The 274119-nt window shown below is 33.2% G+C and overlaps 7 protein-coding genes and 2 long non-coding RNA genes across 9 annotated transcripts; 4 read left to right on the top strand and 5 right to left on the bottom strand.

The window, feature by feature from the left end:
* The first annotated feature begins 7010 nt into the window (after nt 1–7010).
* Nucleotides 7011–13227, top strand: LOC111419078 (low density lipoprotein receptor adapter protein 1-A-like). Its single transcript, XM_023051835.2, has 3 exons — nt 7011–7452; nt 12314–12972; nt 13024–13227. Exons 1-3 carry the CDS (start codon nt 7404–7406, stop codon nt 13060–13062), a joined length of 747 nt encoding a protein of 248 aa, XP_022907603.2. The 5' UTR covers nt 7011–7403; the 3' UTR covers nt 13063–13227.
* Nucleotides 13228–13262: 35 nt separating this feature from the next.
* Nucleotides 13263–20161, bottom strand: LOC111419079 (uncharacterized). The gene is made up of 5 exons (XM_023051836.2): nt 19999–20161; nt 19740–19945; nt 19575–19682; nt 18967–19521; nt 13263–13507 (listed from the first exon to the last, which is right to left on the bottom strand). Exons 1-4 carry the CDS (start codon nt 20119–20121, stop codon nt 19374–19376), a joined length of 585 nt encoding a protein of 194 aa, XP_022907604.1. The 5' UTR covers nt 20122–20161; the 3' UTR covers nt 13263–13507; nt 18967–19373.
* A 2903-nt stretch (nt 20162–23064) lies between these two features.
* On the top strand, nt 23065–40652 carry LOC139429896 (uncharacterized). The gene is made up of 2 exons (XM_071196220.1): nt 23065–23137; nt 32363–40652. Exon 2 carries the CDS (start codon nt 32373–32375, stop codon nt 33843–33845), a length of 1473 nt encoding a protein of 490 aa, XP_071052321.1. The 5' UTR covers nt 23065–23137; nt 32363–32372; the 3' UTR covers nt 33846–40652.
* LOC111419077 (putative uncharacterized protein DDB_G0282133) lies at nt 23308–46082 on the bottom strand. Its single transcript, XM_023051833.2, has 4 exons — nt 45780–46082; nt 45419–45730; nt 45126–45358; nt 23308–31520 (listed from the first exon to the last, which is right to left on the bottom strand). The coding sequence occupies exons 1-4, from the start codon at nt 46026–46028 to the stop codon at nt 23399–23401; spliced, it is 8916 nt and encodes a 2971-aa protein (XP_022907601.2). The 5' UTR covers nt 46029–46082; the 3' UTR covers nt 23308–23398.
* A 29982-nt stretch (nt 46083–76064) lies between these two features.
* On the bottom strand, nt 76065–212711 carry LOC139429873 (uncharacterized). Its single transcript, XR_011640457.1, has 5 exons — nt 212597–212711; nt 212245–212395; nt 196888–196935; nt 82916–83239; nt 76065–76389 (listed from the first exon to the last, which is right to left on the bottom strand). It is a non-coding gene; the product is annotated as an uncharacterized lncRNA (long non-coding RNA).
* LOC139429876 (uncharacterized) lies at nt 104181–105209 on the bottom strand. The gene is made up of 3 exons (XR_011640461.1): nt 105086–105209; nt 104830–105030; nt 104181–104640 (listed from the first exon to the last, which is right to left on the bottom strand). It is a non-coding gene; the product is annotated as an uncharacterized lncRNA (long non-coding RNA).
* LOC111414917 (odd-skipped family member drumstick) lies at nt 139204–154562 on the top strand. Its single transcript, XM_023046385.2, has 4 exons — nt 139204–139490; nt 143994–144523; nt 153629–153716; nt 153866–154562. The coding sequence occupies exons 2-3, from the start codon at nt 144303–144305 to the stop codon at nt 153651–153653; spliced, it is 246 nt and encodes an 81-aa protein (XP_022902153.1). The 5' UTR covers nt 139204–139490; nt 143994–144302; the 3' UTR covers nt 153654–153716; nt 153866–154562.
* A 19948-nt stretch (nt 212712–232659) lies between the features above and the next one.
* Nucleotides 232660–233490, top strand: LOC111414915 (uncharacterized). Its single transcript, XM_023046382.2, has 3 exons — nt 232660–232850; nt 232898–233226; nt 233276–233490. Exons 1-3 carry the CDS (start codon nt 232704–232706, stop codon nt 233430–233432), a joined length of 633 nt encoding a protein of 210 aa, XP_022902150.2. The 5' UTR covers nt 232660–232703; the 3' UTR covers nt 233433–233490.
* Nucleotides 233491–242766: 9276 nt separating this feature from the next.
* On the bottom strand, nt 242767–255574 carry LOC111414918 (protein sister of odd and bowel-like). Its single transcript, XM_023046386.2, has 2 exons — nt 254556–255574; nt 242767–243306 (listed from the first exon to the last, which is right to left on the bottom strand). The coding sequence occupies exons 1-2, from the start codon at nt 255341–255343 to the stop codon at nt 242907–242909; spliced, it is 1188 nt and encodes a 395-aa protein (XP_022902154.1). The 5' UTR covers nt 255344–255574; the 3' UTR covers nt 242767–242906.
* Nucleotides 255575–274119: the final 18545 nt, after the last annotated feature.

The raw sequence follows: 274119 nt of genomic DNA, 5'->3' as shown, positions 1-274119 counted from the left end.
GAACCTCACTACAACATCTACACTGTTGAAGTGTAAGCATATGATAGATTTGGCAGACAGATAAATAATCTGTATAAGGATGACAGAATCGAAAGGAAAGGTGTTTCAGAAACATAAAATATTTACAAAGGCATTATTTTATTTGACAGATAACTTAAAGTGACAGCAACCACTTCATGTTACGATAATTACAGAAATCTGTAATTTAATTCTTAATTTAAAATTTTAACTTTTTGTTAATTCATTTAGGTTTAATTAAAATTAATTCAGTTTTGTTATGATAACTTAATTTTGTAAGGATTAATTAGAAAACTAATTTGTAAGTTTTTTTTTATATTTAGATGTAGATGTCAGATGAAAACATAACCTCTAAAAAATGAGGTGCTAAAATAACTATTAGAAGGGCGAGAAATGAAACGAGATACTTTATTCTTTGATAATTTCCATATTTAGGAGTATTTAGGAGATGAAAAATGTGATTTAAACGTTATTTGGGTAAGTAGTTAACTCAAATAATTAATTAATGCTACAATTGACTTAAAAATTTTTTGAGGTTAGAAATGTTTCTATTTATTGATTTAAACATAGAGGTGGAGATAGGACAAATCCCATTAGGAACTACCTCACAACTACATATGTAAGCAACAATAGAAAGACCACTACAAGTTGCAGTAACTATTGATCAACCTGAACAGGAAGTGAACAGAATCGATAGGAAAGGTGTTTTAGAAACCTCACCTGAACTCTCTCTATTTTATTAACATAAACATTATAGTGAGGATCCCAAACAGTGTTTCTGAAACAAAATATTGTTTACAAAGGCATTATTTAGGGCCTATATTTCATTTGACAGATAACTTAAAGTGACAGCAACCACTTCACGTTATGATAATTACAGAAATCTGTAATTTAAACATGTTTTATAGGCAATGTGTTAGTAAAAGATTCAAACGAACGCATTACAAATCCCAGGATCCTATTAGCTCATAAACAATCTTAAAAGAGAAGATTATCAGTAAATTCTACTGCATGTTGAAAACGCTTGTCAAATACAAAAGGAAAAGCTGCTCTCCAACTAAGACATTAACAAAGGCATACAAAAGCCTCTGCCTAGACCTCAATACCTATTTTAACACCAAAACCTAAATCTAACATATCCTAAATTCGTTAGAGACAAAATTGTAGAAAAACGGAAAGTAAACAAAATAATATTCAAAATTACTTAAAAGACCTTACTGATGATGCCAATACTGATTATTCTCTGTGGAAACACATTCAAATTGGGCTAAGAGCAATCAAGAAAAAGTTAATTTGTTTGCTGAACGTCTCAAAGAAAGTATTTTATCAGAAGTCCAACAACTATGTGACAACAACATTGTCAAAATTTTCAAAATGGAATATCGAAAGGTTGATATTCATATTTCACAGCCTTATTTCCTATACTCTAAAGGACAGGAATCTGCAAAAACCCCGAGACACTCTTTTCATAGCACAAAGTTCATTGTAAAGATGTGTCCAGAAATTGCGCGGAATTCGAGCCCGGCGTATCGTGTTCTAGCTGTTGCCAACGAACATTTGCAGTAAACATTCGTGGGTATCCACAAAAAGATTGATATCGAAACATCGATTCATTTAATTAAGGTATATGGATCGTTGATGTATGGATAGGTGTATGGATTACTGCAATAAAATTAAACGTGAACACTTATAGGACGAAACAGCCGACAATGTTAATCTTCCCAAGACGGAATTAAAGGCTAAAATGAAAAGTCTTTAAAGTTCGTATAGGCGGGAAAGAAATAGAGAAAAGAATAGCAATGTAACCGGATCGAGTTAGTTTAGGCCCACTTTTACCACGTCTAATTAAAGTGGTTAATATCTTCAGCTAACGAATAGCGCAAAAATCGTGTTTTACCATTATATTTATCTTGTTGGTTTACCAGTTTGAGGTTCGGTATAAAAATTTATCTGTCCAATAGGTTTGACTTGTTTTTTACTAGATGACGTATCATTTATATCTAACCTCTGTTTTGTCATAAACAAAAGTGTGCGGCGTGTCTGGAATATGCCGCGTACACGTTCTTTGATACGTCCAAGCTGGCGCAAATTGTGTCCGACGAACGCCGTGCGTTGCTGCCGCGCAATATCTGGACACACCTTTATAAGAACTAGTTCGAGCATTTGGTGCTTAAAATAAGAAATCATATTTTAACCAATGAGGAGGAATATGCAAGTCAATTCTTGAGAGAAAATATGGGGAGTTGCAGTAACCATTGACCAACCTGAACAGGAACTTCGCTACAACATCTACACTGTTAAAGTGTGAGCATATGATAGATTTGGCAGGCAGATAAATAATCTGTATAAGGATAACAAAATCGATAAGAAAGGTGTTTCAGAAACCTAATCTAAACTCTCTCTATTCTATTAACACAACGATTCCCAAACTTTTATTTATCACGCCTCCCTACTACCTAAAACCAAAATAGCAAAAAATAATAACTACAAAAAACATACATATTTCGAAAAGTTTTTTTACAATTCTATTTTCACACACATGCCTTAAGAAAGAACAAATCAATCAATGAGATGGATGAGCTTGCATACTTTTGACAAGATGTAATTCTAGGTTGAATAGAAGAAAGCACACAACGTAGATAACTAGCAATATCAAGCTTATTTCTATATTTCAGTTCTATTGCTACAACTGCAGAAAACGCACTAATAAGTACTGGAATAGAGTAAATACCCAGCATAGCAGGATAAGCTTTAAAATGATAACTTCATCTTCTCAAAATCATATTTGGCAGCAGAATCACTTTGAATTTCCAAAACTTGCTCTTCTGGTAACTCATCTATTTTAACATAAAAAGGATATGTGGCCAACTTATAAATGTTATTATCAGTGTCTTCAAAAACCTCAAATAATTTAGGAAAGCGGGAATAGAATTGACAACTTTTTTTAAAACATCGTTGAATTCGTTTCAAAGTGTTTTAGCCGTCAAAGTTTGGCGGTGTATAAAACAATGATTAAATTAATTATTAAATTAGGATTTTTTTCTTTGACCAACTCTATGAATCCTGAGCAAGAGTCAAGCATTGTGTGGTGCATGGCACACTACAATACTCCTCCTTCCGTGAAAAAGAAATTAATAAGAAGAGTAAGGTAAAACAATGGTACAACTTAAGAAAGTAATATGTTGTAGTAATAAAAAAATAATGATTATATGTTAAAATGTACTTTCCTATTCGAGGATGACACATGTTTATTTATTTCCGAATTATTAAATTTAATACTTTCATTAAAGACAAACGCGGGCTTAAGGCGATCGATATTAACAATAATTTTGAGTGAAAAGACGTATTCACTGTTTTAATTTTGAAAAAGTGTCTCTTAAACTGGAGAGAAAACGCTCATAGTTAATAGATGGATTAGTAGGTATGAAGAACTCTCCAGGAAGTCTTAGTGGTTGCCCGTAAAGCAGTTCTGCTGAGGAGCAACCGAAATCTTCCTTAAGTGATGTTCTTAACCTAGTTCCATCTAGTAGTGTCTCCTTTAGCGATGATAGCCGTCTTCAATGATCGATGAAATCGTTCTAACATTCCATTTGCTTGAGAATGGAAAGATGATGTGTGTATTTGTCGTGTTCCAAGTAGTGTGTTAAATTGTCCAAATGAACTAAAATAATGCCGGAAGAGTGTGTTCGCTATACTAGAAGATGTGATATCTTTCACCAGAAAAGATTCTGGCTATCGAGTGAAGCGTTCGATAACTGTAAGTACATAAGTACACCATAGGGACGGAGTGAGTCGATATGTATATGATCAAATCTAATTTTAGGAATTTTGATGTTGATGATTGGCGATTTTGTATGTTTTTGGATTTTTGGTCCAAACATGAATTTCCTTGGACATGTGTGGCCAAAAAAATCTTGTTTTGATTGCATAAATGGTGGAAAATTGCTTGTCTGAACTGTTGCGGAATATAAATTCTTGGAGATGATGAAGAGGTTTCACATCACAGTTTGATATCAGATGTGCCAAACGATAAGATTTTGAAGGATTGTAGGAAAATTGCTTATTCAGTAAGTTTGACAATTCTGTGTCAGCAAGTTGAGCGTTACTAAGAGTTAGAAAATCTGGATAAAATGAATTTACAGATCCGATGTTTGTTCTGGATAGAGTATCTGCAATGTACTATACTGTATACTATACAGGGTGTCTCACATAACTGGTTCGTTAGAACTTTTTCAGGTTCCACTATTCGTAGAGATTTGAAATTTTGGTAGCATGGGTTGTTCATTTGGAACTTTTGATCTAAAACATTTTCAAGATGGCCGCCACTTCTGGTCTACCGGAAGTAGACCATAACTTCGTTATTTCAAATGGAATGCTATAGTTTTTATTGCACCTTCTAATTGTATGTAAAAAAATATGTTGACTTTCATAAAAGTTTTTGGTACCTAGCGTTTTTCGTTTACGGGTTATTTTGATTTTAAGGTTTTTTTGGCAAATTTCACCATGCTCTTTAAAACCCTATATCCCAGCCAACGTTCATTCAAAAAAGCTTTAAATTGGCACGATTACTCTTCAGATGCTCTCAAATAGATTGTCATATATTGTGTTAGAGTATCTTATACAGGATGGACAAAAATTGAATTACCGTTTCTCCATATTCAATGGGAAGAAAGTCGAAAATTTTAAATGGAACGCCCCATATTTTATTAGCCTACACGAAAAGGAATTTGATTCTCTACAATTTATCTATAAACATTCCTATATCTATTTATTGTAGTTTCTCTCATATTCATAAATTTATCAAAACATACAAGAAATGCAGGAAACGGTTTGTATTTTTATTAGAAGGCCATGACATTTTGACAGTTTTTTGTTTAATTTATTTCTATTACTATTTGTACTATTAACTACGATTGATAATCTTTTAGTTTACTAGCTTTTACTTACCAAAAATTACAAATAGAAGATCAAATAAATGAAACTATTAAAACAAAAAGTTAATAACAAAAATTAGATTTGAATAAAAATATAACTTTGTTATTAAATTGAATTTGGAAATGCAATAAAATACATACAATAAAATATTTATTTCGTTGTCTTCATCACTAGTGACCGGAAATATGCGATGTTTTTTGGTCTCGATATATCCAGAACTAAGAAATTCTTTATCAATTTTTTGACATTTTTCCTTGTGATGGGCGTTAGGTTCGTTAGGCATCCCTCATTAAGTGTTCGACACGTCCTGTCCAAAAGTTTATTACATTCGCCATCAATACAAAATAAATTTTAAATATCGGCGTTGGAATAATTTACCATGATGTTCAATGACTTACACCCGTCGTCAAATGTAAGTAATGACAACAATAATACAAACATGGACCAAAAACTGTCAAAATTCCATAGCTTTCTAATAAAAAAACCTGCATTTCGTGCATGTTTTAATAAATTTCACAATATGAGGCAAACTACAATAAATAGGTATGGGAATGTTTATAGATAATTTGTAGAGAATTAAATTCTCTTTCTGATAGGCTAAAAATAATAATATTAATGCTAATAAAACTTTTGACTTTCTCACCATTGAATATGGAGAAACAGTAATTCAATTTTTGACCACCCTGTATAAGATACTCCGATACAACAAATGACAATCTATTTGACAATATCTGAAGAGTAATCGTGCCAAAGTAGATCTTTTTTGAATGAACGTTGGCTGAGGTATGGAGTTTTAAAGAGCATGTTGAAATTTCCCAAAAAAACCTTAAAACCAAAATAACTCGAAAACGAAAAACGCTAGGTACTAACAACTTTTATCAAAGTCAACCTATTTTTTTGCATACAATTAAACGGTATAATAAAAAGTATACCATTCCATTTAAAATAGCGAAGTTATGGTCTACTTCCGGTAGACTGAAAGTGGCGGCCATCTTGAAAATATTTTAGATCGAAAGTTCCGAATGAACAACCCATGCTACGAAAATTTCAAATCTCTACGAATAGTGGAACCTGAAAACGTTCTAACGAACCAGTTACGTGGGTCACCTGTATATAGAGGATCTGTATATACCGTAAATTGATTTCCATGTAACGAATGTTTAAAAAATTTGATAGCAGAGTAGATCGCTAATAGTTCTCTATCAAAAGTTGAATATTTGGTTTGGCATGAAGTAATTTTTTGGAAAAGAATGCTAATGATTGAGATTTTCCACTGATGGTTTGGGTTAAAACAGCTCCCATACCTGTGTTAGATGCTTCAGTTGATAATGATAGGGTAGCATGTGAAGAGGGATGTCCTAGAAAGATAGATTTTGAAAGAAGATCTTTGGTTGAAGAAAAAGCGTTGTCGTGTTCTTGATTGGGGTGGTCGAATGCCATCGGCTCAAACATGATGACTAAGAAAATCCAATGATCTTCTGATTATTTCTCCATATACATATGGTTCTTGGATCAGCGCAACATGTATGTTGTAGTTCCTTAATTACAATGCATCCTCGGTGTAGTTCATTTGAGGATTTTCTCCACAATTTAACCGGATTTTCTTTGGCTTTAGTGCATTCGCTGGTCCAGTGAGGCTCCAACCTTGAAACCTTTTGTACTGGGGCATTTGTTTTGGCTTTCTGTACTCTTCGATTTTGACACGCATTCTTTTTACATCTTCTGATGGTGCAAAATCCAAGATCCAAGAACATTTAGGTTACTTTACAAATGCGTTCCAATAATTCATCTGTGATGTCATTAACATCACAGCTTTTTTGCATCTTTTTAGCTATCACTTTCAGATTTCTGGTTTGATGGACAATTTAGATGGCAAGGTTTTACATTCTTTTGTATCTTTTAGCTTCTTTATTATAATTGTTTTATTATTTATTATATTTGTTTCTTTATGTCAAAAATAAAGAAAGACTTAATTTTAGCAAGATAATCTTTATTTTTAAAACAATTAACTTAATTTAATTAGAATTGATTTGCTAATTTCTTCGTTCAAGTTATTTCAAAATTTTTAACCTTATCTTGTCTGTTTATTTACGTTTTAAAGTTAACAAAACGTAATAATCTCAATTAAAAGCGATTTGCAATCATCGCAACGCAATAATATAATAATAAAATCAAATTGTAATTTCGCAAATCTTCTTCGACGCCAAAACCGGAAGCGAAATCGCGCAAAGATTGCGTCAGATATCGAATCGCACTTCTTTCTTCTCTTTATTTTTCGTGTGCGAGTCCGAAGGTTTTGCTTTGCTCCCCATTGAAGCAACAAACGCTCTTCGAGAGCCGATCGAAACGGATCGAAACGAGACGCCAAGGCGAATTAAAATCATTGCTCGAAGTGAAAATCCACTCTCTTTTGAATTTCAACGCAAACGAGAAGATTTCTGTGGAAATAAATGGCTTTTTTAAAAGGAATTTGGAAAGCGAATCCCTCAAAACATCAAAGTGAGTTTACTTTATTAACGATTTTTTTTAAGTTTGTTTTTAAGCTGGTTTTAAGTGGAAATATTTTTTTAACTTTCTAATCTTAACATGCAGTTTTATTGCGTCACGTTTTTTAATTGGTCAATTTTGGATTTTTTGTTGTTGTTGTCTTTTAATGTTGTTCTGATGCAATAAAGACACTTTATTATTAAGAACGACTAAAAACAGATTGTTTATAAAAGCTGTGATTAAACATTATAAAGGTCACGAGAGACAAAACCGATAACAAAATCAAAAATAATAATTATTTATATGTTGGCATTTATGTTAACATTTTTTAATAAAAACGATAATTATCGAGATAATTAATTTTGATAGTATACTATTCAGAGGGAAATTAAAATTTCAAGTTAGCAAAAAATTGTACTAACAAACACTGTTCCTGAAGTAATTCTAAACAAATTTTGTTAACAACATCTTTTCATTAAATCAACAATAAGGATTTAACCTCAAAAATATTAATTTTTGTACCATACTGTTCAGTGGGAAATTAAAATTTCAAGTTAGAAAAAAATTGTGTTAACAAAAATTGTTCCTGAAAGAATTCTAAACAAACTTTATCAACAATTTTTTTTGATTTAATCAATAATTAAGGAGATAACCTCAAAATAATAATTTTTCCGTTTTTATATATAATTATACTTAGATGCTTAATTAATAGAGATGTAAAATTCTTTTATTAAGATAATTGATTCAAAATCGAAATTGAAACAAATTTTGTTTAAAACATTTTTTGATAAAAACAATAATTATCGAGATAATTAATTTTGATAGCATACTATTCAGAGGGAAATTAAAATTTCAAGTTAGCAAAAAATTGTATTAACAAACACTGTTTCTGAAGTAATTCTAAACAAATTTTGTTAACAACATTTTTTGATTAAATCAACAATAAGGATATAACCTCAAAAATATTAATTTTTGTAGCATACTCTTCAGTGGGAAATTAAAATTTCAAGTTAGAAAAACCTTGTGTTAACAAAAATTGTTCCTGAAACAATTCTAAACAAACTTTGTCAAAATTTTTTTTTGATTTAATCAATAATTATGGAGATAACCTCAAAATAATAATTTTTCCGTTTTTATACATACTTGTACTTAGATGTTTAATTAATAGAGATCTAAAAATTTTTTATTAAGATAATTGATTCAAAATCGAAATTGAAACAAATTTTATTTAAAACATTTTTTGATAAAAACAATAATTATCGATATAATTAATTTTGATAGCATACTATTCAGAGGGAAATTAAAATTTCAAGTTAGCAAAAAATTGTATTAACAAACACTGTTCCTGAAGTAATTCTAAACAAATTTTGTTAACAACATTTTTTGATTAAATCAACAATAAGGATATAACCTCAAAAATATTAATTTTTGTACCATACTGTTCAATGGGAAATTAAAATTTCAAGTTAGAAAAAAGTTGTGTTAACAAAAATTGTCCTGATACAATTCTAAACAAACTTTGTCAATAATTTTTTTTGATTTAATCAATAATTAAGAAGATAACCTCAAAATAATAATTTTTCCTTTTTTATACATAATTATACTTAGATGCTTAATCAATGGAGATGTAAATTTTTTTTATTAAGATAATGGATTCAAAATCGAAATTGAAACAAATTTTATTTAAAACATTTTTTAATAAAAACAATAATTGTTGAGATAATTAATTTTAATAGCATACTATTCAGAGGGAAATTAAAATTTCAAGTTAGCAAAAAATTTTATTAACAAACACTGTTCCTGAAGTAATTCTAAACAAATTTTGTTAACAACATTTTTTGATTAAATCAACAATAAGGATATAACCTCAAAAATATTAATTTTTGTAGCATACTGTTCAGTGGGAAATTAAAATTTCAAGTTAGAAAAAAATTGTGTTAACAAAAATTGTTCCTGAAACCATTCTAAGCAAACTTTGTCAAAAATTCTTTTTGATTTAAACAATAATTAAGGAGATAACCTCAAAATAATAATTTTTCCGTTTTTATACATACTTGTACTTAGATGCTTAATTAATAGAGATGTAAAATTGTTTTATTAAGATAATTGATTCAAAATTGAAATTGAAACAAATTTTATTTAAAACATTTTTTAATAAAAACAATAATTGTTGAGATAATTAATTTTGATAGCATACTATTCAGAGCGAAATTAAAATTTCAAGTTAGCAAAAAATTTTATTAACAAATACTATTCCTGAAGTAACTCTAAACAAATTTTGTTAACAACATTTTTTGATTAAATCAACAATAAGGATATAACCTCAAAAATATTAATTTTTGTAGCATACTGTTCAGTGGGAAATTAAAATTTCAAGTTAGAAAAACATTGTTTTAACAAAAATTGTTCCTGAAACAATTCTAAACAAACTTTGTCAACAATTTTTTTTGATTTAATCAATAATTAAGGAGATAACCTCAAAATAATAATTTTTCCGTTTTTACACATAATTACACTTAGATGCCTAATTAATAGAGATGTAAAAATTTTTTATTAAGATAATTGATTTAAAATCGAAATTGAAATAAATTTTATTTAAAACATTTTTTGATAAAAACAATAATTATCGAGATAATTAATTTTGATAGCATACTATTCAGAGGGAAATTAAAATTTCAAGTTAGCAAAAAATTGTATTAACAAACACTGTTTCTGAAGTAATTCTAAACAAATTTTGTTAACAACATTTTTTGATTAAATCAACAATAAGGATATAACCTCAAAAATATTGATTTTTGTACCATACTGTTCAGTGGGAAATTAAAATTTCAAGTTAGAAAAAAATTTTGTTAACAAAAATTGTTCGTGAAACAATTCTAAACAAACTTTGTCAACATTTTTTTTTTGATTTAATCAATAATTAAGGAGATAACCTCAAAATAATAACTTTTCCGTTTTTACACATAATTACACTTAAATGCTTAATTAATAGAGATGTAAAATTTTTTTATTAAGATAATTGATTCAAAATCGAAATTGAAACAAATTTTATTTAAAACATTTTTTGATAAAAGCAATAATTATCGAGATAATTAATTTTGATAGCATACTATTCAGAGGGAAATTAAAATTTCAAGTTAGCAAAAAATTCTATTAAGAAACACTGTTCCTAAAGTAATTCTAAACAAATTTTGTTAACAACATTTTTTGATTAAATCAACAATAAGGATATAACCTCAAAAATATTAATTTTTGTACCATACTGTTCAGTGGGAAATTAAAATTTCAAGTAAAAAAAAAATTGTCTTAACAAAAATTGTTCCTGAAACAATTCTAAACAAACTTTGACAACATTTTTTTTTGATTTAATCAATAATTAAGGAGATAACCTCAAAATAATAATTTTTTAATTTTTATACATAATTATACTTAGATGCTGAATTAATAGAGATGTAAAAATTTTGTATTAAGATAATTGATTCAAAATCGAAATTGAAACAAATTTTATTTAAAACATTTTTTGATAAAAACAATAATTATCGAGATAATTAATTTTGATAGCATACTATTCAGAGGGAAATTAAAATTTCAAGTTAGCAAAAAATTGTATTAACAAACACTGCTCCTGAAGTAATTCTAAACAAGTTTTGTTAACAACATTTTTTGATTAAATCAACAATAAGGATATAACCTCAAAAATATTAATTTTTATAGCATACTGTTCAGTGGGAAATTAAAATTTCAAGTTAGAAAAAAATTGTTTTAACAAACATTGTTCCTGGTGTAATTCTTAAAAAATATTGTTAACAAAATTTTTTAATATAATCAATAATTAAGGAGATAACCTCAAAATAATAATTTTTCCGTTTTTATATATAATCACACTTAGATGCTTAATTAATAGAGATGTAAAATTTTTTTATTAAGATAATTGATTCAAAATCGAAATTGAAACAAATTTTATTTAAAACATTTTTTGATAAAAACAATAATTATCGACATAATTATTTTTGATAGCATACTATTCAGAGGGAAATTAAAATTTCAAGTTAGCAAAAAATTCTATTAACAAACACTATTCCTGAAGTAATTCTAAAGAAATTTTGTTAACAACATTTTTTGATTAAATCAACAATAAGGATATAACCTCAGAAATATTAATTTTTGTAACATACTGTTCAGTGGGAAATTAAAATTTCAAGTTAGAAAAAAGTTGTGTTAACAAAAATTGTTCCTCAAACAATTCTAAACAAACTTTGTCAACATTTTTTTTTGATTTAATCAATAATTAAGGAGATAACCTCAAAATAATAGTTTTTCCTTTTTTATACATACTTGTACTTAGATGCTTAATTAATAGAGATGTAAATTTTTTTTTTTAAGATAATTGATTCAAAATCGAAATTGAAACAAATTTTATTTAAAACATTTTTTGATAAAAACAATAATTATCGAGATAATTAATTTTGATAGCATACTATTCAGAGGGAAATTAAAATTTCAAGTTAGCAAAACATTGTATTAACAAACACTGTTCCTGAAGTAATTCTAAACAAATTTTGTTAACAACATTTTTTGATTAAATCAACAATAAGGATATAACCTCAAAAATATTAATTTTTGTAGCATACTGTTCAGTGGGAAATTAAAATTTCAAGTTAGAAAAAAATTGTGTTAACAAAAATTGTTCCTGAAACAATTCTAAACAAGCTTTGCCAACATTTTTTTTTGATTTAATCAATAATTAAGAAGATAACCTCAAAATAATAATTTTTCGTTTTAATTATTTGACGTTGGCATTCTGAAATCACCATAATCCGTCAAATAAACTGTCAAATTTGACGTTTCAATTAAAAAAAATTCTTTATTTTAGAATTATCAGAAGAATTAGCCCTACAACAAACGAAAGATGAAGATAACCGTTCAGAAACGATCAGCGAAAACGATTTGGTTACTTTCAAACTAAAATATTTAGGATCATACACATTAAACGAATGCTTAAGCGAAAATAAACCCCAAGAAGCAGTCAAAAACGTATTAAAATCGTTAAAATCGCAAAAAAGGAAACCGGAAACGGTCGATCTTACGATATCCCCGAAAGGAATCGTAGTCCACGATTCTAAAGGTGACGAAATTTTAACGATTTCGATTTATAAAATTTCAAATTGTTGTACGGATCGTTTAAATCCGAGGATTTTTTCGTTTTCCGCGACTACGAATTCGAATAAAAACGAATTAAAACACGAGGAAGATCGTGTGGAATGTTACGTGTTTTGTTGCGGAAAAAGAAAATTAACTGAAAATGTTGCTTTATCGATAGCCAAAGCGTTTACGAATGCTTTTGAAGAGTGGAGGATTTTACCCACGACGAAACAATTTCAAAATGCGATGGAAAGTAATTATAAAAATGAAGTTAACGATAAAAATAAAGTTGAACAATTTGAGGAGGAGCAATTAATTCGATTTGAAGATGAAGATTTGTTCTTTGAGGATATAAGATCTGCGAGGAAAGATAAAATTCAACGTGAATGGGTAAATAAATTCATTAATAATTATTAAAGTGTTAATTAGGTTTCTTTTTAGGTTTGTTTTGAAGATGAAAGTGCTTTTAAACGTTATTGATTTTAATTTAATTATTATTTTAAGTTAATTATTTCATCATTTTTTCTTATTAACATCAAAATACCTTAATTTTAATTCCAGGCGAGTTCTAATTCATTTTAGTTTAAATTAAGGTTAATTTAGTTTACTTAAAATGTACAGAATAAATAGGTTATATTATTATAATCTTTTTCCAATTCGAATTTCAACCAGGCTTTAGTTCCCTCTCTTCACTCTTTGTTTAAATTTAAAGGGCAATCAATGAAACCATTATTATCCTCTGGCAACGCTAAGAATTCGTCCGTCATTGTTTTAAGTGCGATAAAATCTCTCCATGGTAGTATTCTTGATGGTGAAATGTTTTTTTATGTCTAGAAGAGGAGTTAGTACCATTTTTTGGTGATGTGTTCTTTACTCCATCTCCTTAAGTCCATCTCCTTCCATCTTATCGATAGGTTTCATGTACCTAAAAAGATAAGCATAAATAAAATAATACTATAAAAAAATATATACAGTATGTCCGTAAAGTAGCGGATATAGGCGATAAAATTATTATAAACTATTTGTAATTTTTAAACACTTGTAACACTTGAGAATCGGAGCTTGTTATAAGAAAACTTTTATAACAAAAATTGTTGCAAATTTTATTGTTAACAATATTGCTCTCTTGCACTTTTGCTCTTAGACACGTCAATATCGAGATAGATACGAAAATATGAAAATTTTATGGATTTGTTGCTCTTTCAAGTTATTAAAGGTAACACTTGAGAATCGAAGCTTGCTATAAGAAAACTTTTATAACAAAAATTGTTGCAAATTTTATTGTTAACAATATTGCTCTCTTGCACTTTTGCTCTTAGATACGTCAATATCGAGATAGATACGAAAAAATGAAAATTTTATGAATTTGTTGCTCTTTCAGGTTATTAAAGGTAACACTTGAGAGTCGAATCTTGCTATAAGAAAAGTTTTACAACAAAAATTGTTGCAAATTTTATTGTTAACAATATTGCTCTCTTGCACTTTTGCTCTTAGATGCGTCAATATCGAGATAGATACGAAAATATGAAAATTTTATGAATTTGTTGCTATTTCAAGTTATTAAAGTTAACACTTGAGAGTCGGATCTTGCTATGAGAAAACTTTTATAACAAAAATTGTTGCAAATTTTATTGTTAACAATATTGCTCTCTTACACTTTTGCTCTTAGATGCGTCAATATCGAGATAGATACGAAAATATGAAAATTTTATGAATTTGTTGCTATTTCAAGTTATTAAAGTTAACACTTGAGAGTCGGATCTTGCTATGAGAAAACTTTTATAACAAAAATTGTTGCAAATTTTATTGTTAACAATATTGCTCTCTTGAACTTTTGCTCTTAGATGCGTCAATATCGAGATAGATACAAAAATATGAAAATTTTATGAATTTGTTGCTCTTTCAAGTTATTAAAGGTAACACTTGAGAATCGAAGCTTGCTATAAGAAAACTTTTATAACAAAAATTGTTGCAAATTTTATTGTTAACAATATTGCTCTCTTGCACTTTTGCTCTTAGACACGTCAATATCGAGATAGATACGAAAATATGAAAATTTTATGAATTTGTTGCTCTTTCAAATTATTAAAGGTAACACTTGAGAATCGGATCTTGCTATAAGAAAACTTTTATAACAAAAATTGTTGCAAATTTTATTGTTAACAATATTGCTCTCTTGCACTTTTGCTCTTAGATGCGTCAATATCGAGATAGATACAAAAATAAGAAAATTTTATGAATTTGTTGCTCTTTCAAGTTATTAAAGGTAACACTTGAGAGTCGGATCTCGCTATAAGAAAACTTTTACAACAAAAATTGTTGCAAATTTTATTGTTAATAATATTGCTCTCTTGCACTTTTGCTCTTAGACGTGTCAATATCGAGATAGATACGAAAATATGAAAATTTTATGAATTTGTTGCTCTTTCAAGTTATTAAAGGTAACACTTGAGAGTCGGAGCTTCTTATAAGAAAACTTTTATTACAAAAATTGTTGCAAATTTTATTGTTAATAATATTGCTCTCTTGCACTTTTGCTCTTAGACGTGTCAATATCGAGATAGATACGAAAATATGAAAATTTTATGAATTTGTTGCTATTTCAAGTTATTAAAGGTAACACTTGAGAGGCGGATCTTGCTATGAGAAAACCTTTATAACAAAAATTGTTGCAAATTTTATTGTTAACAATATTGCTCTCTTGCACTTTTGCTCTTAGATGCGTCAATATCGAGATAGATGCGAAAATATGAAAATTTTATGAATTTGTTGCTATTTCAAGTTATTAAAGGTAACACTTGAGAGTCGGATCTTGCTATGAGAAAACTTTTATAACAAAAATTGTTGCAAATTTTATTGTTAACAATATTGCTCTCTTGCACTTTTGCTCTTAGACACGTCAATATCGAGATAGATGCGAAAATATGAAAATTTTATGAATTTGTTGCTCTTTCAAGTTATTAAACGTAACACTTGAGAATCGAAGCTTGCTATAAGAAAACTTTTATAACAAAAATTGTTGCAAATTTTATTGTTAACACTATTGCTCTCTTGTACTTTTGCTCTTAGATGCGTCAATATCGAGATAGATACGAAAATATGAAAATTTTATGAATTTGTTGCTCTTTCAAATTATTAAAGGTAACACTTGAGAATCGGATCTTGCTATAAGAAAACTTTTATAACAAAAATTGTTGCAAATTTTATTGTTAACAATATTGCACTCTTACACTTTTGCTCTTAGATGCGTCAATATCGAGGTAGATACGAAAATATGAAAATTTTATGAATTTATTGCTATTTCAAGTTATTAAAGGTAACACTTGAGAGTCGGATCTTGCTATGAGAAAACTTTTATAACAAAAATTGTTGCAAATTTTATTGTTAACAATATTGCTCTCTTGCACTTTTGCTCTTAGATGCGTCAATATCGAGATAGATACGAAAATATGAAAATTTTATGAATTTGTTGCTCTTTCAAGTTATTAAAGGTAACACTTGAGAATGGAAGCTTGCTATAAGAAAACTTTTATAACAAAAATTGTTGCAAATTTTATTGTTAACAATATTGCTCTCTTGCACTTTTGCTCTTAGATGCGTCAATATCGGGATAGATACGTTAATATGAAAATTTTATGAATTTGTGGCGCTTTCAAGTTATTAAAGGTAGCACTTGAGAATGGAAACTTTCTATAAGAAAAGTTTTATTACAAAAATGGTTGCAAATTTTATTGTTAACAATATTGCTCTCTTGCACTTTTGCTCTTAGATGCGTCAATATCGGGATAGATACGTTAATATGAAAATTTTATGAATTTGTTGCTCTTTCAAGTTATTAAAGGTAACACTTGAGAGTCGGAGCTTCTTATAAGAAAACTTTTATTACAAAAATTGTTGCAAATTTTATTGTTAACAATATTGCTCTCTTGCACTTTTGCTCTGAGAAGCGTCAATATCGAGATAGATACAAAAATATGAAAATTTTATGAATTTGTGGCTCTTTCAAGTTATTAAAGGTAACACTTGAGAATCGGAGCTTCTTATAAGAAAGCTTTTATTACAAAAATTGTTGCAAATTTTATTGTTAACAATATTGCTCTCTTGCACTTTTGCACTTAGATGCGTCAATATCTAGATAGATACGAATATATGAAAATTTTATAAATTTGTGGCTCTTTCAAGTTATTAAAAGTAACACTTGAGAATGGAAGCTTGCTATAAGAAAAGTTTTATAACAAAAATTGTTGCAAATTTTATTGTTAACAATATTGCTCTCTTGCACTTTTGCTCTTAGATACGTCAATATCGAGATAAATACGAAGATATGAAAATTTTATGAATTTGTTGCTCTTTCAAGTTATTAAAGGTAACACTTGAGAATCGGAGCTTGCTATAAAAAATCTTTTATGACAAAGATTGTTGCAAATTTTATTGTTAACAATATTGCTCTCTTACACTTTTGCTCTTAGATGCGTCAATATCGAGATAGATACAAAAATATGAAAATTTTATGAATTTGTGGCTCTTTCAAGTTATTAAAGGTAGCACTCGAGAATGGAAACTTGCTATAAGAAAAGTTTTATTACAAAAATTGTTGCAAATTTTATTGTTAACAATATTGCTCTCTTGCACTTTTGCTCTTAGATGCGTCAATATCGAGATAGATGCGAAAATATGAAAATTTTATGAATTTGTTGCTATTTCAAGTTATTAAAGGTAACACTTGAGAATCGAAGCTTGCTATAAGCAAACTTTTATAACAAAAATTGTTGCAAATTTTATTGTTAACAATATTGCTCTCTTGCACTTTTGCTCTTAGATGCGTCAATATCGAGATACATACGAAAATATGAAAATTTTATGAATTTGTTGCTCTTTCAAGTTATTAAAGGTAACACTTGAGAATCGGAGCTTGCTATAAAAAATCTTTTATGACAAAGATTGTTGCAAATTTTATTGTTAACAATATTGTTCTCTTACACTTTTGCTCTTAGATGCGTCAATATCGAGATAGATACAAAAATATGAAAATTTTATGAATTTGTGGCTCTTTCAAGTTATTAAAGGTAGCACTCGAGAATGGAAACTTGCTATAAGAAAAGTTTTATTACAAAAATTGTTGCAAATTTTATTGTTAACAATATTGCTCTCTTGCACTTTTGCTCTTAGATGCGTCAATATCGAGATAGATGCGAAAATATGAAAATTTTATGAATTTGTTGCTATTTCAAGTTATTAAAGGTAACACTTGAGAATCGAAGCTTGCTATAAGCAAACTTTTATAACAAAAATTGTTGCAAATTTTATTGTTAACAATATTGCTCTCTTGCACTTTTGCTCTTAGATGCGTCAATATCGAAATAGATACGAAAATATGAAAATTTTATGAATTTGTTGCTCTTTCAAGTTATTAAAGGTAACATTTTAGAAAGGAAGCTTGCTATAAGAAAATTTTTATAAGAGAAATTGTTGCAAATTTTATTGTTAATAATATTGCTCTCTTGCACTTTTGCACTTAGATGCGTCAATATCTAGATAGATACGAATATATGAAAATTTTATAAATTTGTGGCTCTTTCAAGTTATTAAAGGTAACATTTGAGAATCGGATCTTGCTATAAGAAAACTTTTATAACAAAAATTGTTGCAAATTTTATTGTTAACAATATTGCTCTCTTGCACTTTTGCTCTGAGATACGTCAATATCGAGATAGATACGAAAATATGAAAATTTTATGAATTTGTTGCTCTTTCAAATTATTAAAGGTAACACTTGAGAATGGAAGCTTGCTATAAGAAAAGTTTTATAACAAAAATTGTTGCAAATTTTATTGTTAACAATATTGCTCTCTTGCACTTTTGCTCTTAGATACGTCAATATCGAGATAGATACGAAAATATGAAATTCAAATTAGGCAGGGGGTTTACTTATGACGCTTACTGTATATACCAGCGATCTGGCAACGTTGCTCGAGCGTCATTGCTATATCGTTGGTATATACTTTTATGCAATATAAGTAGGGTATTTCCATAAGGTACAATTTTAAAAAAAAATTAGACATAGGAAAAGACGACAAGTTTATTACAGTCTTTGACACCTGCAAGGATTCTTTCAAAAAGAAACTAGTTTTGAACATATTTCAGGTATTCCAGACTTTTTATTCACCTGTATATAAACCTTGATATAGCATAGCTAACCGTATAGGCAGCCCAACCAACTTGAAATGTCATTATGAAAGAGATTTTATAACAAATTAATGAGTATGAATAACGTTAACAATATTAACAACTTACAACAACTAACATTTCGAATCATCACATATTCTTATATTTATTAAATTAAGATATGTGTTATTAATAAAAGAATCGAAATTATTTACTTACCTCTAAAAGCTTAAACAAATCCAAATTTTGAACATTTATATTCCAACTTTAACCCATTTAGTAAATAAGAAACGATTGCCAACACAATTATCACCAGAAAACACAAATTTATTAAAACATCATTTACTAAATCAAAACACTTTATTATAAACACCATGTTCGATGGGTTATTATTTAACGATTTAATTTTAACCAAACTGACTTTAACGTGGAAAATATTTAAATCTATTTTTATAATAATAATTTTAGTCACGTTTTTCTTCTAAATTTAGATTTAAACAATAGTATTGAACCAATGCGTGCTAATTTAAGCAATGTGTAAAGTTTTGAAACGAATTGAAATCAAAAACGTTTAATTAAACGATCTCATATATTTTTTTGATTCAAAAAAAACAATTTAATTAAGGTTAAAATAGGTGTTCGAAGGTCGAAATGATTCCCAAGAGACTTATTTCGCACTTTTTCGCGTATTTATCGCACAATTTGTTTTCTAGTCCGTAAAATTCCGCTTTTTCGTAGTCTGTTAATCCTAATTCTGATTTAGATTTTGATGGTCTATTACAAAATTAGCTTTAAAGTTGTGTTATTAAAAATAAATCGATACTTACGATAATAAAATGTGAAAAACGTCGGCTAAAACACCAGTATGTTCCATTGAATACTCGGAGGCTTCGCAAATCGCTCGTAAGAGACAATTTTTTCCTGGATATCCATGCCTTTTTTAATTAATTAATTAATTAATCAATTTCTTTTTGAATTATGGTTCAACTTACGATTTTAATTTCCTCTCAATCACTCCATAAACGAATTTTCTTGATAAAAAGTTTTCCAAAAAATGATTTGCCCCTTTTCTACTAACATCCGGTGGCCAGGTATAATCAGTTTCGTTTTGTGGCAAGTTGTAATTCCCTTCCATGTTGTAAGAGAAGAAAATTTCGTAATTGGGGAGTTCTAAAGGTATTGCAATTGCTAAAATAATCTTTAAAAAAATGTTTTTGTAAATATATCTTAAATTAGAAAACATTTTCTTACCCCAACGAAAGGACCTCCGTAAGGAAATCGAACCGGATTGATAATATTTACGATGTTTTGCCCCAAATTACTTCTTAATAACAATAAAGAAATCAATAAACTTAAATAAATTCGTTGAAACATTTTTGAAAATTATTCTGCAACGATTTAAAAACGATTTTGTGTATTAACGGTGTTTTTAAGTAACTGTACATTTATTTTTAGTTTATTTAAAGAAATAACAGTTAAAAATTAGCGCCTTTTTATCAAGTTAAACGCTAAGTCGATAGATGGCGCTTCAAATTATAAATAATTTAATATTTTTATATTCTAATTTTTCAATTAATTAAAAGGCTTGATACTATGATATTTAATCGAAATTAATTTCTAAATTCGTTTATAAGTAAATCTTCCTTTATTTGTTTTTATTTTTATTAAAATTAAATTAATTCGTTTAATAAAGTTAGCCTTTACGTCAATAGATGGCGCTTTAAACCATAATAAATTAAAATATTGAGTTTGTTCCAATTTCTTAATAATTTCGTTTCATTCAAGGTATTTAAAACTATTTTCTCATTTAATTTTATTAAATCAACACCATTTACTTTTAATTTATATAAAAATTAGCCCCTTTTCTTCAATTAAACGCTATATCAATAGATGGCGCTTCAAATTATAAATAATTTAATATTTTTATGTTCTAATTTTTCAATTAATTAAATGATTTGAAATAATTAAAACTTTTTATACCTTTAATTTTATGAAAGCAACATTATTTTCCTTTCATTTATTTATTTAAACACAAAATTGTTATATTTTAACTTCTTATTCTTGACACATCAAATTTTATTTTTAATTATTATATTTATTGTTTACAATTTATGATATTTAATCGAAATTAATTTCTATATTCGTTTATAAGTAAATCTTCCTTTATTTGTTTATATTTTTATTAAAATTAAATTAATTCGTTTAATAAAGTTAGCCTTTACGTCAATAGATGGCGCTTTAAACCATATTAAATTAAAATTTTGAGTTTGTTCCAATTTCTTAATAATTTGGTTTCATTCAAAGTATTTAAAACTATTTTTCATTTAATTTGATCAAATCAACACCATTTACTTTTAATTTATATAAAAATTAGCCCCTTTTCTTCAGTTAAACGTCAAATCAATAGATGGCGCTTCAAATTATAAATAATTTAATATTTTTATGTTCTAATTTTTCAATTAATTAAAAAACTTGAAATAATTAAAACTTTATACATTTAATTTTATCAAAACAACATTATTTTCTTTTAATTTATTTATTTAAACATAAAATTGTTATATTTTAACTTCTTATCCTTGACACATCAAATTTTATTTTTAATTATTACATTTACTGTTTACAATTTATGATATTTAATCGAAATTAATTTCTAAATTCGTTTATAAGCAAATCTTCCTTTAATTTTTTTTATTTTTATTAAAATTAAATTAATTCGTTAAATAAAATTAGCTTTTACGTCAATAGATGGCGCTTTAAACCATAATAAATTAAAATTTTGAGTTTGTTCCAATTTCTCAAGAATTTCGTTTCAATCGAGGTATTTAAAACTATTTTCTCATTTAATTTGATCAAATCAACACCATTTACTTTTAATTTATATAAAAATTAGCCCATTTTCTTCAATTAAACGTCAAATCAATAGATGGCGCTTCAAATTATAAATAATTTAATATTTTTGTGTTTTAATTTTTCAATTAATTAAAAGACTTGAAATAATTAAAACTTTTTATACGTTTAATTTTATCAAAGTAAAATTATTTTCTTTTAATTTATTTATTTAAACATAGAATTGTTATATTTTAACTTCTTATTCTTGACACATCAAATTTTATTTTTAATTATTATATTTATTGTTTACAGTTTATCATATTTAATCGAAATTAATTTCTAAATTTGTTTATGAGTAAATCTTCCTTTATTTGTTTATATTTTTATTAAAATTAAATTAATTCGTTTAATAAAGTTAGCCTTTACGTCAATAGATGGCGCTTTAAACCATATTAAATTAAAATTTTGAGTTTGTTCCAATTTCTTAATAATTTGGTTTCATTCAAAGTATTTAAAACTATTTTTCATTTAATTTGATCAAATCAACACCATTTACTTTTAATTTATATAAAAATTAGCCCCTTTTCTTCAGTTAAACGTCAAATCAATAGATGGCGCTTCAAATTATAAATAATTTAATATTTTTATGTTCTAATCTTTCAATTAATTAAAAGACTTGAAATAATTAAAACTTTTTATATCTTTAATTTTATCAAAGCAACATTATTTTCGTTTAATTTATTTATTTAAACATAAAATTGTTATATTTTAACTTCTTATTCTTGACACATCAAATTTTATTTTTAATTATTATATTTATTGTTTACGATTTATGATATTTAATCGAAATTAATTTCTAAATTCGTTTATGAGTAAATCTTCCTTTATTTGCTTTTATTTTTATTAAAATTAAATTAATTCGTTTAATAACGTTAGCCTTTACGTCAATAGATGGCGCTTTAAATCATAATAAATTAAATAAATTGAAATATTTTTAATTTCTTAAGAATCTCTTTTATCTCATTTAATTTTATCAAATCAACACCATTTACTTTTAATTTATTTATTTAAACGTAAAATTCTGACATGATAACTTATTATTTCTGTCAAATCAAATTTCATTTTTATTATTATATTTATTAATTACATTTACAATATTTAACCCAAATTAAGTTTTAAACTCATTTATAAGTAAATTTTCCTTTAATTTGTTTTTATTTCAATTAAAATTAAATTAATTTGTTTAATAAAGTTACGGTTTAAGTCAATAGATGGCGCTTAACACCATGAAAAATTTTTACATTTCATTCTTGTCATTACAAATTTCATTTTTAATTATTATATTTATATCATTTAAATTAACCCAAATTAACTTCTTAATTCGTTTTTAGGTCATTCTACATTAATTGTTATTTTATTTCAATAAATATTAATATAAAATTTATGATTAAGTCAATAGATGGCGCTTTAAACCACAATGAAGCACGCGCAGTCACTTTTTGACAGATCTTCGTTGTTCAAGTGCAGTTCTAATTCTTCAAGGATTTCGGCTTTTTTTAAGGTAAATAATAACTTTTACTCAATTTATCGTCTTACAACAACTTCATTTAACCTCAATCTATTTGCTTAAATAGCAAAAATCCCCTTTTTTATTTAATAACTTAAAAAAAGTAAATATCGGTAATGCAGGTTTTTTATGTGTCACTTTTTTGACATTAATTAAAAATCGTCTTTTTTTAATAAAATCGTCTTTATTTAACCTTAATCTACTTATTTACATATAAAGTTTTATTCTTAAACCTAATTGGAACACGAGTATAAATTAATCGACGGTAATTAAAGTGTTTTTAACGCAAGCCGGCCCCTTTCCCGGCCAATTACAAGCACTCAGCGTTTGATCGAACGTTAAATGCACGGGACAATCAAAAATGTACAATTTAAACCGTTTCTTTTTCGAATCAAAAACGCACGAACAAAATTTCGAACACTCAGTGGGGTGTCTAAATAATCCGGGTCGTTTACAATCAATTCCTTGGAGGGTTTCTTCGTTTGAACGTAATCCACCAGGACCGTAACGATTAAATGGTTTTTGAATAACTTTTTGGTCATCATCAATTAATTTTTGATTTAATTTTTGCCTAACCATTTTACTCCGTGCAGAAGTAACCTCAAATTTGTCATTTTTGACGTTTGAAGTGTCATTTTGATTCAAATTGGGTCTTTTTCGGTGGTTATTTCGATTTAAATTGATTTTGTTGAGATCTAATTGATCCGATTCGAGATTAATTCGATCGTTTTTGTTGGGTTTTGATTTTATTATGATTGGATTTGAAACGCAAGTGCATTGGGCTCCTAATTTTAATGTTAAAATTGGATTAAAATCGTTTGTTGAAGACATCGAATTAGTTTGTGGGTTGGTTTTATTAATTTTAGTAATTTTGGTTACTTTTCGTCGATTTCCTTGATTTTGTTCTTTATTTTCATCGATTTCTATAAATTTATCTTGATTTTTTAGCTTTTCTTGATCAATTTCGTAAAATTCAATCACTTTTTTATTCCCTCTTTGATTATTTTTACTTGTTTCGATTAAATATTGATTAACTTCTTCATTATTTTTATTATAAAAGTCAATTCTATTTGGTTTTGAAGTAGTTTTAACAACTTTTTGATTTTCTTGATTTAATTCTATTTCATCTGGACAATCTTTTACTTTTTCTTTAATTTTGACTACTTTAATTGGTAAATAATCTTGACTTGGTTCATTTTTAATCAAAATTAATGATTTTTCACTTTCATCATCAAGATTTAATTGAATTTGATTCAATTTTGATTTAGTTTGATCATAATTCGACTCAATTTTGATATTTTTATTTCCAATTTGATATATTGTTGTTGTAACGAAAGGAATTTGAGTAACTGGTTGTAAATAATGAAGTTTTGGAGTTGATGAGATCAAAATTGAAGGCTTTTCAACCAAAATAGGATTAATTTGATGATAAAAAGGTTTTTCTGTTATAACAACACGATTTTGATCAACAACTTTTTGATTTTGATAAACTTGACCAACATTTAACTTAGAATTCGTGTCAATTTTGATATTTTTATTCAATTTTTGTTCGAAACTTAATTGATCCGTATTTCCAGTTTGATATGCTGTGGTTTTGACGAAAGGAACTTCTTTAACTGGCTCTAAATTAAAATACTGATCAACATTTGAATAAATTTGACCACCCTCCTTATTTTTGTCAAAATTAACGTTAGAATTTGCGTCAATTTTGACGTTTTGATTCAATTTTTGCCCGAAACTCGATTCATATCCCAAATATTCATCAATTTTGACATCTTGATTCGAATTTTGATGAAATTCATCAACGTTAGAAGTGATTTGGCCAAAATCATCCTTAATTTTGACGTTTTGATTCGAGTTATAATCAAAATCTTGATTACTGGGTCGACTTTGACCGATATTTGATATTTTTTGATCAAATTCTTCAATATTTGAAATGATTTGACCTAAATTGAGGTTAGAATGATCAATTTTGAAATTTTGATTCGAATTTTGTTCATAATTTGATTGACCTTGCTCCAAATATTGACCCTGATCGAGATTTGAATGAATTTCCACCGCTTTAGGCTGATTTTGATCATTTACTTTAATGGTTTGACCTAAATTGAGGTTAGAATGATCAATTTTGACGTTTTTATCATCAATATTCGATTGATCTTGTTCAAAATGTTGTCCATGATCGAGATTTGATTGAACTCGCACAAATTGCGGTCGATCTTCCACATTAAAAGTAGTTTGACCTAAATTCAGGTTAGAATGTGAAGTTGCATGAGCAATTTTGACGTTTTGATTCGAGTTTTGTTCAAAATTTGACTGGCCTTGATCTAAATATTGATCTTGGCCGAGATTTGAATGAATTTCTACCGTTTTAGGAGGGTTTTGGTAATTTGCTTCAACATCGACTATGGTTTGACCTAAATTAAGGTTAGAATGGTCAATATTAACATTTTGATCTTCAAAATTTGATTTAACTTGATCAAAACGTTGTCCATGATCTAAATTTGTATGAATTTGCACAAATTTCGGTCTATTTTGGTTATATTCCTCAACATTAACACCACCTTGACCTAAATTAAGGTTGGAATGATCAATTTTGACATTTTGATCTTCAAAATTTGATTTAACTTGATCAAAACGTTGTCCATGATCTACATTTGTATGAATTTGCACAAATTTCGGTTGATTTTCATTATAATCCTCAACATTAACAACACCTTGACCTAAATTAAGGTTAGATTGATCAATTTTGACATTTTGATCTTCAAAATTCGATTTAATTTCATCAAAACGTTGTCCATGATCTACATTTGTATGAACTCGCACTAATTTCGGTCGATTTTGATTATATTCCTCAACATTAACAACACCTTGACCTAAATTAAGGTTGGATTGATCAATTTTGACATTTTGATCTTCAAAATTTGATTTAACTTGATCAAAACGTTGTCCATGATCTAAATTTGTATGAACTTGCACTAATTTCGGTCGATTTTGATTATATTCCTTAACATTAACAACACCTTGACCTAAATTAAGGTTAGAATGGTCAATATTAACATTTTGATCTTCAAAATTTGATTTAACTTGATCAAAACGTTCTCCATGATCTAAATTTGTATGAATTTGCACAAATTTCGGTCGATTTTGGTTATATTCCTCAACATTAACAACACCTTGACCTAAATTAAGGTTGGAATGATCAATTTTGACATTTTGATCTTCAAAATTTGATTTAACTTGATCAAAACGTTCTCCATGATTGACATTTGTATGAACTTGCACAAATTTCGGTCGATTTTGGTTATATTCCTCAACATTAACAACACCTTGACCTAAATTAAGGTTGGAATGATCAATTTTGACATTTTGATCTTCAAAATTCGATTTAATTTCATCAAAACGTTGTCCATGATCTACATTTGTATGAATTTGCACAAATTTCGGTCGATTTTGGTTATATTCCTCAACATTAACAACACCTTGACCTAAATTAAGGTTGGAATGATCAATTTTGACATTTTGATCTTCAAAATTTGATTTAACTTGATCAAAACGTTCTCCATGATTGACATTTGTATGAACTTGCACAAATTTCGGTCGATTTTGGTTATATTCCTCAACATTAACAACACCTTGACCTAAATTAAGGTTGGAATGATCAATTTTGACATTTTGATCTTCAAAATTCGATTTAACTTGATCAAAACGTTGTCCATGATCTACATTTGTATGAACTTGCACAAATTTCGGTCGATTTTCATTATAATCCTCAACATTAACAACACCTTGACCTAAATTAAGGTTGGAATGATCAATTTTGACATTTTGATCTTCAAAATTTGATTTAACTTGATCAAAACGTTGTCCATGATCTACATTTGAATAAACTTGCACTAATTTTGGTCGATTTTGGTTATATTCCTCAACATTAACAACACCTTGACCTAAATTAAGGTTGGATTGATCAATTTTGACATTTTGATCTTCAAAATTTGATTTAACTTGATCAAAAAGTTGTCCATGATCTAAATTTGTATGAATTTGCACAAATTTCGGTCGATTTTCATTATAATCCTCAACATTAACAACACCTTGACCTAAATTAAGGTTGGATTGATCAATTTTAACATTTTGATCTTCAAAACTCGATTTAACTCCATCAAAACGTTGTCCATGATCTACATTTGTATAAACATGCACTAATTTCGGTCGATTTTGCTTATATTCCTCAACATTAACACCACCTTGACCTAAATTAAGGTTAGATTGATCAATTTTGACATTTTGATCTTCAACTTGATCAAAATTTTGTCCATGATCTACATTTATATGAGCTGGCCGATTCTGAACAAAAGTTTGATCTAAATTAAGGTTAGAATGATCAATTTTGACGTTTTGATCCGAATTTTCTTCAATATTCGATTGAACTTGATCAAAATGCACCAATTTTTGTCCAAAATCGTGATTCAACTCAATTTGTTGAAGCGTTCCTTGAATCCTTTCATAATCCGCCTTATTTTTATCTAATACCTTTTCGCCCTCTTCAAATTTAATTTTGGGCTTTTCGTAAAAATATCCTTCACGATGGTCATTTTGGGGCGAATCCACGTTGATTTGAAGTTGTGGGATGTTGGCGATGACTCCACCTCGATTCAAATCGACTTTTTCTGGGAGATGAACCGTTTTTACGGTTGGAATAATCGGATGGATCGATTGAATCGGTGGGTTTTGTGGAATTCCTTCTAAGTTGGTTAAAATTGGTTCGTTTTTGTATGTTTTAACCGCCGAAAAACCACCGCCGATTATATCAACAGTCTTTCTGGCATTAAATCCGTTTGAAAATCCACCATTAAAGAACCCAAAGTTGTTAAAACTTTGAGATTTTTCTCCTGAATTTGGTTCGAATACATTTCGATTAGAATTTGGGACTAAATTTGGATGACTTGAATAGAAATTTCCTTGATTTTGATTAATTCCTTCAAAGGTTTTACCATATCTGATATCAAGAAGGTTTTTATTTGGACTTGGAATCTCTTGGGTGTCTAAAATAAAAGATTGATCCGTTTTATCGATATTCAAATTTCCCGCCAAATCATTTTGATTCAAATTTTTATCGGAATTTGATTGACCAAAATTAACTTCAAAACCATTCGAATTGACCTTAAATTGATTAATGTTGGAATTCAAATTTCCCGCCAAATTAATTCTTCCATTTTGATCAACTTTTTGGCCAAAATTAACCCCAAAAACATCAGTTTTAATGTTTGAGCCATAATTTTGAACATTCCTACCCTCATTTTTATCAAAATTAACGCCAAAGGTGCCAGAATTAACCTCAAATTGATTAACATTGGTATTTAAATTTCCCGCCAAATTAATTCTTCCATTTTGATCAACTTTTTGGTCAAAATTAACCCCAAAACCATCAGTTTTTATGTTTGAGCCATAATTTTGAACATTCCTATCCTCATTTTTATCAAAATTAACCTCAAAGGCGCCAGAATTAACCTCGAATTGACCAATATTCGAATTTTTCTCATTTTGATCAACTTTTTGACCGAAATTAACTCCAAAACCATCAGTTTTAATGTTTGATCCATAATTTTGAACATTTCTATCGTCATTTTTATCAAAATTAACCCCAAAGGTGCCAGAATTAACCTCAAATTCACCAATGTTCGAATTCAAATCAATTTTCTTATTTTGATCAACTTTTTGAGCAAAATTAACCTCAAAACCATCAGTTTTTATGTTTGAGCCATAATTTTGAACATTCCCATGCTCATTTTTATCAAAATTAACCCCAAAATCGCCAGAATTAACCTCAAATTGAGCAATATTGGTATTCAAATTTCCCGCCAAATTAATTCTTTCATTTTGATCAACTTTTTGGCCAAAATTAACTCCAAAACCATCAGTTTTAATGTTTGAGCCATAATTTTGAACATTCCTATCCTCATTTTTATCAAAATTAACCTCTAAGGTGCCAGAATTAACCTCAAATTGACCAATATTCAAATTTTTCTCATTTTGATCAACTTTTTGACCGAAATTAACCCCAAAACCATCAGTTTTGATGTTTGATCCATAATTTTGAACATTTCTATCCTCATTTTTATCAAAATTAATTCCAAAGGAGCCAGAATTAACCTCAAACTGACCAATATTCAAATTTTTCTCATTTTGATCAACTTTTTGATCGAAATTAACCCCAAAACGATCAGTTTTAATGTTTGAGCCATAATTTTGAACATTTCTATCCTCATTCTTATCAAAATTAACCCCAAAGGCGCCAGAATTAACCTCAAATTGACCAATATTCGAATTTTTCTCATTTTGATCAACTTTTTGACCGAAATTAACTCCAAAACCATCACTTTTTATGTTTGAGCCATAATTTTGAACATTCCCATGCTCATTTTTATCAAAATTAACCCCAAAGGTGCCAGAATTAACCTCAAATTGACCAATATTCGAATTTTTCTCATTTTGATCAACTTTTTGACCGAAATTAACTCCAAAACCATCACTTTTTATGTTTGAGCCATAATTTTGAACATTCCCATGCTCATTTTTATCAAAATTAACCCCAAAGGCGCCAGAATTAACCTCAAATTGAGCAATATTGGTATTCAAATTTCCCGCCAAATTAATTCTTTCATTTTGATCAACTTTTTGGCCAAAATCATCAGTTTTAATGTTTGATCCATAATTTTGAACATTTCTATTCTCATTTTTATCAAAATTAACCCCAAAGGAGCCAGAATTAACCTCAAATTGACCAATATTCGAATTTTTCTCATTTTGATCAACTTTTTGACCGAAATTTACCCCAAAATCATCAGTTTTGATGTTTGATCCATAATTTTGAACATTTCTATCCTCATTTTTATCAAAATTAACCCCAAAGGCGCCAGAATTAACCTCAAATTGACCAATATTCGAATTCAAATTAATTTTCTCATTTTGATCAACTTTTTGACCGAAATTAACCTCAAAACCATCAGTTTTTATGTTTGAGCCATAATTTTGAACATTCCCATGCTCATTTTTATCAAAATTAACCCCAAATGCGCCAGAATTAACCTCAAATTGACCAATATTCGAATTTTTCTCATTTTGATCAACTTTTTGACCGAAATTTACCCCAAAACCATCAGTTTTAATGTTTGAGCCATAATTTTGAACATTCACATGCTCATTTTTATCAAAATTAACCTCAAATTTACCAAGATTAGAATTCAAATTTCCCGCCAAATTAATTCTTCCATTTTGATCAACTTTTTGACCAAAATTAACCCCAAAACCATCACTTTTGATGTTTGAGCCATAATTTTGAACATTTCCATTCACATTTTTGTCAAAATTAACCCCATAGGTGCCAGAATTAACCCCAAATTGGCCAATGTTTGAATTCAAATTAATTTTTCCATTTTGATCAAACTTTTGACCCAAATTAACCTCAAAACCATCATTTTTTATGTTTGAGCCATAATTTTGATTCAAATTCAAATTATTTTGATATAAATTTCCCACATTTTTGCTTTGATCATCAAATTCAACCAATTTAACGCTTTTTAAAACACCTAATCCATCATAAGTATTTAACCCGCCATAAATTCCAATTGATTCTTTTGAATTTCCGCCATAAACATCGATATTAATTGATGTTGATTCAAAAGAACATCTCGCAACCATCCAAGGCCACTCGCACATTAACTTTTCTTCGTCGAAAACTAACCCAAACGGGCATCGAAATTCGTACGCGGTTAAATGATCGTCTAATCCGTGATCTAAACACGCATAAAACCATCTGCAATCGCTTAAATCTGCATAAAAACCGACTTCCGATGGACAATTAAATTGTTTTTTTGGCGCGATTTCGCTACTACCATGACACCTGGTGGTGTTTTCAAGATTTAAAGGCCAAGTGCATACCTCGTAACGTTCGTCGAACGTTAAACCGGAAGGGCAAGAAAATTGGAAAATTGTGAACGAATTTTTCGAGGTTGGGTTGTTTTTCGTTGGTTGGTAGAACTGTACGCAGCGATAAAATCGGTTGCAATCTTCAGGGTTTACGAAATAACCTTGATGGGGGCACGGAAGGTTATTATTAACTTCAAAGTTTAAATCGTTTTCTTTATAAACAATTTCGCGCTTTAAACTTTGCAAGATGGCGCCTCTTGGCGCTCGGGGTTGTTTCGACAAACTCCGATAGGTGGCGTCTAAAATTGACGTTTGATTCTGACAGTTTAAGTTTGGTGAGAGGTCTTGTGATAAATCTTTTAGTGCCAAACCGTATAATCCGCGAATTCGGGCGTATTTTGCTTTGATGTCGATGCTGATTGAGTCCTCGAATGAAATCCAATCGGTTTTGCTAAAAAAAAAAAAGAAATTTATTTTGTGATTTTAATCCTTAACCTCAAACATAGGTCAAGCAGACCTACGCTATGCGCAGAGTGTATGCGCATATATACCTTACAGTTTGAATTGACATAGTGTAGTGTGATGTGAGTAGTGTAAAACTAGTTTTATATTTAGCAGCTATGGATAAACCAGGTCCTAGCAGATTATAAATTTGAATGATCTAGATTTTGAAAATAAGATACACGAGATGTTGTTGGCTAACGAAAGGAGTGTATATTTATCAGAGGAAGAACGTGATGAAGTAGCAGATGATTCCTACCAAGATTCTGATTATATTTTATATCAGATGATGACTTCTTGGGCATAGAACCCAGATATGATAGGGGAGAGCGGGGCAAGACGGGGTAGAGGGTAAGACGGGGCTTTTGCAATTGCTGCCACGGAAGGTGTAGCAACCTAGTGGAAAATAGTTGACTAGTAGGCCGTTGCTGTGTGAGTGTCGGATAGAGCTGGCAGCCATTTCGAACAAACCATTCGGAGTGTACGCATCAAAACGTGTTTTTCACCTGTGCTGATGTAATTTTTCGTTGTTTTTAGACGTGAAAAGGTAAGTGAAGTAATTTTTTATCGTACTATTAAGTATTATCATCAGATAAAGCGTTTCTTTAGGAATAAATTAACGCATGAAATAACCTAATAGAATAAATCCTTTGTTCTATAATGTTAACCTAACCCAAAAATTGTCCCTGGGGGCAAGACAGGGTTCTCAGTGGGAGGGCAAGATGGGGTACCCCGTCTTGCCTAATATAAAATAGCACATAATACCAGTATAATATCTAATACAATTTTTAGGTTCTAGGAAATGGTTCGGACATATAAAAAGAAAACGGAGCGGGGTTCATGGAGTGAAGAATCTATGAGAAATACTGTCACGGAAGTGGTCAACGGCCGAATGGGATATTATCGAGCAGCAACGACATTTCAGGTCCCTCAAACAACACTTGAACGCAAGGTTAAAAAATTTAAATCAGAAATGAATGAGGTTGAAAAAGTTGAATCTTTTAATGTTGAGGACCAACTGGGGCCTTTGAAAGGTGTATTTACCCCAGAAGAAGAACAAGAATTGGTTGATTATATTAAGGTTATGGAAAACCGTTTATTTGGTTTGACTGCTAATGAGGTAAATCGGCTGGCATACCAGTTAGCAGTGAGAAATAACAAGCAGCATAATTTTAACCAGACTAAGGAATCAGATGGAAAGGATTGGCTTAGAGGAAACCCAAGTTTATCATTTAGGAAACCTGAGCAAACCTCCGCAGCTAGGGCCATGGCTTTTAACAAAGTTAATGTATCCCAATTCTTTGGTTTATTAGGGGAAGTATATGATCAGCACAAATTTACAGCAGATCGAATCTACAACTGCGATGAAAGTAGGATTTCTGCTGTTTCAAAGAATACTTCCAAAATACTGGCAACAAAAGGGAAGAAACAAGTAGGCTCATTATCATCTGCCGAAAGAGGGAAAACTGTTTCTGTTGAATTCTGCATGAGTGCAGCTGGAGGTTTTATGCCACCCATGTTAGTGTATCCTCGACAGCGAATGAAGCCAGAATTACTGAACAATTGTTCACCTGGAATGTGGGCAGAATGCCATGTCTCTGGCTGGATGCAGAAAGATATTTTTGAGAAATGGTTCGATAAATTTATTGTATTTTCTCAAGCAACCAAGGAGAAACCAGTCCTGCTATTGTTGGATGGTCATTCAACTCATATACAGAGTCTGACCATAATTGATAAAGCAAGGGCTAATGGTGTGGTCATTCTCTGTTTCCCACCTCATTGCACCGACAGGCTTCAGCCTCTAGATGTCTCATTCATGAAGCCTCTTAGCACATACTACGATCAAGAATTGACGAATTGGCTACGATCAAATCCAGGAAAAGTTGTTACCATGTTTCAAATTGCCGAGATTTTGGGCAAAGCCTTTCTCAGGGCTGCAACTATGTTGACGGCGATAAATGGTTTCAAAAAAAACGAAATTTGTTCTTACGAACCAAATATATTCCCAGATTCAGTGTTTGAAGCTTCTATCACAACAGACATTCCTTTAATTACAAGTGAAGCCGCTAACATTATTGTCAATAGTGACCAAGGAAGTGCTTCAAATGGCTCGCGTAAGCAGGTTATACACAGACAAACGATGGTACTGTTAACCAAGCCGGACCTAAAGAGCAAGATGCGTTTGCTGAACCTGGGTGCTCACATTGGAATAATAGTAACTCCAATAACCACACCACAAACCAACAAGCTCCCAAGAACAACACCTATCAATTAAGATCCTTTGCGGTTTCTCCTGAACAAATTGTTCCTGTTCCTCATTGCGGAAAGAAAAACATCTGGAAATCAGGCCACAAAAAAGGAAAAACTGTTGTTGTAACTAGCTCGCCTTACAAAAAAGAGCTTCTAGACAGTGCAAATAAAGTTAAGCCCGGTAAAAAGAAGGACCAAGAAGGAAAGCATGCAGAAGGAAAGAATGCAGAAGTGAAGAATGCTTCTAAGAAGAATGTTAAAAAATCTCTGTTTATTCGTAAAGGAAAAAGTGGGAAACATAAAAAAACAATGACTAACCTGCCAAAAAAGTTAAAAAAAGAAAAAAACGAAGAAGGAAGCACGTCAGAAGAGGATGACACTGCGTGTCTGTATTGTGGCCATTTCTATTCTCAGTCTACAGAAGGATGGATGTCATGCGTCTCTTGCAAGAAGTGGGCTCACTGTTCTTGTGCAGGAGAGGAGGACGAGGATGCCGAGGTACACCATATCTGTGAATTTTGCTTACAAAAGGACGATGAGAACTAAATAATAAATCCGTAACTTTTCATATAACACAAACTAAATGTTACTTGCGACTAAAATAATTATCCTTTTGAACATTTTTTTCAAACAATGTCAAGATTTTTTTTAGTTATTGAAATAAAAAAACTTATTTCAAACTTATTTTACGTTTGAAAATGTGTACATAATGTCTTTTTATACGTTATTAAGATAAATCTTTTATAAATCTGTAAAAGTAATTTAAAAAACCTATGCATTTCCTATTATTGAGCCACCCCATCTTGCCCTTCCTGCGTAGCCCATCTTGCCCTCACTATAGGGTAAGATGGGGTACTTGGAAAACCCTGAAAAAAACTTTTTTTCTATTATAAGTACTAATATTTTTTGGTCCTAATTTTTGAAATTAACTTCAGAAATACTGAAGTTTTAATTGTATTACCTCGTATTTCTATTGAGCATTTCTTACGACTACAAAAAATGTTTAAGTGCTTAAGTACCCCGTCTTGCCCTACCTTCCCCTACTATTAGGGTGAATCTCGAAGCAAATGTTGTGGAAGGAGAAACTGAATCCGACGAAGTCACATATTGTGGCAAAAATGGTTTTCAGTCAACATCAACTGAACCAAGAAGAAACACTGAAACCAGATGACATAATATCATTACAGGCGAGATTTTTAATAAATTAAAAGATGGCAAAATGTATCTTGTTTTATCAAATACATACCAACAATTAGAACTTTTTCCAAGAGCACAAGAATTATTAACTGTTAGCACTCATCAATGGTCCAATCAATATTTCAAGCAATCATGGATAAAGTATTGAAAGATGCAGATAACGCGGTGTGTTATATTGATGATATTTTAATTTGCGGGAAAAGAAACGTAGAAAATGTGTTAAACAACTACATAAAGCTGGATTTAAAGTTCGTTAGTTGAAGGAATAGCAGTTATCATGAAAGCTCTTACACCTCATGATATACACGTTGTGATGAATGCTTCAACGAGAGTAAAAAGATGTTACAAAATTTTGGGGTTCTTACAATTTATGACATGGATAAACCATTAATTTTGACATGTGACGCTTTAACAAGGTATTGAATTGGTGCAGTGTTGGCACAAATGGATGATTTCGAAAAACCAATATATTTTGGATCTAGAACGCTTAATAATGTTGAAAAGAATTATTCTTAACTGGAAAAGGAGGCTTCAAATAAATCCTTACCAAGTTTTGCTGCTGCTCTAATACAAAGGTGGGCTTGATTTGGAGAAGAGTGGGATTAATTTAGAGAAATATGAAAAGTTTATGACAATGTACTAAATGGCTGGAAAAATTATGCAGATAATGATCAAATAAAACCATATTTACTTCGACAATCTGAAATTTCCTTAGACAAGAATTGTTTGTTTTGGGGTAGAAGAGTCATTATTCCAGAAAAAGTTCGTCCGATCGCCAAAAATAGATTTTGATCTAGAAACATTAATAAGAAGTTATGACATTTGTCAAAAGGCCCAAAATGCAAGTCCTACGTTAGAAATAAATTGGCAAAAGACGACTAGGATATTTCAAAGAGTTCACATTGATTTTACGCCAAAAAAGGGAAATGACTTTTTAATTTTGATCGATTCTTTTCAAAATGGGTCGAAATAAACTTGATGAAGAGGCTACTATTAGAGTATCTCCGTTTAGTATTTCCTAGATATGATCTTTCTGAGTAGTTAGTATCCGATAATGGACTTGCAATTGATTTCAATGAAGTTTGAAGACTTTTGTCAACAAAAGGGAATCAAACATATAAAAACATCAGTAAGACAACATATTGTTTGCTTATCGAAACACTCCACAAACAACAACAGGAAGACCAAGAACAAGACTAGCAATATTAAAAGAAAAATTGGTAAAACAAGAATAAAATATGAACCTGAGGAGTTAGTTTATGTAAAAAGTAAGAGAGGAGAGGAAGAGAAATGGTTGTAAGGAAAAATATTGCATAAACACAGTGAATTGACATATTTTGTTTTAACAAACGGAATAAGAAGTTTAGTTCATGTAGAAAAACTTAAAAAAAAATTTTTGAATATGATATCAAAAATCTTTATAAGGAAAGAACTCCAGTGGAAGTTTCAGTTTTTCATTATATAAATGGAGGGTGCATGCGTGAATCCGATGCATCCGATTCAAAACCAAAATTCAAGACGCAACTGTGAGTGAAACCCCAATTCCTGATATCAAAGAGACTACAAACGATTGTGACGTAGTGTATGTATAAAAATGTATGTTCGTTAGTTAAGAAGGGAAGAGTGTAGTGTAGGAACTTTTAGTTTTAAGATGTTGGCAAGGTGAAAGAGAACAGGTTTAAACAGTAAAAAGAGAAATAGAAATAAAGCCAAAAATAATTGAATATTACAACCATACCAAGTCAGGAATTGATATTCTCGGCATCAAATGCGCTAATTATAGCGCTAAGCGCAAAACAAAATGTTAGCTTGTATTAGCTGTATTTTACACCCTAGTATAATACGACATAATATGACACAATCATAACTCAATTAATACAGAAAGCCCTAGTACTCACCAGTATCTGATGCAGAAGCAATGGGCTCAGCATCAATCCAAACAAAATCGGAATATGAAATATCTTTTTCATTCAGAGAAGGAAGCTATAATGGAGAGCATCCTCCATTGAAAGCAAAACTATTAACCTCAAAAGAAAAGTTAAATACCTAGGGGTAATACCAATAATAGACAGTAAATTAAACTGGAACTCCCACATAGACAAGGTGAGGAAAAAGGGCATTATGGCTAACCAGATCTGCCCCAGGCTCCTCAGAAGGAACTGGAAGGAAGCGCTGCTCGGTCTCACACCACTTCATTTATATATACAAAAAGAGGCAGCTTTATAAAACTGCCTTTAAGGGGATGACTTTATTAGGGATTATGATGTTGATACTGTTAGGTCTGAAATTCTCGATCAAACCTTGGAATTCGGCAACCTCAATGAAATTTCAAACCACTTGAGTCTTAAAATATTTCATGTCTCCAAAGGCTAAAAAGTCTTCAAAGGTTTCCGAAGTCGCTAAATTTGATGTCTGTACCTATTCAATTGAAGGATGATACAACATCGTCTATAATTACAGAAACTTGAGCGCTCATGACGGAGTGGTTGTCTACATAAGCAATGCTTTTACCTATAGTTGTTCAGTCGTTCAGAATCACATTACTAACCTTACTAAAGACATAGTATTAACTGCAATATGGCATCCTAGCGGATCTGTAAAGAAATTTGTCAACGAAATGTTGGAATATCTTTCGAAGTGTAAAAAATACACACATATCATTACGGGAGACATTAATACAGACCTTTTAGAAAAAAATGACCCTGATGTAGAGGAATACAAAACTATAATTTATACTTTCGACTTTGTATCATATATTAATGAGACCACAAGAAGAGTAAGTAATTCTTGATTAGACTACTATTTTGTCAAAATAAGTTGGCAAACGATATGCAAGTCGTTCGGAAAACATTATGGAAAAGACTGTGTAAATCATTCATTAAGTACATAGAGGTGCGAGAGAAATTAAGGTTGGAAAATTGGAATTTTATAAGCGAAATAAGTGACTTGAACACTATTACCGAGAAATTTATAGACGTATTGAAAAATAGCATAAAAACCGCAATAAATAGAAGCAAGAGGTCAACAAAGGCCCTGTGGAGTTGTGTTAATGATATTTGTAACAAAAAGAAAACTGAAACCAAAATAACACAGATTAATGTACAGGCTGGGGTAGTGATTGGAGATAAGAAGATGGCCGATGAATTCAATAACTATTTCAGTGAATTGGGAATAGAGTACATAATAGAATATTTTCAGGATAACATTACATATGCACAAAGTTCAATATACCTCTCTGAATCAAACTAGTTGGAGGTTGCTGAAATCAATTAAAAGTCTAAAACTAAAGAAACCCCTGGTTTCGATGAAATAAGTGCAGAAACTTTAATCAGAGTCACAGATATCCACTATCTGCAATTATAAATAGGTGTTTTGCTGCTGGTTACTTTCCAAAGGCATTAAAGATCGGAGTAATAAAACCAATATCGACCAATAACATTAATTTCAACGTTCTGTTGTTTGAAAAAATTCTAAAGCATAGTCTTGTTTTTTGATAAAAATAATGTCATTTCACCTAACCAATTTGGCTTTAAAGAAGGAAAATTGTCGGAGGACGCAATCTGTGCCTTAATCAGGAAACTATGGATGAAAAAACTTTTGACACGGTTTTTCACAAAATATTGCTAAAAAAGCTGTACCCCTACGGGATCAGAGGTCACGTATACGACATACTTAAAAACTATCTAACAGATCGCGAACAAATGATTACTACAAATGGTGTGATTAGCGAAACAAAAACAACTACATATGGTGTCCCACAAGGCACAGTTTTGGGGCCTTTCTTGTTCAGCATTTACACAAATGGTTTAATGAATCCTTAATCTGAGGGGTTTTATAGATCCCAATCCAAGGAACAACTAAAGATGGAAGTTGAAAAGGATTTCACAATAGTCAAAAAATGGTTTCAATTGAAATATCTGTCCTTCGCTTCATATAGCAATCATCTGCCAGAATTGGGAAATCTTGTTATTGATCTGGAAAGTTTTACTTCACAACCATCATCGGTAAAATATTTAGGCATAATTATTGATCAACACATCTACGTTGGGATTTACAGACTGATAACATTGTAACAGTGTTACAATGTTATGTTGAAACTTAGAGGACTAACAAGCAGATTGAGATACCTGGCACAGTTTCTAGATAAAAGACACCTGAAAGTTGTTTACTACTCCCTTGTGAGGATCGATATTTGTGTGCATTTTTCAATAAACCCTAATTATTTCCCAAACTATAAATGTTAGGTATAGGACATATCGCATATAAAAGATGTAAAATGAGACACCGAAGACGACTAAGTAATAAAATATGGAGGGTGCCATTTAAAGAAATGAAGTTATGGTACTTCCAAGTTTCGAAAAGGTAACGTGCCATAGTAAAGTGGCCAAACGTTCTAGACAGCCATACTCGGCACCAAAACATACTCCATCATGTTGCTTAAGCATGTTCTGAATCCTAAATTGATACCCCAAAAATCGAGTGTTCTCTGATTTTTTTAACAAATATCTGCTGGAGCAGATTTTTCTAGAAAAATTTGAATAACTCGAGAACGGCCGAATCAAATTGCAAAAAGTAAAGTCATTCATAAATCTTGAAAACAGACAAATCCAAATATGTAAAAATATACAGGTGTTCCATTTAAAAAAATAAAGTAGGTGGCGACTTCCGGTATAACCGAAAGTGTTAGATATTTGAAAATATTTTAGTCGAAGAGAACGCAATTGATAATACTTAAATCTGAATTTTCAAATTTGTATTTTGACCAGAATCCTGTAAAGTTCTAATGGACGGTCGTCGTGGATGACCCTGTATAGTCAGAAAGTGTTGATGTACGTACGCAGACATAGTCAGTTAATGATTCAAGTAGACCATTCCAAAATGTAATAAAAGAATAGGACAGCGTAGCCTAAATTACATAGCACCAAAACTATATTATCCGATGCCCCCAGAAATAAAAGGATTGTTGCATTTCAACTTGAGTGACGCCATAGTGAAGAAACAAATAAAAAACTGGACATTCCACGAGGGACGACGTTTTTTTTTTCTAAAATGATCAGCATCTAATCTAATTCAATGAGCACAAAGAATAGGACAAATTACACCAACCTAGACTGCACCAATGAGTTGATTGAAAAACCACATACAAGCGGTAACAATTTAAGTTTATTGCTTCTTCTTTTAACTTCTATTCTATGTTTATTCAGGAATTATTACTATATTTTTCTTTACCTTGTTATCTTTCCATAAAATGTATATTCCCTCTTTATTTTCTTTTTAATATTTTGTATTTTTTTTATTGAATAAACAATATTATTATTGATTGTATGAATCCATGTTCAAGTTTATATCATAAATGGGAAAATGTATATACAGGTGTCCGGAAATTGCGTCTATATATTTAAAGACGTGATTCTACATCAAAAATCATGAAGAAAAGTTTATATAATGTCCGGTCCGAAAATGCTTCCTAAGGGAAAGACTTAAAGATGGCATTCCAAAAGTACTTTTTTAGCGTTATCTCAAAAACGGCAAGGTTTAGAATGCCGAAATTTGATGTATAGGGATATTTTTACGTGACAAATATGATAATCAGGTAGGGCGCGCATTTAAGATACTATATTTCTTTTATCTTTATTTTTTCCGCCATTTCAAATGCATCAATCAATTCTGTGGAAAAAAATACGTAAAAAAGGTACGACTTAAAAAATTTTCTAAAACCAGTCGTTTCCAAGAAAAATTGCATTAAACGATTTGTAAAAAAACTTAAAAAATACTGGAATAATCATAATCCATACTTCAGCAAAAATTTAAGAATTATACTGGTGAAAAACCAAACTTAAGGGAATAGTCGGGAATACTTTGGTCAGAAGGTTAAAAACAGGAATTACATTGTTCAAAGTCCACATGAAGTCTGAAATTACTCTTCAGAGAAAACAAAAAATTGATTATATGAACAAGAAACCAATGGACTTGTCTTGTTATTGCACAGGACAGGAAATCACCAATACGGAAATTTTGCCAATGCAGGATAAGCACAAAAGCAAAGTAACAGCTGCAGAAATGAGGTACCGGGTGGTAGAAGATCCGGATAGATAATAAGAGGCTCCCAAAGAGATGATGGTCTATCCCCCCAGAAAGAAGTAGCTGTCAGTATCAAGAACAAAACATACATAACGTTGGCAGAAGACTAGATACTGCTTCTAAAAAACTAAATACTGCTTTCTGAAGACTAGATACTGCCGACAGATCTAAATACAGCGTCTGGAACACCAAATACTGCCTTCTAAAGACTAAAATTGCTTTATGGAGACTAAATACTGCTTTCTGAAGACTAGATACTGCTTCTAGAAGACTAAATATTGCTTTCTGAAGACTAGATACTTCCGACAGGTCTAAATACAGCATCTGGAACACTAAATACTGTCTTCTAAAGACTAAAATTGCTTTGTGGAGACTAAATACTGCTTTCTGAAGACTAGATACTGCTGACAGGTCTAAGTACTGCAAAAGAAAGATAAGATATTGTTGGAGAAAACATACATAACGTTGGCAGAAGACTAAATATTGCTTCTAGAAGACTAAATACTGCTTTCTGAAGACTAGATACTGCCGACAGGTTTAAATATAGCGTCTGGAACACTAAATACTGCCTTCTAAAGACTAAAATTGCTTTGTGGAGACTAAATACTGCTTTCTGAAGACTAGCTACTGCTGACAGGTCTAAATACTGCAAAAGAAAGATAAAATATTTTGGAGAAAACATACATAACTTTGGCAGAAGACTAGATACTACTTCTAGAAGATTAAATACTGCGTTCTGAAGACTAGATACTGCCGATAGGTCTAAATACAGCGTCTGGAACATTAAATTCTGCCTTCTAAAGACTAAAATTGCTTTATGGAGACTAAATACTGCTTTCTGAAGACTAGATACTGTTGACAGGTCTAAGTACTGCAAAAGAAAGATAAGATATTGTTGGAGAAAACATACATAACTTTGACAGAAGACTAGATACTGCTTCTAGAAGATTAAATACTGCTTTCTGAAAACTAGATACTGCTGACAGGTCTAAGTACTGCAAAAGAAAGATAAGATATTGTTGGAGAAAACATACATAACTTTGACAGAAGACTAGATACTGCTTCTAGAAGATTAAATACTGCTTTCTGAAAACTAGATACTGCTGACAGGTCTAAGTACTGCAAAAGAAAGATAAGATATTGTTGGAGAAAACATACATAACGTTGGCAGAAGACTAAATACTGCTTTCTGAAGACTAGATACTTCCGACAGGTCTAAGTACAGCGTCTGGAACACTAAATACTGCTTTCTAAAGACTAAAATTGCTTTGTGGAGACTAAATACTGCTTTCTGAAGACTAGCTACTGCTGACAGGTCTAAATACTGCAAAAGAAAGATAAAATATTGTTGGAGAAAACATACATAACGTTGGCAGAAGACTAGATACTGTTTCTAGAAGACTAAATACTGCTTTCTGAAGACTAGATACTGCCGACAGGTCTAAATACAGCGTCTGGAACACTAAACTCTGCCTTCTAAAGACTAAAATTGCTTTGTGGAGACTAAATACTGCTTTCTGAAGACTAGCTACTGTTGAGAGGTCTAAATACTGCAAAAGAAAGATAAAATATTTTTGAGAAAACATACATAACTTTGGCAGAAGACTAGATACTACTTCTAGAAGACTAAATACTACTTTCTGAAGACTAGATACTTCCGACAGGTCTAAATACAGCGTCTGGAACACTAAATTCTGCCTTCTAAAGACTAAAATTGCTTTGTGGAGACTAAATACTGCTTTCTGAAGACTAGCTACTGCTGACAGGTCTAAATACTGCAAAAGAAAGATAAGATATTGTTGGAGAAAACATACATAACGTTGGCAGAAGACTAGATACTGCTTCTAGAAGACTAAATACTGCTTTCTGAAGACTAGATACTGAAGACAGGTCTAAATATAGCGTCTGGAACACTAAATTCTGCCTTCTAAAGACTAAAATTGCTTTGTGGAGACTAAATACTGCTTTCTGAAGACTAGATACTGATGACAGGTCTAAGTACTGCAAAAGAAAGATAAGATATTGTTGGAGAAAACATACATAACGTTGGCAGAAGACTAAATATTGCTTCTAGAAGACTAAATACTGCTTTCTGAAGACTAGATACTTCCGATAGGTTTAAATACAGTGTCTGGAACACTAAGTTCTGCCTTCTAAAGACTAAAATTGCTTTGTGGAGACTAAATACTGCTTTCTGAAGACTAGCTACTGCTGACAGGTCTAAATACTGCAAAAGAAAGATAAAATATTTTGGACATACATAACTTTAACAGAAGACTAGAACTACTTCTAGAAGACTAAATACTGCTTCCTGAAGACTAGATACTTCCGACAGGTCTAAATATAGCGTCTGGAACACTACATACTGCTTTCTAAGGACTAAAATTGCTTTGTGGAGACTAAATACTGCTTTCTGAAGACTAGCTACTGCTGACAGGTCTAAGTACTGCAAAAGAAAGATAAGATATTGTTGGAGAAAACATACATAACTTTGGCAGAAGACTAGATACTGCTCTAGAAGACTAAATATTGCTTTCTGAAGACTAGATACTTCCGACAGGTCTAAATACAGCGTCTGGAACACTAAATTCTGCCTTCTAAAGACTAAAATTGCTTTGTGGAGACTAAATACTACTAACAGGTCTAAATACTGCAAAAAAAAGATAAAATATTTTGGAGAAAACATACATAACTTTGGCAGAAGACTAGATACTGCTTCTAGAAGACTAAATACTGCTTTCTGAAGACTAAATACTTCCGACAGGTCTAAATATAACGTCTGGAACACTAAATACTGCTTTCTAAAGACTAAAATTGCTTTGTGGAGACTAAATACTGCTTTCTGAAGACTAGATACTGCCGATAGGTCTAAATACAGCGTCTGGAACACTAAATTCTGCCTTCTAAAGACTAAAATTGCTTTGTGGAGACTAAATACTGCTTTGTGAAGACTAGATACTACTAACAGGTCTAAATACTGCAAAAGAAAGATAAGATATTGTTGGAGAAAACATTAAAAAGGCGCCGGCGCCCCCCAGTAGCGCCGCCTCTGTTCATAGAAGACTGTTTGAGACAGGATCTTTTAAACCTAATCGGGTGAATTGTAGAAGATCACGCTCTACCAGAGCCGCAGATGGTGAAGAAAGGATATTGGATGTAGTAGACGAAAATCCTTTGGCTAGCACCAGAAAGTTGTGCATTCAAGTTCGGCAACATTTGGATGAGAAAATTTTGTACATTTACTTATGCGGCAAATCGTTTAATGCATTTTTTAATGCAATTCTCTAAGTAGTACCTTTTTTATGTATCTTTTTCCGCAGAATTGATTGATGCATTTTTTTCTTTTGATTATCATATTTGTCACGTAAAAATAATAAATAATAATAATTTGAGATAACTCTAAAAAAGTAGTGATGTAGAATCACGTCTTTAAATATATAGACGCAATTTCAGGACATTCTGTATATACAAGGTGTTTCAGGTTTTTGTAGCAGGACTTTAATAGTCGATAGATTTTTTTAAATTAACAAAAACTTCATATACAGGGTGTTTAAGTTAATTTTTTCAATTGATTTTTATTTAATATTACACGTGTATTTCAACCGATTCTATTCAAATTTGGTATACGGAGGTTTTCTGGCATGAGAAAGACGATTATGGAGTCCGTTTTACTATACCCGGTAGAGGGCGCTCTGTAACGTATTCTTTACGGATTAAATTGTGATTTTATTTTCAAGGGGTGCTTAAACATCTCAAAAGAAGGTTATTAACGTAAAAATGTTTTAACAAAAGTTGCATGTTGTTCTTTGGGATGTTCACGATGACAAGCTTGTAAAAAGAAAAACTTGCAGTATTTGCCCATCATCAAAAATGAGAAAAACGAATTATTGTTGCATCAATTGCTCCAAGCCAATTTGGAAATGTAATAAGCAAAAAAGTTTAATACGTTGTATATTTTAATTTTTAATAATCAAGGTCTTGTAGACTTCAGTGTTTTGGGTTAATTAAGGTTAATAAAAAAATTTACCGATAAATATAAACTCCGGTTAAATCTTGATCCCTTCCTTCCTTCCAATCGCTAAATTCCCCAATTTTCTTGCACATTTCATCCCTATTAATTGATTTAACCTCAATCGCTGGGCTTCCCCGACTCGTTTCGGTTTCATTCTTCAATTTAAAATGATACCCTTGCACTGGAATTGATATAATTAGCTTCGATTCCGATAAACCTAAATTAGTTACTAAATCAACTAAAGAATCCTACAAAAAAAATTTTTTAATTAACACATCTAAGTTAAATTAAATTAAATTAAAACTCACAGTGTTTTGGACATCAAAAAGTCCTGATAACCGACTAGGATGGAAAGTAACAGCTTTCGAGTCAGTCAAAAAATCACTTTGTAGCACAAAAGCTTCAATCCCAAGCTTTTTTAATCGCTTAAAGTCGTAAAATCTCGCTAAAACGTCGATTTTCGACGGCACAGTCACGATTATTTCTAATTTTTCGTTAAGTTTGGCTCGAAGCGTTGTAATCACGTCTAAAATGTCGTTAGGGGAGGTTATTTTCTCGAATGAGTTTAAATTAAAATTTAACCCGTGTGGGTTTGACGATTTAATCAAAGAAATCGTCGGCTAAAAAACACCAAAATAATTCTTGTTAAATTTAAATGAATGTATTTACTTGATTTAGTTCGGTGATTGTGACGAAAATTTTAACTTCATGGTTTGATTCTTTTAATTTGTTGATGATTTTGGATTGGAGAGTCGATGGAACGATCACGTGCGTACACTTGCACCCCTTTAAAGTCGTTATTTCACTATAAAAGCACAAAAGTTTTGTGTTTGAAACGGTTTTTAAACATTTTTGATTGTCGGGCGAACCGGAAATTAACGCCGCCAAAATTAAGTTTAAAACGAAAAGGAAAATCATTTTTTGAAATGAATCATCCCTTTTGAGACGTTCACCGTCCGAAATGTTGGATGGAACTGACCGAAACCCAACCCAAGTGCTCTTATTTTAGTTACACGCGGTTTTTAAGAGTAACTTTTTCTTTTTTTTACTTGTCCGTTTCGTGCCTCTACCACTTTTTGAGCACATACTCAAGGTAAGAGATATTTTCGTTTCACTCATACTTGTTATATCTAAAAATTAATAGTAATAAGATTTAATAATTTATGGTATAAAATAAGTTTGATTTGAGAAAGTTGATTTTAGTCGGGGTTGGTTTAAAAAATAATCGAAAATGTTATTAAATCGATTTAGAATCGAACCGGATTTGTCCTAATTTTCTTTCTAAAACCAACCAACCCGCCCCGAGTGACTCATATTTACGCAATCGATTACACGTGCGTTTTTAAGATTAAAAAAAATCTTTGTAGGTTGTTTGAGTGTATAAAGTATGTAGGTTGGATTCAAATTGGAATTGAGTATATTGAGATCGAGTTATATTCTCGGATCCTTTCACTTTTATCAATCAAATTTTTAAAATACTCTATTTAAATTACGATAATAATAATTATTTCATAATTTATGCATCCAGGTGATAAAATAAATAATTCGTTGCTAATGATGACGTCACTAATGTGATATGATGACATCATTAAAGTTTATTGATTCATGATACATTTTTCTTCTAATACTGAATGACAAGTTTACTAGGAAAATCTAAGATCAAATGAGAAAAAGGAATTTAAGTGACAGAATTGCGATTAAAAAAAATGAACTTTAAAGTTAAAATCCTTTAGACAAATCAAGAACAAGGAAATGTTCTTCGGAAACACCAGGATCTTCAATATCTGGATCTAGATCGAGGGTGTCAAACTCAAAATCGAGGTCAGTATCGTTAGAAGATAGAATCCAAAAAATCAATAGTACCTTTTTGAACACGTGATGGGGTATAAATTTAGGTGGCGCAATAAAAGGAAGTGAGAATTTGTGATAGATATCATGATTAATAGAACGATCACACTACAGATGATACTTAATCGATGTGGGAACACTTAATGTAGCTAACATAGGCAGTGATCAACAAACTGGTGCTTTGCAAAATGAGAATAAACATGTACAAACTCAATATTGAATCTTTGGAAGATGAAAGTCTCTGGAAGGCTCCTCGGTCCAATCATCCCCTCATCCATCCCTTTGTAATAATATATAATATATATGTTTATTGATGATGCAACAAAGAATTTACAAGCCTACAAAAAAAATACAAAAAATAATACATAAAAGTAAATAAAATAATAAACACTCTGAAATTATCAACAAAACCGGACTTAATAACAGCGCATCATCAAAAAGAGCCGAGTCAATGCAGACATAGCTTGTCTGCTATTGTTTTTCATCGGCCCTTTTATAATAGAAATAATAAATAAATTGGTTTCAAACAAGATAGCACTAACTATATACAGGTGTCACACAAAAAACGCCCCAAGCTGTAACTCTGTCATTTACGTTCCGATTTTAGTGAGCCAGATATCAAATGAAATGGTTTGATAAATACTATGATTCATGCTACAAATAATTTTTTTCCAACGCCATCTTGATTTTCAAACGAATATGAACTTTTGTTTTTCAAATTGCACCGTATATTTTTCGTCACGTCATTAGATAGAGATTTTTTTTCTGAATCCAATGATGTACAATACATCCATTTTGAATGTAATTTGAGCAGAGAAAAGACACCCTGTATATAGAGGTTATCACACAAGAATGCCTCAAGCTGTAATTCAGTCATTTACAATCCGATTTTCACGAGCCAGGTATCAAATGAAATGGATTGATGAATACTATGATTCATGCTACAAATACTTCTGAGTAGCGTCAAGCGTTACCGGCGGTTCGGCAAAATAGCTGGCCAACAAGTTAGGATCCGGAGTGGATTGCATGAGTTTGCTGTCAGTGACGCCAAGAGATCGCAAGGTCTTCCAAAATGTAGTTGGTGTCGACACAGATAATTTCCAATAAAAATATTTTTTTTTAGCATTTTTGCATTTTGCAGTCGTAGTTATCAATTGACGGGTTACGTCTGTACAACGTTTTTGCTCTATTACGTTCGCTCATGAGACCCCTAATATCATTAGTTAACCAAGGGGCAGGAAAATGTTTCACTCTCCTTTGCTTTACCGGAGCATGTTTGTCATACAAACATGTTACTTTATTATTAAAATAGTTAACCTTCGCGTCAAAGTCCGTCATAAGATATAACGGTTTCCAGTCTATCCTCAGCGCATCAGAGTTGAGTTGTTGATAGTCAATATGTTTGAAATCACGGTAAGATAGATTACGCTGAGGACAAACTACATTTCGGACTTGGACAGCGCAATAAATAAGATCATGGTTGGAAAATTGCAGAGCAGGTAGTTGACCGTGAACAAGAATCTTATCGGTGCAAGACGAGATGATCAAGTCAAGCAGAGAGTCGGACGAAGGAAGGTGATGGGTTGGTTGAGAAGGGATAATAGATAGATTTGAGGAAGAAGTGACAAATCGAAGTTTATCACTACGCAGGTCATCTCTCAATGTACACGTATTGAAATCGCCCATTAATACTATGGTGTCATAGCATATACTATGTCTTTCAAGGAGATCCTCAAATTGCTCAAAGTAATTCATCATTGGGGACAATAAAAAACACCCAATAGTAGTTTAGCATTAACACACTTAACCTCAATCAAAAGGAATTCCATTGCTCGCGAAGATCCATCGGACAATTCAATCGAGTCAACCTGTAGTTGATCTTTGACATACGCAGCCACACCCCCACCCCTAGAATACACGCGATCATTTCTCAGAAGACGATAGCCCGGAAGAACAAACATAGGAGAATGTAGGGAAGGCTTGAGCCAGGTTTCACTCACTAAGATTATGTCAAAAATACCAGATTCAAATGTGATCAAAAAGTCATTAAAGTGGGCAGTTAGACTCTGGACATTGACATGACACAGAGTGATGCAGTTCGTAAAATTAGAGAAGAGGTTAGACGGGGGAATCCCTATTAATTTATGCGGTTCATCGGCCTCAGCATTCCCCCTGGAGTTTGAGAGGGTTAACCGAGGTAAATTCAAGAGCGAGCTTGTAGAAGAAGAAGAGGATGAAAATGGAGAAGAAGAATCAGATGAAGAAGAATAACTAGTATCCATGGAAGAAAAAAGAGAAAATTAGAAGAAGTGTAAGTTAACAATAAAGAAAAATTAGCTTCAAAGAAATAAAAATTTACCGCAGGCGGGGTCGCTTACAAAACACAGCAGAGACAATGAAGACCATAAATAGCCGGCGTGATTTACAGTATATAATAGAGTTATGATAAGTGGTAACAAAACAAAACAACAAGGTAAATAATTATTAAACCACCGTTCCCATGAAAACACATCGGTTGATTAATCAGACTTTACAGCCTGACTCCGTGAAGCAATCCTGCGAGGAGCCTGGGTATCTTGGTAATTCCGAAGGTCCGATTCATTCCGTATTACCTTCTTCCTTCCCTTGGATAAGGCAACATAAATGCGACCATCCGAAGTCCAAACATTCCGGACTCCAACAGCCTCCTTGGCTCGTTGATATAAACTAAGGCGACGTACAGATAATGACTCCGAGATGAAAAACTTCTTATTCTTAAGCTGCCGTTTATTCATCCAAATCAGCCGCCTCACATTATACGACATAAACTTTACGATTATAGGTCTGAATCTGGAAGAGGGATCTTTGGGGCCAAAGGACTTTGTCTCCTCACCCCCACAACCATTCTCATCCATCGTTTCCCCTCTCCCCTCTCTCCTAAGATCTGTCCCTAGTCCAACTCCTCCTCCCTCAACTCACTGCACCCATTCAACATATGTTCCAACGTTTCCCATTCCTCCCTGCATAGCCTACACCACCTCTCCTCATCGGCCATCCAGTATCTAACTTCTTCCCTTCCTCATATCCTTCCAATAGCCGTCCTTACTTAAATCGTCGTATCTACATTTTTCCTAATTTTCAACCTAAATGCAAATTCTTGAATATGGGTGTTATTTCTACCTATTTGGCTAAGTAAGAACGTCCTAGCTGCTTTTAAAGTTGGTAAAATATACCTAAACATATCATCCTATCTCCAGTATTAATACATTTCCTAAGTGAGAAAATCCTATCTGATATTTACTAAAGTAAATAATCCTAACTAGCTTTGTTCAGTCTTATAACTATGTACATGAGTATTCAATGTGAGGGCTTTGCTACGTTAAAATGTCCTATGTTACCACGTGCTATGTTAAATTGTCCTATCTCACATTTTTGTTGTAGATAGGATGAATTGATAGGATACAATTGTTTTACCACTCCTATCACAGAAATTTTCATCTATGTTTGTCAATAAACTTGATAAATCATATATTATTTAGTAGCATTGCTTTTTTTTACAGTTTTCTATATTCTAGGTGTAATTTTACTAAGACATAACATCTTGTCTGCACATTTTTCTACATAATTCAGTTATAACTAAACTTACACTTTTTTAATCGTAAATAATGAAAATATTTGAGATGGCATGCAAAGATTGAAAAATAAATGTTGAAAGATATGGACAGCGATTAATTTTCCCTTTAAATTGAATTATCTCAGTTTCAACATTTTGTCACTTAGGATGATTTCAGTAAGGACGGCAGAACATGTATCTAGGCAGCCCCTCCGTAATTATGCCCTGTACCTTTCGTTATACCTTCCCTCTTTTATTTGTGTCCTTCTTTCCTGTCTCTGCACATCTCGGTCCCTATCTCTCAACTCTCTCCACATCTCCCTACCTACACTTTGTCTCCTACTTATCTTAGTTACCGAGTAGTCCGTTCGTCTATAATAGTTGTCTCCCCCAAAATCCCGCAGTTGGGCCTCCCTTCTATTCTTTCTTCATATTTCCTAGCCCTCCTGCCCCCCTCCACTCTGACCTTATCCACCTTTACCTCTTCCCTCACTATATACCCCGGTGTTTCTCTCGCCACCCCAAGCACAATCTCCAATATCTAGCTTGCACGTCCTCCAGCATTGCCTGCTCTCTCCATCCTCATACCTCTGCCCCATACATCATCACACTGCTAACCGGACCTTCAAACATAATCTTCCTCGCTGCCACAATTCCTTCCAAAGACTCTCTTCCCCCAACCCTATACTTGTCCCATCATCTTATTCGCCTTTTTTGCCATAGCTATCACGTGCGACCCCTCCCTGTTGTCCTCCCTAAACACATACCCCAAGTAACCTCCTCGATCTCTTTTCCCTCCCATCTCCAGATTTCTGTTCTTTTTCTCCCACCCTTTATTATATCCTTCATCTCCGCCGCTTCTCTCGCTATGACCACGATGTCTTCCCCAATCAATCCTCCAGGTCTGCCGTATGCAGCGCAAACAGCTCGTCGCTCAGCTTATCTCCCACTTTTATCCCAGCCATAGTCTACATGTATATTTCCTTCACTCTCGCAATTAAGTGTTCCGTGATCCCCCTCCTCCCACAACTTTCCCCTATCCACCTTATCAAAAGCCGCCTTCAAATCTATAAACAGGGCGTACAATTTACCTCCCTTCTTATCCAGCTCTCTATCTGCCAGATGGTTCAACACGTACACGTTGTCGATTGCTCCCCTTCTCTTCCGAAAACCTGCCTACCCATCCGGCAAAATTCCGCCCAACTCCATCTCCTCCTCCAGTCTTCCCAGCAGTATCTTCATGTATACCTTGTATGCCGAGTCTAGTAGGTTAATTCCCCTGTAGCTCTCTACCCTTTTTATATACTGGGCAAATTACCCCCACTTTCCATCCCTCCGGAATCCCACCCCCTCTCCATACACTATTCATCCCCTCCAACAACTTCACTCTCACCACCCTTGATACTTCCAACCTCGTTCTGCATCCCATCTTCCCCTGGCGCCTTTCCCTTCTTCAATCCCCTAAGCACTGCTTCGTTTCGTTTCCTCGTTAGCCTCGTTTCAACCCCTCCCAATAATCCCATAAAGTAACTCTTCCATTCTGTCATGTGTATTTCGCTGGTTATCCTCTCTCTAACTCTTCTTTCTCTTTTTCAGATACCTCCAGACCTCCCCTTCCTTTGTTATGTCTCTAATCTCTGCCGCCTCCTTCTCCCTCAGTTCTGTTTTCTTTCTACTGCATAGCTCTCTGTATCCTCTCCTGGCCTCCCTATATCTATCCACCCCTATCTTCCCCCGTCTCCACCGCCTCAACCTCCTTCTCGCCTCCCTCTTCGCCTTCTTGCACTCGCCATCATACCAGTCGTTCCTCCCTTTTCAGTGTTGCCTCCCACACTACCTGGATAAGTTCTTACAAACCATTGATCTCTTGTATCCTCTGTTGCCAAGTGTCGAGATTTCCCCTGTAGAATGCTACCCCTTCTTCCGACCAGTCTGTCGTGATGAACTTGCTCCCCAGTTCCGCTCGCCTTCTGCGGCTTCCACTTTAAACCTTTCTACCCTCTCCCATATTTCCTGATCCACCAGTACATAATCAATCACAGATGTCCCCCTCGCCCCGATGTAAGTATACTCCCCTTCCTCTTCTTCCTCTTTATTCCCATTCAATATATCCTCCACCCATCTCAGCATTTCTGTTCCTTCTCCATTCCGCAGAGTATCCCTCGACCGCCGTCATCCCTTCTCTCCCCATATCACCACAATCAACATGGAAGACCCCAAAAGTAAACACCACCAACGCAGCTAATGATGCACTTAAATACTTCCGAAGCAAGAACCAAGAAAATTGGACACTATACAAAACAGAATACGGAAATTATGAACAACATGAAGATAAACAAAAACGAACTGCCATTGATTGAGAAAGATGAAAAAAAAGAAGCAAATATAGAACTAACACAGAGGATAATAAAAATACTCTCTAAAACAACTTAAAAATCGGAAAAGCCCAAGACCTGATGAGATAATACATGAAATGCCGAAATATGGAGGAGGAAACTTCGACAAAGAAATATTAAAACTCTTCGGAAGCATCAACTCCGGGCAGAAAATACAGTGGATCAGTTTAAATAATAAGCTCTAAAAATCTATGCAGGGTGATTCTCAAGTTATACGCATAAACTTGACGATTTATTCCTCATGACAAATAATGACTAACAGATGAAAAAAAATTTTTAGTTTCCCAGATATCCGATATGATCGGCGACATCTAGATAATGTGTTTCCTGAAAGATGAATAGGTCCAGATGGTACAATGGCTTGGCCACTGTGATCGTCCGGCCTAAATCCTCTTGATTTTTACTTTTTGGGTCACTTAAAAAGCATAGTGTACGTCACGGAAGTTAATACTGAGCAAATATTGCAAAATCAGATACATCCTACTGCCTAGACAATTCGCCAACACCCTGGTTTAAAATTTTTTCGCCTATTAGTCATTATTCGTCATGAGGAGTAAATCCCCAAGTTTATGCGTATAGGTTGAGAATCACCCTGTATAGTGAATATTCATGGAAAAACACATGATAGAGTCCAGAAGTGAAGATCTATGATAACAAAGCAACATACAATGTGTAGGAAAATGGATAAGACTCCGATTATATAATTCTATTGAAAAAAGAAATCAAGGGAAGTCACCAAAACGATGTACCATGATAAAAAATATTAGATATCCACATCCGAAGGGGCATAGGAAGAAAACAGGTACGGCATATCTACCACGCGTGGAAATAAAGAAGAAGAAGAAAGGTATTATAACGAGGAGACTTGAAAGAGACTAGTATTATAGAAAAGAGACTGGAAAATGAAGCAAAACTGGAATGACAAGGAGGAGACTGAATAAAACGAAAAAATTAGTAATAGAAGAAAGAAACTGATTAAAAATTGGATTAATACGATGAAGACTGAGAAAGCAGAAATTTACCAATATTCTGGAAAAAAGAGGAATATTTGAAACTGACTGGCAACAGAAGAAAGAGACTGACACAGACTGGTAAAACAAGACAGAAGCCGGTAGGAGAAGAAAAAGACTGAACATATGCTGGAAAATTATACACAGAGGAGGGAGATTAATTAAAAAGAAATTTTAAAGACGTGAAATGAACTTACAAATGATATTGATAATAGAAGAACGAGACTAGCAGAGATCAGAAAAAAACAGAAAGAAGACTAAAAAGAGATTGTAATCACAAGAAAGGTACTAATCAGAGATGAGTGGTAGAGTACGGCATAGAGGAGAAAGAGATGAGTGATGAAACGAGATGAAACTAGAAAAACAGGAGGAATACTGGGAAAGAGACTATAAAGGTAAGAAAGGTATTAGACCAGGTAGAGAAAGGCTGGAAAAACAGTCACCAATTGAAGATGGAGAGGCGAAAAAGAAAAAGAAAACCAAGAAGAAAATTGGAAAAAAAAACACAGAACACAGACATAGAGTACTACACAAAGCCGAGTACTATTGAGAAGAAACTGATAATAAAAGAAAGAGACTGAGCAGTAAATGGTTCATCTTCAGACTAAACCCGAAAACGCACGGCTTAACTCGAAACTTTCTAGTTCTAGGTCTAGTGTTAGTTCTTGTTTTACACTAACACTATCACTAGAACTAACGCAAGACTTAGAACTAAAATCATTCGGGTTTAGCCGTCCTTATAAAAATTATGAATATGTCAAAATGACATTGACTGCATTAATATATTTATTAAATTTATGCTACGACTTACAGAAACACCTGTATAATCGTAAAACGTAACGAGTGACCAAGGGACTTGATCGATGATCTAAATTCAAAAATTGAATCTCCTAGTGTTTTCAAAACTATTGACGGAATGGGACTTTAACGAATAAAATAAAGAATAATAAATTTTGATGTACCTACTTATTTTTCAATAAAAAATGTTATGCAATTTTTTTTACAACAACCTGAACTGAAATAAATATAATAAATGTAATAACGCACTCGAACGCAGAATAAAATAAGAATAACAGAATAACGGTTTTAATCTATGTGATATGCAGAATGTTTACCATGTTTAACATGTACAATAACAAGATTAAGCACATCATATATTAGTTAAGCTATCTATAAGATACAATTTATCTCATAGTTAAGAAATCCTTGAGATAACCAAGGAATCTAGGATTTTTTGGTCTATTATGTTAAATTGACAACTCTATGTGGTCAAAAGACCTACTATTAGGTATTTTGACGATATTCAACAAATTACTTACGTCATGGATGGAGGTTTTATTACATCTTCGCGTCTTCGCTGCCTCTTCAGCCTGGAACCCACCGTAGGGTAACATCATTGCCCCTAGCGAGTTCTCTCAGGTTGATTGTACACTCTCTGATCAGTGCGGAGTCACACGTGTAGGCCTGAATTGCCTTTATGGCGGCCCGACTATCTGTGAAAATGTTTATGGATGCACCTTTTTGTCCCTTCTGTGCAGAACTTTATAGCAAGCACTGCTTGGAAAATTGTTATGTCCGAGCTGAGGGGCAGTTTAATGTGGCTATTTGGTCCACTGATGCCCATGCCTACTCCGGATCTAACTGTCTTTGAAGCATCGGTGTACCAGGCTAGGGTCCTCTTTTTAGTTAAGGCCCTCCCTTCGCCCAATCATCACTGCTTCTAAATATGATCTTATACGGCTAATAGAAATTGTATTCTCTGTCGATATAAGGTCCGTTTTACTTTCAATCAGGTGATTAAGACATGGGTCCTTGAGGATTTCGAGGTGTCCTGAGGTTACCCTGCATCAACTTGAGTGAAGAAACTGTTTTCAGCGATAAGGCACTTGAAGCTGCCTCCTTTTGTATATATAAATGGAGCGGTGTGAGATCGTGTAGAGTCTAATCGCTGGATTTGTGCCACCTGTTGTTGTATTGTCTTATGTTTTGTTTTTGGCCATCAAACCAATGAACCGTATGTCTGATTCTTGTTACATAGGCCCAATGAGCCATTCGTGGTTTGATACCCCAGTTCCTTCCTAAGAGTCTGCGGCAGATGTGGTTTGCCATGATGGCCTTTTTCCTCACCTTATCTAAGTGTGAGTTCCAGTTTAGTTTACTGTCTAGTATTACCCCTAGGTATTTAACTTCTGTTTTGAGGTTAATAGTTCTGCTTTCAATGGAGGGACAATTTCGATTTTATTGGGATTGATGCTGAGTCCATTGCTTCTACACCAAGTACTGGTGAGTAGGGCTTTCTGCATTAGTTGAGTTATGATTGTATCATATTTACGTCAAATTGTGATTACCAGGGGTCATCTGCATACCCTTGAATCTTAAATCCGTTTTTAGTTAGGGTGTTCATCAAGTCATCAACTACCAGGCACTATAATAGAGGTGATAACACTCCCCCTTGGGATATCTTCTTAGCGCCTTTAAAGTCAGCGACTCGCCTCCCAGACTGGCTGTGATCTGCCGACATTTCAACATGGCTATACACCATTTGATTGTCGACGGATGTATATCTTTTACGTTTAGAGCCTTCTCTATGGATTCATAGGAGATGTTATCAAACGCACTCTTTGGTTGTCTCCTCTAAAGTGCTAGTCAAGGCATGGAGAGCGGTAATTGTTGATTTTGCTTTCTGGTAAGCATGTTGGCTAAGAATGGAGCACTCCATTCCTAAGATATTGATCGATTACCTTTTCCATCCCTTTGAAGACCACTTTTACTTTCCTCCATAATGTGGGTATATAGCTAAAGCTGTATATAAAGCTATACAGCTATATATCTATGTATATAGCGATTTTTGGAGCTTGAAATTAGAAATAGCCCACCTTACTCTGTTGGGTGTAAAAATGTTCCCAGCTATGCTGCAAACCCTACCTGATGAACGAGTTATATCCATTACTTCAGGGTCGGCATCTGCGCAGCATCATACTCAGTGGAAGCTCCAACGATTCCTTGTTCTGTCTGCTTCCTCCCTTACCTTCTCTCAACTCCTCTCGCACTGTCTCTCTCTCCCCTTTCATTCCCACTTCTTCCTTTTCCGTCTCCTTCCCTTGGAGAATTTTATAATTTTCATCTTTTCAGCATTCACCTCCAAATGCTTCCTCTCAAAGTATGTTACCATCGATCTCATCATCCTTTTTAACTCTTTAGACTAGGTTGCCACAGGTCATCTGCAGATGCCAACAAATTTTTATAAACCCTTTTTTATCTAATTCCTTGTTCACCAGATATCTCCATAGGAATATGTAGTCTTTCGTAAAGTATACTTGTATATATGCAGTATTCAAAATTTCTCTATAATATCCTCTTTTGTCTCCAGCTATGTCTCATTCTATAATCCATCCTCTCTAACTCCCCCTATCTCGATTTCCCCTGTACCTTCTTTCCTCACTCTTCTCTCCACATCTTTTCTTAGTCGGTTTTCACACTATTTATGTTTATGTAGTTCGATTCCTCATTTTTATATATTGCTCTATACCTCTTTATACTTCTTCCTTTTTTCCATGTATGGAGTTTCCAAACCTTTAACTTTTCTCTCCATCCTTTTTTCATTATCTCGATTATCTCTCTCATAATCTCTCCATTCGTTCTATCTTTCAATAATAATTTCTCAATCTTTCTCCCCCATGTTCCAACTTGTCGTAGTTTATCACTTGTCTTTCTATTATAATCAGTATCTAATAAATATTTTAGGATATGGTGGCGATATTGTTTTTTTATGAGTCATTATGTTCCACATAGGAGTGCATCAGGAAGTTTCGTGCAGAACATGTGTTTCCATGAGTAGTGTTTAAGTGTAAAGCAAGATTTTTCATAATCACGGCGCCTGATCACTGGAAAAACCGAAACCGGTAATTACACCCACATTATATTTAAATAATATTTAAAAATTATGTTGCTAACTTCATTGTGGTCAACTTTAGGTTTAATGTTTGGGCTCACTTGAAAGATTATTTTTGAAATGAGTACCAACACGACATATTTAATTTCAATATTAATGAAGTTATGGTCAATTTCAGGTTTGAAATGTCAACGTCAATTTTGACATATTCGTAATTTTATTAAAATGTCTTAAAATAAATATAATTTTTCATAGAAAACGAAAATACAAGTAAAAATATCAAAAATTAAGGTTGGTATTAATATTTAAAAATTATGTTGCTAACTTCATTGTTGTCAACTTTAGGTTTAATATTTTTTTTTCTAACTTTTTTGTTTTTCGAGATAAATGCGTCATGTTTGGGCTCATTTTAAAGGTTATTTAATAAGGATTACGAATACGTCAATATTAAAGTTGAAATTAACACCACGAAGTTGTCAACTTTGAAATGTCAACCCCAATTTTGACGTATTTGTAATCGTCACTAAGAATTCTTTGAAATGAGTACCAACACGACATATTTAATTTCAATATTAACGAAGTTATGGTCAATTTCCGGTTTGAAATGTCAACGTCAATTTTGACATATTCTTAATTTTATCAACATGTCTTAAAATAAATATAATTTTTCATAGAAAACGAAAATACAAGTAAAAATCTCAAAAATTAAGGTTGGTATTAATATTTAAAAATTATGTTGCTAACTTCATTGTTGTCAACTTTAGGTTTAATGTTTTTTATTCTAACTTTTTTGTTTTTCGAGATAAATGCGTCATGTTTGGGCTCACTTGAAAGATTATTTAATAAGGATTACGAATACATCAATATTAAAGTTGAAATTAACACCACGAAGTTGTCAACTTTGAAATGTCAACCCCAATTTTGACGTATTTGTAATCGTCACTAAGAATTCTTTGAAATGAGTACCAACACGACATATTTAATTTCAATATTAATGAAGTTATGGTCAATTTCCGGTTTGAAATGTCAACGTCAATTTTGACATATTCGTAATTTTATTAAAATGTCTTAAAATAAATATAATTTTTCATAGAAAACGAAAATACAAGTAAAAATCTCAAAAATTAAGGTTGGTATTAATATTTAAAAATTATGTTGCTAACTTCATTGTTGTCAACTTTAGGTTTAATGTTTTTTTATTCTAACTTTTTTGTTTTTCGAGATAAATGCGTCATGTTTGGGCTCATTTTAAAGATTATTTAATAAAGATTACGAATATATCAATATTAAAGTTGACATTAACACCATGAAGTTGTCAACCTTGAAATGTCAACTCTAATTTTGATGTATTTGTAATTTTCATTAAAAAACCTTTAAAATGAGTATAAACATGACATATTTATCTTCAATATTAATGAAGTTATGGTCAACTTCCGGTTTGAAATGTCAACGTCAATTTTGACATATTCGTAATTTTATTAAAATGTTTTAAAATAAATATAATTTTTTATAGAAAACGAAAATATAAGTAAAAATGTCAAAAATTAAGGTTGGTATTAATATTTAAAAATTATGTTGCTAACTTCATTGTTGTCAACTTTAGGTTTAATATTTTTTTTTCTAACTTTTTTGTTTTTCGAGATAAATGCGTCATGTTTGGGCTCATTTTAAAGGTTATTTAATAAGGATTACGAATACATCAATATTAAAGTTGAAATTAACACCATGAAGTTGTCAACTTTGAAATGTCAACTCTAATTTTGATATATTTGTAATTTTCATTAAAAAACCTTTAAAATGAGTACAAATATAACATATTTATCTTCAATATTAATGAAGTTATGGTCAACTTCCGGTTAAAAATGTCAACGTCAATTTTGACATATTCGTAATTTTATTAAAATGTCTTAAAATAAATATAATTTTTCATAGAAAACGAAAATACAAGTAAAAATCTCAAAAATTAAGGTTAGTATTAATGTTTAAAAATTATGTTGCTAACTTCATTGTTGTCAACTTTAGATTTAATGTTTTTTATTCAAACTTTTTTGTTTTTCGAGATAAATGCGTCATGTTTGGGCTCATTTGAAAGATTATTTAATAACGATTACGAATACATCAATATTAAAGTTGAAATTAACACCACGAACTTGTCAACTTTGAAATGTCAACCCCAATTTTGACGTATTTGCAATCGTCACTAAGAATTTTTTGAAATGAGTACCAACACGACGTATTTAATTTCAATATTAATGAAGTTATGGTCAATTTCCGGTTTGAAATGTCAACGTCAATTTTGACATATTCGTAATTTTAATAAAATGTCTTAAAATAAATATAATTTTTTATAGAAAACGAAAATAGAAGTAAAAATGTCAAAAATTAAGGTTGGTATTAATGTTTAAAAATTATGTTGCTAACTTCATTGTTGTCAACTTTAGATTTAATGTTTTTTATTCTAACTTTTTTGTTTTTCGAGATAAATGCGTCATGTTTGGGCTCATTTTAAAGGTTATTCAATAAGGATTACGAATACATCAATATTAAAGTTGAAATTAACTCCACGAAGTTGTCAACTTTGAAATGTCAACCCCAATTTTGACGTATTTGTAATCGTCACTAAGAATTCTTTGAAATGAGTACCAACACGACATATTTAATTTCAATATTAATAAAGTTATGGTCAATTTCCGGTTTGAAATGTCAACGTCAATTTTGGCATATTCGTAATTTTATTAAAATGTCTTAAAATAAATATAATTTTTCATAGAAAACGAAAATATAAGTAAAAATCTCAAAAATTAAGGTTGGTATTAATATTTAAAAATTATGTTGCTAACTTCATTGTTGTCAACTTTAGGTTTAATGTTTTTTATTCTAACTTTTTTGTTTTTCGAGATAAATGCATCATGTTTGGGCTTATTTTAAAGATTATTTAATAAGGATTACGAATACGTCTATATTATAGTTGACATTAACACCACGAAGTTGTCAACTTTGAAATGTCAACTCCAATTTTGACGTATTTGTAATCGTCAGTAAGAATTTTTTGAAATGAGTACCAACACGACGTATTTAATTTCAATATTAATGAAGTTATGGTCAATTTCCGGTTTGAAATGTCAACGTCAATTTTGACATGTGCGTAATTTTATTAAAATGTCTTAGAATAAATATAATTTTTCATAGAAAACGAAAATATAAGTAAAAATGTCAAAAATTAAGGTTGGTATTAATTTTAAAAATTATGTTGCTAACTTCATTGTTGTCAAGTTTAGGTTTAATGTTTTTTATTCTAACTTTTTTGTTTTTCGAGATAAATGCGTCGAGTTTGGGCTCATTTTAAAGGTTATTTAATAAGGATTACGAATACGTCAATGTTAAAGTTGAAATTAACACCACGAAGTTGTCAACTTTGAAATGTCAATCTCAATTTTGACGTATTTGTAATCGTCACTAAGAATTCTTTGAAATGAGTACCAACACGACGTATTTTATTTCAATATTAATGAAGTTATGGTCAATTTCCGGTTTGAAATGTCAACGTCAATTTTGACGTTTTCGTAATTTTATTAAAATGTTTTATAATAAATATAATTTTTCATAGAAAACCAAAATATAAGTAAAAATGTCAAAAATTAAGGTTGGTATTAATATTTAAAAATTATGTTGCTAACTTCATTGTTGTCAACTTTAGGTTTAATATTTTTTTTTCTAACTTTTTTGTTTTTCGAGATAAATGCGTCATGCTTGGGCTCATTTGAAAGATTATTTAATAACGATTACGAATACGTCAATATTAAAGTTGAAATTAGCACCACGAAGTTGTCAACCTTGAAATGTCAACCCCAATTTTGACGTATTTGTAATCGTCACTAAGAATTCTTTGAAATGAGTACCAACACGACATATTTAATTTCAATATTAATGAAATTATGGTTAATTTTTGGTTTGAAATGTCAACGTCAATTTTGACATATTCGTAATTTTATTAAAATGTCTTAAAATAAATATAATTTTTCATAAAAAACGAAAATACAAGTAAAAATGTCAAAAATTAAGGTTGGTATTAATATTTAAAAATTATGTTGCTAACTTCATTGTTGTCAACTTTAGGTTTAATGTTTTTTATTCTAACTTTTTTGTTTTTCGAGATAAATGCGTCATGTTTGGGCTCATTTGAAAGATTAATTAATAAGGATTACGAATACGTCTATATTAAAGTTGACATTAACACCATGAAGTTGTCAACTTTGAAATGTCAACTCTAATTTTGATATATTTGTAATTTTCATTAAAAAACCTTTAAAATGAGTACAAACATGACATATTTATCTTCAATATTAATGAAGTTATGGTCAACTTCCGGTTTGAAATGTCAACGTCAATTTTGACATATTCGTAATTTTATTAAAACGTCTTAAAATAAATATAATTTTTCATAAAAAACGAAAATACAAGAAAAAATCTCAAAAATTAAGGTTGGTATTAATATTAAAAAATTATGTTGCTAACTTCATTGTTGTCAACTTTAGGTTTAATATTTTTTATTCTAACTTTTTTGTTTTTCGAGATAAATGCGTCACGTTTGGGCCCATTTGAAAGATTATTTAATAAGGATTACGAATATATCAATATTAAAGTTGACATTAACACCACGAAGTTGTCAACTTTGAAATGTCAACCCCAATTTTGACGTATTTGTAATAGTCACTAAGAATTCTTTGAAATGAGTACCAACACGACATTTAATTTCAATATTAATGAAGTTATGGTCAATTTCCGGTTTGAAATGTCAACGTCAATTTTGACATATTCGTAATTTTATTAAAATGTCTTAAAATAAATATAATTTTTCATAGAAAACGAAAATATAAGTAAAAATCTGAAAAATTAAGGTTGGTATTAATATTTCAAAATTATATTGCTAACTTCATTGTTGTCAACTTTAGATTTAATGTTTTTTATTCTAACTTTTTTGTTTTTCGAGATAAATGCGTCATGTTTGGGCTCATTTTAAAGGTTACTTAATAAGGATTACGAATACATCAATATTAAAGTTGAAATTAACACTACGAAGTTGTCAACTTTGAAACGTCAACTCCAATTTTGACGTATTTGTAATCGTCACTAAGAATTCTTTGAAATGAGTACCAACACGACGTATTTAATTTCAATATTAATGAAGTTATGGTCAATTTCCGGTTTGAAATGTCAATGTCAATTTTGACATATTCGTAATTTTATTAAAATGTCTTAAAATAAATATAATTTTTCATAGAAAACGAAAATATAAGTAAAAATCTGAAAAATTAAGGTTGGTATTAATATTTCAAAATTATGTTGCTAACTTCATTGTTGTCAACTTTAGATTTAATGTTTTTTATTCTAACTTTTTTGTTTTTCGAGATAAATGCGTCATGTTTGGGCTCATTTGAAAGATTAATTAATAAGGATTACGAATACGTCTATATTAAAGTTGACATTAACACCATGAAGTTGTCAACTTTGAAATGTTAACTCTAATTTTGATATATTTGTAATTTTCATTAAAAAACCTTTAAAATGAGTACAAACATGACATATTTATCTTCAATATTAATGAAGTTATGGTCAACTTCCGGTTTGAAATGTCAACGTCAATTTTGACATATTCGTAATTTTATTAAAACGTCTTAAAATAAATATAATTTTTCATAAAAAACGAAAATACAAGAAAAAATCTCAAAAATTAAGGTTGGTATTAATATTAAAAAATTATGTTGCTAACTTCATTGTTGTCAACTTTAGGTTTAATGTTTTTTATTCTAACTTTTTTGTTTTTCGAGATAAATGCGTCACGTTTGGGCCCATTTGAAAGATTATTTAATAAGGATTACGAATATATCAATATTAAAGTTGACATTAACACCACGAAGTTGTCAACTTTGAAATGTCAACCCCAATTTTGACATATTTGTAATAGTCACTAAGAATTCTTTGAAATGAGTACCAACACGACATTTAATTTCAATATTAATGAAGTTATGGTCAATTTCCGGTTTGAAATGTCAACGTCAATTTTGACATATTCGTAATTTTATTAAAATGTCTTAAAATAAATATAATTTTTCATAGAAAACGAAAATGTAAGTAAAAATCTGAAAAATTAAGGTTGGTATTAATATTTCAAAATTATGTTGCTAACTTCATTGTTGTCAACTTTAGATTTAATGTTTTTTATTCTAACTTTTTTGTTTTTCGAGATAAATGCGTCATGTTTGGGCTCATTTTAAAGGTTACTTAATAAGGATTACGAATACATCAATATTAAAGTTGAAATTAACACCACGAAGTTGTCAATTTTGAAATGTCAACTCCAATTTTGACGTATTTGTAATCGTCACTAAGAATTTTTTGAAATGAGTACCAACACGACGTATTTAATTGCAATATTAATGAAGTTATGGTCAATTTCCGGTTTGAAATGTCAACGTCAATTTTGACATATTCGTAATTTTATTAAAAATGTCTTAAAATAAATATAATTTTTCATAGAAAACCAAAATATAAGTAAAAATGTCAAAAATTAAGGTTGGTATTAATATTTAAAAATTATGTTGCTAACTTCATTGTTGTCAACTTTAGGTTTAATATTTTTTTTCTAACTTTTTTGTTTTTCGAGATAAATGCGTCATGTTTGGGCTCATTTTAAAGGTTATTTAATAAGGATTACGAATACATCAATATTAAAGTTGAAATTAACACCACGAAGTTGTCAACTTTGAAATGTCAACCCCAATTTTGACGTATTTGTAATTGTCACTAAGAATTCTTTGAAATTAATGAAGTTATGGTCAATTTCCGGTTAATTTATATACGTAATATAGCAGTGGTTAAATATTCTTATATAAAATAGCTAATAAATGAGTTGAAACGATATATATGATTTAAATTCGTTCTCGAACCACGCCTGACATTGGAATTTTGCAATCGGAATTTGGAAAAGGAACCAAACGGGAATCGAACCCAACCCAACCCAATGGTGTAACATTAAAAATAGAATGAAAAATAAATCGATTAGAATAAAATTACTTAACACTAATAAACGATTTATTTAAATCGACTTTTGTTGTTCGAATTGAAAACGAATTTTTGAGAGAAAGTAACTTTCACTCGAGGCCTCCTCCCGAAATCGAACTCGCAAAGCTACTTTTCAGACCATTTAAGGCCGGTTTACGTAATGAAATTCGGGTTAAAAACCTGTTCAATTTCAAAAATTTTACTTTAAAGTATTTCAAGTTGTATTTATGTTTCTTCCATAACCGTATCGGGATCAAATTGATCGATTAGAAAAAAGAATCTAGTTTAAAATCTGGTCAAGGAAACTCCCAAGTCGTTTCTTAATTGATTCTTCCCGAGATGGATTGCAAAACGCGACCTTAAAAAAAATCGTGTAGAAAGAAAAGTTCGAGTTCAAGAACAATGATTTTTTTTTAACGCCCCCGATAACTGTTTTATGGATGTTTTTTTTTAAGTTTCTTTTTTATTTACGGTTTTTGATCGGGTGTTGAGCAAAATTACAGGTTTATTGGAAAGTTACAGAAATTAAACGGTTCGTACTTGACATTTTCAAGATGAGTTTGAAAGGTAAAACGAGTAAAAAATTTCAATAACCTTGCTAAATAAGGGAGACGGTTATTAAAATCGATTTAAACAATTTTGTTATATAAATTATAGATTAATGTAATAAGTAATAACCGATTTTATCGACTTTTGTTTTAGCGCCATCTATAAATGATACTCGTAAAAAATACTTAATCATTCATTTTATTATTACCAAATTATTTAGTTATTAATTAATGTTGTAATTAATTTATAAGTCTTTTTTTAAATAAATTATTTTTTAATTGATTCTGACGGCAGTTTTCTATAACCAATTTACCTTTAATTTGCATTAACTTATAGCTTTCTTTCATAGATGGCGCAAATATTTGTATCAAAAAGCAACGAGTCTTTTTTACAATCCATTTTTAATTTTGCAGTAATAATATGGTGTGCATTAATACAAAATTTATTTATTATAATAATTAATTAATAATTATAAAACATAAAAAGTTAATTTTCGGGCGACATCTGTTATTCAATAGCGGAACCACTACTCTATTAGGAAGCTGCATATCAGTATTTTTAGTGTACAGAATTATTTCTGTTATTCAATGATAGATGTCGCTAAGTAATTATTTTATATGAGGCGTTGAGAATAGAAAGGGCGAATTCAACAAAGTATGATTTTGAGAAAACCCTGTTTTTAATGTTAAAATTTATTTAATTAAAAAAAGATTACTTTATTTTTATTTGATTCAATATAACAAAAAAATTTATTTATTATTTATAGTCCAAAATATCTTCGTCGTTGCTGTCTGTTGCAATTTCTCCTTGATTTTGCGTCTCTTGAGTTTGGCGGTCCAACAGTTGTACAAAAAATCTGCTCCACGGTAATGGCACAAACGGCAATACATTGCGAATATCTTTTAATTTTAATTGGTGATTCATACAATTTTTCAAGGTCATTCAAGGTTGCATAATAAGTCTTTCCTTTTTCAAGTTTCACAGCTCTGTCTTTACATCAAAATTATATGACTAGTGTATATAAAACCTTTGTTTGTACTCGAGTATAAATTCAAAATATTTTCCTTTTCTAAATTTCGCTCCTGTCAAGTGAAGCTTCGTGTGAATGAAGGTTAAAAAGAGAACCATCGCTGAAACACGGTTGTAATATCGCTGAACATTACAACCTTTTTAATATTCTCGCCAATATTAGATACATAATTAAATAGGTCACAAGATCCACGCTTAGCGGTACTCTCATCCCACACATACATTGTTGATTGTCCCATCTTAATATTGTGGACACAGAAATTGTAGGTCCACAACTTCCTTTTGTAATACTGAATGCTTGTTGAAAATCGAAAGCTGTTGCCAAAAGACTCTCATCAGCATTACTTTTATAGGTGCTCATTAGGTTATGAGGAAATTTGGCCTGAGTTAAATGCACGTTCGTTCATCTTCAAGTTCTTGAGCATAACGTCTGTTTTATCACAAAAAATTACAAGTGTCGCTTCCTGGAGGTTGAAATCCGATACTAAAGTCGTGGTTAAAGACGGAACGGTAATAATGCTCAGCAGCACATTGATAGGTTCCGTAATTTTCTTTAAGCCAGTCGACGTATAATAAATACACTTAATGTATATTAAGTTCCACAGGGAGGTACTTTCGGTGAGGAGTTTTTGCTCGGCTGTAGTGACTAAAGAGTGTCGGTAAGGAGGAAATGTGTTCCAATACTTTAGATCGGCTATCGGAACTTGTTTTCGTTGCTGATTCCTTCTTTTCTCTTAGATCTGATTGAACAGTTCCACATGATCGTGTTTTATCCAAAACCACCCGAACACGTTTCTCACTAATATCGTGAATATTGTATAATGCTCTACGACAAATATGGAATGTTTGGTTGTTACAGATGACAGAGTAAGAAATACGTAAATAGGATCTTTTTACATCTATACTTTTAACAATTTTTGATAGATAACGTTCTGCAAGTCGTAATTTCCCATCTTCCAAAATTCATCAAAAATATTACGAATGTTCTCTGCACATACGTACTCAAAACATCCACAGTCACAAGGAGGGTCAAGTTAACGAGCAGGAACTGGTTTCTTTGTACTTCTGGACATGTAAGTCCTTCATTCCGCTTCTTTTTGTTGATACTTGATTTCCACATATCGGCATTTTTTGATCTTTTTTGCGGATAACCGTCCACTACACTATATTCTGCATTTGCCATAATGCGCAGTAAATAAAAAGAAATGTTTCACAACTTATTTTCTAATAGTAAAACTGTATAAACCACTATAACTATCCATACGTATAACTATTCTACGTTGTTTGACAGCTACCAGTGAACTAAATTAAATAAAAATATGGTCTACGTGCAGAAAGTAAACACGCATTGGCTGTTGAGTTCGCCGTTTGTACTCTCAGCCGTATTGCTTAAAATCGAACATCGGTTTTGCTTGATCAAGCGGGAAATTTAAAACTATGTCGTTCTATTGATAACATTATGCCAAATCTTTTTTCTTGTGGTACTCTTAAAAGCCCTTCGTGCTGCTATTTTTGCAACTTCAAAGGTAACAAGACGACAATATTTTTGTAAATACGTATTGAGATGCAGTGACATGTTGTCAAACCGCCATTTTGGCTCGAAAACAAGCGGAAAAATTAATTAACGTTTATTACTTCTATTATTATTCTTATCATTACTCGCGCCAATTACTCCTAGTATTTTAATTTACCTCCTCGATTTGATGTGCTCCTAATACAAAAATCGAAAATTTCATTTTCGAGTGGATAAAATTACAATTTCTCAGGATCGCATAATATCGAGCAGGTATTTATTAAAAGTATTAGGGGGTATGATTTTTAGGCGGGAATGTTTCGATCACCTCCTCGATTTGAAATTTCCCGCCAAATTACTCCTGGTGTTTTAATTTACCTCCTCGATTTGATGTGAAAACAAAACAAAAATCGGAAATTTTATTTTCGAGGATGTAAAATTACATTTTCTATCAGGATTTCATAATATCAAGGAGAAATTTCTCAAAGTATTAGGAGGTATAAATTTTTGGCGGGAATTTTCGTTTACCTCCGCGATTTCAAATTTCCCGCCAAAACTTCTTCCTTTAATAACTTGAAAAAGCAACAAATTCATAAAATTTTCATATTTTCGTATCTATCTCGATATTGACGCATTTAAGAGTAAAAGTGCAACAGAACAATATTGTTAACAATAAAATTTGCAATAATCTTTGTTATAAAAGTTTTCTTATAACAAGTTCCGATTCCCAAGTGTAACCTTTAATAACTTGAAAAAGCAACAAATTCATAAAATTTTCATATTTTCGTATCTATCTCGATATTGACGCATTTAAGAGTAAAAGTGCAAGAGAACAATATTGTTAACAATAAAATTTGCAATAATCTTTGTTATAAAAGTTTTCTTATAACAAGTTCCGATTCCCAAGTGTAACCTTTAATAACTTGAAAAAGCAACAAATTCATCAAATTTTCATATCTATCTTGATATTGACGCATCTAAGAGTTAAAGTGCAAGAGAACAATATTATTAACAATAAAATTTGCAACAATTTTTGTCATAAAAGTTTTCTTATAGCAAGTTCCCATTCCCAAGTGTAACCTTTAATAACTTGAAAAAGCAACAAATTCATCAAATTTTCATATCTATCTTGATATTGACGCATCTAAGAGTTAAAGTGCAAGAGAACAATATTATTAACAATAAAATTTGCAACAATTTTTGTCATAAAAGTTTTCTTATAGCAAGTTCCCATTCCCAAGTGTAACCTTTAATAACTTGAAAAAGCAACAAATTCATCAAATTTTCATATCTATCTTGATATTGACGCATCTAAGAGTTAAAGTGCAAGAGAACAATATTGTTAACAATAAAATTTGCAACAATTTTTGTTATAAAAGTTTTCTTGTAACATGCTTCGATTCCTAAGTGTTACCTTTAATAACTTGAAAAAACAACAAATTCATCAAATTTTCATATTTATCTTGATATTGACGCATCTAAGAGTAAAAGTGCAAGAGAACAATATTGTTAACAATAAAATTTGCAACAATTTTTGTTATAAAAGTTTTCTTATAGCAAGTTGCGATTCCCAAGTGTAACCTTTAATAACTTAAAAAAGCAACAAATTCATCAAATTTTCATATCTATCTTGATATTGACGCATCTAAGAATAAAAGTGCAAGAGAACAATATTGTTAACAATAAAATGTGCAACCATTTTTGTTATAAAAGTTTTCTTATAGCAAGTTCCGATTCCCAAGTGTAACCTTTAATAACATGAAAAAGCAACAAATTCATCAAATTTTCATATTTTCGTATCTATCTCGATATTGACGCATTTAAGAGTAAAAGTGCAAGAGAACAATATTGTTAACAATAAAATTTGCAACAATTTTTGTTATAAAAGTTTTCTTATAGCAAGTTCCGATTCCCAAGTGTAACCTTTAATAACTTGAAAAAGCAACAAATTCATCAAATTTTCATATTTATCTCGATATTGACGCATCTAAGAGTAAAAGTGCAAGAGAACAATATTGTTAACAATAAAATTTGCAACAATTTTTGTTATAAAAGTTTTCTTATAATATGCTCCGATTCCCAAGTGTTATCTTTAATAACTTGAAAAAGCAACAAATTCATCAAATTTTCATATCTATCTTGATATTGACGCATCTAAGAGTTAAAGTGCAAGAGAGCAATATTGTTAACAATAAAGTTTGCAACAATTTTTGTTATAAAAGTTTTCTTGTAACATGCTTCGATTCCTAAGTGTTATCTTTAATAACTTGAAAAAACAACAAATTCATCAAATTTTTATATCTATCTTGATATTGACGCATCTAAGAGTTAAAGTGCAAGAGAGCAATATTGTTAACAATAAAATTTGCAACAATTTTTGTTATAAAAGTTTTCTTGTAACAAGTTCCGATTCCCAAGTATTACCTTTAATAACTTGAAAAAGCAACAAATTCATCAAATTTTCATATCTATCTCGATATTGACGCATTTAAGAGTAAAAGTGCAAGAGAACAATATTGTTAACAATAAAATTTGCAACAATTTTTGTTATAAAAGTTTTCTTGTAACAAGTTCCGATTCCCAAGTGTAACCTTTAATAACTTGAAAAAGCAACAAATTCATCAAATTTTCATATTTATCTCGATATTGACGCATCTAAGAGTAAAAGTGCAAGAGAACAATATTGTTAACAATAAAATTTGCAACAATTTTTGTTATAAAAGTTTTCTTATAATATGCTCCGATTCCCAAGTGTTATCTGTAATAACTCGAAAAAGCAACAAATTCATCAAATTTTCATATCTATCTTGATATTGACGCATCTAAGAGTTAAAGTGCAAGAGAGCAATATTGTTAACAATAAAATTTGCAACAATTTTTGTTATAAAAGTTTTCTTATAACAAGTTCCGATTTCCAAGTGTTACCTTTAATAACTTGAAAAAGCAACAAATTCATCAAATTTTCATATCTATCTCGATATTGACGCATTTAAGAGTAAAAGTGCAAGAGAACAATATTGTTAACAATAAAATTTGCAACAATTTTTGTTATAAAAGTTTTCTTGTAACAAGTTCCGATTCCCAAGTGTTACCTTTAATAACTTGAAAAAGCAACAAATTCATCAAATTTTCATATCTATCTCGATATTGACGCATTTAAGAGTAAAAGTGCAAGAGAACAATATTGTTAACAATAAACTTTACAACAATTTTTGTTATAAAAGTTTTCTTGTAACAAGTTCCGATTCCCAAGTGTAACCTTTAATAACTTGAAAAAGCAACAAATTCATCAAATTTTCATATCTATCTCGATATTGACGCATCTAAGAGTAAAAGTGCAAGAGAACAATATTGTTAACAATAAAATTTGCAATAATCTTTGTTATAAAAGTTTTCTTATAACAAGTTCCGATTCCCAAGTGTAACCTTTAATAACTTGAAAAAGCAACAAATTCATCAAATTTTCACATCTATCTTGATATTGACACATCTAAGAATAAAAGTGCAAGAGAACAATATTGTTAACAATAAAATTTGCAACAATTTTTGTTATAAAAGTTTTCTTATAATATGCTCCGATTCCCAAGTGTAACCTTTAATAACTTGAAAAAGCAACAAATTCATCAAATTTTCATATCTATCTTAATATTGACGCATTTAAGAGTAAAAGTGCAAGAGAACAATATTGTTAACAATAAAATTTGCAACAATTTTTGTTATAAAAGTTTTCTTATAATATGCTCCGATTCCCAAGTGTAACCTTTAATAACTTGAAAAAGCAACAAATTCATCAAATTTTCATATCTATCTTAATATTGACGCATTTAAGAGTAAAAGTGCAAGAGAACAATATTGTTAACAATAAAATTTGCAACAATTTTTGTTATAAAAGTTTTCTTATAGCAAGTTCCGATTCCCAAGTGTAACCTTTAATAACTTGAAAAAGCAACAAATTCATCAAATTTTCATATTTATCTCGATATTGACGCATCTAAGAGTAAAAGTGCAAGAGAACAATATTGTTAACAATAAAATTTGCAACAATTTTTGTTATAAAAGTTTTCTTATAATATGCTCCGATTCCCAAGTGTAACCTTTAATAACTTGAAAAAGCAACAAATTCATCAAATTTTCATATCTATCTTAATATTGACGCATTTAAGAGTAAAAGTGCAAGAGAACAATATTGTTAACAATAAAATTTGCAACAATTTTTGTTATAAAAGTTTTCTTATAATATGCTCCGATTCCCAAGTGTAACCTTTAATAACTTGAAAAAGCAACAAATTCATCAAATTTTCATATCTATCTTAATATTGACGCATTTAAGAGTAAAAGTGCAAGAGAACAATATTGTTAACAATAAAATTTGCAACAATTTTTGTTATAAAAGTTTTCTTATAGCAAGTTCCGATTCCCAAGTGTAACCTTTAATAACTTGAAAAAGCAACAAATTCATCAAATTTTCATATTTATCTCGATATTGACGCATCTAAGAGTAAAAGTGCAAGAGAACAATATTGTTAACAATAAAATTTGCAACAATTTTTGTTATAAAAGTTTTCTTATAATATGCTCCGATTCCCAAGTGTTATCTGTAATAACTCGAAAAAGCAACAAATTCATCAAATTTTCATATCTATCTTGATATTGACGCATCTAAGAGTTAAAGTGCAAGAGAGCAATATTGTTAACAATAAAATTTGCAACAATTTTTGTTACAAAAGTTTTCTTGTAACAAGTTCCGATTCCCAAGTGTAACCTTTAATAACTTGAAAAAGCAACAAATTCATCAAATTTTCATATCTATCTCGATATTGACGCATTTAAGAGTAAAAGTGCAAGAGAACAATATTGTTAACAATAAACTTTGCAACAATTTTTGTTATAAAAGTTTTCTTGTAACAAGTTCCGATTCCCAAGTGTAACCTTTAATAACTTGAAAAAGCAACAAATTCATCAAATTTTCATATCTATCTCGATATTGACGCATTTAAGAGTAAAAGTGCAAGAGAACAATATTGTTAACAATAAAATTTGCAACAATTTTTGTTATAAAAGTTTTCTTATAATATGCTCCGATTCCCAAGTGTAACCTTTAATAACTTGAAAAAGCAACAAATTCATCAAATTTTCATATTTATCTCGATATTGACGCATTTAAGAGTAAAAGTGCAAGAGAACAATATTGTTAACAATAAAATTTGCAACAATTTTTGTTATAAAAGTTTTCTTATAATATGCTCCGATTCCCAAGTGTTACCTTTAATAACTTGAAAAAGCAACAAATTCATCAAATTTTCATATCTATCTTGATATTGACGCATCTAAGAGTTAAAGTGCAAGAGAGCAATATTGTTAACAATAAAGTTTGCAACAATTTTTGTTATAAAAGTTTTCTTGTAACATGCTTCGATTCCTAAGTGTTATCTTTAATAACTTGAAAAAGCAACAAATTCATCAAATTTTCATATCTATCTCGATATTGACGCATTTAAGAGTAAAAGTGCAAGAGAACAATATTGTTAACAATAAAATTTGCAACAATTTTTGTTATAAAAGTTTTCTTATAATATGCTCCGATTCCCAAGTGTTATCTTTAATAACTTGAAAAAGCAACAAATTCATCAAATTTTCATATCTATCTTGATATTGACGCATCTAAGAGTTAAAGTGCAAGAGAGCAATATTGTTAACAATAAAGTTTGCAACAATTTTTGTTATAAAAGTTTTCTTGTAACAAGTTCCGATTTCCAAGTGTTACCTTTAATAACTTGAAAAAGCAACAAACTCATCAAATTTTCATATCTATCTTGATATTGACGCATCTAAGAGTTAAAGTGCAAGAGAGCAATATTGTTAACAATAAAATTTGCAACAATTTTTGTTATAAAAGTTTTCTTGTAACAAGTTCCGATTCCCAAGTGTAACCTTTAATAACTTGAAAAAGCAACAAATTCATCAAATTTTCATATCTATCTCGATATTGACGCATTTAAGAGTAAAAGTGCAAGAGAACAATATTGTTAACAATAAACTTTGCAACAATTTTTGTTATAAAAGTTTTCTTGTAACAAGTTCCGATTCCCAAGTGTAACCTTTAATAACTTGAAAAAGCAACAAATTCATCAAATTTTCATATCTATCTCGATATTGACGCATTTAAGAGTAAAAGTGCAAGAGAACAATATTGTTAACAATAAAATTTGCAACAATTTTTGTTATAAAAGTTTTCTTATAGCAAGTTCCGATTCCCAAGTGTAACCTTTAATAACTTGAAAAAGCAACAAATTCATCAAATTTTCATATCTATCTCGATATTGACGCATTTAAGAGTAAAAGTGCAAGAGAACAATATTGTTAACAATAAAATTTGCAACAATTTTTGTTATAAAAGTTTTCTTATAACAAGTTCCCATTCCCAAGTGTAACCTTTAATAACTTGAAAAAGCAACAAATTCATCAAATTTTTATATCTATCTTGATATTGACGCATCTAAGAGTAAAAGTGCAAGAGAACAATATTGTTAACAATAAAATTTGCAACAATTTTTGTTATAAAAGTTTTCTTATAGCAAGTTCCGATTCCCAAGTGTAACCTTTAATAACTTGAAAAACCAACAAATTCATCAAATTTTCATATCTATATTGATATTGACGCATCTAAGAGTTAAAGTGCAAGAGAGCAATATTGTTAACAATAAAATTTGCAACAATTTTTGTTATAAAAGTTTTCTTATAGCAAGTTCCGATTCCCAAGTGTAACCTTTAATAACTTGAAAAAGCAACAAATTCATCAAATTTTCATATCTATCTTGATATTGACGCATCTAAGAGTTAAAGTGCAAGAGAGCAATATTGTTAACAATAAAATTTGCAACAATTTTTGTTATAAAAGTTTTCTTGTAGCAAGTTCCGATTCCCAAGTGTAACCTTTAATAACTTGAAAAAGCAACAAATTCATCAAATTTTCATATCTATCTTGATATTGACGCATCTAAGAGTTAAAGTGCAAGAGAGCAATATTGTTAACAATAAAATTTGCAACAATTTTTGTTATAAAAGTTTTCTTATAGCAAGTTCCGATTCCCAAGTGTAACCTTTAATAACTTGAAAAAGCAACAAATTCATCAAATTTTCATATCTATATTGATATTGACGCATTTAAGAGTAAAAGTGCAAGAGAACAATATTGTTAACAATAAAATTTGCAACAATTTTTGTTATAAAAGTTTTCTTATAACAAGTTCCGATTCCCAAGTGTAACCTTTAATAACTTGAAAAAGCAACAAATTCATCAAATTTTTATATCTATCTTGATATTGACGCATCTAAGAGTAAAAGTGCAAGAGAGCAATATTGTTAATAATAAAATTGGCAACAATTTTTGTTATAAAAGTTTTCTTATAATATTCTCCAATTCCCTTCTGCTTTTTACTTAGTAAACTTTTATATTTTTAATTAGGTACATCAAACATCAATAGTTAAATTAAGTTGTGTTCTGTTTAAACTTTTAAGTTTTTAAAAATTAAACTGACATACATTTTGAAAGTTTATAATTAATATATTAATATTATTAATACAATAATTGATACCCAGTAACCTGATAATTTCTAACTATAATAAAGAACATAAGATAATTAAAACACAATAAGGTATTCAGCCTTCCTTTTTAAGCAAATAATCTTCGTAAATCACAGAACATATATAATTTCGGGATAAAATATTGTTCACAACAGTTATTTAATTCCGCTTGTAACGATTTGGTTTATAACGAGAAAAATATAGTTATTTGGAATATTGTGATTAATTTCAAAAAATTAGCGCCATCTATTAATCATTAGCAAAACAAATCCTAGTTAGTATTTATGTTATCATTCTATTTGTAAGTTTTTTTTATGAAAGTGATCTATTCAATCATAGATGGCACTTAAGTTCAAAAAAAACTCCACCTTTCATAATAAATCATCTTTAATTTATAAAACAAAGTGATTTTTATTATTAAATTAATATAATTTCTAATTAATAACTAATTATATTAAATCAATAATTTCGTTCTTTCTTTACGAAATCAAATTGTCTAAATTAATTCTCAATTTGCTTCAAAGCAAGCAAATTAAAGCGTTTAAACATTTTTGTTTTGTTATAATAAAATAAAGGTTTGGCCTTCTAAGATCAACACACGGCGATATATCCAGTAGGCTGGGTCTTGGATAACTCGACCCGCCGCCAGCCTTTCGCGCCTTCACCGATTGGTGGTTCCCCGTTTCGAAAGAGATCCCGCGTATATTCGTCCTCGGATTGCGGGAATTTCACCGCCTTCTCGATCCGCGCGTTATTTGTCGCAACCTTTGTTTTCCCCACCAAGACAATAAATCCTCTCTCCGCCTACAATTTTTTTCTTTAAAATCATTTTTTAGTTACTTCATAAAACAATATGTCAGGAACCAACATATATTTTACCATGGTAACGAATTCCTGAGCAATTACAACTCAAACAGGAAACTCTTTCTCATTGTTGTAAACGTTTAAATATTAACTCTCATTTTTCAACACAGGAAACACTAAAGTGTCATTAAATGTCAATAAACGCGGTTTAAAGGTGGCGCCTTATACTTAAAAATACTTTTTTTTTCTTCGATAAGGTGTGAAGACCGGAAATCCCCCACAAAAATACCAACTACCTCTGTTTCGCGAACGGAAAAAAGGGTTTATTCGGGTTTAAGGAAAGTAATTCCAGGTAAATATTTTAACCTTCTTTTTCTTCCTAGGTAAATATTATATTCTTTTTTTTGTTGTTGGAGATAATGTTGTTGCTTTAGGTTTTTAAAAACAACCTGGAAGTCGAATTGAACGACGTAACCCAATACCTATCTTTAAACAGCTTTTTTACGTTGGAGGTCTTGGGTTTTGATGATAATCATCTGGACCTAGTAGGTTTGTTTGGTAGATGAACGTATAAATTAAGTTATTGACGCATCGTCTAACCAACACCGAAGGACGTCTTGTTGTTTTACCGAAGACAGGTAATCGCCCGCAAGGAAGAAAGAAATAGAAGAAAAAAAGAGGTTAGAAAACCTCATTTTTATCTTTTCTTCTAGTTAAACTCTTTAGATAAACTCGAAAAACCACCCAAGACGAAGAAAATTCTTTTAAAATCAACAAAATTAATTTGACGTTTATTAATACCAACCTAATTATTAATTAAATGTGTCAATTTAACACAATTTGAAATCTCTTCATTTTATCTCTTCTTCTAATTAAACTTTTTAGATAAACTCGAAACACCGCCCAAAAATTCTTTTAAAATTGCCACAAAATTAATTTGACGTTTAATACCAACCTTTAAAATAAAAAAATTATTAATTAAATGTGTCAATTTGGCAGAATTTGAAAAAAAGGTTGATGTCGAGTTCTAACCTCATTTTTATTTCTTCTTCTATTTTAGATAAACTCCAAAAACCACCCAAAAAGAAGAAAATTCTTTCAAAATCACAAAAAAATTAATTTGACGTTTATTAATACCAACCTAATTATTAATTAAATGTGTCAATTTAACACAATTTGAAAAAAGAGGTTAATGTCGAGTTTCTAACCTCATTTTTATCTCTTCTTCCAATTAAACTTTTTAGATAAACTCGAAAAACCACCCAAAAATTCTTTTAAAATTACAACAAAATTAATTTGACGTTTGATACCAACCATTAAAATAAAAAAATTATTAATTAAATGTGTCAATTTGACACAATTTGAAAAATAGGTTGATGTCGAGTTCTAACCTCATTTTTATTTCTTCTCCTATTTTAGATAAACTCCAAAAACCACCCAAAAAGAAGAAAATTCTTTCAAAATCACAACAAAATTAATTTGACGTTTATTAATACCAACCTAATTATTAATTAAATGTGTCAATTTAATACAATTTGAAAAAAGAGGTTGATGTCGGGTTCTAACCTCATTTTTATCTCTTCTTCTAATTAAACTTTTTAGATAAACTCGAAAAACCACCCAAAAATTCTTTTAAAATTACAATAAAATTAATTTGACGTTTAATACCAACCTTTAAAATAAAAAAATTATTAATTAAATGTGTCAATTTGGCACAATTTGAAAAATAGGTTGATGTCGAGTTCTAACCTCATTTTTATTTCTTCTTCTATTTTAGATAAACTCCAAAAATCACCCAAAAAGAAGAAAATTCTTTCAAAATCACAACAAAATTAATTTGACGTTTATTAATACCAACCTAATTATTAATCAAATGTGTCAATTTAACACAATTTGAAAAAAGAGGTTGATGTTGAGTTTCTAACCTCATTTTTATCTCTTCTTCTAATTAAACTTTTTAGATAAACTCGAAAAACCATAAAAAATTCTTTTAAAATCACAACAAAATTAATTTGACGTTTAATACCAACCTTTAAAATAAAAAAATTATTAATTAAATGTGTCAAAATGACACAATTTGAAAAATAGGTTGATGTCGAGTTCTAACCTCATTTTTATTTCTTCTTCTATTTTAGATAAACTCCAAAAACCACCCAAAAAGAAGAAAATTCCTTCAAAATCACAATAAAATTAATTTGACGTTTATTAATACCAACCTAATTATTAATTAAATGTGTCAATTTGACACAATTTGAAGAATAGGTTGATGTCGAGATTCTAACCTCATTCTTATTTCTTCTTCTAGTTAAACTTTTTAGATAAACTCGAAAAACCACCCAAAAATTCTTTTAAAATTACAACAAAATTAATTTGACGTTTAATACCAACCTTTAAAATAAAAAAATTATTAAGTAAATGTGTCAATTTGGCACAATTTGAAAAATAGGTTGATGTCGAGTTCTAACCTCCTTTTTATTTCTTCTTCTATTTTAGATAAACTCCAAAAACCACCCAAAAAGAAGAAAATTCTTTCAAAATCACAACAAAATTAATTTGACGTTTATTAATACCAACCTAATTATTAATTAAATGTGTCAATTTAACACAATTTGAAAAAAGAGGTTGATGTTGAGTTTATAACCTCATTTTTATCTCTTCTTCTAATTAAACTTTTTAGATAAACTCGAAAAACCACCCAAAAATTCTTTTAAAATTACAACAAAATTAATTTGACGTTTAACACCAACCTTTAAAATAAAAAAATTATTAAGTAAATGTGTCAATTTGGCACAATTTGAAAAATAGGTTGATGTCGAGTTCTAACCTCATTTTTATTTCTTCTTCTATTTTAGATAAACTCCAAAAACCACCCAAAAAGAAGAAAATTCTTTCAAAATCACAACAAAATTAATTTGACGTTTATTAATACCAACCTAATTATTAATTAAATGTGTCAATTTAACACAATTTGAAAAAAGAGGTTGATGTCGAGTTCTAACCTCATTTTTATCTCTTCTTCTAATTAAACTTTTTAGATAAACTCGAAAAACCACCCAAAAATTCTTTTAAAATTGCCACAAAATTAATTTGACGTTTAATACCAACCTTGAAAATAAAAAAATTATTAATTAAATGTGTCAATTTGACACAATTTAAAAAATAGGTTGATGTCGAGTTCTAACCTCATTTTTATTTCTTCCTCTATTTTAGATAAACTCCAAAAACCACCCAAAAAGAAGAAAATTTTTTCAAAATCACAACAAAATTAATTTGACGTTTATTAATACCAACCTAATTATTAATTAAATGTGTCAATTTAACACAATTTGAAATCTCTTCATTTTATCTCTTCTTCTAATTAAACTTTTTCGATAAACTCGAAAAACCACCCAAAAATTCTTTTAAAATTACAACAAAATTAATTTGACGTTTAATACCAACCTTTAAAATAAAAAAAATTATTAATTAAATATGTCAATTTGGCACAATTTGAAAAATAGGTTGATGTCGAGTTCTAACCTAATTTTTATTTCTTCTCCTATTTTAGATAAACTCCAAAAACCACCCAAAAAGAAGAAAATTCTTTCAAAATCACAACAAAATTAATTTGACGTTTATTAATACCAACCTAATTATTAATTAAATGCGTCAATTTAACACAATTTGAAAAAAGAGATTAACGTTGAGGTTCTAACCTCATTTTTATCTCTTCTTCCAATTAAACTTTTTAGATAAACTCGAAAAACCACCCAAAAATTCTTTTAAAATTACAACAAAATTAATTTGACGTTTAATACCAACCTTTAAAATAAAAAAATTATTAATTAAAAGTGTCAATTTAACACAATTTGAAAAATAGGTTGATGTCGAAGTCTAACCTCATTTTTATTTCTTCTTCTATTTCAGATAAACTCCAAAAACCACCCAAAAAGAAGAAAATTCTTTCAAAATCACAACAAAATTAATTTGACGTTTATTAATACCAACCTAATTATTAATTAAATGTGTCAATTTAACCCAATTTGAAAAAAGAGATTAATGTTGAGTTTCTAACCTCGTTTTTATCTCTTCTTCTAATTAAACTTTTTAGATAAACTCGAAAAACCACCCAAAAATTCTTTTAAAATTACAACAAAATTAATTTGACGTTTAATACCAACCTTTAAAATAAAAAAATTATTAATTAAATGTGTCAATTTGGCACAATTTGAAAAATAGGTTGATGTCGAGTTCTAACCTCATTTTTATTTCTTCTTCCAATTAAACTTTTTAGATAAACTCGAAAAACCACCCAAAAATTCTTTTAAAATTACAACAAAATTAATTTGACGTTTAATACAAACCTTTAAAATAAAAAAATTATTAAGTAAATGTGTCAATTTGGCACAATTTGAAAAATAGGTTGATGTAGAGTTCTAACCTCATTTTTATTTCTTCTCCTATTTTAGATAAACTCCAAAAATCACCCAAAAAGAAGAAAATTCTTTCAAAATCACAACAAAATTAATTTGACGTTTATTAATATCAACCTAATTATTAATTAAATGTGTCAATTTAACACAATTTGAAAAAAGAGGTTGATGTCGAGTTCCTAACCTCATTTTTATCTCTTCTTCTAATTAAACTTTTTAGATAAACTCGAAAAACCACCCAAAAATTCTTTAAAATTACAACAAAATTAATTTGACGTTTAATACCAACCTTGAAAATAAAAAAATTATTAATTAAATGTGTCAATTTGGCACAATTTGAAAAATAGGTTGATGTCGAGTTCTAACCTCATTTTTATTTCTTCTCCTATTTTAGATAAACTCCAAAAACCACCCAAAAAGAAGAAAATTCTTTCAAAATCACAACAAAATTAATTTGACGTTTATTAATACCAACCTAATTGTTAATTAAATGTGTCAATTTGACACAATTTAAAAAAAGAGATTAATGTTGAGTTTCTAACCACATTTTTATCTCTTCTTCTAATTAAACTTTTTAGATAAACTCGAAAAACCACCCAAAAATTCTTTTAAAATTACAACAAAATTAATTTGACGTTTAATACCAACCTTTAAAATAAAAAAATTATTAATTAAATGTGTCAATTTGGCACAATTTGAAAAATAGGTTGATGTCGAGTTCTAACCTCATTTTTATTTCTTCTTCCAATTAAACTTTTTAGATAAACTCGAAAAACCACCCAAAAATTCTTTTAAAATTACAACAAAATTAATTTGACGTTTAATACAAACCTTTAAAATAAAAAAATTATTAAGTAAATGTGTCAATTTGGCACAATTTGAAAAATAGGTTGATGTAGAGTTCTAACCTCATTTTTATTTCTTCTCCTATTTTAGATAAACTCCAAAAATCACCCAAAAAGAAGAAAATTCTTTCAAAATCACAACAAAATTAATTTGACGTTTATTAATATCAACCTAATTATTAATTAAATGTGTCAATTTAACACAATTTGAAAAAAGAGGTTGATGTCGAGTTCCTAACCTCATTTTTATCTCTTCTTCTAATTAAACTTTTTAGATAAACTCGAAAAACCACCCAAAAATTCTTTAAAATTACAACAAAATTAATTTGACGTTTAATACCAACCTTGAAAATAAAAAAATTATTAATTAAATGTGTCAATTTGGCACAATTTGAAAAATAGGTTGATGTCGAGTTCTAACCTCATTTTTATTTCTTCTCCTATTTTAGATAAACTCCAAAAACCACCCAAAAAGAAGAAAATTCTTTCAAAATCACAACAAAATTAATTTGACGTTTATTAATACCAACCTAATTGTTAATTAAATGTGTCAATTTGACACAATTTAAAAAAAGAGATTAATGTTGAGTTTCTAACCACATTTTTATCTCTTCTTCTAATTAAACTTTTTAGATAAACTCGAAAAACCACCCAAAAATTCTTTTAAAATTACAACAAAATTAATTTGACGTTTAATACCAACCTTTAAAATAAAAAAATTATTAAGTAAATGTGTCAATTTGGCACAATTTGAAAAATAGGTTGATGGCGAGTTCTAACCTCATTTTTATTTCTTCTCCTATTTTAGATAAACTCCAAAAACCACCCAAAAAGAAGAAAATTCTTTTAAAATCACAACAAAATTAATTTGACTTTTAATACCAACCTTTAAAATGTGTCAAATTGACGTTTAAAAATTTTCCTTAACTTCAAAAAAAATTTTTTTTAATCATAAATTCTTTTCTTGGCGTTATTTTTTTAAAAATTCTTTTTGTATCTTGTTCGAGTTTTAGTTTGTGGGGCCCCCAAACGAAGAAGAAGAAAGGAGGAGGACAATAACAACGTTCCTTCGTGGTCGTCCTCTTCGGTGGGGGACACATCTTTTGTATTTTATTTAAAATATCGATCGATTCGAGGTGGCCCGATTGACGGTCATGTCGAAAAGACAACCACCCGCCGCGACCCGACAACGATGACCCCCACAAAGATAATTCAAAAAGAAATTAACCTAAAACGTTAAAATCAAATCATTTTCAAATTCGTACTCACCGGATTAATTCTTCTTGTTGTACTTGATTTTAATGTTAAGCCCCAAATAAAGAAGGAGAGAATCTGTACGTTGAGAGTTGTTGGAGCGAGAAGGAGAAGTTTAAGCGAAGCGATCGAAGCCGGTCCCGCCGCGTGGGAACTGCACAGTAGTGCGTCCGTTGTGGGGCCCCCCTCGCGGCCCCTCAACATCACTGCCGCTGCCCACGGGTCGCATCCGCCACCGTCGTCGTCGTTCGCGACGTTCACAAACCCCGAACACTGCAGCAAACGTTATTTCTGCCTTTCAAAATGTGTCAACTACCGGGTTTTCTTCATTAACATAACCTAGAAATAAAATAAAATAAATTTTTTGAGGTTAACTCGTTTAAGTTGTCAATGACTTTGTGATTAGGCTACGTTCAGATAAACAAATTTTTTTATTTTTCTTTTTTAAATGATTCTTTTTTAATTAAAACAAATAAATGAAATAAATCAACATCTTTTTTAATTATAATTAATTATAAAAACCCAAATTAATTAATTTAATTTTAAATCTTAAACAATAATTTTGTTGTCAAATTTGCACCCCTGTTATTTGACGTTTCTATTTTGACAACCAAATTACGCAGTGACTTAACAGAATATATCCGATATAAAAAGAAGTAAATTTGTTAAAATAGGTCGCCATCGTTGTAGGATGCGGCTACTGTGTACCTGACGCATGCGTTCAACGAACGCCCAATGGAAATGAACAGAAGCCCCCAACGGTAGCAGCTACTTGACCTCCCCACTACGCTGGAACCACAGTTTTGAACCAAAGACCACGTGTTCAACGTGTGTTCTCATCAAAATCCCTCCTCAAGATATAAAAAAAGATAAGTTAACCTCAACATTTATCACATTAAATTTCTAGTACACATGTTTTAGGAATAACTTGAATATGTATTAACGGCTCGTTACAACCGGCTTAAGGTCGCCGGAGCTAGTAAAGAACGGTAGTCGTGTATTTACACGTGGTCGAGCGCCTATTATGCAAAATAGGACACACGTCGAATGAAAATTAATGTTTAGTAACTCATTAAACAAGTTGCGGTTGAAAATAATAATAAAAAAGAATAGAAAGTAATAAAAGAGAGTAAATGAAGGAAGTGACGGTGTGCCGGGGCATAAATCGAGGCGTAGGTAATAATCCTCTCCTTAACTATTCCTTTGTCCGGCGGCGCGGGGACATCGGCGGCGACAAGTCGACGACATTCCTGTACGAACACGTCGTCGTCGAGATCCTCGGCGAAAGAAGAGAGAGACTCCAAAACGGCCTATAAAAACTCCCCCGAGCACACACCTACCGCATCGCAACGAAACGACGACGACGCCCACGCCATTCTTTGTCGCAATTTGAATTTCAATACCCGCAGAGGGGCAACACCTTAAAATGATTATTAAATTATTTGAGTAAAATAATTTATATTTTAAACATAAAATGGTAAAGAGGAAGATATTGTGAAGTTAAAACGGGCTATACACTATATTGGTTGCCCGAGATAATGTAGAGACGTGACCTGTGACCCCGTGGTGTGCCACGGTCCGGGGCATCCAGGGGGGCTGCTACTATAGCTCCTGGGGCGGTTCCCAGCATTCCGGGGTATGCGGCGGCTCCTTCTTCTTCTTCGTAGTCTTCTTCTTTGGGGCCTTCTCGGTCTCGAGGCTGTGTACGATGGAGGGAGGTAGAGGGCGGGAGCGGGGGCGGCGGCTGCCCTCGTGGTCGTCGTCGTCGTCGTCGTCGCCCCCGGCTATCGGTGCGAGGCGGCGCGCGGGGCCATATAAGAATCGGCTCTCTTTCTCCCGGCGACGGCCGCCGAGCAGAAGAAGAAGAAGAGAACGCTTCGAAGGAACCCACTATGCTTCTTAAATTATCGCCCGATATTACCGTTCTTAAATCAAATTTACAATCGCGCGACTCTTCTCTTCGTGTGGGAAACTTTACGCGGGCCCTCAAAGAATATTCTTCTTTATTATTACTTTCAAGAAGGCGAACATAAAAATAACTTATTTTTGAGGTTAGGATTATTTTTTAAACTACACGTTATCTTATACTAATGCCCGGATATTCATCTCCTAGTAAAGTGTCTGTTAGTGTTACCTGACAGAATAAGACTTACTTGTAAGAATAATTATATATTCACCTCCTGGTAAAGTTAATCTGTCCGTTACTGACAAACAAATGACAGCACGTGGAAAGGATTTAACCCTTTTTAGAGCAGAGGTGATATTTTTACCACCATCATTTTTTTAAGTTTTTTATAAGAAAATAATCAAATTTAATTTTCTTTTGTAAGTTGGCAACTTATTTAGTGATCTGTCAATAATATGACGTGAAGAAATGCATAATTGTCATAACATTGTTTTTTTGCTGTCACCTGTTGAATGTTCAAAAATAGTGTTTTTTCGTACCAAATTTTGTATAACGGTCTATTTTGTAGATCTTCGAGATTTTGAGGCTATATTTTTTGCTTTGCTTTGGCAGATGAGTGCAAAAAGTGGCTTAGACAAAGGTTTATCAGAATTCGAAATAGAGCATGCGCTTGAAGAGCTTTTTGGGTTGTCTGATGACCCAGAAGTGTCTGACGATAACCTGGACGCCGAAGAGGAAGAAGCTCCGTACAGCACCGCTCGGCTTCAAAAAATACTGGAAAATCCCGATGATCCGTCAATGTCTCCGCACCTCCTGCATAATCAGACCAGCCTACAATCATCAGAAATTATGGATACTGAAGCCATTCCACCAGCTGATTTACAAAGTCAACAAATTGAAAATAGTAGCTCAATTACTGTAAGGCCGGCTAGGCGGTTGACGCGATCTCGATATTCAATTTCCGAACTCAGTACCTCACCTGACGACACTGATGATTCTGATCTCGAAGAAAACATATTGGACTTCTCGGCCCGTTGCTGAAGATTTTGACAAGATTCCTTTGACTACTAAGCAAAGCTTCAATCCTAAAACTAGGCCCATCCGCTTTTTTGAAAAGTTTTTTACAAATGAAGCTATAGAACTTATTGTGTCGCAAACAAACTTATATGCCGACCAAATGAAAATAAAAGAGTGGACGCCCGTGACTACTGATGAAATAAAAGCCTTTTTAGGCATTCTCATAATAATGGGCTATAAAGTTCTGCCCATGATAGACCTGTATTGGTCGTCTGATCCAGGTTTTCGAGAAAATGACATAGCAGAAATAATGCCAGTAAAAAGGTTCAAGAAAATTATGCGCAGTCTACACTTGAATGATAACGCGCGACAACCTGAAAGAAATAGTCCCGAATACGATAGGTTGTTCAAACTGAGGCCATTGATAAATATTATTAACGAATCCTGTAAAAATAATGTCAATTTATCTAGTTCACAGAGTATTGATGAGTCAATGGTACTCTTCAAAGGACGGTCTTCGCTAAAGCAATACCTACCTCTCAAGCGCATCAAACCGGGATACAAAATTTGGTGTAGATGCGACAGTGAGACTGGATATTTGTATGAATTTAGTATTTATACTGGGAAAACGGATGGAGTGGAAAAAGGGCTGGGAGCAAAAGTCGTGAAGAACTTGACGCAACATTTAATTGATAACAATATACAGAATGTTCACGTTACATTTGACAACTTCTTCACAGATAACAAACTTTTAGAATATTTGTACGAACATAACATATATGCAACTGGCACCGTGCGTAGGCACAGAGAAGGATTACCTCAACTTACAAAAGGTCCAAACGCTAGAAAACTAAAGCTATCTAAGGGCGAATTTAAATGGCGTGTGAAGGACAATGTTGCTTTTATAATTTGGCAGGATAATAAGGAGGTACTACTTTTGAGCAGTGCGTTCCATCCAAAAGTCGGAGTTTGTAGTACTTTGAGGACTCAAAAAGACGGCAGTAAAGTGCCAATTCGCTGCCCTTTAGCCATTAAGCAGTATACTAAGCGAATGGGATAAATTCGACCAGATCAAAACCACATACACAGTTGGAAGAAGAAGCAAACGATGGTGGCTCCTTGATGCTAGCATCATTAACGCTTTTATTATGAGCAAGATAAGTAAAGTAAATCTGACGCATTTGGAGTTTCGCGTAGCCCTAGCTCGAGGGCTTATTGGTGTATACTCCAGTCGAAAAAGACGATCCACCATTCCCACCTACGTGATCAGAAAAAAGTTGATACAGGCCGACACTCGCCAGAAAGCCATTCATGTGGTTGCTGATGAAGTACGATTCTCGAATGTTGGAGATCATTTACCTTGTCCGTCGGAGACATATAAACGATGCAGACTTTGCAGTACGAAAACAAACGATAAACGCACTAAAATAATGTGCGAAAGATGTGCAGTACCTCTCTGCGTTGTCCCTTGCTTTACTGCATTTCACATGCAGTAGGTAATTATTATTAATCAATATAATAATCAAGGATAAGCTATGTGTGTAATATATATATAATATATATATATATGCGAATAAATATGTTTTTTTTTGTAAGTACTTTAGTTATTACTATGGAGGTAGTTGCACAGGCAAAGGGAATATAATTCCCACCATAGAAATAATAATAATAATAATAAAATATATGTATATTTTGGAATCGGTCTTCACATCTTCACGCCTACTAACAACGAAGAAATAATACGAATCATTAAAAATCTGAAAAGCAAAGGAAGTGACGATGTGTATAGATTCACAACTAGTATTGTAAAAAAAGTCGCAGAAAACTTATCCACACCACTCACAAATATACTCCCTGTGTCCCATAACACAAGGGAACAAAATTAAAATTTTTTTTTGATTGCATCGACTTTTATGCCTGCTTTTTTACTAATCGGAGGTCGCTGATTTCAAATCTACCCACCTTTTTTCTTTAGCAGCTCTAGTTTTTGCGATACAGCTAGTCACGTTTAAATTTCAAATCAACCGAGCTGTTGTTTAAAACAGTGTTTTGTTTAATAATGTCCGCGTCGAGAAATATCTGTCAAAACAATGCCATTCAAAAATTGTAGACTAAGTGTGTCGGCGTTCATAAAACAGGTGTATTTTGATTATTTTGGATTTCCGTTGGACACCCGTGACAAGTACTGGATCCCTCATATGGTATGTAAAATATGTGTGAAGTCTTTGAGGTTATGGGCGAATAAGAAAAGACCTCATTTTAAGTATCAAACACCAATGATGTGGCGGGAGCCTTCAAATCATCAAGATGATTGTTATTTTTGTGTGGTTAATATAAACGGAATTAATAGAAGAAACCGGTCGAAATGGTTTTACCCTATCTTGTTATCTGTTACTCGACCAGTCCTTACTCCGGAGATGAGCCAGTACCTCAAGTTTCTTCACCTACACAAAATGATCACGACTTCTTCTGACTATTCTTCTGACTTTCTTCTGAGCCTCAGCCCTTTAATCAGGAAGACCTCAGTGCATTAGTCAGAGACCTTGGTCGTTCTAAAAAAGCATCGGAGATTCTACCTTCTCGATTAAAGCAAAGAAATCTTGTAACCCCGGAAACAAGAATTTCATACTATCGTAACCGAGAGACAGAATTGCTTTCATTCTTTGCTAAAGATGACGACTTTGCTTTTTGTTCAGATGTTCCTGGTTTATTGAAAGCAATGGGAGTACAGAAGTATGATCCAAATCAATGGCGTTTATTTATTGATTCTTCTAAACGTAGCGTAAAATGTGTACTTATGCATAACGGCAATAAACTTCAATTCAAGTACAGTCAAAGAAGAATATGCTACTGTAGCTTCTGTTATCGATAAAATCAAGTACAACGAACACAAGTGGCTGATATGTGTAGATCTAAAGATGGTGAATGTTCTTCTTGGACAACAAGGGGGCTATACAAAATATTCATGTTTTTTTTTTGTTTGTGGGACAGCAGAGCTAAGTCTCAGCAATGGGTTAGAAAAGATTGGCCTTCCAGGCAAACTATGGTTCCGGGAAAGCTGAATGTGATAAATGAACCCCTTGTGTCCAGGGACCTTTACATATCAAACTAGGGCTTATGAAACAATTTGTCAAAGCTCTAAACAAGGATGGTGAGTGTTTTAAATACATCGCTAAAAACTTCCGTAACTTGAGCACAGAGAAACTTAAAGCCGGAATTTTTGATGGTCCTCAAATAAGAAGGTTGATAAAGGATGAAAACTTTAATAGTTACATGACTGATATTGAAAAAAATGCCTGGAATGAATTCGTTTGGACTGCACAAAATTTTCTGGGAAACAAAAAGGACGAAAGCTATGCTTAGCATATTGAGCTGATGTTGTTACACTTCCAGCAGCTTGGATGTAATATGAGCATCAAGGTACACTTCCTCCACAGTCATTTGGACCGTTTCCCTGAAAATCTTGGTGATCTGAGTGAAGAACAAGGGGAACGGTTCCATCAAGACATTCGAACTATGGAGGAACGTTACTGGAATGCTCACATGATGGCAGACTATTGTTGGAGCATTAAAAACAGCCCTCGTGAACCAAGTCAAGCAAGAAAATCTTATAAAAGAAAATTTTTTGATAAGTAGTGGTTGTTTTTCTAATGAATTTCTTAATAAAATATAGATTTTTCTTAAAAAACGCGTTTTAATTATTATATCTCAAAAATTGAAGCTGATACGAACAATCTGCTTTCAGATCTGAAATCAGCACTCAGAGAAAGTATAATATTAGTCATAATATTTCATGCAACAAAAATGCTGTTTCCCTATTATAATAGGTTTGTTCGAGCAGAGAATTAGGTATTAGTTTGTGACAAGTAGTACGATATTTGTCACAGCTCGAACAGTAAAAATATGAAAACATTGTATTAAACATTGTAAGGTAAGCTGGGGCAACTGGACCCAGGGGGTAAGTGGGCCATGAGTCTGTCAATGTCTAACCTGAAACAACAATGCCACGGAATATTCAAACAGTTGGCAACGTTGTGTCAACCTGTTGACTTGCCGGTACAACGAATATAACCTCGTTTTTCTATGCGGCATGCACGTGAGTGCGTTCTGAATTTAATGCATATATTTTAGTCTGACAACGTGCTGCAGTAGTGCATTTGTGTGGTCCTGATTTGAGCAGTGTAAGTATTGATAAATTAACTTATAGATGTAATAATGAAATACGTTTAAAACAAGTGATTAGCATGTGTTTCAGACAATTATTTTTCCGTATTGTAATTCAAGCATGAGTGGCCCAGTAACCCCGTATGTTTTGTGGAAATGGGGTAACTGGATCATTCCTCGGGGGTAACTGGATCCTTGGGTTCCAGTTACCCCGAATTTTGGAAGTAATTACTTACACTTTTAGAAATAAATTTCAACATGTTTCTTCTTTCTTTTACAGACATTAACGTTTCAACATGGTGAGAACGTACGTTCGAAAAACTGAGAAAGGTGCAGGGTCCGCTTACACGGTAGAAGATTTCCAGCGTGCGATTGATGATGTAAGAAATGGAAACAAAACAACCAGAGGTGCAGCACTGTTCTACAACATACCAAGGAGCACGCTGAAACATCATGTGTTAGGAACGAGGGGAAAGGGTTCCACATCAAAGGAAGGCAGAGGAGGCGGAGGTGTAACTTCGTACCTGTCAACTGCCGAAGAAGAAGAAATTGCCAATTGCATCAAGGTAATGGAAAAGCATGGATTTGGTCTGTCGCGAGAAGATGTACTGGATTTAGTACAAATGTACATTAGACAGAATAATTTGCCAACAAGATTCAAAGACCAACGACCTGGAACCGACTGGTTCATCTCTTTCAAGAAAAGGCAACATTTGTCTATCAAAAAACCCCAAAGTATCGAATACGTTCGGTGTGACCAAGTTAACCCTTGGGTCATCTACGACTTTTTTGACAAGTTAGAACACCTCATGAAAGACTTAAAACTTGAAGGAAAGCCAGGACAGATATTCAATTGTGATGAAACGTCATTTTGCCACGACCCTTCTAAAACCAAAATTGTTGGGGCCATTGGTGCGCGATGTCAGCGCAAAACTAGTTCTTCTGGGCGCGAAAATACTTCTGTGTTGCTTTGTTGTTCCGCTGATGGAAGAACCCTTCCATTCCTTTGCGTTTTTAAGGGGAAGTTTGTCATGGAAAATTGGATAAACGAAGAATTGGTCACACAAACTGCTGTTTCAGTAACTGAGCGTGGGTGGATGGAGACAACCTTATTCTACAACTGGTTTAGAGATGTTTTCCTTACAAATATTGGTAGAGAAAGACCTGTAATTTTAATTTATGATGGGCACGTGACCCACATTTCCGTTAAGTTGATCCAACTAGCACGGACAAATGGCATCATTATCATGAAGTTGCCACCACACACAACACATGTTCTACAACCCCTCGATGTTGCCATTTTTAAAGGCTTGAAAACGGCATGGGACAAGGCATTGTGCAAATGGCAACGGCAGAATCCGCGGAAAAAAATTCCCAAAGCCGAATTCACAACCATCCTAACAAAACTTAGCGGCGAAATTCCTGAAGAAAGCATAAAAAACGGATTCAAAGCAACAGGAATATACGATCCATGCAAAGATGGTCCAAATCGGGAAGCTATTCCGGTTTCAGTTTTTAAACCTGAAGATTTAAAAAAATACAGGAAGAAATCACCTGCGCCGCAGATACACAAGTTGAAGCCACTTTGTCCACATCTTCCGCACAAGACAGTGAGGTACCAGTGACGTCAACTGAGCAACAAATTAACATAGCTTCTACCTCACATCTACAAGTTCTATTAAATGAACAGCCGAGTACATCCAAGGCTTTTTTTAATGTACCAGCAGAAACACAAAACCATGAAGATGAACAACCGAACACGTACACAAATGAACCAACAAATCTCAGGAATGATGAAAACTCAAAAGAGTTGGAAACACCGATACGAAAAAGTTTTGAAGACGTTCTTCTAGATTTGTTCAAGAAAGACACAAAAGCAAACCCGGAACGAAAACGCAAGAGGCTGGTGACTAATTGTGAGATAATAACAACAGCGGGATATTTGCAGAAGAAGGAACAAGACGAACTTGAGAAACAAGAAAATTTGAGGATGAAGAAACAGAAACAGGTCGAAAGAGGAACTAGAAAAAAACAGAAGAATCTTAAGAAAAGGAAACCAAATTCTGAGAAGAAGAATGAAGAACATTCAAGTAATGAGGAAAGTAATTATTCTCTACATGAAAGTGATGATAGCTTGGAGTTGTCCGACTCCGAGAAAGAAACCAACGCGGACAATTTGAGTCCTGATGATTTTGCTGTATTTAAAGTTTTTGGAAAAGATAAGGTTTCTTTCCGATTGTATGTTGGAAGAATTCAAGAAGCTGATGACAATGGTTATCAAGTAAAATTTTTCAAAAGACGTGGCCACAATATGCAATTTACTGAAACAGAAGAAGAGTCGTATGTTCAACAAAGTGAACTTTGTAGAAAATTATCAGAGCCTCTAAAACACACCTCATCGCGCTACAATAATATGTTGCATTTTAGTACCTATTTGGAAGATTTAACGAATCTGTTAAATTAATATGTTAGCACTTACTGATTTGTTTTAAGTTTTAATAAAGCATTATTATGACACTTTTTGTTACATTTCTTAGTTAACAAATGATGTTTATCTATTTGCAACACCCCTAAAAAGCCTACCATGAAACAAAATCTGAAATTTTTGATATGGTACCGAAAATAGACACGTCCTAAAACAGGCCCAGCTACCTCAGATTGAATTGTATTATCTTGCTTATGGAATAGACAGGTGGGGTCCAGTCGCCCCACTCTAAGGGGGTAACTGGGCCCAGGAGCGCCAAAAACATAAAATAATTATTTTTCTCGTTGGCATCTTGAATTATCAATGTTAAACATGGGGATATCTTAAAGAAATACTTCTTTAAGATCCGTACGTATTCAGAAGTTCATTTTAACAATTCTTCTTCGAATCAAACGAGTGCAAATTTATGAACGACATTGGCATGTTGTAAAATCATGACCCAGTTGCCCCAGCTTACCTTATATGGCCATTGTATTACTTCGTCTGATAGGTTGCTTATAAAATACACTGTTCGCTGGATTACAGTTTGTAGGGAACTTATACTAATATTAAATCTATCAGCTACATCTCGGAAAGAAGCCGCCTGATGACCAGCAAACCACAGAAATATTAATATATGTTGTTTTTCTGTTAATTTTCCAAATCCTCCGGCTTGATAATTATAATACTGGCTGGCTTTAAATCGATTTGCTAGATCTTCAGCAACTACTCTACTCAAACGAAAATGTTCCATAAATTCTGAGTCGCTATACTGTTGTACTGTTATTTCGAAGTACTCTTCATTTTTTGGCCTTATTCGCACTGATGTATCAAGTAATTCACCTTCTAGGTCATCATTACTTGACTCAAAATTTACTAAAGGCACATCTTCACTTGACGACGAAATATCGGACATGATTATTTATACTCTGATTTATACTAGGTACTTAAGAACGTGTTAACAACAATTACAGATCAATAAAGCGGATATTGTGTTTACAAATATAAATCGATTGTGTCGCCCTCTCGACGTGCTACGTTTATTACCAACAAACTCGCAAAGTATCCACTGCGCATGACAGTACACAATCCGTCAACAATTTTTCGAAAGTCAGCAAATTGTAAAAACTATACCCAACCAGTACCCAACTAATCCTAAATTCTGATCGAACACACGACTGGTAGTCGAAAAAGTCAGAATTCGGGATTTATTTACTGCTCGAACACCGTTACCATACTGTGCATGCGTCTCCCAATTTGCAGATTGGTTTTGCCGCTGCTCGAACAAACCTAATAAGTGTCCGATTTTAGCATTTCCCGAAACTTAACGTTATTTCGAAATTTCAGTTGCAATCTTGTATTCCATCAAGTCACTTAAGTCAAAACTGACACATGAATGTTGTCAAAAAATTTAACTTAACTTTTGAGTAGTGATTTATAAATCATACGTCGTCTTGTTATTTCTAAAAGTACCGGAGTGGTCACATAATAGACCGTCGAGGAGTTTTTGAAGTTGTGCCTCAACGAAAAAGGCCTAACCTAAACCAGGAAGCACGTCAAAGTGTGTACCATTATTTGCAGTGTAAATGGTAAACTTAAACGTGGATCGATAAAGGATGCAGCTGCTCGGTATTCTGTATCGGAGAAGACTATAAGTCGAATTTGGACATCGAGAAACTTTACTCTGGAAGAGAAGAAAATCTGGAAGAGTCGGCAGGAAACGAAAAATCGTAGATATATCCGATCACTTGCATATGCCATTGGAATTTCAAAAAGCACAATTCACAGAAGCATTAAATCTGGACTGATCAAACCTCATTCAAGCGCAGTAAAACCACTTCTTCAACGTTATTTTCGTTACTCTTTCCGGTTGTAATAATATAGGTTTTCTTAGTATTCGAAAAACTGAACTCAATATTCCAAACGCATTTTCCGAAACCCTTCTTACCCTGCTTAATCGATAGTTAAAAATTCTTGTTTTAGATCCTTTGTCTTGTAATCCCGGAAAAGGTTTCCTAATATTACATGATAGTGGAAAAGCGTCATCCCCAACAAAGACAAATGGAACTTCCACGTGCCGTCCCGGTAAAACTAGGGCTGAAAGCAGATTCAATGTGCTCTCTTCAAGACATTTCTTGAAATGTGTTGCATTAAATACGCCACTATCTCATATTCTTCCTTGAGAACCAACGTTTGCATATATAAAGTTGTAATTTGCATCAACCACTGCAAATAGTACAATGCTGAAGAATGACTTGTAGTTAAAAAAATCGGAAACACTATTCAGAGGAGCTTGTAGAGTTATGTGCTTCCCATCCATTGCACCAACACAATGTGGAAAGTTCCATTTATCCTGGAACTCTCGGGCTATAATCTTTCATTTTTTGGAATCTGTAACGAAAAATTTCTTTCAGATTAAGGAAACACTTCAACAAGAAGATGAGACAATAGAAGAAAATTCAATACATGCATCAACAGAAGAGAATCCACCTACACCTGCATCTTCTACACCATCTTCAAGTAGATCTTTTAAAAGAAAACGAGAATCTCCATCTACTACGCCTATACTACACGAAGCCATGAACATTTTAAGATCATTAAACACAAAGAAGCAGGAAAAAGATGAGTTCGCAATATTTGGCGAGCAGGTTGCCATCAAAGTCAGGAAATTACCATGCCCTCATGCTCGATTTATGGTACAACACATAATAACTAACACTCTCTTTGAGGCAGAAATGGGAAAATACAACAAACCTTTTTTTGGGTCCCAACAATATTATTACCCACAACCCCATCCAAACTACTCAACAAATTTAAGACCTCCAACCACATCTACTACTCCTTCAGAAGTGCATTTGATTTCGGACACAATGTCTTCCACAGCGTCAATAACAGAAGATATTGATTCAATTTTGTGCCAATTATAGAGTTTTTTATTTTTTTATTTATGAATAAATTATAAAAAATTCTCATTGTATTTCTTACCTTAACATAATCTCGAAATGAGTGTATTAATACTTCACAAACGTCCGGTACAGTTCTTGAAATAATTTGCTTTGAAATGTTAAAAGTATACATAAGAGAGTGGTAAGAATCTCCTGTAGCAAGAAATCGCAATGTTACTGCTAGACGTTCGCTAGCTGGTATGACTTGTCTAAATTTTGTATCGTTCTTGGTAATTTTGAGTCCTATCATATTTAGTAAATCTTCAAAATCCGAACTCGTCATTCGAAAACAGTTTCTGAATCCAACATCACTTCTATATTCTAAGTTTATATTATCAGCGTCGTCCAATATTAATTCTTTTATTAAATCACTTCCAAAAGCTTCTCTTCAATTTCGTGCGTTCTTTAACAACGCATTCACTAACAATAATTGCAGCAGCAGCTGCTAATTAAAGTTGGTCTTCCTCATCACTCATTTTCAGGGATAAATAAACGCAAATAGAATCGGGTGTAAATAGTCCGGCACGTACTCACTTTCGGTGTTGTGAGGACGTTAACTAAAATTTCAGCAAAGCCAATTGGCTTTGCCGATCGGTATTGCCAATCGGCATAATGAAGATGCACCGTAACAAAATCCAACGTTTGGAATATTGCTTGGCAATGCTTGATTCTGAAAGTATCGCTGCTGGTGCACCTATTTTTAAGGATATGAAAAACTACATTCATGTTGACGAGAAATGGTTTTATTTAAAAAAGACCTCTAATAAATACTACCTCGCTCATGATGAGAAGGTCATGTTTTTAGCCGCTGTTGCCCGTCCAAGATGGGATAACTACCGTAATCAATGGTTTAATGGAAAACTAGGCATTTGGCCATTTGTAACACAACAACCTGCTAAACGTACAAGTAAAAAGTTCCAGCCGGGACGGTGGAAACAAAAGTTATCGAATCTGTAACCAAACAGGAGTATAGAAATATGATCCTGTTGTCCAACATTGTCTTGTTGGATGTAAATGGGTTGTTAATATAAAAATGGTGAGAATTTTGCGGAGACAATTCGCAAAGTTAAAGTAGTATGAGCTTTTGATCATCATAAAGCGCCTTCTCTTCCTGCTATAGTTAATTCATAAAGTTGAAAGTCTCGGACAAGTCAGTGATGTGAAGACTCCAACTCGTGTTCGTTATAGCAATTCGTAGCTGAGACTGTAGGTGAAAACGCAGGTTTGTCCATTTCAACACGTTCAAAGAAATTGGGTTTGCAGAAATCCAGTTGACACCGTATTTTGCAAAAAAATCTTGCCCAAAAAGCTTATAAAGTCCAGCTGATGCAAAAATGAAAGCTAAAAGATCACGGATAACGCCGTACATTCGATGATTTGGTGCTCGCAATGCATGAACAAGACCACGATTTTTTGAACAAAATCTCTAAGTGATGAGGCTCATTTTCATCGATCTGGTTATGTCAACAAGCAAAATTGTCAGACTTAGGGCTTCGAAAATCCAAGACAAGTGGTCGAACAAGCACTTCAACAACTATGATTGACAGATTAGTGCAGGTTTTATGATTTTTTTGCCAGAATAGCGCAACACTATATATACTGCTCGTGGAACTATTATTCCTATTGCAAATAAAAATGTCCTGGAAGCGTTTAAAGACAACATAAAAGCGCTGTTTCATTTTCTTCACTTCGACATTGATAATGTCAAACCACATTTTGACAAAAATGACAAAGACTTCAATGAAGCTGTTAGCGCCTTAAAATTAACTAATGCTTCAATAACCCTAATGTGTCAACCCCCGCATAGTCCAGATACCAATGTTCTGGACCTCGGTTTTTTTAATGCTAGCTGCAGTATCAAACTGCTACTTCAAACATCGATCAGCTCATCGATTCAGCCACCAAGGCTTTTAACGATCTAAGTCATGAAACGTTAAACAAGGTCTTCTTAACACATCAACAGTGTATGATAGAGACAATGGAGCCAATAATTATAGGTTGCCTCACTTAGGCAAAAATAAGTTGCTTAGATGAGGAGAGTTATCACTTTATCTTAAATGCGGTATAGAGCAGTATATGCAGTAATTAGTAATTAAGTAGTGTTATTATTATTAAAAAATATATAAAAAAGTGATGTCCGAATAAATAATATCTTGGCCACTAAACTTCGTTTTAGGGACAATCTCTTACTTTGCATGTCAGATGGTCTAGTTTCCCTGAAAATGTAACTGAAGCATTAAGGACTGCATTTCTATTGATGTTTGACGCTATTCTGATGGACAGGTTGTTTCTAGTGATAAAAGAATCGATGAAAATTGGACTGTAGTTCTTGAAGACCTCGAGCTGCTTTCCTTGTTTATCTAGGTATTTTTTCACCACATCTTGAATGTCGGTCTTTATTAAGGGGAACCCCCAATTCGCAACAACAGCCAAAGTTTAAAACACAACAGCTCCCCAGACTTGCTTCAAACAGTCGGATGTCCAACGGGTCTTGAATTCCTTCCAAACATCTTCCGTACTAATGTTGTCCTAGGCACTTTGAATGTTTCTGCGTCCTTGACAACCGCTTCCGAACTGCATCCATAGTCTTTTCAAGTCTTTCACTTTGTAATTCATATAAGGTTTTGACCCTGGAGTTTTTAATCAGTGACTTTCTTTGATAACAAGAAAAAAAAATCACCAGAAACAAAACCACGCTTTCGTGACACAGGACTGAACACGTATGCGATGTGTCCATGTAGTAGCCAAGTACCCTCATCTTACGGTATGTGGAAATTGTGGTGTAATTCCCTTCGTTTCATTTGCTGCAAAATTCTTAAGATTTTAATTTAATTTTTCGTTAAAATGCGTGTCTTCATTAATTTCCTGCTGGAGGGCCTTTAGTAATCCTTGCTCAAATGTCGTATTCTTGGTGTCGCAGTCCTGGATTCTTCGCTTTTTCTTTGTCGAGCTGGTGGGTGTCCTAATTAGTAAGAATTTCATCTAAATTATAATCTTGCACCTCAGCCGTTTCCTCTTGTGGTATATTCTTCTCCCGGACTTAACATCTTTTTGAGCCTTTAGCTTGTTGCTGACGAATTTTATCGCCATACACAATTTCCCAATATAATAGGTGTAGTAGATGGTAAACACGTACGAATGATTCCCCCAGCTTCTTCTGGATCTGCATTTTATAATTATAAAAAGTTTTTTTCATGGCTTGGACTGACGCTGATTATAAATTTATATTTATTGAGGTTTGGGCTTATGGAAGCTTGAGTGATTTACAAATTAAATATTCTATGATTGACAAATAACTTCAAAGAAATCACCATTTCGACGATGATGTCACCAGACATCATACCATTTCGATAAACCTTTCTATATCATTAATTATTAATGACTCCATAAAATTTGGTACAGTATTCCAATTTCTAACACAAACACACGTGGATCACATGATGTGATTAGAGTTGCCTAAAGATGTAACCTAAATTTGGGGAGGAATGTAATGATGTCAACCGGAAAATACAAAGTTCCTAAAGATCTCAACTAAACTAAAGATTGTATGTGCGCTTCAATACGAAGCTGTGGCAACTTTTTAATCATAAGTGCACATCGACTCCTTTTGAATAAAAATCAACTTGATCTGTAGTAGTGTTGTGTGTGCATCTATATCTTACCTAGTCTTAAATCGCTTTTTCGTATGGCTTCTCAAAAATATATTTAAGTAAGATCTAAAAGATCATCCTGTATATAACGCTGAGCTATGGTATGCTCAGTATATATATTTATATAAACTGATCGGCAAAAAAAACCGGCCACTATAAATTTGCCACAACTTCAAATAATAATAATAATAATAACTTTATTTAAACAAAGTACAGCATGGTACAGTATTGACGTCAAAAGAAAAGAAAACAATTAATAGTGTTCACATAAAGGAAATGCCAACTACAAATAATAAAATATAACAATTTCCGATGATTCATTTCTCGGTCATCCATTCAAAGTATTCTTGCACAGTATAGTATTCATTTTCCAAGAGAATATTCTTGACAGTGATTCGAAACTGTTTTACTTCCATGCTTCTTGTTTCCAATGGTAGTGCGTTATATAATTTGACGGCTATATAATCGTATGTGTTTTGTGATTTGACCACTCGGTGATATGGAGTCACAATATTTTCTTTGTATCGGGTGTTGTGTTCGTGCTTGTCTACGTGTTTCAGCATCAAATCTTTATTATTATGAGTATACTCTAGACAGGAGCGTATAAAACAGCACGGCAAGGTAAGTATTTTTAGTTTTTTAAATTGGCTTCTACAACTCTCTTGATTTTTTAGTCCAGCCAGTATCCGAACTGCCTTCTTTTGCATAACAAAAATGGCTTCCATCTCTCTAGATGCACCCCACGTAATGATCCCATACGTCGCGATAGCATGGAAATATGCGAAGTAAACGCTTCGGAATGTCTCGGGTGGAAGGTTTGAACGTATTGTTTTAAGGCAATACAGAGCACTAGACAGTCGCCCTTTCAGGTTTGATATGTGTTTAGACCATTTAAGAGTTTCTGAAATAGTAACTCCAAGGAACTTTATGGATTTATCTATCACTCCATCGCATCGTCTTGTGTGAAAGGTGAGTATGTTTGTTTTTTCTTTATTCATCTTTAACTTATTTATGTAGAACCAATGTTCAGCTTTTTCTATATTTTGTTTTGTTTTTTCTTCCAGCTCCTTGATGTCGCCACTTCTCGTAATAAAAGATGTGTCATCTGCATAAAGACAAATTCGTTCTGCTGGAACACTACCTGGTAAGTCATTGATGTATATAAGGAAAAGTAATGGACCTAAGATCGAACCCTGAGGCACTCCACTTCTCACTTCTCTCCAGGTGGATTGTTTGCCCCTCCAAAAGACCGATTGTTTTCTAGTCTTCAGATATGATACCAAAAACCCCAGTGCAGTGTTCATTATTCCATATTTTTCTAATTTGGCTGTCAGTATCGAATGGTCCACTGAATCGAAGGCTTTACTTAAGTCACAAAAGGCGATTTGGGTGAACTGTTCTTGATTGAAACCATGGATTACCGCTCCCAATACACTTAATAGAGCAGTTATAGCAGATTTTTGTTTTTGGTAACCATGTTGACAATTGGTAAACAATTTGTTATTGTTGAAATAGTCTACCAATTTTTCGTTAACCACTATTTCGAATATTTTTGATAAGGTAGGCAATATAGATATTGGTCTGTAATTACTACATACACTTTTATCTCCCTTCTTATGTACTGGTGTTATCTTTGCCGACTTTAGCTTCTTTGGAAAAACTCCTTCTAGTAGACATTTGTTTATAACAAAACATAGGTGTTTGCTTATAATTTGTTCTAATTGTTTTATTAGTGCTGATGACAGTTCATATATGTCCTTGGTATTTTTTGCCTTTAGGCCTTGTATTATATTCCCAATCTGCTGTTCGTCCACTTCACCCAGGGATACCATACTTGAAGTTGGCGAATCTATCAAGCTGATAGGATCTATGCAGTTGACTGTAGAGCGTCCTGGTGTAGTCTCAACCTGTGAGAAGAAAAGGTTTAAATCTTCAACATTCAGCTCTGGGTACTCTACTGGTGTTTTTCTAGACTTTCCCGTTTCTTGTTTGACTAATTTCCAAGCCGTTGAAATTTTATTATCGGATCGACTTATATACTTTCCATAAGCTTCAATCTTCGCTTGATTTAATTTCTTTGCGTATTCTGCTTTTAATGTCTTGTATATTTCCTGCAAGTGGCTCTTCTTTGTTACTCTAATTACTGTGTACAAGGCGTCTAATTTATTCTTTAATAGTTCTACACTCAGTGTTGGCCATTTCAGATTTTTACCCCCAGTTGTTTTTTTAGCTTTCACTTCAGGGAAAGCACTCTGAAAGCTTTCCATTATGGCTGAGTGGAATATTGTAAAACAGGTTTGGGCGTCATTTGTTTTTAAATACATAGGGGCCCAGTTTACGTTTTTTAATAAAGTTTTGAATATTTCAATGTTTCTAGGATTTATTTTCCTACGTTTGATCAATATTTGATGATCTGTTTCAGGAACCAATTGGAAAGTTGCTATCTGTGCCAAGTGATCTCCAAGATGTAAATTTATTGTCTCCATATCAATAGCGTGGTTGAATCGGTCAAAAAATATATTGTCTACGCAGCGCTTCCCAGTTACTCTGGATGGACTGTTGAAGGTTGGACGTAGTCCGAACTCTGACATTGTTGCTAAGAAGTTATCTCTTATCATACTTGTTTCATTTATACAAATGTTGTAGTCTCCAATTACAAATATATTTTTACTTTGATGTCTTTGATTTATATATGTTAATATTTCTTCTAAGTTTTCCATCATCTCGTTTTTGTCGCCTGCTGGAGGATGATAGACCCCAGTTATTATGGTTCTCAACTTTGGTAGTAGCACCAGCAAAGCTGGCTTTCTCGCGAACCGCGCATTCGATTTTGATGATTCTTTTTTTGATGGAAAGGTTGATTCTTCTGTAATAATCCTGCCATAGAAATTTTCGTTCAGATTTTAATTTGAACATATACGGGGTGAGAAAAATAAGAAAAACTTTTATTCTCGAAATTTGTAACACCCTGTGGGGTACAGCAGAGGGTATTACCTAGAATCAAACAGTAGCCCAATCTTTTCTGAGCATTTTCTTTTTTTATTTACTCTATTATCTCTGTTACTAACGAAGATGCAGCATTTTAAAGCGATCGCCTGTGAAAACAAGATGTGTGACAATAGTAGCTGATGACCGTTTTATTGTTCTAAGCAATCGTAGAACGACAGCTGCATAAGCTCAGCATCGTCTTCAAATGGTGCGTGTTGTTGATGTCAGTGAGAGAACCATTCGCTGAAAACTTGCTAGAACTGGTCTGGCTGCAAGAAGGCTGCCAAAGGGCCGAGGCTGCTTGTTAGATATCGACGTGCGCGTCTTCAATCTGCGCGCTTACATATGAATTGGGAGATCGAGCAATAGAGGAATGAGTAGTGTAATGGAGGTCCTTTTTACGGATGAGTAATGGTTTTGTCTACTATCACCCGATAGTCAGGAGCGAATATGAAGACGTTGAAATGAAAGATTTGTGGACTATACAATTATGAAACTCGAAAGTTTCGATGATGGTTCTGTGATGGTGTGGCCGGGAATTTCCAAAGAAGCCAATACAGAATTTTAATCATTGTGGCCAAAAGTGGCGCCTTAAATCACTGACCTTGAAAACTAAAACTGGGCACCCGAAACAGTTTTTCAGAAGCACTTACATTTTCTTAGAATTACAGAATTGCGTACGTCCTTCATTATTGTAAACATCTGTTCTAAGTTCTAATATGCAGTAAAAACAAGGACACATAAACAAGAAAAAAAATTTAATTTAATGTAATAATTAATAATAACACGAAAATTAATAACGTGTGTGCCCCCCACGAGCCAAAATAACGTCATGTAGTCGACGCGGCATCGAACTGATTAGGTTTGTAATTGATTCCTGAGGAATTGCGGTAAACTCTTCTTCAAGAGCAATTCGTAACTCCTGAAGGTTGTCCGGTAGGACAGGACGACGACGAATGCGTCTCTGAAGTTGATCCCAAAGATGTTCGATAGGGTTAAGGTCCGAGCTGCACGCTGGCCACTCCATCCGTTCAATACCCACCTCATCAAGATATTCGCTAACCACACGTGCTACGTGCGGTCGCGCATTGTCATGCATTAGCATGAATCCGTCACCAATAAAATGGGAATAGGGCACGACAGTTTCTTGCAGAATATCTTGGATATAACGGTGGGCATTTATTTTCCATCGAAATACCCTCCCATACCATGACCGAACCTCTATGGAAAGGTACTCTTTCCGAAATTGTGCAGGTCGCAAACCTTTCATTACGACGTCTCCACACTCGTTCTCGACCATCAGGTGACCGGAGACATAATCGGGACTCGTCAGTGAAGAGCACCTTACCCCATTGTTCCATTTCCCAATTCGTATGTAGGCGCCCAAATTGAAGACGTGCTCGCCGATGTCTCTGGAGCAGCCGCTGTCTTTTGGCTGGTCTTCTTGCAGTTAGATCACTTTCAGCAAGTCTTCGAATGGTTCTTTCACTTACGTCAATCCCACGCACCATTTGAAGACGATGCCGAGTTTCTATAGCAGTCGTTCTACGATTCCTCAGAGTGTTTAGCACAATAGTTGTTTAGACCACATTTTAGTAAAAACTTCTCTACCACACAAGAATTTGTTGTCGATTGTATCTCATTCAAAAATTACCGACCATAGTCCTGTTTTCTTGCAGATAAACGTTCCCAATGTTAAAAACAACACTATCCACAATAAGAACAAATGCTACCAAATGATAATTGATTATAATAAATTCATTAACAACATTACTGCACAAAATTTCGCGAGTGTCCCTTCTGACATTGATGATGCCTTACAATTTATCAGTGACGTAATCAAAGATCAACGGGATAAGGCAACTGTCAAGAAGGAAATTACATCTAAGAATAGGAAGCGTACTCCTTGGATAACGAACGGTGTGATAAGGTCTATTAACACAAGAGATATTCTTTATAAGCAATCAAAATTGGATCCCGGTAATGTCCAATTAAACAATACATACAAACAATATTGTGTGACAATTAAAAAGTTAATCACCACTCTAAAGCAAAGCTATTACAAAGAAAAGATCTACACACAAAAAGATAACGCAAAAGCTTTGTGGAGGATTGGGCGAGAATTGACAGGCAGAGAGAATGAAAATAATATTCTGTCAAAGAATCAGTTTGGTTTTATTGAAGGTAAATCTACGAATGATGCTATTGCTGAACTTACATCAAAAATTAAATCTAGCTTTGATAAGTCCAAACCTTGTTTGGCTGTTTTTTTGGATCTGGCTAAAGCCTTCGATACTGTCGACCATAGTTTATTGTTACAGAAGCTGGATATCTATGGGGTTAGAGGTATTCCCTGGAAGTTATTGAAATCCTACTTGCAGGATAGAATGCAATGTGTTAAGATTGGGCAGGATTACAGTACAATGGTTTCAGTGAATGTAGGTGTGCCGCAAGGAACCGTATTGGGTCCGCTTCTGTTTATATTGTTCATAAATGACTTGCTTTCTTTATCCCTGAAAGGGCAGTCGATTTCGTATGCAGACGACACGGTTCTATTTGTAGAAGGTTCTTCCTGGACTGATGTTGAGGATAAGACGGTGGCAGATCTAAAAATGATAAATAGTTGGCTGGAGGATAGTAAACTTACATTGAATGAAGGAAAGACAAACTTTATTAAATTTACCATTAGAAAAAATACTAATAATAACTGTATGAGCCTCCCGATACATAAAAGTGATTGTACTGATGGCATATGTGTTTGCAAAAAGATAACACCTGTACTAAATACTACTTACCTGGGAGTTTTAATTGACAACCACTTGCGGTGGGATGCTCACGTGGGAAAAATCGTTGATAAGATTCGCCGTAGTGTTTACATCTTCAAAAGACTGCGAGATGTATGTGATTTGAAAACACTTAAAACATTTTACTATGGAATTGTTCAACCTATCTTACAATATGGTATTCTTGCGTGGGGTTCGTCCGCTGGTCATCACCTACAAAAAGTAATTACAGCCCAAAAACTTGTTATGAAAGTAATGTTACATAAACCTCGTATCTATCCTTCTGTACTGTTGTTTGAAGAATCTGGTTTGATGACAGTAAAACAGTTGTATGTCACGACAGTCGTGATTAAGGCAGTTAACACTCAAAGGGATTTAACATTCCCTGCCCATTGTTATTGTACGCGAACTGCATCTCACGGGCTTGCCATTGCAATTCGAACAAATAAATCAATAGCACAAAAACACTTTACTTTTTATTTGGCTAGGGTATACAATGAGTTTATTGAATTTCTAACATCAAAGAATTTGAATCAGCAAAACATTAATTTGAAACGGACAGCGAAAATGTGGGCTAGATCGCTCACTGAACCACAAATTGAGGACATTTTTCATATTATGGTTTAACAAATACTACTATTAAATAGTTGAGATTAGTGGTTATAGTATATATATTTTTTTTGTTTCTGATTAGTTTTCTTGGTTTTTTTTTCTTGTTCTGTTAGTAAACCAACTCTATTAGGTACAGAGAGTTTTGTATAAAGTTTTTTTTTAAGTAAGTTTTATAAATGGATCGATGAAGATTAACTACTGAACGCCACACACAAACTGGCTCTGCAGTTTTGGTGGCTACTCCAGCTTGCGCCAGTTGCTATGTCTCTGTCCATGTACACGGTTTTTTTTTATGGCATATTGCCGGGGTTAATTTTTTCTTTCTTTCGCACTTTATTTACGCCTATCTTTGATTTTTCTATTATGTCTCTGTATTTTTGTTTTCTTAACGTAAATAAAGGTATATTATTATTATTAAAAAAAAAATAAATAAATCGATCATCAACTGCTGTTTTCACTCGTCTTCTACCGGAACCTTGCCGCCTAGTAAAATTTCCTGTTTCCACATATCGGTTCCAGGCATCCTGAACTGTTTTTCGGCGTATACCCAACGTATGGGCGACGTACCGCTGACTTTTGCCATCTTCAATTAAACTAATAATACGCGCAACATCAGTTATTGACAACGGCATCTTTGACAACTGTCAATTTACTATTCGAAACAACTGACATACGCTACTTAGCGCGCCACCTTAGATTTTGTATGCTTGTTTGTCTTGTTTTCACAGGCGTTCGCTTTAAAACACTGCATCTTCGTTAGTAACAGAGATAATAGAGTGAATAAAAAAACAAAATGTTCAGAAAAGATTGGGATTAGCATCTGCACTCCACAGGGTATTACAAATTTCGATAAAAAATGCTTTTCTCATTCTTGCACCCTGTATATGCTTAAATTAATATCCGAATAAAAATTTCTATCGCAGGATTATTACAGAAGAATCAACCTTTCGATCAAAAAAGGAATCATCAAAATCAAATGAGTGGTTCGCGAGAAACCCAGCTTTGAAATTGTGGCAAAATTTTAGTGGCCGGTTTTTTTTGCCGGTCAGTTTATATACAGGGTGTCACACAAAAAACGCCCCAAGCTGTAACTCTTGTCATTTATATTCCGATTTTCATGACCGAGACATCAAATGAAATGGTTTGATGAATACTATGGTTCATGCTACAAATAAATTTTTTTCAAGGCCATCTTCAATTTTAAGCGATTATTAACTTTTGTTTTTCAAATTGTTCCATATATTTTTCGTCACGTCATTGGATGGAGATTGTTTTTCTGAATCCACTGATGTGCAATACATCCACTTTGAATGTAATTTTAGCAGAAAAAAGACACCTGTATATACAGGTTGTCGCACAAGAACGCCGTAAGCTGTAACTCTGTCATTTAACTTCCGATTTTTATGAACGAGGTATCAAATGAAATGGTTTGATGAATGCTATGATTCATACTACAAATAAACTTTTTCCAACGCCATCTTCGATTTCAAGCGATTATCAACTTTTGATTTTCAAATTGCTCGGTATGTTTTTCTTCACGTTATGGGATAGAAATTGTTTTCTGAGCCCATTGATGTACAATACATTAACATTAATTGTAATTTTAGCAGAGAAAAACAATTAAAACATTTTCCGAACATTGTCTTAGTCACTTCTGTAATAATGCAGTGTGCCATGGAAAAAAATAACACGCAAAACTGATAACACTCATTAAATGCTATTTCAATGCCCAAGCAGTTGTAAATGATACTTATAAGTTGGTTTTTCATTTATCCCATAGCACACTACAGTATAACACAGTACACAGTACAAGTGACTTTAAGAGATTGTTCAGAAACTATTTTATTGTTTTTCTATGCTACAATTACAATTAATGTTGATGTATTGTACATTAATGGATTCAGAAAAAAAAAACTCTATCCAATAGCGTGAAGAAAAACATACCGAGCAATTTGAAAATCAATGTTGATAATCGCTAGAAATTGAAGATGGCGTTGGAAAAAGTTTATTTGTAGCATGAATCATAGTATTCATCAAACCATTTCATTTGACAGCTAGGTCATGAAAATTGGAAGGTAAATGACAGAGATACAGCTAGCGGCGTTGTTGTGTGACAACCTGTATATACAGGTGTCTTTTCTCTACTAAAATTATATTCAAAATGGATGTATTGTACATCAGTGGATTCAGAAAAACAATCTCTATCCAATGACGTAAAGAAAAATATATAGAACAATTTGAAAAGCAAAAGTTAATAATCGCTTAAAATTGAAGACGGCCTTGGAAAAAATTTATTTGTAGCATGAATCATAGTATTCATGAAACCATTTCATTTGATAACCCGCTCATGAAAATCGGAATGTAAATGACAGAGTTACAGCTTGGGGCGTTTTTTGTGTGACACCCTGTATATAAAATCGCTATTTCGTACGGCTTATCGAAAATGGTAGGAATTTACTACTGAAACGTTTATGTGTATTCGAAATTATTTAATAATATGCAACATAAAGTTTTCCGGCGGATTTGTGTTCTTATTACCGCTATTTGAGCCGATATTATATACTCTAGAATGGCTCTGTCGTCGTACGCCAAAGATCTGTAGTTATCAATACAGATAATGTAACTTGTTTCATATCGTTAGTTACAATCATTATTGTAGTCATTTGCCAATGCTGCGCTTTGTCGATTATTTTTATTGTTCCTTATCTTATCGTAATCTTGAGTAGATTAACAGCGTGGGTAATGCTAATGGCACAATCCTAGATTTTCTATTGAATCATTTTAAGACTTTTGGATACGTTCAGAGGCGCCCACCAGCTTCGTATACTTTTATTTTAACTAAATCATGGCGATGTTTCACGTAAATACTAGAAACAGTCACCTTTCTAATACTAAATCTTAACATATTGCTTCATGTGACTTACTTTTATGTAGAGAGGTATTAAATAGGAATTGTTGGAGCACCGTTATTAAATGTGCTTTATTATATGTTTCTTCAATTCGCAATAATTAAATTATATTTAATTAAAGGTTTGTGATTATTTATTTTAAGTGGTATGTTGTATGTTAGTGTACTATGTAATGATGCATCCTTGGTATATGATACGTATTGATCTTTTACCGCAATGGTGGCCTTATATGAATGGTTCAACGTTTGCGTGGCGTATTGAAATGAATCGAGGTGATTCAAACGTTTTTAATTTTCGGGCTCTTTTTCAATCAAATCTTCGCCATCACGGGTCAAAGTGTGGATCGAGTCGCAGAGAAAAGCGATGCCGTTCGCGAGCCCGGATAAAGAAGCCCCTCGGAGAAATCGAAATGTTTTATAACACACTGCATACTTCCATAAGCACATTAGGCGATAGCAGAGAATTAATCGTCTTAGGAGACTTAAATACAAGAACAGGTAAAAGAACGATCAGCGAAAATGTAGACAAGTTTAGAAAATTATAACGCACACCGATTAATAGACTTGTGTATACAACAAACAAACTGAGAATACAAAAAGACACCATAAAGACATACATAAATGCACCATCAAGTACACAGTGGGAGTTATGAGATGAAAATACGAAGTGGACTACAAAAGGTTTAAAACATATCAAAGGCAACTCTCTTTTATGCATCTTCATCCATATGGTGCTGTATAGATGCGAAACCTGACAGGTAACCAAACAGTTACAGAATCGGTTACAGGCAGTGGACTTCTGGAGAAGAGCAGCCGCATGACCAAAATAGACAAAGTCTGGAATACTGTCATACGCAATTATATTACGCGATATGAGATACTGAACTAATGTTAATTAACTGCATGAGGTACTAGATAATAATAATAGACTCCGCTGCTACTCCGTAAATATAAACAAACAAAAAATTGCTAAAAAAAATTTGCCTCCAACCTTAACATCGAACGATTAAACGAGAAGGAAACTAAGTGGATCACTGGAGCCACGCGAGATTGAGTCTGGCCTTTCCGGACTGAACACCAGCTCAACAAGAATACAGAACATACTTGACTTAGGAGAACTTTAGACACAGAAAAGAGCGTAATGGCTCGTACGTCGAGGAATGTGAAAAAGCCACCAATATAGACAACAACGCATGTTTATATAAGCAAGAACGCGAAGACAACACAAAACTATCAAAACAAGAGAAGGAAAAAAAACAAACAAGAAAAGTATAACAAGGAACTTAAACGCATAGGATTTTACAGAAGTAAATATCGATAGAAAGGGCACATTCAGAGCACATTAATGTGCATATAAATAAGGACGAAACATTACTGGGCAATAGTATGTACTCAACAACAGAACACTTTGACAGCCACCTTAACGAAAATATAGGAGAGATAGGGAATGCATATGAAACAAACTATATCGAAGAAAGAGAAGTGATAGTAATTGAACCAATAAAACAGCTAGCTAATCACAAATTGCTAGGTGTTGACATGATACCATCAGAAATTCTCAAAAAGACTGCTTACCACAAAACTTAAAACGAGTTTGGTAGCACGAAAGAATGCCCTATCTAAGTATCGAGTACTAAGTTGATTTCGTCAATTTCATTTCCGTTCTTCCCCAGAGAACTTGGCTCCTAAATATATGAAGTTATCAACTCTCAATATATTACCATTATTTTCCCCATGATTGCATCATTGCTTTCCTTATGTCACCGTTGTGCTGCTGTATCGAGTTTAGCTTAAGACTTCCTTGGTGACATTATATGGTCGTCGCGTTATGCTTATGTTGTCGGCGTAAGCAACTATCTGCTACGATTTTAGAGTAGCGTCCTTTTTGTATCAATTGGGAGTTTTTCTATGATGTACTCCAAAGCTAGATGAAAAGATACAAACAAGTTTTAGTCCGGAGGGCATTTAGAAACTCGGTGTCATATCTTCAATTGATGTTAAGCAATCTGCGATGAATGTTGAATTGATGTTCTTCCATGATGCCGATTATAACCCTGTCGTGTTCTTACAGGAGAGGCTCGTTCTCGGCTGGAATCGTCCTTTCCACCTCTTAACTAGGCCTTAAGCTGCTTTCTAATATCGCCGACGTCGTTTGCGGGCGAGGCGATGGATCTGATATCATAGCTCCTAAATGCAAAACCTCCTTTTACAGGATAACAAGTTTGACGTGATTTGTATTAATGAGCAGTGTCAGAAATGAGGAACTCAAAAACTTTACAATAGACAATTACACAAATGTATCTCAATTCTATAGGTCGGTGTTTGAGCGTGAGGGTCTTTTTAGCTATTTTCTTACCTAATGCGTTTTCTTCATTCAAACTGCTTACTTTTGATACCCAGTGTGTGGAAAGAGATATCCAGATTGTTGGTGTCATAATAAAAAGTACACAATGATCTGAAATTGCCAATGTGATCATCTGGCAATTTCTTACAACGCACAAATATCTGAAAAGCTGCTTGTTGAATGAGAAGTTCCTCAAGGATCGGCACTTGGACCTTTACTATTCATTATTTTCATTAATGACCTGCCCAAGTGTTTATCGTGAAATACGAACATTATATTGTATGTTGATGACACGACTACCATTGATAAGCACAAACTACCCGATGATCTAAAGTAATAATGGGAAGATCACATAGTGGACTTAGCATAACACAAGCATATATGTTTTGCGAAATTTGGTAGGCAAGGTAGCACCTAAGATGTCAATTATGGCATATTGCGGAAACTTTTATTGTCACATGTCTTATGGTGTTTTGTGTTGGGGAGATTTTACGCATGCATACGAGTATGAAATTCATCCAGTTCGGAATTATGACCTTTCCGTGCATTTATAGTCTTGCATGTTTGATGCAAATTTGAATTACCAAAAAAACAATGATAGTCACCAATATAATACAAGAAATGGAGACACAAACTAGGAGATAATACAAACTATGTATAGGGCTACGCGCTTGTTTATGTTAGCATTACGTACACTGTGTTAATTAATTATCGTATCCGACGTCATCATTGCAAGTATGCAACCAAATACGCAAATCGCGTATTGCAGTACTAATACTGTGATATTGGTTGCATATTTGCAATGATGACTCGGGTACCATAATTAATTAAGACACTAGTTTTCGTGATGATTGGGTATCTTGATAAAATATCTCCGATATGCAACAAATTTTTTGTTCGCTTTCCGATATCAGAATGAGGTTTAAACTATATAATGTTCAGAGGCGTAGTCAGCACCTATGTAGGTTCTTGCATTCATGACTTTTCGAGATCTTTTGGCAATATTTTCTGTCAATTTAAGTTCTTTAAATTCTCTATCTAAAAGTCTCTGACCTCCAAATACCTATATCTTAACATGATGAATACATCTCAATATCACTTCTTTCATGAACCGAATGACTCAAACAAGTAAGGATGTCAAGTGTGGATTGTATTAAGTAAAATTTAGTGGTGCCATATAAAAATTAAGTTCTATAAAAGATAATAGTTTTAAAATTTGAAGAAAACGATAATTTTTTCAAGATACGAAAAATCCGAAGAAATCGATAGTTCAAATATTGACATTGTGATCCATATCAGAGCGGCCCCGCTTTGTCGCGCCCCCACATAGTAGATTCATTACGACCGGCGCGGTGTCGGGGCGCGCGCGAGACTAATGCGTAGACAAAGTGGCCCCGTTATCACCATCCTATACCAATATTTTCAGAGAGAGTTTCGTTGCCTCGCTCTACGAAAGCGCCGCAGATGTGAAAAAGAATAAGAAGGAACCCTGCACCCTTCGAGGGCCGGCAAATATATGTCGAAGGATCAATTTAGTATAATGGTCTTTCGTGGAAATCTGGATTCTTTCTTTTCTAATGTTGAAAAAAGCCGACAAGTTTTTATCAACATTTTTATGAATATTTGAGTATTTAACTTCTTTTTTCTTGGAAATGAAGAAAAAGGGAATTGTAGTCACAAAAATGAATAGAATCGATAATGCGAAAGGCTTTCTATAAAGCTAAACTTTGGTTAAGCAAATTTCCGTAAATAATTTTGTTTGGTTTAAATTTACAGTTAATTTTTACCGAGAAAGTAAACAATAAATAAACAGTAGTGGAACTAATAATTAAGAAAAATTAAGTTTTGATTTAAAAATTAACAAATTTTTTTTTTAAATTTGATCTTTTAAATCCAAAAAATGTCTCTTTCGTTTTCGGGAGTCAATCATGTCTCAAGAAAAGCTTATGTTGTTACAAAGTATCTGGGTCCGTGTCTAATTACCGGGTTTTAAGGCATATTTTGTAGGCTTGCTGTAAGAAGTCGAGGTGGCTGTCAAAATCCTGTCACAAATAGGATTACTGTCGCACGGGGCGAACGCGAGGTCCCACAAAAATTGCAAAAAGGCACGTTTCAAAGTAACCTCACTTATTAAAAACAATAACCAGAAAATAATGGTCATCTTCCCCTTTGGGAAGATTTAAAAGGGAATACATACAAAGATTTTTTTGTTGTTAAATTGGATATGGAAAGGATTTGGAAAGGATTCGTGGCACCTGATGGGAGACTTTTACTGTTTTGGGGAAAAGATTTTTAGATTATGGGATTAAAAGTAGGAAACGGTTTGACTTGAAGTGTAAGTTGTAAACAAACAAAGAAATTAAAGATAAATAAAATTTAAATTTAAAATCCTCCTTTCTCTTTCATCTCCTCCTCAACTCAACAATCCTTTCGAATTAGTATTCAAATGGCGCGGTTAATATTCAGGGATTATTCACGCGCGGGCGTCGTCGTCGGCGCGTTTTTAAAATAGATACAGATCTCTATGACTTACGACCGCGGTTCACTCTCGCTCACTCATTCTTCGCATCGTCTCGGAATCCTTTGGTCTTTAAATCTTTTTCCACCATCACACATCCTTGGACCCGACAACGTCGTTTACCGTCGCTTAGAAACTCTGACTCATCAACCAAACTAGAATTTTGCATCCGCTTTTGAGCCAACAAAAAGACCGTGAAGAGATCATCACAATGATGATCCAATCTTCATTTTTTTTTGTTTAATATTAAACGATTTTATTTTTGGTGTTCAAGTCACTGAATATCTAAGAATAATTTATATTAAAACATAGTTTAACAACATCTTAACACCAACGTCTTATATATAACGAATTTTCACCAAAAAAGTTTGAAAATCAAAGTTTTGCAATTACTTTTTGGCAGCTGAAGATGACACGTTTGGACGAAACCGGTTAAATTCAAAATAGTTCCAAGGAAATCAATTTTATTATCATTTTCTTATGTCGATGGTCTCAAATCAATACCTCGTAAGTTCGAAAATTGCTAAAGAAAATACCATTGGTCCTGACAATGACTCACATGAAAAAGAGAATCAAATTGCTGATTTCAATATAATGGATTTGCCGATGGATATTATCGATGACGTCAATGATAGCTCTTTAAAGGCAATGGATCCTGCTAATTGTGCAGATAATGAAGTAGAGCACGCTGTATATAATTTACAAGAGACTGTGGCTACCAAGATCAACGTTCCTGAAGCAGAAAGTGAAAACGACGATGTAGGTCAGGACAGAGATTTTCATATCAGTGAAGAGGAGAACCTAGAATCAGAATCAGCCACATCACTCACATCAGAATCTTTCAATCTACAAGATCAAGGTCCCCCTAAAAGAAAACGCGGACTCGGTAGCAATACTAAAAAAATAAATCAAGATCTGAGGATGAAGGGAAAAGCGTACCTAGGATACAGAAGGTCACCTAATCAGTCAAAAACATTTCAGGACGTTGAAAGAGAAGAAAGAAATATATTGTATTTCAAACTTTTGCCGAAAATCCAAGAAGAGAAGATGCAATGAAATTAATGATTTAAAACGTGAAGAAGTTTTCAAAAAGTTTTGACAAGATTTATCGTGGGGTCAGAGACAAACATACGTGTGTAATTTAGTAAATAATACCACCTCAGCAAAGAAGATCAGAAGGAGAAAATGTTCGAAAAACAGGAACTCTTAAATATTCCCTCAAAATAGACGATGTATGCAAAAAAATGTTCCTTTCCACACTGGGGTTAAAAGAATGGCAAGTTTGTAAATTGTTTCAAGTAAACATGGAATCAATGACGAAAAGAATGAAAGACCAAGAGTTGGAGGCATTTTATCAGAACGAGCACCAAAAAATAAATTCATGAAGTCATTTACATTACATTACATTATATAGAATACATATCGGGTAGGCGGACCAACCAACCTTGTACCCCGATAGATATCGTTATTAAATTTCACCGTGCAGTCCAATGCTCTTAACGAACATTAATACTTTGCTCGGCGAAAGGTCATTCAGATCTCTTGAGGAGATAAACTGCGACCCAAAAATCGAGAATCTGATACGGTTAATAGCAGGGCAGTGGCATAAAACATGCTCAACCGTCTCTGCTTCCTCCGCACATAGTCGGCATTCAACATCGTCGGCTAAACCCAACAAGTTGAGGTGTGCTTTTAATCGGCAGTGCCCAGTAAAAACACCCATTAGAACTTTTATACTACTACGGGCAAGTCCTAAAATATTCCCGGGTCTCATTCCAGGAGAACTGGTCCACAGTAGGCGAAGTCTCTCTTCAGCCCACAGTCCAATCCTATATTTGGCCATCGCAAATGATACACCAACTGCTGGTTCCGGCCCCACAAACGCTTCAGCGCTGCCATCTCGTGCTAGCTTATCTGCCGCTTCATTGCCAGCAACCCCAGAGTGACCCGGGACCCAGAGCAGAGAGACTCTGTTATTACAACTCAGTGTGTTTTATGTTCTCTTACAATCATTAACCAGAGCCGACACCGTTTTCATGGCTTGCAACGCCCGGAGAGCGGCTTGACTGTCTGAGAAAATTCGTACTGTCACGTTCTTCACCCCTCTTTCAAGAAGGATTTTAGCACCCATGTCAATAGCAAATACTTCCGCCTGGAATACAGTACTTTACGTACCCAGGCTTGCTTAATTCGAGGTGTCTGGCAGTATACTCCTGCTCCTACCCCTTCAGGCGTTTTTGATCCATCTGTGTACAAGCAAATGTCTGCCCGAACCAGAGAATTTTCATTGTCGATCCAGGACTGCCGCTCAGGCAGTACAATCTGGTATCGAGCATTAATCACTGATAATGATACCGCCAAATCTGACGGCATTGATAGCACAGTATCAGTGCTTATAATGTCTTCCGCAGCCCATTGGTAGGACATGTCAGAACAGTTTTGAGCATATTGCTTAAATCTGTAAATGGTTGTTCTAGCCACTTTCTCTAATTGCAAATGCAGAGGAGATAGGCAAAGCAGAACCTCCATTGCTAGAGTTGGCGTTGTGCCTATCGCACCAGAGATTGCCAATCCAACTACTCGTTGAATTCGTGAAAGTTTACTGATAACTGAAGTCTGTCGGACTTTCCTATACCAGGCTGCTGCTCCGTATGTGATCATAGATCTAACCACAGTCACATAGAGCCAGTACAGTCTTTCAGGGATAAGACCCCAGTTTTTTCCACAAAGACTGCGACAAGTCCGCAAGGATAGTCTAGCTTTGTGCAAAACTCCCTGCAAATGTCCATTCCATGACAGGGTTTTGTCTAGGATTACTCCTAGCTATTTGACTTCCTTTGAGAAAGGAATTTCTTCACCTTGGATAGTTGGGCGGATTAGTCCATCCAACTTTCGCTTCCTGGTGAAGGGCACAACAATTGTCTTTTGCGGGTTTATTGAGAGGTTCTCTCCCTTACACCAAGCGCAAATGGTATCTAGGGTCACCTGGAGGACTTTAGATATCCTCGGCAAACAGGTTCCTTTGACCATAACGACAATGTCATCAGCATAAGCTTGTATTTCCACACCAACGGCTTCGACTATCGCAATGAGATCGTCAACTATGAAGTCATTTTTAGAAAACCTTAACTATTGCCGAAAATACACGAATAAATTATATTTGGAGCAGTCGTTTTTTAGTATTGTATATACAGTGTACAAAGAGAGCTGCAAGGAAAATAATGAAGTTGCAATGAGTCAAAATTCCTTAACAAAAATGATGAAAAGAATGAACATTAGAACATCAACCAAAAAAAGACAAGTGTGACATTTGCTGCCAATACGAGGAGAAGAATTTATCAGTTGAAGAATAGAAAAAGCAAAAGACAAAGAGCAAGGTATTTTGGGTAGACATCATGTGATTACGATGGATCTGCAGGCAGTAAAAGTTTGTCCTTCATTGAATGCCAGTTCTGTTTATTTCAAAACTAAGTTATGTGTTCATAATTTTACTGTTTATAACATAGTTACTAGGCACTGCACCTGTTATTGGTTCGATGAGACGCAAGCCGACCTTCAATCTTCAACGTTTGTGTCATTTATCTTTGACTACATAAAAAGAATCCTTAATGATTGTAAACCTATCATCATTTATTCAGATGGGTGTACCTATCAAAATCGGAATAATATTATGTCAAAAGCCCTTTTACGTCTATCTGAAGAACTGAATGTGACTATCGAACAAAAGCTTTTGGTTAAAGGACACACACAAATGGAGTGTGATAGCGTTCATGCCAACATTGAAAGGAAACTAAAGAACAGAAAAATCTTTTTGCCTAGCGACTACTTAAGAGTTTGTGAAGAAAGCTGAACATCTAATGAAAAATATGACAAAAAAAATGTTTTTTGTGATTTCCCAAAAGTTATCATTTTGGACTTACGTGTTATTGATTTGAGACCATCGATGTGTTTTCCATGGTGATCCAGACGATAATAAATCCTGATGAAAATTACTATTTTTTCCTCGTACTATATGATTACAACATTTAGGACCACCCTCCCTATACTACGATCGAATTAAAATAAATTGCATTTTTTCGCAAAAATGAAACAGCATCATTTAGACACAAGATAATAACGACTCTTATTTAACTCTATAACGATGAAGTCCTAAACTGAAAAGATGTAACATAACGTTTTTTGCCGATTTTTTTGAAATAGTTAGAACTTAAGAGAGCGATAGCAAGAAATATCACCCAGCTTGAGAGAGCAACCCAACTTGCTTTTTGATACATCAAACTTAACTCTTATTAATGTACTCAAGTACGATTAGAGATTCTAGTACTACATCTGTCTAACTACGGGGTATGGATACATCACCTTGTATTTGCATTAGATTGTAATGAAACAAACCTATGGACGTGCTTTTGAAGTCGAAAAATTAACAAGGAGGAGACAAAGCTTTGAGTTTACCAATGATGATATTATTCCAAGTCCTATGGTAGGAAACTTGCAGTCTCTTCTCAACCTCTGCAGTAGTGGAGATTAAGATGTTTATGCCGAAATCGATGAAGCGTTTTCTTCTACTACCTATCTTATAAGAAAACAAGGCGATGCCGATGAATGTATAAAAAAGAAACTTTGAGTTGGAACAGAAAATATTAACGTTATATTAAACATGGGAAAAGAAGATCTACCTAGAATTCTAGTTAGCAGGACCTTTCTAGTTATAGTCAGTGCCATCAACTCCCCAACATACCAGTTGGCCAAATATCTGGCTAAGATTCTGTGTCCTTTTACAAGGAACTCGGAATCATGTCAGGGATTCTACACATTTTGTGGAATCGGTAAAAGGTATAAAGCTAGATGCTGAGGATATTTTGATAAGTTTCGAATTTGACTCTCTTTTTACCAGTGTACCAGTTAAGGATGCAGAAGAACAGCCATGGGATTTCCATTATAGCCAGTTATAGCTAGTTTCTACATGGAATTATTCGAAGAAGACGCTTTGAAGAAGAGCCAGTGGAAACCAAAACTATGACTCCGATATGTGGATGATACGTTTGTAATATGGCAACATGGTTACATTGGTTTGAACGCTCAACATCCGATGATTAAGGTTGTTCACCAGGACGACAAATGGAGATATGGAACTTGGTGTATATCGGAAGAAGACCCATACCAACACGTATCTGCAGGCATCATCACATCATCATCCCCAACAGAAGAGGTACTTTATTTCAACGAGCAGCGAGAATATCTGAAGGAGATAACTTGAAGAAGGAGCAACACTTCCTGCGAAGCGTGCTGCAGAAGAACGGATACACTTCGAGGGACATCAATGGGGCCATCAAGCAGCGAAAGCAGAAAGAGGTCGCGGTAAGTACAGAACCACTTGGATGTATCTGTCTTTCCTATTTTTCAGGTGTGATGGAACGAATTGCCAGGCACCTCAAGAAAACTGACAAACTAACTCCATTAAAAGGAGCGGGAGTCTACCGACTATCGTGTTGTTGTGGCCAAACTGGACGCAACGTCGAGTGCCGCATCAAAGAGCATGAAACGGATGTAAAGTTGAAGAAAATCCAGCGGTTGCGGAACATTGCCATGCAGAGGGACTCCGAATAGACTTCGAACAAACAAAGGTATAGGCTAGGGACAACAGACATTACCAAAGACTGACAAGAGAAGTCATAGAAATCTATCGACATAGAAATAACGTCAACTCTACAACAACAATCTCTATGGTTCACAGGCAATTACATCTTCTTTGGTTTGGAACTCCCAAAATTCAGACAACTTAAACGCTCAAATTTCAGAAGTGGCACACTTCATCTTCTAAAGTCATTTACTGTTAAAGATCCACCCTTGTCTTCGTCAAACTCATATATATTCCCTTGAGTATCTGATGAAATGTTGGTGTGGATATGGACATTCTTGTTTATTAAAAAAATCTTGAGATAACTAAAAAGTGTTAGTCTTTCTAGAGGAGGTTAAGGACTATATTAAGATACCTTGTTGATGGTCGTGGAAGAAACCCAAGGTCGTGGATCGAATTTACCGATGGAGGAGATAATATGCGTCCTGATGGTCTTAGGACTCTTATTAATGTATTGCTCGCCCAGGTTAACTTGAGGTACGATGACAGATTCCAGAATACAACACTTCGGTGTTACCAGGTCTCCTTAATTAGGGGAGATACTCAGTTCTCTAAGATGGAACGTGATTGCTTTAGAAGACAAAATCCGTCATCTGCATTGGCAAAACGTGTCCAGACAAGATTAGACTCTGGGAAGCATGTGATATATTGCTGGAATAAGAATACAAGGATTTTGTGACCTACATATTACAAATCTGACACAAAAGAAGAATCGATGATCACTATGACGCATATGCTTTGCGTGAAATGCTTCCTTCAAAATAACACAGCTTCCAACTACTCATGAAATGAATTCTATGGACAGCAAAGTGTCAATTAGTGCAGTTTTGACAACTATGTTCTGAAATTAGTTTGGCGGCAAAGAATTATGTCATAATGTGTAAAAATTTTTTTTTGGATCGTTTTTATAATAGTTTGATATCTGCAAACTTATTAATATCATTAGAATTAAAATAAACATGTCAATTTCGACGCCCTGCTTGAATAAATGTATTTGAAATGTATTGAAGTATATTTTGCTGCAGTAATGTGATGGTATTCCAAATTGCTTGCAATCTAGATGCTATAATTTACTCCATAACAAATATAATATATTTGTTATGGAGTAAATATACAACATATATACAATCCACATCATTAACAAGTTAAATGTCGAGGTCGCTTCCGGCCGAGGGACTACATTTTGGCGCATTAATAAGATTGCTTACAGCCCAGACTTTATAATCTACTCAATTATAAATATATTAGCTAAAATACTATAATTAAAGACGTAGTAGCTGAGGTTGCTTGCGGCCGAGGCAGTTCATTATGCTGCATTAATGCAATGAAAGCAAGAATAATTGCATGTTAAAATTTTGCGATTCCAGAGTTGTATTTTTTGGCATCCTTGATAATAAATTATGTTCGATTACAATTTCAAGTTTACTGAATTCAACGAATCGAAAATATCCGATAGATAAGCCAATACTGTTAGGACAGTTGGTTTTCTGAATTCGTAGTTTTAATTTTTTTATTTTGTTTTGTTTCTAAGATGTTCAAAATGACTTAAGGAACACGACGAGCACACAAAATTCAAATTTGGCAGTTGCAAAAAAAATTACGCGATTGCAAAAAGTCATTTTTTTAGCTCTAAATTTGCAATTTTTTATTTTTAAAAATTTTTTGTTTCTAGAATATGTAAAATATCCTTTGTAACACGACTAATACACACATTTTAATTTTGGCAATGATAAAAATACTTGGTTCCTTAAATTCTAAATGCACAATCTTAAATTTTTTAATTTTTTTTGCTCCTAACATGTTCAAAATGATCTAAGGAACACGATGAGCACACACAATTCAAATTTGGCTGTTGCAAAAAAAATTACGCGATTGCAAGAAGTCATTTAATTAGCTATAAATTTGCAATTTTTATTTTTTTGAAAATTTTTTGCTTCTAAAATATGGAAAATATCTTTTGTAACACGACTAATACACACAATTCAATTTTGGCAATGATAAAAATACTTAGTCCCTCAAATCCGTAATTTTAACTATGACGGAAATACTAAAACTGATGGAGAAAAACGTTATGGATAAAAAATGTTCCTAATGGATCAAGAAATCATAATAAGAGAGATTGGACCATATTTCTTAATAAAATCAATTATGACGGAAGTACTAAAATTGATGGAGAAAGATGTTATGGATAAAAAATGTTCCTAATGCATCAAGAAATCATAATCTATAATTTTTTTATATGTATCTATCACCAGTTTTTAGTGATGAGGCATAAATCCTCAAAATGTCAAAATTCAACGATTTTTCTTAATAAAATCAACTATGACAGAAGTACTGAAGCTGATGGAGAAAGACGTTATGGATAAAAAATGTTCCTAACGCATCAAGAAATCATAATCCATAATCATATTATATTTATCTATCACCGGTTTCTAGTGATGTAGCATAAATCAAAAAATATCAAGATTGGACGATTCTTCTTAATAAAATCAACTATGACAGAAGTACTAAAATTGATGGAGAAAGACGTTATGGATAAAAAATGTTCCTAATGCATCAAGAAATCATAATCTATAATTATTTTATATGTATCTATCACTAGTTTTTAGTGATGTGGCATAAATCCTCAAAATGTCAAAATTGAACGATTTTTCTTAATAAAATCAACTATGACGGAAGTACTAAAACTGATGGAGAAAGACGTTATGGATAAAAAATGTTCTTAACGCATCAAGAAACCATAATCCATAATCATATTATATTTATCTATCACCGGTTTCTAGTGATGTGGCATAAACTATCAAGGTTGGACGATATTTCTTAATAAAATCAACTATGACGGAAGTACTAAAACTGATGGAGAAAAACATTATGGATAAAAAATGTTCCTAATACATCAAGAAATCATAATCCATACTTATTTTATATTTATCTACCACCAGTCTCTAGTGATGTAGCATAAATCATAAAATATCAAGATTGGACGATTCTTCTTAATAAAATCAACTATGACAGAAGTACTGAAGCTGATGGAGAAAGACGTTATGGATAAAAAATGTTCCTAACGCATCAAGAAATCATAATCCATAATCATATTATATTTATCTATCACCGGTTTCTAGTGATGTAGCATAAATCATAAAATATCAAGATTGGACGATTCTTCTTAATAAAATCAACTATGACAGAAGTACTAAAATTGATGGAGAAAGACGTTATGGATAAAAAATGTTCCTAACGCATCAAGAAATCATAATCCATAATCATATTATATTTATCTATCACCGGTTTCTAGTGATGTAGCATAAATCATAAAATATCAAGATTGGACGATTCTTCTTAATAAAATCAACTATGACAGAAGTACTAAAATTGATGGAGAAAGACGTTATGGATAAAAAATGTTCCTAATGCATCAAGAAATCATAATCTATAATTATTTTATATGTATCTATCACTAGTTTTTAGTGATGTGGCATAAATCCTCAAAATGTCAAAATTGAACGATTTTTCTTAATAAAATCAACTATGACGGAAGTACTAAAACTGATGGAGAAAGACGTTATGGATAAAAAATGTTCTTAACGCATCAAGAAACCATAATCCATAATCATATTATATTTATCTATCACCGGTTTCTAGTGATGTGGCATAAACTATCAAGGTTGGACGATATTTCTTAATAAAATCAACTATGACGGAAGTACTAAAACTGATGGAGAAAAACATTATGGATAAAAAATGTTCCTAATACATCAAGAAATCATAATCCATACTTATTTTATATTTATCTACCACCAGTCTCTAGTGATGTAGCATAAATCATAAAATATCAAGATTGGACGATTCTTCTTAATAAAATCAACTATGACAGAAGTACTGAAGCTGATGGAGAAAGACGTTATGGATAAAAAATGTTCCTAACGCATCAAGAAATCATAATCCATAATCATATTATATTTATCTATCACCGGTTTCTAGTGATGTAGCATAAATCATAAAATATCAAGATTGGACGATTCTTCTTAATAAAATCAACTATGACAGAAGTACTAAAATTGATGGAGAAAGACGTTATGGATAAAAAATGTTCCTAACGCATCAAGAAATCATAATCCATAATCATATTATATTTATCTATCACCGGTTTCTAGTGATGTGGCATAAACTATCAAGATTGGACGATATTTCATAATAAAATCAACTATGACGGAAGTACTAAAACTGATGGAGAAAAACATTATGGATAAAAAATGTTCCTAATATATCAAGAAATCATAATCCATACTTATTTTATATTTATCTATCACCGGTCTCTAGTGATGTAGCATAAATCATAAAATATCAAGATTGGACGATTCTTCTTAATAAAATCAACTATGACAGAAGTACTAAAATTGATGGAGAAAGACGTTATGGATAAAAAATGTTCCTAACGCATCAAGAAATCATAATCCATAATCATATTATATTTATCTATCACCGGTTTCTAGTGATGTGGCATAAACTATCAAGATTGGACGATATTTCTTAACAAAATCAACTATGACGGAAGTACTAAAACTGATGGAGAAAAACATTATAGATTAAAAATGTTCCTAACGCATCAAGAAATCATAATCCATAATCATATTATATTTATCTATCACCGGTTTCTAGTGATGTGGCATAAATTATCAAAATTGGACGATATTTCTTAATAAAATCAACTATGACGGAAGTACTAAAACTGATGGAGAAAAACATTATGGATAAAAAATGTTCCTAATACATCAAGAAATCATAATCCATACTTATTTTATATTTATCTATCACCGGTTTCTAGAGATGTAGCATAAATCATAAAATATCAAAATTGGACGATTTTTCTTAATAAAATCAACTATGACGGAAGTACTAAAGCTGATGGAGAAAGACGTTATGGATAAAAAATGTTCCTAACGCATCAAGAAATCATAATCCATAATCATATTATATTTATCTATCACCGGTTTCTAGTGATGTGGCATAAATTATCAAGATTGGACGATATTTCTTAATAAAATCAACTATGACGGAAGTACTAAAACTGATAGAGAAAGATGTTATGGATAAAAAATGTTCGTAATGCATCAAGAAATCATAATCTATAATTATTTTATATGTATCTATCACCAGTTTTTAGTGATGAGGCATAAATCCTCAAAATATCAAGATTGGACGATTCTTCTTAATAAAATCAACTATGACAGAAGTACTAAAATTGATGGAGAAAGACGTTATGGATAGAAAATGTTCCTAATGCATCAAGAAATCATAATCTATAATTATTTTATATGTATCTATCACCAGTTTTTAGTGATGTGGCATAAATCATAAAATGTCAAAATTGGACGATTTTTCTTAATAAAATAAACTATGACGGAAGTACTAAAACTAATGGAGAAAGACGTTATGGATAAAAAATGTTCTTAATGCCTCAAGAAATCATAATCCACACTTATTTTATATTTATCTATCACCAGTTTTTAGTGATGAGGCATAAATCAAAAAATTTCTGTCTTTGAAAATTTTTTCTTCTAGAATATGTAAAATATCATTTGTAACACGTTTAATACACACATTTCAATTTTGATTGGATATTCGAAACAGCAGAAATGAAGGCAGACGCGAAAATATGTAATATATAAAAAAAGTGGGATAAGATAGATTAGTAAAAAAGGCTAGGGATAAAACTATGTAAACAAACAAAGTCAAGGACTACCAAAAAAAGCAGACACCAAACCTAAGTGGAAGAAAAAAGAAATTCTAAGAAAGCTATGATTCTATGTAGACCAAATCACTTTTACTCAAAGTTACATAAATTTAGAACACTTAAATTCTTTTAACGAAGAGCATGTTAAATAATTTTACATTACATTAGATTCAACCTCGATAATGAGCTGTATAATGTGGGTTGCAACTGTTTAACCTGTCTAGAATAGATTATAATGATTTATTAATTCATAAGTAGCATAAATCAGTGTTAATATGTTACTTTGATACCTGGTTTTATTTAGCATTAAATCTTTCTATGTAATTAAATTTCTAATTCTTACAAATGAGAGATTTATCCTTAAATATTTCCAAAAAGGAGATCTTAAGATTCAAAGAATGAGGTAATTTGGGTAACCATAATGACCAACTAACGAGGAGATTAAATTCAATTCTTTATGTTTTTCTAAAAAATAAAATATATCTTTTTTTCGTTTTTGTTAAATTAAAACCGTTAGATTTAACCTAATTTTTCCTCCGTAAAAAATTGCACAACTTTACCTAATTTTTTTAAAAAAATTATTTCCACCTTTTTACGCTTTTCACATTTTTTTTTTCTTTTTAACATGGTCAAAGAAAAAAAAATTCTCCTTTTGTCACAGTAGCAATAAAAGAATCGTGGGGGTGCTAAAATGTTATTTCAATTGAAGATTTGTTTCGAGTATACTAGTATGATTAATTTTTGTTCTCATTCATCCTTTAAAAAATCTTTACCTCAACAAACCACACCTTAAAAAAAAAATATTAATGGAAAATCTGTAATAAATGTTTTATTCATATAAAAGAACCGAAAAATTTTTTAAAAAAGTTGGAAGTCATCACGCTAAAATAAATCACCGGAAAAATCATCACATCAAAGAACTGGACAAAAAAAAGAAAAGAATAAAAATAGAAAAAGAAAATAATGGGTCGTTTATTCATATATCTGTGCGGGGACGGTCCTTTCAAGAATCCCCACAAGAATCCCAAAACATTAAGTTGAGTAAAGATTTTTTTTTTAAACTTGTCCCAAAAACATTCATAAAAACCCACAATGTTTAATTTAATTTCACCCCCGATAAAAATTTAATTTTAATTTAATCAAATTCGATTCAAACTTTTTCATCGAACCTTTAAAGTTAATGTAAACCCATAAATCAGATGTAAACCCACCTTCACAAAGCGCATTCCACTCTCTCAGTGGAACGTTGTACCGGGTGAAGAGAGTTGCGTTCCAACTGAAATGCCACCGCGTTACGCCCTCTATTTCTATCTCTTTCAAAATCTATCTCGCTTCAAAATAACTCTTTAAAATCATTTTTAAGATAATCTTAATAAATTAATTAATATATTTATAAATAATAATCACTTTTTTTTTAATTATTTTGGATTAAATTATAACTCTTTAAAATCTTTAATTTGGTTAATAATTAACTAGGTATATTTCATAAGAAAAAAATTTGCAATTTTAATTTTTTCTGTTCCTAAGATGTTCAAAATGACTTAAGGAACACGATGAGCACACACAATTCAAATTTGGCAGTACCAAAAAAAATTACACGATTGCAAAAAATCATTCATTTAGCTCTAAATTCGCAGTTTTTATTTTTTTAAATTTTTTGCTTCTAGGATATATAAAATATCATTTATAACACGACTAATAACCACATTTCAATTTTGGCAATGATAAAAATATTTAGTCCCTTAATTTATAAATTAGTAATTTTAATTTTTTTATTTTTTTTTTGTCTTAAGATGTTCAAAATGATGTAAGGAACACAATGAGCACACACAATTTAAATTTGGCAAACAAATATGATATTTTAATCACTTTCACGATGTATTTGACATAGCCTCTGAAGATGGCATAAAATTGAAACTAGTCAGACTAAGAAATTTAATTAAAAAGTACATAAAATTATATTTTAAATATTCTGTTTAGCTGTACCTCTTTTAAGATAGATGGTAGGTGGTAGGTAGCGCAAGTTATTATAAAAAGTTATTATGTACATTATGACTAATACACACCTTAACTTCCAAATTAGCAATTTCAGTTTTTTTATTTTCTTTTATTCCTAAGATGTTCAAAATAACCTAGGGAACACGATGAGTACACACAATTCAAATTTGGCAGGTGCAAAAAAAGTTACACGACTGCGCAGGGTAACTCTAAATTTGAAATTTTAATTTTTGAACATTATTTCAAAATCAATCCATAATCCAAATCATAATCCATAAGTATTTCATATGTATCTATCACTAGTTTCTAGTGATATGGCATAAATCTTCAAAGTGTCATAATTAAACGATTTTTTTTAATAAAATCAACTATGACGGAAGTACTAAAACTGATGGAGAAAACAATTATGGATAAAAAATGTTCCTAATACACCAAGAAATCATAATCTATATTTATTTCATATTTATCTATCACTGGTTTCTAGTGATGTAGCATAAATCACAAAATGTCAAAATTGGCCGATTTTTCTTAATAAAATCAACTATGACGGAAGTACTAAAACTGATGGAGAAAGATGTTATGGATAAAAAATGGTCCCAAATGCATCAAGAAATCATAATCCATAATTATATCATATTTATCTATCACCGGTTTCTAATAAAGTGGTATAAATCACAAAATGTCAAAATTGGACGATTTTTCTTAATAAAATCAACTATGACAGAAGTACTGAAGCTGATGGAGAAAGACGTTATGGATAAAAAATGTTCCTAACGCATCAAGAAATCATAATCCATAATTATATCATATTTATCTATCACCGGTTTCTAATAAAGTGGTATAAATCACAAAATGTCAAAATTGGACGATTTTTCTTAATAAAATCAACTATGACGGAAGTACTAAAACTGATGAAGAAAGACGTTATGGATAAAAAATGTTCCTAATGCATCAAGAAATCATAATCCATACTTATTTCATATTTATCTATCATCGATTTCTAGTGATGCGGTATAAATCACAAAATGTCAAAATTGGACGATTTTTCTTAATAAAATCAACTATGACGGAAGTACTAAAACTGATGGAGAAAAACGTTATGGATAAAAAATGTTCCTAATACACCAAGAAATCATAATCTATACTTATTTCATATTTATCTATCACTGGTTTCTAGTGATGTGGCATAAATCACAAAATGTCAAAATTGGACGATTTTTCTTAATAAAATCAACTATGACGGAAGTACTAAAACTGATGGAGAAAAACGTTATGGATAAAAAATGTTCCTAATGCATCAAGAAATCATAATCAATACTTATTTCATATTTATCTATCACCGCTTTCTAGTGATGTGGCATAAATCACAAAATGTCAAAATTGGACGACTTTTTTTAATAAAATCAACTATGACAGAAGTACTAAAACTGATGGAGAAAAACGTTATGGATAAAAAATGTTCCTAATACACTAAAAAATCATAATCTATACTTATTTCATATTTATCTATCATCGCTTTCTAGTGATGTGGCTTAAATCACAAAATGTCAAAATTGGACGACTTTTCTTAATAAAATCAACTATGACGGAAGTACTAAAACTGATGGAGAAAAACGTTATGGATAAAAAATGTTCCTAATACACCAAGAAATCATAATCTATACTTATTTCATATTTATCTATCACTGGTTTCTAGTGATGTGGCATAAATCACAAAATGTCAAAATTGGACGACTTTTTTTAATAAAATCAACTATGACAGAAGTACTAAAACTGATGGAGAAAAACGTTATGGATAAAAAATGTTCCTAATACACTAAAAAATCATAATCTATACTTATTTCATATTTATCTATCACCGCTTTCTAGTGATGTGGCTTAAATCACAAAATGTCAAAATTGGACGACTTTTCTTAATAAAATCAACTATGACGGAAGTACTAAAACTGATGGAGAAAAACGTTATGGATAAAAAATGTTCCTAATACACCAAGAAATCATAATCTATACTTATTTCATATTTATCTATCACCGGTTTCTAGTGATGTGGCATAAATCACAAAATGTCAAAATTGGACGACTTTTCCTAATAAAATCAATTATGACAGAAGTACTAAAAGTGATGGGGAAAAACGTTATGGATAAAAAATGTTCCTAATACACCAAGAAATCATAATCTATACTTATTTCATATTTATCTATCACTGGTTTCTAGTGATGTGGCATAAATCACAAAATGTCAAAATTGGACGACTTTTCCTAATAAAATCAATTATGACAGAAGTACTAAAACTGATGGAGAAAAACGTTATGGATAAAAAATGTTCCTAATACACTAAAAAATCATAATCTATACTTATTTCATATTTATCTATCACCGCTTTCTAGTGATGTGGCTTAAATCACAAAATGTCAAAATTGGACGACTTTTCTTAATAAAATCAACTATGACGGAAGTACTAAAACTGATGGAGAAAAACGTTATGGATAAAAAATGTTCCTAATACACCAAGAAATCATAATCTATACTTATTTCATATTTATCTATCACCGGTTTCTAGTGATGTGGCATAAATCACAAAATGTCAAAATTGGACGACTTTTCCTAATAAAATCAATTATGACAGAAGTACTAAAAGTGATGGGGAAAAACGTTATGGATAAAAAATGTTCCTAATACACCAAGAAATCATAATCTATACTTATTTCATATTTATCTATCACTGGTTTCTAGTGATGTGGCATAAATCACAAAATGTCAAAATTGGACGACTTTTCCTAATAAAATCAATTATGACAGAAGTACTAAAACTGATGGAGAAAAACGTTATGGATAAAAAATGTTCCTAATACACTAAAAAATCATAATCTATACTTATTTCATATTTATCTATCACCGCTTTCTAGTGATGTGGCTTAAATCACAAAATGTCAAAATTGGACGACTTTTCTTAATAAAATCAACTATGACGGAAGTACTAAAACTGATGGAGAAAAACGTTATGGATAAAAAATGTTCCTAATACACCAAGAAATCATAATCTATACTTATTTCATATTTATCTATCACCGGTTTCTAGTGATGTGGCATAAATCACAAAATGTCAAAATTGGACGACTTTTCCTAATAAAATCAATTATGACAGAAGTACTAAAAGTGATGGGGAAAAACGTTATGGATAAAAAATGTTCCTAATACACCAAGAAATCATAATCTATACTTATTTCATATTTATCTATCACTGGTTTCTAGTGATGTGGCATAAATCACAAAATGTCAAAATTGGACGACTTTTCCTAATAAAATCAATTATGACAGAAGTACTAAAACTGATGGAGAAAAACGTTATGGATAAAAAATGTTCCTAATACACTAAAAAATCATAATCTATACTTATTTCATATTTATCTATCACCGCTTTCTAGTGATGTGGCTTAAATCACAAAATGTCAAAATTGGACGACTTTTCTTAATAAAATCAACTATGACGGAAGTACTAAAACTGATGGAGAAAAACGTTATGGATAAAAAATGTTCCTAATACACCAAGAAATCATAATCTATACTTATTTCATATTTATCTATCACCGGTTTCTAGTGATGTGGCATAAATCACAAAATGTCAAAATTGGACGACTTTTCCTAATAAAATCAATTATGACAGAAGTACTAAAAGTGATGGGGAAAAACGTTATGGATAAAAAATGTTCCTAATACACCAAGAAATCATAATCTATACTTATTTCATATTTATCTATCACTGGTTTCTAGTGATGTGGCATAAATCACAAAATGTCAAAATTGGACGACTTTTCCTAATAAAATCAATTATGACAGAAGTACTAAAACTGATGGAGAAAAACGTTATGGATAAAAAATGTTCCTAATACACTAAAAAATCATAATCTATACTTATTTCATATTTATCTATCACCGCTTTCTAGTGATGTGGCTTAAATCACAAAATGTCAAAATTGGACGACTTTTCTTAATAAAATCAACTATGACAGAAGTACTAAAACTGATGGAGAAAAACGTTATGGATAAAAAATGTTCCTAATACACTAAAAAATCATAATCTATACTTATTTCATATTTATCTATCACCGCTTTCTAGTGATGTGGCTTCAATCACAAAATGTCAAAATTGGACGACTTTTCTTAATAAAATCAACTATGACGGAAGTACTAAAACTGATGGAGAAAAACGTTATGGATAAAAAATGTTCCTAATGCATCAAGAAATCATAATCAATACTTATTTCATATTTATCTATCACCGCTTTCTAGTGATGTAGCATAAATCACAAAATGTCAAAATTGGACGATTTTTTTTAATAAAATCAATTATGACGGATGTACTAAAACTGATGGAGAAAAACGTTATGGATAAAAAATGGTCCTAATGCATCAAGAAATTATAATCCATACTTATTTTATATTTATCTATCATTGGTTTCTAGTGATGAAGCATAAATTATTAAATATCAAGATTAGACGATTTTTCTTAATAAAATCAACTATGACGGAAGTGCTAAAAAACTGATGGAGAAAAACGTCATGGATAAAAAATGTTCCTAATGCATCAAGAAATCATAATCCATACTTATTTCATATTTATATATCACCGGTTTCTAGTGATGTGACATAAATCACAAAATGTCAAAATTCGATGATTTTTCTTAATAAAATCAACTATGGCAGAAGTACTAAAACTGATGGAGAAAAACGTTATGGATAAAAAATGTTCCTAATGCATCAAGAATTCATAATCCATAATTATATCATATTTATCTATCACTGCTTTCTAGTGATGTAGCATAAATCACAAAATGTCAAAATTGGACGATTTTTCTTAATAAAATCAACTATGACAGAAGTACTAAAACTGATGGAGGAAAACGTTATGGATAAAAAATGTTTCTGATGCATCAAGAAATCATAATCTATCGGATTAATACACAAATTAGTTCTAGTTTTAAAATGTATAACAATCTCGCACTGAATAACAAGTAAAACAAGAATTAACCCGAAACTTTCAGGTCTAGTGTCTAAGATGTTCAAAATGACCTGAGGAACACGATGAGTACACACAATTCAAATTTAGCAGTAGCAATGTATTAGGCATATTGTTATTGAACTAAAACTAGAACTAACACAAGACCTAGAACTAGAATCATTCGGGTTTAGCCGTCTTGAAAGACGTGCGGCTAAATCCGAATGTTTCTAGTCCTCGGTCTAGTGTTACTTCTAGTTCTGCACTCGCACTATCACCAGAACTAACACAAGACCAATAACTAGAATCATTCGGGTTTTGCACTATCACTAGAACTTACACAAGATCTAGAACTAGAATCATTCGGATTTAGCAGTCTTGAAAGACGTGACGCTAAATCCGAATGTTTCTAGTTCTCGGTCTAGTGTTACTTCTAGTTTTGCACTAGCGCTGTCACTAGAACTAAAATAAGACTTAGAACTATAATCATTCGGGTTTTGCACTAGCACTATCACTAGAACTAACACAAGACCAATAACTAGAATCATTCGGGTTTAGGCGTCTTAAAAGACGTGCGGCTAAATCCGAATGTTTCTAGTTCTCGGTCTAGTGTTAGTTCTAGTTTTGCACTAGCACTATCACTAGAACTAACACAAGACCTAGAACTAGAATCATTCGGATTCGGATTTAGCCGTCTTGGAAGACCGAATGTCTAAATCCGAATGTTTGTTTACATTAATATTCGTGCTAAATATTTAAAATATTCATTTAATTTTATTCATTATTTATTTTATTTTCTTCCAAATGTCATTTTATCAATGCCATAGCAACTTTAATACTTTAATTCCGCTCGTGTTACCACTAAAAACTATGTTTAACTTCTATAGCGAGAAAACATATCTACAAAGTTGTTATTTAATGACGTTTGAGAAAAGAATAAAGAAATGACAGTACTAGCGGCGAAAGAGGCCAGCTAGTCACAACCTGTGCCATCATATGAGCTCCTCCAACACAGAATTATTTTCGCAAGTTATAGATCATTTCATTCTTCGGTCTCAGAGTAGCAACGATGGCCTACCTTACTGATTTTTGACAACCATGAAAGTTACATTTCTATCAACGTTGTAGAGAAAGCCAAAGCAGCAGGCGTTCATCTCCTTACTTTGACCCTACACTGCAGCAATAAACTGCAGCCTTTAAATGTAGCAGTTATCAATTTATAACATTGCTGAATGCGTTGCTAAGGCACATATGAAAGCATTAACTCCTACGAATCTAATATAATATATCCCTTTCGATGTATCAGTGTTTACAGATGCAGATTTTTTGAACTGACAGAGAATTTAATAAACAAGACCTTACTAATGCACTGATAAACGGTGATTGTCAACACAGCAGATTAGAAAATAATCTCTTCAGGACGATCCACAGACAGCTTAACAAAAAGTGATAGTCCTAACATTAGACATTCCACGCCAGAAGTTGAACGTTCTTTACAAAAGAAATTCATTAGCCCTCATGAGTTTCAAGGATTTCCTAAGGCACAACCAAGAAAACTAGATCGGAAGCCAAGAAAAAGGGACAAAAGTACTATAATCACAGCTTCACAGAAAAAGAAGGTCTAATAGAAAAAAAAAGAAAACATGTCGGAAGATAAATAAAACCGGTATTAAAGAGCCTCAAGATGAAAACAAAATATCAAACATCAAGCAAAAAAGGTTAAGTATAATGAGGAGTCCTCAGACACAGATGACGAAGTTTATGATAATTTGAAAGAGTATGCTGACAAAACGCCTGATTTAGGAGATTTTATTTTGGTTGAATTTGTAAAGAACATTCATTATATTGCCAAAGTTCTCACTGACGTTGATGAAAATAACGAATATGAGGTATCATTCCTACGACAGGCCAAAAAAATGTCAGATTTTCGTTTTCCTGACTTTCCAGACGAATCGCTAATTACCATAGAACAAATAAGAGCAGTGCTACCAAAACCTCTACCACATAGTGTCAACATTTTTTAATGTACGTCATCAAAAAGCACATCGAATCATTGAGAATTTGAATCATGGATGTTGTAAGTAGTGTTTTTGTGACTATTTTTATTTCTTCACCTTGCATTAATCGAAAAAGTACAACTTTCCCATTGCGCATTATAGTGATTTCAGATGGCCGTGATCTAAACAAAATCTGCTGCATGAGTATCTCGTAGTATATATTATATTTTCTTAAACTATCGTCTTTTGACTATTCACTTCACCTAACAAGATAACTCAATCATTTTTAATTACTCAAAGTAACGCAAAATAGTGATCGACTTTCATTAAACTTATACGTAGCAGTTTTTATGTAGCTATTTTTGTGATTTCTGTTATAATCAATAATAATAATTATTTGTTTTTACATGTTTCGGCTATTAATTACCATCTTCAGGGAACTAAGAACTAACAATAAAACACAGCTGATTATGATTACAACTTTTTGAGATAAATTTTAAACAATTTCTAACAATTATGACCGATTTTTAATAACACATCAAATTCTTAATAATTTCTGACAACAATTATGTTGATAATTACTATTTTTTTGATAATAATTCATCGCGATATAACTTTATCGTTCGGCTGATGATAGATTTAAACTCGAAATCGGTTAACTTTTACGTAGCAGCTTCTATGTAGCTATTTTTGAGATTTCTGTTATAATTAATAATAATAAATTATAATTAGCTGTTTTTACATATTTCGGTGATTAATTACCATCTTCAGGGGACTAAAAATTAACATTAAAACACAGCTGATTATGATTATTATCTTTTTGAGGTAAATTTTAAACAATTTTTATTCCTTGGTTGATATTATTAAAAAATTTTTAGCAATTATGAACGATTTTTAATAAATCTTAATGATTTCTGACAATAATTAAGTTGATAATTCCTATTTTTTTGATTATAATTAATCGCGAAATAACATTATCATACGGCTGATGATAGATTTAAACTCGAAATCGGTTAACTTCTACGTAGCAGCTTCTATGTAGCTATTTTTGAGATTTTTGTTATAATCAATAAAAATAAATTATAATTAGTTGTTTTTACATATTTCGGTGATTAATTACCATCTTCAGGGAACTAAAAATTAACATTAAAACACAGCTGATTATGATTATTATCTTTTTGAGGTAAATTTTAAACAATTTCTAACAATTTTTATTCCTTGGTTGATATTATTAAAAAATTTTTAGCAATTATGAACGATTTTTAATAAATTTTAATGATTTCTGACAATAATTATGTTGATAATTACTATTTTTTTGATAATAATTCATCGCGAAATAACTTTATCATTCGGCTGATGATAGATTTAAACTCGAAATCGGTTAACTTCTACGTAGCAGCTTCTATGTAGCTATTTTTGAGATTTCTGTTATAATCAATAATAATAAATTATAATTAGTTGTTTTTACATATTTCGGTGATTAATTACCATCATCAGGGAACTAAAAACTAACATTAAAACACAGCTGATTATGATTATTATCTTTTTGAGGTAAATTTTAAACAATTTCTAACAATTTTTATTCCTTGGTTGATATTATTAAAATTTTTTTAACAATTATGAACGATTTTTAATAAATCTTAATGATTTCTGACAATAATTATGTTGATAATTCCTATTTTTTTGATAATAATTCATCGCGATATAACTTTATCATTCGGCTGATGATAGATTTAAACTCGAAATCGGTTAACTTCTACGTAGCAGCTTCTATGTAGCTATTTTTGTCATTTCTGTTATAATCAATAATTATAATTATTTGTTTTTACGTGTTTCGGTAATTAATTGCCATCTTCAGGGAACTAAAAACTAACATTAAAACACAGCTGATTATGATTATTATCTTTTTGAGGTAAATTTTAAACAATTTCTAACAATTTTTATTCCTTGGTTGATATTATTAAAAAAATTTTAGCAATTATGAACGATTTTTAATAAATTTTAATGATTTCTGACAATAATTATGTTGATAATTCCTATTTTTTTTGATAATAATTCATCGCGATATAACTTTATCATTCGGCTGATGATAGATTTAAACTCGAAATCGGTTAACTTCTACGTAGCAGCTTCTATGTAGCTATTTTTGAGATTTTTGTTATAATCAATAATAATAAATAATAATTAGTTGTTTTTACATATTTCGGTGATTAATTACCATCATCAGGGAACTAAAAACTAACATTAAAACACAGCTGATTTTGATTATAACTTTTTGAGGTAAATTTCTAACAATTTTTATTCCATGGTTGATATTATTAAAAAAATTTTAGCAATTATGAACGATTTTTAATAAATTTTAATGATTTCTGACAATAATTATGTTGATAATTCCTATTTTTTTTGATAATAATTCATCGCGATATAACTTTATCATTCGGCTGATGATAGATTTAAACTCGAAATCGGTTAACTTCTACGTAGCAGCTTCTATGTAGCTATTTTTGAGATTTTTGTTATAATCAATAATAATAAATAATAATTAGTTGTTTTTACATATTTCGGTGATTAATTACCATCATCAGGGAACTAAAAACTAACATTAAAACACAGCTGATTTTGATTATAACTTTTTGAGGTAAATTTCTAACAATTTTTATTCCATGGTTGATATTATTAAAAAAATTTTAGCAATTATGAACGATTTTTAATAAATTTTAATGATTTCTGACAATAATTATGTTGATAATTACTATTTTTTTGAAAATAATTCATCGCGAAATAACTTTATCATTCGGCTGATGATAGATTTAAACTCGAAATCGGTTAACTTCTACGTAGCAGCTTCTATGTAGCTATTTTTGAGATTTCTGTTATAATCAATAATAATAAATTATAATTAGTTGTTTTTACATATTTCGGTGATTAATTACCATCATCAGGGAACTAAAAACTAACATTAAAACACAGCTGATTATGATTATTATCTTTTTGAGGTAAATTTTAAACAATTTCTAACAATTTTTATTCCTTGGTTGATATTATTAAAAATTTTTTAACAATTATGAACGATTTTTAATAAATCTTAATGATTTCTGACAATAATTATGTTGATAATTCCTATTTTTTTGATAATAATTCATCGCGATATAACTTTATCATTCGGCTGATGATAGATTTAAACTCGCAATCGGTTAACTTCTACGTAGCAGCTTCTATGTAGCTATTTTTGTCATTTCTGTTATAATCAATAATTATAATTATTTGTTTTTACGTGTTTCGGTAATTAATTGCCATCTTCAGGGAACTAAAAACTAACATTAAAACACAGCTGATTTTGATTATAACTTTTTGAGGTAAATTTCTAACAATTTTTATTCCATGGTTGATATTATTAAAAAAATTTTAGCAATTATGAACGATTTTTAATAAATTTTAATGATTTCTGACAATAATTATGTTGATAATTCCTATTTTTTTTGATAATAATTCATCGCGATATAACTTTATCATTCGGCTGATGATAGATTTAAACTCGAAATCGGTTAACTTCTACGTAGCAGCTTCTATGTAGCTATTTTTGAGATTTTTGTTATAATCAATAATAATAAATAATAATTAGTTGTTTTTACATATTTCGGTGATTAATTACCATCATCAGGGAACTAAAAACTAACATTAAAACACAGCTGATTTTGATTATAACTTTTTGAGGTAAATTTCTAACAATTTTTATTCCATGGTTGATATTATTAAAAAAATTTTAGCAATTATGAACGATTTTTAATAAATTTTAATGATTTCTGACAATAATTATGTTGATAATTACTATTTTTTTGATAATAATTCATCGCGAAATAACTTTATCATTCGGCTGATGATAGATTTAAACTCGAAATCGGTTAACTTCTACGTAGCAGCTTCTATGTAGCTATTTTTGAGATTTTTGTTATAATCAATAATAATAAATAATAATTAGTTGTTTTTACATATTTCGGTGATTAATTACCATCATCAGGGAACTAAAAACTAACATTAAAACACATCTGATTTTGATTATAACTTTTTGAGGTAAATTTCTAACAATTTTTATTCCATGGTTGATATTATTAAAAAAATTTTAGCAATTATGAACGATTTTTAATAAATTTTAATGATTTCTGACAATAATTATGTTGATAATTCCTATTTTTTTGATAATAATTCATCGCGATATAACTTTATCATTCGGATGATGATAGATTTAAACTCGAAATCGGTTAACTTCTACGTAGCAGCTTCTATGTAGCTATTTTGTCATTTCTGTTATAATCAATAATTATAATTATTTGTTTTTACGTGTTTCGGTAATTAATTGCCATCTTCAGGGAACTAAAAACTAACATTAAAACACATCTGATTTTGATTATAACTTTTTGAGGTAAATTTCTAACAATTTTTATTCCATGGTTGATATTATTAAAAAAATTTTAGCAATTATGAACGATTTTTAATAAATTTTAATGATTTCTGACAATAATTATGTTGATAATTCCTATTTTTTTGATAATAATTCATCGCGATATAACTTTATCGTTCGGCTGATGATAGATTTAAACTCGAAATCGGTTAACTTCTACGTAGCAGCTTCTATGTAGCTATTTTTGAAATTTCTGTTATAATCAATAAAAATAAATAATAATTAGTTGTTTTTACATATTTCGGTGATTAATTACCATCATCAGGGAACTAAAAACTAACATTTTTAATTATTTAATTATTTTTTTGATAATAATTCATCGCGATATAACTTTATCGTTCGGCTGATGATGGATTTAAACTCGAAATCGGTGTCCTCCATTAATCCTTTGAGATAATGAGATAATTTATGTTAAATCGTAGCTTGACCTCAATCATCAATAACATCTTTGCGAATTAAATTTTTTTTAATAAAGAGTGAATCATCTAAGTAGCAAGTTACCTTGAAATCAATAAGAAAAGTTACTACCGGGCTTTTAAATTAATTACTAAGAGAATCGTGCTCGAGAACGTTGCGTTGGTGAGTTGAGTTCATTAATTCCGCTTCCGTGATTATCTCATCATACCTAATACGTGGAGTTTACAAGTTGTTTTTCTATTTATTCAAATTTGTGTTCTTGTAATTTGAAGGAAATTCTATGAAATTTTTTCTGGGTATTCCATCTTATGTTTGGGATGATTTCGGGGGGGTTCGTATCCAATCGAATCGCGCGTACGATGGGAGCACCTTTAAAAACTTAATCAAGAGAAGCTCCAACGAAAAGGAGTTTAAGACGAAGATAGATTCTTTCTTCGCCCTTCATCCCGCTTGCATCCATAGTCTACGTCGTCGTCGTGGACGCGCGTTTAAACCAACCACCTCCTTCTTCTTCTTGAATCGTACCTCTCCTCTACCACCCCGCGTCGCCATCCTTCTTCTTCGTTTCTTCTCTTCTTCCTCCTTACGGACCCCTAGCATAAGAAACACCGCTTCAGGAAGCCGCCAGTCAACTCCCGTTCGCGAACGATTTTCGTTCTTACGGCGATTGAGGTTATGGCGTTCCCGGTGTGTTGGTAGGCATGGCCAAAAGTGCTGCCGCGGCGGGGTAAGAGACGGCCGCGAGCACACTACCGCACCATCATTGGGCTACCATCGGCACTTTATAACAGAAGCATTCAACTCCTGGAGGTTTCGACTGGGCGACGAACGAAGGAGCGGAGGCTCTCCCAAACGACGGCCAGTATCCATCAATACACACACCGAGAAGAAGTGTTTTCTCTTCAGAAGAAGTAGTCAACTTTAACCTTCCTCATTAAAGAAAAAGTTTCATATCCGAGGAAAACTTTTTTTGAAACGAATTCAATTCAAAATTTTTAAATTTTTAACAAAAAGAAGTGAGAAGAAAGAAATTTTGTTTGATTTCATCAAGGTTAGTAAGATTTTTATTTTATTTTATAAATTTTTTTAAAAAAGTTGAAGCAAAAAAAGTATAAAGAAGGCCGTGACCGAAACAAATTACAATCGCGCGAGTAACACGGTGGCTCCCCACTCCGCAACTCATTCCATTTCGTTTTCGCTCTCTTTCTATGTATTTTTTGTTGTAATGTATAGTAAAACAAAACTAACTTGGTATTGACGCTACGAGTGAGTGAGAAAATGGTGCGATGAGCGCGATGGAGAGAAAGAGAGATTGAGTGTAATTCGAGTAGCCGTTAAAAGTAGGCCGCGCGTAACCCCGGTAGTTTAGCTTGGGGGCCACGCGCGGCGCTGCGGCTCGTCCGAGGTAATTCCCCGTTTAATTGGCCGATGTACCCGGTAGCCGGCGGCCAATCGGAACAAAGTCGTCGCCTTCTCATCGTCTCTTCTTCTTACCCCGGTCTCTTTATATCTCTCTCTTTTCATTTTCCCCCCTCGCGACCCCGTTCCGTTCGTTACGTGACCGGTAGCGCCAACCGCGGGGTGCCCGAGCATTAAAAACTTACAACTTGACGTAATTACAAACTTTGAAATCATTTTGGGCGCGCCTTAAATATTAAAAAAAATCTTATAATCGAATCGAGACAATGATGACGAGATTGAGGTTATGGTAATGTGGTTACGCCCTTTGGTCATTGTCGATTGTAAATAACAGGGCGATTTTTTTTTTAAACAATCATTTTTTTGTTCCGCCTACTTAAAACATAAAAAAAAATGACAAAAGAAAATTTCAACGCACTTATCTAAACGTTCGATCGTCTTTTGTCAAAGATGTGTCAAAGATGTCTCAAAGATGTCTTAAAGATGTCTCAAAGATGTATCAAAGATGTATTAAAGATCTTAGCACCTTTTTATTTTGCGCAGTCATCGTTTTATTATCATAACCTAATAGGTGTCATTCTTATGTCATTATACCATTGTGTTTTTATCACCCCCATCTAAGATTTACATTAAAAAAATTTAATTTAAAACTTTTTGCGCGCGTACGACTCTGGTTTTATGAACAGGGCCGTAATAATTTTATCTCAATTATTTTTGTACTAACTAAAACGTGATTCAAACTTTTATGATGTATCAAAGATGTCTCAAATATGTATTAAAACCCTTAATATTAGTTTTGAACCTAATTTTTTTATATTTTGCACAATCATCGTTTTATTATCATAACCTAATACGTGTCATTCTTATGTCATTATAGTGTTTTTATGTTTGATTTATATAAAAAAATTTAAATTAAAATTTTTTGAGCGCGTACGGCTCTGTTTTTATGAACAGGGCCGTAATAATTTTATCTCAATTTTTTTTGTGCTAAGTAAAACGTGATTCAAACTTTTATGATGTATTAAAACCCTTAATATTCGTTTTGAACCTGATTTCTTTTTATTTTGCACAATCATCATAACCTAATACGTGTCATTCTTATGTCATTATAATGTTTTTATCTTTGATTTACATAAAAAAAATGAAAAATGTATGTATAACCAATTAAAATATCAATTTGAGTCATAATACACAATGCTGTTTTATCTTCACCAACTGTAAGTAAAATGCCGAGGCACTGCCTCTATATATTTCACCATCTATACTGCCTCGTCCACAACCAACCTCGTTTTCTTCAAATAGTATTTTTATTACGGAATAATAAAAAAGGGTTTTTTTCTAAATTTGGAACAGCCAAAAAAAGTGAAAAAAGTTTCATGATTTTCTCTTCATTTGAGGTAGAAAAATAGCAATAGCCATGCGTAACCATGGCAACCAGTTGTTTCAAACATTATATTAGACAATGATTAATTTTTGATAAAAAATCTAAATCTTTAGATCCGTCTCAACGATTTTTCAATAAATTGTTGTTAATGGTTTTACCGAATTTATCTGTTACTTTTGGGAAATCCTGTATAAAGTCGAGGCGCTGCCTCAATTCCATTATTGTTCTCTCCTACACTGCCTCGGCCGCAAGCGACCTCGGAGTTAATCTCTAATAATCAATTAAAATATAACTTTATGTCATTATTTAAGAAGTTTTTTTTTACATAACAACGTTGTGATGTTTTATCTTCATTAACTGAAATTATAAAGTCGAGGCGCTGCCGCAATTACATTTCATTCTTATTGTTCTCTCCTACACTGCCTCGGCCGCAAGCGACCTCGGCTTTAATCTCTCTTACAATCAATTAAAATATAACTTTGTGTCATTACTTATAAAGTTTTTTTTTACATAACAAGGTTGTGATGTTTTATCTTCACTATAACTTTGTGTCATTACTTAAGGAGTTTTTTTAGTTGTGATGTTTTATCTTCAGTAACTAAAATTATTAAGTCGAGGCACTGCCTCAATTCCATTATTGTTCTCTCCTACACTGCCTCGGCCGCAAGCGACCTCGGCTTAAATCTCTTATAACCAGTTAAAATGTTTATTAATAGCAAGGTTGTGATGTTTTATCGTCACTAACTGAAATAAGAAGCCGAGGCGGTGCCTCGATTGCATTTCACCATTATTATCTATACTGCCTCGGCTGCAAGCGACTTAGGAATTAAACTCTTATAACCAATTAAAATATAAATTTGAGTCATAATACACAATGATGTTTTATCTTCACCAACTGTAAGTAAAATGCCGAGGCACTGCCTCTACATATTTCACCATCTATACTGCCTCGTCCACAACCAACCTCGTTTTCTTCAAATAACATTTTTATTACGGAATATGAAAAAGGTTTTTTTTTCTAAATTTGGAACAGCCAAAGAAAAGTGAAAAAAAGTTTTGTGATTTTCTCTTCATTTGAGGTAGAAAAATAGCAATAGCCATGCGTAACCATGGCAACCAATTGTTTCAAACATTTTATTAGACAATGATTAATTTTTGATAAAAAAATCTAAATCTTTAGATTCGTCTCAACGATTTTTCCATAAACTGTTTTTAATGGTTTTACCAAATTTATTCATTAGTTTTGGGAAATCCTGTATAAAGTCGAGGCGCTGCCTCAACTACATTTCACCCTTACTGTTCTCTCCTGCACTGCCTCGGCCGCAAGCGACCTCGGAGTTAATCTCCTACAATCCATTAAAATATAACTTAACTTTTTTTACATTACAAGGTTGTGATGTTTTCTCTTCACTAACTGAAATTATAAAGTCGAGGCGCAGCCTCAATCAAAATTGCACCCTTATTGTTCTCTCCTGCGCTGCCTCGGCCGCAAGCGACCTCGGCTTAAATCTCTTATAATCAGTTAAAATGTTTATGAATGGCATGTTTTGTCTTCACTAACTGAAATATGTAGCCGAAGCGCTGCCTCGATTAAATTTCACCCTTATAGGTCTTCTTTATACTGCCTCGGCTGCAAGCGACTTCGACTTTAAACTCTTACGACCAATTAAAATATAAATTTGTGAAAAAAGTTTCATGATTTTCTCTTTTTTCGTTTTTATCTTTGATTTACATAAAAAAATGTAATTTAAAACATTTTGCGCGCGTACGACTCTGTTTTTATGAACAGGGCCGTAATAATTTTATCTCAATTTTTTTTGTACTAACTAAAATGCGATTCAAACTTTTATGATGTATCAAAGATGTCTCAAATATGTATCAAAAATGTATTAAAATCCTTAATATTCGTTTTGAACCTAATTTCTTTTTATTTTGCACAATCATCATAACCTAATACGTATCATTCTATGTCATTATAGTGTTTTTATCTTTAATTTACATAAAAAAAATGTAATTTAACATTTTTGCGCGCGTACGACTCTGTTTTTATGAACAGGGCCGTAATAATTTTATCTCATTTTTTTTTACTAAGTACAACGTGATTCAAACTTGCTATTGTATTCAAATCGAGGAATTTACCGCCGCGTTCGATCGATTATTATTAATAATAACAACCGTACAGTATTGGGATCGTCCCAGGAAAAGGTCGGGTTGGGTCGTATAACAATGGCGATGTAAAAAAAACGTTTGCGCATCTTTAAGAGGTCGTTGAATGTAACATTTTCAGTGAAAGTATTCGATATAAAAGTAATTTAATCATAAAATTTTTTTATTAATGCTGTAAGAATGCAAATTAAATTGATGTTGTATTGTTGACTCATTTTACAGCTTCTGTTTAAAAAACTAAAAATAATCTCCGTCGATAAAAGGCCTTAACCTTTCCTATTGTTTTAAAATAAACGTTTTCCCGGAGAAACGTGACGTTATTCTTTTCAATTTTTTTGCGTTAAAGTTTATATGTGCCATATGGTTTTAAGATTTAGCACGTCATATTTTAAGATATCCGTATTCGCTAGAAAAAGTACCATTTCAATTTGTTTTTACGTCAATTAATGATTAAGCAATGATATTTACATGATTATTAAAAAAAAATTTGAATTAATACAACCCTGCCTAAATAAACAGGGTCGTAATTTTTAATTTTCTTTTTATCTAAATTAATAATTTTAATTTTTTTATCTTTATTTTCAGGTCGACAAATAATTTCTCAACTCTAACAGACAGCGTGTCTCCATCAACTAAATTATAAAAGTTAATTTAACACAGATTTTTATCGAGATACTCGACTTATATAAAAAAATATCGTTCTTTTAAAAATAAATTTCTTTATTAATACTTAATTAAAAGAAAATTTCCAAGACGACGACTTTTACGAAAAGGGCGGCGGAAAAAGTTTTACGCGCATCACTAATAATTAGTCATCATCATCGTCGAAGTTTGTCGGTTTTTTTTCAATCGCGGCTCGTCTCCGTTTCGAGATAAAATTTATAGCGCAACAACATGTTCGCGATAATGCAGTTGGAGAGCGACGTTAGCGGTCGAGAATTCAGAAGGAAGATGAGACCAAAGTGCGAATTCATTTGCAAATACTGTCAACGTAGATTCACCAAGTCCTACAACTTGATGATCCACGAGAGAACCCACAAAAGTCCTGATTTGACGTTCAGCTGCCAGGTCTGCGGGAAAAGTTTTATGAGACAAGATAATCTCAAACAACACAGGTAAAAACAAGCTTTTTTTTATTACTTTTTCTTTCATTTGAGTGATTAAAATGTTGTTTTTTTGATTTTAATAATTTCGGCTAAATCGTTTAAAAATCAAAATAAAATTAGGTAATTTTTTTAAAGTGATGTGAATCCAGATGTGTATTGAAAAAGCTGTATAAACTTTGAGTTGTAAACACCAGATGTTGTTACTTGCTACTTGAGGTTTTCAACGTGATTTCTTAAAATACTTCAAATTTCAATCAATTAATTCATTCATTTCAACATTTCAACGTTTTTTAGTTATTGCACATTAAGTTATATATTCTTCTTCAATGTTCTTATTGTTATTGAGTTGAGTACAAAAACTTTCTTAACTTTATTTATTAGTTGTGTTCTATTTCTTAATCGATTTCCTTTTCTATCAATAAAGACAGTCTGAACTGTTAAGATTTCATTTACTTTTGAACATAATAAAATTATGACAAGGCCGTGATGTTTCATCGTAATCCTAGCTGTAATAAGAAGCCGAGGCGTTGCGTCGATTGCATTCCACCTTTATGGGTCTTCTCTATACTGCCTCAATAAGCTCGTAAGCGAAGTCGGCGTTAAACTCTAAATTAAAATATAAACTTGTCATGATGTTTTATCTTCACCAACTGTAAATAAAATGCTGAGGCACTGCCTCGTTCAAAACCAACCTCATTTTCTTCAAATAACAATCCCCCGGTTTTATTACGGAATATGAAAAAATTAATATTAGCCACATAAAAAAATTTTCGAGAAATATTATAAAAATAGTAATAGCCATGCGTAACCATGGCAACCAGTTGTTTCAGATATTTTATTAAAACAATGATTAATTTTTGATATCTGAAACAGTTTATACCAATCTCTTTTCCACAAACTATTTTTAATGGTTTTACCGAATTTATTCGTTACTTTTGGGGAACCCTGTATAAAGTCGAGGCGCTGCCTCAATTGCATTTCACCCTTATTGTTCTCTCCTACACTGCCTCGGCTTTAATCTCTTACAATCAATTAAAATATAACTTTGTATCATTACTTAAGAAGTTTTTTTTACATAACAAGGTTGTGATGTTTTATCTTCATTAACTGAAATTATAAAGTCGAGGCGCTGCCTCAATTACATTATTATTCTCTCCTACTCTGCCTCGGTCGCAAGCGACCTCGGCTTTAATCTCTAATAATCAATTAAAATATAACTTTGTATCATTACTTAAGAAGTTTTTTTTTACATAACAAGGTTGTGATGTTTTATCTTCATTAACGGAAATTATAAAGTCGAGGCGCTGCCTCAATTACATTATTGTTCTTTCCTACACTGCCTCGGCCGCAAGCAACCTCGGCTTTAATCTCTAATAATCAATTAAAATATAACTTTGTGTCATTACTTAAGAAGTTTTTTTTACATAACAAGGTTGTGATGTTTTATCTTCATTAACGAAAATTATAAAGTCGAGGCGTTGCCTCAATTGCATTTCACCCTTATTGTTCTCTCCTACACTGCCTCGGCCGCAAGCGACCTCGGCTTTAATCTCTAATAATCAATTAAAATATAACTATGTGTCATTACTTAAGAAGTTTTTTTTTACATAACAAGGTTGTGATGTTTTATCTTCATTAACGGAAATTATAAAGTCGAGGCGCTGCCTCAATTACATTATTGTTCTCTCCTACACTGCCTCGGCCGCAAGCGACCTCGGCTTTAATCTCTAATAATCAATTAAATTATAACTTTGTATCATTACTTAAGAAGTTTTTTTTTACATAACAAGGTTGTGATGTTTTATCTTCATTAATTGAAATTATAAAGTCGAGGCGTTGCCTCAATTGCATTTCACCCTTATTGTTCTCTGCTACACTGCCTCGGCCGCAAGCGGCCTCGGCTTTAATCTCTAATAATCAATTAAATTATAACTTTGTGTCATTACTTAAGAAGTTTTTTTTTACATAACAAGATAGTGATGTTTTATCTTCATTAATTGAAATTATAAAGTCGAGGCGTTGCCTCAATTGCATTTCACCATTATTGTTCTCTGCTACACTGCCTCGGCCGCAAGCGGCCTCGGCTTTAATCTCTTACAATCAATTAAAATATAACTTTGTGTCATTACTTACAAAGTTATATTTACATAACAAGGTTGTAATGTTTTATCTTCATTAACGGAAATTATAAAGTCGAGGCGTTGCCTCAATTGCATTTGAACCTTATTGTTCTCTCCTACACCGCCTCGGCCGCAAGCGACCTCGGCTTTAATCTCTAATAATCAATTAAAATATAACTTTGTGTAATTACTTAAGAAGTTTTTTTACATAACAAGGTTGTGATGTTTTATCTTCATTAACTGAAATTATAAAGTCGAGGCGCTGCCTCAATTACATTTCATTCTTATTGTTCTCTCCTACACTGCCTCGGCCGCAAGCGACCTCGGCTTTAATCTCTTACAACCAATTAAAATATAACTTTGTGTCATTACTTAAGAAGTTTTTTAGTTGTGATGTTTTATCTTCATTAACTGAAATTATTAAGTCGAGGCGCTGCCTCAATTCCATTATTGTTCTCTCCTACACTGCCTCGACCGCAAGCGACCTCAGCTTAAATCCCTTATAACCAGTTAAAATGTTTATTAATAGCAAGGTTGTAATGTTTTATCGTCACTAACAGAAATAAGAAGCCGAGGCGCTGCCTTATTGTTCTCTCCTGCACTGCCTCGGCCGCAAGCGACCTCAGCTTAAATCTCTTATAACCAATTAAAATGTTTATTAATGGCAAGGTTGTGATGTTTTATCTTCATTAACTGAAATATGAAGTCGAAGCGCTGCCTCGATTGCATTTCACACTTATGGGTCTTCTCTATACTGCCTCGGCCGCAAGCGACCTCGGCTTTAAACTCTTACGACCGATTAAAATATAAATTTGTGTATAATACACAATATTTATTTATACGACAAAGTTGCGATGTTTTATCTTTACGATCTGTAAGTAAAAAAACCGAGGCAATGCCTCGATCTACTTCACAATTGTGCCACCTCGGCTTTAATTTCCTACAATCCATTAAAATACAACTTTGTGCCATTACTTACAAAGTTTTTTACATAACAAGGTTGTGATGTTTTATCTTCATTAACTGAAATTATAAACACGAGGCGCTGCCTCATTTACCTTTCACCCTTACTGTTCTCTCGTATAACCAGTTAAATTGCCATAGTATACAATATTTATTAATACAAGGTTGTGATGTTTTATCTTCACTAACTGAAATATGAAACCGAAGCGCTGCCTCGAACATTTCACGGGTTTTTCCTATACTGCCTCGACCGCAAGCGACTTCGGCTTTAATTTCTTACAACTAAAATTTTGCCTCACTTTGCAAATATTTCGCTTAAGTTTTTTGAACGGAAAAAACTACGTAATCACGAAGTAACATAATTGATAACTAATTTAATTACTAAATAATTTCTTTTGGAGCTATTTTGAATAACAAACACATCTTGACGATTTTCAGTTCAAGCTTATTCATTCATTTTTAATCCATTTCTATGACTGCAGATGTTGTTGCTATTAAAAGCATCATTCGTAATTGCTAAGAGTCATTTAGAGCAATTAGGGATTCTGATTTTGGAACTAAATTTATGGTGAAGTCATTTTGGGGCTGAATCAGCTTGTTTTGGTGTTGAGTTATTTTGTGGTTCAGTTATTTTGGACTTATGTTGGAGTTACTTCAGATTGTCTATTGGTAGTTGGGTTACTTTTTCACTTAGTTGCTTTGTAACTGGATTGGGTTACTTAATAGTTTTATTACTTTGAAAATTGGTTGTCTTATCATTGAATAGTTTTGGATTTGGGTGTTTTGAGTTGGGATTAGGGATGACTTTGTTCGGAGATAGACTATTTTGCAGTTATGTTCCTTTGGGTTTGGGTAGGCTTGATTGCGTTATTTTGAAGTTGATTAGGTTTGCTTCGAAGTTAGCTTATTTGCATTATTTTTTGGTTCTTTGAGGTTGAGTTACATTTTGGATCAGTTCCTTTGAATTTGGGTTGGCTTGGTTTGGAGCTTGCTTCTATGGGAGTTGAGTTATCTTGTTGCTATGCTGTACTGAAATTAGGTTGGTTTGCTTTGTGTGTGGCTTACTTTGTGATTAAATTGCTTCAAAGTTGAATTGGGCTGGTCTTACATTTCAACGGTTATCAAGTGTTCCAACTCAACTTTCAAGTCGAATGCCAAAGAAAACCCAACCCAACCTAAAGCAAGTCATACCAACTCCAAAGAAGCTTAATAGCAAATAAACCAACCCCAAGTGAGCCAATCCCAAAATCTCTAACCCCATTCCGAAACAACTCAAGCACAAAATAACCAAACTCTTAAAAATTAGCTTCCTCTCTGTTCTCAGCTTCACTTAGGAGTACCACTTTATTTATAATATTTCACTTTTCGATATTTTATTTTATTCTTGCTTTCTACCGGTTTCAACATTTATTAATTATCATCAGGTTTTTATAACTTGCAATAGTTTTGAGTTCTGAGTCTTCGAAACAGAACACATCTAATGAATGTTTTGTCTCTATTCTAGTTACAGAATCAACTTCTGTAAGTCTCCTTATTAACTAAATTAAATGATTTTAATTATTTCAAAGAAAACTTATAATACTAATTTTAAGAAGTCTCGTTGAATGTACTATAACAAGTTAAAAATTTATATTTTAAATGACGGTTAAAAGATGATATTTTAAGATGAGATAAGAAAATTATGTTTGATATAAACAATTCGTAGAAAAAATTATGAAACAATTTCAAAGTGTGTTACGAATTTTAAACAAACATTTTATTAATCAGCTAAATAAACGATTAATAATCGTAGGTTTAGGAAACTTTTAGCACATATACAAATTTTTACCTTGTCACCCGTTTCTACATACATGTTTGTTTGAACAGGAAGACTGTGTCATTGTGTGACTTTAATTTGTCACAAACACATCTAAATAAACAGTTTCTTTTCTGATAAAGTTTCCACTTATATTGTGTCGCTTTTAATGACTTCGTAATATTTTATTTAAATATGTGGATAATGCAAATCTACAGTTTTGGACGAGATATCTTATTTGGTTAGCATTCGGGAAGAACAAAATAAGTCACAGCTTAGCTAGGCATAATTTACTCTGTAGCCAAGAATATAGTTCAGAACGATTTTAAGCATTTAATGCCATTCAGTCAAGCTTCATTTGAGATTGCATCGGCAAAGAGAAAGATGACAAGGTCTCAACAGGTTTAGTGATGGAGAGTGAGGTTAGAATTATCTTTTAGTAGAGTCCAGAAAATTTGATTTTGAGTTTGAAACATTTCGATTTTTTAGCCAAATAATTTTTTTGTGTTAGGAGACATTCAAAATCATTCTTAGCAATTGATAGCCAACGATAAGTCTCAAAAATATCAATTATAGTTACTTATGACATAATTAAGACCCTTTACTTTGTGGTTAAGTAGTTGTGGAGTTGGGTTGATTTTCTGGATGAGTTGTATTGGACTTGGGTTGGTTTATTTTGGAGTTGGGTTGGCTTACTTGAGAGAAGCCTAGTTTGGAGTTAGGTTATCTTGCGGTTTGTGTCTTTTGGTTGAGGATTTAGGCTTTGGAGTTTGATTACTTTGGATTTGCATTACTTTGTGAATGAGCTGTTTTGAAGTATTACATTCCAACTCAAACTGAGCCAACCCATCTCGAAATTATCTCTATTGCCAGGTAATCCAACTCCAAAATAATTCATTTGCATTAAGTTTAGGTTAGCTTGCTTTAGGCTTGGCTATATGCGAAGTTGGGCTACTTATGGTTAAACATCTTCGGATTTGAGCTAGCTTGGTTTGGAGTTTTCTTACTTTGAAGTTGAATTATCTTACGATTGAGCTGTTTTGGACTTGGGTTGGCTTGGTTTGGAGTTTCCTTCCTTATTTTAGAGTTGGGTTTTCTTGTGATTGAGTTGTTTTGGACTTGGGTTGGCTTGGTTTGGACTTTCCTTATATTAAAGTTTCCTTACTTTAAAATTGAGTGACCTTCTGGTTATGCTAATATGGACGTTAGTTGGATTGCTTTGGAGTAGAGTTGGGTTACTTCGCAGTGGCCTTGTTTTTAAAATTAGATTATTTTATCACTTAGTTGTTTTGGGGTTGAAATGAGTTACATTCTTATTCATTATTTTAGAGTAAGGTTAGCTTGCATTGGAGTTGGGCGACTTTGTCAATGGAGTTTTACTTAGCTAGGTTCGGCTATCTTAAGAGTTTAGAGTTTCGTAAGTTTTGAGTTTAAAATTGGATTGGTTTGCTTTCGGTATCACTTTCTTGGAAGTTGGATTGTTTAATGAGTTGAATTAGCTTTTTACATTACTTTGTCTCCAACTTCCATTGACATTCATCATCATCATCATCATCTCATTGGCAGCACGGTCCTGTAAAATCCTTGGCCTCCCGGATATCATCTTCCACGTCCACGAACTCTGATCGTTCGAAGATCCTTCTCAACGTCATCCTGCCACCATTTACGAAGTCTTTCAGCGTACGTTTCAGATGGCCCAGCCATCTAATTCGGATACTTTTAATCTCTGTAACAGGTTGTAAAGCCGTTGGGACGTAAAGCTCTCCACAAAGTTCCTTCCTGTCCTTGCCAGCAGATCAACATCATCAGCAGCATAGACTAAATAATGTGCTGATCAATTCAATAGTGTTCCCCCACCCAGGATTAATACTGATCTTCCTGTGTTTCAATACATGGCTGATGGGGAAAACCTCGGTCATCTTAAGAGTTAGGCTGATTTAACCAGAAAGCAAAATGGCATGGTTTGGAGTTTGCTTGCTTTGAAGTACTTTGAAGTTGAATTGCCTACTTTGGATTTGAGTTGGGTTATTTTGTGGTTGAGCTGTTTTGGACTTAGGTTGGATTGCCTTGGAGTAAAGTTGAGTTTGCAGTTAGATTATTTTATCACTGAGTTGCTTTGAGGTTGCAATGGATTACATTCTGGTTGAATTGGCCAAGGTAGTGTAAGATCCTTGGCCATTCGAATAACCTGTCTTCATTCGTCGCAGTTTCGTGCAAGTCTTCTCCGTCCTCGGATTCCCATCGCCCAAAGATCCTCCGCGACGTCATCCGACGATGTCTGCCCTCTGGTCTTTAGCGGTATATTTTCTTCACTCCTTAGTATTTCAGCATGCGTTCCATATGGCCCAACCATCTAAATCGGTCATTTTTAATCTCTGCAACAAATGTTTGCTCTTCGTGTAGCTGGTAAAGTTCGAGTTACGAGTTAAGGAGTTGCTGATCCACAATGGTACGGTATATTTGGGCTTTAGTTCTGCGCGACAACAATCGTGATTTATTATTTCCAGCATTTAGTCTCTCCTTAATCTCTATGTTGGGGTTTCTGTGTCTTGTATAAGCATATATTATAATGCAAAGTTCTCCACTCAGTTTCCTCCTGTCGTTGCCAGCAAATCAACATCATCAGCATAGACTAAATAATGTGCTAATCAATTTAGTAGTGTTCCCCAGGATTAATATTCATCTTTCTCGGTACTCCCACTAATATTAAAAAGTATACAAGAAAGGGTGTAGCCTTGTTTCAATCCATGGCTGATTTGGAAAACCTTGGCCATCTTAGGAGTTAAGTTGATTTTAACCAGAAAGCAAATTGGCATGGTTTGGAGTTTGCTTACTTTGAGATATTTGAGAGCTGTTTTGGACTTTAGTTGTATTACTTTAGACTTGAGTTATTTTGTGGTTGAGCTGTTTTGGACTTAGGTTGGCTTCGTTTGGTTGAGCTGATTTGGACTTAGATTGGAGTGCCTTGGAGTAAAGTTGAGTTTGCAGTTAGATTACTTTGTCACTGAGTTGCTTTAAGATTGGAATGGATTACATTCTGGTAGAATTGCTTTAAAATTAAGTTACTTTGTGATTTAGATATTTTGGAGTCCGGTTACCTTTCATTGTAGTTGGGTGACTTTGTGACTGAGTGCTTTAAAGTTAGGTTGGCTTGGATATCTTAGGAGTTAGGCTGCTTTATGATTAAATTTCTTCGGATTTGGGTTGGGTTGGTTTGAAGTTTCTTTACTTTAGGGTTGGAGTTATCTTGTGATTGAGTTGTTTTGAATTTAAGTAGTGTAAGATTCTTGGCCATTCCGAATAACCTGTCTTCATTCGTCATAGTTTCGTGCAAGTCTGCGGACTCCCATTGCTCGAAGATTCTCCACGAGATTTGTTATTTTGTAGTTCAGCCGTTTTACACTTGGGTTGGCTTGGTTTGGAGTTTCCTAATTTTAGAGTTGGGCGACCTTTTGGTTGAGCTGTTTTGGACTTGAGTTAGGTTTTTTTGTGTTTGAGCTATTTTGGACTTAGGTTGCCTTCGTTTGTAGTAGTCCTTACATTGGAGTTGTCTTACTTCAGAGTTGGGTTTTCCTCACTCCCTTGTATTTCGGGATGCGTTCCATATGGCCCAGCCATCTAAGTCATGCACTGTTAATCTTTGCAACAAGAATCCGTTCTTCGCCTTGCTCCCACAAGTTGAGGAGTTGCTATTCTCTCACTGTCATCACTCACGTCTCACTCCCATACATCACCACTGGTCCATAATGGTACGCTATATTTGGACTATAAATGCTGAAATATACTCTATTTCCAGCATTTAGTCTTTTCTTAATCTCTATGTTGGGGTTTTTGTTTTGGGGTTAATCTTGGCCATCATAGGAGTTAGGCTGATTTAACCAGCAAATTGGAGTTTGCTTACTTTGAGATATCTATCTATGAGCTATTTTGAAATGGAGTTGGGTTGCTTTGGTGTCATCTTATTTAAGAGTTAGATTATGTAATTAAATTACTTTGAAGATGACTTGTTGGTCAAAGTAAGTCAACCATGAAGTAACCCAACATCAAAGCAACCCAACCTAACCCCATAACAACTCAACCACAATGTATTTAAATTTTAAGTATTTAAGTTGAAAAGATATGATTTCAAATTTCTTGTATAAAAATAAAAGAATGTTGAGTGTAGCCCACTCTCATCAATTATTTCATCTATTGTAAATATTATTTCTAATTTCACTTTCTTTCCTCTTATTTTAGATGTAGTCAGTGCATATGGCGGTGAAGGACAACTTGAAAATGTTGAAGAGAAGAATTTCTTCATCCTCTTTTTAAATCTTTCTTAAATGTAAGAATCTTAAATCTTTTTTTTTAACTTATTTATTATTATAAATCTTATTTTCTAAGCAATACTAATAATCAACTCCAAACGTTTCCTTTCCTTACAATTTAATTAAATTAAAATAATTAATTTGTTGATATTTTTGTTGATTTCAGATCTGCTCATTTTCCAACAACAACAAATAATTGCTGCACTCAATATAAGTACTAAAAACAACTAAAATTACTAAAAATGAAATCATTAATTTTATCCTATATGAAACAGTATTTTTTTAAAATAATATTTATTTATTAATTTTTTTAATCTTTCCCTCAATGTTATTTCCGATTATTTTTAATTAATTAATGTACATACATTTTTTTTGGTGTACTCTTTTTTTTTTAAATTCTATTTTTAAAAAAGATCATTTTGAGACTAAACGTCTAGTCTTTTCAAATATATTATTATTAAATCAGCGATTTTTTTATACAATGTGATATATTAATGTTGTATATCAAAAAAAAATCATCCTTTCTTGTGCAATTTCTTTCACGTCAACAAAAAATTGATGAATTAAGTTTCTTGTACATAAAAATATGGTACTATTTTTTATTAATTATGTAATCAAGAAATTAAAACAAAAAACCCCAATCTAAAACGCTTTTGCTCAAAGCAAAAATGTTTATAGATTCCTAAAAAAAAAATTAATTCTATTTTAATCGCAATTAGTTTTTAGCTATTTTTTTTAAGAAAACATTTTTTTAATTTAATTAATTATACGTAATTCAAAAAGTATTTATTAATGTTGTAGAGCTTATTTTTTTTGACTTTTTTTGTATATTGCGTAGAAAAAATAATAATAATTAAGAAAAACCGATTTTTTATTTACTCATAATCGAACCCTACTTAAAACCAAAACTCCTTAAAAGAAATCTTGAAATCCTCTCAAACTCTTCTTTCCCATAATTTAGCTTCTGGTTATTCACGCTTTGCTGCCGTGCGTAAACTCTCACAGACAATTCTCAAGAAAATAACAAAAAAGGAAAATGATAACCTCGCATTTTGAGAGTCAGGAGAAGATGTTTCACGGTGGCAGAATGACGCCCTCGAGGTGTCCATCGTAAAAATGAGGAAAACAAAAAATTAAGAAAATTGGTTAAAGTACGTCAATACACGCGACCCTTGGGCCTTCTTCATGGCTTCTGTGCGCATCTTTCACCGTTTTTAAAACCTTCCGGCATTCACTCTACGTACTCTACATTTTTTTAAATATTTTGAAAAAGGTAAGAAAATTTATTATTAAATTTGTCAAAGCAAATGTTGTTAAAGCATTTTATTTGAACTACATCGATATCGCCGAGATATCTTATAAAAGAGTAAACAGAGTTGCTATTTATCGTACCAAATTCCATTAATCTTTTAACACGAAGTTTAACATAAAGTAATAATAAAAGTTGTTGTGAAAAGAGTTTGTGTTTTACATCAATAAAATCCTTTTGGATATAAGACCTACTTTATTGGTGTTGCCTTTTTGACACCTCCTTACACTATTACATCGTTTGATACCTTTTTGACAGTGTTTAACACGTTTTGACACTTTATGACATTGACATTTCTTAACACTTTTTGAAACTAACTCAAAATCTTTCTTTGAGTTTATTGTTTCATAAAATATTTGTAGGAAGGAACAAGGCAGAAAGAAATCTGGGGAAATGGGAAGAGAGATTTTGCAAAAAAAGCCAGAAAGAAAGCTATGGCTGATTTCTATCAAGTTCTGCTAAGAACTTAATTAAGGTAGATGGGTAAGTAAAGTCAAAACTTTTTTCTGGAACACCTTATTTGCTTCGTTATAGCTTTTTCTAACTTTTTGTTGATCTGCATTTATCTTCTTGCTATTTTATACCTGATTTCTGCACAATTTGAAAATAAACTAACGTGTTATGGTGTAATGAATTTATCCAACGTTGTGCTGTAATGTGTTGGGTTGATTTATTACGAATTATAGAGCATCGGCCACAAGCTTACCTTGATTAGGTAAGATCATAGTGTGTCTACTTTAAATATTGCCAAGATCGCTTACAGCCAAGGTGTTACAATTTGTTTGCGATCTCGGATTAATGAAGTAAAATCATAGAATCTCCAGTCTAAATTGGTTCAAATTCCTAGCGACCGAGGTGTTTTCGCAAGCAACCTCGTCTTGCATATTGTCAACTTTAAAAGTTTAGCCAAGGTTGTTTACAGCCAAAGCGCTACAGTTTGTTTTTATGCATCTATGACTCTACAGCCCGTATCGACCTTGGCCACCCTTTCATCCCTGTCCCGGGTCTCTCTCCTCCAACTCCTATTCCAGTTCATCTCCTTAGCGTTCCGATCGACTGCTTCTTTCCATCTCTACCGATCAATCGTCCCGGCACTTTCTCTTCTCCCATTCTGATCCCATTCAGCCCATCTTAGGCGTTGGAGTCTGACGAACTGTGCCAGTGGCTGATCTCTATAAATCTCATATAACTCGCAGTTGTATCTTGATCTCCATCCATCCTCCTGCAGAACTGGCACAAATATTCTCCTCAAGATCCTTCTCTCGAAGACATTCGCGCTTTCTTTTACATCGTTTGATACCTTTTTGACAATCTTTAACACGTTTTGACACTTTATGACATTGACATTTCTTAACACTTTTTGAATCTAACTCAAAATTTTTCTGGGATTGTTTCATAAAATATTTGTAGGAAGGAACAAGGCAGAAAGAAATCTGTGGAGATGGGAAGAGAGATTTTGCAAAAAAAGGCAGAAAGAAAGCTATGGCTGATTTCTATCAACTTCTGCTAAGAACTTAATTAAGGTAGATGGGTAAGTAAAGTCAAAATTTTTTTCTGGAACACCTTATTTGCTTCGTTATAGCTTTTTCTAACTTTTTGTTGATCTGCATTTACCTTCTTGCTATTTTATACCTGATTTCTGCACAATTTGGAAATAAACTAACGTATTATGGTGTAATGAATTTATCCAAAGTTGTGCTGCAATGTGTTGGGTTGATTTATTACAAATTATAGAGCTTCGGCCACAAGCTTACCTTGATTAGGTAATACTGTAGTGTGTCTACTTTAAATTTTGCCAAGATCGCTTGCAGCCAAATTATTACAATTTGCTTGGCCAATTCAGTAATTGTAGTATTAATTGCAATTCCTCAGTCATAAGCGATTTCGGATTAATGAAGTAAAATCATAGACCGAGGTGTTTTCGCAAGCAACCTCGTCTTCATTAACTGAGGTTGTGTATTGTCCACTTTAAAAGTTTAGCCAAGGTTGTTTACAGCCAAAGCGCTACAGTTTGTTTTTATTCATCTATGGATCCACAGCCCGTACCGACCTTGGCCACCCTCAGCCTCCATTCATCCCTCTCTCCTCTAACTCCTACTCCAGGCCATCTCCCTAGCGTTCCGGTCAACTACTTCTTTCCATCTCTATCGATCAGTCGTCCCGGCACTTTCTCTTCTCCCATTCTGCTCCCATTCAGCCCATCTTAGGCGTTGGAGTCTGCCGAACTGTGCCAGTGGCTGATCTCTATAAATCTCATACAACTCACGGTTGTATCTTGATCTCCATCCATCCTCCTCCCAAACTGGAACCTTCTCTCGAATATATTCGCGCTTTCTGCTGACTTTTGCGTTTTCGTCCATGCCTCACTCCCATAGCTTACCAGTTTGGTTTTTCGGTGTATATCCCGAGATCTGAATATGGGGGTCAATCCAAAATAAGCTCTATTGGCCAGGACTTCTGACTTCTCCTTCCTGAGTACCCATCCCAGATAATTCTACCCCAAGGTATATAAGTGAGGCACCGCTTCTATGTTATCATTTGTCGCTGTCTCGATACTGATGTTTCTCCAAGTCTGTGGCAGTAACTTTATCTTCTTCGTGTTGATCCTAAGCCCCACCGCTTCAGCACCATCCTTCAGCATTTCATATGCCTCCTCTGTCGGGCTTAGTGTTCGGCTCATTATGTTTATGCGACAAACTGTACTGCTTTGTTGATTAGCAAGCTGTCCTGTCGAGCCCCATTTTTTTTATTACATATTCCAGCACCCGGTTAAAAAGAGTGGGGGCCAGCAAACCTCCCTGCTTCAAACCATGATTCAAATAATGATTGAACAAGAAATTGAACATGAACAAAACAAGAGATTCTGAATATCCGTAAAAAAAGTTGTTGTGAAATGAGTTTGTGTAGAGTTAGTTGACCATTCCGTTAATTTTACATCAATAAAATTCTTCTTTTTGCAACGGATATAAGATCTACTTTATTGGTGTTGCCTTTTGGACACCTCCTTACACTTTTACATCGTTTGATACCTTTTTGATAGTGTTTAACACGTTTTGAGACTTTATGACATTGACATTTCTTAACACTTTTTGAAAGTAACTCAAAATCTTTCTTTGAGTTTATTGTTTCATAAAATATTTGTAGGAAGGTACAAGGCAGAAAGAAATCTGGGGAGATGGGAAGAGAGATGTTGCAAAAAAGCCAAAAAGAAACCTATGATTGATTTCTATCAAGTTCTGCTAAGAACTTAATTAAGGTAGATGGGAAAGTGAAGTCAAAATTTTTTTCTGGAACACCTTATTTGCTTCGTTATAGCTTTTTCTAACTTTTTGTTGATCTGCATTTACCTTCTTGCTATTTTATACCTGATTTCTGCACAATTTGGAAATGAACTAACGTGTTATGGCGTAATGTATCCAAAGTTGTGCTGCAATGTGTTGGGTTGATGTATTACAAATTATAGAGCCTCGGCCACAAGCTTAGTACTTTGATTAGGTAAGATCGTAGTGTGTCTACTTTAAATTTTGTCAAGATCGCTTGCAACCAAGGTGTTACAATTTGTTTGGCCAATTTAGTAATTGTAGTATTAATTGCAATTCCTCAGTAATAAGCGATCTCGGATTAATGAAGTAAAATCATAGAATCTCTATAGAAATCTATTCCAGGCCATCTCCCTAGTGTTCCGGTCGACTGCACTTTCTCTTCTCCCATTCTGCTCCCATTCAGCCCATCTTAGGCGTTGGAGTCTGCCGAACTGTGCCAGTGGCTGATCTCTATAAATCTCATACAACTCGCAGTTGTATCTTGATCTCCATCCATTCTCCTCCCGAACTGGCCCAAATATTCTCCTCAAGATCCTTCTCTCGAAGACATTCGCGCTTTCTGCTGACTTTTGCCTCACTCCCATAGCTTACACAGTTTGGTTTCTCGGTATACATATAGCTCTAAATCTGAATATGGGAGTCAATGCAAAATAAGCTCTATTAGCCAGGACTGATCTCCTTCTGACTGAGATAATTCTACCCCAAGGTATATAAAGTGAGTTATCAGTTGTCGCTGTCTCGATACTGATGTTTCTCCACGTCTGTAGCAGTAACTTTATCTTCTTCGTGTTGATCCTAAGCCCCACCGCTTCAACACCATCCTTCAGCATTCCATATGCCTCCTCTGTCGGACTTAATGTTCGGCTTATTATGTTTATGCCCCGAATTACACTGCTTTGTTGATTAGCAAGCCTGTCCATTCGAGCCCCATTTTTTTTACTACATATTCCAGCACCCAGTTAAAAAGGGTGAGGGCTAGCAAACCTCCCTGCTTCAAACCCTGCGACCCTTTAATTTGATACTAAACACGATCTATTTTCTAACCTCAATATTTTGACATTTGCAAAAATCATGATTGAAGGTTGCTTTGGTTATGACACCAATTATGCGGCGCTTGCTACTTACTACAACAAGAGATTCTGAATATCCGTAGAAAAAATTGTTGTGAAAAGAATTTGTGTAGAGTTAGTTGATCATTCCGTTAATTTTACATCAAAAAAATCTTCTTTTTGCAACGGATATACGACTTGCTTTATTGGAGTTGCTTTTCTGGCACCTCCTCACACTTTTACATCGTTTGATACGTTTTTGACAGTGTTTAACACGTTTTGACACTTTATGACATCGTATATTCTCCACTTTAAAAGTTTAGCCAAAGTTGTTTGCAGGCATAACGCTACAGTTTTTCTTGGTCAATCTAATAATTGTCTATCAATTGCAATGCAGACAGCATCTACAGCAAGCGATCTCTTAAATGTTGCGGCTGAGGCATTGCTCTTTTTTATGTTGATGTGATATTAATTGGAGAGTCTATATCGCAACTCAACCCAACCTCAACTTGATTATGCCAAGTCATAGATTCTCAACCTTAAATTTAGCCAAGATTGCTCAAGAATTATCTGAGATATCTAAAGATTCTAAAAATTTATTTGAGATATTATACTTATCTTATTTAAAAAGTATATTTCCAAGGCGTTTCTAAGAATAACGTACATTTATTTATCCTTGTGGTAAAATAAATTCAAAAAATTAATTTTTAAGGGATATTTAAGACCATTAAAGAATTTCTAAGTATTTCCAAAATTTTAAAGAATATTCAGAGATTACTAAAGATTTACTCTAATTTTTAAGAATTTTAAGAGGATTTCTACACATTTCCTCAAATATTTGTATTTCTGGAATTGATTTCCAAGTATATTCAGGGACTTCTCAACATATTCAGAATTTCTGGAATTGTTCAGAGAGCGTCCAGGAATACTTAGAATTTGCTAAGAATTACCTCAGATGTCTAAGGAATTTTGAACTTCATTTGAAATCTAGTTTATGGTCAAAGAGAAATCTAGCAATTCCTAAAAATTTGCTAAAATTTTTAAAAATTGTCAGAAGACGCTTACAAAAGCTCATCGTAGTTGGCACTGATTTAAGAAGCAACTTTGTATATAGATAACTTAAATCGACTTATTTTGAGCCAATCTGTGGTCTCCTGTTGTACACGCATTTTGGAAGCACCCTGTATATAGATGAGGGATAAATTTATATAACTAGAAGATGTCTAACGATACCTAGGAAATTTTAAGAATTTGCTCACAACTCTGAGGATTCTTAAGGATATTATCAGAGTTTGGTTTAGCTAAGAAAAAAATTTACAAAGATAAAGAAGGATTTAGAAGAATTTGTTAAGATTTTCAGAAGATGCACATAGTATCCAAGAATATTTAAAGACCAAGTACGTTTCCTGAGATTTTTAGAAAGTTTCCAAGAAATGTATTATGAAAAGTCTAGTTGACGTGTAAAGCTATAAATATTCAGAAATTCTTAAAGTTTTGCTAAAATTTTTAAGAATTTTCAGAAGATTTATAAGAAGATATTCAGAGGAGTTATGAGATATCTAGGGATTTCTGGATTTTACTTCTTATCATTTTACAGATATACCAAATATTAGGAATTAGATTGTTTCCAAAATTTCTATGAATATCCAGGAATATTCTTCGTTTTCTGGGAATTTATTAGGTATATCTTAGGTTTGATTTATTCAAAATGAAGATTTGTAAGTTTCCAGGAGTTTACAAAGATTTGTTAACATCTTTGAGAAAATTCAAAACATTTGAAAAGATTTCCAAGATTTCATTTGGGTTATATGTACAAGGAAATCTATGAGTGTTTTATGATTTACTACATCTTTAAGAATTATCAGCCGATTTCTAAGTATATCCAAGAATTTCTAAAAGTTTAGGAATCTTTGAGGAATTTCAGAAAATTTCCAAAAATATCCAAAATTTTGTACTGATTTAGCAAGATTTCTGATGATTTTCAAAAATTTTCAAAGAATATCCAAGAATTAAACCTAAAAGTTTCTAAAGTTTTGTGATTTCGAAATTTTGCAAATGCTTTCCAAGAACATTTAGGATGTTCTAAGAATTAACTTAAATACCTAAGAATTCCTTAATTTAATTTCAGGTCTAGCTTATGCAAAAAGAGAAATACAAGGATATCTAGGAATTCCTAACGATTTGCTAATAATCTAGGAATTTCAAAATATTTTCAATCATTTCTGACAAAATCTTTGGGGAATTTCAGAAAATTTCCAAGAATATCCAGGAATTTTTCCTGATTCTTTAAGATTTCAGAGACTATTGAGGATTTGCAAGTATACATAGAAATTTGTAATGATTTAGCAAGATTTCTGATGATTTTCAGAAATTTTCAAAGAATATCCAAGAATGAAATCTAAAAGTTTCTAAAGTTATCTGATTTCGAAATTTTGCAAGTGCTTTCCAAGAACATTTAGGATGTTCTAAGAATTAACTTAAATACCTAAGAATTCCTTAATTTAATTTCAGATCTAGCTTATGTAAAAAGGGATATATAAGGATATTTAGGAATTCCTAACGATTTGCTAAAAATCTAGGAATTTCAAAAAATTTTCAATCATTTCTGACAAAATCTTTGGGGAATTTCAGAAAATTTCCAAGAATATCCAGGAGTTTTTACTGATTCTTTAAGATTTCAGAGACTATTGAGGATTTGCAAGTATATATAGAAATTTGTAATGATTTAGTAAGATTTCTGATTTTCAGAAATTTTCAAAGAATATCCAAGAATTAAATCTAAAAGTTTCTAAAGTTTTCTGATTTCGAAATTTTGCAAATGCTTTCCAAGAACATTTAGGATGTTCTAAGAATTAACTTAAATACCTAAGAATTCCTTAATTTAATTTCAGATCTAGCTTATGTAAAAAGGGATATATAAGGATATTTAGGAATTCCTAACGATTTGCTAAAAATCTAGGAATTTCAAAAAATTTTCAATCATTTCTGACAAAATCTTTGGGGAATTTCAGAAAATTTCCAAGAATATCCAGGAGTTTTTACTGATTCTTTAAGATTTCAGAGACTATTGAGGATTTGCAAGTATATATAGAAATTTGTAATGATTTAGTAAGATTTCTGATTTTCAGAAATTTTCAAAGAATATCCAAGAATTAAATCTAAAAGTTTCTAAAGTTTTCTGATTTCGAAATTTTGCAAATGCTTTCCAAGAACATTTAGGATGTTCTAAGAATTAACTTAAATACCTAAGAATTCCTTAATTTAATTTCAGGTCTAGCTTATGCAAAAAGAGAAATACAAGGATATCTAGGAATTCCTAACGATTTGCTAATAGTCTAGGAATTTCAAAAAATTTTCTATCATTTCTGACAAAATCTTTGGGGAATTTCAGAAAATTTCCAAGAATATCCAGGAATTTTTACTGATTCTTTAAGATTTCAGAGACTATTGAGGATTTGCAAGTATACATAGAAATTTGTAATGATTTAGCAAGATTTCTGATGATTTTCAGAAATTTTCAAAGAATATCCAAGAATTTAATTCAAAAATTTCTTAATATTTCTGATACTATCCAGAGAGTTTGCAAGCATGCCTAGAGATTTCTGAACTTCACAACATTAGTGTACATCAAGATAATTTCGAGGATATCCAGGAATTCCTTAGATATCTTAGGATTTCCTTAAGAATTATTATTATTAAGAACATATTGGAAGTTTCCAAGTTTTTCTTAATTTTTTGGGAATTTATTAGGGATATCTTAGGTTTGATTTAATCAAAATGAAAATTTATAAGTTATCAAGGAGTTTAAGGATTTGCTAACATCTCTGAGAAAATTCAGAACATTTTCAAATATTTCCAAGATTTTATTTGGGTTATATCAGGATTAAATTTATCGAAAAGGAAGATGTATAAGGAAATCTATCAGTGTGTTACGATTTACTACTTCTCTAAGAGTTATCAGCTAATTTCTAAGTATACAGAAGAATTTCTAAAAGTTTCCGGAGATTTCGACATTTTGCAGATGGTTTCCAAGAACATTTAGAATTTTCTAAGAATTAACTTAAATATCTAAGAATATCTTAATTTAATTTCAGGTCTAGTTGATATAAGAAGAGACATATAAGGATATCTATTAATTCCTAACGATTTGCTAAAATCTAGGAATTTCAAAAAATTTTCAATCATTTCTGAGAAAATCTTTGGGGAATTTCAGAAGATTTCCAAGAATATCCAGGAATTTTTACTGATTCTTTAAGATTTGAGAGACTATTTCGGATTTACAAGTATACGTAGAAATTTGTAGTGATTTTGCAAGATTTCTGCGGATTTTCAGAAATTTTCAAAGAATATCCAAGAATTAAATCTAAAAGTTTTCTGATTTCGAAATTTTGCAAGTGCTTTCCAAGAACATTTAGGATGTTCTAAGAATTAACTTAAATACCTAAGAATTCCTTAATTTAATTTCAGATCTAGCTTATGTAAAAAGGGATATATAAGGATATTTAGGAAGTCCTAACGATTTGCTAAAAATCTAGGAATTTCAAAAAATTTTCAATCATTTCTCACAAAATCTTTGGGGAATTTCAGAAGATTTCCAAGAATATCCAGGAATTTTTACAGATTCTTTAAGATTTCAGAGACTATTTAGGATTTGCAAGTATATATAGAAATTTGTAATGATTTAGCAAGATTTCTGATGATTTTCGTCATGCACCCTCAAAATTGCGTAAAACAAAGCGTTTGTCTGCTCCGTGGCTAATGTCCTTCGTCGAAACGCTTCCAATATTAATAGAGAAAACTACCGCGTTCTTTGGAACCTCTGTAATCACCGATGCAGAAATTCCAGAAAAACTTAAATTTATCAGAAGTTATTCTGATTGTAATTCTCTGATGTAACTTTGATTGTAATTCTTTAAGTGATATTTTGCTAATTCGCCCATTATTCTCGACGAATTAATCAAGAAATCAACATTACTCACTATCAGTGTTTTTGCTCTCTTCAATTCTCGGTTTTCCTTCACCATGTTAGATGAGTCTCGCACTTGCAAAAACGCGCTCTACAAGTGTCGGTGCTGACGATGGTAGTGTTAGGCAACTCCATATCTTTAATTTCTCCATAGAGTCTTCGACCTTTCCTGCAATTTGAAAACAGGCTTGAATTGTTCCCATTCCTAAGATTAAGTGCCCTCACTCGCCTAAGTGATTTTCGGCCAATATCGATACTTTCCCTATTAGCTACGGCACTTGAACGCTTGGTGTACAATCAAGTGCAGGATTACCTTGATGAGCATAAACTAATTACAGACTATCAATCTGGTTTCCGACCAGGAGACAGTACCACATGGGCACTCATCAAGGTTACTGATGATATTAAGCGTAACTGTGACGATCGACAAATAACCTTGTTAGTTGTGCTGGACTTCAGCAAAGCATTTGATGCAGTGGATCATAGCCTACTGGTATCGTCTCTGTCTGCTATTACTTGGTTTAGGTCATACCTTTCTCAACGTTCCTTTTGTGTGCGTGACACTTCATCTTATTCTTTTGTGTTTTAAAGTCATAGTGGTGTATGAGCTCCCGGTATCCATGGCGCGGTTTAATGACCATCTGTCCATGATACTTCACTGGTCTAAATGTTTTGGCCTCAGTTTGAATATTGCCAAGACGCAAGCTAACCTTTATTTGCAAAATTTTACTCTTTCAATGATACGCAACTGATGAAATGTATAACATTGTCACCAATATGGTCAAAAACCTGGGGGTAACAATGGACTCAGCGCTGTCTTGGCGGTGTCAAATTCAGTCTGTCTGTAAGAAGGCCTATTTTTGTTTTCATTCCTTGCGTAAAGTTGGTTGTTTCCTTGCCAAGTCCGTCGTAATCTTTGGAAATTGGAAAGATTGCAGAACAATTGCCGACGCTTTATTTTTGACCTGGGTAAGTACGACCATGTGAAGCACCTTCGAATATTGACTGTCGAAAAGCGCAGATCCTTCCGTATACTGACTACTTTCTTCTCGGACCCCAGTATACTTGTACACGAACTTTCAATTCATGTCGTCTCGTGGTCTGCCTACTAGAGCACAGTCTGATACGTTACTCATATTTCCCATTCGTCGCACCGAGAGATTATTGATCTTTCACGGTGCAGGCTATAAAGCTTTGGAATAGTTTATCCATGGAAGTACGCAACACTCGTAGTTTCCTAACGTTTAAGGTCTGCTTAAGGGATTATCTATTATCACTACAATTATCTGAATCTAACTTTTGATGTTATCTGCTTCTCATTTTTTTTTCTTCTCCTTTCTATCAACTGTACTTGTTGTGTTTCTTTTCCTCTTTGCTCTTTTTCTTCTTTTTGCTTAATTCTTGAATTATTTAATAATGCCATATTGATTTTTTTTACATACATTGCTGGTTGGGTCTTTTGGAAGACATCGCCAGCATTTAATCTAAACGTTTTTTAAGATTTCTGAGATTATTCAGAGTGTTTGCAAACATGCCTAGAGACTTATCCTTCAATCATGATTTTTGCAAATGTCAAAGTATTGAGGTTAGAACTGGAATAGGATAGGTTAGGATTGAAATTTGACAGTTTGATTTAATCGAAAATAGATTGTGTAATATATAAACTAAATATAAATACTAAATATATAAATCTGTTTTGATTAAGTTAAGCGCGACATATTTCCATAACGGTTTTTTACAAATGTCAAAATATTGAGGTTAGGATTTTGACAGTTATCGTTTGAGAGTTGGTTTTAATCGAAAATATATCGTATTTGGTGTCAAATTAAAGGATTTTTTTTAAAGAAGCAAAGACGAGCCTGTTTTAGGCCGATTTTATGAAATGTTTCAGCAACTATCAGAATTTAGGTACAAGAACATCTTTATAACCAGATTTTTTGATATATATATAAAGATTAGTTGTAATAATTAAAAGGAAAAAGCGACTAATCATTAATGAAAGTGTAGTGGGGATCCTTTATCAATGGGATGAATGAAGAAGAATCGTAAGAAGTTTGAGTCTCGAGGGCGTCTTCTTCTTCTTCTTAGCGATCGTCGCCGTGTAGTTCGAGTCGTTCCCGTCGGTCGCCTCGGGCGGCAGCACTGCGCTGTGTGTTGTGAACCGAGCTCACAGTCCTTTCTCACACCCGCACACTTTCACCGTTTTCTTCGTCGTTTCCACATCGAAGAAACCGAGTCCGATGATCTCAGCTCATCTTCATCTTCGTTTCGATTCCATTCGTTTAATTTCTTCTTAAAACGTCATCATTATGTATTTATTTTGAGATTTTGAGGGAAATAAACGAAAAAGTTCAGTGGTCAACCTGTCATTAGAGATACTTAGTAGCCATCAACATCAGGTATAAAAATATATATATGAAATGGACCGGCAGAAAATATTAAAAAAAAAGATTAAAAAGCGTAACAATGTCTTTTAACGGTAATTGGAAGAAGCCAACAACCAGTAGTTAGGACGGTTGAGGAAAATTAACGGTTGGGTGTGTTTTTTTTGATGTTTTATGGTTTGATGGTGTGTGGTGACCGCAACCGAAATAAACTTCTTATTAAATTGTATTTAATTTCAGGTTATGATTTCTGGGAAGATTAGAAAGAAATCTTCCATCTTTTACAATCAAAATCATTTAGTTCCACTTTTACCATCCTAATGATAAACTATCTAGAGGATAGTTGCCTATGTTACGGCGGTTTTAAGCGCTCTCATTGGCTACTACCATTTTCTGGTTAAGCTGTCTAAGGGATTATTACCACGGTTACGGTTATTTTACGCGCTCTGATTGGCTTGTAGATGAGTTTATCCATAAGATAAATTTAACTAATAGATAGTAAGAACTGGATTTATCTATCGGATAAATTTATCAGGAGGTGGTAAAAGTGGGCCTTAATTCCTTATAGCTCTAACAATAAGAGTCAATATGCGAAATGATATATGATCATATAACGACGCCACAAATATATAAATTACGGACTGTCAACATAAAACATGGAAGCCCCCCTCCGTTTTCTTCTTTTCTTTCTCCTCTTACCTCCCGTTATTATGTCTTCCATTGACGTTCGGAAATTATTTTATCTCGTCCGATGTACTATAGCCCTATAAAAGCGGTGTGGTCCTTCGCCTTACAAGCGACATATATTTATTTATACCGAACAAGAAAAAACAAAAAATTGATTTTTACCTCCATCTCTTTTCATCTAGAAAAAAACTTGTTATTTGCCGTCTTTATCATTCCCAGTTTGTATTTCTTTTCCTCGTTCGGGTTGGTTCTTTAGTTCGTGTACTTTACACGAGAATTATCTCGATGTATACAGAGTTACAAGCGAAGTCAATTTAAATAAAACCAAGTTAAATCTAAAGTGTAAAAGTTCAATCTGACCGGATATAATCGTACCTACCTAACATACGATAGTTTAAAGAGAATGATCATCAGAGTACATTACCGATTCTATTGTAATAAAAGAGAGGGGGTACTCGATGGGGCGCTGTTCCTAAATGGCCTCATTGTTATCGAGTTAAGCCCGTATTTGATTATGTGATTAGTCGTTGGCAGGTGCGGTTCTCGAGGTCCGTTTTCGGATTCCGAAGCCCGCCGCCGCCGCCAAGAATAAGAAGAAGAAGAAGAGGACGAGCACAACGACGACGACGATGATGATGATGATCGATTGATTTTCGTTTGGTCATTGTGTGTGACGAGGGGGGCCTCGCTTCTTCTTGATCGCGGCGCGCCATCGACGGACGGACGTCGGGGGCCTTTTGTGTCCCGACGGACGCGAGAACGTGTTAATGGACACCGGGAGGTCATTAATTTGAAAACATTGTTGTTATGCTAATGCGAAGAAGAAGTGCCGCATTCGATGATGATGATGCGGAGACACTCGAAGATTTTGAATTTGACACGGATTATAGGACTTTTTTAAACTATTTATAAGAAATATCATATAAATGTTTGCTAATATCTACATATTTATTGTATTCAGAACATAGTATATAATTGTAAGTACAACACTAAACTTTCTAAAGGCTGCGATAAAATTTGAACTTATATTGTCATATCACAATGACAACCTAACATTGTATAGTACACTTTTCTTGTTGATGTAGTAAGATTTGTGTGTCTCATCAGACTAATCCAATAATATCTAAATATCAGAAATTCCTCGATAAATACTTGTCTGGTGTCAGTCAAAAAGTGAATGATACCTGCTTTTTAACGAACTAGGCTCTGGTGTCCCAGCATCAAGGATTGTAACCAGTTTTTTCGATATAACGGGGACGACTGTAGAAAATAATAAGATGCAGCGCTGTTATTAGACAAAAATAACAGAACAGAAGAAATCAGTTGCTGTGAAAAATGCAGAATCATAGACAATGGATCATGAAGTTAGATAAAAAATAGCGGCATCTTACATGAAGTATCTAACCAATGTGGAAGATAAGACCAGAAGAGATATAATCAAAAATTGAATAATAAGAGAAGAACTAGACTAAATATCATTGATGGATGAGGTAGAAAACAAGCAATTTAGTGAGATAAAGCATATCCACGATAACTCTGTCGTAAAAGAAAATCAAAGAGGTTTTATGCCTCATCAAAGGGGACTTAAGATCCCTCTCAGGTTTCCTGATTGGCCCTAAACTACCAGCTCTTCAACATTGAACAAGCTGAGGATCAAGCTTTTTGACTTTGCAAACAATGGGTCAGAAATCGCTCAACATATACTGCGTGACTGCGGCATCAAAGACACAAAATTTTCGGAAAGGTTGACACCTACTGCCAAAAAAAACAAGATCTTGGAACAATACTAAGGTTCATCAAGAATCTAGATTTGCCCTAAACCTTTGGAAAAAATACCTCTTAGTTTTGCTCTTATTACAATTTTTATCGTGCTGTCCATTTACTGTATTGATCTCTCTTAAGCATCTTGACTAAAGATGTCTCATTATTGATTTGACGTTTTAAGTCTCTTGCTGGTCCATGACTGCTGGATACGCTCTACGCTGGTCCAAATCGTAATGTAAGGTTCAATTCGTTATTTATTTAAGCATGTACTAATACTAAATATTATTAAATTATTGTAATATTTAGAGCTATGCATGCAAAATCATCAATTGTGAAAGAAATGATAAATAAATTTGAACTCTATCGATTTTATACAAATATTGCTCTTTCAAAGCAATTTCCCTTAAATTTACAACACGTTTGTGTTTTTACTTGCAAAATTGTAACCATACTCTTCTTTATTTTAGATTGGTTGCTAAATTAGAAGAAAAATCTCCAGATCAAGTAGGAAATAAAAATAAAAATTCGAAATAAGAACAGAAGGACAAAAGAAAAGAGGAAGAATCCGAATCACGCGGCAACAAAGAAAGAAAGAAAAACCATCCAAAAAATCAGAATGTTTCTTTGCTTATTACTCGAGCTAGGAGCTTTTACTGCATATAATTTTGATCCATTCTGTCGCTGTACTTATTGAGCGGAGTATCACTACTCCGTACCAACTAGCTTGGATTGAATTGAACTGCAAGGTAGACACGGAAGATCTTGCGGTGGTGGTGGGGCGATAAGTTGCGTCATTAGAGAGCTGCAGGAAATGAAAGTCAAGGTAGCAACAGCAAAAACAGACATGATGTTTCTGCGTGGGAGAAGGAAGATTAAAACCCTGGAAGTAGAAATATCCGGAAGAGTTGTGAATAGTTCCAGCAGACCACTGAGGTACCTGGGAGTGTTCTTGAACAAAGAGTTATCGATGACCTTAATAATGTCAAATATGTTATTAAAAATGATGCCGAATGTGGGTGTACCCAGAACCAGCAAAAGAAAACTGATTATGACACTATAAAAGGGTATTACTGTTAAGTCCTACATTTTGAGCTGCTGGTGAAGTAGAGAAGCGAAAGAACAGATCGAAGGCTGAACAAACTAACAGAGATGAAGTTAGGTTGGGTGGGTTGAGTTAGGTTAGGACGTGGATCACTACACCACGTAGGCGCTTATAGGCCACGCTATTTTTGGCACTTATCTAAAAAATAGGTAAAACTACAATGGAGGAGTACTGGTTGTGCGAGGAGGTGGATACAACTATGCCACGCTGTAACCATATCCTCGTGTGCTCCGCTATTTTATTGCGCAAAGAGCTACCGAACGCAGGAAAGTTGATGCTCAAGTCTGAACCCAACTGGAAAGTAGTTACTGACATGTTTGACAAATCATGAAATGTAAGAATATGAGGAGATGGATGCATTAAAAGTTATAATACCAAGAGGGCTGGATGAGGGCGCCTATCCCCCTCATCCAGTTAAACTAACAAAAGCATTTATTCTATTGTAAGCAGAATCCCGAATTCGATATATCTTATGACTTGAGAGTCTAAACTGTGAGTGTTTGACTCATCTAGTTTGGAGTTCCTCGATACGACCCTGCCTTGAGAAGCTGCCCTTTGGTAATCTCTGATTCTTCCGGATAAAGCTTTCAGGCTATAGTTAAATATTAACGGGAACTTTACCTGTATTTTTCTAAATACGTATTTATTTAGCAGGATTTCATAGGGATCGCTTTTGAAAGATCATGGAAATTTTCCCCACATTCGAAACGATCGTAAACCTATTTGCTTTCCTAAAGCCATATTGCTCCTCAGTGGAACATTTATTCTTATCAAAAAAAGTTTATTATTCGGAGTGCCATGATTTTTTCTAAAATTTTAGTAAAGGCTGGTAGAATAGCAATAGGTCTGTAGTTATTCATATTCTCGGGATTACCCTCAATCTATCGGGAAACTAATTGAACAGTTTATAATTATCAGAAACTGTATCTTTTATGATGTTTACGGTTTTTTTCAAAAGATTCTTAGATTTCTTGGAATGATTTTGTTATGGTTGCTACTTCATCTGGATTTGTAGGAAAATAGAAGAATGAAAGATGTTTTTTTTCGGAATTTTACATAGATAATCTTCAGGTTGAGTTTGGATAAATGAAAATAAACTCGCCATGATAAGGGCGTAACGAACGATTTGTTGCACCCACCCACTCGGGATCAGACTCTGCAAGATTTCTGCTAACTCCTCAGCCAGTCTTTGGCATTCTTAATTTATTAATCATTTTGAGGTCTATAATTAAAGCAATAACTATAAGTTATTGACACAGTTATTTTTGTGTTTTCTTGCCGGGTTGGGAAATAATATTGGTGTTAGTGGTGATTTTTTGCCTCCTCCAGAATCCTTTCGGTTTCGACAGACCCTTATAGGAGTGCGAAACTTGCCACTTAATGATCTAGTCATCTGGAATTTATTTCCGTACCTTTGTAAGCTCGCCATGATAAGGGGAATTTGGCCAATAAGCTTAACGAACGATTTATTGCACCCACCCACTCTGGATCAGATGCTGCAAGATTTCTGCTAGCTCCTAAAACCAGTCTGTGGCATTCTTAATTTATTAATCATTTTGAGGTCTATAATTAAAGCAATAACTATGAGTTATTGACACAGTTATTTTTGTGTTTTATTGCCGGGTTGGGAAATAATATTGGTGTTGGTGGTGATTTTTTGCCTCCTCCAGAATCCTTTAGGCAGATTCCTATAGGAGTGCAAGATTTGCCATTTAATGATCTATTCATCTGGAGTGAACATCCATACCTTTGTAAACTCGCCATGTTAAGGGGTATTTTGGCCAATAATTCGTCAGGCTGTCTTAATAAACGATTTATTTAGCCGCTTTTAAGCTACAGATAGATGATGTTTGCACCCACCCACTCTGGATCAGACGTCTTTCTCTTTATCTTTGACATTCTTAATTTGTTAATCATTTTGAGGTCTAATATTGGTGTTAGTGGTGATTTGTTGCCTCCTCCAGAATCCTTTAGATTTAGGCAGACTCCTATAGGAGTGCGAGACTTGCCATTTAATGATCTAGTCATCTAATCATAAGGGAAATTTTGGCCAATAATTCGTCAGGTTGTCCAGAAGGCTTAACGAACAATTTATTTCAAGATTTCTGCTAGCTCCTCAAGGCAGTTTTTGGCATTCTTTGACACAGTTATTTTTGTGTTAAGTTAATGATTACACATATGAAATAGAAGTTTAGAATTTTATAAAAATAACTTCTACATGTTTTTGTCTTTTTATAGTAAAATAGGAAAACCGTAAAGGCTGCGTCCTAAATCGGTTTTACGATATGGTCGTAAGAATGTGTTGCGCATCTCACGTGTTTTATTGTCGCGATATACGGCGTTCGCGTTCCAGCACACAAGCCAATTAACGTGGGGGCTTGTCTTTTTTTGTCGTTGTCATCGTTTGCGCTCGGTTATTTGAAATGCGAGGCGCCTCCCCAGCGTTCTTGGACTCTCTTAATTAGTAATAAACGGGGCCCGTTTTCTTCGCGCATAAACGCCGTTGTGTTGTTGCTAATTGCTACGTTGTGCCCATTTTTTTTCCTTTCTTTTCACAGAATATCTTAAAACGCGAAATCATAAACTCCATTTGTTACACGTTGAAATTTATCGACAATTTATTTTCGTATTTAGTTTGGGTTATAAATTTTATGTTATGATTTAGATGGGAAATTAATGAAGAAGAAAGATCTTCCCACGTCGTAGTTGATTTTTCACAACGACCTCCTAACTGCCTCGAAGAACCTCGTTCTCCCTGTCAATCCGAGTGGAGAAAACACCGGGATTTACGAGGCAATTCAAACGGCGATAGACCCGAATTCCGCACCACTGTACTAATTAATAAAATCATTTAATTATCGTTCAGATAAGATAAGAAAAGAACCCGAACGACGACGACCATCACATCACGGTCGGTCAATCGTTCCTTTTTCGTTTCGCCCAGGTAAAATTGAAAACATTTTTATTTAAAAGATTTTCTAGACAAATTTTCTGAGAAGATTTAATTTTATGTGGTCTCATGTGTGGTCGAGGCGAGTTTATCGCAGTAGAAGGGGGTAAAAAGGACGTTAATGTACCCATCATGGGCATCAAGAACGACGCAAAACGACGTGCAACTGGCTCCGAGTAAAGTAAGGTTACAGATAACCTAACAAAATTTACTTTATTGGGTCATTATCTTTACTCGTAAATTTAATTCTGTTTCACAATCAATAAATTTGCGAGGAATTTCTTTTCCTTACATTTTCTTTTTTCCTTTTACAGCAGTAGTAAATACGGGGCAAAACGATTACAGCAATCGGTTTCGTGGTCTTCCACGGAGTTCACGTTGTTTTGTAAAGGAGGTGATTGAGTGGAGGCCGCCGATGACCCCACCGCGCCAAGTGAAACCGACTTGGCAAAGAAGAAATCAAAGAAGCATCTTAAGAAGCAGCCGAAGAAGAAGAAGAAGCCGCCTTCGGCACATCTATGACCCGATTCGCACACCTAATACAAAAAAAAATCACCGACAAGATTAATAACACCAACAAGATCAATGATTGATAGCTTTGAGTGCTTCAAGATTTTAAAATCGGGTAGCACCCTTTTATGTGTCACAAAAGTGGTAGGTTTTACATAAAAATAGCTAAGGGGCTATCTTTCACCCTTTTACGTCAGGTAAGATTTCTTCTTTCGAATGACACTTCACGTCATTTTATGTTGAAACCTATTATTTAATATTTTGTTAAGCAATTTTTTAAAATATTATTTTCCTATTCGATTTTGGGAGTAGATCTGGTTTTGAAAAGTGAACGATGACGAGGAGGATGAAAAAGAAGACTCAACTCGTTCCGGTCGATCGAATGCGCGGATTAACCGCGATTAGGACATCGCTCGGTCATGTCAAACTTCACAAAAGAGGCGCCGACGTAATTATCAGTTCAGATGAATAAAATTGATTGGTGGGTAATCGCCGAGGGATGGGTTATTATCTCTCTTGTCGGCCCAACAAAACGACCAAAAATAAAAATAAGAAGAAACAAAACCCGATACCCGAAACGGATAACAAGCATCATCCAGTGTGGTCCGTACATAAAAAAAATCATCTTCCTCTTCTTTGTATTCATCATAAAAATAGAATCTACCTAATTAATAATATTCATAGTAAATTGAATAAAACAATAAATTAAAGTTTTGTACTCATACAAATAGCTATCATATACTGAGGCAAGCAAATTTTTCAGTTTTGGATAATAGATATTGAAGCCGAGGTCGCTTACGACCGAGGCATAACATTTGAGACTCATACAAATAAGTATCATATACCGAGGCAAGCAAATTGTATCATTTCAAGGTCGTAACAATAGAAGCCGAGGCACATCATTTGAGAGCATACAAATAACTAATATACCGAAGCAAGCAAATTTGATAATGGTTCAAAATTCCATTTATGAGTGTTTGAGTCATCTTGAAAGAATTAAGATATTAGGTTTTGGTTTATGGAGTTGTGTTTCTTTTTCCTTTACCTTTAAAATAAGGTAAAACTCGACAGGGGTTGCTATTTAAAAATGTAGGGATGGTCATCCCCTAAAGAAACTCCACATTGCATGGAAGTTCCCCAAATTTTCAAATTTTTTTCTTCACACGTTCAAAACTTATATCTCCGTCCGGGGAATTTTGGGAACCCCTGTAGATATAAAAACCGATCTTGCTTGTGGGCGAGGCATACCATTTAAGACCATCTATACTCATACAAATAAGTATCATATACCGAGGCAAGCAAATTTTATGTTATCTGGGCTATAGATATAAAAGCCTAAGTTGCTTGCGACCGAGGCATACCATTTAAGACCATCTATACTCATACAAATAAGTATCATATACCGAGGCAAGCAAATTTTATGTTATCTGGGCTATAGATATAAAAGCCTAAGTTGCTTGCGACCGAGGCATACCATTTAAGACCATCTATACTCATAAAAATAAGTAATATATACTAAGGCAAGCAAATTTTATTATTTCTGGGTCATAAAAATAGAAGCCGAGGCCGAGTGCGGGCGAGGCATAATATCTGAGACTATCTATACTCATACAAATAAGTATTATATAGCGAGGCAAGTAAATTTTATGATTTCTGGGCTATAGATATAAAAGCCGAGGTTGCTTGCTGCCGAAGCATACCATTTAAGACCATCTATACTCATACAAATAAGTATCATATACCGAGGCAAGCAAATTTATGTTATCTGGGCTATAGATATAAAAGCCTAAGTTGCTTGCGACCGAGGCATACCATTTAAGACCATCTATACTCATACAAATAAGTAATATATACTAAAGGCAAGCAAATTTTATTATTTCTGCGTCATAAAAATAGAAGCCGAGGCCGAGTGCCGTCGAGGCATAATATCTGAGACTATCTATACTCATACAAATAAGTATTATATAGCGAAGCAAGTAAATTTTATGATTTCTGGGCTATAGATATAAAAGCCGAGGTTGCTTGCGGCCGAGGCATACCATTTAAGACCATCTATACTCACACAAATAAGTGTCATGTACCGAGGCAAGCAAATTTTATGTTATCTGGACTATAGATATAAAAGCCTAAGTTGCTTGCGACCGAGACATACCATTTCAGACCATCTATACTCATACAAATAAGTAATATATACTAAGGCAAGCAAATTTTATTATTTCTGGGTCATAAAAATAGAAGCCGAGGCCGAGTGCGGGCGAGGCATAATATCTGAGACTATCTATACTCATACAAATAAGTATTATATAGCGAGGCAAGTAAATTTTATGATTTCTGGGCTATAGATATAAAAGCCGAGGTTGCTTGCTGCCGAAGCATACCATTTAAGACCATCTATACTCATACAAATAAGTATCATATACCGAGGCAAGCAAATTTATGTTATCTGGGCTATAGATATAAAAGCCTAAGTTGCTTGCGACCGAGGCATACCATTTAAGACCATCTATACTCATACAAATAAGTAATATATACTAAGGCAAGCAAATTTTATTATTTCTGGGTCATAAAAATAGAAGCCGAGACCGCATGCGGGCGAGGCATAATATCTGAGACCATCTATACTCATACAAATAAGTATTATATAGCGAGGCAAGTAAATTTTATGATTTCTGGGCTATAGATATAAAAGCCGAGGTTGCTTGCGGCCGAGGCATACCATTTAAGACCATCTATACTCATACAAATAAGTATCATATACCGAGGCAAGCAAATTGATGTTATCTGGGCTATAGATATAAAAACCTAAGTTGCTTACGACCGAGGCATACTATTTAAGACCATCTATACTCATACAAATAAGTAATATATACTAAGGCAAGCAAATTTTATTATTTTTGGGTCATAAAAATAGAAGTCGAGTGCGGGCGAGGCATAATATCTGAGACTATCTATACTCATACAAATAAGTATTATATAGCGAGGCAAGTAAATTTTATGATTTCTGGGCTATAGATATAAAAGCCGAGGTTGCTTGCTGCCGAAGCATACCATTTAAGACCATCTATACTCATACAAATAAGTATCATGTACCGAGGCAAGCAAATTTTATGTTATCTTAGCTATAGATATAAAAGCCGAGGTTGCTTGCGGCCGAGGCATACCATTTAAGACCATCTATACTCATACAAATAAGTAATATATACTAAGGCAAGCAAATTTTATTATTTCTGGGTCATAAAAATAGAAGCCGAGACCGCTTGCGGGCGAGGCATAATATCTGAGAACATCTATACTCATACAAATAAGTATTATATAGCGAGGCAAGTAAATTTTATGATTTCCATGCTATAGATATAAAAGCCTAGGTTGCTTGCGGCTGAGGCATACCATTTAAGACCATCTATACTCATACAAATAAGTATCATATACCGAGGCAAGCAAATTTTATGTTATCTGGGCTGTAGATATAAAAGCATAAGTTGCTTGCGGCCGAGGCATACCATTTAAGACCATCTATACTCATACAAATAAGTAATATATACTAAGGCAAGCAAATTTCATTATTTCTGGGTCATAAAAATAGACGCCGAAACCGCTTGCGGGCGAGGCATAATATCTCAGACCATCTATACTCATACAAATAAGTATTATATAGCGAGGCAAGTAAATTTTATGATTTCTGGACTATAGATATAAAAGCAGAGGTTGCTTGCAGCCGAGGCATACCATTTAAGACCATCTATACTCATACAAATAAGTAATATATACTAAGGCAAGCAAATTTTATTATTTCTGGGTCATAAAAATAGAAGCCGAAACCGCTTGCGGGCGAGGTATAATATCTCAGACCATCTACACTCATACAAATAAGTATTATATGGCGAGGCAAGTAAATTTTATGATTTTTGGGCTATAGATATAAAAGCCGACGTTGCTTGCGGCCGAGGCATACCATTTAAGACCATCTATACTCATACAAATAAGTATCATATACCGAGGCAAGCAAATTTTATGTTATCTGGGCTATAGATATAAAAGCCTAAGTTGCTTGCGACCGAGGCAAAATATTATTCCTATAATGTAAACCTCATTCACGAGCAATGAGTCATAGTTTTTCCAACAACAATTTTGCTACCATGACGAAGACTTTGTCAAAAACATATTTTTTCCGACGAGGAAACATTCACATTGAATAGTCAAGTAAATAGAAAGTCGCACACCCAATATCCGCAAAAGATCAATATATGAGGAAACCTTAACTGGAGGGAGATGTTTAGATTTTTTCAAAACGATATCATAATGTTGTCCCACCTGAATTCCAATAAGATGGCATGCCACCACACTTAGGAAATTGTTTAAAATAATTGGTTACCATAGTTACTCATGGTTACTGCTACTTTTATCATGTCATACAAATTTGAAGAAGTTAATCTTTAAAGCAATTTTTCTCGAAAATGTTCTTATGTAACCAATATTAATATTGAGTGTACTAGATTCTGAAAAAGATCCACCTTCATATTCCATAATAAAAATGGTGGATTGCCATAAACCGTTGATAATGATTTTATCGCTTATATCCGTTACTTTACGGACATACTGTATATGCTTAGAAGTATTTTTTAAAGACCAGATTATATCACGAACCTTAAAGCGACCGGCTCCTGGCAGAATTTTCCAGGTGGTGCAATGATATTCGATATTAGCTGATTAAAGTTAGTTGTTAAGTTACTCATCTGAATTTTATTAGCAAGATCTAGGGGAACATTTAGAAAGTAATCATTTACTTCATTTGGGTCAAACATTGCTTTAGCATTACTTTTGTTGCTTATTCGGTGATTGTGTTCCACTATATTCCACACTATTTTCCACATATACTTACATGAATATTTGTGATCTGCAAGGTCTGCAGAAAACCAGCTTGTGCTTTTGCCTCGGTAAAGCAAATATTATCATTTCAGGGTAATAAATATAGAAACTGACGTTGTTTTTGTAATCAATAACTACATAGACCCTCGAGTATTGAGTTTTACGCTTTTTTCAGCTTTTGCAGACTTTATCACAATGAATACTGAATTACTAATTAATACACATAACAATACCACAATACAAGTTGAGCGTGTCCATACGAATTTTTTTGAGCATACTTTTTATGTGGTTGTATTTAGCAAGGTGTAACGATTTACAACATTTTCGTTAAGAATTTCGTCTACACCAGTATTCAGAAATCAAATAAATAAAACATTACCTCATCCCGGTTATGAACATCAAATCACTGCAACAGCATCAATGAGAATTTTATGCCTGCTGATTAAAGTAGTGTCGACTATGATTGAAGACTAAGATATTGAAGCAGGTAAGTCATTTATGTAAATGAGGAAAAGCAGTGGCCCCAACAACGACCCTTCTGGAACTGCAATAGAAATGCACTCTGATGTAGAATAGCTATCATTACAACAGACTATTTTTATTTAGTCTTCTGCCACCAAGGTACGATTGAATCATACGTCACATAACGTAGTTGTCATATACTAGCCTCTCTCATACTCATAACAGTCTATTGCCTGTCAAAGCATTTGGAAAACTATTTTCTCTAGTGCATTGGTTCATTAATTTTGTTAAAGATGATATTACATCTTTTATCAGCTTTAATATTACAGCATTTAATCCGTATACATCCCTAGAAGAATTTTTTAAAGAACTGATTATATCACGAACCTCAATTAAACCGACGGTTACTTATAAAGTAACCATTTACTTCATTTAGGTCAATCATTGCTTTAGTATTACTTTTCTTGCTTATTCCATGACTGTTCACTATTTGCCACAAATATTTTATCTTGTCTCTATAATTTTTTGTCAGAAAGTTTAGTTCTGACTGGCATTGTGAATATCTCTTAAGAAATGCAGGCGATTCCTCATGCTTTTGAGATCTGCAGAAAACCAGCTTGTGCATTGTAGTGTATCATATACAGAGTTATAAAACAACATTTTTCCATGACTCGTAATTGGTCTGCATCTCACAATGTGTAGATGATCTATGCAGAGTCACAACAACAACTGAATAAAAAAACATAACAAACGAATAAAATTGGCTCTACAACAGGATGTGACCACTTGGACTATTCTATTATTTCTGCTTATATAATCTTATTAATACCTTTCGTTGCAGTAGAGATTAGGCATATTGAAGAAATTCAACTCATCTCATACTCTCTTTGCCACACAATGGGCCACCCACACTCTTTGCTCAGCAAATGATTCAACTTAATTAACACTATTAATAACAAATTGAATAAAGCAATAAATGAAAGGGGGGGCTAAAATAAGCAAAGTGTCTCTTATAAAAGAAGGAAAAGTTGGTAAGTGGAAGAAGAAGGAGACGAAGAAGTGGTTTTCTACGAATCTCGGTGGATATTTAAAAGACGACCGCGGCGATAAAGTAAAGTGGTAAATCGAATAACAGGCGTGTGTTTATGCGTTTCGCCGCGTACCACCGGGTCGGACGCGATGAACACGTCTTGTAACGTAACACTTATGGGGGCCCCGTCCGCCTGGGAACCCTTATCAATTACATCAACACTTCCCCCATCGTCGCCGCTGCGAGCTCGTTCGCTTCATGCTCTTCGACTCGATCGCCTTCCTTTTCGTTCGAAGAACGAAACTCTCCTTCGCTCTCATCCCAATCGAGCTCTACATAACAAGACCGCACACGCAACACCTTCTTCACATCTTTTTTTTTTATTTTCCCAACAAACACCATCCAAACCAACCTCCAACTTCTTGTTTTCGTACACGTTTTCTCTTATACAATTTAAATAACAACAAAAAAGACTTATCCATTCAAGTGATATAGTTAATTTTACGCTTTAAAGCAAACATCCCTAAAGATTAAGTGGAAAAGATCGAATGATTCATTGCATTGTGCCAAAAGTTTCCAATTATCTAGTTTTTCAATTCTTCAGTTCTTCAGCATCTCTTCATCATTCCTGTATCTATTTCAACTATGAAGATGAAGATAGTCCTTGGTCTTCCGCAATAAGTTATACTTCTAACGTTGCGATAATTTTTCATTTATAATCTACCTGTCAGTTATCTTCTGTTATCTGCATTACAATCTCAATCATAGGTAACATCTTCATTCAGGAAGAAAAACATTAAGAGAATTATTACATTGAAAGCACTATTAATATGTGATTATTGCTTTAAATTAATGAAATATCATTAATTAGTTTGTGTATAATAAAAATAAAATTTATATTTTGCTCCTGATGATAGCTCACGGCGAAACCGGTAAAGTATAAATAACTCGCTTGATATTTCTCACGATCACCTAATATTGTTAATAATTACTCTCAATATCGTTCCTGATACCTATACCAGTCATTTTTCACCTTCCACTCATCGACTTTGACATCTCTCAACATATACTTTGTGCTAATATCTTCCATGGTCCACCTTGAAATGGTTTTGCCAAATTAAAAAAAATCATAATCAGAACGCAAAGCAATAGAAGGCTAATTAGCTGATAAGTTATTGGTTGGATTTTCCAGTTCTATTTCTACTTCTACTATGACTAGTGGCTAATCGCCTAAGGAATATATGAGTACGGCAGTCAGAAAGATGGATGGGACATCAATGGAATCAGGAGACATATGGGTTGAGAGTAAAGCTCCGGGCTACGACGAGTTTAGGTCAATCGGGGAATCAGGCTAAAATAATTTTTGCCACACAATGGGCCACCCACACTCTTTGGTTAGCATATGATTGCTTAAATCGAGCTGGTATGTCAATACGCCTGGCATCGGTAGTTCCAAAGTTGCAGATTAAGTGGTTACTGCGAGATTGATAAACTTTGCTCAATTTGTAGAATAATGGATAACTGGATGGGTTTGTAGAATGCATGAGGAAGTGTAGATAGAATGGATGACACACGAAGGTGATGACATTAGATATCACCAAACCCTTCAATAGCATTTGGATGCTACATATACTGAAAGATTTGAAACGAATGGTATTTTCGAGATACTTATTAAGTATCTTATTAAGTACGATGGATACTTTCTTGCAAAGAAAGATATGACTGACCTGGTGCTGGCGTCCAGATGATTCTGATTGCGGATGTTTAAGTTTGGAATGTGTTGGAAAGGTTTATAGTGTTGGCAAGAAAAAAATGGAGAATGAATGTTAATATCAGAAAGTAAATTGTGGAAGGGATGGCCTTGCTTGGGTTGCTATATGAAGCAGAAATGAGGGGTTGAGACGGAATGACAGCAGCTAAATTAAGTAAATTGTAATGATTGAGAACGGATACTATGTTAGGTCTGATAATGATAGTGTGGAAGTGTTTATTCATGGAATCAAGGTGCGTATATTACTGACATTGGAAGGAAGGCAGAACCGGCAATGAGAGCAAAGGGATAAAGTCATCTATAATGATATCGTAAGGATATGTAGAATGAGGAGGTGAACGAGATGGTGATAAAAAGTATAAGAACAATAAGAACAAGCAGGAGGAATTAGTGTGGAGTGGAGAAAAAACTGAAATGATTATTAACAGGGAAAAGTGTATAGGATTTTATGGATAGGAAATATATACTTGAATAGGTTCGGTAGAAGCGAAGATACACTCTAATATATTCTGTGTGCGCCAAGCAGGACAATTTGCAAGAAGAAGCTGATTAAGAGGAAGACTGACAGGAACGATAAATTGGTAAAGATTATATATGATGAGGATATGCATGATTAGAATAAGCTGAAATCTCTCAACAAAACATTTATTTGAAGAGCAACGAGTACAATTAAGCTCCACACATAAGACAAGGAGATTCTATATTGCCGAAGCTACTCATTTTCGTAGTAGAAGATATATTCAGGAACCCACTTTGGGAAAACCATGGAATTAGTATTGGAGGACAAAGGCTAAATAATCTAAGATAACCTGATGTTGTAGTCCTCATAGCAGATAATTTAAAACAACTGGAAATAATGATACTTGAATTAAAGGAAAAGTCAGGCTAACACAGAATATGAGTAAAATAAAGATTATGAAAAGAACAATACATCTCAACAATCAACCTATATACTTAAACGGAATCGCTATAGAAGAAATAGAAGGCTACATGTATCTAGACCAAACATAGGAGTAGATAAGCAAATGCTAACTACGAATCTGAATCTGAATCGGAAGAATCTACGACATATATTACAGAGCAAGAACAAGAAATGTAAAATCGTCATATAGGCATAGGTACTAAAACTGTGTAATCCTGAACTTAATATATGGTGATGAAACATGGACACTCACCAAGAATTCAATGAGCAAGATATAAGCTTGATACAACATGGGACGTGTCATATTAAACATACGAGTAAGTGATAAGGAATCAATGGAATGGATAAGACAACGCACCCACATGGAAGACGTAATGTTGGTACGACGATATTAGGAAACACGATATTAGGAAACAGAAAAAGTGGACAAATATGAAGGTGGCATATGTCGAAATGTACAAGGACGAGATATGCTGAATAGAAAGAGAAGGTACTAGAAGAATCGAGAAAGCTAAAAAGTGAAAAATTAAGCACGGTGGCGAAAGTTTACGACTTAAATGAGTAAAGAACAAGGTATTAGGAAGTATCGTACTAACGTTGATGCCATTTTAATAGTCAGAGACAGGTTGTTGAAAAATAATAGAGTATAACAAACATACCTTCTTCTGTTTCGTTGATCTAAAGGTTGTTACGCAACAACCTACACCCCAATATAATTGAGGCAACAACGCAACTTAACAAAACAATAATTCCAACAGACTTATACTGAGGACTGCCTACAGTGATTAGCACAATCATTTAACCTTGCAGCTCAAGAATTAAATACGCAAATCTCGATAAGAAATACTAAGGCTATAATGATAGCTAGAAAAGAAATTTAATCATCTAGCAACTACGGGAAGCTAAGCAATATTGCAAAACAACAAGTCAACAAAGTAACCAGAAGTTTTGGAGTCCAATAAATCAAGAATGTTGGTAATAATAACCTGATGCAGTACCATGAGTGAAAACAGGTTGAAACGAGCCTGTATCCAGGACGAATAACAATATATTAGTCAAAATCGCTAGAAACGGCGACCACCATCACAACCCTCTAAGCGGTGGAAGGAGTGTTGGACATCTTGAAGAGATGATATTGAATCCCCATGGACAATCTTCCCCATAAAAATGTCGATAAAATGATTTGGACGTCCTTAGGTGATGAAACAAGCAATCAGATCGACCACGTTCTTATCGATAGAAGACATGCAGCAAGTTTACTAGATGTGGGAAGTCTAAGAGGCGCAGATGTGGCTACAGACCACTGCTTATTCAGAGCCAAAGTAAAAGAGCGAATACCAAGAGCACAAAAAGACAAGGGAGAGAAAAATGAGAAGTGGAAAGATTGCAAATGGAGACTGGATGAGGAACTTTAGACAGGATGAGAAACCTTGAGGAACAAAAAAATGACGAATAAAAGGTTCTACAGCAATAAATAAGAGGAGAGGAAGTATTTAGCCCCATAAAGATAGTTTTGTATTGCACACAAAAAATCCTTCATGCTCATCGGACATGTATATAAGGTAAGCAAAATTCTCACAGATATTTTTTCTAATACATATTAGGATAACGGGGAAACTTTTGATAGTGTTTGATAATATTCTGTTATGGAAAAACAACTTCGGAGGCATGACCGAATTGCAAGTTCTGCTGTATGCTACTCATTCATTATTGAATCAAATAAATACAGTACACTCGTGATGATGCGAACATTAGGTTTGCGGTAGTGAGAACCTTCGATGGTGCGAACAAGTGCATTGTGCCTTTCTGTCAGGGTCAAAAAAGTGCACCTTGAAAAAGTCAGCATTTCCATTTTTAGAAGAGAAATATGCTAAAATTAAAGGCATTGTCAGTATCAAAACAATTGAATATTGATACTTTCACGGCCAGTGATGGTTGGCTGCGAAGATTTAAACACCGTCGTGGTTTAAAGTTTTTGAAAATCGTAGGGGAGAAATTATCGGCCAACCCAGATGCAGTAGACCCTTTTAAAGAGGATCTAACGAAAATGTATGATTCAAGAGCATGATCTAAAGCGGCATCAGAGTTAAAATGCTGATGAGACAACTCATGTCTCATTAGCAAAAAAAAAACTGCTCCTGGATTAACCTTCTTTTGGAAACGCATCATCCCATCCACCATCAACAGAACTGAGGACTAAAGATGTGATGATCTTTGTAAAATTTTTAGAAGTCGATAGCTACATCATAAATTGCACATTTTAGGGTAACTACACTGGTGCAAATGTGGAACATTTAGACAAGGATGAGGCAGCAGATGTTGTGGAAATGTCTTTTTCAGATGAAGATGAAAGTGAGTTATTGAAAAAAAATTTGCCATTCTGATGCAATTAAAGCATTTAATGTTGCTGTAGAATGGTCAAATCAAAATTCAATAAATATAAGTGAAATCATCACCTTGAAAACAATTCAAAGAAAAGCAGTTATGGCCAAAATTTCCATAAGAAAAAATCTTAAGGTTATCACGGTCTATATAGTTCTAATGTATTTTTGGCTATTTCTGTAAAGATTTCTTTAAATGCTCTCATGCTTGGCGAAATAGCCCAATATCGTAAGATCGTTTAGAAACTACTTTAAAAACTTATGGTAAAAATTTGTATGAATTGTTTGATTTTTTTTGGAAATCTTTAGAAATTCTCTGAACATCTTTAGAAAATTTTCTGCAAATTACAAGACATCTTTAGAAATTCATGGAAATCGTTAGACATACTTAGAAAACCTCAGTTGTGTTTTTGAAAATCATTTGCAAATGCTAACTACGGATCTGAATCTGAATCGGAAGAATCTACGACATATATTACAGAGCAAGAACAAGAAATGTAAAATCTTCATATAGGCATAGGTACTAAAATTGTGTAATCCTGAACTTAATATATGGTGATGAAACATGGACACTCACCAAGAATTCTATGGGCAAGATATAAGCCTGATACAACATGGGACGTGTCATATTAAACATACGAGTAAGTGATAAGGAATCAATGAAATGGATAAGACAACGCACCCACATGGAAGACGTAATGTATACAATATTGAAAGCAAAATGGAACAAAAACAAACTAGCATTTGGACAAGGATGAGGCAGGCTATTTTTGGCTACAAGAGAAATTCACTGAACATCTTTAGAAACTCACTTTAGAAAATGTTCTGCAAATTACAAGACATCTTTAGAAATTCATGGAAATCGTTAGACATACTTAGAAAACCTCAGTTGTGTTTTTGAAAATCATGGGGATTTCCAAAATTATGGAAATCGTTAGAAACACTTAGAAAACGCAGATTAGTCTCTGTAAAGTAGAGACTAATCTCTACTTAGGTTAGTCTCTAAATTAGAGAATATACGAACATAAAACCAAACAGAACTCAAATTTCGGCAAACACCTTCTATTCAACATAGAACATGAATTCGATGACAATAACAACACAACTTTGATACATAAAACTAATAAAGGGTACATGATGGAGATACTGGAATACTACGAGATTAACAAATTCAAATACAACTTCCCAACATGCCACTGTCTGAACGAACAAGTCCAAACCACCAGGAAACCACTGTACATGTACTTAAAGACTCCTTATCCCTCCAAAAAACAAAAAGAAAATAATAAAAAAAAAAATGTTTTTCCAGATGCACGAGGGTGGTTGAATATGTGGCATTCAACATACCGCAACATGTGGAAAATCCTCTCAGCTACACTCCCTACCCTTCCTACTAATTCCAACAGCATCCTCTTCAAATTCCAGATGTACGAGGGTAATTAAATATGTAGCGTTTACTCCTAACCTTTGTTCCCCCTTTTATTTCCTACATATCCCCGCCTTTACCTGCAATATTTATAATTTATACCGATGCTTTACATATTTTATGTCTACAAACTATACTAAATTGAGAACTTTCAAATTGACAAATATTAATTTCCTTCTTTATCGATGTAATAACATTTGCATAACTGCATCTATGACATTTGGTGGTAAAACTAACTATCATAACCTCAAAAAGGTTTTTCCGTTGATTTGTGAACCCACGCTTAATTCAATCGTAATAATCTAAACTCATCACGCCATTATACAGGGTCATCCACGACGACCGTCCATTAGAACTTTACGGGGTTCTGGCCAAAATACAAATTTGAAAATTCAGATTTAAGTATTATCAATTGCGTTCTCTTCGACTAAAATATTTTCAAATATCTAACACTTCCGGTTATACCGGAAGTCGCCAACTACTTTATTTTTTTAAATGGAACACCCTGTATATGCTCCAGCAGACATTTGTTCAAAAAATCAGAGAACACTCGATTTTTGGGGTATCAATTTAAGATTCAGAACATGCTTAAGCAACATGATGGAGTATGTTTTGGTGCCGAGTATGGCTGTCTAGAACGTTTGGTTACTTTACTATGGCACGTTACCTTTTCGAAACTTAGAAGTACCATAACTCATTTTACATCTTTTATATCCCATATGTCCTATACCTAACATTTATAGTTTGGGAAATAATTAGGGTTTATTGAAAATGCACACAAATATCGATATTTAACCTAGTGTGTCATGAATACCTAGTGTGACCTAGTGTATAACCATATGAACTGGCCTTTTGAAAATTTGCAGACTTCTGTGTTTGATGCCGAACGAGAACCTTGAAAACAGACAAATCCAAATATGTAAAAATATATAGGGTGTTCCATTTAAAAAAATAAAGTAGGTGGCGACTTCCGGTATAACCGGAAATGCTAGAAATCTGAAAATATTTTAGTCGAAGAGAACGCAATTAATAATACTTAAATCTGAATTTCCAAATTTTTGTATTGGCCAGAACCCTGTAAGGTTCTAATGGACAGTCGTCGTGGATGATCCTGTATATAACTTTCAAAGGTTTTTAATTTGTAATATGAATGTGAACGTTTTAATGTATTCAAAAACTGACGTAAGTTTGATTTTGTTCATTTTGATTTAATGTGTTATGTTGAGATGAGGCATTGTTGTATTTTTATGTTGTTTTATACAATAGGTGGCTTTCTGAAGATGCCCTTAGGGCGAAACCGGTAAAAGCTAAATAATAAAGGATTTTCCATTGCAAAAGTGCTAAATTGTTTTAATTTCATCCAACACAGTGGTAAGAATGAGGATTTCAAATATCTGTAAAGTAAGTCCCAGGAACATATAAAGTCCCAGATATAACTGACAATCAATTTTTGATTAAATTAAAACTATCTAACCTAAAAGATAGGTTGGCTATAACACCAAATATGCTTGAAAAGAGATTGATACAATTTCCCTGTGAATAGTACGGCAATGATGACATTTCAAAATATATGAATGGATCTGCAATTGATAACAAGATTTAATATTGTAGGGATTAAAATAAGAAGAAACTTTTTCTTCTCATCATACATTCTTTCCATATGTCATCACTTTATCAACGGAATTCATTTAACTCATTGAAAACCGTGAAAGGGAATTATACAGTCGAAGTAGAAAATAAGTGAGGGGGAAAAATGTGCCGTTACCGTCGGAAAGCGGCGAACACACGTCGGTCCATTAATAAAAGATGGCACAATAGGTGTCTATAGTTTACATGGCGTATTAAAAGGAACCGCGCTTCTTCAGGCACACGCTGAGCACCGCCCGCGGTTATCTTGTTGTTGTTCCCTTCTTCTCTTCCACTTCGTTTTTCTCCTTTTCTTTTCTTTTTTCGACTCCTTTTCCACCGCAACGGGACGCAAAATGGAATACTCCAAATTCCTTACTGTCAGTAAAGGTTATGATGAATTAAACGAACGTGATATAAAAATCTTTAAATTAAAACTGACCTTTAAATGTTTAAACTATCAAAGAGGTCGTAAAATTATCAACCCCCTTTTTTTCCCACGATTTTTTTTTCGGCTCCATTTAAATCTGAACAAGGGTGTCAAAATGTTTAAGCCGATTTTTTTTTATTTTCCGTTAAACAAACGTTAACCGTCGTCGGTCTTTGAGAGAAAATTTAATGCGTTTATTGGTGGCCCAAAAGCGAACGTAACACGTTAATAAAATTAATCGCCGACTCCTACTATTTTTTTTTCTATACGCGAAGAAGTCGTTAAAAAAAGATAAATAAACCTATTGAGGAACCACTAAAAGCGATCCAACCCCAAAAAAAAAAAAATAACTGTGGCTAAGCAAGAAAAAAGGACCGCCGCCTCTCGTTATTATTACGAAACGTCAGGAGGACAGCCGTTTTTCGAAAGTCAGCCCCCGATTTTTTGACCATTTTAATTGATACATCATCAGGGGGTGACTTGAAACTTTTTCCTTTAAAAGTTAATTTATTATTTGTTTAAAGAGATTATAAATTAATTTATCTACAGCTATTGAATTATCTATTCGTTATACATTTCATTTTTGACGGGTAATGACACTCATTACTCATGACAGACAAAGTGTTGAATAATGAGGCCATTATTCCACAGTTCTGACACGGCCTACTAATCAAAAAAATAAAATATTAACAGATATGACAACTTTCTTATATTGAGGTTATTATAGTATATTGAGGTATATTGATTTTTTTTTTCAAAATTAAATAGTTGTAGATGTTACCCACTCAGATTACAACTTCATTTTCGTGCGTAACAGCCGTCATTATACGCTTGTTGAATAATATACTATTATCTACGACTGCTTGGATAAGTCATCATTACCGCACTCATTTGAGGTGATTTGAGTTACGTAATGAGGTTCATTACCGCACTGATTTCATTACGTAACGCATTTTTAATCCAATCAGAACAGACTTAATTTATTGAAACGAGCAACAATACAAAAGGAAAAGTGTTACCTATTTAAAGAGAAACAATACTATTTATTATAAATGTTACCGTCAATTTGTATAATTCAGGTATTCTAGGTAATCTATAAAATACCTGGGGTGTCTAGGCAATGTATGAATTACATGCGGAACTATTATGACACTTTGAAGTGCATAAAATCTTACTTTTAAGATATGAACACTTTTTAGTATCACAGTGTTTTTTGCAACTACATTTAATAATTCCCTGACCTGTCCCCGTAGATTGCAGATTCGCAACTGTACGGAGCGTCGTTTCTTGATTAGGGACATCTTCTTTTTTAAGTAGTTCTTGACGACAAACTTATTCTTTACAACACCCTGCTTTGTTCCTATTTTATAAAGTTCGTCATCCGTTTTTTGTAAGACTACAGCTAGTATATTGCGAGCATCACCACGACCTCTGTCGACTTCCGGAACAGGGATTCTTACAGTGGTACCCAATGGCACAGGGGGAATTTTTTTTCCATAAGTGTTAAGCATTTTCTGAGCTTGCTCTGTTAAATTATCTTTGGAACTGATGCGGTTCTGTATAACTAAAGCGTTTTTTAAGCATAATGGGCAAACAACTTTAGAACCATAGCCTTCTGCCATATTTTTCTCAGCACAAATAGCATGAATGGGTCTATTGCAGTGTTTCTCAAAGTTTTTTCTCTCGCGGCACATTTTCGAAAAAAATTTTTATTGAGGGCACACCAACTTTAAAAAAATTACTTTTAACTATAAATAAATAAATAGAAAAGAATTTAAAAGAAAGATTTATTATAATATGAATATAAGAACAATATAGAAACATTTCCTATAATAAAATAAAAAATGAGTAATAATTAATAGTATAAATACAAAATAAAGAAACCTGTAATAAACATGTATTTTAGTGAGAAATATGTGATTGACGATGTTTTGTTATCTCTTCTATATTTGGTTTTATTGTTGAGAGAGCAACTCTCAATTCGTCCTCAACATTTTTCAATTGTGATCGTTTAATATTTTTTATGGTTGTTAATGTTGAAAATCCTAATTCGCACAAATAGGATGTTGAAAACTGGAGCAAAATACTTATTGCTCTTTTAAATAATTTTGGATATTCATCATGAATTGATATCCAAAATGTATCGAGTGGAAGTTCTGAATATTTTAATTTTAATGTTCGGTCAGAAGAGAGGGAGATTAGTTCTTCCTCCTCTTCAAGACAAAGATTGCTGTCTGACGTATTACCAGTAAAAGGGTTTCGAATCCAGTCATGTTTTTCTATATGGATGGATGGAAAATATTTGGCAACTGCTTGCTGAAGAGTGTCTAAATGACTTTTCACTAAAGGTGCCAGTAAATTTCTCTTAGCGTCAGGAATTTTGGCAAACATCTCTAAATTGTTCTCGCCGACTTTTTTTGACCATAAACATAACTTATTACTAAATGCAGTTAATTTGTCCGTTGATGTTAAAATATTTTCGTGTCGTCCTTGCAAACTTGAATTTAAATGGTTAAGATGTGAAAAGATATGTTCTAGGTAAGCCAGCTTTGCACACCACAATTCATTGCTCAAACAGTCATAAAATTGTTGTGTTTTCAAAATTCTTCTTTTCTCCTTTTCTCCCATAGTCGTTTCTTCTTTAAAGAATACACACAGTTCTTCTCTTAACTCATACACACGAGCTAAAACTCGTCCTCTAGAAAGCCATCGAACTTCACTATGCAATAATAAGCAATTGTAATTAGCTTCCATGCTGTCACATAATTCTTTGAATAACCGTGATTTTAATGGTCTGCTTTTAATATAATTGACTATTTTTATCACATCTTCCAAAACAGATATTAGTTCCGTAGGAAGAGTTTTGGCTACTAAAGCTTCTCGATGTATAATACAATGAGTAGTAATAATATCAGCATTTTTTTGTTTCGCGTACGTCCAGAACCCTTTCTCATTACCGACCATTGCAGGAGCACCGTCTGTACAAATTCCTGTACAAAAGTTCCAGGAGAGATTGGAATTTTTGAAAAAATTGTCGACGCAATCAAATATTTCTTTACCCGTTGTCCTCCCCGACAATTCTTGACAAAATAAAAATTGATTTATAATTGAATCCCCGTTAATTAAGCGTACAAATCCCATTAATTGTGCTTTTCCGCTAATGTCTGTTGATTCATCTATTTGTAGGGCAAATATTTTATTGTTAAGTTTTTGGTGAACATTTTTTGCTATGTTTTCCGACATACATTTCACCATTATTCGACAAGCAGGGCCAATTAACGTTTCCCCAATTGAATGAGGTTTCATCTTCTGTGCAATAAGTTGGGCTACCTCGTAAGACGCAATTTGTGCTTTATCTGACACCCTTACTGCTTTTTCTAATTTTTGGGATTGTTTGGCACTATTAGTTATTAATCGTTCAAAATAATTTTTGCATTTGGACACCAAACTTGGGTGAACTTTTTCCAAATGCCGTTTTAGTTTGCTAGGAACCATTGCTCCGTTTGTTTTTGTATTCCCACAAACAACACATAAAGGCAATGGGGTATCTACGCTTCCTGTCCATGTAAAACCATAATTAAGGTAATTCACTATACTTTCTTGCATTAATTTTCGCCTTTTTTGCCGGAGGTTCATCCATGCTGGAACTACTACTAAAATTAGCCTCGTCAGCAGCTGTAGTGGATGCACTATTAACAGTTAAAAATTTTCTTAAATCCATTTTTGATAAGCTAAAAAGAATATGTTAAAATTTATTAATTCTAATTATTATTATTTCATTAATTTTAAAATTTTATTATAAATTTTTGCTTATTGACTATTAGTACATACAAGATTCCGATATAAATCCGATACCCCTCATCTGTTTTCGTGATAAAATATATATATTTTTTTACAATAAAATGTATAAATAAAGGAAACTAGACTATATTAATTTTTTAAGTAAATTGGATAATTACATTATTTGTCAAAAATCTGCAAACTCTATAACAGTTTTACAGTCCTAGAGGACCTAACCTAGAGAGGATATACAGTATTTTCGGGGAATAACCTAATACGCTTTACCGATGGTTTTTCGGAAATTCCTCTTTAGTCAATAGATGGCTTTACGAGAGTACGGCGCACAGTAGAAATTTAATTTAAATTAATAAATTTAAAAGACTTTCAAAATTTCGCGGCACACTTTAAGATATTCACGGCACACTAATGTGCCGCGGCACACCTTTTGAGAAACACTGGTCTATTGCATGTTCTACACGAATGAGCACCCGTTGTCTCCTCAGTACAAACACAGCACAAGAGTGGGGAATCCAATGATTGTTCACGTTCTGATACAAAATTCAGAACATCTAAGGGTTGTCCATGTACCTCAGAAGGAAGACTTTCAACATTCACAGGTTCATCAAGAGTCTCGGCACTTTGGATAATCATGTGTTACGCACTTTGAGCATTTGAAACTTCATTACGGATCTCAGAACTTTCGATGACGGGGCTTTGTTGATGTTGAGCCTCTATAGGTTGATTTTGTGTCCGAACTCGATCTACTATTAAAGATTCTGAAAGAATCAAAATACTTGGTGATGACTTAATCACATTTTCTAGATCCTCTTCACTCTCCAAGTTGTGAGTATCATCGAGAGGTAAAGATATACCAACTTTTACTTTAGATCCAAAAAGAGCTTCGTAAGGTGTTCTTTTGATGCCTGATTGGAATGCTTTATACTTCATGAGTTGTACAAAGCGCAGACCATCACTCCAACGATTACTGTCACTATCTTGCATCCAAGTTGTTAGTATATTTTCGATGTCCTGGTTTGCTCGTTCGACACTCCCCTGACTTTGGGAATGTCTAGGCTTACCATGTACAATTGTTAAAGTTGGCCAGTACGTTTTAAGACTGCTTACAATTTGGTTTGAGAATCCTCTACCATTGTCTGATTGTAGGATCGCTGGTGCGCCAATCAATGTAAAAATATCCAGTAAATTGTAAGCTACTTCCTCTGCGCGTTGTGTTTTTAGTGCTCTTAATATTACAAACTTCCTGGGATGATCCTGATAGACCATTACAAATTTATATTCTCGATCTGGATGAGATTGATAGTCAATCAAATCTACTTGACAGCGAGAATTAAATTCAGATGAAAGTATGGGTTTGACGACAATCCCTTTTTTTATTCCTTTTTGTTTTTGCTGGCACGGTTCGCAAAGGTGCAGATATAGTTCAACATCGTGGCGAGTTATATTCTTGTATCGTGTAGAAAGCTCGTTCAGCATACGGTCTCGACCGCCATGGCCGATACTTTGATACACCTCGTGAAGTACTTGGAATAATTCACTATCAGCAACGTAATATATAATATTGTTATTTGGGGCATTCACAGGAAATATTAACCTATGTTTATGACCAACAGTTATAAAATCATAATCATAATCTTTCTCTCATCTGAGAGACTCGTTGATCGGCCGCCATTTTAATGAATTAGATTCACTAACAAAACCACACGACACTTCCACCCTTGTCGCACGCAGCGTAATGAAATGCAAGCAAAAACAAGTCGCTGCGCGTTTATTTACTGCATGGCCACATGTCTCCCCATTCCCTGTTCTCGCCTTTTACACACATAGCCTGCTTCGCATTTGGTATTTTATAGAATACCTAGGCAAAGTATAAAATTAATAATATTTCATACATTACCTAAACGTTTTAGGTATTCTATAAAATGCCTAGGTATGGTATAGAATACCGGATTATACAGATTGCCGGTAACATAAATATTAATTGTTATGTTTTTACATTTCGAAATACGTATTTCAGATGAGTAAACATGTTATCGAAACTGACATTAATTCAAAATTGTCAACATTCAACATATTTTTACAAATGTCAAAATAGACCTTTTTAAAGAAAATGAATTTTAAGTAATTTTTAACAGTCGTAGATAAAATGTTGCATATCACACGTGGGCTAGAGCATAATTACAGTACTCGTGTGATTAAATTAAAAAAAAACACTCGTACAGTAATTATGTTTCTAGCCCACTTGTAATATAAATAACTATTATTTTCTGAATGTAACTAAAATGAGTGAGATAAACTAATTCTGTATGTTGTTTAAAACAAATTTCTTTCGAAGCGTAACACGGTGTTTATCCACAAGAATTTTTATGTGTACGTTAATACTACAACGTTCAACCGTGCGACGATAAAAATTCCACCGCAATTATACAATAAAAGTACGCCCCGAAAGAAAACCGTTTCCTCCTTTTTCTTCGGCTCATCTTTTTTTTCCTACCGTGCTGACTAAGAAATTTATACCCGGCAATAGATAAACAATTAGACGGGGCGCAATTAAGTAGTAAAATTAGAAATTTCCGTCGCCGCACCAAAGAAGTTAGAAAAAAATTCATCCTGTTATCCTGATGTCTTCATCTCTCCTTCGTTTTATTTTTCTTATTCTTTTTCTTTTCGACGTCATCTTTATTCTTTTAGGTCGTATTTGCTTTATTCATTTACTTAACAACACTCTAACACTCATTTGTCGGGTACTTGTTAATTGCTTAAGATTTTTTTATCGCTGTTTTTTAACTTTTTCTTCATCTATTTTTTATTTATATTCAATTTCCTTTTAATTACGGTTTTTATGTAAAAAAAATTATTTTTCTCTATTACGTACATAAAATTTTCTTTGCTTGAAATATTCTTTAACATTTCATTATTTCCAGTATTACTTTATATCATCGAATTTCCTCATCAATCTGCCCTAGTAGAGTTTAGACAAATCTACTAAAGTCTTGAACTATTTTGTATTCAAGTCTCCAGATTTTTTTTTCTCCATTCACGATGGCCCATAGAATTTTCTTTGAATATTATGGCATAGCTTTCTGTCATCTGCACTCTATTTTCTCTATCTTTGGCGTGGTTTGGATTCCAACAGTATCTCCATAAACATCATCTACTATATGATCTTTCAATACACTACTGCAAGTATATCTAAGGTTTTAGAATGCGAAGTGCGTGTTTTCATCTGATTCCGACTACTATTAGAAATATTACTACTACTACTTACTAGATACTATTTGAAAAAGGTTGTATACTGCGTACATAAGACCAAACACTTGTACAAGACTACATATTACTTGCAGAACGCCAAAGAGTGTTTCTCTATGACTAGATATTGCTTGCAGAAATTTAAATACTAACAGAAAAGATTAGATACTACTTGTACATTACTAGATATTGTTTACCTACTGCTTATACAAGACTAGATCCTGCTTGCAGAAGACCACGAACTCTTTGCAGAAGACTGCATACTGTTTTTAAAACACTAGATACTACTTGCAGAAAACTATACATGTTTGAAACATGATAAGTACTCCATGTTGCTTGAAAAAACTGCTTTAGAGAGTCTATGTACTGCTTCATATGTATATTACACCACTTAGCAAACCAGTTGCTTGTGTCAGTGGCGATCATCAATGGTTTCCTTACTTAATAATACTTGTAGAAAGTGTTACCGGAAGGAAACCATTAATGATTACCACTGACACAAAGAACTAAGATGATGTAGATGATGCTAAGTGATGTAATATACATATGAAGCAGTATACAGAGTGATTCTCAACCTATACGCGTAAACTTGGGGATTTATAAGTTTGCAGATTGATGAGGAAGCGGCTTTTGAAACAAGACCAGTTCACTGCACGAATGTACAATGAGTAACCTTTCTGTCTTATGCTTATAAAGATTTTTTTTTTATTTAAGGTTGGATAGAACAGACTATTCTGGATCCCGCCGTTTGATCTCCATATATTATGTATATATTTGTATTGTAGTTTCTTTTTTGTAATGGAGACAATAAAGTCATTTATTATTATTATTCCTACTCAGAAGGAACTCAGAGTGATATATTTCAGAAATGCCCGGCATAATACAGTTTGAATAAGTGACATACATCTCACATGACTTTGGTTTTAAAACCAAAGAAAACCGCTAACAAACCGCTGGTTGATGCAGTTGATAATGATGGGATCTACCCATCACTGGTAATGCAGTCGTTTGAAAAAATTAAGAGGCGAACCGAGCGATATAAATATAGTAAATATAACCTAATTCTTATTGGCGTTAAAATTAAATTACACAAGATAACTGTGGTGATACTAAAATGTTGAGATATCCCTGAAGATCTCTTCAAGGTGACAGTTTGCGAAAACATAAAATTAAAAGTACTTACCTAATAAGATCATAAACTCGCATAAAGAGGCGTACGGGCGGCATATTCCTGCAATAAAAGAAAATAAGTTATCAATAAAAAGAATCGACGATATGAGGAGAATCAAATGAATTAAAACAGTATTATTACAATTTTTGCCATTTTTAGATTCGGCTGATGATGAAAAAAAATTGTCGAAACCGGTCCCGATTATGTAGGGTGTTTCTGTAAGTCGTGGCATAATTTTAATCACAAATACTAGAGTAAAAATGATAACGATTCGTGTAAAAATTGTTGTTCTAAACCCATAAATGGCTAAGATGTGAGCCTTCAAAGTTAAGAATTATTTAAACATTTTCTTACATTTTTTCGTCAATATGGTTTGTCTTATTGTTAGAAAGATAAAATTTGACAAACAGTGCAATGTTATCATAAGAAATAAAATGAAATATCAATAATACAAATATACATTTCATGGTGATTACACACTACACATTACGCATTAAAATTGTGAGACTGAACTGTCGTGACATATTCCTCGCACTCCATCAAATATTTTTTTATTTTCCTCTTAAACCGTTGCCTAGACAGTGCGTCAGCTGCGGTGGTAGTTCGTTGTAGATTTTTGGACCCCAGTAATCCACATACTTTTTTTGCGTTGATGCAATTCTGTGGTACGATACCTGGTATTGGTGTCGTGATCTGGTCAGATAGCTATGAGTACCACCATTGGAGGGAAAACTGTCTCTATTATCATGAACATGCAGCAATGCCGTAAGTATATATGCTTGGTAAGGTAAGTATATTCTCATATTTAAAGTAGTTCTTACAACTTTCGTCTGTTCGCAGCCCACATAGTGCACCCGTAATGCCCTCTTTTGTAGTCGGTATACGACGCCAGCGAGTGAAAAGATGCAAAGTATAACAACCTGGCTACCTGGTGAGTTGCTACTTGTTTTAGTCTTCGTATTGTAAAGATAGCAGAAGTCAGCCTAGTCCTCAGATGCTTCAAGTGCACTTCCCACGTCATTCCGCTGTCTAGATGCATACCCAGAAATTTTACAGTTGCAGATTCCCTCCCACGCCGAGTGGTCTCCAACACTATATGTTCTGTTTTTTTCACTGTTTAGTTTGAGCAGATTATTACTGAACCATTCTTGAGTGGACAATATAGCTTCTTGTGATTTAGCCATCAAGTTATCCTTTGTAGTGTCCTTTAATATGATGGATGTGATGATACATCCATCATCCAGCATATAAATATGTCTCTTCAAGAATGTTGCAAAGCAGATCATTAATATACAGGGTTATTATAAATGATGGACCCATTTTTAAAGATGAAAGTACAGATCCAAAATGAACAATCTTTATAGCAATGGAAAGAGGAAATTTCAAAGTTTTTTTGCAATCCGTTCGTTTCCTCTCTGTAAAAATACTAAGTAGAAAAGAAGGCGATTGCGGTATGTCGCACCATAGCGACAAATAAACATAATTTTATTATTCATCTTTTTGTCTTATAACAAAAAATATGTACGTCTTCGTCAAAAGTGAGTGAGAGCACAAGGTTTTCTGCGTTCTTGAATTCGCAAGAAGTGAGTCACAATCTGTAGTGCAGCGGGCATTTCGCATAAAATTCGGTATCGAACCACCAACTAGAAAAAGCATTAAGCGTTGGTTTACGCAATTTCAACGAACTGGAAGTGTGTGTAAAGGGAAAAGCACAGGCCGACCTCTCAACCATAATGACAAAGAGAAGCGTTTCGAGAAGAAGAGAATGATGGAGGATGACGCGTTTCTGCAGCGTATCATTTTTAATGATGAAGCGACTTTCCACCTTACAATTAGTGGAAAACTCAACAGACATAATGTTCGCATATAGAGTTTGCAAAATCCACATTTAACATTGCAACACGAAAGAGACTCACCTAAAGTAAACGTGTTCTGTGCCGTATCTCGCACAAAGGACCATTTTTCTTTGCGGAAAGATCTGTACTTACACGTACTTACATGTTGGAAGAATGGCTGTTTCCTCAAGTTATGGAAGATTCACAGGACTTCATTTTCCAACAGGACGGAGCTCCGCCCCATTGGCACCTTCATGTACGAGGCTTTTTGAATGCAGCCCTTCCTCAACGCTGGATAGCTCACAGGGGAAATGAAGACCTGGCTCTCCACTTTTGCCCACCGAGATCTCCTGATCTGTGACTACTTCTTATGGGGTTATGTTAAGGAAGCTGTTTACGTCCCTCTTCTACCAACAACTCTGGACGATCTGCGGAACCGTATCAAAGCTGCTGTGTACTCAGTAACAGTAGATACACTTGCTCGTGTGTGGGACGACTTCGGCTACCGCATACATGTTTGCCGTGCAGCGGACGTGTATTGCAAAAAAACTTTGAAACTTCCTCTTTCCATTGGTATAAAGATTGTTCATTTTGGATCTGTACTTTAATAAATATTCATCTTTAAAAAATGGGTCCATCATTTATAATAACCCTGTATATAACAAGAATAGACCCCTGAGGAACACCATGTTTGATTTTTACACTAGACGATATATAGCTTTGGTTTCCACGGAGTCTTAAGTCTTCGGCTTTGGTTATCTAGTCGTTGTAATTCCTTTTGTCTGCTAATCATTTTTTTTTCATCCTCAATTATTTAATTATAATTTATTCGCCTGCATGTAATAAAAAAGTGTTGTGATGAAAGTGTTCCATACATAATCATTTCTTCTGAATGATACAACATATTAAATTTTTTCTACATAATTTCATCATCACCAAACTACGTTATTATGCTGTATATAGAGTTAATCGATAATTTCCTCATCATTTAAAGTCTTTATTAAAGTTGCCTTGATACTTCACTTGCCGTGATTGACGTTATGAAAATAGAACGTATCGATTCTCAGGTTTGTTGTAGATAGTAATAAAGGCTCGGTGCGGTATTGCTCGCTCTCGGGTTCCTTTTCTTAATAAATAAATTCGCTCGGTTACATATTGTGAGAAAATTTACAGCCGAAGCACGAACGATATTAATCCGGTAACAAATGATATCTGCTCATATAACAAATGATCGTCCAAGCAGTGAACCTCTCTCTTTCTCGCTGGGTTGGTTCAATGTGGCATTAAATAGTTAGTTGAATCTCATTTCTCTCTCTTTATAAAACCACCACGACGTACTATACCGTAGTACACTATCTACACACGTTCTTTAGTAGTAGTTGTAGATTGAATCACGACTTCGACTTGAGAATCTTCAGATCCCACACTGTACACATTCAATTACCACTGAATTTTCATTTTTCTTTTTATTTTTTTTCTTGTAATATTTCTTTCTTCCGCCTCCTTCAAATCGAAACTTCTCCGATGAGAGATGATCCGAGAAGTGAACTTCTTCTGGATCAAATCGATACCTACATCAAACGATTTCCATGTCTCGTTTACTTGTTGCAATCATCGGAGCGTAGAAGAAGATTATGATGATGAAGGTTTCGATGTATAAGACGACCTTTCGCACGGTAGTCGTAGAGGCAGCAGGAAATACTTTCCGTCGTCGTCGTAGGCCGCCGCCACCGTCTCTCTTTCTCTATGTATATGTGTGTATCCATTGCAGTGCTGCTGGTACCGCTTAGAACGTGGGATCGACCTTAATGGACTAACTTTTATGGCATTTACGAAACCCACCAACTAATCTTCCGTTCACTACTGGTATTTAACACGAGAACCAACCTAAACTTTCTTGCGTAACGCCGTGCCCATCACATTTTAACATTTAAGTGTGGCACCTACTTGAAAAAAAATTTATTAACATAACTGGAATGAAATATTTTGCAATATTTTATTTTATCATCTTCGTTTAATGAAGGGTTATATAAATCGCAATTTATAAACCACCTCCTTTTCTTTTTTTTTCCTTCTTAAGGTTCTGCTACCTCACGTTTAATTATCACGCTAATTGATGACTTTACAACATTTTTTCAATCACCTAATTGGATAAGTTCGTGCCGAACTCAAAATACCACACACACTGATACTTTTTCCGTCTTCCTTTCTTCTCCTTCTTTAAATTTTTTGTGTCCATTTTCGCCGTAATCAAATTAAGATTTACTTATGTATTTATCTTCGCATAATTAACAGAAAATAAAAGAGAAATTTTCGATGTCTTAATAATACACACTCATTTTCTGTTTAGAATTTTTTTAACCGACGGCATCCTTCGATACACACACAAAGTCAATCAGGTTATTTATTAACATCTTATTAAGAGCTGATTGGCAACGCGCCGGAGTCTTCTCGTTGTATCCGCTTCATAAATGAATAATAATTGGGGACCATTATTATTGGAAGCCTCCCAAAAAAAAGCAAGGATCAAAGATGTTAGAAGCCGGACCTACAGCCATGATTAAAAAAAAACCGCCCAATTTTGCGTCGTCATTATTAATAGTTTTAATAATTTTTTTGAAGGATAAAAATTTTTTGAAGTTGAAAGTTTTTTTTGTTGGGGATCGTTTATTTAAAAGACCATTAGTATCAAAAAAATAAAATAAACGGATTCGAATGGTTGAAAGTAGAAACCCGTCGACATCATTTTTAAAAAGTTGACGTCATCACGCGGAGCAACGATTGATGCCCATATGGAAGTAGGCGGAATCGGAATTGTGTTAGGAGGCGATAAGATCTGTGTGCGTTGTAGCAGGGGTTCCCCCTGTGTTATTAGATTAGCCTATCTATCGCTTCCAGATTCTATCTCAGCTTCAATTACACACCTACTGAGACTGCATTTCCAATGAGAATCAAAATAATAAAATTAAAAAAAAATCTATTCACAAATATTCTTTTAATTTTAATATTAATAGCTGTATTAATATGATACATAAATTGATGATTTTATCACTTTGTTAATTGTTAAAACAAATACATCTTCTAATTTTTTAATCTAATAAAGTGAAGTCAGCACAAAGACCATAAAGAAATAATTGTACAAAGATGATTACGAATTCTAAAGGCAAATAATGTATTGTTCTATGTTTTTGTGCACCAAGATGAAAATAAAGAGAGAGGAGGAGTAAGCAAAATCCACTTATATTGCCAAATGGGAAAAATAGACAAATAATAGCATTTTCTAAAACTCACAAAGTTTTTGAATTTTCTGGAAAACAACTATTTTAATGGTATTAATTTCGCTTGTCTTTATCAAATATCCTAAACTTATTTGCAATCGATTAATATTATTTTGACACACACCAACACACATTTTCTGTTTCTTGATACTTTTGAAACGTTTTCAATATGATATGGATATTAACCGTATGATTAAAACTGCGTAGAGTTGTAAGGTATGACTAATTGTAAATGTTATTAATATTAAGTAGGTTAGGTTATAACAAGGTTTGTTGTGCTACATTAATAAGTTTTATTGTGTTATATGCCAGGGCTTACACTCGTTATACATAATTTAATACAATAAGTAAATTCACAATCAAATCTCAATTACAATCCTGTCTTTCAGATATTCCTCAACTGAGTAGAACGCATACCTCAACAAAAACGCTCTTATGACATTTTTAAATTTATTTTTTTGCAAAGATCTAATACCCATGGGCAATTTATTAAATAAGATTTGTGCAATACAGGGTGTACAAAAGGTATGGAATATTTTCTGTATATTTTAAGGTTTTTGGATTCCTTTTGACAAGCTGTTGCAAAATGCCATAAGGTTTTAATGCTTTGAACTGCATAGTTTTCGAGATATTGAAACTTTTATTTAAAAAGATTTGACGTAGCCTAAGCCTTGACGTCACAGAGGTGGGCGGAGCTTATACCGCAGTTCCTAAGATAAAACGCCATAAAAATGTTATCTAAAATGCCACTTAGCTTATTTTATTTTAACACTAATAGACAACCTAAGCCTTGACGTCATAGAGATGGGCGGAGCTTATACCGACTCCAAACATTTTCGTTGCTAATAGACAACCTAAGCCTTGACGTCACAGAGATGGGCGGAGCTTATACTGACTCCAAACATTTTCGTTGCTAAAATAAAATAAAGTAAGTGATGACATTTTTTGACGATTTATCGTTAGCAACGAAATTATTTGGAGTCAGTATCCCATCTCTGTGACGTCAAGGCTTAGGTTGTCTATTCCATAATGACGCCATAACTTGATTGTCGCTACATCAAATCTTTTTAAATAAAAGTTATCTCGAAAACTCTGCAGATTAAAGCATTAAAACCTTATGGCATTTTGCAACACCTTGTCAAAAGGAATCCAAAAACCTTAAAATATACAGGATGTTCTATATAAAAAACACACTCACCATGTCGTAACTCAGACGCCAAGATATGCGGAAAATAGTTTCAAGTAACTTTTATTTAAAACTTTTTTAATATAAGTTGAAGTTTGTTGAACCATTATTCCATACTTTTTGTACACCCTGTATATATGTAACTTTTTTGCGTTCTCTTAATGTGAACATTGAAAGAGATCAAATTAAGATGTAAATTTTCGCCAAAACTGACATTAGAACTGTTTTTTGTTTCTATTTTGTGATGTCAGAATGATAAAGTCAGTTCATAAACCCTACGCTAATTTCGCCAGATGAAGAACACTTTAATGTAAGTCCAGCTATATACGGAGAGAGGGAAAGACGGTAAGTAATTCCCAGGTAGAGTTTGTTCAGAAGAACATGCAGCAATATATTGAATATCAAGTAATAAGAAAAGGAATAGTCAGAAATATTGAAGATGTGCTTTATTAAACAGAGATAAAGTTGAGGAAGGTTAAGTGTTGTGCCTCTCACAATCAGATAATTGGGACCCAGACTAACTGTGTGTTCACACTTTCCTAATCCTTTGTTAAAGAAAGAGTTGACTATGACAGTCAAAAGGATAATATCTCATAGAATGAATTAGCATTCGTTTGTTCGTGGTTAAGGTTAGGTTTGGGTTATTTAGATTCAGGTTACTGTAAATATAGTGAACTTAATATGCAGATTTACCTTCCCATATACATATTATACAGGATGTCCCGACAATACTTCACCAGCGTATTCTTTGGTCGAAAATAAACAAGAAAGTCTAATAAAGATAGGTTCGAAAATGGTCCATTCAGATGAGATTTAGATGTAGTAATTGTATGATTAACATTTATTTTACTACTTTCAATGCGTTACTAATTGTATTTTTCAAATCCTGCACATTTTAAACTTCCTCAGAATAAACTATTTGTTTTGAATGTCATCAAAACCAAAAATCTAACGGATTTAAAACTGGTAAACTAGGTGGCCACGTAACAGGACCATGGCCAATCCAATTATTATCAAATCTGTCATCTAAGTATGCTCGAGTAGCATGTGCATAATGTACTGGTGCTCCATCGTGCATAAAGGTTTGCAAGCATTTGCAGAGGTAATAATAAAATGCCACAGAAAGCTCATTTTGTAAAAAAAATGGAAACATCGGCTGTCAATCTATTTGGAATAAAAAAATGGACCTAATAACTGGTCACCTATAACTCCGGTCCATACATTAACACTGATAGCCACTGATGATGAGTTTCTAGTATTGCATGGAGATTGTCATCACTCAAAATGTACGCACTATGGATATTAAGAATTCTATAGAGACCTACAAAAAATCTGTTGTTTTTCGCTATAATATGGATGATTTGAAATAACAGTTACAAACTCAAATTTTATATTTTCAATGAGTAGCTTGAATGTTGCCATTATAAAAATTAAAGAATTTCTTGTGTTATTGTTTCACTTAAAGCATCAAGTGTAGGTAGTTTGTTTATGTATACTCGTGGTTTGAGGTAGCCCCATAAAAAAAGTCAACAAGATGGCAGGTCTGGTGACCGAGGAGGCCACTCCACATCTCCACGCAATGAAATGAGGCGTCCAAGGAAGGTCTGCCTTAAAAATTCCATAGCTGCTCCCATCTTGTTGAAACCATACAGTATTGAGGTTGATACTCGACTACGTCTCTATTGTTTATTAGTTACTAATAACTAAATGGCGGCTCCTGACGAACAGATACCCCCATTCTTTATCCACCAAGGCTTTCCCCACCTTACGTGGTGCCACGTTCAAATCATCCATACCTCCCTGCCTAACCCTGTATTTACTACTGGTTAATTTATTTTTAGGCATACAGGTTTACTATTATCTTTAATTAAAAAACTGAACAGACAAAAAAGTATCATTAAAGAGTGAGCTTTACAACTCATAGCTCGAAAATAAAAGAGTTGCGACCCTATGTCTATATGTATAAAAAACTTGTGTTATTTTGGCAAGTACTACATCTTAGTAAAGTTTCCCGATTAAAATCTGAACCACCTGTATATTATATTTTATAAATTTTTGGAAAATTTCATACGTAGTTCTCATTTTTGTAATTTATACTATAATAATAATTCACTTTATTGCCCAACAAAGATCAATTACAGGACAATATTACAAGAAAAAGAAAATAAGAAATAACACATGCCATAAAACAAATATAATTCACATAAACACTCTTACACTATTATTGATTCTTAGTTTACACATCCTCTGCACCGGGGAGTTGGCTAAAACATTGGATCTGCAATTCCTCAAATAAAACTGATTTGTACTACGTGTTGTACGCGTAGGCACCGCGAAAATGAACCACAATCCAATTCACCTTGCACTAACTTCTGCAAAAACTTGATGCACTGGTCATCTCTTCTTACGTCTAGTGCAGAAAAGTTGTGACGCCGTAGCAGGGATGCGTAATCCATTCCACGATCCGGGTATGATCCGTCCAGGCGTAGAGACAAATATTTGAGTCTTGTACACACCGATATCAGAAAAAGCACGCGAGGTGCGCAAAACGAAACCAAGCATCCTCGCTGCAGAAGATGCAATATTTTCGATGTGAGGTACAAAAGACAATTTGACAATTTGCGGTCAAAAGTTACGCCCAGATCCTTGATTGTAGATAGTTTCTCAAGAAGAACACCTTCTATATAATAAGAAGATGGAAGAGGAGACAGCTTGCGTGTAAAACTAACCGCACCGCACTTATTGGCATTAATCTTTAGCTGATAACGGTTACACCATTCCACCAAGACGTCCAAATCCGACTGAAGACTGACAACATCACGGTCCGCAAAAATAGGTCGGAATAGTTTCGCTTGATGAAAATTTGTCTAGAAGGTCATTCAAGAAGATAACAAATAGTAGGGGGCCTAGATTTGAGCCCTGAGGAACATCAGACCTAGCCGTAAACTCCATAGACGCATAACCGTTGTAGTACACATAATTTATACGACCCGATAGGTAAGAGGCAAATAGTTTCATAAACTTAGGAGATAAGCCAAAAGCACTAAGTTTATACAAGAGGACGTCATGATGAATCATGTCGAATGCTTTAGAAAAATCAGTGTATACCACATCTACCTGACCGCCCCTATCCAAAGATTCACAAATTACCTCAGTAACCATCGCGAGGTTGGTAATGGTCGAACGACGCTTGATAAACCCATGCATGTTGATATGGTGACACAAATGACTGAACCTGTGGATAAATCATCTTGTAAATAATCCGTTCAAATACCTTAGCAAAATTGGACAATAACGATATTGGTCGATAATCAGTAATGTTGGTACGTTCGCCATGCTTGAATACAGGAACAATGCGTGAGCGCTTCCAAAGTTTAGGAAACGAGCAAGTGCTTAAGGATAGGTTAATTATTAAATGAAGCGGAACTGCAAAAACTGCACAGCAATCACGAATGAAAAATGCAGGAAGATCATCATCACCAGCAGTAAATTTATTAGGTAACCTTTTTAGGAAATGAAGAACCTCTTCTTCGGTGACATCGGCAACAAATACTGGAGGATACGTAGAGTGTACATCAACCATGTTATAAGCAGAGACACCAGAATATACTCCAGAGAATTGATCTGCAAAAGCATTAACTATTTTTTCAGGATCAGTGTAGGTGGACTTATCACGCATCATTTTTCCAGGAAGTCGAGAGGTCGTTGTTTTTTGTCTTATATAATTCCAAAAGTTACGGGGATCAGAACTAAGCAGTGATGGGCGCTGGGTAAATACCCAACGGGTAGGTATTTCTAAAATGGGTATTTATCCGGGTATTTACCGCGGCCCAGGGTAAATACCCAAACAGTGGGTATAAAAATGATACCAGTAAAAATATATCGATTCCAATAAAAATGAAGAGGAAGACGAGGAATTGTCAACAATCAAAGACGTATTATCATTAGACAATCTGTCGTAATTTAGATTAGATCAAGTTATTATGATTATTATCACCAAGCAGCCCTCTGCGTCCATTGTTGGACATAGCCCTTCCCTATTCTGTGCTGTTTGAGTCCAATGGTTGGTCATTCTTTTGACGTCTACTTCGTCTGTTCGCTCGCGGTCTTCACTCAAGCAACCGTTTTGTCCACTGCTCATTCTTCATTCGCACGACAAGACCCGTCCAGTTCCACTTAAGCTTTGCCACAATGTTGACCACATCATATACGCCAGTTCTTCTTCATAGGTCTTCATTTCGTATGTAGTCCCGCAGAGTTAGACCCAGGATCGACCTCCCCATCTATCTTTGCGCTACTTGGACCCTCCTGGCAGTGGTTACCGTTAATGTTAAAGTATCGGAGCCTTATGTCATAACCGGAAACACGCATTGATTGAAAGCCTTTGAAATCCTTCTGTTTAGTTCGCTTGTTTGATTATCTCTCGATACACGAACCTCATAGCCAAGATGTACATAGCTGTGAACCCTCTCAATCTCATAATCCCCAATGTTGATGTTAGAGCTGGGAACAAGATTTATCATAAATTTTGATTTCTCTTTGTTGATATTTAGCACGACTCTTGCACACACCTCCTTTAACTCGTTCATCATTAGTTTAATCTCTCCAAGGCTATCCGATATAAGAACTATATCGTCCACGTAGCGCAAATTATTTAAGCATTTGCAATCAATGTTTATGCCTTTTTGGGTCCAATCCAGTTGTTTAAATGCACTCTGAGGACTGTGATGAACAATTTGAGTTCAACAGTGTCCCGCCTTGTTTTACTCACAATCAGTACTTTACTACTTTTACTCTCTTCAGTACTTTCATGCAATTTTACCGTCATTGTAGCATTCTTGTAGATGTTATAAATAAGTTTGGTATGTCGATAAGCGACTCTGCGTTCTTGAAGTCCTTGCAAAACTACCATCAACTCAATTTAAATTAAATTTATAAATACCTCAAAATACCCATCTTGGGTAAATACCCCTGGGTATATATCCAGGATATTTATCCTTGAAAATAAATACCCGGGTATTTAACAACACTGGAACTAAGCGATTGTTCAGCACTAATAGTAAAGGAAGTATACGCATCAGAGATTTTCTGTTTAGTCAAACATCTCAGTCTTTTATATTCCGCTGAATAGAAAGCACTATTATACTATGATGAATGTAAAGTGCGTGTATGATGTAAAAATCGTTTGAGTGATGAACTATTGAAGTCGACCTAGTTTTACCGAGGCCCAAAAGATCCTAATGGCAATCATTAACAAAAGATGAAGTGAAATATCTAGAAGTGTAAGTATTATGTATTTCATAACAAAAAGTAAAAATAAATAGAAAGTGAAGCACTCTAAGTAGGTGGCGTGGCCATACTACTTGTAGCCAAGAAAATATCAAAAAATTATGCAGCTGCTTAAGGTGACTTAAGGTACGTAAAAATGTAGTCGGTGTTGTGAGTTTACCATCTCAGGTGATAGTCGAAAGAGACCATGAACGAGACAGGACTGATAAGACCAGTACCAAAAACAGTGATGGTTGTTTTGCTTCTACCTCTTTTTTTCTTTTGGTTTAAATATTGTTAAAAAATTGTGTTCGGTTGTATTGATAGTCGATATTTCAAACTAGCCGATAATCACACATTGCTGTATAAGATCAATAACAGTATACAATTAACAAAGTTAACAATGATATAATTAACATTAAAGTAGTACTAACAAAGATCAGTAACTAATCTAAAACTACTTTGCGATGATGTTTACATAGCAATTTCAATTTTTGACTTTTGTAAAATCTGCTCACAGTTACAACAGATATTTAACAGAATAGATTTGTTACAGTTAAAATGCTTATTTGTGTAAATTGCAAATTGTAAAGAATTCCTCCATGTATTAAAACGTTAGCCAATATAAACCAATAAAACTTCTAATGCGCAGGAATGTTAATGATTTTGGAACGAGAAAGTAGTTAAAGACAAACACAAATATTGGAATTGCAATGTTTTCGAATACGTTGAGGGTGATGTTAAGATATATTGACGATTTTTGAATCGGCCTTTTTATATTACGCTTTTGTAAGAAGCAAGTAAAACTTTTTCATTCACAATTAGTTAAATCGATCAGAACAAAGAAGTTCCAACCAAAAAAAAATAGACTTGCAAGTTTTGCAACTTTCATTCAAAATCGTTTCCACTCTCTGGATACACTTGATCAATGCAGAAATAAAAAGAACGAAATTGCCGACTTCACTGTACGCTTATAACAAAGATAGTCTGCAAAAATTAAGATGGGCCTAATTAAGAGCGAAACATAAAGAGATATAACTGATCATTTAATGGAATATCTCAGAAATAGCGGAATTAAATCGTACGGCGAGAAAGATATTTGTGTGTTGGAATGTTATGAATGTTAGATTTGTATTTATTTTCAAAAAACAATTTGTGAGTTGGTTATTTTTATATGAAGTTTAAAGTTTGGGTTGGGAAAGTGGGCGATTCGGGTGAATTTATCACGGGCGAATCTGTAAAAGATCCGTCCTCGTCCGGAGCCTTCGTGGCCATTATTCACATAGAGGTGGTTATTATAAAGTGCCTATATTCTTGATCGTCGTCATCTTCTCCTTCGTCGCCGACGTCGTCGTCGTCGTCGTCCGAGGAAAAGGTCCGTTCGTTCTCTCTTCTCTAGGCCTAGGCGTTTATACGCGCCCGACTAAGAGGAGGAGGTGGGCGCGTGGACAATGAGAGGCGCGACTCTCACGACCTTTATAGTGAAGAAGAGGGACGAGACTTCACCGGCGATCCTTTCAAATTATTGCCGTATTCAAATTACTGTCGCCGAAGAACCAATCCATCCATCCTTCTTTTAAACTTGTTTTTTTTTAGCTTATTTCGCCCCCTTCCCATTCCTTTTAACCGTCCTTCTCCTTCTTCATGGGAAAACATTTTAGTTGAACTGTTAAAGGAAACTGTGACTGATCGTAGAAAATTACCATTAAGATGAAGAGAACTTTACAAAAACTTCCTCTTTGTTTTCATCTTCGTCTTCTTGATCGCTCTCTTCCTTAGAATTTACATTTTACTTTCGAAGAAGTCGACGCCCACGCTGTCTTCGACTCATCTTCGTAAGGTTTGCAATGAATTTTTTTTCGTTCTCTTCCTTCTTGCGTCTTCTTCTTCGGGAACGCGGGGAAAAACCATTAAAGCGGAAGAAGACTCGTTAGTACCATCGCCTCCAACGTTGACATTTTTACGTCCATCCGCGTCGCGAGCACGCCCATTAAATAAATTCTGATATTGTTATGGGGGGTTTTAACTTTATGTTTTCTTTTCAATTTGAAGTGATCAAAAAAATCATCTTTTTCTTCTTAATTACTAAAACTTAAATATGGAAATGGTTAAAAATGGCGGAGAGGAAGATAAAAGTTATTATGTTAAATAAATCGAAATTATTACCTATAATATTTTGGCGACCCGCGGTCAGGGTTCTTTTTTCGCCAACGAAATAAAAAATAAAAATAAATAAAAAAACGATCGATCGAACGCGATTTATGGGCGGTCTTCGCAGCGGGCCGACTTCTTCGAGCTCTCCACCACGACAACAGCGTGGAGAGAGTTCCTTCGGCGTGTTAACCGACCCTTCGGACAAGTGTAAACACGCTCGAGACATCGCGTTTCATTGCGTGTTAAGAAACTCCCAAAATCGATATTAATTATCATCTCATAATTTACTCATTTAAATCAAATAACGTTGAGATGTAGAAAATGAAGGAGAAAGATTAAGAAAAAGAAATGAAAGAAAGAAGCATAGTGTACCACAACCTTCTTATACAAGGCTTGACAATTTTAAAACAAGTGAAGTTGGCAATAAATAACTGGTGAAGATGGCACGCGTGGGCATAACATAAGACCGTCGCGGCCCTAAATCATGGCCAACTCTTCGGATGTAATAAAACATTTGCCGCGCCGTTTCTTCGCCGCCGTCGTTTTCAACCGGGACACAATGGCAACGTCGCCGAAATACAAAAAGTTAAAAGATCGAACGAGAGAGAAAGAGAGAGGAAATAAAAGAAATTTCGCTGATATTAAGTCGTTTCGACAATAATTAAAACACCTGTATAAATCCGCACATCTCGTAAACGTCAACCAACCAGGAGTTTATTGATGTGCTAAATGAGAATTTATACCGTGTTTATGATGAAGCGATTCAAGTAGATTTAATAATAACAATAAAAATAAACTCCGAATAATTCCGATTAGAAGTGGAAAAATTTGAACAATTTTATGTTATTTTTTGTAACTTGTGTGTGTGTTGGTCGCGTCACAATATAAATTACTCTGTCCCACGGGACGATGGCGGTCCATTGAGTACGGGAAAGGTCATGGGTCGTCGAGCATGTTGGCCGGGCTCTTCGACCGACCGACTGATTTGTCATGGCTCTTCCTTCGCGCTCACGAGCCCAAAACTCCTCTTCTTCGTCTTCGTCTTCGCCGTGCTTTCGTGGTACACCCACGCGACCAACAACACCACCACGAAAGATGTAGCAAAAAAATTTCTTCTCCATTCACCGCAAACCACAACGTTTCTTCTTCAATGAAACTAGAATCTCAACAATTTATTAACCTAAAAAAAATATTTACATAAATATTGTATCCCAAAAAGTAAAAGAAACACGAATTTTTACGATGGAGCAATTAAATGGAAAGAAACGAAACGAAGAGAATAAGGGGGAAGATTGTGGTCCCTGCTTCTTGCGTAATTTACGGCCGAGTCGGGCTCCCATATAACGCGCGGCTTTATTATGGGGCCGATATTAAAATTTTACAGTTTATGTAGAATAAGTTATCGTCTGTGTTTGGGGCCGAAGATGCCGCCGTCTTGGTTGCTACTATAACATAATTACTATATGGCGACTAACAACCGAAGCCTAAAAAAATAATAAAAAGGAAATTCAAACAGTTTTAAAAGAGAAAACGTTAGCGCCGTACGAAAAAATTTATCACCACTATAAGTATTAACCTTTATATAAAGTTTATTATAGGTTATGTTATTATGAATTGAGATTAAATTCGACGAAATAAAAACACTTACGTGGAAGATCTTCCCTCGAACGATTTTGAAACACACTTTACTTTAACACTTTTACACTTATAGTATTAAAAATACTAATTACCGGAAAGAAAATTCTTGGCGTCTATTTATGATGACAGGTGAGGTTATGTTTGTTCAGAAGTGCCAATTACTGAAATTAAAAAAAAAACAAATATGTTTTAGAAACTAAAAATTAATTTAATTTAATTATGATAATACGATGGTTTAAAATAACAAACAATTTCCTTTTAATAATCAATTATAACGAATTTTAGTGTAATAAGGAAAATTATTTTTTAATTAAAACTGTTTCAACAAAATTTCTGCGAAAAACGTTACAAACAATACTTACATAAAAAAATGATGCTTTAGATTCAATTTAAACACTTTAAATTCAAAAATAATTAATAAATTGAGTTAAAAAAGACGATTTTTCCAAGAAAATTTTTAGCGTCTCTTTATGACAAGTGAAGTTATGTTTAATCAGAAGTGCCAATTACTGAAATTAAAAAAACAAAGTTTAAAAACTAAACACTTTTTAATTTAATTTAAATTAATTTCTATATGATGGTTTAAACTAATAATTTTTCTTTTAAAAAACTATTAAATTAATAAATTATATGTAATGACTAAATGACTACTCTAAACTGTCATTTAGATTTGACAGGAAAAAAATGTCAAATTCTGAGGATATCAAAAATTTACTTATGTATGTATAATTAATAATTACAAACTTTTAATTTATTACTTTTACATGTAAAATATGTAAAACAATCTATTTGTATTAAAAATGTGTAAAGATAATGTTTTAATTTGATTTATTTGAGGTTATGTCAACATAAATTACAAACGTCAAACAAAGTTATGATGCGTTATGATGAAACGCTTCCTAATAAAGGATTTTAACGATGGAAACCCCAATTTTTGTTGTAGAACTAGCAGCGAAGCTACAAAAAATCCTTTGAGAGCTTTAGGAAAATCCTCGTAGATTAATATTATTGTCAATACTTTTGTCAATAAGTTGGCTCAATAAGTTACCTTTTTACCACGAACAGGATGAATCTACATGATAACAATATGAGAGAAAGTACAAGTGTTAAGGAAAGATTAGCCTTAACCCTGAGGTACTTAGCCACAGGAAAAAATTTTGAAGACTTGAAGTTTTTTATTATATCGTCCACAGCAACTATTAGCAAAGCTGTAATAGAAACCTTTATATATGTCGAAATGCGAATTAAGTTTGGAAGAAATTTAAGCTAACCCTAACATAGAAAACCAAAAACATATAATAACTAAGGCAATACAAAGATTACAAAGGATATTCAAAAAGATACAAAAAAAGAAAAACAGAGGTCAAAATTACCATGCGATATACACTGGGTTTCAAAAGAAATGAACCACCCCGAAGGAGGAGACGCAGAACTGAGGTAAAAGTGGTGCGGGCGGTTCAGCTTGCTTTCCAGAGAATCCAGCATGTGCCTCACTGCGGTAAGTGCCTTAATATAGGTGTGACTATGTTAAAAATGGCACCTTCGTACTCGCGTTTTGTGAACTCTTTCTCTGTCTTGTCGAAACCACACATTCCTCAAATAAAGTTCTTCAAGGGCTGGAGTGAAAGAAATTTAGATCGTGGTAGAAATCGCTCAGAATTTATGGTAATCATACGATGTCCTTCTTTAAAAAACTAACCTCAGGTTCAGTTTTTTGACACATTCAGAAAGTTGGAAGTGGCGCTAGCAAATGAAGCGCCAAGGTGCGGGAACCGGGGTGGCGCAAAGTCTGAAATTGCAATAGTTATAAACTAGACTTCAGCAAAAAAACAGGAATTACATTGTACAAAGTCCACATGAAGTCTGAAATTACTGTTCAGAGAAAACAAAAAATTGATTATAAACCAAACATGATTTTTCATGGCAATACTTGTGTTCAATAATAGAATGCGAAGAATATGAACAAGAAACCAATGGACTTGTCTTGTTATTGCACAAGACAGGAAATCACCAATACGGAAACTTTGCCAATGCACGACAAGCACAAAAGCAAAGTAACAGCTGCAGAAATGAGGTACCGGGTGGTACAAGATCCGTATAGATAACAAGAGGCTCCCAAAAAGATGATGGTCTATCCCCGCAGAAAAAAGTAGCTGTCAGTATCAAGAATAAAACATACATAACGTTGGCAGAAGACTAGATACTGCTTCTAAAAAACTAAATACTGCTTTCTGAAGACTAGATACTACTAACAGGTCTAAATACTGCAAAAGAAAGATAAAATATTTTGGAGAAAACATACATAACTTTGGCAGAAGACTAGATACTGCTTCTAGAAGACTAAATACTGCTTTCTGAAGACTAGATACTGCTTCTAGAAGACTAAATACTGCTTTCTGAAGACTAGATACTTCCGACAGGTCTAAATACAGCGTCTGGAACACTAAATACTACCTTCTAAGGACTAAAATTGCTTTGTGGAGACTAAATACTGCTTTCTGAAGACTAGATACTGCTGACAGGTCTAAGTACTGCAAAAGAAAGATAAAATATTTTGGAGAAAACATACATATTTTGGCAGAAGACTAGATACTGCTTCTAGAAGACTAAATACTGCTTTCTGAAGACTAGATATTTTCGACAGGTTTAAATACAGCGCCTGGAACACTAAATACTGACTTCTAAAGACTAAAATTGCTTTGTGGAGACTAAATACTGCTTTCTGAAGACTAGATACTGCTGACAGGTCTAAATACTGCAAAAGAAAGATAAAATATTTTGGAGAAAACATACATAACTTTGGCAGAAGACTAGATACTGCTTCTAGAAGACTAAATACTGCTTTCTGAAGACTAGATTCTTCCGACAGGTCTAAATACAGCGTCTGGAACACTAAATACTGCCTACTAAAGACTAAAATTGCTTTGTGGAGACTAAAAACTGCTTTGTGAAGACTAGATACTGCTGACAGGTCTAAATACTGCAAAAGAAAGATAAAATATTTTGGAGAAAACATACATAACTTTGGCAGAAGACTAGATACTGCTTCTAGAAGACTAAATACTGCTTTCTGAAGACTAGATTCTTCCGACAGGTCTAAATACAGCGTCTGGAACACTAAATACTGCCTTCTAAAGACTAAAATTGCTTTGTGGAGACTAAATACTGCTTTGTGAAGACTAGATACTGCTGACAGGTCTAAATACTGCAAATGAAAGATAAAATATTTTGGAGAAAACATACATAACTTTGGCAGAAGACTAGATACTGCTTCTAGAAGACTAAATACTGCTTTCTGAAGACTAGATACTTCCGACAGGTCTAAATACAGCGTCTGGAACACTAAATACTGCCTTCTAAAGACTAAAATTGCTTTGTGAAGACTAAATACTGCTTTCTGAAGACTAGATACTACTAACAGGTCTAAATACTGCAAAAGAAATATAAAATATTTTGGAGAAAACATACATAACTTTGGCAGAAGACTAGATACTGCTTCTAGAAGACTAAATACTGCTTTCTGAAGATTAGATACTTCCGGCAGGTCTAAATACAGCGTCTGGAACGCTAAATACTGCCTTCTAAAGACTAACATTGTTTTGTGGAGACTAAATACTGCTTTCTGAAGACTAGCTACTATTAACAAGTCTAAATACTGCAAAAGAAAGATAAAATATTTTGGAGAAAGCATATATAACTTTGGCAGAAGACTAGATACTGCTTCTAGAAGACTAAATACTGCTTTCTGAAGACTAGATACTGCCGATAGGTCTAAATACAGCGTCTGGAACACTAAATACTGCTTTCTAAAGACTAAAATTGCTTTGTGGAGACTAAATACTGCTTTCTGAAGACTAGATACTACTAACAGGTCTAAATACTGCAAAAGAAAGATAAAATATTTAGGAGAAAACATACATAACTTTGGCAGAAGACTAGATACTGCTTCTAGAAGACTAAATACTGCTTTCTGAAGACTAAATACTTCTGACAGGTCTAAATACAGCGTCTGGAACACTAAATACTGCCTTCTAAAGCCTAAAATTGCTTTGTGGAGACTAAATACTGCTTTCTGAAGACTAGCTACTGCTGACAGGTCTAAGTACTGCAAAAGAAAGATAAGATATTGTTGAAGAAAACATACATAACATTGTCAGAAGACTAGATACTGCATCTAGAAGACTAAATACTGCTTTCTAAAGACTAGATACTTCCGACAGTTCTAAATACAGCGTCTGGAACACTAAATACTGCCTTCTAAAGCCTAAAATTGCTTTGTGGAGACTAAATACTGCTTTCTGAAGACTAGATACTGCTGACAGGTCTAAGTACTGTAAAAGAAAGATAAGATATTGTTGGAGAAAACATTAAGAAGGCACCCCCGGTAGCGCCGCCTCTGTGCACCACCCTGTAATATTGTTCGAATTACTCGAAACATAAATATTTGAATGTTTTATTTTTATTATAATAAAAAAAATTAGATTCTTTTTTATTTAAATAATATTCTGAGTTGGAATAAATGATGTGAAAAGGTCGCGACGACAACATTACGGAGGCTCCTCGTCGTTGTCGTCGAATATGCATGGTGGAGGAGGTTAACAACGGGGGGTCCCCGGCGTCGACACCTGGGGCACGACGGCCCCATTAAGCCCCGGCCCCCGAGCACAATCGACTATTCGATTATCGCGACGTTTAGATCGAGAGACCCCTTTTTTTAAAACTATTATTGAATATGATAAATTGTTTATAAATGGAAATCAATTGAAAGAAATAAAAAAAAGAAATAATCGAATAGGAATTTGAAGAAAATTTAATATTTTTGTTATTTATCTTAAAATCTTGAAATGGAATATAAGTAGCGGAGTTTCTCGACGGGATACCAACCGCAGGGTGACAAAAACTCTAAAAAGCCCTTATATTACAGTAGCAACTAAGAGTGTCACTTAACCTTTTTTTCCTCTATCCCATTAATCTCATTCTTTTTCCTTTTTTTTCTGTTAGTTGTTGTTGTTTAAAAGATAGATAACCCGATATTTTATTGCCTAATTTAGGTGACACGAGCGACACCTCGTGCAGTCCGCACTAAATTACCGAAAAAATTTCGTATCTCTCGGTAGAACCGAGTCGGAGTTGAAATTCCCCGAAATTTGTGGGTGCTTTTTGGGTTCCTTTTTGGGTTTCTTTTCCTTAGTTTTCGTCTTCTTCTTCCCCGTTGATATTTACGACTGTCAAGGATCAGATAAGCGACAAGCGAAAGGTGTCGTGTGCGCGGTAGGTCCGTTCGGGTGACTTTTTATTGGCCGTACCCTAATAAGGCACCGGAGCACGGACACCACTGGCTTTAAGAGTCCCCTTTTTTTACTTTTCACTCTCGAACGCTAGATAAAGAAATGTGTTACTTTACAGTTACTAATTGCCGCGTCGCGTCAAGATTAAACCGGTCCGGACCTGATTTCTTATTGTATTTTTACCTACCTGAAGGAAAATCCGTCGAAAAAAAATTTATAAATAAATATAATCGTTTTCATCTTCCTCTGTGCGATTGCAAGTTGTACAACTTGGTTTCATATTGAAATTTATTGGACTGGCACGGAACCGGCGCGACCTTTTTTATCGAGGTCCCGGTTGCATTAAGAATACTTAGCGTATGATATAGGGCCGGTGGGCGAACCGAGCACTGTAAATACCATTTGTGACCCCGCGCGCGCAATACGTTCGCAGAAAGGAAAAGAAGAGGAAAACCCGCGGTATGCTGCGTAGAGAAGAGTTACGGTCTCTACCTAGAAATAACTATAGAAATACGCGTTTCTGTATCTTTCTTCATCTCATCATCTTCTACATTTCTTCTTTCTTTATCACTCCTCCTCCACCTTTATCACTTTTTTTCTTCGTATTTTTACAAATCTTCGTTTTTGCTTCTTCTTCGCTCGCGATCTGTGGGAATATTCACGGTCCGGATGGGCGATCGTTTATCTAGTTATGGTCGTTTATCTTATTTCCGAGTTGATATGGGATCTCTTCTCTCTTTGGTGTATATACTCTACGTATGCAAAATGGAGAAGAATTCTATTTCATCTTCCATTCGATATCTTAACCCTTAACTAAACGAGTGGGGTCATATATACTCCACTTTTATATTTTCGTACTTTTCTCAATATCTATGCATCTGAGAGCAAAAGTGTAAGAGAGCAATGTTGCTAAGAATAAAATTTGCAACAACTCTTGTTCGAAAAGTTTTTTTGTAACATGTTTAGATTCCCCAGTGTTACCATAAAGAATTTGAAAATACAACGAATTCATCATATCTCCATATTTTCGTACTTTTCTCAATATCTATGCATCTGAGAGCAATAGTACAAGAGAGCAATGTTGCTAAGAATAAAATTTGCTACAACTCTTGATCGAAAAGTTTTTTTGTAACATATTCAGATTCCCCAGTGTTACCATAAAGAGTTTGAAAATACAACGAATGCATCATATTTCCATATTTTCGTATTTTTCTCGATATCTATGCACCTGAAAGCAACAGTGCAAGAGAGCAATATTGCTAAGAATAAAATTTGCTACAACTTTTGTTCAAAAAGTTTTTTTGTAACATGCTCCGATATCCAAGTGCTATCATTAACTGCTTTGAAAACGAAATTCATCAAATTTTTATATTTTCGTATTTTTCTCGATATCTATGCATTTGAGAGCAAACGCACAAGAGAGCAATATTGCTAAGAATAAAATTTGCTACAACTTTTGTTCGAAAAGTTTTTCTGTAACATGCTCCGATATCCAAGTGTTATCATTAACTGCTTTGAAATCAACGAAATTCATAAAATCTTTATATTTTCGTACTTTTCTCAATATCTATGCATCTGAGAGCAACAGTACAAGAGAGCAATGTTACTAAGAATAAAATTTGCTACAACTCTTGTTCGAAAAGTTTTTTTGTAACATGTTCAGATTCCCCAGTGTTACCATAAAGAGTTTGAAAATACAACGAATGCATCATATTTCCATATTTTCGTATTTTTCTCGATATCTATGCACCTGAAAGCAACAGTGCAAGAGAGCAATATTGCTAAGAATAAAATTTGCTACAACTTTTGTTCAAAAAGTTTTTTTGTAACATGCTCCGATATCCAAGTGCTATCATTAACTGCTTTGAAAACGAAATTCATCAAATTTTTATATTTTCGTATTTTTCTCGATATCTATGCATTTGAGAGCAAACGCACAAGAGAGCAATATTGCTAAGAATAAAATTTGCTACAACTTTTGTTCGAAAAGTTTTTCTGTAACATGCTCCGATATCCAAGTGTTATCATTAACTGCTTTGAAATCAACGAAATTCATAAAATCTTTATATTTTCGTACTTTTCTCAATATCTATGCATCAGAGAGCAACAGTACAAGAGAGCAATGTTACTAAGAATAAAATTTGCTACAACTCTTGTTCGAAAAGTTATTTTGTAACATGTTCAGATTCCCCAGTGTTACCATAAAGAGTTTGAAAATACAACGAATTCATCATATTTTCGTACTTTTCTCAATATCTATGCATCTGAGAGCAACAGTACAAGAGAGCAATGTTACTAAGAATAAAATTTGCTACAACTCTTGTTCGAAAAGTTTTTTTGTAACATGTTCAGATTCCCCAGTGTTACCATAAAGAGTTTGAAAATACAACGAATTCATCATATTTCCATATTTTCGTATTTTTCTAAATATATATGCATCTGAGAGCAAAAGTGCAAGAGAGCAATATTACTAAGTATAAAATTTGCTACAACTTTTGTTCGAAAAGTTTTTCTGTAACATGCTCCGATATCCAAGTGTTATCATTAACTGCTTTGAAATCAACGAAATTCATAAAATCTTTATATTTTCGTACTTTTCTCAATATCTATGCATCTGAGAGCAACAGTACAAGAGAGCAATGTTACTAAGAATAAAATTTGCTACAACTCTTGTTCGAAAAGTTTTTTTGTAGCATGTTTAGATTCCCCAGTGTTACCATAAAGAATTTGAAAATACAACGAATTCATCATATCTCCATATTTTCGTACTTTTCTCAATATCTATGCATCTGAGAGCAATAGTACAAGAGAGCAATGTTGCTAAGAATAAAATTTGCTACAACTCTTGATCGAAAAGTTTTTTTGTAACATGTTCAGATTCCCCAGTGTTACCATAAAGAGTTTGAAAATACAACGAATTCATCATATTTCCATATTTTCGTATTTTTCTAAATATATATGCATCTGAGAGCAAAAGTGCAAGAGAGCAATATTACTAAGTATAAAATTTGCTACAACTTTTGTTCAAAAAGTTTTTTTGTAACATGCTCCGATATCCAAGTGCTATCATTAACTGCTTTAAAAACGAAATTCATCAAATTTTTATATTTTCGTATTTTTCTCGATATCTATGCATTTGAGAGCAAACGCACAAGAGAGCAATATTGCTAAGAATAAAATTTGCTACAACTTTTGTTCGAAAAGTTTTTCTGTAACATGCTCCGATATCCAAGTGTTATCATTAACTGCTTTGAAATCAACGAAATTCATAAAATCTTTATATTTTCCTACTTTTCTCAATATCTATGCATCTGAGAGCAACAGTACAAGAGAGCAATGTTACTAAGAATAAAATTTGCTACAACTCTTGTTCGAAAAGTTTTTTTGTAACATGTTCAGATTCCCCAGTGTTACCATAAAGAGTTTGAAAATACAACGAATTCATCATATTTTCGTACTTTTCTCAATATCTATGCATCTGAGAGCAACAGTACAAAAGAGCAATGTTACTAAGAATAAAATTTGCTACAACTCTTGTTCGAAAAGTTTTTTTGTGACATGTTCAGATTCCCCAGTGTTACCATAAAGAGTTTGAAAATACAACGAATTCATCATATTTCCATATTTTCGTACTTTTCTCAATATCTATGCATCTGAGAGCAAAAGTGCAAGAGAGCAATATTACTAAGTATAAAATTTGCTACAACTTTTGTTCGAAAAGTTTTTCTGTAACATGCTCCGATATCCAAGTGTTATCATTAACTGCTTTGAAATCAACGAAATTCATAAAATCTTTATATTTTCGTACTTTTCTCAATATCTATGCATCTTAGAGCAAAAGTACAAGAGAGCAATGTTGCTAAGAATAAAATTTGCTACAACTCTTGTTCGAAAAATTTTGCTGTATCATGCTTAGATTCCCCAGTGTACCATAAACAGTTTGAAAAAAACGAATTCATCATATATTAATATTTTCGTATTTTCCTCGATATCTATGCGTTTGAAAGCAAAAGTACAACAGAACAATATTGGTAAGTATAAAATTTGCTACAACTTTTGTTCTAAAAGTTTTTTTGTAACATGCTCCGATATCCAAGTGCTATCATTAACTACTTTGAAAACAACGAAATTTATCAAATTTTTATATTTGCGTATTTTTCTCAATATTTATGCATCTGAGAGAAAAAGTGCAAGAGAGCAATGTTGCTAAGAATAAAATTTGCTACAACTCTTGTTCGAAAAATTTTGCTGTATCATGCTTAGATTCCCCAGTGTTACCATAAACAGTTTGAAAAAAACGAATTCATCATATATTAATATTTTCGTATTTTCCTCGATATCTATGCGTTTGAAAGCAAAAGTACAACAGAACAATATTGGTAAGTATAAAATTTGCTACAACTTTTGTTCTAAAAGTTTTTTTGTAACATGCTCCGATATCCAAGTGCTATCATTAACTACTTTGAAAACAACGAAATTTATCAAATTTTTATATTTGCGTATTTTTCTCAATATTTATGCATCTGAGAGAAAAAGTGCAAGAGAGCAATGTTGCTAAGAATAAAATTTGCTACAACTCTTGTTCGAAAAATTTTGCTGTATCATGCTTAGATTCCCCAGTGTTACCATAAACAGTTTGAAAAAAACGAATTCATCATATATTAATATTTTCGTATTTTCCTCGATATCTATGCGTTTGAAAGCAAAAGTACAACAGAACAATATTGGTAAGTATAAAATTTGCTACAACTTTTGTTCTAAAAGTTTTTTTGTAACATGCTCCGATATCCAAGTGCTATCATTAACTACTTTGAAAACAACGAAATTTATCAAATTTTTATATTTGCGTATTTTTCTCAATATTTATGCATCTGAGAGAAAAAGTGCAAGAGAGCAATTTTGCTAAGAATAAAATTTGCTACAACTCTTGTTCGAAAAATTTTGCTGTATCATGCTTAGATTCCCCAGTGTTACCATAAACAGTTTGAAAAAAACGAATTCATCATATATTAATATTTTCGTATTTTCCTCGATATCTATGCGTTTGAAAGCAAAAGTACAACAGAACAATATTGGTAAGTATAAAATTTGCTACAACTTTTGTTCTAAAAGTTTTTTTGTAACATGCTCCGATATAGAAGTGTTATCATTAACTGCTTTGAAAACAACGAAATTCATCAAATTTTTATATTCTCGTATTTTTCTCAATATCTATACATCTGAGAGGAAAAGTGCAACAAAGCAATATTGTTAAGTATAAAATTTGCTACAACTCTTGTTCGAAAAGTTTTTTGTAATATGCTCCGATATCCAAGTGTTATCATTAACTGCTTTGAAAACCACGAAATTCATCAATTTTAATAATTTCGTATTTTTCTCGATATTTATGCATCTGAGAGCAAAAGTACAAGAGAGCAATATTGCTAAGAATAAAATTTGCTACAACTCTTGTTTGAAAAGTTTTTTTGTAACATGCTGCGATATCCAAGTGTTTTCATTAATTGCTTTGAAAACAACGAAATTCATAAAATTTTTACATTTTCGTATTTTTCTCAATATCTATGCATTTGAGAGCAATAGTGCAAGAGAGCAATGTTACTAAGAATAAAATTTGCTACAACTTTTGTTCTAAAATTTTTTTTGTAACATGCTCCGATATCCAAGTGCTATCATTAACTGGTTTAAAAACAACAAAATTCATAAAATTTTTATTTTTTCGTATTTTTCTCAATATCTATGCATCTGAGAGCAAAAGTACAAGAGAGCAATATTGCTAAGAATAAAATTTGCTACAACTCTTGTTTGAAAAGTTTTTTTGTAACATGCTGCGATATCCAAGTGTTTTCATTAATTGCTTTGAAAACAACGAAATTCATCAAATTTTTATATTTTCGTCTTTTTCTCAATATCTATGCTTCTGAGAACAAAAGTGCAAGAGAGCAATGTTGCTAACTATAAATTTGCTACAACTCTTGAAACGAAATTCAACACGTATCATAATCTCGATATTTCTGACATTTTTATAATTTAAGTCTGCGCAACTCCAGGAATACTTGGTGAGTGATTTTCAGAGGACCACTTTGGCATGCAATATCACCTAAATGTTTGGGAAGATCAGCTCTAAGATGAGTTAAGTATAAAATCAGTAAGTATAAAATATAATGCGAAATATGTGTTAAGTTTTGCAGGAATATCAAACTTTGTAACCATTGGAGACATTATTAGCTTTGGAATAGTCAAATTCCATGTTAGAGTCATTGTTGTCAAGAAGATAACGTAGCCATGTTCTGATTATGAAGTAGGGAAGGCTTAATTATATAGGTATTATTAAAATACCTTACTTGTTCATACATGTCATTCTCTCTGACCTAACCTTTGTGGCATATTAGGTTGGCAATACTATACCAACCAATATGAAGTGAGAAGCTTCTCCAATCCTGATATTTCTCATCTACTTATTTTGATATCTCATTCCCTGAGATAGTCTCAACATTTTTCTGGATTTCTCTATCAACATCATCCCCACCATTTTCCATTTCATATATCAATATTATATTTGGCATTTGGATGACTGGCATTTCCCTGACAATCGTCAACGATGTTCCAAACATTTTGTATATTCAGCCTGATATCACACAACACTGTCTTAATCTTTACTTATTATGTTATCGCCGCAATTTTTGAGTTCAGCTCTCAATGATTTTGAATAACTTGGAAAATTTTTGCAGTTTGGTTTGAAAAAACAACGAATTTATGAAATTTTCATATTTTCGTATTTTTTTCGATATCTATGCGTCTGAGAGCAAAAACGCAAGAGAGCAATGTTGCTAAGAATAAAATTTGCTACAACTCTTGTTCGAACAGTTTTTCTGTAGCATGTTCAGATTCGCCAGTGCTTCCATCAACCGTTTGAAAAAACAACACATTCATCAAATTGTCATATTTTTGTACTTTTCTCGATATCTATGCATGTGAGAGCAAAAGTGCAAGAGAGCAATATTGCTAAGTATAAAATTTGCTGCAACTTTTGTTGTAAATGTTTTTTTGTAACATGCTCCAATATCTAAGTGTTATCATTAACTGCTTTGTAAACAACGAAATTCATCAAATTTTTATATTTTCGTATTTTTCTCGATATCTGTACAGCTGTGAGCAAAAGTGCAAGAGAGCAATTTTGATAAGTATAAAATTTGCTACAACCTTTGTTCTAAAAGTTTTTTTGTAACATGCTCCGATATCCAAGTGTTATCATTAACTGCTTTGAAAACAACGAAATTTATAAAATTTTTATATTTTCATATTTTTCTCAATATCTATGCATCTGAGAGCAAAAGTGTAAGAGAGCAATTTTGATAAGTATAAAATTTGCTACAACTCTTGTTCGAAAAGTTTTTCTGTAGCATGCTCAGATTCCCCAGTGCTACCATCAATAGTTTGAAAAAAACAACAAATTCATCATATTTTCATATTTTCGTATTTTTCTCAATATCTATGCATCTGAGAGCAAAAGTGTAACAAAGCAATATTGCTAAGAATAAAATTTGCTACAACTCTTGTTCGAAAAGTTTTTCTGTAGCATGCTCAGATTCCCCACTGCTACCATCAATAGTTTGAAAAATCAACGAATTCGTCATATTTTCATATTAAAGAAACAAAATTGTATTAAATATTAGCACTGAGTTTAAGTATTAATTTATTTGTAAGAAAAGTTGTTTTTTTGTTAATTTTTTTCTTGATTTATTTTTGGGTTGATAGATAAAAAAAAAAAATATCTAAAGATAAAAAAGTGGATATCGAAGTTGTCGAGTATGCGTCGGTAGATAGTGTGTTGTTTTTTCAACAAAATGTTGTGGTCAAGTGGGCGTTGGCGACCAAAAATGCGAAAACAACGAAAAAAAGAACTGTTTTGTTTGTCCGCGCCGTCGTATTGAACTACTATTAATTTGCTCGAAAGAAATTGGCGCTAAAAAAAGTTTTTCAAAAGAATATTCCTATAATTTTTTTTATTTTTGATTTACACCCACGCCGCTGTCACCTGAAAAAACGCTTTTTCGTTCTCGTCGAAGAAGAAGAAGAAACGAAAAGATTCAGAAGAAATAATAAATAACGGGTCGAGTTTTTTAATTGTACACAGTAGGAGACCGGCCTGTATATCACGACTCGTCGCCCCATCCTGGAAAAAAATCCAGTAAAAAAGATCCAGTTAAAAAAAACCGCATAAATCCACCGTGCGGCGGCAAGAAGAAGGTCGAAGAAGAACTTCTACGAAAAATTTCGATTAAAAACTCCGACTAATTGATGCGCGAAGCTCACTCACCCCCATCTTTTCTTTCGACTCCCGCTGTGCGAACCTTTAAAAAAAATCCGGATACTAATGAACCCAATCCGAAAACAGAAAAATTTCAAAATGAACCAAAAAAAAAAAGGGAAATAGAAATGAAAAAGATGTAAAGAGGATATTATGGTTTTTATGATTTTAAATTGGTTGTCTCTGTATAGATGAGGGTTTAAATTTGTTACCCTTTTTTATTATAATATCCTTTTTGTGTTCCTTTTAATCCAACCTCAACTAACCGTTGAGGTATCCTTTTATCCCTTAATAATGCCACTTATTATTTGCAACCCCTAATTTGCTTCTGTAATAAACCCCAACTTGTCAATAAACATTTCATCCACCATTTCAATTTCGAATAGAAAACGCAGCTGCCCATTTATACATTAACTGTAATAAAAATAATAACAGGGTGAAGATGGGTTTTAACTTTTCGCTCTGATACCCAACAAAAAAAAACTTCTTTCCACTAAGTAATCCATCTTTGTTGTTTGTTCGTACCAGGTGCGAAAAATATCCTCAGCCCTTCATAATCCTTTGCAAATGCGACGTTTTGACGAGGTATTTAAGAGTACAATTCTTCTGTTTACTTCTTCAACCTGTATCTGTGTGTGGTCCCGGATGAGGATAAACGGTAAGGATCCAGCGAAATAGAAAAGGGAAGGGATCATTTTGGTGTGGTTAAGAACCCACTTCATTCATTCTTCAGGAAGTGTGAAATAACTAACTACAATAACAACAACAATAAAGTGAGAAGCCCTTTTTTCTTCTTCACCAAGCTCTTAAAGAGGCGTTGTTGCGGGTAATCATTTCTTTTGGATATCATGACATAATTATTTTTTGGTCTGGTTAAGGTATCAAATTGAAAATAAATTTTCAAAACTTGTCTAAATGATTAAAAACTTATTCAATATTATTCCAAGTTGTTCAAAGTACTCTCAAATCGTTGAGAGATTGACTAACGAATTTGTTTTTTTTTCAAACTATTGATGGTAACGCTGTAGAGTCTGAGCATAATACAGAAAAAATTTTCGAACAAGAGTTGTAGCAAATTTTATACTTACCAATATTGCTCTTTTGCTCTTAGACGCATAGATATCGAGAAAACTACAAAAATATGAGAATTTCATGAATTCGTTGTTTTTTCAAACTATTGATGGTAGCACTGGGGAATCTGAGTCTGCTACAGAAAAACTTTTTTAACGAAAGTTGTAGCAAATTTTATACTTAGCAATATTGCTCTCTTGCACTTTTACTCTCAGACTCATAGATATCGAGAAAACTACGAAAATATGAAAATGTCATAAATTCGTTGTTTTTTCAACCGATTGATGGCAGCACTGGGGAATCTGAGCATATTACAGAAAAACTTTTCCAACAAAAGTTGTAACAAATTTTATTCTTAGCAATATTGCTATCTTGCATTTTTGCTCTCAGACGCATAGATATCGAAAAAAATACGAAAATTTGAAAATTTAATGAATTCGTTGTTTTTTCAAATGGTTGAGGGCAGCACTAGGGAATCTGAGTCTGCTACAGAAAAACTTTTCCAACGAAAGTTGTAGAAAATTTTATGCTTAGCAATATTGCTTTCTTGCACTTTTGCTCTTAGACGCATAGATATCGAGAAAAATATAAAAACATGAAAATTTCATGAATTCGTTGTTTTTTCAAACTATTGATGGTAGCACTGGGGAATCTGAATCTACCACAGAAAAACTTTTCCAGCGAAAGTTGTAGCAAATTTTATTCTTAACAAAATTGCTCTCTTGCACTTTTCCTATCAGATGCATAGATATGGAGAAAACTACGAAAATATGAAAATTTCATGAATTCGTTGTTTTCCAAACGATTGATGGCAGCTCTAGGGAATCTGAGTCTGCTACAGAAAAACTTTTTTAACGAAAGTTGTAGCAAATTTTATACTTAGCAATATTGCTCTCTTGCACTTTTGCTCTCATACTCATAGATATCGAGAAAACTATGAAAATATGAAAATGTCATAAATTCGTTGTTTTTTCAAACGATTGATGGCAGCACTGGGGAATCTGAGCATATTACAGAAAAACTTTTCCAACGAAAGTTGTAGCAAATTTTATTCTTAACAATATTGTTTCTTGCACTTTTGCTCTCAAATGCATAGATATTGAGAAAAATACGAAAATTAAAAAAATTGATGAATTTCGTTGTTTTCAAAGCAGGTAATGATAACACTTGGATATCGGAGCATGTTACAAAAAAACTTTTAGAACAAAAGTTGCAGCAAATTTTATTCTGAGCAATATTGCTCTCTTGCACTTTTGCTCTCAAATGCATAGATATTGAGAAAAACCCAAAATATAAAAATTTGGTGAATTTCGTTTTCAAAGCAGTTAATGGTAACACTTGGATATCGGAGCATGTTACAAAAAAACTTTTAGAACAAAAGTTGTAGCAAATTTTATTCTTAACAACATTGCCCTTTTGCACTTTTCCTATCAGATGCATAGATATCGAGAAAACTACGAAAATATGAAAATTTCATGAATTCGTTGTTTTTTCAAACGATTGATGGCAGCACTGGGGAATCTGAGCATGTTACAGAAAAACTTTTCCAACGAAAGTTGTAGCAAATTTTATACTTAGCAGTATTGCTTTCTTGCACTTTTGCTCTTAGATATCGAGAAAACTACGAAAATATGAAAAATTCATATATTCGTTGTTTTTTCAAACTATTGATGGTAGCACTGGGGAATCTGAGTCTACTACAGAATAACTTTTCCAACGAAAGTTGTAACAAATTCTATTTTTAACAAAATTGCTCTCTTGCACTTTTGCTCTCAGACGCATAGATATCGAGAAAACTACGAAAATATGAAAATTTCATGAATTCGTTCTTTTTCTAAACGATTGATGGCAGCACTGGGGAATCTGAGCATGTTACAGAAAAACTGTTCCAACGAAAGTTGTAGCAAATTTTATTCTTAACAATATTGCTCTCTTGCACTTTTGCTCTCAAATGCATAGATATTGACAAAAAACCCAAAATATAAAAATTTGATGAATTTCGTTTTCAAAGCAATTAATGATAACACCTGGATATCGGAGTAAGTTACAAAAAAACTTTTAGAACAAAAGTTGTAGCAAATTTTATTCTTAGCAACATTGTTGTCTTGCAGTTTACTTCTCAGATGCATAGATATTGAGAAAAATACGAAAATATAAAAATTTCATGAATTTCGTTGTTTTCAAAGCAGATGACAACCCATGCTACCAAAATTTCAAACCTCTACGAATAGTGGAACTTGAAAAAGTTCTAAGGAACCGGTTACGTGAGACACCCTGTATATAGTTAAGTTAGTTATATTTAGTTTTAAGAGTTTAGGTTGGTAGGAGAGTGAAGTTGTTGCTCTCAAATGCATAGATATTGAGAAAAAACCCAAAATATAAAAATTTATTATTATGTTATTTCACAACAGTAGACATTTTACAAGATTTCTCCACGTTGATATTTATCAGATTATCCATATCAAATTCTAAATTCGACATTGGATTATCGACCCCGGTACTTTGTTTGTAATCAATAAATTTCACTGTAGGAACACATGATTTGATGGTAGTACTGGGGAATCTGAGCATGTTACTGAAAAACCTTTCGAACGAAAGTTGTAGGAAATTTTATTTTTAGCAATATTGCTCTCTTGTACTTTTGCTCTCAAATGCATAGATATTGAGAAAAATACTAAAATATAAAAATTTGATGAATTTCGTTTTCAAAGCAGTTAATGATAACACTTGGATATCGGAGCATGTTACAAAAAAACTTTTAAAACAAAAGTTGTAGCAAATTCTATTCTTAGCAGTAGTGGTATCTTGCACTTTACTTCTCAGATGCATAGATATTGAGAAAAATACGAAAATATAAAAATTTGATGAATTTTGTTGTTTTCAAAGCAGTTAATGATAACACTTGGATATCGCAGCATGTTACAAAAAAACTTTTCGAACAAGAGTTGTAGCAAATTTTATTCTTAGCAATATTGCTCTCTTGCACTTTACCTCTCAGATGCGTAGATATTGAGAAAAATACAAAAATAGAAAAATTTTATGAATTTCGTTGTTTTCAAAGCAGTTAATGATAACATTTGGATATTGGAGTATGTTACAAAAAAACTTTTAGAACAAAAGTTGTAGCAAATTTTATTCTTAGCAACATCGCTCTCTTGCACTTTTTCTATCAGATGCATAGATATTGAGCAAAATACGAAAATATAAAAATTTGATGAATGTCGTTGTTTTTAAAGCAGTTAATGATAACACTTGGATATCGGAGCACGTTACAAAAAAATGTTTATAACAAAAGTTGTAGCAAATTTTATTCTTAGCAACATTGCCCTCTTGCACTTTTCCTATCAGATGCATAGATATCGAGAAAACTACGAAAATATGAAAATTTCATGAATTCGTTGTTTTCCAAACGATTGATGGCAGCACTAGGGAATCTGAGTCTGCTACAGAAAAACTTTTCCAACGAAAGTTGTAGCAAATTCTATTCTTAACACAATTGCTGTCTTGCAATTTTGCTCTCAGACGCATAGATATTGAGAAAAGTACGAAAATATGAAAATTTTATGAATTCGTTGTTTTTTCAAACGATTGATGGCAGCACTGGGGAATCTGAGCATGTTACAGAAAAACTTTTCCAACGAAAGTTGTAGCAAATTTTATTGTTAACAAAATTGCTTTCTTAAACTTTTGCTCTCAAGTGCATAGATATTGAGGAAAAACCCAAAGTATAAAAATTTGATGAATTTCGTTGTTTTCAAAGCAGTTAATGATAATACTTGAATATCGGAGCATGTTACAAAAAAACTTTTAGAACAAAAGTTGGAGCAAATTTTATTCTTATAAAAATTGCTCTCTTGCACTTTTGTTGTCAGATGCATAAATATTGAGAAAAATACGAAAATTCGTGGTTTCATAATTAGTTACTGGAAAGAAAAACGGTATTCCGAGCATGATACAAAAAAACTTTTATAACAAAACTTGTAGCAAATTTTACCCTTTACACATTGCTCTCTAACAGTTTTGCTCTCAGGTGCATCAATATGGAGAAAATTTCGAAAATATGAAAATTAGAAGAATTCGTGGATTCATAATTAGTTACTGGAAAGAAAAACGGTATTCCGAGCATGATACAAAAAAACTTTTATAACAAAAGTTGTAGCAAATTTTACCCTTTACATATTGCTCTCTAACAATTTTGCTCTCAGATGCATCAGTGTGGAGAAAATTTCGAAAATATAAAAATTAGAAGAATTCGTGGTTTCACAATTGGTTACTGGAAAACAAATGGTATTCCGAGCATGATACAGACAAACTTTTAGAACAAAAGTTGTAGTAAATTTTGTCACTTACACATTTCTTTCTAACCCTTTTGCTCTCAGATGCATCAATGTCCAGAAAAATGCGAAAATACGAAAATTAGAAGAATTTGTGAAATACATGAATTGAGACATAAACTACGACAGATGATATAAAGATGAAGAACATTAAAAAGTGTAAAGTCTGTGAAATACCTATGGTCGATAAAGACCTACCTATGACTATCTACTTGAGTAAGACATCTGAAAAAGACGCAAAAATCATAAATGCACTCTTTGGATTAACACTTGGCCTACTTCAAGTCAGACTCGTGGTTTTTAATGGGTAAGAGGATGGCGACTACTAAGGCTGGCAAAAATTGGGATAATAGGGACGATGTTCAATGGTATCAAAAGCGATGTTAAGGTGACAGATATCAGAGACCACGTTGAAAAATACCAGGGATGATATTAATGAAGACCATGGACGATGTGAAGAGAAGATGTTGATCAATTGTTGATGAAGGCTGTGGTATTAGTGGGTAGAGATATCAGGAATAATGTAAAGCAATGCCATAATCAAGAGGAATGTTAGAAGATATCAGGGATTTTGTGAGATACCAGGAACGATTTTTTGAAACATACTCTGTGTGAAGAGTGCACATTCGTCCTTTTCATCTAGTTTTTCATGTTGTTCCACAAAAATAGACCCAAAATAGATCCTTGCGAGACATCTTTGCTAATCTGATGCCTAAATCACTCTCGGATATACTTTTTCACGATGATTATTAGATTCTCCGATATTCCCTTTCGTGGCAGTTCTTTTTCACAAGTCAACCTAACCACTGAGTAAGCCACCCAACCTCAAAGTAAGATAACTCAATCACAAAGTAACACAATTCCAAAAGAAATTAATCCAAGTTAATTCTGCAGCAAGTTAACCTCAAAGTAATCCAATTCCCACGTAAAGCATCCTCAAAGCTAGTCAACCCAACTCAAAAATAGGTTAAGTATAAAGTGAGATAATCTTACAGCAACTCAATCAAGCTCTAAAGCAAATTAATCCAATCCAATCTATTTTAATATAAAAGAAAATTTCTAGGAATTGTCAAGAATGGGTGGTGTAATTATGCCAAGGTCATTTGCGGCCGAGGCATTACATCGATTCAAATTGAACCATTTCTCAAGAATGCGTTTTATAATTATGCCAAGATAAACAAAATATTTCTTTATTTTTTTGTTAATTCATCACGACATTTTTATCTTTAGATATTAAAAAGATTGACAACAAAATTTTTTTTTAATTTAATTCGTTAATTTCTTATCTACTTTAAATCTAAAATTACCAATAATCACATCTTTTACACCATCTTTAACACCATCTATAACTTGTGATTGTTTTATTATCTTATCGAAAGTTTTTATATAAATTTAATATAAATGGATAACGCAACATTTCCAAAATAAACTTTGTATTATACAATTAATTAAAAGAAAGTTAAATAAAATGAAGTTAATTGTAGTATTAGCAGCTATAATTTGTGGTGTTTACTCATCAAGATCGGTCGTCGATTATTTCTTAGATGATGCTTGGGATTTCGTGCATGATTTAAACCCAATCGTTTTACCAACAATCGAAGACGAAATTGATTTCGTAAGTAACAAAAAAATGTGTAATATTATTATTATTTTTTTATATAGTTTGGTACTCCAGTTTATATGAAAATGTTATCAATAATAAATCCTCAAAACTTCACCAGAGGTTTTTTGGAATTAGGAAAAACCAATTTATGCATGGATATTAATGTAGAAGACGCTAATTTTACATTTAAATATGAACAAGCTGCCAAAGAACCCTACATTGATGCCCAAGTTAATGTTAATCACCCCGGTATTGGTTTTATCGACCAGGCCGAGATTTTAACCAACTACATAGGAACTAAATTAATTTTAACCGGATCGGGATTTTATCCGGTTACTAACAAAACCATTTATTCTTTGACATCTTTAACATTAAAATTTGAATACAAGTATAACTCAATTTAAAATAAAATCTTTTTGTTAACAAATTATTTTTAGGTGGGCTGAAACCGAAATTTTTTCATCTCAATCCATCGTCCACGCGATGTTGGATATTTGGAAACCAGTTTTTGAACCAAAACTTTTGAAATTAACCGGAAATGAAATTTTTATTCGATTAAACGAGGCATTTGTTGAATCAGAATCTTCGTTGTAAACAAATATAATTTGTCATTTATTATATTAAAATTGCAATTATATTAAAAAAAAATACATGTTTTATTATATTATAAATTTGAAATAGTGTCGTTATTTTATATTTTCGTATTTTTCTCAATATCTATGCATCTGAGAGCAAAAGTGCAAAAGAGCAATATTGGTAAGAATAAAATTTGCTACAACTCTTGTTCGAAAAGTTTTTTTTATAGCTTACTCAGATTCTCCAATGCTACCATCATTAGTTTGAAAAAACAACGAATTCAAGAAATTTTCATATTTTTGTATTTTGCTCGATATCTATGCATCTTAGAGTAAAAATGCAAGAGAGCAATCTTACTAAGTATTAAATTTGCTACAACTCTTGTTCTAAGAGTTTTTTTGTAACATGCTCCGATATCCAAGTGTTATCATTAACTGTTTTGAAAACAACGAAATTTATCGAATTTTTATATTTTCGTATTTTTCTCAATATCTATGCATCTGAGAGCAAAAGTGCAAAAGAGCAATATTGGTAAGAATAAAATTTGCTACAACTCTTGTTCGAAAAGTTTTTTTTATAGCTTACTCAGATTCTCCAATGCTACCATCATTAGTTTGAAAAAACGACGAATTCAAGAAATTTTAATATTTTTGTATTTTGCTTGATATCTATGCATCTTAGAGTAAAAATGCAACAGAGCAATTTTGCTAAGTATAAAATTTACTACAACTCTTGTTAGAAAAGTTTTTTTATAGCATACTCAGATTCTCCGGTGCTACCATCATTACTTTGAAAAAACGACGAATTCAAGAAATTTTAATATTTTTGTATTTTGCTCGATATCTATGCATCTTAGAGTAAAAATGCAAGAGAGCAATCTTACTAAGTATTAAATTTGCTACAACTCTTGTTCTAAGAGTTTTTTTGTAACATGCTCCGATATCCAAGTGTTATCATTAACTGTTTTGAAACAACGAAATTTATCGAATTTTTATATTTTCGTATTTTTCTCAATATATATGCATCTGAGAGCAAAAGTGCAAAAGAGCAATATTGGTAAGAATAAAATTTGCTACAACTCTTGTTCGAAAAGTTTTTTTATAGCTTACTCAGATTCTCCAATGCTACCATCATTAGTTTGAAAAAACAACGAATTCAAGAAATTTTCATATTTTTGTATTTTGCTAGATATCTATGCATCTTAGAGTAAAAATGCAAGAGAGCAATCTTACTAAGTATTAAATTTGCTACAACTCTTGTTCTAAGAGTTTTTTTGTAACATGCTCCGATATCCAAGTGTTATCATTAACTGTTTTGAAACAACGAAATTTATCGAATTTTTATATTTTCGTATTTTTCTCAATATATATGCATCTGAGAGCAAAAGTGCAAAAGAGCAATATTGGTAAGAATAAAATTTGCTACAACTCTTGTTCGAAAAGTTTTTTTGTAGCATACTAAGATTCTCCAGTGCTACCATCATTAGTTTGAAAAAGCAACGAATTCAAGAAATTATAATATTTTTGTATTTTGCTCGATATCTATGCATCTTAGAGTAAAAATGCCTTAGAGCTATTTTGCTAAGTATAAAATTTGCTACAACTCTTGTTAGAAAAGTTTTTTTGTAGCATACTAAGATTCTCCAGTGCTACCATCATTAGTTTGAAAAAACAACGAATTCAAGAAATTTGAATATTTTTGTATTTTGCTCGATATCTATGCATCTTAGAGTAAAAATGCAAGAGAGCAATCTTGCTAAGTATTAAATTTGCTACAACTCTTGTTCTAAGAGTTTTTTTGTAACATGCTCCGATATCCAAGTGTTATCATTAACTGTTTTGAAAACAACGAAATTCATCGAATTTTTATATTTTCGTATTTTTCTCAATATCTATGCATCTGAGAGCAAAAGTGCAAAAGAGCAATATAAGTAAGAATAAAATTTGCTACAACTCTTGTTCGAAAAGTTTTTTTGTAGCATACTAAGATTCTCCAGTGCTACCATCATTAGTTTGAAAAAGCAACGAATTCAAGAAATTATAATATTTTTGTATTTTGCTCGATATCTATGCATCTTAGAGTAAAAATGCCTTAGAGCTATTTTGCTAAGTATAAAATTTGCTACAACTCTTGTTAGAAAAGTTTTTTTGGAGCATACTAAGATTCTCCAGTGCTACCATCATTAGTTTGAAAAAACAACGAATTCAAGAAATTTGAATATTTTTGTATTTTGCTCGATATCTATGCATCTTAGAGTAAAAATGCAAGAGAGCAATCTTGCTAAGTATTAAATTTGCTACAACTCTTGTTCTAAGAGTTTTTTTGTAACATGCTCCGATATCCATGTGTTATCGTTAACTGTTTTGAAAACAAAGAAATTCATCGAATTTTTATATTTTCGTATTTTTCTCAATATCTATGCATCTGAGAGCAAAAGTGCAAAAGAGCAATATTGGTAAGAATAAAATTTGCTACAACTCTTGTTCGAAAAGTTTTTTTATAGCTTACTCAGATTCTCCAATGCTACCATCATTAGTTTGAAAAAACAACGAATTCAAGAAATTTTCATATTTTTGTATTTTGCTCGATATCTATGCATCTTAGAGTAAAAATGCCTCAGAGCTATTTTGCTAAGTATAAAATTTGCTACAACTCCTGTTAGAAAAGTTTTTTTGTAGCATACTAAGATTCTCCAATGCTACCATCATTAGTTTGAAAATACAACGAATTCAAGAAATTTTCATATTTTTGTATTTTGCTAGATATCTATGCATCTTAGAGTAAAAATGCAAGAGAGCAATCTTACTAAGTATTAAATTTGCTACAACTCTTGTTCTAAGAGTTTTTTTGTAACATGCTCCGATATCCAAGTGTTATCATTAACTGTTTTGAAAACAACGAAATTCATCGAATTTTTATATTTTCGTATTTTTCTCAATATCTATGCATCTGAGAGCAAAAGTGCAAAAGAGCAATATTGGTAAGAATAAAATTTGCTACAACTCTTGTTCGAAAAGTTTTTTTGTAGCATACTAAGATTCTCCAGTGCTACCATCATTAGTTTGAAAAAGCAACGAATTCAACAAATTATCATATTTTTGTATTTTGCTCGATATCTACGCATCTTAGAGTAAAAATGCCTCAGAGCTATTTTGCTAAGTATAAAATTTGCTACTACTCTTGTTAGAAAAGTTTTTTTGTAGCATACTAAGATTCTCCAGTGCTACCATCATTAGTTTGAAAAAACAACGAATTCAAGAAATTTGAATATTTTTGTATTTTGCTCGATATCTATGCATCTTAGAGTAAAAATGCAAGAGAGCAATCTTGCTAAGTATTAAATTTGCTACAACTCTTGTTCTAAGAGTTTTTTTGTAACATGCTCCGATATCCAAGTGTTATCGTTAACTGTTTTGAAAACAACGAAATTCATCGAATTTTTATATTTTCGTATTTTTCTCAATATCTATGCATCTGAGAGCAAAAGTGCAAAAGAGCAATATTGGTAAGAATAAAATTTGCTACAACTCTTGTTCGAAAAGTTTTTTTTATAGCTTACTCAGATTCTCCAATGCTACCATCATTAGTTTGAAAAAACAACGAATTCAAGAAATTTTCATATTTTTGTATTTTGCTCGATATCTATGCATCTTAGAGTAAAAATGCAACAGAGCAATTTTGCTAAGTATAAAATTTACTACAACTCTTGTTAGAAAAGTTTTTTTATAGCATACTCAGATTCTCCGGTGCTACCATCATTACTTTGAAAAAACGACGAATTCAAGAAATTTTCATATTTTTGTATTTTGCTCGATATCTTTGTATCTTAGAGCAAAAGTGCAAGAGAGCAATGTTGTTAAGAATAAAATTTGCTACAACTTTTGTTCTAAAAGTTTTTTTGTAACATGCTCCGATATCCAAGTGTTATCATTAACTGTTTTGAAAACAACGAAATTTATAAAATTTTTATATTTTCGTATTTTTCTCAATATCTATGCATCTGAGAGCAAAAGGGCAAAAGAACAATATTACTAAGAATAAAATTTGCTACAACTCTTGTTCGAAAAGTTGTTTTGTAGCATACTCAGATTCTCCAGTGCTACCATCATTAGCTTGAAAAAGCAACGAATTCATGAGATTTTCATATTTTTGTATTTTGCTCGATATCCATGCATCTTAGAGTGAAAATGCCTCAGAGCTATTTTGCTAAGAATAAAATTTGCTACAACTTTTGTTCGACAAGTTTTTCTGTATCATCCTCGAAATACCGTTTTTCTTTCATAAATCAATTATGAAACTACTATTCTTCTAATTTTCATATTTTCGAATTTTTCTCTACATTGATGCATCTAAGAGTCTAAAAGTATCTAAAAGTATTAGAGAGCAATGTGTAAGAGATAAAATTTACTACAAATTTTGTTGTAAAAGTTTTTCTGTATCATCCTCGGAATACCGTTTTTTTTTCCAGTAACCAATTGTGAAATAATGTCATATCAACCCAAAACTAATTATCACATAGCTGCGCCTCGGCCGTAAGCTGCCTCGGGTTTAATTACAATAGAAAATATATGATTAAGTCGAGGTTGCTTGCGGCCGAGGTTCAATAACTAATATCATACAAACCCGAAACTAAATATCATATTGCTGCGCCTCTGCCTCGGCTTGATTTCCACATGAAATGTATGATTTTATTCGACTAAGCCGAGGTTCAATGAATGATATGGTATCAATCTCAAAACTGGACATTACATTGTGGCGCCTCGGCATTAATTAAAGTAGAACATATATGATGTTATTCGATTATGCAGAGGTCGCTTGCGGCCGAGGCTTAATGATTAATATTGTATCAACCTCAAACTGTAAAATATATGATTATGTCGAGATTCAATAACTAATTTCATACAAACCCAAAAGTAAATATCATATTGCTGCGCTTCGGCATCGGCTTGATTTCCATAAGAAATGTATGATTTTATCCGACTAAGCCGAGGTTCAATGAATAATATGGTATCAACATCAAAACTGGACATTACATTGTAGCGCCTCGACATTAATTAAAGTAGAAAATATATGATGTTATTCGATTATGCTGAGGTTGCTTGCGGCCCAGGCTCTATAACTAATATATCTACCCAAAACTAATCACAATATTGCTGCGTAATACATTGCGGAAAATATATGATGTTTTTCAATTAAGCCGAGGTCGCTTGCGGCAGAGGCTCAAAGATTAATATTGTATCAACCTCAAACTCGATATCATATTGTGGCGCCTCGGTTGCAAGCGACCTCGGGATTAATTACAGTAGGAAATATATGATGTTATTCGATTAAACCGACCTCGCTTACGGCCGAGGCTCAATGATTAATATTGTATCAAATAGTATGATATAAAAGAAAAAAATACGAATATGATATCAAAGTAGTACCTCGGCCGCAAGCGACCTCGGTTTTATTACTCTTGATATCGTTGAGAAGTGGTTAATTTCTGTATGCGATATGATATTAAAGTAGTGCCTCAGCTGTAAGCGAACTCGGCTTTGTTACTTTTGACATCGTTGAGAAGTAGTTAATTTCTGGATACGATATGATACAATGTAATGCCTCGGCCGCAAGCGACCTCGGCTTTATTACTCTAGATATCGTCGAGAAGTGGTTAATTTCTGTATGCAAAGTAGTGGCTCGCCAGCAAGCGAACTCGGCATTGTTACTCTTGATATCGTCGAGAAGTTGTTAATTTTTGTATGCGATGTGATATTAAAGTAGTGCCTCGGTCGTAAGCGGCCTTGAGTTTATTACTCTAGATATCGTCGAGAAGTGGTTAATTTCTATATGCGATATGATGAAATGTAGTGCCTCGCCAGCAAGCGAATTCGGCTTTGTTACTCTTGATGTCGTTGAGAAATAGATAATTTTTGAATGCGATATGATATTAAAGTAGTGCCTCGGCCGCAAGCGACCTCGGCTTTATTACTCTAGATATCGTCGAGAAGTGATTACTTTCTGTATGTGATATGATGCGAAGTAGTGTCTCGCCAGCAAGCGAACTCGGCTTTGTTACTCTTGATATCGTTGAGAAGTTGTTAATTTATGTGTGCGATATGATATTAAAGTAGTGCCTCGGCCGCAAGCGACCTCGGCTTAATTACTTTAGATATCGTTGAGAAGTTGTTAATTTTTGTGTGCGATATGGTATTAAAGTACTGCCTCGGTCGCAAGCGACCTCGGCTTTATTACTCTAGATATCGTCGAAAAGTGATTAATTTCTGTATGCGATGTGATATTCAAATATTGCCTCGGCCGCAAGCGACCTCGGTTTTATTACTCTTGATATTGTTAAGAAGTGATTAATTTCTGTATACGATATGATACAATGTAATGCCTCGGCCGCAAGCGACCTCGGCTTTATTACTCTTAATATCGTTGAGAAGTTGTTAATTCCTGCATGCGATATGACATTAAAGTAGTGCCTCGGCCGCAAGCGACCTCTGCTTTATTACTCTTGATATCGTCGAGAAGTTGTTAATTTCTGTATGTGATATGATATTAAAGTAATGCCTCGGCCGCAAGCGACCTCGGCTTAATTACTCTAGATATCGTCGAGAAGTGGTTAATTTCTATATGCGATATGATGAAATGTAGTGCCTCGCCAACAAGCGAATTCAGCTTTGTTACTCTTGATGTCGTTGAGAAATAGATAATTTTTGAATGCGATATGATATTAAAGTAGTGCCTCGGCCGCAAACGACCTCGGCTTTATTACTCTAGATATCGTCGAGAAGTGATTACTTTCTGTATGTGATATGATGCGAAGTAGTGTCTCGCCAGCAAGCGAACTCGGCTTTGTTACTCTTGATATCGTTGAGAAGTTGTTAATTTATGTGTGCGATATGATATTAAAGTAGTGCCTCGGCCGCAAGCGACCTCGGCTTAATTACTCTAGATATCGTCGAGAAGTGGGTAATTTCTGTATGCGATATGATATTAAAGTAGTGCCTCGGCCGCAAGCGACCTCGGCTTAATTACTTTAGATATCGTTGTGAAGTTGTTAATTTCTGTGTGGGATATGATATTAAAGTAGTGTCTCGGCCGCAAGCGACTTCGGCTTTATTACTGTAGATATCGTCGAAAAGTGGTTAATTTCTGTATGCGATGTGATATTAAAATATTGCCTCGGCCGCAAGCGACCTCGGCTTTATTACTCTTGATATTGTTAAGAAGTGATTAATTTCTGTATACGATATGATACAATGTAATGCCTCGGCCGCAAGCGACCTCGGCTTTATTATTCTTAATATCGTTGAGAAGTTGTTAATTCCTGTATGCGATATGATATTAAAGTAGTGCCTCGGCCGCAAGCGACCTCTGCTTTATTACTCTTGATATCGTCGAGAAGTTGTTAATTTCTGTATGTGATATGATATTAAAGTAATGCCTCGGCCGCAAGCGACCTCGGCTTAATTACTCTAGATATCGTCGAGAAGTGGTTAATTTCTATATGCGATATGATGAAATGTAGTGCCTCGCCAGCAAGCGAATTCGGCTTTGTTACTCTTGATGTCGTTGAGAAATAGATAATTTTTGAATGCGATATGATATTAAAGTAGTGCCTCGGCCGCAAGCGACCTCGGCTTTATTACTCTAGATATTGTCGAGAAGTGATTACTTTCTGTATGTAATATGATGCGAAGTAGTGTCTCGCCAGCAAGCGAACTCGGCTTTGTTACTCTTGATATCGTTGAGAAGTTGTTAATTTATGTGTGCGATATGATATTAAAGTAGTACCTCGGCCGCAAGCGACCTCGGCTTAATTACTCTAGATATCGTCCAGAAGTGGGTAATTTCTGTATGCGATATGATATTAAAGTAGTGCCTTGGCCGCAAGCGACCTCGGCTTAATTACTTTAGATATCGTTGAGAAGTTGTTAATTTCTGTGTGCGATATGGTATTAAAGTACTGCCTCGGCCGCAAGCGACCTCGGCTTTATTACTCTGGATATCGTCGAAAAGTGGTTAATTTCTGTAGGCGATGTGATATTCAAATATTGCCTCGGCCGCAAGCGACCTCGGTTTTATTACTCTTGATATTGTTAAGAAGTGATTAATTTCTGTATACGATATGATACAATGTAATGCCTCGGCCGCAAGCGACCTCGGCTTTATTACTCTTGATATCGTTGAGAAGTTGTTAACTCCTGTATGCGATATGATATTAAAGTAGTGCCTCGGCCGCAAGCGACTTCGGCTTAATTACTCTAGATATCGTTGAGAAGTTGTTAATTTCTGTGTGCGATATGATATTAAAGTACTGCCTCGGCCGCAAGCGACCTCGGCTTTATTACTCTTGATATTGTTAAGAAGTGATTAATTTCTGTATACGATATGATACAATGTAATGCCTCGGCCGCAAGCGACCTCGGCTTTATTACTCTCGATATCGTTGAGAACTGGTTAATTTCTGGATGTGATATGAAAGAAAGTAATCTGCCGACAGAAAACTCCGGCAACGCATTGAAGATGCCACATGCTCTTCATCACCTTCGTCCATCACTTCCTGCATACCTTCTTTGTGTAGTCTAGAAAGTGAGCAGGAAGTGATGAAGAGAAAGGAGAAGTGCGAAAGAGCAATGGAAACCTTGAAATCATGGGCAGCAATTTGCACAGATAAATATTAGCACCGTGAAGACAAGAAGAAGTATAGAACCATAGGCAAAAAGTCTGGAAGAAATTGGACCATAAACAAATGATATGAAAGAGATAGATAAATTTGTCTATAAATGGAAGAAATGACGGGAAGAAGCTATGACTCCGTCCATAAGATTTAGATCCGGGTGGCTACCCACAGATTTTCCGATACCCATCATAACAGGATTTGGTTGCTAAATATAACGATATATAAGGAAGTAGTGAACGACCTGTTAGAAATAATATTTAACGATATTCCCAGTTAATCAAAACCGAATGAATTAAATTTAATGTTTTCATCATTTAATTTAATAATGTTAGCACGTGTCGCATCAAATTGAAAAGTCCGAGCGCGTTTAAATCGTGACGACCCCGCAAGTTTATGAACTTTAGATCCACCACCGTAGTAGTAAAGTTGAAGTAAAAAAAAGTGTATAAAAGAGGCTATTTCGCAATAGCCGGGACCAACTCACTCGCCACTACTAGTGTTGTAACCTTTAAAAGTCACACCGTTCACGACTCGTTGCGGTAAAATTATAAAAGAGGATTTCGTAAAGATAAAAAAAATCTTCCCGCATCCGTGTAATTGGATTTTCCGTGCCACCCGCAATAAAACCTGTGTAAAGTTGAGTTATTTATGGTTAAAAAAAAAAATAAAAGAACAATGGGATTATTGTTTTTAGATATATCTTTATTTTTGTACAACTATTTCGAGTTGTTATTGCAAAAAAAATAGTCTTAAATATTTATTTTTTTATGTACACAAAGAACATTTTCAAACAATAATTAATTAATTAATATCAATAATAATTATTTCGTAGCGGTAGCCGTAACCGTTTTAGTTGTATTACTACCGTTACTAATATTGTTCAAAACACCATCAGAAACACTATGAAAACTATGAACCGAGTTCGTATTTAAAACATTTCCATTAGCCGTTCCAAGATTATGCGTTAAGCTGTGCCTTCTCAGGTCGCAGTTCCTACGAAACACTTTGCCGCACGCCGAACAATTGTACGGTTTGATGTCCGTGTGGGTCAACAGGTGAGTTTTCAGATTTGATCTCTGATTGAAGGAACGGCTGCAAACGGGACACTTGTGCGGTGACTCCTCCATGTGCAATATCTTATGCACGGCCAGGGTACGTGACTGGCAGAAGCCTTTGCCGCATTCGGTACACTTAAAGGGTTTCTCTTTACTGTGAATGTACCTGCAAAAAAAAACGAGAAATCATTTTTATGTCATTTTATTTTGTTGTTGGAGTCGGCGATCTTTAACACAAGAAAACCAGGTATTATGTTACTTAAAAGATGCCGAATAACAGATTTAAGTGTTGTGCTTCTTAGAAATGAAAGATTTGGTGGAAATGATTAAAATTAAAAGTTTAAAACTTGTTTATACTAATCCAGACACATTTTTTATATGTTTAGGATTTTTAATGTGATATCGAATTTAGTAAAGTTGTTTAAAATATTTTTTTCTCCCAATTACTCCCAATGGCCTCGAATTACTCCCAATATCTTTCATGTCTATTAGTTTCCACTTACAACAAACCTTTAGATTTTAAAAGTTCTTAGTACATTTTAACGTCTCATAATTTTCAAAATTAGTGAAATGGAATGACGAGATATTTTTTTTCTTAATTACTCCTAATGGCCTCGAATTACTCCCAATATCTTTCATGTCTATTAGTACATCTCAAATCTTTAAATTTTAAAAGTTCTTAGTACATCTTAACGTCTCAAAATTTTTAAAGTTAGTGAAATTGAATGACTCCGAATGGCTTTATCATGTTGTGAAGCATTATGGAGATTTCATGGAGATTTCAAAGGCATCATGCAAATCTCAATAGAGATACCCTAGATATGGACTTGAACGTGGTGCAGAAGACGACGAAGTCTTTATAGAGAGATTATGCAGACTTTATACGAAATCACATGTATTAAGAGTTTATACAGATTTCTAGCAGGCGATACAATACAAAATTTTACAAGTTTAGAGATTCGATTCAAATTTATAAAGCTTAATACAAATTTAGTATGGACTATATGAAGATATTTTTAATGAAATATGATGAGTCTAGGCTCTGTACAGACTTGACTAATAAAAACATGTTCAAGACTTAATACAGAGATGATGTAACCTTGTTGCAGAAATGATTAAGATATCTAAAGGTAGACTTTTCTAAATATCGTATTAACATAGACTTGATAGAGATATGATGCAGTTTTGGTGTAAGCTTGACTTGATAGAAACATAGTAAAGACTTGCCATGCTCTCTATGTCTAGGAATTTATTACGATTTGCAAAGAATTTTCTGCAAATTTCCAAGTTAACCTAAGATTTCCACTGAAAATTAAGAATTTCTAAAGATTGCATAAAGATTTCCAAAGTTATGAGAGATTTCCAATAATTGCTATGTATTTCTTCTTTCTTTGTCAAAATAATGAAGCTGTAATTAGATTTCTCATGATTTTCTAGGGATTAATAAAGGCTTTTCACGAATTTCCAATATTTTAAGGAACCTGTAACGATTATCCATGATTTAAGGAATTAATAGAAATATGCAAAGAATTTTCAAAAGAAATTCAATGGATTTACGAAGTTATTTAACAATTTGGAAAAATCAGTGAACATTTTAGGGAGTTTTCCAAGGTTATTGAGGGATTGTTAAAAATTTCAATATGTATCCAAAAATATGTAAAGATTTTAAAGGATTTTTAAAAGTTTTGTACCAGCTTTTAGGGATTCAGGGATTTCTTCTTATTTTTTCTCCTAATTACTCCTAATGACCTCGTATTACTCCCAATATCTTTCATGTCTATTAATTTCCACGTACACCTCAAATCTTTAGATTTTAAAAGTTCTTAGTACATTTTAATGTCACATAATATTCAAAGTTAGTGAAATTGAATGACTCCGAATGGCTCCCTATAACTCCCAATATAAAGAGAATTTTCTATATTGTCAAACTTCTAGATAATGTATTAATCCAGGAATTTTCTCCTGGAATATGTTTTATAATAAACCATATCTTCTCTTCTGCCTCATAGATAATCATAGAAGATATATTTAATATGGAATGACGACATATTTTTTTCTCATAATTACTCCTAATGGCCTCGAATTACTCCCAATATCTTTCATATCTATTAATTTCTACTTACACCTCAAATCTTTAGATTTTAAAAGTTCTTAGTACACTTTAATGTCTCATAATTTTCAAAGTTAATGAAATTGAATGACTCCGAATGGCTCTCTATAACTCCCAATATAAAGAGAATTTCCTATATTGTCAAACTTCTAGATAATGTATTAATCCAGGAATTTTCTCCTGGAATATGTTTTGTAATAAACCGTATCTTCTCTTCTTCCTCATAGATGATCATAGAAGATACATTTAATATGGAATGACGACATATATTTTTCTCATAATTACTTCTAATGGCCTCGAATTACTCCCAATATCTTTCATATCTATTAATTTCCACTTACACCTCAAATCTTTAGATTTTACAAGTTCTTAGTACATTTTAATATCTCATAATTTTCAAAGTTAGTGTAATTGAATGACTCCAAATAGCTCCCTATAACTCCCAATATAAAAAGAATTTCCTATATTGTCAAACTTCTAGATAATGTATTAATCCAGGAATTTTCTCTTGGAATATGTTTTGTAATAAACCATATCTTCTTTTCTTCCTCATAGATGATCATAGAAGATAAATTTAATATGGAATGACGACACATTTTTTTCTCATAATTACTCCTAATGGCCTCGAATTACTCCCAATATCTTTCATATCTATTAATTTCCACGTACACCTCAAATCTTTAGATTTTAAAAGTTCTTAGTACATTTTAATGTCTCATAATATTCAAAGTTAGTGAAATTGAATGACTCCGAATGGCTCCCTATAACTCCCAATATAAAGAGAATTTCCTATATTGTCAAACTTCTAGATAATGTATTAATGTAGATCGGATTGAGATGTTATGCGGTCTTGATACAAACTTGATGGAGATTTAACTCAGTAAAGACTCGAGTTACTATGGAGGCTTACTGTATTTATCATGTTGTGAAGCATTATGGAGATTTGATGGAGATTTCAAAGGCGTCATGCAAATCTCCATAGAGATACCCTAGATATGGACTTGGTAGCATTAATACAAATTTAATAAAAACTATATGACGATATTTTTAATGAAATGAGTCTAGGTGAGTCTAGATGAGTCTAGGCTCTGTACAGACTTGACTAATAAAAACTTACAGACTGTACAGACTTGATAGAGATATGATGCAGTTTTGGTGTAAGCTTGACTTGATAGAAACATAGTAAAGACTTGCCATGCTCTCTACGTCTAGGAATTTATTACGATTTGCAAAGAATTTTTTGCAAGTTGACCTAAGATTTCCACTGAAAATTAAGAATTTCTAAAGATTGCATAAAGATTTCCAAAGTTATGAGAGATTTCCAATAATTGCTATGTATTTCTTTTTTCTTTGTCAAAATAATGGAGCTGCAATTAGATTTCTCATGATTTTCTAGGGATTAATAAAGGCTTTTCACGAATTTCTAATATTTTGAGGAACTTCTAACGATTATATGATTTAAGGAATTAATAGAAATATGCAAAGAATTTTCAAAAGAAATTCAATGGATTTACGAAGTTATTCAACAATTTGTAAAAATCAGTGAACATTTTAGGGAGTTTTCCAAGGTTATTGAGAGATTGTTAAAAATTTCAATATGTATCCAAAAATATGTAAACATTTTAAAGGATTTTTAAAAGTTTTATACCAGCTTTTAGGGATTCAGAGATTTCTAAGAATTACCACGAAATTCCAGTGCTTTACGAAGAATTGTGCGCTGTTTTGAATGATTTACCATTAAAAATTTACGTATTTATAAAGATTGTGTTTCCAGGAATTTCTAGAGATTTACGAAGAATTTTTAAAAGATATTCTTAGAATTTTTCTATTTTTAATAAATATTTATCAATTTCTAACTATTACTAGAAATGTTATAAAGATTTTAAAGCTATTTAGGGAGTTGTAGCAATTATTAGGCATTTCTAAATATATAAAAAGAATTTTTAAAGCATTTTTAATAGGATTTTCAAAAGTATCAAGATATATGTAAGAATTTCTAAAGATTTTAAGAAGTTTTACAAAGATTTTCAAGAATATTCAGGGATATTTAAGGATTAGTAAAGTTTTGCAAGTATTCAAAGATTTCCAAAGAGATTTCTAATAAATTTTATGAATTTTTAATGATTGATAAAGACATGACGGAGTTGATCAAAGATGTCTAAATGCCTAAAAAATGTTCAAGGATGTTTAAGACTTTTTGCAGATATCCAGAAGCTTTATATGAATTTCCAAAGTTTTTCGGAGACAATTTTCAAATATTTCTGTAGATTAACAAGTTTAATAAATTCTTAGCAATTCCAAAACTGATTTTAAGAAGATTTATAAGAATTTTCGAAGATATTCAGGGATATCCAACGATTACTAGGATTTCTAGTAGTTTCTTAACAGTTTCGACTAAACCTAAGCATTTCAACATATATCCATTAAAGTTTTAAGGTTCAACAGATTTCTAGACGTTTTATAAAGATTTTTAAAGAAATTCAGGGATTTTTAACGGTTATCAGAAATTTCTGGAGAAATACAAAGGATTTTCAATAAAAATTTTAAAGCCTTTTAGGTTGACACATTCAAAAACATTCTTAAACTTCAATGCGTTATGATATAAGAAGTAGTATAGTAGAAAAACCCTAGAAAATTGTGTAAAGAGGTATTTTCTTCAAAAGATTTATGTTTCTACATATCATATAAAAACATAAATTCCCAGAAAGAATTAAAGCACGACTCAAATATGGAATTGTAGTAGATTTTGGGCAAATAATTCTTGGGTAAATATATGACGTGTTCTCTTTAATAAAATTTATATGATTTTTCTATCATATAAAAATTATTCTAATCACCAACTTTTAGTACATTTTGGATAAATAATTCGTACGTTAGGTTATTTGTCCGGATTAATAATGCTTATGTAAAACTGTTATGCCTTCAATTATAATTCGATAAAAAGAGGATATAATCTTCTTATAGTCCTTTTGTTGTTGAAATCCATGTCCTAAAAATTCTTAAGCCATCAGACAAGAGATTCGGCTCAGACTACGTTTACAAGGAATCTTCTCTTCTTCCTCATTGCATGATTGAAATATTTGAGTTAGCGAGCTTTTATCCTAGTTATTAATTCGACGGACTTCTTCATTAGATACATTTATGTAGTTGTTGTTGATTTAACCATATATTTCTTTTTGTTATACCGAGACTACACCTCTTATTGACATCTCTCACTCGAGACATCAGCTGCTGCAATCCTATCAGAGATTATCACTCTGTATAGAATGTTATTCGCTCTTTTCCCATTTACAGATATTCTTTCATTGATCTCTATTCTGATATATTCTGAACAGACGTTGAATAATAAAAGGGATAATACTCATCCTTGCCTTACACTTCATGAGGTATTTATGGCATCTGACTGTTACCCTTCAATGGTTATGTATGCTATCTGATCCCAGTAAGATCTTTTCCCTCAACCTCAATACAGCTTATTATTATCACTAGCTTCACTAACTTCTCTGGTGCTCACCGCATTACGAAACTCTAAGTCCTTGATGTTTCTATGGCAATGTTACTATCGATAATCTAAAGTATATCATATAGAAACATAAAATATGAACAAAATCATATCGCGATTTGGTGATTACGAAAAACTCTCAATTTTTAGACAACTATCTTTACAGTTTGTATATATTCTTTTATGAATAATTTCCAGGATCAGTTCTCTATTCTCCATATCTCTTTGTCCCTGGTTTTTTAAGTATCAAGACAAATTCTCCTTATATCATATAATCATGTATCATATAAAGCAGTTATTATCCAGGAAAGGATTAAAAAATTGCAATTTTGGACATACAATGCTTGTGTGAAGATTAAAGGTTTTTCCACCTCTATTGAAAATATGCTGTTATGAGGTATCAGTTCTAATTAGAAAGTGATATCTCATAAAAAATCTCCTCTACCTCTAAAAAATATGCTCTTAAGTTCTATATGTTCTCGTCTATATCATATAAGAAAGTTAATGTGGTAATGCAAAAAAGAAACGAACCTAAATGTTTCAAAGTGTATCATATAGAAGCAATTGAAACCAATACATAAACAGATTTATATTTATTAAGAAGTTTAAGAAGCATAAAATTCTGTGGAGTACGGAAAACTCAACTAAATATGATACAAGCTTAGAGGACCGACAAGAAAGAGTGATAAAAGTGAATAGAGGAAGAAAGAATAGTGATTTTTACTTCATGATGATCCAAAGTATATCACATAGTATATCACACAATTGGCTACGGAAAATTCTCGATTTTTACCAAAATAATACTTCTGTGAAAGTGTGATACCTTCTGTTGTAAGTCAATCATATAAAGTATCGTATAAGCATCAGAATGTAATGATATATGAGTATCATATAAAGACAATTATTATTCCGGAAAGGTTTAAAACATGCAAAAATATCAGATTTTGGACAAATGAAGCTTGTGCGAGCAAAATATGATATTGAGATTTATATGATCTCGCCTATATAATATAAGAAAGTTATTATATAGAAGTAGAAAAAAAATTAAGTAAGTTTAGCTCTTTGATGTCTTTAATGGAGCTATTGGCGATAAAAACCAATATGTGTATCATATAGAAGTATAAAATATGAAAAAAATCATTACGTGATCTCTTGGCTACGAAAAATTATCAATTTTTAGCAAGTAAAGCTGTTATACTTTCTATTAGAAGTTAATTATATAAAGTATCATATAAGCATCATGATGTAATGATATATAAGTATCATATAGAGCAGTTATTATCCAGGAAAGCGTTACAAGGTGGTAACAACATCCGAATTTTTACAAATAATGCTTGTGGGAACAAAATATGCTATTGAGATTTATATGATCTCGCCTATATCATATAAGAAAGTTATTATGTAGAAGTAGAAAAAAGATGAAGTTAAGTTTAGCTCTTTGATGTCTTTAACAGAGCTATTGGCAATAAAAGTGGATAGATAAATAAAGAATAATAATGTTTGTTGGGTATGTTATCATCGATAAGCAAACGTGTATCATATAGAAGCATAAAATATGAAAAAAATCATTTGGCGATCTGTTGGCTACGGAAAATTATCAATTTTTAGAAAATAGAGCTGTTATACTTTCTATTAGAAGTCAATTATATAAAGTATCATGATGTAACGATATATAAGTATCATATAGAGCAGTTATTATCCAGGAAAGCATTAAAAGGTGGCAAAAACATCCGAATTTTATTATTTATAAAAATTCTGCTTGTGAGAACAAAATAGGGAATTGAGATTTATATGATCTCGCCTATATCATATAAGAAAGTTAATATATAAAAATAGAAAAAAATTTAAGTTAAGTTTAGCTCTTTGATGTCTTTAATGGAGCTATTAGCAATGAAAGTGGATAGATAAATTAAGAATAATGATGTTTCTTGGCGACGTTATCATCGATAAGCCAAAATGTATCATATAGAAGTAGAAAATATGATAAAAATCATTTCGTGATCTGTTGGCTACGAAAGATTATCAATTTTTAGAAAATAGAGCTGTTATACTTTCTATTAAAAGTTAATTATATAAAGTATCATATAACTATTATGATGTAATGATATGTAACTATCATATAGAGCAGTTATTATCCAGAAAAGTAATAAAAGATGGCAAAAACATCCGAATTTCTAAAAATAATGCTTATTGAACACTGTGAGATCTTGGAACCATGGGAGAGTGTAAAAATATGCTCTTAAGTTCGTCTATATCATATAAGAATGTATGAAATATGAAAAAAATTATTTCGCGAGCTGTTGGCTTCGGAAAATTATCGACTTTTAACAAAAACAGGTGTTATACTTTCTATTAGAAGTTGATTATATAAAGTATCATATAACCATTATGATGTAATGATATATAACTATCATATAGAGCAGTTATTATCCAGAAAAGTAATAAAAGATGGCAAAAACATTTGAATTTCTAAAAATAATGCTTATTGAAAACTGTGAGATCTTGGAACCATTGGAGAGTGTAAAAATATGCTCTTAAGTTCGTCTATATCATATAAGAATGTATGAAATATGAAAAAAATTATTTCGCGAGCTGTTGGCTACGGAAAATTATCGATTTTTAACAAATAAAGCTGTTATACTTTCTATTAGAAGTTAATTATATAAAGTATCATATAAGCATCATGATGTAATGATATATAAGTATCATATAGAGCAGTTATTACCCAGAAAAGCATTAAAACGTGGCAAAAACATTCGAATTTTTAGAAATAAATCTTATGGGAAATTAGGAGGTCTTGGAACAATTGGAAAGTGTAAAAATATGCTCTTAAGTTCGTCTATATCATATTAGAAAGTATGAAATGTGAAAAAATCATTTCGCGATCTGTTGGCTACGGAAAATTATCGATTTATAACAAATAAAACTGTTATACTTTCTATTAGAAGTTAATTATATAAAGTATCATATAAGCATCATGATGTAATGATATATAAGCATCATATAGAGCAGTTATTACCCAGAAAAGCATTAAAAGGTGGCAAAAACATTAGAATTTTAAGAAATAATGCTTATGGGAAACTGTAAGGTCTTGGAACGATTGGAAAATGTAAAAATATGCTTTTAAGTTCGTCTATATCATATAAGAAAGTTAATATGATAAAAATCATTTCGCGATCTGTTGGCTACGGAAAATTATCGATATTTAACAAATAAAGCTGTTATACTTTCTATTAGAAATTAATTATTTAAAGTATCATATAAGCATCGTGATGTAATGATATATAAGTATCATATAGAGCAATTATTACCCAGAAAAGGATTAAAAGGTGGCAAAAACATTCGAATTTTTAGAAATAAAGCTTATGGGAAATTAGGAGGTCTTGGAACGATTGGAAAGTGTAAAAATATGCTCTTAAGTTCGTCTATATCATATTAGAAAGTATGAAATATGAAAAAAAATCATTTCGCGATTTGTGGGCTACGGAAAATTATCGATTTTTAACAAATAAAGCTGTTATACTTTCTATTAGAAGTTAATTATATAAAGTATCATATAAGCATCATGATGTAATGATATATAAGTATCATATAGAGCAGTAATTATTCAGGAAAGCATTAAAAAGTGGCAAAAACATTCGAATTTTTAGAAATAAAGCTTATGGGAAATTAGGAGGTCTTGGAACGATTGGAAAGTGTAAAAATATGCTCTTAAGTTCGTCTATATCATATTAGAAAGTATGAAATATGAAAAAAAATCATTTCGCGATCTGTGGGCTACGGAAAATTATCGATTTTTAACAAATAAAGCTGTTATACTTTCTATTAGAAGTTAATTATATAAAGTATCATATAAGCGTCATGATGTAATGATATATAAGTATCATATAGAGCAGTTATTATCCAGAAAAGCATTACGAGGTGGTAAAAACATTCGAATTTTTAAAAATAATGTTTATAGGAAACTGTGAGGTCTTGGAACCATTGGAAAGTGTAAAAATATGCTCTCAAGTTCGTCTATATCATATTAGAAAGTATGAAATATGGAAAAAATCATTTCGCGATCTGTTGACTACGGAAAATTATCGATTTTTAACAAATACAGGTGTTATACTTTCTATTAGAAGTTAATTACATAAAGTATCATATAACCATTATGATGTAATGATATATAACTATCATATAGAGCAGTTATTATCCAGAAAAGTAATAAAAGATGGCAAAAACATCCGAATTTCTAAAAATAATGCTTATTGAAAACTGTGAGATCTTGGAACCATTGGAGAGTGTAAAAATATGCTCTTATGTTCGTCTATATCATATAAGAATGTATGAAATATGAAAAAAATTATTTCGCGAGCTGTTGGCTACAGAAAATTATCGATTTTTAACAAATAAAGGTGTTATACTTTCTATTAGAAGTTAATTATATAAAGTATCATATAAGTATCATGATGTAATGATATATAACTATCATATAGAGCAGTTATTATCCAGAAAAGTAATAAAAGATGGCAAAAACATCCGAATTTCTAAAAATAATGCTTATTGAACACTGTGAGATCTTGGAACCATGGGAGAGTGTAAAAATATGCTCTTAAGTTCGTCTATATCATATAAGAATGTATGAAATATAAAAAAAAATATTTCGCGAGCTGTTGGCTACGGAAAATTATCGATTTTTAACAAATAAAGGTGTTATACTTTCTATTAGAAGTTAATTATATAAAGTATCATATAAGCATCATGATGTAATGATATATAAGTATCATATAGAACAGTTATTATTTATATTTTTAGATATAATGCTTATAGGAAACTGTGCGATCTTGAAACCATTGGAGAGTGTAAATATATGCTGTTAAGTTCGTCTATATCATATAAGAAAGTTAATATGATAAAAGTGAAACCAATACATAAATAGATTACGGAAAACTCAACTAAATATGATACAAGCTTGGAGGACCGAGAAGAAAGAGGTTATCTATAAGAATAAAATATTTCTTGTAATCAGAGAAGAAGATGAAAGCAATGCCACGATCGGCCGTCGGCTTAGAAAGTTTGAAGAGTATGAAAATTGACGTTAAATTTATAAACGATTTGAATAAGAAAAAGTCTAAGTGACTTTATAATTGAAATTATGTGAGCACGCGTCTCTTCTTCGTGATTCAAAATAAAAATATTAAAATAAAATGGTTCTTATTGACGCCGCGTGCGGCCGCATACTGAATAATTTCGTGGTAGTAAAGATTTGTAAAGTGGCTCGGCGAAAAAACATGAATTTAGTCAACCCCCCTTCCTTCCTTCCTTCTTTTTCTTTCACCAACCAGCTTAATATGGTGGACGTCGTCTACTCCTTCTTCTTCTTCTTTTAACGCGCTTCCAACAAAGACGTTTGTTGTGCAAATCTTGAAGAGGCTCGCGCCTTTTTATGTTCAGACGCGACGGGTGGAAATTTTTTATTATTATTATAATTATTATTAGCGTTGTTCTTTGGTATTCGAGTCGCGCCCCGATCGAAAGAATGAAAAGAGGGAGTCCGTGCGGTTGAATTAAATCATTTCGAAAAGAAACTAACCGTGAAATGTATTTCTTTTTAAAACCTTCTTTTTTGGGAGACATTTTGAAATTTATTTTAAGAGATTGTTGTGGGCGGATTTTACAGTTATTGGAAAGAGGAAGAAAAGTGTGTCGTAAAATATATACGAGTTTAAAGATAATTTTATTCCGGTTGTGTTCTCTTAGGCAATCTTTATCTACAAAGTCGTGAATACAAAATACGATAATAAAAAATTATATTTACCTATGATCTCTTAAATGATCTTGCCTCCTAAAAGCTTTCCCACAAATATCACAGCTATACGGCCGTTCATCAGTATGAGTCCTTTCGTGTATCAGCAAATTATAGCTTTTCGTAAATTGTCTATTACAGAATTTACAAATAAATTGTTTTTTGGGTCTTGAAGTTCCCTTTTTGTTGACAGCCCCCGTTGTGGAACTCGGTGTTGCAATAGTCGTTGTATTCGCCGCGTTATTTGATCCCGTCGTTGACGAAGAATTCTGATAAATCGAGTTCATAATCAGACTGGGATAAGTGGTATCGATGGGCGAGGAAGGAAACGCATCATCGTTGTCTAATAAGGCCAAATCTTCCTCGACTTCTTCCGCGAGATCAACATCGTCGGTTAAATTGGTTTGAGTATCGGCTTCTTCGGCGATTTTCGCGGTGTTTGTTGCGATTTTTAAGATATCGATTCGACTCGACGAAGAAGAAGTCGTCGTCGTTGAGATATTATTATTACTACTATTATTACCATTACTAGTGACATTATTAGTTACCGTCGTCAGTCTTTGCAACGTTAAATAAGATTCGAGTGCTTGAAGATTTAAAGCAGCCGCAGCTGCAGAATTCGCCGGAAGCAAAGCGGCTTGTTGTAACGAGTTCATCATCGCGTTCTGCAACGAAATCGCTACGTTTTGAATCGATCTTTGAAGGAAATTCTCTTGGAGGAGGATTTGATTTAGTTCTTGTTGATGACTTTTTGTTGGAGGGGATATTTCCCTATCACTGGTCGCGTCTTCTGTTTGCATCTTTATTTTTTAAATTCTTTGTCGGAAATAAAATCACACAACGAAAGCACCAACCACAACAAAAATAACTTGATTTAGTTCTTCACATTTTCACATTTACATTTCACCCTCGATCGAAATCAAAAATGAATTTCATTCGATTCGAAATGAAGAAATTACGTGAGGTTCGTCGCTTTACGTAGCGCCGCGATCTCGCGCGAAGAACTTAACACCGGACGCTCCGATGAGCGAATGCCGGCCGAGCAGGTAAGAAACCGCGCGAGGCGCGCCGTGCGCCATCTACCGCCCGAAGAACGCGTTCCAACGGATAAGGAAGAAAGATTAAACGTCGTCGTTGATGTGCTGTTGACGATGATGGTCTTTTTCTTAAAGAGTTCTTTAAAGATCAACCAGTTTTCCAATAACACACACATCTAAACGATCCAGAAATAACTTGATGATTTTTTTTGAAATATTTTGATTCAAAAATAACGATTTTGAAGAGTTTAACATCAAGAAAAGTAGGCATCATATGGCGAAGATTTGCTGGCTTTCGCGATCGTATAAATCACTTAACGGGATGAGATGGCGCTGGAGCGACCGCGAGAGGCACCGCGCCACCTGCCGGCAGGGTAATAAGAACCTTCGGGGGTTCCCGGAGATCGCGCGCGGTTGCTACCATCGCACATCAATTACCATTATAACGGTATTAATACCATCTCTAAATCTTCTTCTGTTACAAAAAGACTAGAAGAAGTTTTTTTTATTTAAATAATAATTTGACTTTTTCTTATTCATAACTGGGATTCCCCCAAAAGTCTTGATTGATGTAACAAAACATTATGAAGCTGTCACAATTTTAACTTCATAGAGGTATTTCTTCCCATAGATTTTGCCAAAGAAATTTCTTCACCACAAGTCTCTTCAGAAATTTGTTGCGCAATCTCGAAGTATTTTGAGATTTTGTGATCTGATCTTAAGATAATGAAATGTCTTTGTTTGCCCAATTGCATTTGGAGGAAATTTTCAAGTTCATTTGCGCAATCTTTCTCATCAACATTCTCCGATTTTGGACATCTTGCCTCGTTCATAGAGGTTCATAGAGAGTCTTCTACAGTACGCATCACTTGAGAAATCCACATCTGTTCCAGATCCTTTAGAAATTGGAATTTTCCCAATACAACTCCCAATACATACAAAAAATAACAATACATAAGATTGTATGGGAAACTGTGTAAACCATTACTTGTTTGAACACGAGTTTCGAAACACTTTAGCCCTAATCTGGCGCAGAGAGAATTTTCAAAAGTGTGTCTTTACACGCTTGAATTTGATTTCTCGAATACAGCAAGGCAATAATTCCTTTCTTAGTTCCACTTTTATAGTTTCACGGATCTCCTTTGCTCCTATCAAGACTTGGAACAAGCACAGTAACTGATATTCCAACCTCAATCGGGAAAAATTGTTTATTAGATGTATTATGCTTCTTGATTTGAAGTCATCGTTTTTCTTGTTGCACACTGAAGACATAAAACTGATGCTCCGTAACCCTCGTTGGTATAACTTGTACTTTGGGCACAAATGACATGAACATTTTGCGCACAGCTATAACACTTGTGGACTCCTGAAGTTTCTTTTTCGCATATGCAACAAAAAGGTTCTAATTTTGCCATATCAACATCAAAGGCAGGAGATGTTCCTTTAGTATTTTCTGCATCAGGAATTTTGTTGATCCTCCAAGACTTTCTGCATTAGGACCACAAGTGCAATTTTCCTGCTCTAAAGTATAAAACTGATGCTCCGTAACCCTCGTTGCTATTACTTGTACTTTGGGCACAAATGACATGAACATTTTGCGCACAGCTATAACACTTGTGGACTCCTGAAGTTTCTTTTTCGCATATGCAACAAAAAGGTTCTAATTTTGCCATATCAACATCAAAGGCAGGAGATGTTCCTTTAGTATTTTCTGCATCAGGAATTTTGTTGATCCTCCAAGACTTTCTGCATTAGGACCACAAGTGCAATTTTCCTGCTCTAAAGTATAAAACTGATGCTCCGTAACCCTCGTTGCTATTACTTGTACTTTGGGCACAAATGACATGAACATTTTGCGCACAGCTATAACACTTGTGGACTCCTGAAGTTTCTTTTTCGCATATGCAACAAAAAGGTTCTAATTTTGCCATATCAACATCAAAGGCAGGAGATGTTCCTTTAGTATTTTCTGCATCAGGAATTTTGTTGATCCTCCAAGACTTTCTGCATTAGGACCACAAGTGCAATTTTCCTGCTCTAAAGTATAAAACTGATGCTCCGTAACCCTCGTTGCTATTACTTGTACTTTGGGCACAAATGACATGAACATTTTGCGCACAGCTATAACACTTGTGGACTCCTGAAGTTTCTTTTTCGCATATGCAACAAAAAGGTTCTAATTTTGCCATATCAACATCAAAGGCAGGAGATGTTCCTTTAGTATTTTCTGCATCAGGAATTTTGTTGATCCTCCAAGACTTTCTGCATTAGGACCACAAGTGCAATTTTCCTGCTCTAAAGTATAAAACTGATGCTCCGTAACCCTCGTTGCTATTACTTGTACTTTGGGCACAAATGACATGAACATTTTGCGCACAGCTATAACACTTGTGGACTCCTGAAGTTTCTTTTTCGCATATGCAACAAAAAGGTTCTAATTTTGCCATATCAACATCAAAGGCAGGAGATGTTCCTTTAGTATTTTCTGCATCAGGAATTTTGTTGATCCTCCAAGACTTTCTGCATTAGGACCACAAGTGCAATTTTCCTGCTCTAAAGTATAAAACTGATGCTCCGTAACCCTCGTTGCTATTACTTGTACTTTGGGCACAAATGACATGAACATTTTGCGCACAGCTATAACACTTGTGGACTCCTGAAGTTTCTTTTTCGCATATGCAACAAAAAGGTTCTAATTTTGCCATATCAACATCAAAGGCAGGAGATGTTCCTTTAGTATTTTCTGCATCAGGAATTTTGTTGATCCTCCAAGACTTTCTGCATTAGGACCACAAGTGCAATTTTCCTGCTCTAAAGTATAAAACTGATGCTCCGTAACCCTCGTTGCTATTACTTGTACTTTGGGCACAAATGACATGAACATTTTGCGCACAGCTATAACACTTGTGGACTCCTGAAGTTTCTTTTTCGCATATGCAACAAAAAGGTTCTAATTTTGCCATATCAACATCAAAGGCAGGAGATGTTCCTTTAGTATTTTCTGCATCAGGAATTTTGTTGATCCTCCAAGACTTTCTGCATTAGGACCACAAGTGCAATTTTCCTGCTCTAAAGTATAAAACTGATGCTCCGTAACCCTCGTTGCTATTACTTGTACTTTGGGCACAAATGACATGAACATTTTGCGCACAGCTATAACACTTGTGGACTCCTGAAGTTTCTTTTTCGCATATGCAACAAAAAGGTTCTAATTTTGCCATATCAACATCAAAGGCAGGAGATGTTCCTTTAGTATTTTCTGCATCAGGAATTTTGTTGATCCTCCAAGACTTTCTGCATTAGGACCACAAGTGCAATTTTCCTGCTCTAAAGTATAAAACTGATGCTCCGTAACCCTCGTTGCTATTACTTGTACTTTGGGCACAAATGACATGAACATTTTGCGCACAGCTATAACACTTGGCGACTCCTGAAGTTTCTTTTTCGCATATGCAACAAACAGGTTCTAATTTTTCCATATCAACATCAAAGGCAGGAGTTGTTCCTTTAGTATTTTCTGCATCAGGAAACGGAGTTGATCCTCCAAGACTTTCTGCATTAGGACCACAAGTGCAATTTTCCTGCTCTAAAGTATAAAACTGATGCTCCGTAACCCTCGTTGCTATTACTTGTACTTTGGGCACACATGATATGAACATTTTGCGCACAGCTATAACACTTGGCGACTCCTGAAGTTTCTTTTTCGCATATGCAACAAAAAGGTTCTAATTTTGCCATATCAATATCAAAGGCAGGAGATGTTCCTTTAGTATTTTCTGCATCAGGAAACGGAGTTGATCCTCCAAGACTTTCTGCATTAGGACCACAAGTGCAATTGTCCTGCTCTAAAGTATAAAACTGATACTCCGTAACCCTCGTTGCTATTACTTGTACTTTGGGCACAAATAACATGAACATTTTGCGCACAGCTATAACACTTGGCGACTCCTGAAGTTTCTTTTTCGCATATGCAACAAAAAGGTTCTAATTTTGCCATATCAACATCAAAGGCAGGAGATGTTCCTTTAGTATTTTCTGCATCAGGAAACGGAGTTGATCCTCCAAGACTTTCTGCATTAGGACCACAAGTGCAATTCTCCTGCTCTAAAGTATAAAACTGATGCTCCGTAACCCTCGTTGCTATTACTTGTACTTTGGGCACAAATGACATGAACATTTTGCGCACAGCTATAACACTTGGCGATTCCTGAAGTTTCTTTTTCGCATATGCAACAAAAAGGTTTTAATTTTGCCATATCAACATCAAAGGCAGGAGTTGTTCCTTTAGTATTTTCTGCATCAGGAAACGGAGTTGATCCTCCAAGACTTTCTGCATTAGGACCACAAGTGCAATTTTCCTGCTCTAAAGTATAAAACTGATGCTCCGTAACCCTCGTTGCTATTACTTGTACTTTGGGCACACATGATATGAACATTTTGCGCACAGCTATAACACTTGGCGACTCCTGAAGTTTCTTTTTCGCATATGCAACAAAAAGGTTCTAATTTTGCCATATCAACATCAAAGGCAGGAGATGTTCCTTTAGTATTTTCTGCATCAGGAAACGGAGTTGATCCTCCAAGACTTTCTGCATTAGGACCACAAGTGCAATTCTCCTGCTCTAAAGTATAAAACTGATGCTCCGTAACCCTCGTTGCTATTACTTGTACTTTGGGCACAAATGACATGAACATTTTGCGCACAGCTATAACACTTGGCGATTCCTGAAGTTTCTTTTTCGCATATGCAACAAAAAGGTTTTAATTTTGCCATATCAACATCAAAGGCAGGAGTTGTTCCTTTAGTATTTTCTGCATCAGGAAACGGAGTTGATCCTCCAAGACTTTCTGCATTAGGACCACAAGTGCAATTTTCCTGCTCTAAAGTATAAAACTGATGCTCCGTAACCCTCGTTGCTATTACTTGTACTTTGGGCACACATGATATGAACATTTTGCGCACAGCTATAACACTTGGCGACTCCTGAAGTTTCTTTTTCGCATATGCAACAAAAAGGTTCTAATTTTGCCATATCAACATCAAAGGCAGGAGATGTTCCTTTAGTATTTTCTGCATCAGGAAACGGAGTTGATCCTCCAAGACTTTCTGCATTAGGACCACAAGTGCAATTCTCCTGCTCTAAAGTATAAAACTGATGCTCCGTAACCCTCGTTGCTATTACTTGTACTTTGGGCACAAATGACATGAACATTTTGCGCACAGCTATAACACTTGGCGACTCCTGAAGTTTCTTTTTCGCATATGCAACAAAAAGGTTCTAATTTTGCCATATCAACATCAAAGGCAGGAGATGTTCCTTTAGTATTTTCTGCATCAGGAAACGGAGTTGATCCTCCAAGACTTTCTGCATTAGGACCACAAGTGCAATTCTCCTGCTCTAAAGTATAAAACTGATGCTCCGTAACCCTCGTTGCTATTACTTGTACTTTGGGCACAAATGACATGAACATTTTGCGCACAGCTATAACACTTGGCGATTCCTGAAGTTTCTTTTTCGCATATGCAACAAAAAGGTTTTAATTTTGCCATATCAACATCAAAGGCAGGAGTTGTTCCTTTAGTATTTTCTGCATCAGGAAACGGAGTTGATCCTCCAAGACTTTCTGCATTAGGACCACAAGTGCAATTTTCCTGCTCTAAAGTATAAAACTGATGCTCCGTAACCCTCGTTGCTATTACTTGTACTTTGGGCACACATGATATGAACATTTTGCGCACAGCTATAACACTTGGCGACTCCTGAAGTTTCTTTTTCGCATATGCAACAAAAAGGTTCTAATTTTGCCATATCAACATCAAAGGCAGGAGATGTTCCTTTAGTATTTTCTGCATCAGGAAACGGAGTTGATCCTCCAAGACTTTCTGCATTAGGACCACAAGTGCAATTCTCCTGCTCTAAAGTATAAAACTGATGCTCCGTAACCCTCGTTGCTATTACTTGTACTTTGGGCACAAATGACATGAACATTTTGCGCACAGCTATAACACTTGGCGATTCCTGAAGTTTCTTTTTCGCATATGCAACAAAAAGGTTTTAATTTTGCCATATCAACATCAAAGGCAGGAGTTGTTCCTTTAGTATTTTCTGCATCAGGAAACGGAGTTGATCCTCCAAGACTTTCTGCATTAGGACCACAAGTGCAATTTTCCTGCTCTAAAGTATAAAACTGATGCTCCGTAACCCTCGTTGCTATTACTTGTACTTTGGGCACACATGATATGAACATTTTGCGCACAGCTATAACACTTGGCGACTCCTGAAGTTTCTTTTTCGCATATGCAACAAAAAGGTTCTAATTTTGCCATATCAACATCAAAGGCAGGAGATGTTCCTTTAGTATTTTCTGCATCAGGAAACGGAGTTGATCCTCCAAGACTTTCTGCATTAGGACCACAAGTGCAATTTTCCTGCTCTAAAGTATAAAACTGATGCTCCGTAACCCTCGTTGCTATTACTTGTACTTTGGGCACAAATGACATGAACATTTTGCGCACAGCTATAACACTTGGCGACTCCTGAAGTTTCTTTTTCGCATATGCAATAAACAGGTTCTAATTTTGCCATATCAACATCAAAGGCAGGAGATGTTCCTTTAGTATTTTCTGCATCAGGAAACGGAGTTGATCCTCCAAGACTTTCTGCATTAGGACCACAAGTGCAATTGTCCTGCTCTAAAGTATAAAACTGATGCTCCGTAACCCTCGTTGCTATTACTTGTACTTTGGGCACAAATGACATGAACATTTTGCGCACAGCTATAACACTTGGCGACTCCTGAAGTTTCTTTTTCGCATATGCAATAAACAGGTTCTAATTTTGCCATATCAACATCAAAGGCAGGAGATGTTCCTTTAGTATTTTCTGCATCAGGAAACGGAGTTGATCCTCCAAGACTTTCTGCATTAGGACCACAAGTGCAATTGTCCTGCTCTAAAGTATAAAACTGATGCTCCGTAACTCTCGTTGCTATTACTTGTACTTTGGGCACAAATGACATGAACATTTTGCGCACAGCTATAACACTTGGCGACTCCTGAAGTTTCTTTTTCGCATATGCAATAAACAGGTTCTAATTTTGCCATATCAACATCAAAGGCAGGAGATGTTCCTTTAGTATTTTCTGCATCAGGAAACGGAGTTGATCCTCCAAGACTTTCTGCATTAGGACCACAAGTGCAATTGTCCTGCTCTAAAGTATAAAACTGATGCTCCGTAACCCTCGTTGCTATTACTTGTACTTTGGGCACAAATGACATGAACATTTTGCGCACAGCTATAACACTTGGCGACTCCTGAAGTTTCTTTTTCGCATATGCAATAAACAGGTTCTAATTTTGCCATATCAACATCAAAGGCAGGAGTTGTTCCTTTAGTGTTTTCTGCATCAGGAAACGGAGTTGATCCTCCAAGACTTTCTGCATTAGGACCACAAGTGCAATTGTCCTGCTCTAAAGTATAAAACTGATGCTCCGTAACCCTCGTTGCTATTACTTGTACTTTGGGCACAAATGACATGAACATTTTGCGCACAGCTATAACACTTGGCGACTCCTGAAGTTTCTTTTTCGCATATGCAACAAAAAGGTTCTAATTTTGCCATATCAACATCAAAGGCAGGAGATGTTCCTTTAGTATTTTCTGCATCAGGAAACGGAGTTGATCCTCCAAAACTTTCTGCATTAGGACCACAAGTGCAATTGTCCTGCTCTAAAGTATAAAACTGATGCTCCGTAACCCTCGTTGCTATTACTTGTACTTTGGGCACAAATGACATGAACATTTTGCGCACAGCTATAACACTTGGCGACTCCTGAAGTTTCTTTTTCGCATATGCAACAAAAAGGTTCTAATTTTGCCATATCAACGTCAAAGGCAGGAGATGTTTCTTTAGCATTTTCTGCATCAGGAAACGGAGTTGATCCTCCAAGACTTTCTGCATTAGGACCACAAGTGCAATTTTCCTGCTCTAAAGTATAAAACTGATGCTCCGTAACCCTCGTTGCTATTACTTGTACTTTGGGCACAAATAACATAAACATTTTGCGCACAGCTATAACACTTGGCGACTCCTGAAGTTTCTTTTTCGCATATGCAACAAAAAGGTTCTAATTTTGCCATATCAACGTCAAAGGCAGGAGATGTTTCTTTAGCATTTTCTGCATCAGGAAACGGAGTTGATCCTCCAAGACTTTCTGCATTAGGACCACAAGTGCAATTTTCCTGCTCTAAAGTATAAAACTGATGCTCCGTAACCCTCGTTGCTATTACTTGTACTTTGGGCACAAATAACATAAACATTTTGCGCACAGCTATAACACTTGGCGACTCCTGAAGTTTCTTTTTCGCATATGCAACAAAAAGGTTCTAATTTTGCCATATCAACGTCAAAGGCAGGAGATGTTCCTTTAGTATTTTCTGCATCAGGAAACGGAGTTGATCCTCCAAGACTTTCTGCATTAGGACCACAAGTGGAATTCTCCTGCTCTACAGTAGTTGCAAGTGCCTTTTCAAGATCTTCTTCAGTTCTAAGAACTTTTTTGATAGAATCAGGCAATTCATTTCTTCCTTTACGGAAATAGAAGATATGAGTCCATTATCCGACTACAACACGCTGGGTGTTTCCAAAATACAAAAAAAACATGTATTCGTCTTTAATGGACGTAAAATTATAAACTTAGTTAGATGATCCTGGTAGTTTTTTTAATTTATTTAAATAACAGGGTTTTGATTGTTTTTTTAGGTTGGTTCCTTTTTTCGTGGCATACTTGACAGAGCTCTAAATAGCAAATTATTGTTTCGCATATTTATTGCCTAGCGCTTTTATCATTCTATCTCTTCCACCGTGCCCACATTCACGATGAGCGTTGCGAATTACGTCAAAAAGATCGCCATTTGTAACAAAATATTTTACGTCAGTAATTTGATCAGAAACCGGAAGTATTAACTTTTTGTTTAAGGTTTTCTTTGCAGCTTCTACTTCTTCAATAATTTCCTGGTAGCGTTGCTTGCTTTCAATTAGAAATGAATTTGATGACTTGTTCATGTTCATCTATTTTTCCATAAATTTAGATCTCAATTCTGTTTCGGCGTTTTGGTTTTTAAAAGACACACAATCGGTTGCATTCATTGCAGTTCTCATTTTGAAACTTTTAGCTCGAAGTACACTCAACCGCAGTAAGAGGATGGCTGATCGCCGACAAGTTGAAACTTGCAGAGTGCCTCGTGCGCATCACTTACAAGGAAAGCACGTGAAACCCAACTTTGCCTGACCCACTTTAGGCAAAGTCCGAAGTTAATTTACACTTTTCGGAATTTTGCCTAAGCCTCATTTAGCACACCTAAGTTTGCCTAGTTGCATACTAGGCAAACCCAAAAATTAAAAGTTATTTCGGACTTGGTCAAAAATGCTCGGACAATTCTTAATTATACTTGCCAAGTGACATATCCATAACGCAAATGTACAATGATTTCACAGAATCCTTTCCCTCTTCGCCTATTTCTTACGCTCTTGAGTGCGAGAAATGTGAAGCATTTTTTTTACACAATCCCGAGCATACAAAATACAATGCTGCTGAAAATTAAGACTATGCAAACTGCTGTAATTGGGTGAAACATATACATAAAGTAGAAATGGTAAGAGATATGTACAGATTGGGCAAGGAGAATAAAGATGAACATGCCTTAATGTATTCGGCAGACATGCAAAAAGTTATCATGTTGCCAACGTATTTAAACAAGTAATATTCACTGCGAGGATAATAGTTTTAATTTTTAGTAAATATCCGAAAATGCTACTCTTATATCACAAAATCAACGGATATCAACGTATATCAAGTGATTGTAACCATATTAACTTTTGTTCAGCAAATACAATCGTTTTAAATGTGTCAAATTTCAACTGTCGTTTTCTCGAAACTAGAGTTTACTTATATACGGTGTTTATTCTTAGGGCGGCAGTATTATATACATAATCCTTCTCGTGAACAAGTTTCTTCTTTCTCGTTATGTCAAGAGTATCTACTCTTCTGTAACCAGTACGTCGTCTTCCGTTAACAACATCCAGTCCTCTGCCAACAATATTAAATCCTCTGGAAACAGCATTTACCCTTCTGCTAAAAATATGTAGTCCTTGTAAATAAAATCCAATCTTCTGCAAGTACTTTATAGAGTTTTGGTGGATGTATCTGGTTTTCTGCAGGCAGTATTTAATATTATCCCAGCAATATTAGTCTTCTGCCAGCAATAACTTGTCTTCTGTAGGCTAATTTAGTCTATTGACAATAGTAGTTGTCTTCTATTTGCAAGATTTAGTATTTTGCCGAAAGTATCTGCAAAAGATATGTATTTCTTTGCAAATAGTATCCAATTTCCTACAAGTAATTATGCACTGTGTATCTTGTCTTCTGTAGGGAGCATCTAATTTTCTCCCAACAGCATACAAACTATACGCATAAACTTGTGGATTTATTCCTCATGACAAATAATGACTAATAGATGAAAAAATTGTAGTAAAAGTTTAGTTTAGTTTCCTAGATATCCGATATAATCGGCGACATCTAGATAATGTGTTTCCTGAAAGATGAATAGGTCGAGATGGTCCAATGGCCTGGCCACTGTGATCGCCCGGCCTCAATCATCTTGGTTTTTACTTTTCGGGTCACTTAAAAAGCATAGTGTACGTCACGGAAGTTAATACTGAGCAAATATTGCAAAATCAGATACATGCTGCTGCCCAGACAATTAGGAAATAACTTCGAACACGTGCGTTATTTTAAAATTCTTGATTTGAAAGTAAATATCACGGATATCTATGAAACAGAATTAGTCATTATTCGTCGCGAGGAGTAAATCCCTAAGTTTATGCGTATAGGTTGAGAATCACCCTGTGTAGCCTGCTGCCTGATGTATCGTATTTCGGCAGTATTTATTCTTCTGCAAGTTGTATTTAATATTCTACAAGCAGATCTAGTCTTGAATGAAGTATCTAATCTTCTATTAGCAGTAAATCTTCTTCAACCAGTTATACCTTCTATGTTCAGGATTTACTCTTCTGCGGTTATCTTCTGTCTGCAATATGTTTTTACAGTATTTAATCTTTTTCAAGAAGATCTAGTCGTCTACCAATAGTATTTAGCACATTACTAGCAGTATTTAATCTTCTGATACTGCATGAGCAGTATCTAATCTTGTCTGCAGTATTTAGTCTTCTACAAGCATCTAGTATTGTACTAGAAGTATCTGGTCTTCCATTAGCAGCATTTTGTTTTATGCAAGCAGTATTTTGTCTCATCCAAGCAATACTCATTCAGCTACAAGCAGATCTTGTAACTTTCTTCTTCACATTTCTATATAGGAAGCTATCCTGGTGTCTCTGGCGTTATAGCAACATCATACTACTTCTGGCATCTCCAATTTCTCAGTTGCTATTTATTCTTCAGTATTAAGAGGTAGTTTACGACTCTATTATCGGCGGATTCACGGAAAATAATGTTCTCCATTTCTGGAGATTCAAATATCTGTCAACCTTGATAACCTTTCTAAGGCTTTATCCTCCAGAGCTATCGATTTCTTGAAAAAGCCATCACCTCAACTGGTTTATACCAACTGAATCATTCCAACTGAATCATTCCAACAATAATTTTGGCAAAGTCTCGATCTTATTTTAGACTCTGATACACTTGCGTTTGACCAAAATAAGTCATAATAGTAAAAAGTATTAAAAATTCGTATACGAAGAACGGATTAAAGAGCTATGATGTATGTGATGCCATTGGTACATCTCTTTTCAACTTATTTCAATTGTGAGTTTAGTGCATCGTTGCAGTTTCACATACTTTTAATGACAGCTGACAGGTTAACTGTGTATACACTGACTTCAACAAAGCAGTTGATAAAGTAGATCACTCTGCCTCATTGACTTCGAACGTCTTGTTGCTGAAACATTTCTTGATTCATATTTGAGAATATCAGCATTTCTAGCATTGTAGAGTTCCCTTAAAAGTGCCTCGCATTCTGCATAGAGATGCTTAAGAGACTCTGCTATCTTTCTTCATGATGTATCATGATTATCGATACCTATCTTTTTATGCTTTCATTTTTTTTTACCTTGAAGAAGGAATAAATTTTAATCCGAAAGCTTGGTTAAAAGAAAAAGAACAACTTTTGTTTTAATTCCCATGCACTGGTCGATTCCCAAGAATATCTACATTTCCCATACGCCTAAATCGTTATCGTATGGTCCTTATCTTATGCCAAGAGTATCCTACTTTTCTGTAACTAGTACGTCGCCTTCTGCTAGCAACAACCAATATTATATTGGTGTATGTTGTCTTCTCTTAACAACATCCAGTCCTCTGCTAACAGTATTAAAACCTCTGGGAACAGAATCTATTCTTCTGCTACAAATATGTAGTCCTTGTAAACAAAATCCAATCTGCTACAAGTATTTTATATAGTTTTTGGGGATGTATCTAGTCTTCTGTGGGCAGTATTATTAGTCTTCTGCCAACAGTAACTTGTCTTTTGTAGGCCAATTTAATCTATTGAAAATAGTGGTTGTCTTCTATTTGCAAGATTTAGTATTTTCCGGAAATATCTGCAAAAGATATGTACTCCTTTGCAAATAGTATCCAATTTTCTATAAGCACTTTATCGAATTTTGCACAGTGTATCTTGCCTTCTGTAGGTAGTATCTATCATACTCTCCTTGATCTTATTATCACGTCTCGTCCGGATAATATTCTTACGCAGGGTCACTTCAATTTTTGTCAGCCTGCTTCCCGGCGCTTTGTGATCCACCGTGATCTTCAATGTATAGATTGTCTAATGCGAGCGGAATTGATTGGTAGCCACTTTACCGATTGCCTGACAGAGATGCTAAGGTGAAGTACTTTAATTCCAAGGTTCTTGACCTCTATGACAGGCATGATCCGAAGATTAGGTCTCTCATGCGGGAACGCAATCGTGCTAAGTTATTCTTCAAACGTAGCCCTTCTGCTTCCAATTGAGAACATTATCGTGTACTGCGCAACCGTTGTAATCGTCGATGCAAAAACGCTAAAAGATTGCACTACTGTCAGAGGTTGTCTGAAGCCACTCATAAGAACAAACAATGCTCTGGCGGAATATTTTGCTGATCCTCCTGTGGTGGTTGGTAACATAACTAGACAGAATACTATTAATGAAATTCTTGCATCTACTAACGTGCTTTGCTTTTCATTCAGCTTGGTTACAGATGCTGAGGTCCGGGATGCTTTAACATCAAGTCCACTAGTGTCTGAGCAGATGGTATTGAATTCAGATTCCTCTTACCCATTCTGCTATCTTGTGACTGAAGCATTTAGTCTTCTATAAGCACATCTAATATTGTACTAGAAGTATCTGGTCTTCTCTTACTAATATTTTATCTCATGCAAGCAATATTGGTTCATTGGAAAGAGGACTTTTATTAACAATTTGGGAAATTTTCGTATTACCACGTACTTAACTAATTTTTAGTAAATATCTGAAAATACAACTCTTATATCACAAAATCAATGTATATTAACACGACAAATCAACTTACCTCTTGTTTAGACGGGTAATTGTAACAATATTATCTTTTGTTCAGCAAATACAACCGTTTTCTCAAAACTAGAGTTTACCTACATACGGTGTTTATTCTTTCTTCTTTCTCGTTATGTTCTTATCTTATGCCAAGAATATCTACTCTTCTGTACCAGTACGTCGTCTTCTGCAAGCAACAACTAGTCTTATATTGGTGTATGTAGTCTTCCCTTAGCAACATCCAGTTCTCTGCCAACAATATTATTATTATATATTGAAAATAGTAGTTGTCTTCTATTTGCAAGATTTAGTATTTTTCCGGAAGTATCTGGTCATTGCCCAGCATTATCTAGTCTTCTGCAAAAGATATGTATATACTCCTTTGCAAATAGTATCCAATTTTCTACAAGCACTTTACCCAATTTTGCACAGTGTATCTTGTCTTCTGTAGGTAGTATCTCTCTTTCTCCCAATATAGTCTATTGCCAGATGTGTCTAGTCACCAATTACAGAAACATCTGTTCTGCCAGTAGTATTTATTTTCTGCAAGTTGTATTTATATTCTATAACCAGATCAAGTCTTGAACAAAGTATCTAATCTTCTATTAGCAGGTTTTTGTCTTCTTCATGTAGTTATACCTTCTATGTTTAGTATCCTTCTATCAATACTATTTAGTACTTTACTAGCAGTATTTAATCTTCCGATACTGAATCTCCTTCCCTGGGAGCAGTATCTAATCTTGTGTCTGCAGTATATAGTCTTCTATAAGCACATCTAACATTGTACTAGAAGATTTGGTCTTCCATTAGCAGTATTTTGTTTCATGCAAGCAATACTCATTCATTTACAAGCAGATCCAGTCTTATTATTGCAGATTTCTTCTTCACGTCAAGATTATCTTCAACACAGCGTCTCTAGCGTTATATAGCAATATCAGACTAGTTCTAATATCTTCATTTGTGATTCATTTATAACCTAAATACACCTCCTATTTCATAAGGGTGCTAGAAGTCTCAGATATCTCTTCACAGTAAGCTCTTTTAATGCTAAAACAACTTTAGTACCATAAAGATAGCTGTATAATTCTAACAATTTTCATTTGTGGTTCATTTTTAGCCTAAAACTATCACCAACTCATAAGTATACGTGGATAACTCTTACAATTGTTTCTAGAAACTCTGACATCTTTCTTCATGATGTATCATGATTATCAAAGCCTATCTTTTTATGCTTCCATTTTTTTATCCTGAAGAAAGGAATAAATCTTATTCCGAAAACCTTGGTTAGAAGGAAAAGAACTTAATTCCTTTGCACTAGTCGATTCCCAAGAATATCCACATTTCCCATACGCCTAAAGTTATCGTATGGGCTGCGATGTTGGAACGAGAAATTATCGGCCATTACTTTTTTGACGACGAAGGGGTTATAAGTAGTTGGAGTGAATTTAAAACGTTACGTGGTCATGTTAGACGACTTATTGGTGTATGAACTGCAGAACTTTCCCGGCTATAACCGAACGACATGGTTCCAGCAGGAGAGAGCAACATTACACACATCCAACATGATTTATAGTCCTTATCTAATCCTTAATCAGGCACATCTTAAGCTTTCATTTAAGCGCGAATATTAGCAAATAAGTCATAGATTGCCACAATTTAGTCACCTCTTAGTATTTAGGGAAATGTGCATATTTACCGGGAAATGTGCAAATTTACCGGGAAATGTGCATATTTACCTGGAAATATACAGGAAGGGATGTTTTTGACATCTTTTAGTAAAGAAATGTGACCAATTAGCACAAAGATCTAGATAACTATTCAAAAATGTAAACAGGAAAAGACATACAGTGTTGGAGATAAAAAAAGAGATAAGTTGGTGGAGTTATATCTGGCACACGACCGGTGTGGTATGTCTCGTTAACGTTCTGATCTCTCGGTTGTGCCGCTATTTACGAGGAATCTAATTGAAATTCAATCGTCGCGTAAATAAATTTACGAGGCAGTTATACGGTCGAACTCGCGCGCTCGCGCCTTTTTTTTTTTTCGTTTGAAAGCTCGAAAGCTCTTACGTCGACTCTCTTCATACTCGTAAAACATATAATCTGAAATAATCGTACAGATTAACTTACCACCCAGTAATAAAGAAAAAAAATCAAACAAAAACATTAAGCGGTTTAAAAATAAAAAAATTGAGAGGAAGGGAAGACAATAGATGATGGGTTCGAATGAAAATATGAACGATGTAACATTCCGTTCGGGGAGTTTTGGACATATAAACGACCCAAAATGTAGATCTTATCTGGGGAGAACAACCGAGTGCGTAGTATAGCAAGAAAAATCGATGATGATCGAGAACTACAGAAAAAAATTATGTGTGTGGGTCGAAGTTTAGATTTGAAAACCGAAACTGTAGGGGGTACAAAAAAATGTTTCTTCCATGTCAACCAATATCATATAAATCACATCAAAATAATAGTAGAAAAAATTAAAAACCTACTAAAGTAAACCGCTGGTTGGTGGTAATATATAGTGGAAAAGAAGAAGAAAACGAAGAAGAGTCGTTTTTCGCTTGCGGTCGCAAAGGGCGTGTACCTGGGCCACCGGTTAATTACAGGTGAGGACCATCTCAGAGAGCGATTTTCAATCACTGAACTGACAGCTTGTGACCTGGGGGCGTCGTCGTCACCGCCGCGCACCCAGCCAAATTACCGACCGTTTTCTTCCACTTAACACACAAAAAAAATCTTCGTTCCCAAAAAAATCTCCTTTAAAGATACATTAACGCCAAAAAAATAGCAACAAACATTTTAAAGGAATCTTCTTTAACGACATCTCGTTGATTGCACTTTATTAAACTAAACTCTTTAACAGACCTTGTTGTCCATTGTTGCGTAACAAGATATGAATTTATCGGTTTTTGTTGAAGTGAGAGAAACTCTTTGGATGCGAGAACTCTCATCGAAAAGAAATGTATTCTTGCCTCCTTTTCTGTCGCTTTAGAAAAGCGTTTCTTCTCGTTTATTCGGCATCTCTTTCTTCATCTTCGTCTTCGTGTTGTGAACGAAGGTCTTGATGGCCGGAGAGCGCGCGGTATCCGTAAATTTATAATAATGTCGCCGCATACCGAGAGCGTTAAGGCCCCGGTGAGGTCGTCCAGCAGTTCGTAAACTGTTTGATTGTCGTCGATGGTGCCGCTAAGAAAGTTTTTAAAGAGAAGGTTGGGTGGGCGTGGAGGAAAAATCAAACGATCGGAGGATATTGCGAAATGTCTTGAAAGAACCTTTATTATTATGTTGACCAAAAAAGAAGATTGAAATTATGAAGAACCAATTAGGAGTTACTCAAAGCCTCAATTATGTTAAAAAAGATCAGTTCTTGAGATGGCAGAATAATAAATATTAATCCTACATGATCCTACTGTACTTAGACTAACTTTAAACCTGCTTTATTCTCCGGATATTTTAACTACTAGCTTAGCAGTCAAAATACCAAAACAAGCGAAATTGTTTCGTGATGATCACAACGATGGATTTGCTTCAATAATAGTTGAAGACTTGGAAGATAATGTTAAAACCATGTTTCAAAACAAGTTCAACAATGACAATGTTTTTCGTGGTTGCGTTGATACAAAAAGAGAAATAATTACATATAAATACTATGGATTTAGGGAGATGTGGAGGGAGTTGAGAGATAGGGACCGAGATGTGCAGAGACAGGAAAGAAGGACATAATTACGGAGGAGCTGCCTAGATACTTGTTGTTGGAAGGAAATGAAGAAGTTGGTGGCGAGGTTCCGTTGTGGAAACGAGGAGAGAGCTAACAGATACTGGATGGCCGATGAGGAGAGGGTGTGTAGGCTGTGCAGGGAGGAATAGGAAACGTTGGAGCATATGTTGAAAGGGTGCAGTGAGAGGAGGGAGAGGAGAAGAATAGGGGTTTTGTGTGGATAGGGGGGGGGTTTAGACAGGAAGCAGTTTGTAGGAGAGAGAGATGAGGGCAAGAGATGGATGAAGGGGTGATTGGGCCGAGGAGCCGAGGGTGTGGAAATGGAGGAGGAGGGTAGAGGGGGCAAATAGTATTGTAAATGATGTAAAAATTGTAAAATTGTATACAATAAAACTCTTAACTATGGATTACAAAATATGTAACTTCCAAGTTGTGAAATGCTAGTCCGAATCGGATGCTATTAGGTCTTGAGGAAGCTTCCTCTTTAAACGAGTGTGGATTTTTTGACCAACTTGATGCTGAACCGCACTAGAGCACTTACTGATATTTGCTGGTAGTTGGGACATTTAAGTCTTCATGGAGCATCTCATTTCTTCAAACTACGGTGCGTTCACTGAGATCCGCAGAAGTTTATTTCTCTTTATTTTCTCTATATACTTTACGTTTTCTCTCTATTTTATTTTATCAGACGTAACTTACTAGTGACCTGATGAGGTCTTTGTAAAAAAATAGAGTGCACTCAGTTCGCAGTGGTGATTTTTTGCTGATCAGAGGATACAACAGGCTTCACATATCCTTGATTGAGTTTATGTAGAGTTTCCAAATGAGGCGGTGATCAAGGTATTTAATGGCTTCATCTTTTCCTTTCCACTGTATTTCTTGATCATTTATAATAATGTAAGGAGCATTTCGCTAAGACCTTAAAAAATCTTGGTCTGGCATTGAGCAGAATGGCCCATTTTGATAACCATTTCTGGATTTAGTCCACTGACCTTTGGAGTGTCTCAATAGCATCAATAAGGATGTCGTTTTGTCCCATTATTAATATGTCATTCGCAAACATGGCCATTTCGAAGTTTACGTCGGTCGGGATATGATGCATAAAGATGTTGAACAGAGCAGGGGATAAACTACTGTCTTGTGGGACGCCGGCAAGTATTCTTCGAGTGCTGGAGGAGTATCCATTGATGGTGACGGAGAAAGTTCTCTCCTCCAAGAGAACAAATTTCCCCGTTTGATTGAGCT

Source organism: Onthophagus taurus, chromosome 5 (assembly GCF_036711975.1).
Source record: "Onthophagus taurus isolate NC chromosome 5, IU_Otau_3.0, whole genome shotgun sequence".
Lineage (NCBI taxonomy): Eukaryota > Metazoa > Arthropoda > Insecta > Coleoptera > Scarabaeidae > Onthophagus > Onthophagus taurus.
Note: the sequence above shows the minus strand (reverse complement) of the source record. Positions and strands in the feature narration are given on the sequence as shown.

Bases quoted from the DNA above. Each gene is read 5' to 3' on its own strand.
- LOC111419079 (XM_023051836.2), bottom strand. From the start codon at position 20,121: ATGTTTCAACGAATTTATTTAAGTTTATTGATTTCTTTATTGTTATTA. The intron at 19,683-19,739 runs GTAAGTTGAACC...TAATTAAAAAAG, and splicing joins ATTGAGAGGAAATTAAAATC to GCATGGATATCCAGGAAAAA. The intron at 19,522-19,574 runs GTAAGTATCGAT...ATTTTGTAATAG, and splicing joins GTTTTTCACATTTTATTATC to ACCATCAAAATCTAAATCAG.
- LOC111414918 (XM_023046386.2), bottom strand. From the start codon at position 255,343: ATGCAAACAGAAGACGCGACCAGTGATAGGGAAATATCCCCTCCAACA. The intron at 243,307-254,555 runs GTAAATATAATT...TTTTTTTTGCAG, and splicing joins GATCATTTAAGAGATCATAG to GTACATTCACAGTAAAGAGA.
- LOC111414917 (XM_023046385.2), top strand. From the start codon at position 144,303: ATGTTCGCGATAATGCAGTTGGAGAGCGACGTTAGCGGTCGAGAATTC. The intron at 144,524-153,628 runs GTAAAAACAAGC...CTCTTATTTTAG, and splicing joins GATAATCTCAAACAACACAG to ATGTAGTCAGTGCATATGGC.
- LOC111419077 (XM_023051833.2), bottom strand. From the start codon at position 46,028: ATGATTTTCCTTTTCGTTTTAAACTTAATTTTGGCGGCGTTAATTTCC. The intron at 45,359-45,418 runs GTGAGTTTTAAT...TTTTTTTTGTAG, and splicing joins TTTTTGATGTCCAAAACACT to GATTCTTTAGTTGATTTAGT. The intron at 31,521-45,125 runs GTAAATTTTTTT...TTTTTTTTTTAG, and splicing joins ACCGGAGTTTATATTTATCG to CAAAACCGATTGGATTTCAT.
- LOC111419078 (XM_023051835.2), top strand. From the start codon at position 7,404: ATGGCTTTTTTAAAAGGAATTTGGAAAGCGAATCCCTCAAAACATCAA. The intron at 7,453-12,313 runs GTGAGTTTACTT...TCTTTATTTTAG, and splicing joins GAATCCCTCAAAACATCAAA to AATTATCAGAAGAATTAGCC. The intron at 12,973-13,023 runs GTAAATAAATTC...GTTTCTTTTTAG, and splicing joins ATAAAATTCAACGTGAATGG to GTTTGTTTTGAAGATGAAAG.
- LOC139429896 (XM_071196220.1), top strand. From the start codon at position 32,373: ATGGTTCGGACATATAAAAAGAAAACGGAGCGGGGTTCATGGAGTGAA.
- LOC111414915 (XM_023046382.2), top strand. From the start codon at position 232,704: ATGAAGTTAATTGTAGTATTAGCAGCTATAATTTGTGGTGTTTACTCA. The intron at 232,851-232,897 runs GTAAGTAACAAA...TTTTTTATATAG, and splicing joins TCGAAGACGAAATTGATTTC to TTTGGTACTCCAGTTTATAT. The intron at 233,227-233,275 runs GTATAACTCAAT...AATTATTTTTAG, and splicing joins ACATTAAAATTTGAATACAA to GTGGGCTGAAACCGAAATTT.